Source organism: Sphaerodactylus townsendi, linkage group LG08 (genome assembly GCF_021028975.2).
Source record: "Sphaerodactylus townsendi isolate TG3544 linkage group LG08, MPM_Stown_v2.3, whole genome shotgun sequence".
Lineage (NCBI taxonomy): Eukaryota > Metazoa > Chordata > Lepidosauria > Squamata > Sphaerodactylidae > Sphaerodactylus > Sphaerodactylus townsendi.
Window position 1 is genome coordinate 85,280,841 of NC_059432.1, and position 288,358 is coordinate 85,569,198.

The 288,358-nt window shown below is 43.5% G+C and overlaps 2 protein-coding genes and 1 long non-coding RNA gene across 13 annotated transcripts; 2 read left to right on the plus strand and 1 right to left on the minus strand.

Moving 5' to 3' along the window:
- Nucleotides 1–33,486: 33,486 nt before the first annotated feature.
- On the minus strand, nt 33,487–73,683 carry ZIC4 (Zic family member 4). 11 transcript variants are annotated; one of them, XR_007245214.1, is made up of 5 exons: nt 59,868–60,389; nt 59,121–59,756; nt 54,257–54,617; nt 51,558–51,683; nt 33,487–33,528 (listed from the first exon to the last, which is right to left on the minus strand). XR_007245214.1 is itself a non-coding variant. In XM_048504972.1 (4 exons), coding segments are annotated over exons 1-4 (1,407 nt in total). In that variant the 5' UTR covers nt 60,277–60,389; the 3' UTR covers nt 48,097–51,682. The 11 variants fall into 11 exon arrangements, 10 of the variants coding, with proteins under 10 accessions (XP_048360929.1, XP_048360932.1, XP_048360931.1 ...); XM_048504972.1 differs by lacking the exon at nt 33,487–33,528 and having other exon boundaries at nt 48,097–51,683; XM_048504975.1 differs by lacking the exons at nt 33,487–33,528; nt 51,558–51,683; nt 59,868–60,389 and adding exons at nt 67,733–67,818; nt 73,615–73,683 and having other exon boundaries at nt 53,001–54,617.
- LOC125437433 (zinc finger protein ZIC 1) lies at nt 73,590–79,137 on the plus strand. The gene is made up of 3 exons (XM_048504981.1): nt 73,590–75,749; nt 76,924–77,087; nt 77,798–79,137. Exons 1-3 carry the CDS (start codon nt 74,756–74,758, stop codon nt 77,993–77,995), a joined length of 1,356 nt encoding a protein of 451 aa, XP_048360938.1. The 5' UTR covers nt 73,590–74,755; the 3' UTR covers nt 77,996–79,137.
- An 8,412-nt stretch (nt 79,138–87,549) lies between these two features.
- On the plus strand, nt 87,550–196,973 carry LOC125438270. Its single transcript, XR_007245324.1, has 3 exons — nt 87,550–87,757; nt 187,841–187,931; nt 188,341–196,973. It is a non-coding gene; the product is annotated as an uncharacterized LOC125438270 (long non-coding RNA).
- Nucleotides 196,974–288,358: the final 91,385 nt, after the last annotated feature.

The following is a 288,358-nucleotide window of genomic DNA, read 5'->3' on the forward strand; positions in this document are numbered from 1 at the left end:
TTTAAACTGGTCCTTTGGCTCCAGCTAAAGGATGTTGTCCTTTAAACTGGGCTTTAAACTGGTCCTTTGGCTCCAGCTAAAGGATGTCCTCCTTAAAACTGGGTGTTTTGCCTGGGTGTCTTCCCTGCCATAATGTGGTCCTCAGAAGACAAGTACCAAAAGGGGTTGTGGTAGATGGAGGGGGGGCAAGGTGCCCCCATCCCGCCGTGTGGAACCCAGGGGGTCAACAAGGCAGAATCACCCTGCTGGGACACCTCTCCATCGTAATGTTCAGAATAGAGGCTCAGCAAGAGATGTCCAGGGCCAGTGACGCAGTGGGGGAAAAGGAGGCTCTGTAGCCGAGGCACGAATCGCCGTTCCCGCGTCTGGAAGGGGGACTGGCCGCCGCCCTTGCCCAGAAAAGCAACCCGGCTGAGCGGCATTGTTGCCTTGCTGATGAGAGAGGAGGAGCAGACTGGCCGCCACTGCTGTTCTCTTCTTTCGCCTCCAGGCAGCGTCGCCGCGGCGTTGGCAACCTGGGGCGGCTAGGCGAGGCTACCCTAAAGCTTGCAATAGAAGCGCAGACGGACTCTGCTAGCCAAGCGTTGGAGCCGGAAGGAAAAGGAGGGACTCGGCTACTCTATTGTTTAAAGCAGCGACTCAGCAAAACAGCGACGCCTGAGAAAGCCGAGCCATAAAGCTTCGAATAGCGGCTCACGAGAACCCTGGCAGGAAGGCCTCCGGCGCCGGGGTAATACTACAAGCCTGGGCACTTTACCCTTTGACTTCGGTAGGGGTGACTTCACAGTAAAACATGCCCAGGATCGCGCTTCCTCGGCAGTCCCATTTAGTTGAGGGGATCTAGTCTCTACTTAATGAGACTTCAGGATTCCTGGTCTGCATTCGAGGCGCAACAAAATCTACTCGCTGCTTTCCCCCAGCGAATGGCGGTCCCGACGGCAAACATATGGGTCACCTCCTGGATTCTTGCATCCCTAGCTTATGGGCAGAGTTAGGAACTGTTGATCTTGGCAAAGGGGCGGGTGGTCTCAGGATAGGATAAACACACACACACACACCGTGCACCCGGGACGTCTCTCTGGCTGGGGATGCCTGTTGCTTGCCTAGCGTGGATCCAGTCCCGGGACAGCCCCTCCTTGCAAATGATCCGGGCTGTGGCTAAGGCAGGGGAGCGGAGTGGAGGGGGAGAGGGGGGGCGGGCAGCACTTTGTAGTCGCCCGGGTCCCCCTTTCATTCAGAGGCGCGGCTCCCTCTCTTGCCTTTGATCTCGGCCGCTAGGCGAAGCCCCCAGCCCCGACCGGCCCTAAGATGCCTGCCTTTTCCATAGAAACATCTCCATTCCTGGGGGATATTGATGTTTTCTTCTTCCTAGGGGTTATGATATGGTGAATCAGATTGCGAGAAGCGGGGACAATGCCCGCATTCAGGGGGCCCGGGCGGAGGGACGGCGAGTCTCGCTCCCGCCGCCCGATGAATCAAAATATTGTTCTGCCGCCGGCCCTTGGAGGCCTTTTAGCGCCGCCGGCTTCGCGCAGGAGGCGGCAGGTCGCGTTGCCTCGGAGACCCGCCTGCAGGGCCAGCCCCGAGACAATGCCCGGCCCAGGGAGGCTTCTCCCGCCGCCCGACCGCCACTTCCGACGGGGCGGCCGCTCGCCTTCGGGACCAGGTTGGGTTGGCAGGGCCACAAAGGGCCGGCTCGTCTGCCCGGGCTTCCCCCCGCCTCCCCCGCGCTGGGTCCTGCCTTTGATCTTTTCAAAAGAACAAAGTCAAGGAGAAAGAGGGATGGCGCGGGGGGGGGGGGGAGTTGGGCTGTTGCTTCTTCTTCCCCTAACGTACTGCACATCGCCTTCGACTTTGCTTTAGGGGTAAGGAGGCAGTGGAGAACTCAGCCGCTGCCCTTTGGGCTTTCTCCTATCCGGAGAAACCTGCCTCAATCACCCCCTTCATTCTCTCCGCCCCCCATCCTCAATATGGACAATTTTAGGAATCAGCACCTACCATTAATTCCCCGCCCCCCCCTTAAGAACCCCATTAAAAAACACAGGAAGTTGGTGTCCTCCACTAGAGGGCGCAGACGTGCGACATCAGTTCTTCCAGGTTAAAGGTTTACTATCTCCTATAGGTAGCAAAAGAGATGTGGGAAGACGCTACGGCGCTGTCTGATCAAAAGATGTGCCCATGTCCACAAGTGTCATTTTTGTCATATCCTTCTTCCAAGAAGCTGCCTGTGGCACACAAAGTTGTCCCTTCCTCATTTTCTATTCACAACAACCACCTTCAGACCAAGCTCACCTGATACATTTCTTGGCTGAGTTGGAATCTGAATAGTCACACATGACAGGGCCTTATACTATGTCAGTACTGATCTATTAAGGTCAGTACTGTATACTGTTATTGACAGTGACTCTTCGGGGTCTTTTGCGTCACTTCTCACTTAACTTAACCCTTTAAACTTGAAATACCTAAGATTTAACTCCATGTAAACCAGATGCTTTAGAATCAAGTTGGGACCTACTTGGCTCTCAAGTTTAAATTTCCAGTACAAAATTATAGTAGTCTCGACAAAATGTGTGTAACTCTTTCACCATGTTTACTTAGTTGCATCTTCCTTAATGGAAAAAGAAAAAATAGAGGCATTCTGTATTTTTCCATTCCATGTCACCCATAAAAAAAATTTGTCACTACATCTATTAGTATTATTAATCACATTGGTTATTAGTCATGTATATACACTTCTAATGTTCATGGTTCTTTAAAGACTATGATTAACAAACAAGAAAAAGGCACAGTTAAATGTTACATGAGTGTTGTTATTATCATGACTGCAACTGTTATTGGAAGGGGTGGAAGGGCTTTCAAAAAAAAACCTTAATTCATGAGGGTTTCTTTTTCTCAGACAACGTTACTTGCACAAAGTTGACACGAGTCTGTAAATTCAACAAGCATAAAAGGTCCATTGAAAACAGAGTTAGAAAATTGTCACACGCATTATTAATACCACCTCCACTAGCATTTAATTAATTGTGCTACTTCTAATGATGCAGCCAGCTCTTTTATTTCCTGGCTCTTTTTAATGTGGGGTGCAGATGTACCACTCCTTCTAATCCCAGCTGAACTGATTGATCTGTGCAAACTTTGCATGAGTAACCATGAACAGAAGCTTTAGGAATCCTGGGTTTGCTTTGAAGCCATGATTTTCTCTCTCTCTCCCCCTTTCCCCGGGATTATATGAGCTCTTAAAATATGCAACCTGGGCCTTTAAAAAAAGCATTTGACATGGTGTCAGTAAGAAAAATTGGAGAGCCAGTGGGATTTTTGTTTTGCTTTGTTTTTTAATGTTGCTCCAGAGGGGAGGGATTTGACATCTCTTTCTTCCTTTGACGGGAACAAGAGATGGTGCCAGAAACAGAGGACTTTAGGCAGAGATTCGTCCTAGAAACTTTGAATTTAGGCCTTGTCCATTTGCAGTTTTGAACCTTTGTCTGATGTGGTTTAGGAAATGCATGTTTTCTAATTTCCATTAATTACCCTGAAGGTCTCATTTGTATCTTCAAGCACATTGCCATAAATGAGTGGAAGTCTGCTTTATGCAAAAACCACACATTTTCTGATGTGGTAAAGGGCTGTCCAAAGCTACCTTGAAACTCAGATATCCCTTTTAGAGGCTGTTTGCTGTGTGCTTCCTGTAGGATCTATAAACAAGCAGCTGCATGGCATCTGCTCCATGCATTGGCTGTAATGTATAACACCACTCACCACATGGATCCTGTGCATCACACAGAGAGTAGCCACATCAGCACCATTTATTCTTGGTGATGACTGGCATTCGTATGAGGACTCTTTACATAATGCAGATGATCTATGGGCCAAGCAGATGCAATCCCATATCTGCTTCCTGGATCTGCTCTCCACCATTTGGGGTGTTTTTGTTTGGAAGCTCTAACATACTGATTAGCTTTCCATCTGTGATCTAGAAACATTTAATTAAGAGAATTTCTGTCCATGCTAAGTTGACTGATTATTCATCTCATGGGCTTAGACATCAGGGTACATTGAGATCCATGGGCTTTACTTCCAAGCACATATATTTAGAAGCAAAGGGGCTAGTTCATTTGACTTGGAACAGTCTCAAGAAATCAAAATGCCCTCACTTAACTAGACTGTTGACTAATATATTATCTGAGCTTGCGTATTGGTTAGGAATATCTTAGCCTTTACCTCGTCACAGTTACCATGATCAGTTTTACAGAACTGAGCACCATTCATGGTGAAATCATCTGCTATATTTTTAAAACTCAAGAGGGAAATGCAGCGCAGAGCTCTAGATCTCAATAGACTCTAAGAGAATCTTATTCTCTGATAATATAAAGTTATTCTCTGATAATATACAGTGCCTATATTGCATGATGCTAGTAGCAGTGAAACTTTGCAATAAATGTTAGACAAGAGGGAGAGACAGATGATAGTGTATGCAAGAGACAAGTTGCAGGGGAGGGGCTGAAGTAAGGTCACACATGTTGTCTTCTCTCCATCTTTCCCCACCAATAAACAGTTGGGCATTCTTGTACAGTTGTTCTCACCTGTATAGAGTCCTAGCTCATATAATTTCACTCCCTCAAAGGAGGGAGAAATCACATTAATAGGACCTACATATTGCCATGAAGCCATGATCAGTTCACACATGCTTTGAGGAACATGAAGATGTCACAAGTACCCTCTATGACTATATGAGAACCACCAAATTATAAATGGAACAGAGATTTTTCATAAGGTGGCAGGAAAGAGAGAGAAAGAGGGAGATTATCAGCAGAGAAAGCATTTACCACATGACCAATATTTCCCTTGACCTTTTGTTGGAAAGAGTTTGGAATTTACAAACCAAAATAATGACTGCAAAGTTCTCATTAATTTATAACTGTTGCATTTATTACAATATTCCTAAAGAAAAAGAAAATACCTCCTGGGAGAGAAGCTGGATCTGTTACAAAAAACAATGCAAAAGACAAAGACCCAAAACAGTTCCTGACAACATTAACCACTTTTAAAAACTGTTTCAGCTATATGGAAAATAACATGTATGTTTTTTTAATCTTTGTGAAATGTCACAGGATTTTCATAGCTCTGTGAATGTGTGCTCAAAGATACAGTTTTCTAGGTCACTGACTCTTGGTTCTAAATGTTGGGACAGATCTAGCTGTTCTGCAACGCGGCATCACTCTATCTCCCCCAGCCAGGGTGTTTTATATAGTGATACCTAAAAAGTGTTGGATAAAGATTTTTTTAAAAACCAAACAAACCTGATCTAATAGCAACGTTTGTCTTAACTGCAAAATAATGCTGTATACTCACAAGACAGATAGCACATACATGGATAGTTCTGCAATTAACGTCATGTAACAATTATTAATGACAATGTTATATTATTGAACATGCGAGCAATCTCTGTTGGTGGGCATGAGTGTGAGCGGCAGGATTCCTTCAGCCCAAGGCCCCCAAATTTGTCAATCTGGCCCCAGAGGAGATAACTGTTGCCCAAGGCAGGACTTTAACAAAAGTGTTTGATGCCCCAGAAGGCATTTGGATTGCCCACTTGCCCACTAATCTCCACCTCCTAAATTCTAGGGAGCTGAGCCAATTTTTCTCTGGTTGTGTTTCCATGAACCAAAGCCAAAACTGGCAAGTACTACAGAAGGTATTCAGTAGTGCCTAATCAAATGTATCAGAAGTCAGGTTATAAGCTGTAAATAAGTTTGTAGAAAGCAACATTAGCAATGATATCATTAATTGTTTTTAAAAGCTCAGAATTGTTGTTGTGTGCAAATGTACTAGTAAATGAGTTGCTATTTCCATTGGTTTCAACAGAAAACTTTTTTTGGTTTAATTTCTAAACGCACATAAAACTGGGAGGAAATGCTCAGACCTTGCATCCCTTACACACAAGAATCCTCCTCCCAAATGTTAGGAAATATATATGGCAAACAAAATTCTTCCTTGCAGAGGGAGCAAAGGAAAGTGTCAGTTTACATGTCAATAAACCTTCCTCCTTGAGATCCCAAAGCAACAAATGGGGTGGACATCTTTTTAATGGAATGCACAGGTGAGGGCTAAATTCTGCCTCCTCAACCCACTGTGCTTCTTTCAGTATTTTCCTCCTAGCCCTGATGACTTTCTATAAAAGAGCCCCCAAGAGAAAATACATCTTAAACTGTTGGAAAATTATGAAATGGGACCATGTTTTCGCTTCCCTGACCTATGTGTCTCAGGTTTGCTCCCCAATACTTTCCTTCTACAGTGCCAGGTTTGCCTATAGGCTTGGCAGGCTAAACCTCAGGACCTCAGACTCCAGGGGGTCTCTGGCCAAGGTATATGATATTTTTGACATTGTCATAGGCCTTTCTCATGCATGCCTTCATAATGCACTGCAGATTCTAAACAGCCCTTCAGTGATTTTCTTTGCACTCCATTTCAGAATAATAGTGACTTAAGCCGATAACTCGACACTAGCATTGATTTCTGTATTGATTTTATCCTTCCAGGAGTTCCCAAGGCCGACCCCATTTTGTGGACCCCAGCTTCTGGTAGCTGGGGTGGGGAATTGGGAGGGGCCTCATAAATGGAATAGCCAGGGCCTCTCTTCATTTAAATATGGCTGAACTTTCCCTACTTTCCAGGGCTTGTGACAACTATGCAAAGGGCAGAGAGTTGCATATCAAAATGAATAGTGAGGTACTCAGAGCTATTGGGGGAAATTAGGAGAGATCTCTGATCTTGAATTAGCGCTTACACCAAGACAGAGATGATATGATCCCTCCTCCTCACTCTGCTCTTTCAGGGTGTGTTTGTGTGACTGGGTGAAGGTTCATTCTCAGGGAAAATGAACCCCTTCCATCTGCCTCTAATGGCCTCATAAAGTTTGCTGAGAGCAGAGCACAGAAGCACATTCTATGAATAAAGAGTTAATAAAAGAAAAATCAGTCTGCCTGCAAGGGAAGCAAGCTGATTATTGTCTAGAAGAGAAGAGTTTGAATTTATACCCCACCTTTCTCTCCTTTAAAGAAACTCAAGGTGGCTTACAAGCTCCTTTCCCTTCCCACAACAGACACCCTGTGGAGCAGGTGGGACTGAGAGAGTTCCAAAGAACTGTGACTAGCCCAAAGTCACCTAGCAGGAATGTAGGAGTGCAGAAACCCATCTGGTTCACCAGATAAGCCTCTGCCACTCAGGTGGGGAAATATTGTGGGATTGTCTTCATGGTACAGTGGTTTCCTACCTGGTTGCCTACAAATGAAGTTACTCTATACCCTGGAGGGCAAATGGACTCACTGGGAGTGTCCTGCCTGCCTGCAGATACAGCAGACAATTTGCCTGTAGCAGCTCCAGATCCTGCTCAAAAAATCAATGTGGGAAAAAATGGTTTTCGTAGGAAACAATGAACTTGGGAGGTATCTCAGGTTCCCCCAGTGCTGGAAATCATCTTATCTGAGTTAGGAGCATTTACAACTGAGTGATGAATGAGTCAGACAGGACTGGCCCCACCACTCATTGGACCATGTGTTGTTCTGGCCCTATAGTGATTGTTCACCACTGGACTGGTTTGTCCAGACAGGCTGATCAAGTTGCTAAAGTGCAACAGTCGCACAGTCTCCAATGACATGTGGATGGAAAGCTTGATGCATACAATTCCAGACATACATTTCTAGGGAGAACAGAATACAAATCAAAGAATTGTAAGGCCTTGTTAAACAGAAATAGCAGAGCTGCTTGATCAGAGTATATAGGATGGAGCCACTGACAAAAACCATATTCCACATTTACTATTTACAAATCAGCTTGCTGGCATAGAGAAGCTAGACTGGGGTAAATAGCTAAGGAAGGCCGTAACAGAGTTCTGTTAGGATGCATAATATGTCCAAGATCACTTATGGAGACCAGAAACTTCCTCAGCATATCAACCTTTCAGCTCTTGAGTGGACATTGTGGTAAGTGGTATTAAGAACATGACAGAGGCTCCTAGTCCAGACCAGACTGAGGGACCATCTAGCCCATCATCATGGTCCCAATGCAGACCAGCCAGATGAGTCTGAGAAGCCTTCAGAGAAAACAGCCTTCCCTCAGCATTAGCATCCCAGAAACTGGTCATAGAAATGACTGCTCACAAGTGAACACATCATTCATACATTTCTACCCCATCTCTCTACTGAAGCTATCTGAACAAATGATCATTTGATGACCCTGTGATAGTGAATTCCATAAATTAACTATATGTTGTGTGAAGGCTTAGTTTCTTCTCCCTGTCTCTGACTGTACACTCCCTGTCTCCCTGTACACTACAACATGGTGTAGTGGTTAAAAGAAGGTTGCCTCTAATCTGGAGGACTGGGTTTGTTTCCCCACTCTTCCACATGAGTGGCAGACTCTTATCTGATGAACCAGATTTGTTTACCCACTCCTCCATATGAAGCCTGCATATGAAGCCTGCGTGACCTTGGGCTAGTCACAATTTGTTCAGAACTCTCTCAGCCCCACCAACATCATAAGGTATCTGTCGCAAGAAAAGGGAAGGAAAGGAGTTTGTAAGTTGCCTTGAGTTCCCTTACAGGAGAGAAAGGCATGGTATAAATCCAAACTCCTCTTCTTCAAATATACTGACAATCAATTTTATCAGTAAAACCTACATTCCAGAAACTGTGTCTCTATGTTCAATTGTTCCACAACACTAATAATTTTATAAACTTCTATCACATTTTTCTTTCTTTTCCAAATTAAAAAGCCCAAATTAAAAAGCCTTTCTTCATAAGAACATATTTCACTTCCTTGATCATTGTGATTCCTCATTCCTAGCTCCACAGTATCCCTTCAAGAGGTATAATTGTAATCCTGATCAAGGTTGAAGGCCATAGATTAATTCAACAGCCAAGGGAATCTAAAATACCAATAGTTTGCAATCCTTTTCCCCTTCTTTATGTGAAATCTAATTTTAGTCAAGGCCATTAAAAGGCAGTAGTGGGTAGAAAAAAATGCTGCTTCTCTCCCAAGTTTCAAAAGGGCATGGTAGAGTTGGTTTAAAAAAACTCAGCTAGTGTCTGCAAATCCGCCCACAAGGCTTCACAGCCAACCTGCACCTGTGGTTTCCTGGTTGTGTGAATTGCTGGGAGAGTAAGAGGTTTGTGGGCTGTTAGCACAGAAGTCAGCAAAGGAGGGACAGAGATAAGATGAGGGGCAAGAAAGAAAGAGGAAGTGTGGGAAACAAGCTGAATGAAGAAAAGAGATGTGGAAATTGTACTATGGAGTCTGATATGGAAAGAGGAAAATAGGAAGGAAAATAGGCAGTTTATCTATCGATTGTGTTTCATTTATACCCCACTTTGCACACCAAGTAGCTTGCAATATTCTCTCCGTCCTCATTTTGTGCTGAGGGAGGTCAGAATGAAGTGCAGAAATGCTGCTATGGAGAAAGCAGAGAAAAAGAGATAAAATGGGGAGCAGAAAGCTGTGCATTAGAGGAAGGGGAGCCACCTGGGAAATGGAGAGGTTCTGCAGAACTGGTGTTGAAAGGGAAGAGAGTGTTGAGAGAAAATGACAGATGCCTGGGAACCAAAAGGTAGAGAATCTCATCTGCAGGTTGAGGAAACAGAGGGGGGTAACTGAAAAAATCTGCAGTTAAAAGACAATGCAAATGTGCTTTGTGAGGTGCAAGGGGAGACTGCTGTGTGAGCAGGAAACAAGGAAGAATCAACAGAGTAGTAGGAATATTAGAACACCCACCAGTTTGACCAGCAGCAAATAGAAAGCCAAATTTTCATTGATAGGCTGTTTAGGAACAGTTGACATCTGTTTGTCAGGTTACTTTTCATGCATTCAAACAGTATTCAATGCATAGTACAGTACAATAGGCCATGTTTCATGTATGTGCCATGTGCTACATGGACCAGTGTAAGTTCTAGTTTCCCCTTTTCCCACAGACATGTCTCACTGCAAACCTTTTGGTGGCCAATCATACAAATAAAAAGTAAGCAAATCAATCAGCCCATGATTATAAACAATTACTGGAGGGGGGCCTTTAAAAAAATAAGAGGAGGAGGAGATTGTCCCATTTGGTGCTTGTTTGTCTATATTATCCAGATTATCTTGCACATTTTCACAGACTGCTACGAGCGGTGCGGTTCTCCTCCCATGACTTCCAATGACTTGTCTCTACCAACCATGATCCCAGTGAGAAGCTCCTGTGCAGGTGCAGAAGCTCCTGCTTTCTAAGAAATAAAACTCCATCACCAAAGCTACTGCACAGCTGAAAAGCTTTTCAGTGGGTGTTTGGCTCAGATGGTAGTAGATTTGAACAGGTCTGAAGATTAGCTCACACCTGGGTGATCTCGACTGTTCAACATGATGTGATTATCTGCTGAACCTGTTTGCAGTATCCCTGTAATGCAAAGGATCCATAAGCACATATTAAGGGATATTGCTTGTGGGCTGCAGAATAAAACCAGAGTTTAACTGAAAAAGGATTTAAAAGAACCTACTTGTTTAAAATTGTAATAAAATGCTATTCTACCTTTAACAAAAGCAATATGGTCCTCAAGCTAATGAAATGGAAATGTGGATCTCAAAGTGATTCTGAGTTTTGCACAGCTGTCTGCCCGTCCATCTCCACTGTGTTATTTTTGCTGTATATTCACTCACTCACTCACTCACTCACTCACTCACTCACTCACTCACTCACTCACTCACTCACTCACTCACTCACTCACTCACTCACTCACTCACTCACTCACTCACTCACTCACTCACTCACTCCCATCCATTTTATTTTCACAACAATGCTTAGGCTGGGACTATTATCATTTCAAGCCACTATGTCCACTAGTAAACTGAGTGACACTGCGTGGATTAATAAAGTGACACAATGGGCCATCCATAGACATGGTAGGTGTCTCTTTCTACTTGGCAGACTCCCCAGGAATGCAAAAACGTGTCTTTATTGATTCACTAAAAGAAAGGGAGGGTCTTCTTTAAAACCAACTTAGTGAGAAGCGACCAAATATTGAGTCCAACTGAGGATCAGTTTCAAAAAATGGGGAAGAGAAATCAGCCCCTCAGCTAGAGAATTCTGGATTATTTGGAGTAGAATAAATAATCATCAACCATCAACGACCAACCATTCGACCAACCATCCAAGGTGAATAAAACCAGTACGTTATAGGAACAGATAGCTACAAATTCCAGCAGAATCTCTGCTTATCACTGGGCAAAACCCACACTTTAAAAAGAATTGACGGATGCTCCCAAACAGCAGCAATTACTATTAAGCCAGTATCAGACTTGTGGTGTAGGTGTACTTTGAAATCTCTAGAAAACTGCTCTTCCGGTACCCGCAGAAACTCTAGGCCTGAAAGATTGTCCAACATGTGGTCCCCCTTCGGCTGCCCTACCACAAAGCCTCTTACAAGACTAGACTATCCCAGACACCAGGAGTGTTTATCTTTGTACCAAGAAGGTTGGCAAAGCACCTGAGTCTGCAAGTGGGTGTGCCTAGGAAGACTTCCTGGTGTTTGTGCTGTGGGTCCTATATTTCTTATGAGACTGTCCAAAATAAAGCCTGTTAGAAGAGCCTGTGGGGGTTCCATGTGTGCCAGATGTGTTGGTGACAGAATTAAATAGGCATTCCTTATTGAAGAGCAAAAGATGACTGTCAACTTGTGAAAGGCACAAGCACAGCGTCAGAAATTCAAGTGAATAGTTGTGTTTGCCTAAGGAAGGAAGGAAGGAAGGAAGGAAGGAAGGAAGGAAGGAAGGAAGGAAACTAAACTTGCACTAAACTTGCTTGTAGCGTTGTCTTCCCCCAATGGTAGTGTTTGTCAGCAGGTATCCAGAAAAAACTGGATTCCCAAGACGTTTAACCCATTCTACCTAAGACTGATGCATTCATTTCTTCAGATGTTCCTTTCCTGAAATGGCATCCTATCTCACAGAAACAAATGGGCCTAAACATTTGGATGGGGACAAAATAGTCTTTCCTTCCTTTTGGAAATGTCTGCCAGGAGCAGACAAATGCGTTCAGGCTCCACTCTCCTGTATGTAAACGGCTTCAAAGAGTGAGTCTTCTTTCTTTCCCCATTGTCTCGAGGCCTTCAGGTGGATTGCTTTGGAGGAAAGGATGCGGTTTCCATGGGAACTGGGCCCCAAATGCTGCAGATGCTCGAAAGTTGCCAGCAACAGAGACATTTGGAGCAGGAAGATTTGGATTTGCCTTGTCTTTCAGCTTTTACCACACTGTGAACTCAGCTTATCGTCTGTCCCCAGTCAACCATGATGTTGGAATGGGAAAAAAGTGAAGAAAGGCCTCGCTCCCGTCTTCTGTCTTTCTCCAAAACCTTGCGATGATGAATCTCAGTGGGGTGGAATAGTTCATGAAGGCCTTGATGTACCTTAAAAACTAGGAGGCTTACTGTAGCAGAGGCCTACAGCAGTCCACAAAAACATCTGCCACAGTCCATCCACCTGTGAGTCTTTAAGATGCCTCAAGAACCAATCCTCTGCATGGAACATGGAAGGGCAGTAGGTGTTTTGGAACAGTGTGGGACTGGGGCAGAGGAATCTTGAATGGTCCTGCTGTTCGGTCCTGGGGTTTAACGCTGACAGATTATTTTGTCCATCCTTTCTGCCAAAGGGTTAGTGATAAGAAAAACCTGAGCGTGTTTCGACTGATTCCATCATGCCCTGAATCCCGGCGCATGAACAGTCGCGGGGAGTAAAAGACGCCCAACTCTCTTCCATAGACTACAGCCGCACCAGACTGAGTTGGGGATGGCGTTGGGGATCCTGCTTCTCTCCCCCCCCCCCGCGCCCCCCACTGATTCAAGATGCCAAGTATGTAGTTTCCCAAAACCCCCCCCTCCGATTCTCGGAGCAAAAGCAAACAAGGGGGGGGGGGGCTCTGCCGAGAAATGCGCGGCAACCGCTCGCCAGAGGAAGGAGCGAAAGGCCTCCTCGCTCAGGCAGGTAAGAGGCAGGGGGAGGTCATTCAAACTTCAACTCTGCCTCCACGTAAACAAACACAGCTCTGGAAGGGAGTTGTGGCCCCCTGACCTGAGCTGCCAAGAAAACTGAGCAAAAGAGCAGCAGCCGAATACAGGGGGGGGGGGGGGGGGGGGGCCCCCCGCCCCCCCCCCCAAAAAAAAAAAAAAAAAAAGAAAGGGAGGGGGGGGGGGGGGGGGGGGGGGGGGCTGCATTCCGAAGCCATCCTATGCAAACAATAACGTCAGAATCGTCACATCATGCATTCAGAGGGTTTTATGCCTAATAAAGGCTTTTGGATTGGTTTGGGTTGGATTGGAATTCAGAGGTTCTCAACCCGGAGTCAGCTTTAGGATCCTGATGTCCAAAGAGCCTTGCGGCCACAGAATTTACAATTGTCCAGTTTGAGCTTAACAATTTCTGTCCTACGGCGCTCTGGTTCTGAACCACAAGTCCCGTGGAGACTTTTCTTGAGATTAATGTGTGTGTGCTCAGAGGAACAGTCAGTTCAGCGGGTTTACTCAGAAGAACTTCTCAGGTACAGGACTCTTCTGGGGCTTATTGCTACCTGGCAGAAAGGCTTAGGGCATCCCCCCAAGCGTTCTGTGCAGCTCGGAAGCCTGCCCAGCGAGAATAATAGTTGGTGCCACGAGTGTCTCGAGCGCCAAACAAATGCTCGCCTCTGTCTTTCCCGTTTGCTTCTAACATGCCAACCACATCACAGACTGTAGGCTATACTAGAATCCCACCGCCTCTTGCAAGCTGAAACGCTTGACCCCTCTATATGTGGTAACCCATTTCACAACCATGAAGCTATTCTGAGAGACAACAAGTACATACACCTATATAAAAGTACAAGGTGTAGTGCTCTAGATAGATAGATAGATAGATAGATAGATAGATAGATAGATAGATAGATAGATAGATAGATAGATAGATAGATAGATAGATAGATAGATAGATAGATAGATAGATAGATAGATAGATAGATAGATAGATAGATAGATAGATAGATAGATAGATAGATAGATAGATAGATAGATAGATAGATAGATAGATAGATAGATAGATAGATAGATAGATAGATAGATAGATAGATAGATAGATAGATAGCAGCCAAAGGAGACCTTTTGCATTAAAATTAGAGGAAAGAACAACTCTCTAGTTCAAGGACTAGTCTACAACAAAAGCAGCTTTCCTTGGGGAATATAAATATCACCTAAAACACACATATCACGCGGATTTGTTGACTAAACACCCAACCCTATTCTCCCCTCCCCAAAAAAGAAACTGTAGATAATGCCCTGGTGCATTAGCCCTGTTGTATGCTTGAATAAATCCTACTGAGCTCCCTGGGGCTTGTTCTCAAGGAAAAGCAAAGAAGGCTGCAGCGTTTGGCAAGATGTCCCTCCATCCAGATCTGCGGTACTAGGCTGGTCACCCTTGCTTGGAAATCTGGGCTCCTGAAACCAAGGAAGCCCGCTTAGGATGAGGGAGTCGGTATTGCTGCTGTTGAAACGAAAGCATCATAGATTTCAAGACGCTGCAGTCGAATTGGACTGTCGAATCAAGACAAAGAGACAGTTGGAGATCTTTCCTAGAGGAACAGGCCAACACGAAGCATCGTTTGGAACATCCCAGGGACCGGCAGCTTACCAGCCGCTCATATGTCTTAGATTTCGTCTATTGATCGGTTCTGTCCAGTGATACTGACTGATTTGTGTCTGTCACTGAGATCTTGAAACACTGATCTGGCTATTATCAACAGTGGTAGACCTTCGTAACCCGGATGGCCGTAGTGGGGGGAGTAATCCTATGCACCCTTACTCCCAAGGAGCCGTTCATAGAATTACACTGGGTGGGTATTTTGTGCCACTGAAGTCAGTGGGACTGACTTGAAAGTCAATGTGCATAAGATCCGGGCAACGGCGGATCCACCACGGGCTGAAAATGGTGCCACGTCCCCTTCCCTTGGTTTTGATGGAACGCTTTAGATAAAGGAACGCCGAGGAGCGCCTTGAAGAAGGCGGGGAGTGATTTAATGCCCGTCTTTAGCAGCAAACCAAATAACAGTATTTTTTGCGCAAGGGAGGCGAATCCTTTTGTGTCTTTCCTCCTCACCTCCCGCTTCGGTCTGATGCTTCATGGAGAGCCACTGAGTTGTGAGAAAAGCTGAAACCCCCTTTGCCTCCCAATTTTTCTTCTCTGTCACTGGCAGGAGAGGGGGCAGGCGAAGGGGAAGACTGAAACCCTATGTGTCAAGGTTGTAAATTTCCTTTATTGGCGACGGACTGGACAAAGTCCAGCCGAGCCATCATCGAAAGCTTCTGAAAACATAATGAGTGGACAATAGGGCCCAAATGTTATAAGCTCTCTGGAGCGACCACAATGAAATTAGCAAGTAATTACAAGCTTGATTGTTTATGTAGCAGACGTTTGAGGGGGGGGGGGGAGAGAGAGAGAGAGAGAGAGAGAGAGAGAGAGAGATCAGTAAGCATACCTGATATGGCAAACGACCGCAACGCACAAAGGAAACTGTGGTATGTGCCTGTTAGGGAAACGTAACTTTACAATGAAATTTCCACATCCGATCCATAAGACAGTTAAGCAAATCCTATCTCCCCCCGCCATTTCAGTCTCACGTTCTTCCAAGTAGATATGTTTATCACGTGGTTACACCTCTCTCCTGGTTACTGGAAAAGAAGTCCTCTCCAGCCCCCCCCCCCCAGCCCCCCAAAAAAACCCTGGCACGATTCCAAGCAATTTGTCTCCGGAGCAGATGTCAAAGGAACTTACTTCCAAGGAAGTGTGTCTCGGGTGGCAGTTTAAATTGGTTTAAAGTCAATAAGCGAGTGCTGGAGAGCCATGCTCAACTCCCATTTCAGCTAGTAAAACTGAATTACTGAGAGCTTGTGGGGCTATATTCTATGGACGAGTCAACGCATCATCTCCTTGGAGTCGAACATAAGGATGTTGACAGGGGACTAAGTTTCCTTGGGGCTTCCCCGAAGTAGAACTACGGCATTAATATTATTGGTACTCACTTACTCAGGAGTTCTAGTGAGCTCAGCGGCGTCTCTGAATGAGCGTCTGTGGAGGCTGATTTAGGAGTAAGCCCAGCTGAATCCAGAGCTCCTTGCTTCTGAGCACCGGATTGAGAATCGGGCTGCAGAAGTCGAGTGAAATGCTCGTTTCTCGAATGAATACTTACTTCTTTTTAATAAATACGTTTATTTCAACGGCTCAGTTGTGTTCCCTTCTAAGCAACTTGCCTGCTTTATTACAAGGCGCAGGGCTCACTCGAGAGGAATCGTTGTGTGATTCAGACAAATTGAAAGGATCTCTTTGATAACAGCAGAGAACATTCTCGGGTTTTTTTCTAAGTCGATTTTGTAAAAATATGGTTATCTGGGGGAAAGGGCTGAGCCGGGGCAAGAGAACCTGGAATCCCTCTTTGGGTGACTGCTGAGCACCAAAGTACCCTAACTTTTGCCGGATCATCCCCTCTCCAAACGATCACCTGAACTGTGGGACTGTGTGGGTACTGTGCAAGCGCATTGCGGGTCACCCTGTCGTGCTTGCGCAGGAGAATTCAACAAAACAGCTTTCCAGTGAGACTGGTTGCATAGTTAGGTGAGCATATTCGGGCTGAAACGCAAGAATATTCGGATACATTCACCTGTAGATGGGTTCCAAATTGAACAGGGTCTCTTCAACATTTGAACGTATTGCTTTGAATCCGAGGAATTCATTTGCTACGAGACTTTATCTTGGTGAACGCTGAAGGTATAGATGATGACAAGATGCATATAAGATACCTTAGCCATTTGTTCAAGATCGTCGCCAGTATGGTTCGTACTGTGACCCATTTTACAGACGCGGAAACTGATACGGGGAACTCCAAGCCGTCCGGAGTGAGTTCAAAAGGCTGAAAAAGGATCCAGCACTAAGCTCTGGCTTCACTCAAAGGAAGCCCGAAAGGCAGCAGCTAGCTGAGAGAAAGCTATGCAGAGGCAAGCAATGGTAAAACACCTCGGAACATCTCTTGCCTTGAAAGCGCTCTTGGGTCACCAGAAGTCATCTGCGACTTGATGGCATTTTCCACCACCCCCAGGGTGATCTTGGGCTAGTCACAGTTCTTCGGAGCTCTCTCAGCCCCACCCACCTCATAGGGTGTTTGTGGTGGGCGGGAGGGAAGGGAAAGGAGATTGTAATCCCCTTTGAGTCTCCTTACAGGAGAGAAAGAAGGGATATAAATCCAACTCTTCTTCTTATAGATGATTATACACTGGGCTATGAACCTGCCCGGTAGACTGGGACGCATCTCTCGGTTTCCTTATCTGTAAAATGGGCGTATCCGTTAGCTCTTCCACCGGCGGGATGTTTTTGCTTTTTAAGAGCTGGGATCAGATCCCTCAAGAGACATTCGTGCTTTCGCGTTGTTAAAGCAAACAGTGCAGAAACCGAAGGCTTTAAAAATTGGACAAGTTTATTTCAGAAGGTGGCCGGGTTGATGCGCAGTAGAACAATTCGACTGGAGTCCAGTAGCCCTTGAGGGGCCAACCCCAGATATCCTGCCGGCCCCTAAGATGCTACTGGCCTCAAATCTAAACATTTATTACATACAAAAACCACACTCAGGGGAAAAGTGCAAAGGTGCAACAGAAACATGTATACAAACTACAAAGACTATATCCACAGACAGCACAGCTTTGTAGTTTGTATACGCGTTTCTGTTGCACCTTTGTATATGTATAGAGCACTTGCACCCCCTCCCCCCCCCCACCGCGTGGTTTTTGTAGGAAATAAGTGTGGTTGGCCAATGGGCATAGTGCATTTTGGTATTCTATAGTTCATCGCATTGCCCATATACTATATCATAGCACTCAAATCTAAACAGACAAGAGTTCGCAAGGCCCAAGAAACGGAAAGCTGCAACTCCAAGGGAAAGGCTCCATGACATCCATTATAGTTATGATGTCACCATAACCTTTTACATACAGAACAATTAGAACAATAGCCCTCGTTGGTTTCCTGCCAAAAAAACTATATTCTATCGGTTGCTGCCTGAACAGGAGGGGTTTATCTGCTGATAGCAGAAACGTTTCCTTTAAAAATTACGAGATTAATTTTAAAAGAAATAATCATCTTCATGATCATCCTAACTCAAGCCTAAGGAGACAGCCGCGCGCTTGAAGGGCTTCCAGCGCAATGAAACAGAAGGAGATTTGGCCATCACCAGAGGCTCCAGCGGAAGAGATTCGCGACAAATCAATAGCGAGAGCGACGTTGGCTCTCGTCCCCCGTCTGGGGCTGGCGACGGGATTTTATGAAATGGCAGCAGGATGGGGAGAGGGGGGGGGGGGCAGGGCAAAGCTGCGGTTTCTCTTTTCCCAAGAGCGCGGCGGAGATCTTTCTCACCCGCATCCTGAGAAGGCAGTCGCTGCTTCCGAGCCCTTCAGGTCGCTAAGGGGGAACTTTAGCAGGGCCTCCCCGCCCGATCCACAAAGCGGTTGTGCAGAAATCCTCAGATCGTTTGGTTAAGGCTTGTCATCCTGTGCACATTTTCTAGGGACCTGAGCCGGGGCGCCCCAGATAGCTTGGTTGTCGACTGACCTGGCCTGAGAACCGAACTGTGCTTTTGGCCAATGTTAACCCCCCCCCCCATCCCTCCTTCTGGCCCCTGCCTTCGACGCTCAAGATGTAAAACCAGTTAAGGTGACCTAACGCAACCTGGATCCGGTTCTGAGAGAAAAAGAGTCACCCCGATGATGCTCAAAGGGAAGGGTTTAGCCCAAAATAAGAGAAAGTGGGTTGATGTCTGAACAGTCACAAAGCGAAAACCTGAACACACACACACATACACACTCAAGATCTTTCAGTCCATCTCTTTTCAGCCTCTATGCTCGCACCCATCCTTAGATCTTCCAGAATGAGATTCTCCTTTGAGGATCTGAAAATGACTCATACTGGAATACATTTTTCCCAGTCTTTAAGACTCCTGTATTTAGGGTGTTATGGGTGGAACACGCTCACACAACCCTAGTGATTCTGGCCGTGAAAGCCTTTGACAACATACTCCTGTATTTGTTCTCTAGCTCTGTTTCCATAGGACCTTTAACTGTTGACCGTATTTACATTCAAGTGAGCCCTACTTTCTGCAGTGTAAAACCCCCGAGACTCAACGAGAGTCTCCTCTGAGTCAAGATGCACGGCAGCGCACACTATAGATCTCCCAAGAAGCAGAGCTGGGGACTTGGAACTGACTTCGAAGATGGAATCCGCTTTACGCGCAAAATTATCCCAACGCTGCGCTTGTTTGCTTGGACAGCCTGCTTAGCACTTTGGTTTCTGCTCGATCACCCCCTTCTAAACCGTGTTGTAAGATCTGCTCGTGTCGATGGATTTCCTGCCCCGCGGGTTTGGTTTCCTGTTTGTGTGCGTGCCGACCTATGCCCCCCCTTTCAGATCTCTCTCTCTCTCTCTCTCTCTCTCTCTCTCTCTCTCTCTCTCTCTCTCTCTCTCGCACGCACGCACGCACACACACACACACACACACCCTTAGTCTCTTGTAGCCTACCAGTTCAACGACGGTCCCTTGAACCAGCAACTAGCAATTATTCGACATTAATTTATACGGCCTTTTACAAATACCTAAGCCATTTAAAACGCTGCGCCGGCTTGCGTGTGTGGCAGGGAACATCTATCTATTGAATAGGCGGTGTCACACGGTAGCAGGCTCCCTTGTCAAGAGCGATTGTGTTTTAGGCAAACATTTGAGCAAGCATAAAGGCAAAGGTCAAGGACTGTGCTGAGGCAGGGTGCGCTTAATTCACCTAGCTAGCCAATGGGGGCAAAAGTTGCGTTTTCCACGAGTCCCGCAGACCAAAGAAAGGAGAAGGGCATTCATCCCAGAAGCCGTTTCCTTCTCCCAGGTCGCTCCCCACGAATTGCGGCTTGGGGAGGATGGGAGACCCTTTGCCAGGCGGAATTCGGTTGCCCGGGAACTAACAAAGTGGCGCAGACCTATCCATTTATGTTGCTTTTCTTTTGCCCTCACCAAGAAGCAAAGGGCAATTGATCCTTTTCTTTCTTTCTTTCTTTCTTTCTTTCTTTCTTTCTTTCTTTCTTTCTTTCTTTCTTTCTTTCTTTCTTTTCTTTCTTAGAGAAGTCCCCAGAAACTTTCTCCCGAGTAGCTTTCGGAGGAAGGGGGCGCTTAGCCTAAATGTTAAAATGAAATAAATCGTATGTGGCAAGGAAGGCGCAGATGTAAGGCGGCAGGAAGTAGGGGGTTTGAATGAAGTATATCTTTACCGAGTGAGTGGGAGCAGAAGTAAAAGTGGATGCGGGAAAACAACCTGGAACCCTCTTTGCGGAAAAGTAGGTAATTCCATGTACATGTGAGAGAGACAGAAAGAAACAGAGTGGGGAGATACTGGCTGGCTCACAGCCTCGTTTTATGCATGTTTCCTGAAACTAGACCCACTGCCTTCAATGGCTTAGAATTGTGCTTCAACCAGACCCACAACTCAATTAAACGCGCACACCTGGTGGGTAGACAGAGGGGACCTCCATATAGGAACTACCCAGTTCAACTAGAAAGCTAAGCTAGACAGCAGATTTAACCAAATCGAGTTTAAAATCCAAACCCTGCTCTTGAACTCTTTGATTAGACTGAAAGGGGGCTTTAACCCGAAAGGCGCTGGCCTCTAATGATGATAGATCGGGCCCAGTCCCTTTCCTGACGAAGACCCTCGAGTTTATGCCAATTAAAGCGTGTTGGCCTTTTGATGTACACCCATTTCGGCTATGCTTGTTTCCAAGTCATCCGCCTGTATTGCAGTTCTCGAACTGGTTTCTGAATGGAACAGAATCCTTCCCCCTATGAAGACAGAGATGAAGCACAGTGCCAAGGGACGGCCGTCTAAAGTCACAGAACATTTTCAGCCTTTTTTAAAAAAAATATCTTCCTGCCCAGATCACCCTGGAGGATTTGCCATTTGAATAAACAATCCAGTGGTTTGAGCCAATGGCTGAGCTTCCCTAAAGATCCCGCAGGCGCGCAGTTCTGAGGCTGATACATGGGAGTCGGTTTAAGTGGAATCAGGTGTGGTGCTGGCAATATCGCCTTGCAGATGGCGATACACACAGTGCCTGGATTTTTTATTTTATTTTTATGAATGACATCGGCAGTCTAAGATGCTTAACACTAAAATACAGTGTTTACAGCCCAGACTGTGCCATTCCTATTCAGAAGCTAATCCCCTAAACTCAGTGGGACTTGCTCCGTTGTAAACTGTAGTAATTTTGGAGGACTTACTTCCTGGATTTGGATATTAGTGCCACATGTGCATTTTATTTGTGTATGTGCGTGAGCATGCGTCTTTAAATAGCACAAACATGCACTGCTACTGTCCGCCACCTAAATATTGCTCTGCACACTGTTTGCACGATATTTGTGTGCACCTTCAAAATAACCCTGAGAGCTGGTTCACAGGCAAATACACACATGGTGGCATAAAGGGTTTACAGTTGGGTCCTATGTTAGTTTACTCGGAAGTATGTCCCATTTAATTCAATAAGGCTTACTCCCCAGTAAACATGTCAAGGAATCTTAGTGCAGGTTACTTCCAAGTGTGTTTGGGATTGGGGCCGAAACTGTCAAGAGTCCCCAATAAAAAATAAACAAACCTCCAACTCAGTATCTCCCTGTGACATACTGAATACCATCTCATATAAACATATTAAAAAGCATCATTTCGAAGCATCTTGATTTAGCTGGCAAATAATCCCGACATGAAAAATAAGCAGGATCCAATAAGAAAGGAGACAACCTGAATGAGGCTGTTGACAGATCATGATCATTCATAGGCTAGCGTATGCGCGCATGTGTGGGTACACATACACACATGCAAACGCACCAGGGGCTTCCAGCTCATTTTAGGGTTGTTGTTTTTTTACCTTCTTGGATTCTTGGTTATACAAATACACATAGAGCAATTAAAAAAAAACACCTCCAAAACACACTGAGAGGGGAAAACAAACAGAAAATGAAACTTACCCCACGTGTCCACCCAACCAATTCCGCCAACCCCCCCCCCCCCATTCTTCCTTCCTTTCGAGGACACTTCCTGCTTCTCGACCCTAGAGTCAAGAAAGATAACTGCAAGAGAAACGCGGTGGAGCCAAACAGAAAAACAAATCATAAATGGGGGAGGCGGGGTGGGGAGAGAGAGAAATCTACAGAGATATTTTGTGACTTGCAGTAAGTTGGCGAAGTCTCATCAGCTTTCCCGAGCCCCGGGTTCCCGGTTGGCGACTCTTCGCCGGCGTCTGCCCAGTGTCTGGCCACCTGGGTCGTTTCACAAGCCGCAAAAGTTTGGGGGGCGAAGCGAGTCTGTGAGCCGGGCTGGCGGTTCTGAATCCAGTCAAGACAGAAATCTGTGTGTTTGCTGGCTCTTTGCTGGCGGGACTCCTTTTTTCTTTTCTTTTTTTTTAATGCGCACCTCTCCTTCCAGTTAACTTTATAAAGATTGGGAGGGGGGGGGGAGAGCTGCAAGCTTTAGGGTTTTTTTTTTCCGGGAGTCTTTCCTCGTTATTCATCTGTTTAGTCGCCTCGCCTTCACAAAAGAGTATCAGCTGCGTTATGAAAAATGGCCTAAGCCGAGAGAATGTCACAGTGGTCGACTTATTATTTTAGCCCCCTTCTTAAAAAAAAAAAAACTCGGGGAAAGTTTGCTTTTGATGAATTCAATAAAAGCCGGGCTGCAGCGGAAGAGATTTTAAGAGAAAATCATCGCCAGCATGTGGCCAAAGCTTAGAACAGCCAGATGGCCATATAGGTAGGCTGGCTCTCCCTCTCCCCAAAGCCAAGAGGCAGAATTACTGGAGTTCAACTTCTTATCCCCCCTCAACCCCCCCCCCCCCCACACCCACCCTGTAGCCTATCTGGCTTTTTAAAAAATGAAACTTACAAATAATTTATTCCATTCTGTGAACGACCCACAACTTTTAAAAGTAAAGAAAGAAAAGGATTCATTCCCACAAACATTTCAGATTTACTTTAGTTCAGTAGCCAAATGGACTCCTGAGAGGTGATGTACTTCATAACACTTATTATATTTCACTCATCTTCTTTCTAGCGCGCAAAATAAAGGGGGGAGTAGATATAAATGAACGATCTATTCTTTTTTCTTCTCCCCCTCCCCTTCGCTTCCAGAAAAAGCACAAGAAGGATGGACGGTTGTTAACATTTCTTTATTTGTGCACACTTGCTTGAGGGCCTCCCTCTGACTTCAGCGCCAGTTACTTCCAAATAAACACGCGTAAGACCCAGCTGCAGGTCCTCGGGATATGTGCAGCCGATCCTATGCACGTTGCCCTGGAAGTAATTCCCAGGTCGATTCAATGGGGTTACTCCCAAGTAAGGAGCCACGTAACTGCAGCCTGAACTGTCCGCGCCAACTCTCCTTCCTATAATTGTAGGTTCGTTGTCAGAGGCATCCGTTGAGAATGCTTCCTAACCAAGTTGCGCGGACTATTCTCCCATACCTGCCCCTTTTTAATTGTGGCGGTATTGCTGAACTGGCAACCTCGCAGAGATGCCGGTGGAGACGAGGATGTTGAGGGTCGAGAGACACTTGACCCGCTCTGGAAGCCCGAACGCGTCTGCGGAGAGCAGCGACACTCTGGAGTCGCAGCTGAGCAAAGACCCGCCTCGGCTCCTCAGGCTGGCTCGCTTATTGTCCGATGATTAGACTCAGCAGCTCCTCTCCTGAACTTCCTAATAGCTCCTAACCGAGGGGCAACTCGGTCCCTCTGGAGAGCCGGGCAGCTTCGCGGGAGGACGCCCTTCCTTCGCCTCTGCTCTTGCGGGGAGAGAGAAGGTAGACCTGTAGGGAGGTCGCTCAAGGGGCCCGGCTGGAGGCTCTCGCGGGCCCATTCAGCCGGGTGCAGGCAGGAGCCGCTTGTCGACCCCGAGGCCAAGGGCTCTGCTGCGCCTCCATTGAACTCCAGGCTGTGGAGAGGCGAGCCGCACACCTGGGGGCGGGGTGGGTGGGTTTAAGATATGTCTGTCTCTCAAAGGCCAAGTTAACCAGAAGGAAGGAAGGAAGGAAGGAAGGAAGGAAGGAAGGAAGGAAGGAAGGAAGGAAGGAAGGAAGGAAGGAAGGAAGGAAGGAAGGAAGGAAGGAAAGGACCACCAGTTTTAAAAGATGGAAGGGAGAGGGAGGGAAAGAAGGAAGCATTCTCGACAAAGAGAGATAGACAGGATGGGTACCTTGGTTTCTTCTCTCTTTCTCAAGGTACCAATCTTGTCTGTCTTTCACTATTTATACATATACACACATAGTTGGGGACGTGGGGAGGACAGTTCAGCTGTTTGACCAGTCTGAAAGACCAAACTTTATAAAGTCTTTGTAAAGTCAGTCTCCAGTAGTTGACTGAAAACCACGAGGACAGGGAATATTTTGCTCTCCTTCGCCAAGGTGATGCTGTTATCCAACCTGCACCCCTGAACATTAGGGACAGGGGGACTAAATTTGTATATGCCCTAACCTGGATCACTCAGGGTCGTCCAACCTCGTAATATCTGGAACGTTAAGCTGGGTGGGCCCTGGTTAGTAACTGGGTGGGAAACTATCGAGGAAGCTCAGGATCGCTTCCCAGAGGGAGGCAATGGCAAACCACAGATGAACATCTTTACCCTTGAAAACCCTATAGGGTCACCATAAGGATGCTGTGACTTGATGGTACCATCCACCATCATATTTGCCTCAAATTCTCTTGAGCAAGAGATGACTTTCAGTCTCACAGTGAACATAAAAAACTATAAGCACTGCCTAAAGAACTGTAAAGAACTATAAGCATTGTCAACATTCAGAGTAAAGTATAAATAGTAACCAGTACTATTTTCATAATGGTGATTTTACATCCTACAACAACCTAGGCAGAGTCACACCCTTCCAAGTCCGTAGAGCTTGAAACTGTTTAGGATGGGACTGGACTGGAGGAACATACCTTTTTTGCGGGAGAGAAATGGACAGCAGCAGTCACATGAATTCTGCTTTCATTATTACTGGGGCCCTGGGGGTGTGACTTCATCTGACCAATTGTTGTTGGGTTGTTTTTCTTAAAGGTGAATAAGCACCACCATCTATAAGCTGTCTGTAAAGTACTGCTTCCCAGTTTGCGAAAGGTCAAAATCTCTTAGATAAGGGTTTTCATGACCTTGTGTTCATAAAGTACTGTATCAGCGACCTTTTTACAAAGGCAGGACCTAAAGTAAACCACCTCTTTTCAGACTCGGCTCCCGTCTACCAAATAGGGAATACCAATACTTGCCTGTTTTTCAAGGCTGATGTAATTATGACAACAAAAGAACGTAAGTGAAGTGAACGTGGGGAAAAGTAACACTACCTGTAACAGTCCTCCATTCTTATTAGAAAGTTTCGAATAAGTGTTGGCTTGGACACACTTTTACTTCCTGACAATGCATTTTAGTACACATCACTTTCTCCTTCTCCATTTTAGAGCACCGCTGATACCAGAGATGCCCCTTCCTAGTTCTTACCCATTTTGTGGTGATGTTTATTTATTGATTGATTGATTGATTGATTGATTGATTTATTGATTGATTGATTGTATTTGTATACCGCCCTCCCCGAAGGCTCAGGGTTTCTAGAATATTATTATTATGGTAGATTTCACAGCTGCCAGATCTTTAGCTGGTTGTTGTCCTTCATTACAATTCGATATTATTATTATTATTATTATTATTATTATTATTATTATTATTATTATTATTATTATTATTATTATTATTATTATTATTGGAAAGGCGATTATATTTTAGAGGTAAGGAAACTGAGCCTTGGGATATTGTCATCCCTCTATGGGGCCTTTTCTTACTGGTTCCTATGGGATGTTGCCAGTAAGATTCTGATGGGTGTAAACCCAAGGAAAAGGTGGGACTGAAACCGAATTTACCATTGAAGAACTGGAGCAAGAACTGCTCAGTGAGCTTCCAGAGGCTCCGTCTCTAAAAAAAAGAGGTCTGGGATTCTATCTTGGGCTCAGATCTCCTTTAGTTGCGACTGCTCAGTGGTAACAAAATGCTACTGAATCATCTTTCTCTTTATTATTGCTGCCTATATCACACGAAGCCCCCCCCCCCCTCACAAATCTGGATGGCCCAAGATAGTCATATCTCATAAGCTAAGCAGAGTCCATCCTGGTTAGTACTTAGATGGGAGACTGCCAAAGAAGTCCAGGGTCGCTGTGCAGAGGCAGGCAATAGCAACCTTACCTCTAAGTGTCTCTTGCCCTGAAAACCACAGGAGGGGTCTCCATGGGGCGGTTTCACGTTGCCTGCTTTTTAAATGTTCTCTGGTAGTCAGTTCTGGAGAGCTCCAGCCCAAATTAACCCTTAATGATTCAGGGAAGGTACAGCCCCAGACACTTTATTCAAGTTTAGCTCACCATGCTGCTAAGGACTGCAAAGCACTCTCTGCTGCTTCCCGCCATCCCATGTTATAATCACAATCATAGGAGAGATAGGTCATCCAGCGACCATCCTGTTTGAGAAGGAGTTTGAAGCGAATGGCTCAACCGTAACCCTGTACTAATTGCTCCATTTTAAAGTCCCCTGGCTTTTGAATGGAATTAGCTTTGGGTAGGAACTTTCTGCAAGCTGTGCTGACGTCAAGTGATATGGATGTGGGGTGTGCCACGTCGTCGTGAACTTCCACTGCCCCTAACCTATGCCACTAAAATTTATTCCCTTTCCCAAAGCAGAGGGACGTCTATTCAGAGTTAGTCCTGCTCAAATCTTTTATATCAATGGATTCAGAACTGAATAAGTCTGCATAGGACCCCAGTGTTATTTCAGTAATTCATATGATAAAATTGATATGCTGAATATTATAAATCGATACACACTACCCAATGAAGGTATACATTGAGAGGAGGAAAACAATGTGTTAATTGGACTGTATGTAGCCAATTATAAATCAGGATCCCTCCATATGGAAATCAATATATAATGAGTATGAGCCTGACATAGAAGCAATCTAATTCCATTTTATGCCATGAAGAACTTTACACATTAGCTGAAATCTATTCCATTGAAATAAGTATCTGACTTCTTTAAATTTGCTTAGCTTTGGCTGGGCTTTGCCCATTTCACTTAAGATTGTATAAAGTGTATATTTTCAGCTAAGGTGAGCTGCGAGGTGCACATTTGCGTTTGTTAATTTAGCCTGCCCTCCAGTCACAAAATATCCTCTATTCCTTTGTGTTTTTATTTCACATGGTTCAATTTCGTTTCTTTCTTTCTGTTTTCTTTGGCGACAAGGTGTAGCCACCTGCCTGATTCCTTAAGCAAATGGATGGAGCCCAGGCATTTTGCAACAGGATTTAACGAACTGGTCCCAATTATTCTGCTTTATAATACTATTGAGGGCTGGGCTGCCGGTGAGCTTAGAGAAATTCATTCACTCTGGGAATCTGGAACAATAGCGCTTGAGGTCGAGTTTTTACTGTGCGGTGGAACTAGACCTTTCTAAGTGTTTCTTTGAAAGAGGGTGCGAAAGAAACGAAAAGAAATGAAAAAAAAGACAACGAAATTTCAGAGGGTTTTAAAACAATGGAATAGATAATGGAGAACGACAGCCGTATTCCTTCGGAGGTGTCTGACCTGATCGTCTATTCAATTTGTCATCACCTGTCAAAGTCGATCTTGGAAGCAATACCTGGCAGCTTGATTTCGCAGAACTAAATTAAACTTTTGGTTCTAGCTCCCATTTTGATGCTCCACTAAATCTTCTCCTTCTTACTTGATCGCAATAAAGCAAGAAAAACCCAGACCCTCCTTGAAGCAAATTTGAAACTGATTTTTTAAAAGACTGAATTATGTCAACAAGCACAAAGTTTGTTGGTTCGCTTATATGGTAAAAACTATTTTGAGCAGGTGGAATCTGACAGAGGAGAACGATGTAAGGCGATTTAAGTTCCGCTTGGGAAGAAAGCTGGTATATAAATGTAGTTTTTAAAAAGTATGTAATTTAATAAATGAAGGGTCAAAAACAAATCGAGGAATGGGTTTAGGGGTATTGTTAAACATATTAGATAGGAAATGCATTCTCCGTTTTGAGGCAGAAGAGTTAAAGAGAAATCTTCCCTTTAAAGGGAAGTAAATGTCAAATATTAAAAAAAATAATGAGTGGAAATACTAACAATAAACCCGACCTTCACTTTCTGGCAACCTGTCGGGAGTCCAAGGGCAGCAGTTTAGTGGAATTAGTCGATCCCCTCTGGAATGTATCCGTATAAAATAAGAGCCCTGAACAACCAGCCAGTGAGAATTCTGTTTTCCCCCCACTGATACCTTATTGACTTCGACAAGCCACACAAAAGACCTAGACTCGACGCCAAGCACCTCTGAGGCTTCACACCCTGATATTGTAAAGCTGCCACCGCAGTTCAAGGAGTCAAGCCATTCATGGGTACCATAAATCAAATTTAGCGATCCATCACTACAATAACAAATATACGTAAGATTTTCAAACTGCATTCAAACTACTGACGCGCTCGAAAACGGATCCAGAGCCCTGGATTGTTTGGACTGAATCCTAAATGCCGGTCTGACTATAAGCATGTTTACTCGGGAGAAAGTCCCATCTTGGCTCACTTTCTACCACGTGTATTCTGATTGGATGCCTTTGGAGTCCATAGAACTAAGTCACCTTGGCTCAGTTTCCTGGGAGTAATCGTACACAGTGGGTAAAGCGAGCAGAGGATCGAACTACTAATACGAGCGGATGTTTTTCCATCTGTGGATGAAACAGACGTCTATTTGGGGGGGGGGATTGGTAGGCTTTTTAGAGGGGAGGGGCTTTTCTTGACTTGGTACTGTGGACAAAAACCGGGGGATACTTCCAGATAGCCTTTTTTTTTCGGGGGGCGGGGCGGGGTATCAGGCTACGACCAGGAGGACATGTGACATACATATCCTTTGTTATAGCCAATGACTCAAACAATAAATACTTGACTGACTGGACATACATATCCGCGGCTTTCAATGAAATAGTTCTGTAAAATGATCCACGCAGGTCCGTGGGCTCACAACCGAATGCGGAAACCACCCATTCGAGATGAAGGTGGTCTATTCAGGGACTGTTCATACCTTAGTCTGGCAGAGAGATGTCTCCTAAAGCGTGGACTTCATCATTGAAAAGTTCAGACTCGAATTCGTTCGTCAGTCCAAAATTACCTCTGACAGTTTAAGGGAACCGCCCCCCCCCCCACACACACACACACCTGAACAACAAAGTCTCCGTTGTCCTAAACACACTTACTTGGAAGTTAGTTTCACTGGAATAACAGATTTTAACTGGTGGCGAAGGAAAGGGAGGATTCTTGGATCGGAACGGAAGCTACGTCACAATCGCTGGGCTCCGCAGTAGACCTGCCCTTCATCACCTTTGCGGCCTGAAAGCCTCTCTAGGGTTATTAGTGCCAACGCTGCAAAGATGAATGTGGCCGGGTGGGTTCCGCCAACAATCATCCTCGGGGTTCTCCCCTTATACTTTATAAGAAAGGAAAGCCTCAAAGTCAGAAAGGCAAAGACTGTGCGGACGTGTTCGAGGTGGACAGTTCCATGTGAGCTCCATATTAAAAAGGGGACAGTGTGAAAAACGCCGCAGTGATTCTACCCACGTGGGTTTTCTGCCAGATCGATCCTATCACTATTATAATTTTATCTCTGTTTTCAAGTACAGAGCTATAGAAAGGCAGGCAGGCAGGCAGGCAGGCAGGCAGGCAGGCAGGCAGGCAGGCAGGCAGGCAGGCAGGCAGGCAGGAAGGAAGGAAGGAAGGAAGGAAGGAAGGAAGGAAGGAAGGAAGGAAGGAAGGAAGGAAGGAAGGAAGGAAGGAAGGAAGGAAGGAAGGAAGGAAGGAAGGAAGGAAGGAAGGAAGGAAGGAAGGAAGGAAGGAAGGAAGGAAGGAAGTTCCCTGTTCTTAAGGATCTTTTATAGTTCCCCTTTCCCAAGGATCTATGTGCGTATGTGAAATACGTAGATATGTAAATACACCTGCTATTCAAAGCATATCCCCTTGGAAGGCAGTCCCATTGGGTTCGGTGGGCCTTACTTTTGGATAAGTTCATGAGAACGGAAGCCCCTGGGCCCCAGTCCATTAGAACACGTTTCCTCAGAAGTGAATACAGCCGGAGCATGGGATTTCTCAGGAGAAGGATTGCCCTCCTAATTAGGTTTGGTGGTGGAAGAAAGTGCTGTCACGATGCACCTGACCTATGGTGGCCCCATAGGGTTTTCAAAGTAGGAAACGAGCAGAGGTGGTTTGCCATTGGCTGCCTCTGCATAGCGACCATAGAATTCCTTGGTGGATCTCCATCCAATCAGGGCTGACCCTGCTGAACTTCCGAAATGTCACCCGATTGGGCTGGCTTGACATTCCATGGAAGTAAAATCCGCGATTTGAAACGGAAGACCCCACGGAGAGGGGTGGCTCTGGGATTCAGTGGGATTGGAACCCAAACACCAGCGTCAGTGGTTTGTAAACCGCAACCCAGGTTGGCTTTCGAGTGGCTGAGAGACAGCCATGGCCTTGGCAGCCAGAGCGCCGTGCACGGGAATTGAACTCGCTTCACCCTGTGAGGTCGACGGTCGAGGAAACGGAAGTGGCTGCCCGAGGCCTGCTGCTCAAGATCGGCCGAGCTGCTTTTCAACAGCTGGCAGCTCTGCCTTGTGGGTTTGGGGTTTTGCTTGGTGTTTTTCTTCTTCTCTCTCTCTACCCCTCCCCCGCCCCACTCCCTCCCTAGCAAATGTCAGTCGCTTGCAACTTTAGTGCTCCGCACTTCATATTTCTTGCCCGAGGTCTATCACTAGCATTAATTGTCCCAATAAATTGAGATATAGTGTGCATAATGCAATGTAACAATATGGTTATATTCCACGTGTAGACTTAATTAAGCTATTTGCAGCCTGATGCTGCAAGCCAACGGGTGTGCAACTGGATTAACAATGTGCGGCTCTCGTATCCTCAGGATGGTGCATAATTACTTTACTGGCGGTACATATCAATTTTTGATGATTGCAGAACACATGCTCACTTTACCAACAAGCGCTTTAATAACTCTCCATTGTGTTTTTAAAAACCGTTGTTTGGAAATATTTGGAAGTCTCTGCAAACAATTTTATAGCTTCGTAGCGTGTACTTTAATGGCCCGAGTGCCATTCCCGATGTATATTTTATAAAGTGCAAAGGCTAACGCGCCGTCCGCCTTCCAGACTGGGGACTGAGGGCTCCCTCCCGCCACTAACCCTTCCACCTCGGTCCTCAACTCTGCCCTGCAGAGCCGTCAGCTCCACTTGGGCAAACTGCCTTGATCCAGCTCTCGGATTTGACATAGGATGGAGCTAGGCAAGGGATGGACGCTCGGATTTCCTTCCCGCCCCCCGCCCTCAAGAACATTTCCTCGCCTCCGATAGGAATTAATAATTGAATGGAAAGAAGACAAAGACCTGGCTTCCACCCAAAGAGTCCCCTCTATCAGTTCACCTCGTATTCCAAGACCCACTCCTTGGTGGGTCAGGGAGCGCAGAGGATTGTGGGAGCGCGAAAGCTGCGGGAAGCCTGGTCCCAAATCTGTCTGATGAAATTTACCAAATCAATTACCCGGTGACCAAACTAGATTAGCCCTCGCCCCTATGGCGGATGGAGTGGAGAAGGCCAGACTAGACAGCAACAGAAAACGCCCCTCCCCTGGTTTAGAGCTGCCTTATGGAGAGGCAGACTCTCCACCTCAGAACATCCTGGCTGAACATTTCTCATGCGGGGTGGGTGGAAGGGCAACCTGTGGGTCAGCAGTCAACTGGACAAGACCTGAGAAAGTCACCCCACGGTAGTCCTTAATCCTGGGCTCGAGCACCAGGGGCCTGACTCATGGGTCCTGCCCCCACAAGTCAGAGCTTCGTAGCAACGTTTGCGCCATGTTCAGACTCTGTATTTGCGACCTGGCTGTCACCATACACCCAGGCTGCTCAGATCCCACGCGTGTTAATGGGAATAGCTCCACAAGATTGTGATATCTTGCTCAGAAAGAAGTGCCATTGCACTCAATGGAGTTTACTCCAAAGTAGAGTATGTGAAACCCGCTCTCTATAGTGGAAGCTTGCTGGGTGAGCTTGGACCCACAACATACCCTCAGCCAAGTCTACTTCACAGGGTGGCTGTGAGGATGAAATGGAAGCAAGTGAGCTGTGTGAACCGCTTGGGAGGGGGGGCTATTGAGGTCAAAAGGTAAACTAGTCCCCTGTGCAAGCATTGGGTCATAACTGGATCATGGGGTGACGTCACAGGACGTTTACTAGACAGACTTTGTTTACCCCAGTTGTCTACTCTTTACCCCCAGCAAGCCGGGTGCTCATTTTACCCAAAGGCGGTGTATAAATGAAGTAAACAAACACGCAATTACATTAAAAACAAAGGATTTCAGTATTAATGGTCCAATCGTCTTCTAAGGATTGTCTTCTAAAGGTTGATTGGACGTCTTTCCAACTATACAAATAGCATTGAGAGTGGAACGCATCCCATTCCTTGGCCTATCTTCATTCATTGTGTTCACTGTTTTCTAAGACAGGACTGAAAGAGATTTTCTCCTTGAAGGGTAGCCATTAAGTGATTTGTTTTCCAAGACTTCCACCCTCTGTCATCACCAAGGGATGTCCAGATCACAAGAAGTCCCCGTCCTATCCGGAGCCCCGCGCGGGTCCACTTGAAGCGCCTCAAAAGCAGCTCGTCCCCTTGACCTTTCCCGCCTCACATCCCTCAAAGAAAGAGGGTGGCGTTTTCTCCTTTTCAAAATGTCTATTCTGGTTTAGTGCGCTGGCTTCCCTCCACCCCCCCCCGCCCCCAAGGAAGCCACAGAAAAGGGGGTCGGTTTGTTCTTGTACCTGAAGCAGGTGATGTTTATGTTGAGACATCTGAATGACAGCAGGAGAGGAGACCAAATCTAATCAAGCCTAATAAACCGTGCGAGTCGAAATGTCATTAAACCTGATCAAAGCGCGCCTCCGAATCGCCGGAAAGGTAAAATGCCTTCATTGAAGTGATTCCCGCATCGCTCGAACATTTCACAATTTATAATCATATCACGACAAATATTGAAAAGTATGTAAATACGAGCGCGGTAATGTCTTTTCTGCGGGAGAGGAGGAAATGACCCAAACGGCGGAGGCCCGCAAGATTACACACGAGGTGCCATCTATCTGCTCTCAAACTGTGCCTTCGCCTTCCCCCCCGACATATACAGAAGTGACTGACAAGTGAATGAAGTGCATATAAACCGAACGGTTTAACAAACCAACAAAGACGGCTGCCATTTGCATTTGCATTTCGATTTTGTTACATGCACTCTACTATGACACATTTCGGGATGTCATCTCTGGAAAACACGGGCGAGCAATTACGAGGAGGAAGACAGCAACGAGGAGCCTAGGAAAAGTCAGACAAAAAAGAATAATGTTGGCGGATCTGAGAGATGGCCGATAGGAGGAACTGGCCGGTGCGCGGGAGGGCCATAGTTCAATGAACCCGAGGCTGCACGGGAAATGATGGGCGGAACAGAGGAACCTGGAGCTCGGGGAAGGGATTCATATCACGCCAGGAGCCACCCTATTAGGTTTTCAGATCTCCACCGCTTGAACCTTTGCGACATGAAATAAGGTTCAAACACCATGGCGGTTCTGGAGTGTGTTCTTTTTTGCCGGTTACTTTGGGTGTTGCTTTCTGAAAACGCACAGAGACCTAAAAGAGCGTTTGCAGTTCAAGATGTGGAGCCACAAAGATCGGACTTCAACTTGGGATTCCCTCGTTCCAGGGAGCGTTCTTTCCTGTAGGAGGAAGTGTTGCGAGAGAGTAAGACTGTACACATTCAGGCAAAGCGCCAACCGGGACACAGAAGCACTTCTGGAGCCCCAAACAGAGTTGATTCAATCGGAGACCTGACAGTCCTCCTGTTCAGCCTTGAACGTTATACTGATAGGCGCTTGTCTCCCTACGTTTGCTCCTGTAACGTTTTAGGACTGTTGTTTGGGGTTTGTTACTCTGTGACTCCGTAATCTGGTACCCGGAGTGTTGATTCTAAGCATGAGTACTCGGAAGTAAGCCCTACTGTGTTCAATGGCTCTTATTGGTCGTAAGTAGGATAGGCATAAAAGTGGGTTGTAAGGTCTTGTGCGAATGCTTAAGATCTCCACCTTACAACACACTTCTATGCCTATCCTACTTATATTAGGGGACTTACTCCCAGGTCCCGGGTATAAAATTGCAACATGAAATCTCTAGAAGACTGAATCCATATAGAATTGTGATGTTCAGGAAACTGACTTCATACTGTTCCACAATTTTCTACTGAATTACCCTCGGGCCTTTCACCGCAAAGCGCAATTTCTGTGATCACATGGTAAAAGAAGTTCCAATAAGAGTTGCAGAAACCCCTTTTCTCTACACCTATGACATCTCTTTCTTCCCCTTCAGAAAGCAGAGACTCGTCACAACTGGAATCTTGTTTATTGGAGATGGAGGGAGAGAGTGGCAAAGGCTTGAAGTCTGGCTGTAGAATGGAAACTATCTAGAGGCCTTGTAAAAGATGAACTCTGCTGAAATGACTCCAAGTTTATAAGGGCTTCCTTCCAGAGAGGCGCGTGCACTTAAGAACATTACTGACTTGCCACCCAAGTTCAAGGCCGCAGAGGACGTCTAGGCGAATCCTGGACCTTTTCTCAGGAACGGGATCTTTCACTATAGTGATAAGAAGGTGGCTGGAGTTCGATTGACTGAGAGCACATCATACAGGCAACAGCCAGAGCTGACCCCTCAGTGTCGCCACCGCCAACCCTCCCCCCCATCTCGTTGTCTAACTAGCAGTTATCAAGCAGATCTTTACCTTTTTACCTTGAAATCGACCCAGAGATTTCAGAGAAATGTATGCACACCCTTAAAGGCCCTGACCTAGATGGGCAGTACCAGGCCAGCCCACTCTTGTCAAATCTCCGAAGCTAAGCAGAGCTGGTCCCAGTGTTTGGATGAGAGGCCACCAAGGAAGTCCAGGATTGCTATGCACATGCAGGCAGTGGCAAACCACTTCTGAGTCTCTTGCCTTGAAACAACTGCGGGGTCATCATAAGTCTCCTCCTGCCATACTTGTTAGCCCTTTCCACCACCTGTTCTCTGGGCACTCTCACACATGCAGAATAATGCACTTTCAAAATTGTTTGCAAGTGGATTTTGCTATTTCGCACAGTAAAATCCATCTGCAAAGTGCACTGAAAGTGGGTTGAAAGTGTATTACTCTGCTTGTGCGAAAGTGTCCTCAGAGAGGCCGTTTTAAGCAAGACAAATCCGGATTGAGTCACAAAACGTGCAAAAGGGTCCTGAGATTGGACATTGACTTCTCTCAGTTCTTTTTCTCGATAGAAGGTCAACTGGGCAGAGGACTTGGGTCTCAGAACATTGAACCAGCTAGGAAATCAATGACATCCTTCGGGGTTTAGTTGTCAAGGCCTATTGGTTGATTTCATTGGCCCACAGTTTTGCATGATGCTGCAAATCATTGCCCCCAGTGGAACACATGACATTTCTCAGGAGTAAGTCATTTCTAAAGTTTTGCCTCAGCAAAACTTCTGTTCCTCTTTGGAAACATCTCACTAGGTAGACAATCTATGGAAGAAAAAACTTCGGATCCCCATAGAATCCCCATAGGATCTTGGGCCCCTTCAGCACATGCAGCACAATGCACTTTCAATCCACTTTCACAATTGTTTGCACGTGGATTTTGCTATCCCGCACAGCTGCAAAGTGCATTAACAGTGGATTGAAAGTGCATTATTCTGCACGTGCAGAAGGCGCCTTAGAAAAACTTCGGATCCCCCTAGAATCTTAGAAAACAACATCCTACGGAAATAAATAATTCGGCACATCTGGGAATTAACGGAAGCTTCAAAAACCCAGCAGACACTTCTCCTGCACAAGGCCTTGGAAAATTCCCACCTCCTCTGTTGCCGCTCCAGCCCTCTTGTTTCCACGGGACCTGAGCAAGAGAACCTTCCCTGGATAAATTTGCCCACCCCAGTTCAGAAATACTTGAAGGGCGGAATCCGGGAGAGTGGAGTTTAGGAAGGGTAGGGACCTAGGAGGGTCATAATAACGCCATGCAGTCTACCTTCCAAAGCGTCCATTTTCTTCGGGAGGAGTGGAATGCATGTTTTAAACAAATACGTAATAAATAAGAAAGCCATGGACGTCGCCTGGAAATCAGTTCTAATTCCAGGAGATCTCCAGCCCTCTCCTGGAGGTTGGCAACTCTGTCTTCCTCCGTCAACCCCGCCCAAGTTGGCCGCTCCTGAGGCTGGGAGCGACCTGGCGTAGGCGGCGGTGAAAGGGCGTCATTGTCTCCAGCGCGGCACAATCCGCAAGCAGCACCGCTCCTTTCTGAATGGCCGCGTTTTCATGACTTATCGTATATGCAAAAACAAACTTTCCCGCGGTGACCTTAAAAAAAATCCGTCATGCTTTCCTTTTCCAAACAGCCCGATTATTTTTAGAAAGGGGGGGGGGGAGAACACCCCGAAATGATAAATCGCATTGCAAAGCTAATGGCTGGAGGGCGCGTTTACCAATTCATAATCATTTATTCTTGGTGATGTATGACCCTTACTCTTAAATCTCAAAAGCTTCTATTTGAAGGTGTAAATAGCTTCTCTCCCCACCCCCCTTTGCAGTAAACCTTCCTGCATTAGCAGTGATTGATCTCCTGTACAATTCGTCCCAGAGTGCTGTTTTACAGGGGGAACACAGGCTTTTGGAGATTAACTGGGGAGCCTGTTACATATTAATGAAGCTCGCAGATATACTAACGTTTTGGTAATTTAGTTATTTGTGTCTATCGCTTTCGCCCTTATTTTCTCTTAGACCCCCGGCGGTTGTTATACATCGAATTAAAAAGTGGTCCTTTCCCATAATTCCGCCCCACCACCCCCACCACCCTTTTCTTCCTGTAGCAACTAAACGCCATTTAATGGGAAAAACAAATGTTGACATGCCTTTTTGAAGGAAGGGTATTTCTTGGCAAGACATCAAAGTGTTTTAGTCTGTAATGGCGGGGGCGGGAGCGAGTGGGCTAGGGGAGATCTGAGTGTTCTGTTTGTCCGAGCCTACGGTAATGTCAGAAAAGAACCGTTCGGTGATCAAAGGGGGAATCCTCAGGAAAAGGTAGAAGGATCGGGGAGGGGAGGAGAAAACTGGTTTGAGGGTGTGCTGTTCATAAATCGACTCGGTTTTAGCTGGGGGTTCCACTCATTCTAGGTCGTTCCCAATGGAGTGGAGTGGAGTGCTGAGATTTTGAAGTACCTGGATATCCATGCTCAGTAGTAGCGGCGCCATTTTCTACTCCGCCACGACCAGAGGTCCCACGGCGCGACAACAGGTGTGCAAAGCGCTTCGGGAATTCAGACAGGAAGCTTCTTATCTTACATCTGACGTTCCAGCCTCTTGTATTTCAGGCCACCGTGCTAAGAATAGATTCAGTTCAGTAGCGGATTCCCTATGGCTGAATTTGCTCAAGAATCCTTAGCATAGGAGGAGACGGATGCTCTAAAGGCCAAAATCGCCCCATGGGTCACACAAGTTTCCAAAGTCAGACCCAGAGAGGGAACATGTAGACTTGGTAGGGCAGAGACCTCAGCTTTGCCAGTGACAGATGGTTGTTTATAAGACCCATGTGATTCGATAGCTTGCAGGTACTCCCATTGGTCCAAAGCTAATTTGTTAAGTCAACTAATACCAATATGGCAGAAAGTAGTATGCAAAATTCCTCCAGAACTGTTCTGTGCTTCTACTGCAAAAGGGCAGGGTATAAATCAAATATAATAAAACAGGTAAAATAATAAAAGCAAAAATAAAGGGGGGGGGAGAGAGAATGACACCGCTTACAGGCCATGATGTTACGCTTCTGTCTGCATTCAATAATTTGCATTATATAAGTTTAATTGAAGCATTTAAAAATAGTCCAGTTCCATAACATTCTTTTCCAGACATGAACTTCCAAATCCACACCCCACCCCGCTCGCTAGCACATGCGTGTGCACACACACACATGCACGCACGCATGCACGCGCACACGCACACACACTGTTCAGGACTGAGAACAGGCCAGTGACCTTCTGTATTGACCTAACCCCATTGACTTTGCCATGATTATATTTGTGTAAGGAATCAAAGAAAGTGTGACTGGTTATCTGACTTGCACATTCTTGAAAAAACAAAGTATCAGACAGCTGCAACAGAACCCCCCTGTTCTTTAAATAGTGTGTGTGTGGAGGGGGGGGGGGTTCAAGAGCTCTCAGCTGGGCCCAGGTTCCATTGAACTAATATAGGTGTGCATTCCAGGCCTGTTCATGTGAACTTAATTACTGCTGTTTGAAAGCCTGCATAAGGCTGCAGACAGTCTGGGGGGGCTGGTGTTTTTTTTCAGAGCAATATTCAGAGTGGCACAGAATTCCTCAGGTAGCGGTGGAGAAAGGCAGCCAGGTTTGGCTATTGTGGCATCAGCTTTGGTGGTTTCAAGCCCAACAGATGATGTGAAACTCAGTGGGCAGAACTAGACAGAACACAAGAAAATTGCGCGGGGGGGGGGGGGGGGGGGACCCATTGCACAGCTGCTCAAAAATAGCTGCAAATTCAACACATGGTTTCCAATACTTTTAGGAGATAAGACACAGCTTCACACACACACTCCAGACAGATTCAGGAAGTCACTCCTTCTCCCCTCCCCGTTCCCCCTCCCACACAACCATTCAGTGTGATACTAGCCCTCATTTACTCAGAAGTAAATCCCTCTTTGTTCATTGCAGCTTACTCCCAAATTTGCATAGGCCTGAACTGCAGCCTAGGAAAAATCAGTTGAGGGATTGCAAATAGTCAAGATAAGGGCCCAGGGAAGGCAGGAACTTTGTTTCCAGCAACAGTGTAGTGAACTCTGATTTGGAGAACCACCTTTGGGTTCCCTTCTCCTCCACATGAGCAGTGGATTCTAATCTAGTGAATCAGGTTTGTTTCCCCACTCTTCCACTGGGTGATCAAGAGTCCCTCATTGTACTCTCCAAACTTTCACCACAACAACAAACCTGTGAGGTAGGTCAGGCTGAGAGTTTGTGATGGGCCCAAAGTCACTCAGCAGTGGCGTCTACCACCATGAGAACTTAAAGGCCTGACCCTCAACTTCCCAACACACGGAAACCTGCTCAGTGGCCTTGAGTCACTCATAGTTCTCTCAGAACTCTCTTGGTCCCACCTTCCTGACAAGGTGCCTGCTGAGGGGAAAGGAAGGGAAGGAGGTTGTATGCTGCTTTGAGACTCCTTGCAGTTGAGAAAAGCAGGGTACAAATCCAAACTCCTCCTCTTCTTTCTCCTCTTCTTTCTTCTGTAAGCAAGTTGGAGTCCTTGGCTGTCTATATTTTGCTCTTTCGAGTTGAAAGGTTCAAGCAAGAGCCAGCTTGTTCAGAATGACACTTTTCCTTTGTGTGTGTGTTTTTTAATTGGTGGAGCAGTGTACCCTCTTTCCTACTTAAAAAGAAGATACTTTAGACAGTGTTTTTCGTGGGGGGAATGAGGCTGGACAAATTAGGAACCATTTTCCTTGATCAAAGGGGAGCAAGAGAAAGCGAGTACTGGCATTCAGCGATCTTGACTTATTCAGACAACTTCTTCGGAGGGAAGGGGCAACAAGCGTGTCTTCCTTTGAAAGGGCGCCTCTATTGAAGCTGCAGGTGTGGACTGGCGCGAGGCGCGCTCGGCCGTACTCTGAGAAGGTTGTTAGAGATTAGGACTCCACTTTTAAGAAGGAAAGCGCTTGATTTACACTAGGAGGAGGAACCGGATGGAGGGTTCGTGGGAGAGAGACCCCTCATCCGTGAAAGCAAAATCGTTGAACCTCCAGTCGTTTCGAGAGTGCCTGATAACCCGATACTTTGAATTATTTTCCCCCTCCCCAGGAAAAGAAAAGTCCCAAGGCAATTCGGATCGAATCATTTACAGCGAGTAAATTCTGCTTCGGATTGAGATGGTGCAGGGTGGGTACATGGGGAGAAAAAATAGTCACAAGAGAGCGGTTTCCCATCTGATCCCTCCCCCCAAGCCCCCCCAAGCCCCCCAAGTCCCCCCCTCCTATTTGCATTTGCTGACTATACCAGGGTCTGGCCAGCCTCCTCGCCTCTTAATATTCTGGCCAGCAAGGGAAGCACAGACGCCGATTTATTCTTAATGACACAAATGCAATTAAGGAATATAACTTTGTATACCAAAAATGGGCAGGAAGCAGAAGACCACAGACAGAGAAGAGGCCCCTTGTAAGGAATGGCCACAAGAGCACGTGGGTTTGACTGTTCCCCTCCTCCCCCACCCCCCTTCCAACACGCGCAGAGCCAACTTTGCTGCAGGAGGATTCTAGGATTCAGGGAACACGTTTGGAGTGGAGACTTTAGGGGAGCTTTTGGCTGGAAGAGTGCAAAGAATGTCAAGAGAACCTGGCCCGAATCTATATAAGCCCCTTCCGCACACGCAGAATAATGCACTTTCAATCCACTGTCACAATTGTTTGAAAGTGGATTTTGCTATTCTGCACAGTAAAATCCTGCTGCGAAGTGAATTGAAAGTGGATTGAAAGTGCATTATTCTGCATGTGCGGAAGGGGCCAGAGTGCTTCAGTCTGCTTATGTCATTTACGAAATACATGAGAACTTACATGCACAAAATTGGGCGGGGGGGGGGGGTATGCAGGACTGCTACTGCAAATTGCTAGAGAAGGATCAGTTTGGATACAGTGTCAATCAGTACAAGTCAATACAGTTCCAGTAAAAGTCAATGGCTTTTTTCAGAAGGGTAGAACAGTTTTGACTCTCAGAAGTTTATACCCTGAAATTCTTGTTGGTCTCTATAGTGATACTCTAACTGGGCACCATTGGTATCTACAACTCAGTGTAGTTCTATTGTGGAAGACAAACAAGGGTTTACCTACAGTCAGATTCAGGAAGTGAAGAGCTTATATTTATTTAGTCCCCTTACAGCCCAGTTCTAAACTGGTTCTGGAGGAAGGAAGTCTAGGTGATTGTACCTTAATGATGTCCTCTGTTACGCCATTTCTTGATTTTTGTGGGTATTAGTGTCAAATCCTTGGAGCATTATGGAAACCTTTATTTAGTGGGAAAGTGTCTTGTGGACTAGAGGTGATGAGGCTTGGAGTTGTAAGTATGTTGAATATTCCCGTGAAAACCAGGCCTGCTATACTATGAGACCTGCTATACCCTTACATGTCTGAGGAGGTAAGACTCTGAAGCGGCAGAATACACCCTACCATTTGGAACTCCAAAGGAGGGGGCTGCATTCTTAATTCTTCCCAACCAAAAATTGCCTGAAAAAAAAAATATTTTTGTGGAAGGGGCCCCTTCCACCAAGCACTATATTAAGTGCTTGGTCATCAGGAATTTTCCTGTGCAGTGCTGATTGTCTGTTTACCGGACTCACACGAGTACATGAATTCTGAACATGTATAGTCAATGCCAGCATCTCAGCCAGACCTCCACCTCAATTCACTGCATGTGTAGACGGAGCCTCCCTCCCCAGCTGAAATGGGAAGGCTTGGTACCACAGCGCCAGGAATTCATCTGAAACAAGGCAGGGCGAAGACTTTGCTTGCAAATTGGATTCAAAGCCAAAGTACCAGTCTTTATAACTTCAAGGAGGAAGATCACACTGAATTCGGCCACCTTTCTGATCATGAGCAGAGTACCGTTCCCTGGCCACCTCACACAAAGAAGGATCGGAGGGCGGGGCTCCGTGGCCAAACAGGCAGGCATCCCACCTAAGGTCTTCCAAGTACATCTAGAGTTCTTCTCAAGTACTTACAAGCTTTCCCAGAGGTTTTCAACTATGGCCCCTTCCACACATGCAGAATAATGCACTTTCAATCCACTTTCACAATTGTTTGCAAGTGGATTTTACTATTTCGCACAGCTGCAAAGTGCACTGAAAGTAAAGTGAAAGTGCATTATTCTGCATGTGTGGAAGGGGCCTATAATGCAGAGACCACAGGTCCTTGTCAGGTTGTCATTTTACAGTGTATATCTGAACAGAACATCAGCCTCTCAAAGATTAGTAGGAATTCTGTCACCTTGGGCTGAATGAGACCTACTCCTCTTAGCTAATCCGATCAGGTTTGCTCTCAAGTAAGATGCAAAGGGCCCGCAGGTTCACTTATTTAGTAACCTCATTTCAGCCCATATTCTTTTTCTTTCCTTTTTGTCAACCCATGTTTTTGATAGTAAGTCCCACTATGAAAAAAGCAAGTAAAGGGTTCTCATTTATGCTTGGGAAATACTAAACATGGTGCAGTGTTAAGATTGTACTTGGAAGAGGTCAGAACTGTGCCACAAGCCATTTAAGGCCACCTTTGGGGAGAAAAGCGGAATATAAATAAACTGTCTCAAACCCTCATTAAATTGTCTGGACCCTCTGTGGTTAGAAACTTAAGGCTATGTAATGCCTTGTTCACTATTCAAGAACGCAAATGGTGCTTATTTCAAATCCCCTTCCCTGGCTGCCAGCAATGCCCTATACCAAAGTTACCTACAAAAACGTTTAAAAAAATAAAAATTAACGACCCTCGGTTCCATTGGCATACACACTAAGGCCACCCATTTGGGAGAATGAGGAGAGGAAGTAATTTCTTATAAACTACCTAGCCATTCTAATGGAAATATCCCCCCCCCCTTCCATTTCTGTAAGAATCTTACCAGCATTTCCATAAGTTCTCCACGAGTATAAAAGCCATATAATGGGAACAAGGTGAGAAAGCTGTTGGGCCTTGTTTCACCAAGAAAAGGTCGTAAGTCAGGCAATTGGTATCTGACCTGTCACGGGAAGGTATAAAGGCTTCATTCATGCAGTCGCTCACAATTTTCTCAGCTCTCACAAAAGTGTTTTTATAATTCTGTTTTCTTACCTCGTCCCTTAATTAAAAAGCTGAATGATTAGAATAGCACCTGCATAATGTCTGGACTGCGGCTGCATACTAATTCAAGAGGCTTTACATCTCGTAATTATAACATAAAATCAGAGCTTGAATAAAACAGAAGGACTGTGCCCCTAAAGCCCTGCTAATCCCCTTTAAAAGAGTCTGCTGAAATAATTCACAACACTTTCCGGAAGTTGGATTACCGACTCCCTTTTAAACTATTTACAATGAAATGATATTTCACACTTAAAGGAGTCTCTGAAATTTTACAACTTTCTCCCTACACACCTCTGAAGTTGACTCGCTTCCTGCACAATAAAAAAAAACACATGGATTCTTGAAATTTTTCCCCCACGGAACATTGTTGTGGTTATTGTTTTCCCTTTTTGATATCGAAATTTAAACTCTTTTCTTACTGCATATTTTTTTAAAATGCTTGGGACCATACTAGGTAAAAACAAGTAAAATTGCATAGCTTTGGAGAGATTTAGAGGGTATTGAAACGTCTTAGCACAACTGTCCTCGTTTATGATAAAATGAATTCTTTTTCCAAAGGGGGAGAATCTGATTTTCACCAGCTAACCAGAAATACGTTTTTGGTAGAAATATCAGCCATATCTTTAATTTCCTTATTACTGAGTGTTTTTAAGTTAATATCAAAATATGAATGAACTTAATGCCTCAAATTATAACTTTGATAAGTTCTATGAAAATGAATAGGATTTCTCCAGGAAAAGTGGCCTGCTGGTCTTGTTTGCATTGGTTTCCATAAATAAGATGTATTAGAGAGGCCAGTTAAAAACAAATGCGGAAGGGTTAGGTTAAATTGTTGACGAGTCCTGCTCAAAATTATGTCAATCCACAAATGAGAAGGAGAATGAAAAGATGACAGGGAGCCCGCGTCCTTTACTGGCTTCCTCTACCGAGAGGCCCAAAATTACAAAAGGGGGGGGGGAGTCTGGATAAACAGCACAGTTAGACTGGCAGAATTTCTCCCACTGAAGATCTTTAAATAGGTATTTAAATTGTACACAGAAAACGGAGATCATATTCTTTCCAGCAGTCTGACCTTTCCGGGAGTGATGCTGGATCACGTTGCCAATGAAGTTTCATGTCAGTACTTCGGACCCCCCTCCCACCCACCCACTTGCTGTTTTAAAAGAAATGTCACTGACTGTATTTAGAATCAGTGTTTTTAATGCACTTCCTTAGTGAGCGCCTGCCCAAGATCCCTCATCACGGCCAGTGTATTGCATCTAGTGTACATTCCCACTCTGAGAAAGAGTTGCATCTAGTGTACATTCCCACTCTTGCCTAATTTTGTAAAAGTACTTTTAAAGGAGCTTAGATCCATCGAAGTGCATCAGAGAGGCTCAACGTCTCACATTTGGACGGCCAAAGTTCAAAGGTTAATTTGCAAACGAAGGAACACATCTTGGGAGATCTGTCAGCGAAGGGAGAAAGGCATTTCTAAGGACAGTGAATACAGAATACAGTTGCCTCTTGTCTAGTTTTATTACTACAATGATATAATATTCACTATTACTGCAGGTTAGTGGAGCTCTTCAGTTTGGATGTCCATACTTTAATTATTGCTCAGCACTTCACAGATGACAAATCAATAGTATGAATAAACAAGATGGTAGGAAGTTTTTAAATGCTAAAGAAAAGTTTCTCTCCCCACCCCCACCCCACCCCAGAAGCCTTAAACTGGTTTGCATTTTGTTCATTCACCACAGAGAAAACTCTCTCTTTTTAGTTCAAAAAGATTTATTTATCTGTACATTAAGAGATGCATCAAGTTCAAATAAGAAATGCTCTTAAATGTGTGTTCTCGCGCGCATGCGCATGTATTGAAAAAACCCCTCCCCTCTGCTTGGAATGCAATTTCCTTTATATTTGGAGGAAACAGTTTACAGAAGGCAAAGTCAAACAGCCTGAGCATAAGTAACTGGCATATTTGGAGGCTTCAAGCAAACATTCCAAGATTTTCTGATATATTTTTGTGTGTTTTTGGATTACCATCTTTAAAACTTCCATTGAATTTCCTGATTAGGTTCCGATGGGTTTCCCCACCCCCACCTACACCCCTCCTAATTTGACCATGACCAAAACAACAATAAGATGCAGGGAGTTCGTGTAGGATGATGGCTGTGTTGTGACCATGATATTTATATGCTGACCTGCAACCATATACATGTTGTGTCACGTCCCAACTGTAACATAAACAGGCGGATTGTCAAACTGCCAGATTCGACCCTTGTTTCTGGCCAGAAAACCGCCTAAAGCCACGAGGCCCACCAAAAAGCAGAAAGAACACAGAGAAACCCTTTGGCGCCTCAGTCGTGAACAGCGCAGGTAATTCAGACAGAGGGAGAAAGTTTTGTGATGTGTTTGTTCCCATTGAAGTTGGCTTTCCTTTTCATTCCTTTCAAATGGGTCGATCGATATAAAGATCCCTGTCCCTAAACCTACCTAGAAGTTCTTCTGCGCAACTTTCACGCATGTGAGCTGCCCAACAGCACAAAGCCCAAGTCAATCCCCCCCCCCCCTCAGGCTGCGTCCCATGAACAATTTAGGCCAAAGCAGCGGTCAGACTACTCGCCTGTTCCAACGACTTTTTCCCGCAGGCGAGTTTGATACTATTACTTCGGCTGTGTAAATGAGTGCGGTACCTGCCCTACCAGTGACGCAGAGAACATTTCCCGCGCATTGCAGATGGAGCATCATGATGGAGCCATGGCACAAAATCACAGGTCACTTCCAAAAGGAAACGGGGAGATGCTTCACAGGAAAGGCTCTGCAAGCCAAGCATGACTTGGTCCCGCAAGCATCTTGCCACAACCTTTGAATGCGATCTTCTGTTCAGGTGATGGGCGGGGGCTGGGGGGATCACCACTGCGATCCTCTCTCTCTAGAGAAGGGCCAAGCGTCGTTTTGATGGGCATTCAATGAAAGGCGGCGCAAACAGCCGAAGGAAGGACCTTTTCTTCTGCCCCTCCCTCCCTCCCCCTTTTTTCTCCAGTGTGGCTGGGCGGAAACGGGGCTCGACCGTCCCGATTCATATTTCTAATCTTCATTTCCTAAAGATACAAACGGCCTTTTGTGAAATGAATGGCCTTTAATTAATGCCTTCGCATAATGGCGCGGCTTTGCCTGGGATCGGTGCGAGCGAGCAACAGGGGAGGAAGCCCTCCCGAATGGGTCGTCTGCATTAGGAGGGGGCGGAGGGGCAGCGGCGCTTAAAAAGGTCGCGAAGAATGGCCACTGGTCGGACCCCTGGCTGCCGGAGGGGCCTTCCACGACTTGAGGGCTACAGCAGGCAGGATTTCTCTGCATCACTGCAGGCTGTCTAAGCCATCTCCCGGGCCAATACATGTTTCCTCGGAAGTAGGGCTGCTTGAGTTCCTTGGGTCTGATCTGCGTTAGAGCTTACGGATGTCCAGTCATCCGAAAACCCCTCTATGTTTTCTCCTTCATCCATTCCTTTCCCCCCTGTTCTTTTCTCTGACTGTCAGTGGCTACAGACCCATTTGTGAAAGCCACCAGGCTACTGAGAGCCAGCTCGGTGGAATGGTTAAGAGCAGGTGGACTCTAGTGTGAAGCCCCCGATTTGATTACCCATTCCTCCGCCTAAAAAGCATACTCTTATCTGGTGAACTGGATTTATTTCCCCACTCTTACACATGAAGCCTGATGGATGGTTTAGTCACAGTTCATTCAGAACTCTCCGGGAGTCATCTAGCTCACAAGATTTCTTGTGTGGAGAGGGAGGAAAGTGTAAGCCCCGTTGAGTCTCCTTACAGGAGAGAAAGTGTGTGGTGTGGGGGGAGGGGGTGGGGGGGGTATAAATCCGAACTCTTTTTCATCTTCTAGTCTGCGGGCATAAGGAGCCAGCACCTCCATCTGGCAAAATCGACAGGCTCACATACCCAAGTTGGGAAGTTGGCCGGGTGGGCTGGCTCTGGGAGGCCCCTTCCACACATGCAGAATAATGCACATTCAATTCACTTTCACAATTGTTTACAAGAGAATTTTGCTATCCTGAACAGCTGCAAAGTGCATTGAAACTGGCTTGAAAGTGCATTATTCTGCATGTGCAGAAAGGGGCCGAAGTCAGACGCCGGATCTCTCTTGGGTTCAAGCTGATAGTGGGACGGAATCCCACTGACTTTGAAGCAGGTGTGGCTGTTCTGGGCTTCTAAAAAGCAGAAACAAAAACTGAGAAGTTCAGTTCCGATCGGTTGTAGTTTAAGACTTGTCTCTCTCATTGGGAGCCCTTTGAAAGACCTTTCCTGCCCCTGCGCTCCTTTTCCCTCCATCCGTCCTAAGTTTACTTTGCATGCTTCATTCGGTGGAGGATGGGCTACAGCTGACTCGCTTGCTGACTAAAGACCATCCTTCCACACTTTCTGAACACCTAGAAACAAAAACGACCTCTTTAAAAAGGAATAACTGAAACCTCGATCCATGTACTTCGCATTCAGCCCGCCTCCAGCTTCTGTTTCCCAGCAGAAGACAATCAAGCATCCTGAGCGCGCTCGGCGGCAGCATCCAAGTTGTCTTCAGTCAGCGCGCATGCGCGCCCAGACGCAGTAGGTATCGACAGCCACGAGAGCCGGATAGATAGATGTACGGTAGAGCGGGGGAGGGAATAGTGGGAGGGGGCTCGCTCGTTACGGACCATTCACACGGAAACGGGTTGGTTATCACCATTACCTGATTTTAGTCAATCATTTCAACACAGTTTTAAAGGCCACCACTCGGAAAATGTTTGTTAAGGGTAGAGCGAGACGAGTTTCTCTGTGTGACTTTTTGTTTGTTTGTTTTTTGGGGTCAGCAGCCAGTAGCTTTTCAGCCCTCCCCTGCCAGAATCCATTCTCTTTTACACAGCTATTAAAAGCCCAGAAAATATTTGATTCTTCCCAGAAGCAACTGGAGCGAGAAAGAGAAAAGTTAAGATGAATGTAAACCCAAGGAAGCGAGTAGCACAATTTTTCAAGAGGGTCTTTATTTTAAAAGTACACTTTCCCCCCCCCCCAACATAATTGATTGTTCAGATATTAACAGTGTTTTGGCCAATTATATATAAAACATATGCATTATGTCCTACCACCCTGTCACAAACTGACCAAATTATCCCCGTTGTATACATTTGGGCAATTGCAAATAATTGCTTTTTTTTTGCGTTTTTTACATCACAGACCCGTTCAAAAGTGGCACAGTAAAATAAAAACAGACATATTTTGAATTCGTCTTTGTAAAAAGGGACAGCGAATTTCGTCAATGAAACAAAAAGGCGACACAGGAAGAGCACCAGAAATGTGTACAAATATTCTTTTTTTTCCAAATCAAGAAATCCATACACATTTGAAATAGACCGGTTCCTCACACCAAGGTGAGTTTAAAGCTAAACTGGGATCATCACGCCCTTTGCCTGGTAAAATTAGTCTGAAATCGTATCTTTGTGAAATGCACCCATTGTCTTTATAAGGTTCCCCCCACCCCCATACGGTTTAAAGCCAGACAGTGTTGAACTCACGCCCAAACGGACGGAAGTTATTCATTGGAAGGGGGATGTTTCTTTGCAAATGGTTAGGATTCCAGGAAATCCCACTGAAAGGCGAGGGATTATCACTCCGATAACAAACATGATATATAAACAACAACAAAAAGAAGAAGAAGAAACAGAAGCTTTGGATTTCAGTGTCACTCTGTCCCACAGATTGTGGGTTGTCAGTGCAATTGTCTGATATTACAGCTGTTTCGGGGTCACCGAATCGGACTGGTTGTGCATTACCGTTCTCAGGTAGGGGCATAAAATGGGGGCCCTGTGCCCGAACTTGTCTGAACAGCCTGCAACAATCCACCGGCCATCGGCTTCGCAGCACGTGGCGGCCTCCAAGCAGCACGCAACGAGGCCATCTTTTAGAGGGAAGCGGGGCCATAAAAGTCTCCAGAAATTCAAAACTGATGCGCAACGTGTCGCCCCACCCCCACCCCAGGACATCCTTTAATTGCCGACTGTTGCGTTTCTCATTTGAGGAACCCAAGCAGGGGCCGCCTATGCCTTCCCTCCCAGCCGCTGACAATAAAACATGGCAACATATGGAAGCCATCGCTTTGAAGGCGGAACCGTTTTAGTGCATTGCAATGGAGAAACGTGCTTTTAATATGTGGTTCCAGCGTTAACGTTAGCCAAGCCGGTATAAAGACTCGTGTGTGGGATTGCACTCATTACGCTGGGGTTGGGAGGTAGGGGTGGGGAGTCAGGGTGGCCCTGAAGTTGTAGACTTGGTGTTAACGGCCGATGTGTAGCTGACAAGGATTTGGAACCTGCCTAGAAGGAAATGGTTTCGCCAGGAAAAACAAACAAACAAACAAACAAGTTCCAAAAAGAAAGGCCCAGAAGGAACATGGAGCTAGAAGATGAGAAAAGAGGGATGCTTCTCTCTTCTCCCACAGTGCCTAGAGAGGCGGGCAGAAGGACATAGATAGAAGCATGTCTAGGACTGGGCGCTGCAGCATTTTCTGTCTCCATCCCAATGTTATCTTTTAAGAAGTTTGGTTTCATCTCTTTGGAAACGGTCCCACAGAACGGGGCAGGGGGAATTTGACAGAGAGGAGAACAAATCGCTGACAAAGAACCTTTTTATGTTTCATCAGCGTTGTTAGGGCGACGACAAGGAATTTCTCAGATAATAACTTCCCACTTCAAAGATTTCTCAGCTCAATAGAAATTGGACCATCCTTTTTAATTCAGCCACAAGGGCCGGCACTAAAGAAGACTCCACTGTTTGAAATTTTTTTTTTTTTGCCAGCGTGTTTATTTTTCCCCTATTCAGAGGGGTACTTGGATAAAATAAACAAGAAGACAATTACTGGAACATGGACTTCTAACTTTCCCGGAATCGTGGCCCATCGCCCGTGGCCTAGACTTGCGAGTGTCAAGTTTCGCATCCCCGGAAAACGTTTAACACCGCTACTTGAGCTACACACTCCACCGGCCGGTTCTTTCTTTGTTGTTTGTTTGTTTGTTTGACTGGACCATCCAAGGCATTCAAAAGATCGCCTCGAAGCCCACCGGACCCCACTGGCGCCCCTTTCCACGTCCTCTTCCTCCTCCAGCACAGTGGCTGCATATACAGTAAGCATGCATAAGTGGTGTGTAGGAGGGAAATGAACAGGCATATATGTCACTACTTTGACAACACTCTCGGTCCCCTGAACTAAGTCAGTCTCATACTTTTGTCGAAAAGGGACTGCCAACCGCAGAAAGGGAAAATCAGGTTCACAGTTCATTGGCAGATTCTTGGAGGGAGGTGTGTAGGTTTTTTGAGGGGGGGGGCAATGCAGCGGGACAGGAGGCCAGTTTGGGGAACTGGTCAGCAAACAAACGTGCCGGCTGCTCAATCGGCTCGACTTGCTCGAGAGTAATCCTATTCCCACTGGCTCGGCTGCTTTGAAATAAGAGGATGCTGAAGTCCCACCGCTTTCCAGGGATGTAAAACATTCATCCGCCTCTCCCCGCGCCGCCGCCCCCTCCCTCTTTGGGTCTCTTAATCGCAGAGGCCCAAGATGCGCTAACAAAAGCCTCCCTTAGAAGCCAGGAAAGGCGAAGGGGGCGAGATGGAGGAAGTCCATCTCCGAGGAAGAGCAGCTTGAATGTATTAAGCTAGCATGAAACCAAAGGTCAGCGCAAATGTATCTTAATAGACTGTCTCGAATGGAGTGTGCCTGCTTTTCAGCGGCTCTTGCTATTGCTCCGCTCATTACCATAGCGATCCTAACGTGGCATGTTGATGCACCGTAAAGCTCACACTTTTCAACCCCCACCCCCCACCCCAAATCAGAGCCTTTGAACAAGGCCGGGCTTGATTAGACCTTTCTCCTTTTCTTTTCCCTCCTTCAAACCCATTTCCTCGCCTTTAGAAAAGAGGGGAAAAAAGTCGCCATCAAATCCCAAAGGCCGTCTCTGATCGCGGCCCAGAAGAGAAAACAAAAGCGAGCTGACGGACGGGCGGCGATTCAAGCGGCCCCCTTGTTCTTCCTGACATTCTTATCCATTCTGATGAGGGGCTTGGAACAAGAGCCCCCCTCCCAATTCGCGTGGTTTGTTTTTTTTCCCCCTGGCCGGCTCTCCTCTTTCTGTCTCTTGCCCCGGAAATTCGAGGAAAACGATTTCTTCCAGGTCCCTCGCCAACACAAAAATGCAAATAAATAGACAGCAAAGTAAAATGGGGGGAAAGGGAAGGCGAGCAGGAAGGTTTGGGGGTGTATGTTCTTAAAATAAAGACTGTGACTAGAGGGGCGTGAAGGGCGGAGGGGGGATTTAAAAAAAGAATGTGTTAGACGTAAATATTATGTCCTTCGTGAAAAGGCTGGACGGGCTCCAGACTTCGCTTTTCACTCTTTTTAGTATGACTTGCCTATTGCTTTAGAAATCTTAACTCACCGTGAAGATTCACCGTTGCGAAGAAATACTTGCATTGTGAGAGCCCTCTTTGATGTCTAAGGCATGAGATGCGGGGCTTTTCAGCTGCCTCTGTCTAGATTACCTTGAGAGCAACGGGACAGACATCTGTAATAAGCAAATGAAAAATTAAAGGTGATTAGCCTGCACAGCCCCCCCACAAAAAACGCTTCTGCAAAGAAAGAAATCAAGAAGAAAAGGCGGGGGTGGAGGTGGGGTCAGCGCAGGGGAGGGGGGAAGCCCAGACTCTAGGCAAGGTGGAAACAGCTCCTCTTCTAGCCTTCGTACCTTCGCAGATGCGCGCAGAGTTTCGTCTCGGTTCAGAGGGGCCCCTCCCCTCCCCTCCCCCTTCCCTCTGTCTAGATCAGGGGTAGGGAACCTGCGGCTCTCCAGATGTTCAGGAACTACAATTCCCATCAGCCTCTGTCAGCATGGCCAATTGGCCATGCTGGTAGGGGCTGATGGGAATTGTAGTTCCTGAACACCTGGAGAGCCGCAGGTTCCCTACCCCTGGTCTAGATTTTAGGATGTCGAAGGTATGTTTCTTTATTGGCCTATTCTTCCCGTTAACCGGGAGATCCGTTCAATGCGTGGACTGAAATAGCGTGAAGGATGAGACCAGGGTCCTTGAAGATACTCCTAACAGAAAGAACAGACTGACTGGCTGGCTGGCTGGCTGGCTGGCTGGCTGGCTGGCTGGCTGGCTGACCTTTATAAGAGGAAGGGACGGGCTAATATGGCAGTCCTAAACTAGTCCACTCAGAGTCCCACCGAAGTCTATACAACAGGGCCTACTTCCAAGAAAGTATTCTCAAAGGGTCGTATTGTTGACAAGTGCCTCACCGGAAATCCGAGCCACCGAATCGACGCTGCATAGGGAATGTCTGGTAGAACACAGTGGTATTGACTCCGGAACACACATGCACGGGGACTTGCTGTGTCAGAAAAGACTCCTGAAAGTTCAGGGAGAGATCTGGATGGAACGTGTGGTAGCCAAATGTTCAGGAGAACCATTTCCGCTAATGAGTAACCCAAGGCTGTGGATTGGGGGATGTACAATGCTGCGTGGAAGGACTGTTGGAGAATCCTTCTGCTACACAGTCTCTATGGCAAGGAAAATTATAAGCTCCAGATGCCTAAATACACTGTCTATAAGTTAGATCCATGGAAACAGGATTTAATAAATAAATAACATGTTTAGGCTGCAGCCTGATTTCTTTAGTCTGCAGACCTATGGGCGTTAACCTGGGAGTTAGCTCGACGGAATACTCTGGGACTTCCTTCTTAGTAAAAACACACAGGATTGAGCTCTACAACCCTTATAGGGTGGGGTTCACAAGTGCCAGTCAAAAAGATATTCTCCCCCACCCACCCCAAAACAGACCGAGTCTGTAAGAAGAATAGCTTAAAAGACATCTAGAGATGTTCAAGATTTGAAAACCATTTTTATTTTTTTTGCGTTACAAAAAAGAGAAAAGGGAAAAGGAGAGAAAAGAATTCGTATCTTGAATTATTATTGTGCGTAACAAACGTTGTGCGTTTGAAAGTAGTGAGTCCTTTTGGACAACCCCAACCACAGTGACGTCACCTGTAACACACACACACACACACACACACATACACACTCATACACTCCAGTTAATATGGACCTCACCTTCCATCCACTAAGAAATCACAAGTCATCACAATTCAACAGAAATAAGGGGGGGGGGGAGGGAGCAGAAAGTCCAAGAAAATATGTTTATATATTTAAAGCTCGTGTAGACTAAAATGTACCGTCAGTCTAAGCCACACCTGGCCTTGTTTTATTAGTGGGAAGAACATGAATATTTTGGGGTGGGGTGGGGGTCAGAACGGAACTCCTTTCCAAAAATGTCAACTGAACAGGTAAATTAATCAAACCATTCAATGGGTCTATCCGTATTACAGTTTCGGTAACAATGTATTTATAGATGCTTATATCCCTCTTGTTAAACGCACGCGCGCGCACAGCCAGAAGAAAGGGGAGGGGGACCTTTAAACAGTGGGCTAATAAAAAGAGTCCAGGACGACACTATCACAAAGTACCAGCACCGACGTTTGCAGCGTACATCTAGAAATCCGTATTAAAACACTTTGGTTGATTGATAAAAAAAAAAGGAGGGGGCTCAATTCAGACCGAGGCCTCTGTAAACGTAGAGGGAAGGAGATGGTGCGAGGCGCCTGTCCCAGGAAGGAGAAGTTTAAAGAAAACAGAGGGGGGGGGGGATAGAGAGAGACGGGTGGGGGCGCGAGAGGGCGAGCTCCCGTCTCGTGTGCTTGACACCTTAATAAATACAAAAGGGGAGGGGGAAGTATTTTACAGTGTATCTTCTCTCCTGTGGCCCCTGCAGCATTTCTGATCAAGGGTGCCTGGGGGTGGGGTGGGGAGAGGCGGGTGAGAGCTGTTCGCCCGAGCGAGGGTCGATTCCCCCGCCCCTCCCACGAGACCCGACCAGTCCTCCGTCCAGTGGGCGCCCAGGCTCGGCGGCCCCCCGCGAAGCGCCCCGCAGTCCCGCCAGCGGCCGGCCGTCCTACGGTGCTGCCCTTAGTAAGCGGGCCGGGGCTCGCAGTTCGTGTAAGCCGCCTCTCCGGGATGAGGCGACGGAGAGTTACTGGGTGGAGTCGGGATGCCGCTGGCCGCTGTGCTCTGACACACGTACCATTCGCTCAGGTTGGCCGCGGCCTGCGAGGAGGAGGAGGAGGAAGAGGAGGAGGAGGAGGAGGAGGCGGCTGGAGGAGGAGGCGGCGGTTGAGGCTGAGGGGGGTCCCGGCCGCAGTCCGACGAGGGCGACACCAGCGACGGGGTGGACGACTCGTAGCCCGAGCTGGGCGGAGGGGACTTGCAGTGGACCTTCATGTGCTTCCGCAAGGAGCTGGGATGTGTGTAGGACTTGTCGCAGCCTCGCACTTTGCAGTTGTAGGGCTTGTCGCTTGTGTGCACGTGGGAATGCTTCTTCCGGTCGCTGCTGTTGGCGAAGCGCCTCTCGCAACCTTCGAACTCGCATTTGAAGGGCTTCTCTCCTGCAAGGGAAGGCAATGCCGGGAGACTCGGGTTAGGGAAAGGGTTCGGGGGGAGGGGCCATCAGAAACCCTGGAGGAACCCTCTCGCCTTGGGAGGTGAGGTGAACCCATCTTCAGCTCAGAGAGCAGGGGCTTACCCCGGACAGCGCCCCTTCCAACGCCCTTCCTTCCGGGAGACGAAGATCTATGGCTTCTTTGGCCAAAAACCTTTAAATCCAAGGCCTAGGTGGGGAGAGGGTTCTCCAACTGGGGTCAAAAATATATCTGCCCTGCTCCCTTCGTCCATCACTGAATCGAGGCTGATTTCAGTTTGCTTAATTCGTCTCGCATTGACCATTATTCCACTACAGCAAATCCCACCTTTATCCCTACACCCCCAATTTACCAAATTTTACTGCACTGCTGGCTATTTCATTCCAACTCCTAGCAATGGATTCTGGGGCTTCGTGCTGACACGCTTTCCCACACGCCTGGCTAACTTTTGCAGAAGGTGTCCACAAGCTTCCCTGGTCCTTTAGCGCAACACTCATTTTGCTTTCCTGTCTATTCAGCTCTAATCCTTCCCCACTCCCGCCTACATTTCTGCAAACCATAGGTTAGAATGGTCTTTGCAGGAAATGCTGCAAACCGGAAGCGGAAAAATTAACCCCAAGATAGGCCATGCCTAAGAATATGGCGTACTGTCGAGATCTCAGACGTAACTTTCAGTGTGTTTTATTTCTGAAACACGTTTTTCACATTTCAGACAGAAGTATTAATCCATAACCTTTCTTCGATGTGCGTGTGTGGGGGGCGGGAAGGAGGAACATCTGAAAAATAGACTTGGAGAACAATATATAGTGCCATGAATTCCTTGGAAGAAGGACCCGGAACAAAAGCAAGAGACAGCTATGATGGGGCACCTTCCCCTTCTTAACACCAAGAATGATTTAAACTCCAGATGGATCTTTCTGCCGGCGACATCCCTTCTTATTGTTACATTTAACGTTATGGGCTGCACAGGAGACGGGACTAGGCCAAGCTTTCGCTATCAAGCGGGATCTGCAGTCAGGAACATAAAGGGGCGCATTTAGCCGGGGGACCACAGGGACTAGGGCATTGAGGTCAATAGCAGGACACTTACGGGTTTGAATTGATCTGCATAGGGATCGCGTTTGGGGGGGAGGGGTCAGGGAGAAGGAGAAAACACGATTTTCAGGAAAGCTACTCGGGAGGTGTTTGTACGCTTGATACCGAGGGCCGGATTTTGTGACTGATAAAGCCATACGCGCCGAAGCCACGTGCTAGGGAGTCTCTACGGGGCAAGGCTTTATTATTTTGAAAAATCAACAAGGAGAGCGATGCTCGGTGTACGAAAGACGCCCAGAACACGAGATGCCACAGAAAGGGACTGAGATGGGGAATGAAACGCGAGATATTTTGTGGGTTTTCAAAGCATTCTGGGCCCAAATAGTTAGAGGTGTGTGGAGCTGAGTGCGTAGATCTGTCTGCGGGATGTGACTTAAATATGACTTCCATAAGGAAGCCAGAGGGCCCATTCCGAATTAAAAAAACACGATTTTTTTTGTTAAAGGCGACCTTGCCCATCATAAAGTATCCACTGAATATTCAAGACAAAATGCTTTTCAAAAGCGAGAGAAGGGTAGCCAACCATTTATTTCTTTTTCTAGTGAGGTAACTGCGTCTAGAAAGTGGGGCTGATAAAGGGGTCCCCCCCCCCAAATGGCTACTGGAACTGCAAACTTCAAGAATATGACTCCCTCCCAAAAAGAAATCAAGGGCAGGCCTAGAGAAAGGACCGTGCTTTCTGCACACGAAAGATACCCGCCAGATTCTTGGTGTGCATGCCAAGAAGGATATTGACTCATTTGTATTTGGAAGGAGGAAAAAATATATCAGATCATCCTTGAATCTTGATGCCTCTTTAAGCATTTTAATTATAGTTGCTGGTAAAGACACAGTTTGACCTTCCGCTCCTCAGCTGAAATAACAAATCAAGGGGACTGGTGTAGCACAAGCCAGCGGTAAGTTAGGAGGCCCTGGGGCCAGCTGCCCTCATAAAGCCAGCGACCGTGAGTTACATTCAGGTAAGGCTGGGCCTGGTGCGGCTTCTCATTTTTCCGGGGGTGGGGGTGGGGGTAGGTTAACATCTTTTAACCTCTTTTGCACGTTAATGGGGGAGGGGGGGAATGAAGGAAAGCCTTTTCATCGTTGGGTTGCAAGGCATTCTTCCAGCGTCTGGAGAACAGGTGCTCGGTTAAGAGTGCCCGGTCAAAAGGAAGGATTTCCTGTATGCAAATAATTATTATTCGGGGTGTGTGTGTGTGCGTTTTAATACCTATCTTTCTGACATGTTCCATTTGCTATAGATCTGTCCGGGCGAATTGAGAAGGGGACCAAGCACCCCCGCCCCTCAACGCAAAACAGCACCCAGCTCGATCGAAGACTCTGCACCGCCATTTTCTACCGACACTTGTAGCTCTCCGAGGCCTGACTGTTGAGTCCAAGGCATTCCGTTTGGAGATTTTAGCATAATCCTCCCGACTCTGGGGCTGGATTAAAGTATTTGCAAAATTCTCGAGGGTGGGGAGGGGGGGAGGAGGAAGGTTTAGCTTGCCAGAGCTGGCGCTATAAATTACACGTTAAAACTGCCTTCTCTGACTGCGGCCTAAACACACCTTGGTCACTATTGTCCTCTCTGGTCAGCTCTCATGGTAAGAATATGATTTTGCTTTCCCCGTTTCGACCTGGCTCACGCCACTGAGAATTAGCCTCCCTTTCCCCCACCCCCTTTCTTCCTCTCTTCCTGCCCCCCTCTCCGGCTGAATTTTTCCAGAAACCCACTCTCTGCTCGCTTAGGCTCAGAGAATCACGATGCCATTCATATTTCAGGAGGCAATTATTTTCTCGTTTGAATCTAGAACGGTGCTCATGAATAATTTGTAGATCGCTCTATTGCCTTTTCAGAAACATTTGGGTTTGAGGATCTAGGGGAGGGGTGGTTCATTTAAAAAAAATGCTGCATCGTAATAATAAAAAAGGGCCTGCAGGATTTCGCCGCCATCCCTCGTCCATCCCCCACGACAGAAAGAAATTAATTAGCCGGAGAAGCTCAAGGAAAAGGATCCTTAACGTAAACTAGTTTGAATGATGCAACCGGCATCTTTCTCCTGTGCTCAGCCGGTTGCGCTGATGTAGGTCAAATTTACCAAGAATCTGACCATTTTCTGCTTGGTCGACTTCAAAGGGGGCGGCTGGCAAAGGGGCAGTAAAAGTTTGTTTGCTTAAGAAACACGCTGCAATTAAGGGAGGACCTGCTTTGGCGACTCCTTTCCTCCCCAGCACGAAGATGCGTTGGTGGGGTGGGTTTGTAGTCCGTCTTGTTGCTGTTGAATGCATTCCTGTCGCTTTTACAGATTCTCACGTTTGATGTGAGAATGAAAAAATAAACGAATCGCAGTCAAGGGGAAGACCAACTCTGGGGCTCTGGAGTTTTAGAACCGGGCTGTAAGCATGGGACTGTAAACATATCTCAGGATTAGGTCGTGTCCTTACTGGTATATAAGGCTGGCCAGGAAGGCAGTGTGTGTGTGTGAGTGTGTGTTTGGGGGGAGGGGAAGGGAACACAGGCACTCTGAAAAGGATCGCATTTTCCAAAAGGAATTATTTATTATCTTTTGGCAATACATGTGGAAGAAGGGGGCGGCTGGGAGGAGGGGAGGAAGCAGCCCGCCAAATTACAAACTCTGGCTGCAAACCTCAGTGGTCGCGTAGAACTTCACAGCCTGCTTCTGGAAGTGTGAAAACTTTCTAGGCGCAGTCTCATTCACTACGGAGGCTTTCGTGACTCGCTGGGGTCAAACGGGGTTTCCGCGAGGTCTTTCCCTTCGAGTCCGGGGCCTTCCCGTGTTAACTAGGACTAACAAATGTTTCTGGACCCCGGGTCCCTTCAGAAGTCTGGCCAATGACCTCTGAAAATGGCCAGGCCAAGACAGCTCTTTCTCTCCCCTCCCTCCCTCTTGTCTTCTGGAGTTCCAAAAACCCTTTGCCCCTCTTTCCACGTGCAGCAAAAGGCCTGGTGGAACTAGCCGAGGATTGGGAATGAAACAGAACAAAAACAGGGAGCCCTGCAGCTGTGCTTTTCTCATGAGAAGATGGCCGAAGCGGCAACCCCAGAGACATCACTCAAAACTGTGCAGACAAGTTGCAGTTTCCATTGTCCGTTCCTCCTTTGCGCGTTTGCAAACCACATTCCATGGTTTTTGCCTCCTCCGATGGCTTTTAACTCTCCCTTCCCCAATAAATCCCTAGCCAGCTAGTGGGAAAAAACAGAGACAAACGCAAGTCGAAATCCATCCAGGAAAAATATAAAGCTCAAGTTTCCATAGCTCTAATTCTAACAGCATAGTATGGAAAACAGACAACACCCCCAACCCCCCACCCCGTCCGCCCCAACCTCCAGTTCAGCAGAAGGGAAATGAAGGAAGTCGTCTCCGTACTGACCTGTGTGCGTCCTTTTGTGGATCTTGAGGTTCTCGGAGCGAGCGAAGACTTTCCCGCAGCCGGGGAAGGGGCAGGGAAAGGGCTTCTCGCCGGTGTGGACTCGGATGTGGTTGACCAGTTTGTACTTGGCCTTGAAAGGCTTCCCTTCGCGGGGACACTCTTCCCAGAAGCAGATGTGGTTGGACTGCTCGGGCCCGCCGACGTGCTCCACCGTGACGTGAGTCACCAGCTCGTGCATGGTGCTGAAAGTTTTCGAGCACAGTTTTTTCGGCGTCTGATCCAGCTCGTGCCACTTGCAGATGAGCTCTTGCTTGATGGGCTGGCGCATGTAGCGGAAGAAAGCCCCGGGCCCGTGGTGGGGGGCTAAATTCACGTTCAGGTTCATGCCCCCGTAGCCGTGGAAAGAAGAAGCGGCGAAAGGGTCTGTCCGGGAAGCTGCCACTGGACTGAAAGGCTCGGACCTGGCGTACATTTCTCCAGGTAGCCCCAGTCTTATCTGTCCGTTCAGATGGCCACCTGGAGTCGCATGGGGGGCTTGCTCCTGCTGGAGTCCAGTAAAAAGCGAGTGGCTCCCGGCTTCTGAGGGGTGGTGGTGATGGTGGTGGTGGTGGTGAGCATGGTGTCCAGGGTAGCTACCTGTTGTTGAGAGAAACATGCCAGGGTGAGAACGGGTGGCAACGGACTGTGGGTATGGGAGCCCTGGCATGGGGGGCCCCGTCAGATCTCTGCACAGGAACGAATCCCTACCTGCGGTCAGAGCTTGGCTCGGGTGCGGGACTGCATAAGGGACAGCTGCGGGCTGTCTCCCGCCACAGGCTCCGCTGGGACGGGGCACCACCTCAGCTTGGCCTGCCCAGGGGTGCTGGGGGTGAGGCGGAGGGGCAGGGCTGAGCTTAAGGGTGGCGGAGCAGCGATGATGAGGGTAGTGGTGTTGGAGGAGGTGGTGGTGGTTCCCCAGGTGTTCGGACCGGAATGGGCTCAGCCCCAGGCGGGGTTCCGCAGCAGCGTACTCCCCTGGGTGCGTGGGAACCATGGAGTGGGGATGCCCGGCGAAGCCTGTCATGTTCAGAGGGGAGTGAAGGGGGTGAGGAGGAGCCCCTGCCAAGCCTACTAATTTCGGAGAAGGGTTCCGTTTGGAAAGCGCCGCAGAGTCCATTCCTGGGCTCCCCCAAAGCCTCCCAGCTCACAGGCTTCGGCAATTCTAAAAGTCACCTGACAGCGGGGAGGGGGCAGCGAGCGAGGGGGGGGGAGAGAGAGGAAAAAGGGAGAGAGGGGAAAAACTTTTCCAAAGTTTCCCCCCTCCAAAGATTTTCCCCCATTCTTTTTTTGGTTTGGGCTACTTGGCTTTATTTTGGTTTTACTTCTTTCACTCCCTCAACCTTCTTCTTTCTTTTCTCCTCCCCTGTCCTTTCCTCTTTTATTTTTTTGTTGGCTTCCTCCTTTTTTTAATGCCTACGTGGAATCCCATACGCTTTGAGAAGCAGCAGCAGGACGCTGGGAGACCAGTGAATAGCGCTTCATAGAGTCGGGCTCCAACCCGGAGAGCTAAACAATCAAGGCGGCCGCTGATTGGCCGAAGCCGCCTGACCGACGTCAGCGATGACAGGTCCCCGCTGAAGTCTGAAAAGATTTAGGAAGGGGGGAAAGGGCGTGGAGGGAGGAAGAGGACGCGGAGAGGTCTGCGCAGACGCAGCTCCAGGCTGTAAGCCCCCTTCCTTTGCCCCTCTTTCAAAAGATGTTTCCTCTTCCCCCTCCTCCTCCTGTTGTTCTGCAACCCACCCACCCCTCCTAAACTGGAGCCTGTCTGGGGCTTGCCTTGACTTCCCGCATTTTTTCTTCCCTTTTCTGTTTAAATCTGAGTTTAACTGACAGTTTAAGGGCGGCTGGAAAGTCTCCCTGGTCCAAGCCGAGGGATTAAGGGCTACTGAGTGGTTTCAGCCAAAGGAGTAGCGGAGGCCACGAGGAAGCAGAGGAGCCAACGCCCTGGTAGTGCGAGGCAAGCAAGGCTGGCTGGCTGGCTGGCTGAGGCAGCGGCTGCCGCTTTCCCCCACTCCGAGAGGCCCTCGGCCATCTCCGCCGCCGCCCCCCTCCCCTACGGCGGCTCTCTGAAGCCCTGGCTTGGTTCTGGCTTGAATCCCTGCTGCAAAACTCCCTTGTAGGCACAGGCTCTCTGCCCTCCAGCCGCCTCCTCTCTTGCCCCCTTCGGCGGCGACTGAATGGAGAGCTGGGCTCTGGGGCTGCTCGGCGGGCGGAGTTCACGGTGGGGCTGCCCCAGGGCCGCTGGCGACTCCTTCCCGTTTCCTTCCTGTAGCAGCAGCGTCCGCCAAGATGGAGGAGGAGGAAGGGAGATGGCAGCGCAGCACCCCGCCTGGGGACTTTGCTGAAAACTCCCGCTTATGGGGATGGGGGAGCCCAGGCCGATCTGCCCCATCGGGAAGGAGGGAGGTTGCCGGAGGGGAAGCCCGGAAACACTGCTGCTGCTGCTGCTGATGGTGATGGGATCTCCTCCCTCCACTTTCCCCCCGTCGGCCTTGGGAAGGAGACCGGCAGACCGGCGCCACTCGAAGCTGGCTGCCCCCCGTGGGAAACTCTTCGTTCCTCGCCCTGCCAGCCCCCCTTGTGGGAAGCCAGCCGTCTCTTTTCGGGAGCAGCGCTCTCCGCTGGGGAGGGGGGCGGCGGGGGGGGGGGCGGATGAAGAGAGTTTGGGGAGCCGGCGGCCCAGGGACGCTTCGAAGCAGGATCCGAAGCAGAATCCGCCCCTCCTGCTTCCGAGTCCACCTCCGCGGCTGCCTCGCCCCGAGTCCAGTCCCGCCATCCGTTTGACTGCCGATTATTTATGGCGCACACAAATCTCCTGGGTTCCCAACAGCAATGGGTACAAAGAGGAAGGAACAGGCTTTGCATACAGAAGTCGCCCTGGGAAGCAGAGCCGGGCGAAGCAGGTCTTTAGATTTCTGACACTTGTTGGCTGCCCCAGAGAACCGGGCCTTTAACAAACAACAACAAAAGCTCCGCCACAACCTCATTTCCCACGATGGCAGAATTTCTCTCCGCCACCCCCCTCCCCGTTTTCCCTCTTGGCCTAACGCTTGTCCCGAGCTGCAGAGGTAATCCCATCCGTATCTTCATGCCCCGGACTTCCCAGAAGTTGAGAAGTTGGTTTACTTTTCTTCCTGAAGAAGTACTGAAAAACATCTGAAAATCATACTGAGTCAACAGCGAGGTCTCTCTCTCTCTCTCTCTCTCCTCTCTCTCTCTCCCTCCCTCCCCACTAAGGGACAAACTGCCAACTTTCCTTGGGAGGAAATGGCACAACCATCTCCAAGCGATATATACACAAACGACTTTGATTCCGCGCCTCTGGGTAAAACAAACTGCCTGGAAGTCTGGGATGTCCAGTCTGAAAGTCAAGGTTAGGTTTTTCCTTTTCGCACAGGAAAAAAAAAGTTTCAGTCTTTTCGTCCAAAGGTTACAGTTGTGACAGCAGAGGATGAAGCGGTATTTCCCCCCCCCCCCCGCCACATTTCACAATGATGCTATGGAAATCTGGACATCATAGAAGTTACTTCCAAAATAAATGTCCTAGGACGGTTTTTGAATGGTTCGGAAAATGCAATCAAGCGAGTGCATATAAAAGCGAACTGTACAGCTCAGGGGAAGGAGTTGTGTGTGTGTGGGGGGGGGCGAATATGTCCCATGTTTGGGAATATGTCCCATCAAATTTGCTTCACACAATCCACTAACACTTTAAAATTGGCCGTCATTGTCCCAAGGCAATGAAGATTTACAGCACAATAGTAAACTCTGACTTTAGGATGGCTCTCTCAAATACGTTGTTATAATACTGGCCAAAGCTGGAAACTTCGGCGTTATTTAAGTCTCAGTCGGAGCCAGACTTACTTCCGAGAAACCGTCCACAGGACAGAATGGAAGTTGCTTGAATTTACTTCAGCTTCATTGGGTGGTCGACAGAGCTAGAGTTTCACCAGCGACGGAAGTTTTCTTTCGCATATTCAAGAACTGGCTTTTGAACTAAAGAGAGCTGTGTAGGGGAGGGAAATCCCCCGGGGAAACTGCAACCCGAAATGTAAAACAGAAGCACAAATATTGCTTATTCTGATCAAGGCCAAGGTGAACTGTTAACAGGCAGTCGACTCCTGTCCGTAGTATCCCAAATAAAAAACTACCGTTCGTCTTTGTCTTGGAAAACAACATTTGACTTCATTCTGGAAACAGCCCTTGCGTTTAATTCGCATCTTAAGAAGAACCATCCTGCGGACAGAACCCTGCGAACCTCCTAACATTTTCGGAGTCATCTGAGCGTCTAAATACATTTTGTGGTGGACGCATTAATAAAATCTCAATTGGAAGTTTTCGGGTTAAGAAGCAAAATAGAAATCCTGGCATTTTCAACAAAATGTAACCCGGCTGTATTTTTAAAACAGCGGTCTTCAAAGGGCTGGGTTTAACATACACAATAATTCTCGACGGGCCGTTTCTTTACAGCCGAGTAGGAATTACAGGCGTGGACGAATACACCTTTGGCCACTTTCTGGCCAAGTTGGTAACATAACAGGAACGCCTAAATTGGATTACTACTACTCCGTTAATGCACGCACTTCTATGCCCCGAGGAACCGAGGAGTTGCACACGCCGTAATTAGCTAACCCTTCTTACATAACATGTTTACGTCGACAACTTAACACCCCCCAGCAGTTCCAGACAACCTTCCCTTGCCAGAATTTTTGCCCTAAGCCAAAAAGGAGAGAGAGAAAAAAATAAAGGAAAAGAAAATCTTGCTTCCCTCTTCCTCATTCCTGACCACCACCGAAGGAGATCACAGACAGAAACAAAACAGGATTCTGGGATGGTGTTACTTACAAAGGTACCGGGAGAGGGTGCGCTCCAAATAAAGCTGTCCTGCTCCTCCCGCCTCACAACCACTTCATCTCTACACACTTGACAGCCTTCAATCCTGACAGTCCTCAGTCAAAGTGGGGAAACATCTGGAGCAGCTTATCAATTTTTCTGTTCCTATAGAATATATACGTTGCCAGTCGCTTGGCTTAGGCCAGCCTAAAATATATTGGCATGGCTTCTTGTCAAACGCTAATGGCTTTATCCGCTCTTACTTAAAACCCTGAGGTTCCTCGCAGGGGTTTCCCCCCCTCTCCCCACCCCCCTTCTCTCGAATGAATCCAATGGAAAAGAAATGGCCCATGGTGTCTCTCTCATTATATTAGGTGAAGTTAGTGCTCTCACTCCTAGCATTTGTTGTGTACCTTGGGAGACATATCTGCTCGTGTGTGTGTGTGTGTGCGTGCGTGCGTGCGTGCATGCGCGCGCGCCCGCGAGCGTGTGTAAAGGAGAGGAGAGAGAGCGAGAGAGGGAGAGAGGGAGGTTGGGGGTGCGGGGGGGGGCAGAGTTGTACGCATGACCAGAAGGCGGAGAAAACAGCATGAAGGAGGACCTGGAGAAAGTTTTTTGCCGTTCCGGGGGAGGATGTTTGGGGCTCTGCTCTTACCTGTCTGGCGTGCACTTTCTATTGATTTCCCCCTCCCCTGCCCAAGGTCTCCCCACCCTGAGCGTATTAGAGCAAGCCTTTATTGGAATAGAACCTGAGCGTATTTGTTTTGCCGAGAAACAACTACCAGGTTCCCATTTCTCTTCACCTAAATACACTACCAAGAGGGCAGGATTTCCTCCCCGCGTAAACAAACCTGGAAGGCGACGGCCATATATTTGAAAACTGTCACGGCCCTCACGGAGGGATTCCGCTTCTCATATCAATATTAGAGCGGAGGCGCTTGTTGACAAGCGAGAGGGGCCTTTCCAAGAATAACGCGCCGTTGAGCCAACAGGGCCCGCGGCAGAATACCAGTTCCCCCCAGGCTGCTCTGTAGGAAGGGCTCCCTTTGCCTCCTGGCTCCAGTGGACTCGGTTCCTCTTCCCTTGCTCCCGAGGGTCACAGCCTTAGAAGCTAGGGAGACACGGTGGCCGAACTCTGGGGCTGGTCCTGCCCGGTGCAACGCGAAGATCCCTCGGGCCTTGCCAAGCCCGCTGGGTTCCCCAAAGTCTGGGCCAGCCCCCTGGATTAAGCTCCCCTTCTTTCCCTGAGAACACCCGAAGGGCCACTCGCCCCTTTCACAGGACAGAAGTCAGCCCGCTGAAATCTCGATCCTGCGGCCTTCATCATTCTAGCTGAGCCATTCTAGCTGAACCAGTGAAGGAAATCCACAGGCTTCCCGTGCCAGAGACTCTCTCTCTCTCTCTCTCTCTCTCTCTCTCTCTCTCTCTCTCTCTCTCTCTCTGTGTGTGTGTGTGTGTGTGTGTGTGTGTGTGTGTATGTTCTAGTGAGGAAGGCGAGCGAGAGGGTTGGAAAGGAAAAGGCCCTGTGTGTGTGAGGAAGGCGAGCGAGCGAGAGGGTTGGGAAGGAAAAGGCCCAGTAACCCAACAGAAGCATGGCTTGCCCAGAACGGCCACAAAGCTGATGCCCATGGGCCCTCCTTCCTGAGCTCCGTCTGTTTGACTCCAGAGGCAGCCAGACACCTACCGACATCTAGTCAAAAGTCATCTAGACCCAGAAAAGTGTGGTTAGGATCACTTTCCGTGTCAGACGAAGGGGCCGCAGGGTCACAGGCCTCCTTGGCTTTCAGCTCTCTTCCCTCCGGGGTTGAGTTGCAAGGTTGAGTGTTGGTTCGGGGACTGGGGGGTTGAGTTGCAGGGTTGAGTGTTGGTTCGGGGTCTGGGTTTTCCCTGCAAGTACCCTTTATTTCCAACCCCTCAAATGTTGAATTTCCTAAAGACCTTTTCTTTGCTGCTTTGACTCTCCTCCTCTGCTAATCTGTAGGACTTCTAGTTATAATAAAAGCTGGGATTCTCCTTTCAACATGTTTCATACTGTCCTTTCCCCCCCAGAGTTAATATTGATAATCGTAGAGGCGATTATTCAACCCGAACACGTTTTAAGACTGTCGTTGTGAAGCCTGACGCACGGGCCTGGTACCCGAGATGCTCGGAGGGTTCTCAACTGCTCTTGCCCTCTTGGTCCACTCCAATACACAAAAGAGGGGATCTATTTAAAGAAAGCTTTCTCAGGCAGATCTGGTCTTCCTAGCTGCAGATATTTCCCCCCTCTCTTTTCTTTCAACAACGTTGATCCGGCTGTATCTTTAGCAGAACCTGACCTTTCACTTCCAGCTAACGCAGCCAAATTCGCCGGGCGATTCAGAGCCGCAGAAACTTTTTCGGCGGTTCTCTGTCTGTCTCGCTGACGGGTCATTGAATCAGTGTAGGGAAGAGCTGACCTTCTCCAATAAGGTCGCCACTGATTATGAAGGTCTAGATGGAGAGAGAATTTTCATGCCAACCTCCCCCTCCCCTGTCGTCTTTCGAAACAACATTTCCAGGTCCGTGTTGTCAGATTGGAAATGGGAAGAGGGGACCGTCCCATCCGAAGTTTCCTTAAACTCTTTTCAGCGGAAAGCCGTCCAAATTATCTGGAGGATTAGTTGAATTGTTGAAGGGTTGTAAAAACACAATGAAGGAAATCCATGTTTCTGGTCACCTACTGTACCTTTAGGCACTTCGAAGGCAGCAAAAGGAAATAGGAACCTTTTGGATTCGGCGTTCTGATAAATGAGCAAGAACCAAATGGGAAGGGTTCTCACGAAGCGGACTCCGAATGGTAGCAAGACCACATAAATTTCAAAGAAAAGTCAGCATGTTGACTCTGAAATGTTGATTCAGAAAAGTTTTCATTGAATGCAAGAGGCTAGAAACTCGCATCCCCCAATCTTTCACCTTGCCCCCTCCAACAAAATAATAATAATAATGGTGATCATGTACCTAAACAGAGGAAAGGAAGAGAGGGGAGACTGCCGAGTTACAGCCAAAGGTACTTGCTAGTTTTGTAGGAAGAATCCTCTGCTTTCAACTAATTTTCAGACCTGAACAGCCCAAAGATCAACCCAATCAAATGCCTATTTCAAATAGATTTCTTAATCCGCTGTCTCCAGATTAAGGTATCCCTGTCAGATAAAATGTCAATCAGTGCCCATTGAAGTTCACGCCCGGTGGAAGCTGGGTAGCGACCACGTTGGAACGGGCTGGCATATCGGGCACAGATTATAGGTATCCTGTAAACCCCCGTCCCCGAGATCAAAGGGTCCTTCTTTAATAGGATCCAATACGTGTCAAACCTCATTCCAATCAAATCGTCCGTAAATGAATGCAAGATGAATATGTCATAGAATAATGTGACAGAGCGATCAGAGAGGGTCAGGGGGCAGTTGTCTCAATGAGAGCGTTGTCAAATATTAATTCTAGAACCTCCAAATGAATAGACGGGAGCGAGATTAAGCAATTGTTAGTGGGACCTTGTGCAGCTGATCTGTTTTTGGCCAAGCGAGTTAGACATTTAAGGCAACAAACATGATATGTCCCTGAATATCATATGTGTTTATGTGTGTACACACACGTATATATTCTTAGATATCTATATGTCTCTGTGTACATATATACACACAGATGTATGTATGTATGTATGTATGTATGTATGTATGTATGTATGTATGTATGTATGTATGTAATATTTAAATATTTTAACTTACTGGATTGTTCCGAGGGATTTCTGCAAAGTCGTTTTCTTTTCCTCATTACAAGGAGCAAACTTGTGCCTTATTTCCTGACCCGGTTCCTGTTCAGAAAAGAGGGATGGCAGGTTAAGAAAAATGGTCTCGTTTATATGCAAGTGATAAAGAAATGGAGAATGGCGTGAAATCTTTTCCCTCCATTTAGAAGAAAAGGCTCACATAGCTTTGGGACGGGGCCTTTGTGTCTCCAAAAGATGGCAAGTTAGAGAGAATGGGGACAGGAGAAACTGAACAGGCATGCAAGAAAATAAATAAATAGAAATATTGTTCAGAGTTGGCGCACATTGCACAAGGCTGTTCTAGAGCTGAGTTAAGGGTAGAAGAGAAGATCCCCCCCCCTTCTGCTTTGATCAGACATACACCTACTGGCAGAGAACTGAGGAGTTTCTACTGGCTTGACCGAATTTTTGTAGACTTTTCAGAGCCAATATTACACTTGGCTGCATTGGCCAGACGGTTCCAAACCGAGATGCTCTTTCAGGTTGAAATCAAACGATATCACTGTGGGTGAAATGGTTCCTGCCTCTGTTTTCAAAGGAGACACCAATAGGCCTATCTGTGCCAGACAGAGTAGTTCTCAGAACACTTTTCACTCCAACTTGAGAAGAGCCTTTAAAAATAATCCAAAAGTGATTACAGTGTCATATGCAAGACGCAACTGCATTATTGCACAATATCCAATTGTCCTTGAATGGAATACCAATGCACTGAATTTCTGATTTTTAAAAGAGGTAGATATGCTGGAAAAAAGGTGCAGGCGAGAAGTACGGTTTATGGAAATTCCACAGGAACCACGCCAAAAAATAAAAATCACACAGGATGTTAAAATTATCTTGTGCCACTGACATGCTAAACATGATGCATTTCTAATAGCTAGTGTTGCTTATTTCAGAACAGGAAATTATTGAGGAACTAAACGACTTTGTGGAAAGGTCCTCAGTTCCAAAGTGTTGAATTCAGACACTCCTCAGCATCGTGGTTCTAGAGCAGGCTTTATTTCTTTTCAAAAAGACCATTGATTTGGAGGATGAAACAAAAAGCAAAAAACAAACAAACAAAAACAAGCAAGTCAGATGAACCCCAATAACATGTAAACTTGTCCAGCCATCAGGGGAAATTTAAGCACGCAACTAGCGCTTGGAAGAAGGTTCCTGCACAAACCGAAAGGAAAGAAAGTGCATTTTTCCAACAATCATTTTGGCTCAAAAAAGGGAGGGAATTTGAAGGTACTTCAGCTCCTAAATACAAATGTTAAAGAGGCATTCTCTTCTCACTGATTAACATTTATCCTAATTTGAGTTTAAAATACACTGTCCCCTAAAACCTTCAAGTAGTTTTCAAATTAAAGCCTGGTGCTAAGTCGCTTCTGCCTCTTGAGGTGCCTATGTTTTTTTTAACAAAATTAATAATTCTGCAAAAAAAAAATGTCATCGAGCTAGATGAGATAGAATAAGCCAACCCTCCCTCCCTTCCTCCCTCTCTCTGTTTGGTGTGTGTGTGTTTGTTTGCATCCAGAAAACGCTTGACTTTTTCTACAGGTCAGATAGTCCATAGGTCTATTTCCACCATAAATATAGCTTTGGCAGTAGGCAGCCCATTGCTGGTAAGGAAACATCAGTTCTAATGAACTTGTCGATGAACTTCGGAGTTGTCAGGCGAAATGGGGGAAGATGAGCTTATTCTCACCTCCAAATAGGTCTGGCCGGTTGGAAAGTCCCTGTAAAGTTGTACATCTTCCTTTTGAAAGCACAAACAATGCCTACAAAGACATCCCTTTCTCAAATAATGAACAGGCAGGATCTACGGAAGTCCCTTCCTGCCCTACAATTTGGCCAGGGCTATATTTCAAGGTCTTGAAAAGTCATTGCTGGAAGATTTTGAGCAGCTGTTTTCTTGGATGGAAATCAGGAAATCAGGTAGGGCCGGTCGTTTGAAGCGGAAGGGCAAACCAATGTTTCTCTCTCCCTCCAACCTCTCCCCCCCCCCCCCGTTACACACTCGAGTCATTGTGCCGGATACTGTGGGCCTGGCACATGTTCTCGGTCGCAGGTCAGAGGTCAACCTCCAGGGTGTTTCCAAAGCCGGCCACTTCAAGGGCTCTAGCCTTCAACACTTATCCAAACTGATTAACTGCATCATCAACAGTAGCCACGGAAATGAAGCGGGCTCACCTCTCTCGCCACTGGGATGGCTGACCAGAGCCCAAGGGAGACTGGGCTGAAAGGGTGTGTGTGTGTGTGTGTGTGTGTGTGTGTGTGTGTGTGCGTGCGCGCGGGTGCGTGCGTGCCTGGGTGTGTGTGTGAGAAGCTGGCTTTAGGGGAATCTGTGCAGGTTCCTTTTAAGACTTGCACGCCATGAGAACTCTGTCGAAAGAAAGAAAGAAAGAAAGAAAGAAAGAAAGAAAGAAAGAAAGAAAGAAAGAAAGAAAGAAAGAAAGAAAGAAAGAAAGAAAGAAAGAAAGAAAGAAAAGGCATTTGGAGGGGACTCTGGCGTCATTTTGGGATGTGAAATAGAGCAGGTTCATACACTTGCCTGCGTCAAAGGAACAAGAAGAGGGGGGGGGGGAAGCTGCAGCCTGACTGAAGAGAAAGCTCACCATCGAGGTGGGGGTGGAGGGCTCCATTGTGAAAAGCTACAAAGTCTTGGCCACTAGACCTTTACCCGCAGACGGGATTAACTCCTTAGTTTCCACTCCAGGCAGAGAGAGAGATAGCAAGAGCGAGAGGGAAAGCAGGAAGCTGGCGCAGAATTTTGGAACAGCCCGAGTTTAGTCGGACCGGTCGCTGCTTCCCGTTCATCTTAGTTCCACGTGGGGTGGAGGGGGCGCCGGGGAGAGAGGGAGAGAGAGAGATTTTGCTGACTGGCATTAGGGAAAAAATTCCAAATCACTACTTTTAAAGGATCTGACACCCCAAGCTCGAAGCCCCCCCCCCCCCAGCTTCCCGCTTTTCTAAGAGCCTCTTCTCCTCGGCTCTGGCTTCTCTGCCTGCCTTCCCGTAGGTGGGCCGGCCTTCCTTGGAGATCGCCAGAGGGTCTTCTGTCCCAACAACAGCGCGAAAACACCAGGATCCAACTGCTCTGACCCGGGAGACCTTCGAGCCGGGGAAAGGGAATCCCGCGCTCTTTGGGCTGCGGGCTCCTGAGCTGTTCGGCCTTCCCATAGTCTGCCCTGGAGGAATGGGTGCCCAGCTCTCCCCCACGTGTCGAAGAAGGTGCCAAGGCACTTCCGCAAAGTGGGGAAGAGGATTCTAGGGTTTCTCCCTGCACAGGCCAAGCCCCCTGGAGGTGGAAGGTTGCTCCCCGCTGGACCTGACTTTGGCTCTCCAGCCGCTCTCCCGCTCCCCACCCCCCACCCCGCCATCCTACCCCTGTCCCCAGCCTCAGTCACTTACCCCGCGCCACCTGTTGCATCAGAGGTCCCCTCATTTCTGCCTAGCGTGACGGAAGAAGCGGCCGGGAAAAAAATATGAGGAAAGGGGGGAGGGAGGAGAGGAGAGGTTGGGGGTCCAGGGTGAGCAGCGGTTGGATCAAACGCGACCCAAACCCCTCTTGAGCGACTCCGTCGAGGCGACCAGCCTTCATTCCCTCTTTCCCCTGCTTTGTGGGAGCAGTTGGGCAACGGATGATGAAGGAGAAAGGAACCGGCAGGATGATATTTTAATGGCTTATATGTCACGTTGGTGCGTGTGGCTTTGAACTGGAGCCGCGCTCGTTTCCTGCAGAGAGCGTGCCGCAAATCCCACTTGATAACTCCTGCAGCCCACCACACTTGCACACACACACGCGCGCACACACACAGAGATCTCTATGTGACCGGGCTCCTGAAATCCTCACGCCACACATTTGCACGACTGAGAGGTCCAGGGGAGGGGAGGGAAATGGTGCAGCTTCCCTGTATCAGTGCACATTTCCCTGAGACACAGCCGCTTCCCTCCCTCCCTCTGTCAAGCGTGAGCGGCCATATCCAGCACATGCAAGCTCAGATGCATTTATTATCAAGAGGTGATTCCTTCAGACCTGTTGCATCAGGGCTTTGCAGCTTAAAATTTCAGCAAGTCTCTCTCTCTCTCTCTCTCTCTCTCTCTCTCTCTCACACACACACACACACACACACACACACACACACACACACACACACACACACACACACTCCGGCTTCATCGTAGGAAGCCGTGCTGTGTCCATCGATAAGGCTTCTGTCGCCCCCCAAATCCTCGCCTCTCTCTATTGAACCTGCAGGCAAATCCAGGGCACCAGGTCGCAGCTCTCCGCAGTTCCTTGAAATATGCAACTTGGGGTTATGAAATATTATTCCTTGCAGCGTCTCTGCCAAGAGAATTGTTTCCCAGAGCCTTAAGAGCGGAAACAGGAGCAATTGGGGGGGGGGGCGGGGGGAGGAAGTGGGACAGTCAGGAATGACATAAAGTCAGGACAAAGGTTCGAACTCCGAAGGATTTTAACCTGGTTAGATTTTCTCCTTCAGTCCCCTCCCCACATCTCCCCGCGAAACCAGACAAACAAGCGAATAGATGGTATTTTTAATACCTGTCTATTATTACTAAAACGCAGCCTCATTTCTCCCCGGCTCCCTCAGCAATGGGGGCACCATTGGGAATCCCGTCCGAAGGCTGCTTTGCTTAATCGATTCGAGTCACCAAAATTGTCTCCTTTCGCGCCGTACTTCTACCTCTCGACAATCATTTTAATATATAGTCAATGGCTCTTTGTAGCGGGGACAAAGACGAACTATCCGCAGTTTTTCAATAGTCCCGAGCTGACGAAAGGCAGGTTAATCGAGGGGTTGCATCTAGAAAACAAGCAAGTGTTGTATGTTTGCACTGAATCCAAATGTCTGCATTTTCCTAACTAAATCAAAGGGAGTGTTATTTCTTTTTCTGCTCACTCATCTGAAGGTAAGTAAATTTTCTCTGGCGATCACAAGCCTGCTCAGGCAACAAAGGCGCCGCCTGCTTTTTCCAACGTCCTGGAGTGGCAAGTTGAGGAATTTCAATAAATGTGACAAGGGTGACTGATTTGTGAACTAGAAAAGGGTTGAGCGCCCGAAAATTTATATTGCTCCTATCTAGCCAGGATTTCAAACACATTCTCGAACCCCGGGATCTGAGAGTCCCATGCAGCAGAGATGAAACAAAAGCAACTTTAGGGGAAATTTACAGGGTTTAAAAAATTGAATTAAAGAGATCTCCTAAGAGGTGGGGGGAGGAAAAGAAAATAAGCAACAAAGTTGAGCGCGGAGGGAGAGACAACACTAACATGACACACACATACAAAAGGAGAAAGTTAAGCGCTCTCACCCACCTGCCTTTTGATAGGTGCGAGATTTTTTTTTTTTTTGGTCAGAAAGAGAGAGGGAGAAAGAGAAGGAGGGAGGGAGAGATGGACCGTTACAGCCTCTTTCCCACAGAAATCACTCCTGTCGTTTTAAAGCGAGGCAAGAGACAAGCTGGGAAGCGCCCCGCAAAGCGCAAAGCGGACCGGTCCCCGCAAGACTGCCTCGGTCCAACCCCACGAGAAGTTGTTCAGCGTTGGGTCGCCAGGAACTCCTCGCCACCGTCCTAAGAAAGAAGTCAACACAGAGGCACGGACGCCACCACGACATCTTTCTGTGGCTCCATGCAAAGGGTAGCTTTAGGAATATTTTCGAAAGGGAAAAAGGAAAAAAAAAGGGGGGGGGGTAAGGGAAAAAAACCCTCCCAACCCCCAAAACTCCTATGTCTTTTATGATGTTAATGTATAGCGATGGAGATATGTATATATAAAAGTTGCAACTCCCGGACCAGCCTGTTTGTCAAACGCGATGTCACTGCGCTTCACAATACCTGGGATTGATGAGCGGCGTCGGCCAATCGGGAGAGCGGAGCCGTTTTGCGCACCGTTCGTCGGCGGGGAAGGAGGGAGCTGCGGGCGCCCGTGGGAGCCGGCGGGCACCAATGAGCGGCCACGTCGGCCCCCACGTCGCTCCGCCCCCTTCTCCCATTCATCAAGGGGGGGGGGACGGTGTCGTCTTTTCAATTCATTTATCTGCAGGAATGATTGCCGCTATCAGTCTCGCGTTCACCGCCCGGCTGAGGAGGTGAAAGTTTCTCCCCAGGAAGATAAACCGCAAAAGACAATATTGTGCATGATTTGCGCCGGGCTGCTTTTTTTTTTTAAATTCCGAAGCAGGGCAGCGAGAGAGAAAGAGAGAAAGTGAAGAGGGGGAAAAAAGCCAAAGGAGGGGAAGAAAAGAGACGGAAGGAGGAAAGAGCAGCGCAAGAGCTGGAGGAGAGGAGAAACCCGCCTGCTCGGCCGCCGCGTTCCGCGAGCTTCTTTTTGATTTAGATATATGTATGTAGATGCAGACCTGCATATATACATCTGACTCCCGACCTGAAGGAAGTTTCGTCTGGGGCCGTGCCTTTCCCCCCCTCGCTCGCGCGATGCGCCCGCGTCTCCCTCTCGCCTCCCCATTGTTACTGGTGAGCGGGGTCTTTTGAATCCCCTCCCTCCTCCCGCCGAAGCCCCCCGGAAAGTGCCGTCCGAGAGGCCAGCCAGTGAGGGGGGCCGCCGCCGGGGTTCTCTGGCTCCGGCTCGCTTTTTTTGTGCGCGCCCATGCCGCTTCGCTCGGCTTCTAACTAGCTTTGCGCCCCCCCCCCCCCTCGACTAGAGGCTCCCCCGACCCTCGCCCACCCCTCTCGGGTTTTTGGAGGTGCGGGGTTTTTTCCCCCTTTCTTTTTCTTTCTTTCTCTTTTTTTGTTTGGCGGCTGTGATGTGGTCGCCGTAGCCGGGCCGGCCGCGGACTTTTTGCTCCAGAGAGGCTCCGAGTGGCGGCGCGGCGGCGGAGGCTCTTCCCGGCCGGCTGCTCGGCTTTCGCCCGCGGTTCGGCGGCCGCTGTCGCTCGGGGGCCTCTGCTCCGGCCGCCCGCTTGTTCTCCTCCCTCCGAGCCTGCTGGACTCCTTCGCCGGGCGAGCGCCGCCGAAGATGCTACTGGACGCCGGCCCGCAGTACCCGGCCATCGGCGTGACCACCTTCGGCTCGTCTCGCCACCACTCGGCGGGCGAGGTGTCGGAGCGCGAGGTGGGTCTGGGCATCAACCCGTTCGCCGACGCCGGCATGGGCGCCTTCAAGCTGAACCCCAGCAGCCACGAGCTGGCCTCGGCCGGCCAGACCGCCTTCACCTCGCAGGCGCCCGGCTACGCGGCCGCCGCCGCCCTGGGCCACCACCACCACCACCACCACCCGGGCCACGTCGGCTCCTACTCCAGCGCGGCCGCCTTCAACTCCACGCGGGACTTTCTCTTCCGCAACCGGGGCTTCGGCGAGGCGGCGGCGGCCAGCGCCCAGCACAGCCTCTTCGCCTCGGCGGCCGGCGGCTTCGGGGCCCCCCACGGGCACGGCGAGGCGGCCGGACACCTCCTCTTCCCGGGCCTGCACGAGCAAGCGGCCGGCCACGCCTCGCCCAACGTGGTCAACGGGCAGATGCGCCTGGGCTTCTCGGGAGACATGTACGGCCGGCCCGAGCAGTACGGCCAGGTGACCAGCCCGCGCTCCGACCACTACGCCTCGCCCCAGCTGCACGGCTACGGCCACATGAACATGAACATGGCAGCCCACCACGGCGCCGGGGCCTTCTTCCGCTACATGCGCCAGCCCATCAAGCAGGAGCTCATCTGCAAGTGGATCGAGCCCGAGCAGCTGGCCAACCCCAAAAAGTCCTGCAACAAAACTTTCAGCACCATGCACGAGCTGGTGACTCACGTCACGGTGGAGCACGTCGGCGGGCCCGAGCAGTCCAACCACATCTGCTTCTGGGAAGAGTGTCCCCGCGAAGGGAAGCCTTTCAAGGCCAAGTACAAACTGGTCAACCACATCCGAGTCCACACCGGCGAGAAGCCCTTTCCCTGCCCCTTCCCCGGCTGCGGGAAAGTCTTCGCTCGCTCCGAGAACCTCAAGATCCACAAAAGGACGCACACAGGTACCCGACCCGGGCCCAAAACACAGCCAGCCCCAGCGAGCCCCTCTTACTACAAGAAGGCAGCAGCCCCAAATGTAGTTTCGAGGGTGGGGGTGGGGGTGGGAGGGAGCGGGCTCGCCCGGAGGAGGGGTCTTCCCAGTAATAAATGAAAAACCCAGTTCAGTCGAAGGGGAGTTTACATTTCAAAATATGTATTTTTAAGGGTCCGAATTATTTTTCCTTTTTTTTCTCTCTCTCTCTCTCTTTTTCAACGCGTGGGGAAAAAAAATATTATAAACGTTTGTCAGGAATCCACCGGCCTAGAAAGAAGGGAGTCGGGGGCATGAAGGAGAAAGATGGCAGCGGTTTGAATTGTTAAATTTATTAGTTTTAATTAATTGGTGGTGGAGGGCACTGGCTGTCTGGCGGTGAGAAATCCTGCTCAATATATGGCGAGCGAGACCCAGATTTTGTAGCTATCATTTTTTTCCCTCCCTCTGTAAATATTTAATTATGTGGTGCAATTGTAAGTAATCTGAGCTGTACGGATTTATCTATTATCACGCGGCAAAGGAGGGGCCGGGATCGTTGAAATCTCTTGTAATTCACCAACATCCGCGTCTTTCGCACCCCCCCCCTCCTTTTTTTTTTTAAACTGCCGTTTGTTTATCTAAGAATACGGAGCGGCGGCTATTATGATTTGAGGGGCTTATTCAGAGCTGTATAATGCACTGGAAGTTTAACAACTGTACAGTCGTGGAAGGATATATGGAAGCTGCATATTAAATAAGGGGGCGGGGGAGGGAGAGGCTATAAAATAACATTTGATTTAGCTATAAACGCGGCAACTGAACCCCAGAGGCTTTGTGCTTTAAAAAGAAAATACTATTCGCCAGACGTCCCTTCGCTGATAAAAATGCAGCTTCCAATGAAGTCAGGGAAAGAAAGCAAAGGAAGGAAGGAAGGAAGGAAGGAAGGAAGGAAGGAAGGAAGGAAGGAAGAAAGAAAGAAAGAAAGAAAGAAAGAAAGAAAGAAAGAAAGAAAGAAAGAAAGAAAAGTCTAGGCTCTGTTTTTTAGTGCAGGCAGGAAGTATATAGTGGAAGTTGAAGTAGGCCCGTCTGCCTGCGTTGTGCAATTCAGGAGCAGTAAAACACCCGCCCGAATTCTAACTGGGACGACTTTGTTTCTGTAATAGGTGAAAAGCCCTTTAAGTGTGAATTCGAGGGCTGCGACCGGCGCTTCGCCAACAGCAGCGACCGCAAAAAGCACATGCACGTCCACACTTCAGACAAGCCTTATCTCTGCAAAATGTGCGACAAGTCCTACACGCACCCGAGCTCCCTCCGCAAACACATGAAGGTAAAAGCTCTTCCGAAGGGCGCCGCGCTCTGGGAGGCCCTCTTGGCCTTCGCCTCTCCTGTCCCCCCCCCCCCCCGACTCTTGGCTAACCCACTGCTCTTTACGTGGGAGTGGGGTGGGGGGTAGGGGTGGGGGTGGGGGAGGGGGCTGGATTATTCGGCAGAAGGGGCTCCAGGACGCAGACAAGAAACAGGGAGTCCGGGCCCGCATTGTTTGGCCAGTCTGAAAGGGGCTCCGAGGAGGACGGTCTCCCTGGCTCGCAGGCACCCGGAGTCTGTAGATCTGGTTCGCCGTCCCGGGTGGTGCACCTCTGCCGAGGAAAGGGAGGATGGGGGATCGCAGCGGATCGCGGACCTTTTGTGACTCTGTTTGCTCTCTCGTGGTCTTGCTCTGCAAGTTAGACAGAAAGAGGGAGGCCGTTTCGGCCGAGAGATCAGCGCTGAGCGTTGCTCTGGAAGGGGCCCAGTTGGCCAGGCCGGATGGCCCACTTCCCGTGACCCCCTCCCCCTCCCCCCTAGCATGCCGAGTTCTGCCTGTAAACCGAGCTGAAGGGGTTGGCGGTAAAATTGGCCCCACCATGTGCGCGCCTGGGTGCCCGCTGCAGATCTACCCAGGGAGACATCTGTGTTCATACGCAACCTCCCCCCCCCCCCATACACACACACGCTTGGCCCGTTCTCTTGCTGTGATGCCTTTTGCTGTTTCTCCAGGTCCACGAATCGACGTCCCAGGGACCGCAGCCTTCTCCCGCGGCCAGTTCGGGCTACGAATCTTCCACCCCTCCAACCATCGTTTCTCCGTCGACAGAAAACCAAACCGCCAGTTCCCTATCCCCTTCGTCTTCAGCAGTCCATCACACGTCCACCCACAGCACGCTCACGTCAAATTTTAACGAATGGTACGTTTAAACAAACACACGCGAATCCAACCTATTTAAAAAGACTCCGGAAAATGAATGAACACTTTGAAATCGGTTTCTCCCCCCCCCCTTTTTTTTTTTTTGGGCTTGGTTTGGATGTTTTTCTTTTACTTTCCTGCTTTCCTTTTTTTTTTAACATGCCGCCAGTAGACCCAGGACCGAGTCAAATCCAGCATTGGGGTTCGGTTTTTTTTGTTTGGTTCGGTCCCCCTACCCTCACCACTCCTTCCTTACATTTCTGTTGTTTTGCTGCGGTTTCGTCGCGTTTGGGTCAAAAGGCTTGGGAAGATGTTGTAGGGCGCGTGAGAAGAGCAGGGCTCCCGGGCCGTCTCGCCAGCGGGCAGGGCTTTGGAAGGAAGTCACTGACTGGCATTCTCCGAGGCCAGGTCTTTCCAGGCAGTGGCCTGGTTGTGGTTGCAGTTGTTCATTTCCTCTTTCGCCCCCCCCTCCCTTTCTTTCTGTAAATACAGAAATATTAGCTTACGATGTACTGTTTGATTTTGTAAATAGTCATACCACAAGTTGAATAAGGGGATATGTGGAATTGTGGTCTTTGCATATATGTGGGGGGAGGGGAATAGGGGAAGGGAGGGGTGGAGGTTGAAGTGGGGGGGATCAGAGGAGGGAGGAGGTAGTAAATCAACTATTTGTACTGAATGGCAAGGATGTTCTAGTAAATGTGTACCAAAATGTGAATTACTTTGTATTATTACAGTCTAAACGTCGATCTAACAAGGCTATTATTATTGGTATTAATGTGCTTTTTCTTTTGTATAAAAGTGCAAACATTTCGTCGCCAAGTCCAGTCTAAGTAGTGCAGTAAAATGTTGTTACACGTCCTGTCAAGAAATTCGTATAGTGCAAGCCTGGATCTGCGTGTCAAACTGTTACATTTGTTTATGTAAAGTGATATTAAAAAAAGCTATAAACTATAACCTGTCCGTTGCTTTTGGCAAATACAACCACATACTGTATATACTTTCTAATTTTCCATATTTATCCGCATGTAAAGGTCCGGTTATACATGTTACAGATATTCAATATTTATGGATAGAAGAATTGGTATGTACAATTTAGTTTACAGAACTGTTTGGTAACATTTCGTACCTTATTAAAGATTCTGAAATCCCAGAATGCCGTGGTAGGAATCCTTATTGACTCAGCCGGGCAACCAAGCTCGGGGGGTTAGGACAGAAAGCTCCGGAGTGGGCTAAGGGTGCTCCCCCACCCCACCCAGACCTCCTTCCACCCCCACCTCCCCGTAGGTCATCTCCAAAGCAGCGACGTTCTTATAAACGTGATCTATGAAGGTCTCACGGCTGCCTTTAGACTAGAGTAAGGATGTCATTCATATTTGTGTCAAAACCTATGAAGCAAAAAAAAAAATGTTTGGGAGTGAAGTATAATTCAGATGACATAATAATACCATCAAACGTAATACTATGTGATATCCAACATAATAATAACGTGATATCCAACATAATAAAAATAATAAGAACAGGCAATAGCTGCTAGGTCAATAATGGCGATTTTTTTTCCCAGGGGGGGACAATTTCTTAAAACAAACATGTGTTTTGTTATTAATGTTGGTATGTCTTGAGATAACTTATGTCAGGAGTGTGTGTGTGTGTGTGTGTGTGTGTGTGTGTGTGTGGTTTTGTTTTGCAAATGGGGAGGCAGTCGCTCCAACCTCTGTGGGGCATTTTGTCTATGCCAGGAGACTCCTTTCTCCTCCTTTCTGCCCGCCCCAATTCCATCTTTCTAAAAACGCCCCTTTGTTATCCCCCCTAACCTGAGGTTGTCTTAAATCAATCCTGTTGCGGTGGTGGTTATTATAATTTCTATGGTGTTTTTTCCCCCAGCGTTAATAGTTTTTCCACCCCACCATCAACAAAATGAGGCAATCCAAGGGAGGGCGGGTGGGAGTTGATGTCATTTGATTATCTCTTTTATTTTTTCCCCCCATTTACTTAAGAAATTCGTTCCATTGGCTGGCGGTGATACAGTAAATTTGTAAATGAGAAGACGATATATATCTATCTATATATAAAAATCTAAATTACTTGTGCTTAATGACTGTGGCAGAGCGCCTTTTTCTCTCAATCAGATTGTCTCCCTTGCAGTTTAGTTTGATAGATTTGCAAGCGGCGGCGCTTCCGTGAACTTCGCGCAGGCTCGTAGGAAGCGCCGGGCTTTGTTCCTGGCTGTGACTTGCATGACCGCCCCATTAAGCAGACAACATATCAACAGACAACAGGGAGCGAAAGCTCTCTCTGGTCCAGATAGGCCGGGTGTCCCAGGGTGAAGGGCCCCTACTTGCTCACCTTCTCCTGGCCCAAGATGGCCTTCCACAGCCTTCACTAACACTCAGGTCTATATAAGAGGGGGATGGGTGGAGGTGGAAGGTGAGTGTGTGAAAGAAACGTTTAGATGTCCCATTCCAAGATTTAGACATCCTATTCCATTATGAAGGGCCAAGAGGATCTGGAACTCTGCAAGTTGGTTTCGGGAGCCACCTATTCCTTGCAGTATTGTCCGAGAACTCTCCAGAGCAAATGATTGTACCGTGGCGAATTGTATGTTATCCTGGCGATAGGAAACAGAGTAGTGGCGTGGGGGTTGTGAAGATAGGGAAAGGGTTCTAATAGAGGCTGGCTCTAATAGTGTTCCCCCAGTTGCAAAGAAACAGCCAGAAATTGTCCATTTCCTTCCTTCCTTCCTTCCTTCCTTCCTTCCTTCCTTCCTTCCTTCCTTCCTTCCTTCCTTCCTTCCTTCCTTCCTTCCTTCCTTCCTTCCTTCCTTCCTTCCTTCCTTCCTTCAATTGTCCATTTCTTTCTTTCTTTCTTTCTTTCTTTCTTTCTTTCTTTCTTTCTTTCTTTCTTTCTTTCTTTCTTTCTTTCTTTCTTTCTTTCTTTCTTTCTTTCTTTCTTTCTTTCTTTCTTTCTTTCTTTCTTTCTCATAGGAATTGTTATTCTGCCAAGCAGCTCTGTCCTCCTTCCGTTCAGTGCAGAGAGCGCCACCTTGCAGGGCTTGCCGCTACTGAAAGCCAGCCGGAGAGAAACCTCCATAGAAGCAGCCGAGAAACGTCCCCGCCAGCAACTGCGGCTGAAAGCAATGGCCACCGCCGAAGCCATTGAGAAAACGGCCAGACCTGGCCAGGCTGAGGCCTGAGCCCTGGCTTGATATAATCATGTGAGTCAGCAACCTGGTCCGAAATGCAAGGTTTAAGATGTAGGCTGCGGACCAGCGAGTTGGGACCTTTCTCCTTCCTTCCCTCTCCCTTCTGCAGCATAAAGCAAACAAACAGGAGTGAAGTCCCGCAGATCTAGCTTGACCTAAAAGGGTAAATATTGTAGGCTCTTCAGATGGGCGTTTTAAAAAGGTCTCTGCCTCTCTTTTATTTCCTTAGGTCTAAGCAAGCACTTGAGGTTCTCTAAGGTCTCACAATGTTCCAATATCTCTTAATGCCGAGTTTTGCTGATGTGAAAAGTTGTGCTGTCTTGTGTTTCTGACAAACCCACACAGATAATAGGCATCTTGAAACAACCGTTTGGGCCACATACATCAGGAAGTGAGGCTAGAAATAAAATACGTTCATCTTTATGTTTGAACGGGTTTCTGTTTTTTTAATGTTATTCGGTGACTTTCTTTAAGGAGAGCGGTTGTAGTTTCTTGCAAGAATGCTTAATTAACCCTAACAGTTCTTTTACTGTAGAAATCAGTACCTGGCGAAGATAGTTAAAAACAACAACAACACACACCAGACTCGACAAGGAGGCTATTAAGCAGAGAGCCTGCACGAAATGGCCTTTAAACTTCAGCGCACTCTGTCTTTTAAAGTCTGCTTGGGGAAATGTATGTTTCATACTTTCCTTCATGGGCTATTAGCTTTGGAAAGATGGGAAGGCCGGTGGAGAAATATGAATTGTTAGCTTGTGTTTAGCAGCGAGCCCAGACAATACTGCTGCCAGCGGGCTGGCGGGGCGGGCAGAGCCCCGGGTTTGCACGGAGGAGGTGGGAGTTCGCAGCTCGACCCTGGAGGCGTCTTCTGCTTTTATTTCCAGTCTCTCAATCCTCCTGCAAAATCCAGCACGTTTCTTTAGGAAAATCCGGAGCCTTGGAAGACTTTTGCGAATCCCTCTCTAACGGTGCAAAAAGACGCGGGAGCGCGTCCGCATGGGTTTTTCCCAAGCACGCCGGAGTTGCAGGCGCGCTTCTCGGCCTTTTTCGATGCATCGCTCGACTGACTGACTGCAGGATCTCTAGGGGCTATAGTATGATCGCACAGTATTTCCGCCGAGGAGACCGATCATTCTCCTCACTTCTTATTTCTTTTTAAGGGAAAGGCGGCATTTGTCGCGAGGGCAGCCCTTTAAGGCAAATGTATTGTTACCCAAGTCCAATTGCAGTCCAGAGGAGTGACTTCTGAGTAGACACGGCCAAGTACAAATTAGCATTTTGAGAAAGAATCCTGATGGAAATAAATGTGAAGGGGGTTGTCGGAAATGTCTCAAGGTGTTGTGCTCCCGTTAGAAGCAACCTGCTCTGACTGTATGCATTTTAACCACATTTAGAGAGTGAAATAATATGCATTTCCCTGTCTCTACTGGTAGCCCATTGGAAGGATCAGAAAATAAAATTCCATGGGCACTGGTTGATTGATCAGGGAATTTCTGCTTAAATTCAATGAATCGACCAATGTCCAAATAACTGTTTACGACTGGAAAAATTGAGGGGTGGGGTTGGGAAAGAAAGGGAGGTTCAGTGGCAGAACCATATATGAAATACACTTTAAGCACCCTTTCCTGTAAGTTAGTATGCTCCAAACTGGTAGTTTCTATCAAAAAACCGTGTTATTTGAATGAGCCGGGAACGTGCCCGAGATAAATCCTACTATCTCATTTGGTATATCCGCATATACTTGGCAGTTCTATGTATTCGTGTACCTGTTTCCCCTTTGCAGGCACACGTAGACCTGGCTTCGGTTTCAAGACAGCAAGGATAGACTAGGGCACGACTGAAAATAGAGATAACCCGAATGGGCTGGCAGAGGTGTTTTTGGTGACCAATTGCAGACAAAGAGGGATCACAGGAATTCTGGGGAATGTTCTTGTTAATGCCAAACTGTATAAAGGGGGTATATTATTTCCCGCTCCGGGAAAAAAAAATTGTGACGAGCCAATATATGCTGTTTGGTGGATTCTTTTACATGGCTATGCGATGTAACATGGTTTTAATGGTTCTCCTGTACATTTATGTTTTCTTGTGTATAATATAAAGATATAACAAATAATGCTACTTTGCACCCATTATATCTTCGTATACTGCTTCAAATCATCGATGGTTTATGGACTTGTTTTTTAAAAAAAATACTTTTATTTGGCTTTATTGTGCTGCTTCTGCTAGTTGGCGCTTGGCTTTAGATACCCCTTCTTCTCGTCCAGACCCTCGCGTGCATCTATGCACACCCATGTACAATGTCCCACACATACTCCCTGCCCTCTCTTCCACTTGCACGCTTCACCTTCTGGCGTGCTTGCTTCTACATGTGACGACGAAGAGGTCAGCAAATGGAAATCACAAAGTTTATTTCCTTTGACCTGTGGGAAGAAACAAAAAGAACTGGGGCCTTCACGCACACAGACACCCACAGACCCACAACACAATCCCCAGGGAAGCTGGGAACGTGGTGGGACCATCGGGCTGCAGACCTCTCTGCTCGGCGCCCAGGCTCAGCGACCGGGGTCTGCTCCATCCTCGAGGAACAAGAAACGAGATCATGTGAAAGCAGAGGGCTATTTTTACCGTGCAGCTGGAAGCTGTCATCAATTGGTAACATTTATTTCAAGTTCAGAATGATAGTATAAAATGGCATGAAGTTTCCAGATGACGCTCCTCTTGGAGTCAGGCTGTTGGAAGAAGAACAAATCAAATTAAGTGCCCTTTTAAGAGATACACAGTCCGGCGGGAGTCTCCAAGACAATTTTTAAAAAGGCCTATTGTGTATACACATACATACATACATACATACATATCTAAATACATATACATACACGTATATATGTGCATACACAATATATGAGAAAGAGTTTTTAAATTATCATGCAGATAATACATACACACACACACACACATACATGCATGCATGCATACATACATACATACATGACACTTCAACAAACACGGTTGTTGTTGCTGTTTTTGCACGGGTTCTACGCGCAAGGGAAGAGAGGGAAGTCATGTTGATATCAGTGGGACTGTTGAGGAAGCGCATTCGCCACTTCCATAGAAACGAAGGAGAGCCAAACCTTTTGGGCGCACGAACAATTCTTTCGACATAGAAACAGACACTTGGGAACCTGCAGTTGTGTATGTTTACCTTGGTGGTTCATTGGTGGTGGTGGGGATGGGGGTGGGAGCAACAAAACCTTTTATAAAAAGCAATAACCGAATTTACCCTAGGCCCGCGTGTTTGAAACCTATATAAAGAGCCAAAGGGCTTGCGTGTGTGGATAAATCGCATTTTTAAGGGGAAAAAAAAACCTGCAAGAGAATGTGTCTTCTTTCCGATCCTGTCCCTTTTCAGGCAAGAGAGTCTAGCAAACTGGAGGCCTGTCCTCCCGCCTTTCTTCATTTTTTGGAGGGCGCGTTCCTGGACAAGGCAAGGGGGCGTTTCGAAAAGCCTGGCTGGGCTTTCTGGCTGCATCGGGGCTGCTGCCAGGACTTTCCGCAAAAAGCTCCACGCCACACATGAGACAAGCTCTTTTAATGCGCACACAGCGCCTGGCGTTGGATGCGCCCGCACGGCGCATGCGCCTCCCCCCCTTGGGCGCAGGCTCCACGTGCTGTTGAATATTTATAACTCCCCGCACTTCCTAAACTGTCTAGAGTAGGTAAACCACACAGAGCCTAAATCATCGGGAAACCTCTGGCCGGGCTCCCAAAATAGTTTCGGTGGTGGGGGGGATATGCACGTGTTTGTTTTCAAACTTGGAGGGTTGAAGTTAGAGCGTAACCCAACGAGGCGCAGAAGGTTCATAAAAACCTTGACGGATAAACAACCAGCCTTGGAGGGAGAGGGGAAAAAAAGGAATAAAAATGAAGAGCCACCGCGCTCTGCCGCCGCTTCCACGCGGTCCTCCAAGCAGTTTCATAGAACCCGGAGTGGTATACCCACCACCCTTGTTTAGGAAGGAGACCCCCGGGGGTTGTCTCTTCTTCCCCCCAGCCCCCAAATAATCCGCCATTCTGTTTTGTTATGAATAATGATATCAACAAATTCATTTGACTCCACGCTTAAGCGGATGCAATTATCTGCCTCGAATAAATAAATCTTTTCCTGAGGCCCCAACAGTGGCGTTTGATGCCTTTTCACGGCCTCCTTCGCACTTCACCACGGTGAGTCTGTACATCAGCACTCCCTGTCTGACCCATTCGCGCTCTCTCTCTTCTCTCTCGCTCTCTGTCTGGCTTAAAGAAGGAACAGGGCAATCTTATGGCGAGCTGCTGCCATTCAGACGTCCTGGAATCGAGGGGCAGTGCGATTCTATGCCCAACACATATCCAGTACAGAGTCCAGGGGAGCTGCTATGAAACCCATTTATGGGATCTTCTAGCCAGACCCTTCTTTGTTAACATCCCCCCCCCCCGTCCCCATGAATTGCCCGCTTCACACAATACCCTCAGTGGCATAAGGTGGCCCAATGCCCAGGCAGCAATGAAAAGAGAAGGCGATAGGGATCTGGCGTCCTTTGGCTCTGCAACTGCCAGGAGTATCTGGTTGCAGTTCCCGCTACGCCACCTCCTAATTTATTTGCAGATCTTATCCTGGTCCTGTTGAATCAAAAGGCGAACAGCGTGAAAAAAATGTCCGGGTGTTCGAATCTGGAAACAATAATTTCAGGGGAACTCTCTTTTTCAGGTAAACGAGGCTACAGATCCACTCGCAGCAGCCTCGGGTAAAATAAATAAATACAAATGAGAATTATTTGTCTTTGTGTGCGTGATTAGACAGATTTGTTTCGAGGAAAAATTACAAGTGATTGTTTTGTGTGACTTGGTGACAGAGGGGAAATGGGGCTTTCGGTTAACCGCAGAGGGTGGGTTCTGCTAGGCTTAGCCAAGGTGGCGGGTCAGTCAAAGCGCCTGGATTTCATCCGGCACCCGCTTAGCGCTTAGAAGTATTTAAGTTTATCTGAGTTGCAGATTGGACCAGATGACTGTCATGCAGGAAAGGCGCAGTACAGTGGGACCACATTCTCCTGCCTTCCCCCCCCCCCCCCGCTCCACAAGGTGCAAATTCCCAATTCCTAACGGCTGCGTCAGCCGGCCTTCCTCAAGACGGCTCGATGGTCACCTAACTCGACCTATCGATTCTCACTCCCAGCGTTAGCGGAAGGGCTATTATGGGATGAATGGGCCGCAGCTCCTTTGAGGACACTCTGAAGACTGACTCTCCCCCTCCCCGCCTCTCTCCTGGTAAATAATCTGTTTAGATGGAAAACCTGGCATTCCGGTTTGAACCCCAGACACTCAGGAAGCCACGTGCAAGAGAAACAGTCTGTAAATAGGAGCACAAGCCCAATTGCAGCTCTGGATCCTCAAGCATGACTACAGGTTTACTATACAGGAGACCGGGATTAGAAATACTGAGAAAACAAACAGGCGCATATCAAACACCCGGAAGCAGGTGTGTTACAGGCCAGCCACGTACCTGCAGGAGTATATTCTTAGCTAGGCTCAAGCAAAGTGTGTGTGTGTGTTTGTGTGTGTGTGTGAGAGTGAAAGAGGATTGCACCGCAGAGATGCCCACGCTTACACCTAGACCATGTGACTGGTCAGTCTCTACCTAAGCAGATGGATTCGGTTCATTCAAAAAACAAGTGGGAGGAGACATCCTCCACCCCCACCCCCTCAACTGTTGAGCTCCTAGCATCTCCAAGATCGCGGTATTGTATTGACACTTGCAAAATTTCCTAACCACGCTAGCTGGAGCGAGGTCTACACTCCATCTTCCCAGTTTAACCGCCGTTTCCTCTTGGAGGAGCACGTTGCAGTCAAAGACACACACGCACACTTTCCCGGATGAAAGAATAAAAGGCGAACAAGCAACCCTCAAGTGCAAGGGAAGAAATTTTTATATATATTTATTGAAAAATCCCAGCACCATGTCTCTGGCATGGCTGAGCAAGTCTGAACCTCCTAGTCTGTTTTAACACTCATCTCTTTCGTTTTGCTCGGCTACATAAAAGGGTGTGTGTGGGGAGCGGGGGGGAGGGGCAAAACCAAACAAAAGTAAAATGATGATTAGTGGTTTTGAAAAAAAAGGAAAACCAACAAAAGTAAACAAAACACCAGCATCGCCCCCCTGCAGCTTCGCCTGAAAGCTGTTTTGTTTACAAAATATTTATTGTTAGGGTCACAGTATCCCCCCCGTCTCTTACCTCTGGGCTGTTACCCTTTGAGCTAGTTGGAGGGGACGGTGTCACCGAGATTTGGCCCTGACTCTAATCCCCCCCCTCCTCTCCCTCTCCCTCGCTCTCTTTCTGTACAGATCTGGCACGTTCTTGCTCGAACTCCCAGATCTTTGTTTCGCCGGTGGCGGCCAGAAAGAGCCAGCGAGCTCTGGGCTCTCCCTTGCCCTCGGGCTGCCTCCAAAAAAGCAAAAACCCCAACCCTTCCAACTTTTCTCCAGTCAGTCCCTTCTCAGACCTCCCGGCCGCCTTTGCCGAAAATCTAGACTCCCGTCTTGGTAAGTGATGCGTTCTTCATCGCACAAGGGCATTGCTGGGATAGCTGGCGCGTGTGAGTGTGCGGGGAGTGTGGCAGTGTTTTGTTGGGGTGGTTTCGTGAGCGGGCGGAGTTGCCCATCCCCGAGTGGTTTCGCATCCAAAGGCGCAGAGTTCGACTCCGGCGGCGTCTGAAATCTTGGCAGGGACAAGCCCGAGCGCGGCCGGTCATGGACTCGGACGGGACCTGGTGGCGGCTGGCATCGCCGGAGCTGACCGGCTCGCCGGTTCGCTGCGCCGAGGTCGGCTTTGGGGCCCCAGGCCCCAAGCCTGCAGTTCAGGCAAGCTGCCGGCAAGACTCTCGGATCGTGCGGTCAGCCAGGAGGGACCGCTGGCTGGCTGGGCTCTTTGCTATGGAAGAACTCTTGAAACCCTCTGCCAGCTCTTGTCAGACTAGCAGCCTCCACTCCAGCCCACGTTAGATGATGATGATGATGATGACAATTACCCCCTCCCCCCTCACTTCTCAGTTCCCTGGCCGAGCTAAAAAGTCCCCAGGAATTTTAAGGACTGCAGGCAGTCGCTCTTTATTGCCCCCTGATTTGAAACTGCAACTCGGGAGTGATGGAAACAGGTATTTAAGTCGAGGTCTGGTTCGAATTCTCCTCCGGGCTTTCCCCGCCTCCCCCCCCCCCCTTTTGCTCCTTTTTTTTTAAAAGGAGAAAGTGAAGATAACTGCTGTGTCGAGCTGACCTTTGGTTGACACGCCTTGGTGGGAGACGCCTTGCAAATGAGGGCCGCCCGAGTTGGAGGAGTCGAGGTGGCTCCCCTCCCCCCCCCCGCCCCGGCAGAAGGGCAAAGGCCCCTCCGCCGGGGCGGGAAGTTGAGCAAAGTTCAAGAGAGCCGGAATGCCCTCTCCAGCCGGCCCGCGAAGTCACAATGCGGGGAAGACAAGCCCCTCGGGGGGAACACGCCGGCGGCGGCCGCAGGACCCCCCACCCCCCCGCCAAGTTCACGGCACTTGACGCTTCTCCAGAGCCTTGACGTTGTTCTCCTCCGGCCGCGGAACAGCTCAGGCCCCGGCAAGCCCTAACCTGGCCGCTAACAAGTGTGTGTGTGAGCGCGCGCGCCTGTTGGGGGGGGCGGGGGACACTTTAGCAAGGCCGGCCAATGGGAACTCACGGCATCCCTCCCCCCCACCCCCAAAAGCGTTCCTTAAAACGAACAACACGAAAAAGGAAGAGGTGCCTGGGTGTAAACGTAGACTTCAGAGCTTCGGGTCTGATTCACCCACACGCCGGGTGGACTCGTGGGATAAAATTAGGATGGGGAACAACCCACCCCCCAAATCTCCCCTCTTCCTGCTATGACTCTTTTCTTGCAACCTGAGAGCCTCTGGTTAGTAAATATCAGTTTGTCTACTACTACTAGTAGTAATAGGAGCAGCAACAATAGTAATTGTACTGCTAGTATTAAACAGTACTAGAATCCTCGGTAAGAATCGAGTCTCTCTGTGTGGGTACTGTCAACCGGCACCTCTCTTTTGCAGGGAGTTCAGGGCAGCAAGCAGATTGATTTGAGGTCGAGATTGCCACTTTCCAGGGTCTGAGCGGCAAAGTTTGGACGCAGGGTTAGAATGAGTCAGTGTAACTGCAGAACCCCCCCCCTTTTCCCCTTTTCACATCTCCCCTCCCCCCGCCCCGGTCTGTTCACTTGTCTGAGGTCCACGGGATAAACCCTCTGTTCTGTCGCTCCCACTTGGGGTTCGGCTTAAAAAAAAAGTTCTACCGGCTTAAGAAAGCATTCCCTGGTTTCCTTGGCGAGTGGAGATGTATCCAGTAGCTGGACAGTCCAAGTCTACTTGCCAGCAGTTTTAAGAAGCCGGAGCCTCCACCTGATGCCAACGAAAAATAAGCCCGAGCATAAACCCGGCGTGTTTTCTGAATCATCCACAAATGACCGGATACCTGTAAGCAAACCCTACATCGTCTATCGAGGAGAGGTACGGAGTGGCTGGGGTGCGCCTGAACCTCTCCGTGGGTTGCTTGCGCGGGAGACGCCGCGACAGGTGAAGTCAGGAAGGTTTTAGGGCTGGGAGGGGTATCCTGGCCTCTGGACACAGTCCTCCAAGGCGGTGACTTGTGACCCCATTCCTTTTGAGGGAGACCAACGCGACTTACGCCCACCAACCACTGGACGACTGGAGCATTTCGCCAGGACACGAATGACCCAGGATAACTCAAAAGAGTGAAGTTACCTGCAGGGCAGTGAAGTCACTCATAGAAGTCACCCACCCAACCTCGGGGCTCTTCTTTCCTAGTTCGCAGTTAAAAGTCAAGCTCTGCTAAAACACCAGACAGTGTGCGACTAAGCGATGGGATCCACTCACTTGTAAGTGCGGACTTACTCACTAGTAAGTGCGTTTAGGATCACAGCCAGCCTTTGCTAACCACTGGTAAGGTGGCTGAGTCGGCTTTCCTATGATGTCCACACGAATATTAGTGTGCGTGTAAGATGCGTCAAGTCTGAGGCGATTTATGGCGACCCTGTAGGGTTGCAGGAGTGGTTTACCATTGCCTTCCCCTGTAGAGCGACCCTGCTATTCCTACACTTATGTACCTCAATAAAAGCCTAACAAGGCCTCCTTTGCTGCCTCCATTTTAGAGTGAACCCCAAACACCATGACCGTACATGTAGTTTACATAGAAGTACATTCCAGTGAAATCCAGGGATGCGGGTACAAGTGAAGAGGTGTTAAGGGCAGGCAGGTCGTCAAATACAAGAGCCAGGTCCATTTGAAGCCGGTCTGGCCTTGGGAGCTACAGACGTAGGTGCGGCGTTTCCTTTGGGGCTGCAGCCCGGCTGACCTGTTCATGACCCACGTGTTGAAGGAAAGTGTGGAAGACCCAGGAAAGGTTAAGGGTGTCCGCGGAGCTATTTCGCGAGCGAGTTCAGTTCTCCCAACCTAGCCGAGGAACGGCTGGGACCTGAGCATAGGATGCCCGGGGGAATGAAAGCCCCTATAGTCTATAGTCCAGTTGGGAAAGGAGGACCTTTTCTTCTGGGGAAGGGTGGCTCAAGGTTCAGTTAAACCCATTTGTCAACCCACAGGCAGAAAGGACATGGCCAGTGACTCCCCTGGGGCTTCATGGAGGCCCCTCCCCAGCAGAGATGGGTCCCGCACCCTCTCCCAGTGCCCCGTTTCGTTTTGCCTTTTGAGGGGCAAACCGGTTTTGAAAGCCAACACTTCGGTTTGACTCTACCGTGGCCCGAGAGGATCAGTCCCGCTGCTTCTTTTATGAAGCTCGCAGTCCAAATCCAGCGGTTCCGAGCCCGCCCGCTACATTCCCAGACGAATTCGGGGCCCTTAACGCTCAGTCCAAAGAGATCCTGGGACTTTGAGAGGAGATGGACGGAGTCCTTCACCTCCCCACGGGAAGCAGCCGCCGCCGTGACATCTAAACGTGCTCCCGAGCTTGCCAAATGACAAAGAAGGGAATCTGGGACACCCTGAAATGTTAGAATGGGTAGATCAGGGGAGGCTTAAAAATAGTCTTTGCAGAACAACCCCCAGCCTCCAAAACGGGCGCTCGGCTGACAACCGACAGAACTAATGCTGGAAATAAATGCAAACTGCTATCAGTTCTGGTGTTTTCATCCCCCTTGAAAAATTACTGCAAGCCTGTACATAAAAGCGGTTTGAAAAGACTTTCCGTATTATCTGCATCCTGCAGTCCGTCATTTTTAGTTCTTTGTATCTCCAGAACATTTAGTTAATTAATCATGGTTGCATTCTCCTCCACCCCCTCGCCTCCCCTCCACTTTTGAATCCACAGTTTCTGGAAAACGAAACGCCGCCACATTTGCGTGTGCCGGGATGGCTGTTGACTGACAGCCCCTTTTATCTCTGCTTTTAGTCCGCCAGTTGCAAGGCTGAACTACGCCGTCCCTGTAAGGCTGGGCTCCGGTCCAAAGGATCATTTTCGGGCCGAGAGAGTCCACCATCGGGCATAGAAACCTTGCTTTCCTCTTCCCCCGTCCGAAGTTAGGGTCAGGTTTTCCAGAGAGCGCACTAAGAACATCATCTAACACTCCGTCCCGACCTCTCACTAGCAAGCGTCCCACTGATTTCAGCGGGATTTTCTTCTTCAAGCTGAAACTAAGACAGGGGTAGAAAGCTTCCCCCCCCTTTTTTTTTGGTAGGGGAGATTAACTGGACTGGACGCTTTCTTGTTCTCCTGCTTCCCTTTCCACCGTAGGAGCAGCTTGTGCGGTGCGGTGGGTCTTTACTACCCCGAGCCATTTCTGCCCAGTAGCTCAAAATATTTGGGAACCGCACTAATGAAATCCAGAAGTTGAAGGAGCTCGTTTTGCCCTGGAATCGCTGCAATGCAATGTTGAAGACAACCACGAGGCGCAGAAAGCCCGACTCTAAACTTGTAACTTAGATTCTCGCCCCCCTTGCCAGCCTTTTGGCATGCTCCTCTCGCGGGCTGCTTTCCATCGGTTTCCCTGTCCTCACCCAATTTTTCAGTCGCTGATGGACTGGGCAGCCCAGGAGCCGCGAGAGGCAGAAAACGTCCAAAGCATTAACATGCTAATGGACCGGAGGTGTGATCCTTCGGCGGCGCTCTTCCCTCTTCCTTTGGTGCCAGTGGGGAGATTCCTGTTGCTTTGGGGGGCACTAGATCCGACCTTCCGTTGCTGGTAGAACGACAAACAGTTTTACAGGTGCAGAGCGGCTTTTGATTATTATTGCTCTTAAAGGGTCAAAGGACACCAAGCACTTTGGGGAATCACCATCATCCCCTGTAAGGTACACCCGTCCGACTCCAGCTTTTCTTTCATGCCTCCCCAGTGGATTCAACAGTCCACCTTTCAGGAGATATATGTATGGAGATAACAGTGGCTACTTTCATAATGTTAGGGTGTTATGGGGTCCAGAAGAAGCTTTATGTCTGTTGCCCAAAGGGTAGCATATAAAAATGACTGGAATATTGTTAGAACGTTTCCAGCAGACGTGTTGGACTCTTGGGGGGGGGGGGGGGAAGTGTTTGTGTTTATATTTTACTTATTTCTTCCAGCCTGATGAACAGTTCTGGGGAACTTGGAAGCTTGCTCATTAGTTTGCAAAATATCAGTTACTCCCCCCCCCCCCAAATATATTATATAACTGTTACTGTTACTTTGGGATTTATTGCCCAAGTTTCACCTACACAAACCAAATAAGAAAAGAATAATGTTAATGCTGTTAATTAATACTAAAAAAAAACCATATTATGTTTTCCCCCACCTATAACTGCAATACAGAAAAGGTTTTTTTCCCCAAACCAAAGGTAGTGTTTACAATGGTATCTTTATATCTAAATGCTGCTTTATAGAAATTTCTTTTAAGATGGGTCTCTTGGATTTCCCAGAGCCATATAGTGTAGATCATTGCCACATATATTGTACAATAATGTATGAAATTTTCAAATGGTATCCAGAGCCCAACTATTCCTTGATTTTGCAAAATTCCCAGTGAAACAGCAGTATTTACTTACAAGACCATGGCACAAATATTTAGTATGTAGAAGTTTCAGTTTTGAAACCAAAATGGTGTACCATGCGAGTGCTGAAATTTATGGGGGCATCATCTTTCGTATCTCGTATGTTATCAATAAACTCTCCCTTTCTCAGTAACTGCATATATTGGAACATTTAAAATGTTCAGCAAATTCCGCGCCTCTAAAAAGAAACACTTTTGTGACCTTTTATGAGCAACAAGCCCTAATATCCCCAAAGGGGCCACAATCCAGTAAAGAATTCAAGCCCACTAAATGTAAACATTTCTAAATTTTGCTAGGTTTTGTCTAGAGGGTGTTCATCACACTGAATTTGTTGACTTTATCACAGTATATTCAGGGTGTGTGTGGAAGGGGGGAATTAAACAAAATGGAAAGTTTACCCAGGAAACATTCCTTATCTAACACAGTTAAGGGTCCAGCCAGCAAGCAAAGGGTTTAAATTCTCAAACCTGTGATTTGCAAGGAGATAACTCTTTAAGTTTCAAACCTGTGATTTGCAAGGATATATCTCTTTAAGTTATCTCTTGTCCTTTTAATGTCCCTTTTAAATAATTAGTGCACTGAACTAATACAACTAATACATGATTGAAGCCAAATTCCCTAGTCTTTTGTCCTAGGCACGCTTACCTGAAAGTAAATAAAATCACAGCAACATAAATATCATTTAATTGTATGGGAATGTGCTCAGGATTAGATCCTCACTAAGTGGAGGAACGTGTAGCCTGGAATGTATTACAAAATCCTCTGTCATGGAGGTGTTCATGTATTTATTTACCACATTTATACTCCACCTTTGTTCCCAATGGGGACCCAATGCATCTTACATCATGCTGCTCTCCTCTATTTGTTACAAAATTTTGGTGTGTTATCCATATGCAGAACACCATGAATGTTTTAAAATTCTTAGTCAGACTGAGCTATAGTTCTGTATCACTTTAACTGTTGCATGATTTCACTGTATTTGTCAAAATATATACTGGTGCTTTATAGAATATATAAAATATCTAGAATTATGCTTTTTGCATGTTCTGTATACAGTCACTGGATTTTAACATATTGTAACTAATATTTATGGGGCTTTGGCCTTTCATTTATTCTTGCAGCTTGTGGAGTTTTAGATGTTTGTAAATAGACTGTGTGGTAATAAAAGGAAGTACATGTTTATTGAAGGTCACTGGGATATATTTGTTGGGGGGAAAAATGAAAGGCAGGTAAACACTGATGCTTCCCAGCATGAATGATGAAAGACAGAAACTTTTGTTTTCTGAACAAAGAATTTATTTAGAGATCGTCCATCAGGAGCCAGGGCAAGAATGATAAGATGGTGGACAAACAGTCTAGATTATAATATAGCTTTGTGCAAATTTCTAATTTTTCTCAACTTTTAACATAAAAAGTATGGATTCTTTTTTTTAAAAAATCACCCAGTTCCAGCTAGGCCATGTCAAATTTCTCTCAATAAGTATTTTAAGTAAATGTCATGCAGCTGTTTGGTAGCTTGCAATTACTATAGCGCTGGGTCTATGCTTTGTGTACGACAATAAATCCTGTAAGTAAGCCCTGTTATTTCTAACACACCATGCTGGATTTTAGATAAGTCTGTTGGTTTTGTTCCAAAGCAAACAAAATAATGAGAGAATATAAATATTAGATACCATTGCTCTGGTGTATGGCACTGTAAATCTCAGAAGATTTACAAAGAGGCCGTGACAACATGTTGCGCAGCTGTATGTGACACCATTTTATGGCCTGATTTGATAAACTATTTTCTCAGCACCTCATTGACGATCGTGGATTGTACACAAACAAGTTTTGGAATGTCCCATAGAGTCATTCTAACACCCTTATTATTACTTCACCCTAAAATAAATTCAAAAGCCCCAATACACTGTAGCTCTTAAATTTCAAAACAATATTTCATGTGGCTTCAAGGCGAGTGGTGTCTAAGGGAAGCCAAAATTCTCCTCTGTCTTACATTCTATGCCATGTCTCCTCACTAAATTTTTCATCAGTTTTTCAAAGAGAAAGTTAACTGCTCTTGGACGGTGTGATAGAACATATATTTCTTTTGAAGAAGAAAAATAGAACGAGACCCCCCTCCCACCTCCTCAATCAGTCAAAGTGTGATTTAGCTCTGCATGCATTAGAATTTGCCATGAAGGTCAGTACTGATTTGAGGTATGTGGAGTGCCCATTTGATGAGCTGCTATGCATTGTGTACTGAAGAAACCACCAGGAAACGGGTCTAAGCCCAACGCTACTATGGCACAAACCATACATCCACGGATTCACAATTGTTAAAGAGACAGAGTGTCCCTGTGATAAGATGTAATATGAAAAATGCAACAAGCAAACCCACACACAGAAAATCTCAAAACACAACCCAGCCATCATAACTTCATTATTTTGGCACAGATAAAAAAGAACAAATCATGGGAAGGAGGACAGAAGGAGGACAGAAACCAAACTACTTTCGTATCTCTAGGCTTAGCTCAGTTTCTCTAAAATATTTCAGCATATTTCATGACCTAGGTCTAGGATGCATTATTCACTCAGGTAGAAATGTGCTATGGAACTGTGAGTCAGCTCTGTTCCAGGTATAGATAAAGTAACCAACAGTGAACACCTGGCCTCAGAGGAGGACCATTGAAACGTAATAACTAACACCCCCCCACACACTCTTTTTACTGTCAAGTCACAATTGACATAGTAACCCCCTAGGGTTTTCAAGGCAAGAGACATTTGGAGGTGGTTTGCCATTACCTGCCTCCACATTACCCTGGTATTCCTGGGAGGTCTCCCCATCCAAATGCTAGCCAGGGTCAGGGCTGATAGAGTGTGATTGGCCCAAAGTCACTCAGCAGACTTCCACAGTGTGAGTGGGGATGGTTCAACACCTTAACCACTCTACCATGCTGCCTCACTCAGCTAACTAGAAAATTATTTGCTTTTCCAGCACTGATTCTGACAGCATTCATGCTATTCTAACCAATTGGTATACAAACAGTTCATTTATTTATTGACAGCTAGAGCCACAACATAATTGCTTTCAATGGGGTTATTTCATCTTAAATAAAAGTACTTCATTTTAATTGGGTTGCAAATAGAGCATTTTTTTTCCAGCCCGCCTATTCCCATGGACTCAGGGTGGTGCTGTGATTCAGAAGATAAAAACATGGAACATCAACACATTGAAGTGAATTTTTTAAAAAATCATGTATGTCCATGGAATCAGTAATTCAAATCCTTGGAAAATTACGCTTTTGCCTCTGAACTATGAAAAAGACTGTGGTCCCATCCCAGACTGCTGATAATTAGAAAAATGGAGAAATAGAGAATAACTCCATAGAACCCATGGAAGATGGATTCAAGTCACACTGAATTCAGTCAATACAATTTGAAAACACCTTAAATCTTTATAAGCATAATTTGATATTTATTTTAGTTTGTGCTGTGATTGTTATGTTTTTATATTTTCTGTACCACACAAGAGCCCAAAAAAATCTTAAAACCTAGTACTATTCTTCAATAATTTGTCAAATTTTGCTCCCATGCTTTGTAAAGACAAAGAAGAGCCTTTCTCCCTGCTTCATTTTAAAAATATGTGATAATATCTGAAATACTACTGGTGTGAAAGATCAAAGCAACAGATACAGAAAGACAAAGGTTATTGCTGCTTCTTAACCAATGATAGTTCCTTGTATGTTCATATATAAGAAAATACCCGTATGTGCAATTGCTGCACAGAATGTTCTACATAGAAGTGCTCTTTCCATAATGAATGTAGGTCCCAAGTTGTCTAGAATAATATTAATAAGTAAAAATGGCAAATATGTATGTTTCCCAGTGACTTTTTTCCTTTTTCTTTTTATAATCTACATTTATGCTGCTGTACGGAAATGTTAATAAATAAACACAAGAAAGCTTAAATAAAGTTTCTAACATAGCAACACCATAGAAATGAATGAAGCAACATTATGAAAAGTTGATCCCTTTAGAACACAAAGCCATCACACAGGCCACTCCTCATAGCTGCGCATGTGAAAATCCTGATGAGATATAGAATATTCAGCTTGCCGTGGAATTGTTAAATTGAACATTTGTTGGCTTTTATTTCATAGCATTCTTGTTGTTATATATTACATCTATTGTATAACGTAAATTATCCCAATGTAATTTGTAAAAAGCTGCAGGCAAGGAAATGTAAAAAGCTGCAGGCAAGGAAATGTTAACAGGCATTTAAACATACTAGCACTTTTAAGAATATGAGAATTATTTCCATCCTTAAAAAGCAACTTGAAAACTAAATATTAAATTTCAAAATCCACAATTTAAGTCCTGATGCTTGCTAAAATGGACCCCTCAAGGGAATTGTTTGTTTGGAATAGCTAGAATTCACACTGCTTTTCCTGGACTTGATCCTAATAAATACTAGTATCAGAAATGTGCTTGCACAGTGCATTCAAGTCAAAGTTGACCTACAGTGACCCTAGGAAGACCCCAGGAAGGGGCTTTGATGGCAAGTGAAAAGAAGGGGTGGTTTGCCACTGCATTCCTCTGCAGAGCCTTCCTTGGTGGTCTCCCTTCCAAGCACCAGCCCTGCTTCACTTCCAAGATCCAATAAGAATGGGCTATACCATGCTGCTTTCTTTCCGTCAAAAGTGAAAGAGTTGATTTATAGGCAGTTGGATGCACCCTGTTTTTCAGCAGGCAAAACAGGGAGGAGGACCATCCAAAAGGCTGTGCTGGGGATTGTGGGACCTGCACTGACAAAGCCATGTGGAATGGAGGCTGTAGTTAGGAGAACTGGGCAAGACTGAGCTAAAGAAGCTGGTTGGCTCCAACCTATTATTGGTTAATAAAGGCTCATTCATCTTTTCTTGTGAAAAGGAGCTAAATGTTTGTGAGTATGAAAAGGCAAAGCTGTAAATCATAGCAGATGCTGTCATACAACTAAATGATCGTATATTTCGCTAGTACAAGCGAACAGCCCTAAAGATTATGTGGACCGTACCAATAAGATTGTGTTGCCCATAACAAATTTGTTAGCTGGTGCTTCTATGAATCATTGAGCTTTTCAGGGATTTAAGCATTAAAGTGTATGCCGGTTTGGAATCCTTTCAAAATCTACCAAATACCATGCATTGACATGAGTCTTAAGGAGGCTGGGCTGGCAAGAAGGAGTACTGTTATTACCCATTTAGTGGTCTTTCCTAATACTGAAAGAGGTTTATGATCCTTATCTCAATCATCACCTAACAACCTTGTAAAATAAGTTATGATTATCCCTAATTCTAGAGGCTTTGGCAGAGCTCAAGGAATAGTGACCTTTCCCAGGCCAAAGATTTGATTTAGGGTTTTATTTATTATTATTTTTCCAGCAAACATGTACCTTTGCTCATGGTTCACAGATGCTTACAAGGCAAATAATAATAATATTTACAAGCCAAATAATAATTTTGGAAGTCTGTTAAAATCAGTGGCATTTGTTTCCAAATAAACACACCATGTTTATGACTGTAATAAAGACTGATTTGATTTGATTCAAACAAACATGCTCAGGATTGGGAAAACTGCATTTACTTATTCATGTTGTTCGTTTAAATTTATATTTTGCCTTACCATTTGGGTATATATATATTAGCAGAGTAGAATAGAAGAGACAGATTCTCAGTTGCTTTTTATATATGAGTTTACTAACTATAAAGGGAGGTTTACATGGAGATAAAATAAGAAATCCTTTCTTTCCTGCTACTGTATGACATTACTGTACGTTGGTTACATTTTGGTACCTATCTGCTGTCTTGTGCTCATGGTCGTGGTGGTGGTGGTGGTGGTGTCGTGTCTGCTCAAACAAAGAAACAGAGTTAAATGTATTGTCAAAGGCTTTCACGGCCGGAATCACTGGGATGTTGTGTGGTTTCTGGGCTGTATGGCCGTGTTCTAGTAGCATTTTCTCCTGACGTTTTGCCTGCATCTGTGGCTGGCATCTTCAGAGGATTCCACAGATGCAGGCAAAATGTCAGGGGAAAATGCTACTAGAACACGGCCATACAGCCAGGAAACCACACAACATCCCAAACAGAGTTAACTTTACAACTTCAGATGTACATGCTCTCTAACATGTAAGCAATGGCTCTCTGGTTGAGCAATAGCTAATCAATAGATCAAGTCATAAACACTGACTTCAGCAACTTGATTCCATACAAACAGTTAACCCTTTTATAACTGAGTTGTGACAGACACTTGCAAAATCCCAATATACCATGCCTGAAATATGCAATGTGGTTAGCATTTTTAAAATTAAAAAATACACATGAATAGTCAATTATGATAGCTTGTTATTGATTTCTGCTGCCAAGCATTCCCATCTTTTTCCCTTCAGTAGTGCTCTGTTGCAATTCAATTCTTGTGCCTCTGTCCAAAATTCTGCTGCCAATATCGTTCACCACTCCCATTGTTCACACCCATCTTGCATTCTGTTTCAGGTCTTGTAACAAGATTCTTGTCATTATCAGAACAAACGAACATTTCAAGCTCCCCCACAGTTCTGCCTCCTCTCTGTCTTCTGGCCTCTGTTTCTTGGATCAGGTCTCTCTTCTTCTCTAGCTTTACCACTTTCTGTGGGGCAGGAGAAGTTATTCAAGCAAAACAGCTGGTAGCCATAAGCATGCACAGTGCAGAAAGGGGTGAGTTACCACTCCAGACACAGTGGCACTGATAATGTTTCCTGGGATGATCGGTATGATGTCATGCTGGGGTGACCACCCCTGCAAGCAGGGAATTAAGAGAAGATATCTACAGTGCTAGGTTTCTCCCATCCACTCCACTCTATAGTTGGCTGGTGCTGGTCAAATATTTATGTTGCTCATTGTCTTACAGTTCCGATGTAAATCCCGACAAGGGAAGGGAAAATACTGGTTGTATGACTGACTACACTATGTCCCTCTCCATGTGAACATCACCACATCAGAACCTATAAAGGTGTGTGTATGTGGGCGGGGTGAGAAGTTGAAGAAACTGCTGGGGGGAATAAGGTGGGCCCCTATTTTTAATTGATTTGTGTGAGGTAGGGTGGTGCAGGTGGTTTCATGGTTAAACCTGAGGTGGGAGGAGTGTTTTTGGCCAGCAGCTGGGTACAGAGGAAGACCCCTTTATCTGCCCCCCTCATCACTGAGGCTGGGCAATGCTGGTTGGTGCTGGTGATGCCAGGGCTAAAGTGAGAGGATAGCCCTGGGAAAGCAGACTGTAGTCCTGAGTGGGAGACAGGAGCGTGGTTCCCAGCATCCTCCTTTTGAGCGGGAGCCTGCCTGCCAGGTAGCATGGTTTGAGGTGGTGAGTAATCTGGGGACTTAGTGGTATACCACTCAATCTGTTGCCTGGCTGCCTTCCTGCCTGAGGTGGGGGAGGCAGTCTCAGAGGTGGTGTCGGAGTTTCCAGTACAGTGGTTCTGGGGAATTTCAATCTCCATATTGAGGATGTCTCTGATGGTCCTGTTTGTGACCTAATGGCAACCATGGAACTGTCTCAGTTTGTTTCTGGCTCAGCACATTCAGCTGGACATGGTCACAACCTGGTCTTTGCCATGGGGTGGGTTAGAAATGATCAATTGGTTGGAAGACTCAAAGATCTGTCCTTTGTTATGGAGGGATCATGACCTGGGGAAATTTGGACTTCAGATGTCACCCACACTGCAGGGATGGGGGATCGATTAAGATGATCCATCCCTGGAGGAGGATGGAATCCCATTTCTGAGGGCTCTAAGGGATTTTCCTGGTGACATGGCCAGTGTTCCTGTCAAGGTTGTGGTCTCCCTTTCGAATGGTGAGATCAGGAGGGCTGTAGATATGATTGCTTCTGAAAGCCCTTACCCCGCTGGTGGAGCTCTTTAGGCCCCATGAAATTCTGGGGATCTGAGGACAACGAAGCAGGAGGGATGACGACTTGAGCGCAGGTGGTGGAAATTATGGTGCAGTTCTGATGGGACACTGGTAAGAACCCATTATTGGGGCTACCAAGTGACAGCTGCGGTGAAACAGGTGTATTTCTCTACCCACATTGTGTCTGCAAGGAGCTGTCCAGGAGAGTTATTTAGGGTGGTTAACAGCTTGGTGTCCTCTGCATGTAGAGCTGGGGTACACTGGGGTATCTGCTATGATGATTTTGCCTCTCACTTTCAAGATAAAGTTGTTCAGATCCACATGGGACTGGATTCCACTATTGAACAGTATCCTATGGAAGTGTCCAGAGCACCATATGTTTTGGTTTTATTGGATCAGTTACAGTTCTTGAGGTCCAAGAACATGGACAAATTGCTTGCAGGGATGTGACCAACTACTAATCCCCTCAACTCTTGTCCATCCTGGCTGATAAAAACTAGTTGGGTTGGTGGGTTAGCCCAGTGAGTTCAGGAGGTGGTAAATGCCTCCTTGATGGAGGGGTAGTGCCAGCATATATGAAAGAGATGGTGGTTTGTGCCTCTTTGGATCCTATCGTGCTGAGCAATTATCGCCCAGTGGCCAATATCCCATTTTTGGAAAAGGTCCTGGAGACAGTACTGGCAGCTCAACTTGGAAGAAACTGATTTTCTGGATTTATGTCAATCTGGTTTAGAGTGTGGTTACAGCATGGAAATGGCCTTGGTCTCCCTAACAAATGACCTTTATTGGGAAAGATGCAGGGGGAATACTGCCCTGTTGATTCTCCTGGATTTTGCAGTGACTTTTGATACCATAAACCATGATATTCTTCTGGACCAGCTCCAGGAATGGGTTTGTGGGGCACTGCATTACAGTGATTCTCCTCCTCATAGGTGGAGTGAGGGGAAACCACGCTCGAGGCAAGCGTGTGCCCTGCACCCCTGCCGCAGTGTTGCCCTCCCATCCCGCCTCGCCCTGCCCTGGAATGCCCCCAGAACACCCCCGGAACACCCACAGAATGCCCTGCCATGCCCCCACCATGCCCCCTCGACAGCCCTGCCACGCCTCCGTCGCTGCTCTGCTCGGAGCGTCATGCTCCCCTGCTCTGTGGGCACTATGCCACTGCTCCTTCTAGCTTCAGGGCCAGTTCCAGAAGGCAGAGTTGTGTGATTTGTGCTTGCAGTCCTGGGAAATCTCTTGTGGGGCTCCCCAGGGCTAGGTCCTATCCCCTACACTGTTCAACGTCCATATGATGTTGCTGAGGGAGGTTATCAGGAGATTTTGAGTCAAGAATCATCAATATGCAGATGACACCCAGTTCTATCTCTCCATTTCACCAGAGTCAGAAGAGGCATCCTGTGTGCTGGACTACTGCCTGGAAACAATTATGTGCTGGATGAGGACCAGCAAACTGAGGCTGAATCCAGAAAAGATGGAGGTTCTCTTTTCCAGGCTGTTGAGTCCACGAGATCATGGGGCACTTGGTTCTGGATGTGATTGTATTGCCCCAGAAGGACTGAGTGCAAGATCTGGGAGTGCTCCTGGGTTCATCACTGTCCTTTGAGCTTCAGCTGATGATGGTGGCCACAAAGACTTTCCAGCAGCTCCATCTGGTTCACCAGCTCTGTCTGTTTTTGGAAAAAAGGGGACCTGGCCACAGTGTAACACTCTGGTAACCTCTCTATTAGATTACTGTAATGTACTGTTAATGAGGCTACCCTTGAAGACAGTCCGGAAGCTAAGTTGACAACCCTGTTCATCTGCTTTGCTTTGGAACTCTGTGCTTGCCATTCAAGAATTGTACAGATTGTCTCTCTGTGACATCTGACTTTGACTGGGGTTTGGAGGACAGGGATCACTTTCCACTATCAGCTCCTGACTGACCTCAGCTGTCATTGACATGGGATTCATACTGGGAGGGAGCTAAATGCCTCCCTTTCCCATGGCTGACATAATTGTGCTCAAGCAAGAGGTGGGGAGGGCTACTCAGGTTGCCCATGAGCACTGATGATACCTACTAGGTCATGCAGTCAACATAATGGGGGTGGAGTGGAAAGGGAGAGAGCACAAGAATTTATGGGGTGAGTAGGAGTGTGTGGTGGTAATGAATTTACTTCATGCAGTAGAGGGATGGTACAGGGGGAAATGACAACCAAAATGAATGGCATATGGACAAGCTAATCAGCATGAGTGACATCTCAAGTGGTTGTGTTTGAAACTGCAAAACCCCAGCTGTGTCTTTGATGCCCTCCCTGGGCTAACAGCTAGCTCTATGCAGGATTTGAATGAAGAACCCTGGATATGATATACCTGTGCATTTTCACAGCGCTTTCCCACTGTGCTGTGTCTTCCTCTATAGTCCTCTCTGTCCTGGTAACGTGACTGGTTTGGCCTCCAGGCCTTCCTGGGGAGCCTTATGACCTGTGCTGCATCTGTCAGTTATATGCCTACCTGGGAATGCAGAGGAGTGCTTTTGAATACATGTAGGCAATAGATTCTACTCATATGCCTTTGGCTGGGCTGTTGCTAGCCAAAAAGAGGAAGAAGAATTCAACTAAACCATCATGCCCCAGTTGGCTGTTTCCTCTAGGGTTGTTTGGAGGGTATTGTCAACACTCATGGGGTTGCTATGGACTTCAGTGCAATTGCTGTGTTCACAGCATATCAAAAATGAACTTTATTTCTTACATATCTTCCTTCTGCTAAGCAAGCATAGGGCACTGACTGGGCCTGGGTTTAAATCCCCTCTCAGTCCTGCAGCTCATCGAGTAAGCTTGTACTATTTTCTCTTTCTCTCTTTGCCTAACTTACTTCACAGGAGTGTTGCTAAGACAAAGTGCTTGAGGCACTCTGTGTACTCTGCTCATCAGAGTACAATTGTGATAAAAAGGGCCAGTTAGAGAGTCCACCTTAGCTATAATTCTATCAGTCAGGTATTCAGCTATGCTCAACCTAATTCCATGCATGTGTCCTTGCAAGTAAGCACAACTGAGTTGAAATGGGATTTACTCTCAAGAAAGCATTCATATAAGCTCAAAATGAGCCTCATAATAATTATGTAAAGAAGTGCCAAAGAAAAACAATTTATGCAAAGCTATAGAACAGGTTTCAAAAGATGAGCATGAATTTGAGCTTTTTAATTTTGGCTTTAAACAACGAGCACTGGGCCTGCACAGACCACTAAAACAAATACTTCTGTGTGCCTAAATCTACACTTAATTGTGACCACTGTCTTCGCTGCTTAGCAAGTGTTCGAAGTTTACAAATCAACTTTTATGTTCAGTTTATTTGTATTCCTGCTGAAAAATCTAGTTTGAGGAATGGATGGAAAATTTTATATGGACTGTAACTAAAGTTCTAAAACAAACATAACTGGCTCAGTCTCCTCACGATTAGGATGTTGATACCCAAATACTGTACTTTTGGGGAATTATTCATCATCACTTTAGCCACTTACACTGGAGGTTTTTGACTCTAGTCCACATAAATTTTTCAGAGAGCATGAAACTTTACTATGTATGTTTTATTATTAATACAGCCCCCTCCTACCCTTCTAAAACCACAGAAGCAGATTGAAAGGGAAAGCTAGTGATAGCTACCATTTCAGGTGCCATCGGCGAATCATTTTTACATAAACCTCAATTGAGTCCAGTCATTTGGCAGGCGAATTCTTCTTGCATGGTAGAACATGTGTTAAGTTACGAGACATTTTTACAAGGTCACCTGGAAATGGAGCTAATATGATCACCCATTTTCAGGTTCTGACCTGATTGCTGTTGTGCACTGAGCCTACAAATTGGGCACTTGCAATCCTATTACACGAAAATAAATTGGAAATGACATTTTGTTCAAGCAGTTGCATTTCTGCCTCTTGATATTCACTGAAAGGGCATTTAACTTTTATTTACTGCTCTAGTATAGAATACAATTAAGTAGCAGCTATGTTGCTATGTCATGACCAGCAATGATGCAACAGCAATTCCTGCACGCCTGGGTTTGGTTCATAATCTTGCAGCTGAGTGAATCCTCTGTGAAGTCAGATAAAATCTATCTTACAAAGCAGTGAAAGACACATCATCCAATACTTCAAGCTTAAGCAGTGGGCCATATTTGGGTTTGGTGGAGTCTTCTTCAAAGTAAACCTGCAGTTTGGTGCAAATTTACCTGGGAGTAAGCCTTACTGGACTTGTTCAGGCTTAATAAAACTTGAACTTAAATCCAGTAGGTTCATGAGGAACACAGGGTTAGAACTGAGTTCCTTTTAAAGAAATTATCACATACTCCTCAGTGTAATCTGCTTTCCCATGTCTTGAATAGACTAAATAAGTGGGGAACTGTAAGGATGTGCATGTGACATTTTATTTCCCCCTGTGTTTCTTCACTATTTTCTCTTTCTCTTCTCCTGGCAGCCCTGTAGTCCCCTCCCATTTTCCACCTTCCCTCTCTCCTTTCTACTCACCAGTCAATCTACCTTCCCTTTGCGCCCTACCTTCAGTTAACATTTATTTGCTTCATTTATATTTCAGTCCCACCTTCCTTCCCAATGGAGACCCAAAGCAGCTTACATCCTTCTCCTGTCTTCCATTGTAAGCTTACAACAACCATGTGAGGTAGGTCAGGTTGAGAATGTGTGACTGATCCAAGGTCACCCAGTCACTTCTATGGCACACTAGGATTCAAGCCTGTGAAATGGGTATGTTAGACAGGCTCAACTCAAATCAATACATTGAAAATATATATATAATTTTTTTATTTACGCATATAAATATGATTCACTTCTAATTTTATCAGTATGGGTGGTCCTCATATCATTGTCCCGATGAATCCTTAGTAGACAAATAACATCAGGCAACAAATAGGGATGATGTAGAAATAGGGATGATTTTATCTTTCAAATTCTTTTCCTTTCTCCCCTGTGTTATCTAAACATATAATTTTTTAAAAAAAATTCTGCACCATTTTCTGTTACTTTGCATTGAATTTTCCCCATAAATGTACATTTTTGACATTAATTATGCTTAAATAAGTTAACATTATACGTGATACGTATATTATGCAGGTAGGACATATATTGAATATATATCTTTTCATACAATATGTATAAAAAGAAATCTACAAAATCAGTAGCTAGAAATAAAGAATGGAAACCATTCACACACATATCAGAAACAACAAAAGAGGAAGGGTTTGTGCTCATCTCTAGCAGCAAAATTTCACAAATCCCTCTATTTGATATTCTGGTGTATTACACTGAGAGAGCATTTTATGTGGGCGAACCTTCAAAACAACAACTCCTGGCTTATAACCTGAAGCGGAATAGTCCAGACTCAGAATTCCATAGCTGCTTGCCAGCTAAGATAGCATATTGTGTAAACTGACTCATAGGCAGGGACACCTGAAGAAAATTTAACTTGAGAGAGACCATTATTAGCTGAGTGACCATACTGTATAGAATGGAGGCAAATACAATTTTAATTCATGCCATAGGGTTTTAATATAGTAAGAGAATGAAAAAGGAGGGGAGGGAAAGGGTAGTGGGAATAATCCAGTTCATAGGCAAGATAACCACCTATCTTTCCAATGTGAACCAGAAAGGAAGGCTCAGCTGGCAGATATGGGGTGCATGTGGACCAGTTTCTATGGCTAATCTGTTACAGATGAGGTTAGCAGTGTCAACCTCTCTCAGGCCCCTTCCACACAGCAAATGTAGATAGATAGATAGATAGATAGATAGATAGATAGATAGATAGATAGATAGATAGATAGATAGATAGATAGATAGATAGATAGATAGATAGATAGATAGATAGATAGATAGATAGATAGATAGATAGATAGATAGATAGATAGACCTTTATTAGGCATAGAATCCATATAACAGCCAACATTGTCCAAACAAGTATCCCATACATGGGAACCATCGCAGGTAATCATTTCAAAGTTTCTATAAGGAACCTAGCTACAAAAGTTAAAATCTCGGAGGCAGAATTATTTAGTAGAAACGTAATCTTCCCCACAACAGAGTATTCATTAAAGATTACAGGACAAAGAGCAAAGAGTCTGGTCCTAGATCCCTCGTATTTGGGGCAGTCAAGCAATATATGTTCCATAGTTTGTATTCACAGCAAATGTATAGCGGGTTGCAGTAAGGATAAAGTAACCCACTCTCCTGTCTTCATGTTTGCGTGCATCTGTACAGGCAGCCATTGCAGCCCATGGAGGCAATGTGGGTTACTGTCGCGCCCTGGCACAGAGGCGTGTCTTTTAAAAACTTACCTCCCACCAATGCGTAGCTACACAGGCATGCGTGAATGGACCCCCCACAGCCATGCTCTCTCATATTCCAACCCTGTGTACCTGTGTGGCTACGCAGATACAAGGCAGGATTTTTTTAAAAAATGGAACGTGCAGCCGCATAAAGTGCCTCCTGCCTGGTCATTCGCTCACAAGTGGTTGCAACCCGGACTTTTTAAAAAGACCCGTGGATTCTCAGAAAACCTGGTTGGGGTGGGGTGTGTGTGGGAAACATGGGGCAGGCATGTGTTAGGGATGGGATTCGTGCGAAGTTCCCTCCCAACACAGGGTTTACACCATTCTTAACCCATGTTTATTGGCCTGTGCAGAAGGGGCCTCAGAGAAGCAAAGGAATCTTTAACCATGCTTCCTTCAACAAACAGCTGAGACAAGCAAGAGGAGGACTTTGCACAGCATTTGAAGTAAAAGAAAATTAAAGTACTTTTTAAATGCTGGTCCATGAATGATGGAGTCAATGGGTAAAATTAATATTGCTGATGTTCAAGTCATCCTGGAAGACAAGGATTTGGAAACTCACACTGTTAACCCCTCTTTGTTTTGACTTCAAATGTCTGAGTACTGAGTCTTGGTTAAGGTCCAGAAACTAAAGTTGGTTTACCCTTGTGTGTATAAAGGACACAGTAGAGGTTTTAAGACAAGGGACTGACGGAGGTGGCTTGCCATTGCTTGGAATTTCTTAGTGGTCTCCCATTCAAGTAGCGTCAGGATCTGTTGAGATCAGGCTAGCCTGGCCCAGCTGGCTCACCCTTAGCTTAGGTAGAATGCTTGACTGAACACGTTTCCTTTGAGCTCCAGTTTTGCATTTCCCAGAGGCAAATCAAGTTTTGCCACTGAATCTCCACTCCACAGGGAACTGTGACCAATCAAAGCTCTCTGGCAAGATGCTTTGGTTACACACAGTACCATTTATCTACATAACCCTGCTTGATATCTCCAAGAAGTCTCAAGATCATGATCTGAAACACCAATTTCATTTCTCTTTCCCCTTTTAATATCCAGCTGGTTGAAGAGTAGTAGAGCTTGCACATTGTCTTGTGTTTGTCCTGAAAAAAATCATTTCACTACATTCATTTCACTATGTCTTTTATTTTGGTGTGCTTTTGATTTTGCTTTGGACCCACATAATTCCACATTTTTGTGTGACGCATTTTTATCTGCAGACAGATTCTCTTTTTTTAGATGCACATTCAAAATATCTGAGGTGTAAATTGTGATCCAACCCAAAAGCGAATTCGGCAGCCTGCTTTCTGAGCTTTGCCAAATTAATTTTGATCTCTGATCCTGATGCATGCTGGACCTCTCACCTTGTTCAACTCCTCTCTAATGATCATTACCATGCATTGTCTGAAGAAAAAAAATCCCCGCCCCCCCCCTTCCCCGCGCGCCAGGATAAAAAAATTATCTGAATTCATTCGGAACAGAAAAGATCAGTGGTAGCACATGCTGTACCAGAGTCTGGCAGCTCACACAAAAAGTCAAACTACATTGAAAAGGATAGTGATGTGGTTTAGAAGACAAATTGGCTCCAGCTCCTGTTACAAAAACCATCTAAACCAAACCTAGCACCGGGCAAGCAAATATGATCCATATGTGCTAACAAGCTGCAGCATTGTGGGGAAACGGGCAGCTGTTTTTGGTCAACTTGAAGGACTCCAGTCTGCCGGATATATTATGCACAGGGCCTGACTGCAAGTGGGTAGCTCATCCTCACATGTGGTTACTGATGCTCTGGTAATGGCCTAACATGCTGTGCTAGGCCCTTATGCTTTTCTGCTCCTTTAGGGGAAGCAGTTATGCTTTTACCTCACAGACGCCAGGTGAATTCCCCCTAACTGAAACAAAAAGGAAGAGGCTCACTGCTGGTCCATCATTCTCATCTGTGACAAGCCTCATTCTTCCCACAGCTTCATAGCCCAGGGCATAGACTTGGCTGCCTTGATACTAGAGACAAATCTTTCCCCTTTCACTTATTTTCCTCAGCAACTGAGTGGCAGAAGCTAGCACGCATCCTGTTGCCACAGGTTTGCCAGTCGTGCTGGATTTCTTTCACCACTCCAAGCCTCCTTGATCATTCCTGGCCCACAGTTTCAAACAAGTCAAACAGAAACTGAGTTGACACTTGGCAAGAAGTCTGAGGCAAATTCCCCCCATCCAGTTTCCTGACTTCTTTTTTTTTTTTTTGGAGCAATAGCACAATATAGACAATTAAAAGCAGTTCCAGACTTACCATAGCCCAAAGCAAAGTAGTGAACTTGTTTTAGGTGGAAGATGCTAGGGAACATCATTTTCCTGCCCATCACAGGTAGGAGGATTTTAACTTCTAGTACAATATAGCCTTTCTTCAATTCTGTAAACAAATGCATAATGAACAGCTATCAACCACCATTTACTTTTTCAGTTTTCTGATATGGTTCCAGAGCCTTGAATAATGGCTTACCAGTAGTTTCAGTGTCTCCTGTAACCAGAGGCGTTCCTCCCATTGGGCAAAGTGGGCAGTTGCCCTGGGCGCAGCCCTGTGGGGGGTGCAGGTTTGTTTGTGGGATTTTTTGTATTTTCAGTGATTTTCCATTTGTGGCCTCCAGAGGGCGCAGTTTTTAGGCTAGCAGCAGCACCAAAATTTCAGGGATGTTTTGGGAGACTCTCCTGATGCTATCACCCAGGTTTGGTGAGGTTTGGTTCAGAGAGTCCAAAGTTATGGACTCCCAAAGGGGGTGCCCCATCCCCCATTGTTTCCAATGGGAGCTAATAGGAGATGAGGCTACACTTTGAAGGTCGATAACTTTGGACCCCCTGAGCCAAACTTCACCAAACGTGGGAGGTATCATCAGGAGAATCTTTCACTGATACCACCAAGGTTTTGTGAAGTTTGGTCCAAGGGGTCCAAAGCTATGGATTCCCAAAGGGGGTGCCCCATCCCCCATTGTTTCCAATGGGAGCTAATAGGAGATGAGGCTACACTTTTGAGGGTCAATAACTTTGGACCCCCTGAACCAAACTTCACCAAACCTGGGAGGTATCATCAGGAGAATCTTTTACTGATACCACCAAGGTTTTGTGAAGTTTGGTCCAGGGGGTCCAAAGCTATGGACTCCCAAAGGGGGTGCCCCATCATCCATTGTTTCCAATGGGAGCTAACAGAAGATGGGGGGCTACACCTTTTAGGGTCCATAACTTTGGACCCCCTAGAACTCAAACTTCACCAAAACCTGGTTGGTAATCGATTAGGGGAGTGTCCTAAAGATACCCTGAAAAGTTTGGTGCTGCTAGCTTAACAATTGCAATTCCCCTGCCAGCAGGCACCTCCCCAAATTTCCCCAGATTTTCCTTTTAAATCCCCCCGCCTTTCGACATGGATTTAAAGAGGAGAATCTGAGGTCCCCAGTTTAAACTTATTGCAAAGTGATGCTGTTTCAGGGGTAGGGGAGAATCAACCCCTAAAATAGAATTAGCTTCCAATGTTGTTTAAACTAGGAACCCCCCCCAGAATTCTCCCCTTTAAGGTAGATTTAAAAGGAGAATCTGGGCTCCCTAGTTTAAAACACCATTGAAAATGATGCTGTTTTGGGGGTGGATTCCAGCATCACTTTGTTTAAACTAGGGAGCCCAGATTCTCCTTTGAAACATTGAAAGTGATGCTGTTTCCCCCAATTGGGGGTACTGGATACAACACCATAAAATGTTTTCATAGCAGTAATAAAACATTTTGAAAGCATTTTAAAAATGTTTTCAAAAATTATTTCTGCTGTTTGGCATGGCTTATTGCTGTGTTCAGATTTGTGAGTTGGGGCATGTTCTATAATGTGATGGTGACTTTGAAACAACCTGGTGTAAAAAATCATTGCTTGGTCACAGTGGGGGAGGGCGGCTGCCCATGGGGAGGGCACCAAACTCCAGTTTGCCTAAATACGCCACTGGGCGTAGCTACAAAGGAGGGGTTGCACGTTGCATTGGGCATGCGCCTGGGGGGGCATCAAACTCAGGTTTTGCCCAGGGCTCCAGTTTGCCTAGTTATGCCACTGCCTGTAACTGCAACTTAATGGTGGGAATTGTACCAGCTGACGTCCATTCTGACATGCAACTTTTAAAAACATAAAAAGATACCGTCTGTGCCATCTGCATGAAGCTTCCTTTTATAATAGCTATTTGAGGAATATTTGAGCTGGGATCAAATAACTTTGCCTACGTTACTTAAGATTTTTTTTTTTGGGTGGGGGGGAAAGAAATACCAAGGTACTGAATATACTTGGTATCATATAATAGATTCTTAGCCCAGTCTCATTAAACCTCAGAGGCTAAATAGGGTCAGCTTTGGTTAATACTAGGATGATCATATGTCAGGAGTGCTTTAATTGTGTGTTCCTGCATGGCAAGGGGTTGGACATGATGGCCCTTGTGGTCTCTTCCGACTCTATGATTCTATGATTCTAAGAAGAAAAAGTGTTGGTTTATATATCATTTTCTCTACTGTAAGGAGTCTCAAAATGGCTTGTAATCCCCTTCCCCCACCCCACAACAGGCACCTTGTGAGGTAAGCAGGGCTGAGAGAATCCCAAGAGCGCTGTAACGAGCCCAAGGTCACCCAGCAGGAATGTAGGAGTGGGGAATCAAACCCAGTTCTCCAGATTAGAGTCCACCTGTTCTTAACCACTAGTCTACACCATGTAACAAACTACGAGGCCAAGAGAGTGGAGGGTTGATTCTTTAACTGTTGCAACCATTCACTAGAAAAAAAGCAAAAGGTGAAGGCAGTCATGATGACTAATCTAGTAATGTCTCTCTCAGCACCTGAGCTCACCTTTGACTCTCTGATATCAAAGCCATAAACTGAATAAAAGAAAAGGATATCCTTATTCATCAATCAAGATTGCTTTTTGAAAAAGAAGCCCATTTTAGGGAAGGAACTATGTATGTCTTACACCAAGCATCTCTAACCTATGGGTGACCTTTTAGAAAGGCCACCTCATCTCGGCGTAATTGACTGTGGTCATTCCTAGCAATATTCCACGTGGGATGGGTTTCTAGACAAAATACTCAATTATATCCTTTTCATTTTAGATTTAATTTTTTCCTTGTCTTTATACGGTTCCTTGTTTCTACCTGCAATGGGATGACATTATTTGTGGTGTTTCCTCTTACCCAAAGACTGCCCCTAGCTTGATTTCAGGCAGGCCATTCCCTCCTCCATTTTACAGGCAATTAGAATTTTCACTTTCCCAGAGGCAGAGGCAGACATGAAGCTGCTGACTAAGGCTGGTAGCAGACAACGAAGAAACTTTATAAGATGTCTTTTCTAACACCCCCCTCCACATAGCCCATAGGTATAGAGCTGCTCAGTGTCTGGGGGAAAATGTCCTTTCCTGTTACTAAAAGCTTTAAAAGAATAGTCCCTTTAACTGATAATGTTACTTATTTTCCTCTGTGACATGAAAAGCTTCATTTGCCCACACGTTAGACCTCTGGTGAATTGACAAGATCCCCCCCCCCCCAATGCTGTTGGCACCCCTAACTGGATATGAAGAAGAAGAAGAGTTTGGATTTATATCCCCCCTTTCTCTCCTGCAGGAGACTCAAAGGGGCTTACAATCTCCTTGCCCTTCCCCGCTCACAACAAACACCCTGTGAGGTAGGTGGGACCAAGAGAGCTCTGAGAAGCTGTGACTAGCCCAAGGTCACCCAGCTGGCATGTGTGGGAATGTACAGGCTAATCTGAATTCCCCAGATAAGCCTCCCACAGAGCTGGGAATCAAATCTGGTTCCTCCAGATTAGATATATGAGCTCTTAACCTGCTACGCCACTGCTGCTCCTATGAAAGAGAAAGCACTTCCTTTCCCTTCTGTGCCCAAGTGGTTGAACATACACATGAATACACACACACACACACACACACACACACACACACACACACACACACACACACACACACACACACACACACACACACACACACACACACACACACACACACACAAACACCCTGCCTGCCTGCCTGCCTGCCTGCCTGCCTGCCTGCCTGCCTGCCTGCCTGCCTGCCTGCCTGCCTGCCTGCCTGCCTTATACTGAATCAAACAATTGGTCCATCAATGTCAGTATTGTCTATTTGGACTGGCAGAGGCTCTCCAGTGTCTCAGGTAGTGGTCTCTCTCATCACCTACCAACTGACCTTTTTAGCTGCAGATACTAGGAACTGAACCATCTCCATCCCAGGTGAATGCTTTACCATTGAGCCACAACACCCCTCCCCCCCAGCCCCCCAAGTGGGAAACCTTTGTTAGGTACCCCTTGTCCAACACCATAATTGAGCTAGGATGGGCTGAAAAAAATAGACCTCAGGGGAATAAGAAGTGGTGGGAGCTGTGTTAAGGTCCCCCAATAAGACATGACAATATTTTTCCAAATTTAGGAACAGCTCCCTCAGAAATTTCTTTTCCATCTGAACATGCCTATTCCCCCCCCCCCCCTCTCTTGCTGAGCTAATAGGAGCTGTGGGTGTATTTTCCCCCACGAAAACAATATGGCTGTTTTGAAATGAAATTAAGTGTTGAGGGCTTGTAGATTCATTCTCATCACTGTTCTCTCCTGTCTCATCTGCTTTGGTCTTGCTCCGTCACTCCAATCCTGTGCTGCTGATCGCAGCACACACACATGAAGAGGACAGCAGACTGGCTGCCAGTGGCTGTGCATGGAGAGGGGTGGAAGTAGATGTTTGCCTCTCTCCTCCCTGGTCTGTAGCACTGCCTGCTTGTATGGTCGCTTGTGCAAGGGAGCGGGCGGGCGGGGAGGGATTGTTTCTGTACCAACAGGCCAAATCTAAGAGACAAAAGAATAATTAGCAAGTAAACAGTAACCAATAGGATACTATGGAATCAATCCAAGTCCTCCCTCCGAGACAGACCTACTAGCATAAGGTTCTTTACTGGCAAGATCTGTATGTAGGGTTGCCAGCTCCAGCTTGGGAAATGCCTGGAGATTTGTAGGACAGAGTTGAGAGAGGGTGCTGAGAAGAGGGACCTCAACATAGACCTCAGTGGGGTATAATGCCATAGAGTTCATCTTCCAAAGCACCCATTTTCTCCAGGGAAACTGATCTCTTGAGATCAGTGGTAATTCTAGGAGAGCTCCATGCCCCAGCTGGAGGTTGGCAGCCCCATGCAACTCTGCTGAATGGTAAACATTCTGGTTACTTACGTATATGATGAATCCTTCTCTTTTCACTTTCTCCATTTCTCAGAGCTATTTGAACAGATATTTCTGGCTGCTGGAAAGCTTGATTAGCAAGCCTTTCTGATTTTACCAACCACTTAAAGTCCAATTGCACAACCCCGCATGCCCCCCTCCAGCATATGACAACTGCAGCAAGAATATGACGGCTGTAGAAAAGGTTAAGGAATGTCTACGACAGCAGGGATTAAGGATCATTTCAACATAAACAAGGTTTCTAGATGCAAAGAAGGAAGAGTGGGGATTCTTTGGTATCTTTAATAGCTGAGGAAAAGATGAACTTTTAGCAAGCACAGTTTGCTGGACAAAATTTTGGATATGCTGAAGCTCCGCTTTTTGCACAAGTTTTAAAGATTTAGAAGATCTATCCAACATTGCATCTGGTATTCCCTACCCAGCCACAAACCTAGGAATGATGCAACCAACAGTCAGCAGGAAAAAATGGCATACAGTCCTAGGGGCTTTGAAAGGGTTCATAAATATATTTGATGCACTCCCGCAGTTATGTATTGAATAGGGGGTACTGGTATTGCTGGTGTTGAAGCCAGTTATGTAGATTTACAATGCAATTCAAAGCAGGGTTACACCCTTTAAAACTTTGTGGCTTCAGTGGACATAGAAGGGTATAGCTCTGTTCAGAATCACTCTGTAAATCCATGTAACTGGCTTCATCACCTCAATGGGAAATGAGAAAACCCAGGACTGTTACTACATGTGCTAATAGTAAAAAATGATATATTTTAATAATAAATTATAATTTGCTGCTCTTTAATGGGAGTATAAATTTGAGTAGTTGCCTGAATTACAATTGGAGCCTGGGAGTACTTTTACGGCTGAGCTATCTTTGCCATCCTTAAAATATATATTATTATTATATATATATATCTGGCCCAGCACAGAAAAGCAGCCATGCAACTGTAACATGAATGATTTTTCCCATGAATCCTTCCTTCCATTCCAGTAATCATTTGCTACTGGTAGAAAGTCATGTGTGAGATACTTAACTGCTAACACATATCAGGTGCTGAATGTACATTTCTTTATAATATCTATTATAAGAAATGATGAGGTAATGATGCATTCAGGAGAAATTCATAAAAAACTTTTAAAAAATTCTAAACAAAGTCCTATCTTGAATGTGCTTATACTCAGGACCCATCTTTGAAGGTGAGAAAATGGTATGTTATACAGGTTTGGCAAATCTTGGTTCAGACTGAAAGTAATTACCAACATATGCATTATTAATGTCATCTAAGAAATAGCTGATTTTTATCACATCAGATTGCATGCATGTGATATATTAGTTGTGTGTGAGGGGGCCGTTATCACAGTTTACACCAAGCTTGAAAAAAATGCTTCTTGGTCATGTTTATGCTTTTGCAACCTGAATTACCCCCTCCCCCCACCATCAAGACTTTCCCTTGATAGTTATTTGGATCCCCTTTAAAGTATTCAAGAACTGTTTTTGATAAGTTTGTACTTTATTAACAAATCCACAAGTTATAAAATGTATCTTAAGGTATGAGCCAGCTAAATCTCAAAAATAATATTTTAGATGCAAAACTTCAAACTGTGTCTTTTTACTCAAGTACATAAAGTGATTCATATTGTTACCTGAAGGGGTGGGAAGTCTCTCCCTTTTAGAGTGGGGAATTAGCAGGAGCAGACTCTTGGCTTAGCTAGAGACCAGGCAACACAAGACCTTGATTACCTAAGTATACTAGAGTCAGTTTTCACAAGAAATTAGCAGGAGAGCAAAAAAAAAGTTTAACAATTTTTATTAAGGAATAATGGGGGCATGCAAGCACACAATAAAAACAGCACAACACATACACACAGTCCTAGGATATAGACAATTTTGAGGGGACAGACCTGGAACAGATGAGGAATACATGGGAAGGGATAATAAAAGTTATAGTCACTTGTTCTTGTAGCGGAATGGTCTATGAACAGAAGTGAGCAACCTGTGCTTAGCTCTGGATGAACAGCACTGTAGAAAGGATCATAAACAGAGAGATGTCCAGGTATACTGAACACTGGCTACTGGAAGAGTGGGCTTCTTATAGGGAAAAACAGACCCTCGGGGTTATACAGAGTGATCCTTTATCTCCCTAGGCAACAAGGTATCCTGCCTTTCCTGTGAAAGACAAGAGACAGACCTTAACCTTAATTGTTGGGTTGTTGGTCTAATGGTTTGAGACATCAGCCTGATGTTCCAGGCTTGGGAGTGTCTCCAAGGGGGAAGTTAGCTGATAAAATTTCAGCTGTAAAACAGTGACAGTGCAAATAAAGTGATTGTTAAAAATATTAGTCAGAGGAAGAAACATTAGTTAGCACAATAGTGGGCAGATAAACACTTCTGTAGGGTATATGGTCCAGGTCTGGAAATGGGATCTATTTCCAGGGCAAGACTTTGTCTTAATTCTGTCAGGAAGAGTGTGAGAGAAGCATGGTGCACATTACTTTGGAGGGAGACAAGTCCAGACATAGTTTTTTTTCTCCTTGGTGCACTGAGACAAAGCAAAGGAATGGGCTCCCCATTTGGGCACTTCACTGCTAGGCACCCCAATGATTAGCTGAGGTGGTAGAGATTCCACTGTTTTCCAAACAGGGTCCTCTTGGTTCATCATAGGTCAGTCTGGTAACAATATGTGAACCCCAAATCTACCATGTTCAAGGCCTGAACCACATTTGTGTTTATTTTAAAGGAGAGAGTTACCAAAAGTAAAGTAAAGGGGGCGCTTGAACACTGAAATTTCTATAGTATTTCATTGCTAATAAGATCCCCAATAGAGTCTCTCTGCTACTTTCCATTGTATAGCTCTCATTAATTCAAGAAATGGCAGCAATATGCAAATCTGAGGTATCATATGCTTGGGAAAGAACCAATTCCCAAAGAACAAAAGTTTCCTACATATTTAGATGAGAAATCAGGCCACCCAGCACAGCTATTTTTAGTGTGGTTGTTTTCTTTAAAACAGTACATGTGGAAACACATTGTAGTGACTTTTTGTGCATGACTTTGCTCAAGAAAATCTTTGTTGCCCTTTCATAGAGATGTTGGGTTAAGACAATGTGTTCCTTTAAAAAAAATGGGTGGTGTGCTGTCTACATTTTGTACAACAACCCATCTTTTTCATGCATTATTCATATAGGAGACCAAACTAGACCTTTTAAAGCTTATGTGAATGTGTGTGTATATACACATCTTAATATAAGGAGAACATTAATTAAAAACTGGATATGTTGAATTCTGTTGAAATGTTCAAAATTACTTGCTTCATAACTTTGCGTACGTTTTGTTTTCCCTTCCTCTGATACAATATTAAATATAGCATCACAAGACTGGCACAGACCCTTAGGATGCAGCCTCTTGAACTGTAAAATAATTCACTAAATGTAAATTATATCTGACAGATGTTCACTTCTCGAACTTCACTTTAGGATCAGCTGGTTACTTTTCTAGAACTAGAACAGTTATATTTAAAAATCCTGGACATTTTTTCCCCTCAGTGGTTCATCAAAATATTTTATTTGGATCCCATTCTCACTGTTTCTCCATTTTAACAACATCAACGTACTTTAATCCCTGTATTGTTCTGTAACAGAAATTAAAGGAAGGAAGGAAAATGAATACGACCTCCCCTTGAAAAAGGATATGACTCTGCTCCTGGATGCTTTGTTCATTACGAATGCAGAATGAACACCACACCCTCCCAGAGTTTTTGTGTTCAACAACAAGAAGGAGACAATTTACTCTTCAAAAAGCAGAGGAAGCTTTGGGGTCACTTTCACTTAAATGTGGTCTTCCATGTGTGAATGGACAGGCACTCTGGCCTGCTTTATCATTCAAAATCTCAAAGACCTCAGGATAGTTGTACCATCTCCACCCTGTTAAGAAATCAGTGAGAGAAGATCAGTCTGTCCCCCACTGAGTATCAATTGATGCAATTCTCAACGTGACCTCATGATCAAATGAGGCAATTTTTTCCTGCCAATGTGAGAGAAGCTCTAGGTTTGCAGAACAATCTGAAATCAGGGACAACCAGAACACATTGGGGGGTTAACCTCTGCCCTCCCAAAAAGCAGCAACTGTACATTTAAGAAACAAATGTCTTGTGCAGTGGTCATGTGAGGGTTGCCAGGTAACCACAACAGTACTGCCCGTCTCAAGCCTTGGTTTTCTGTCAGTAAGAGATGGGGTAGGAGGAAGGCATGGCCCTTTTCAGGGCTGTGTTGGACTTCAAGGGATCACTTACGAGAGCTAGACCTGGCAGCAACCACTGGCAGGTTCATCTGTTTGATATTACTCAAGAGCAATCAATGCATGTAAGCCAGTGGGATGTACTGGTTAGCATTTAGACTAGGATCTGTGAGACCAAGGTTCAAATCCCCACTCTGCCATGGAAACACACTGGGCAATCTCAGGCCATTCATACACTTTCTTCTATCTCACTGAATTATTGTGATGATACAGTGGAGAAGAGGGGAACAGTATAAGCCTCTTTAGGCCCCCAACAGGGAGACATCAGGTATAAATAAAGGAAATAGGAATAGCTAAAGAGGGTCAGATAAGAAGCAGGTTGGCTGGTGAGTGGGAAGGAAAGAAGGAAGCATAGAAAGGGGAAAGGATACAGCTGCTACCAGGAAGAGGGATAGAGGAAATAATAGGGAAGGAGGGACAGGGGAAAATTAGATGCCCCTGCAGGTATTTGTGGGTAACGCTTGTCAATATAACTAATTTTGACATGGTCATAACTATGGATATTCAGATCCAGAGATAGGATTCATGGACAGTCAGGATAAATATTTCTGTCAAACTGTCAAATCTGGAAAAAAATACATTGGTGGGTGAACATCCCAAATAACAGAAGAAGCACATTTAGAAAACGAGTGCCCCCAGTAACTATTGCTGTGCAACCAACAGGCTGTATCTAGAGGGGAGCAGGTACCTCAAGAGTCAGGCAAAGAGGGGGTAGCAGCAGGAGGTGAGGGAGGCTCAATTGCCCAGAAAAAGAGGCTTGTTCTGCATCCCTCATGACCCCTTCCCCTGATTAAACTGGTGCTAGGAGATGGGGGAGGCTCAATTGCTAGCAAAGTTGGCTTGGTCTGCAGCATACTTTCCCATTTTCCCCAAAGGTTGCTGCTAGGACAGTGGTGGCGAACCTTTGGCACTCCAGATGTTATGGACTACAATTCTCATCAGCCCCTGCCAGCATGGCCAGTTGGCAGGGGCTGATGGGAATTGTAGTCCATAACATCTGGAGTGCCAAAGGTTCGCCACCATGATGCTAGGAGGTGGGGGAGGCTTAATTGCATGAAAGAGATGGCTAATTCTGCAGCATGCATGCCCCCTTCTCCCATTAGGCTGCTGCTAGGAGGTGGGGGAAGAGAGAGGGAAACTCCAGGCCTCAGAGGAGAGTCACGGCCATTGGTAAGGCAGAAGCTGTGGCTGTTAGTTGGAGAGAATATGAGACATTAAAAGTGTCATTCTATGCAGTGGGAGACATAGATCCCCAGGTAACCTTTGGCCTCATGAATCTTCTTTCTTACCCCAGCCAAAGTGCCTGCAGGACCTTCCAGGCCACACATTGACAGAGCACCTTCTTCCGCTGATTAAGGTGATAATAGGAAGTGGGGGAAGCTTAATTGCCCACACAGATGGCTTGTTTTGCAGTGCATGTGCTCCCTTCCCCTGATTAGGCTCTTGGCTCTTCTCTTCTTCACAGCTGGAATGTTCATTTGAACCCAGGTCTTCTGGGATCCGAGTCCAGCACTCTACGAACTACACCACATAGGCACTTGTGTGAATGGCAATAACACAGACAAAAATAGAGCTAAATGGCAATCTTTTTTTAAAAAATTGAGAGCTTATATATAATTTTTGACTGATTAATTTGCTCATTGTTTGTTGAGACCATTGGTTGTTCAGTGGCATCATGCAGAGACAAAAGGCCAACAGGGGAGAAAGCATAACTGCCATTGGGCACTGTGGGAATGCACATGGCACGACACATTGCCAACTGTGTGGCGCTTCACTATTTGAATACTTGAAAAGTAGGATGGCCGTCTCAAACTGATCACAAATAGCAAAATGATTGTCAGGCAACTGGCTCCCAGATCACCACCAATGAACTGCTAGTGGGCTGAGCTGGTACCTTTAAGCCTCTTTAATTAGGACTTCCTACTAATCATGCTTAGTATTTTATTGCATTTCCCAGTTATTTAAGTGGGACTGAAGGTGATTTCCCATGCATCTACTTAGGTACCAAAGGAGAACATTCACAGGCTGTGGCGTACCAGGCCTAAATGGCACCTGGGGGCATGTCTGGCTCCCTGTGTCCCCGTGGTTGATTTGCTGCTTGTCTCTTTGAAATATAGAAAGGCAGCAATCAGGAAAGATCACACTCAAATAAGGCCCCTTCTGCACATGCAGAATAATGCACTTTCAATGCACTTTCAATCCACTTTGCAGCTGGATTTTACTGTGCAGAATAGCAAAATTCGCTTTCAAACAATTGTGAAAGTGGATTGAAAGTGCATTATTCTGCATGTGCGTAAGAGGCCCCAGTTACAGGGATAAGGTGAATAATAAAGGCATGGGTCTTTTGCAATTGCATCAGACATTTGTGTTTTATACTTGGAATCTCTACCCATGTAAAAATCAGTGTGTTACCCTAGTAGTCAGAGGTATGGTGGCATGGTATAGCCCTATCTTGTCCAATCTTGGAAGCTAAACAGGGTTGACACTTGGAAAGGAAATCACCAAGGAAGACCATGCAAAAGAAAGCAATAAAAAAACGACCTCTGCTCCTCACTTGCCTTGAAAGCCCCTTACTGGGGTCACCATTCGTCAGCTGCGACTTAGTGGTATTTTACACATTCTCCCACTCTCTTTTAGGAATTTTAAGTTTTACTGAACTGTGGCCAAAGAATATGCAAACAGATGGTCTTCACATTCCAGAGCAGCCCTTAAAGAGGGGCCAAATATTGTTTGCTTCCATGTGATCCGAGAATGGAGGCTGAACATCCAAGTTGCAGATGGGGGCAGGGGGAGGGGCGGGTGAGAAGCTTAGTTAGGGATGCATGCTTCTGATTACAATTACAGAGGACACTTACCAACCCCTGTGCTTTCAAATCCGTTCACATGAGATCAGAGTAGGATCACTTTTACACAAATCTTGAAATTACATACTTTTTGTTTGTTTGTTTAAGAATTCCTGTTTGAACTTCATATACATGCTGATCTTTAACAGTGATACTGAGACCTAATACTTTTTCGACTGTGTGCCAGATGTGAATCAAACTCACAAACCACAAATGAAGAAACTGACTGAATCCTTAAAATGGTGAATAATTTGGTCCCAGTGAAACTAGACAGCATCTTCCCTGCTCAGATGGAACAAGACAGAATGAGACGGAAGGGAATGAGGCTTTGTTCATTATTTCCATCAGCCTTGAGCTTCAAATATGAATACATCAGATATTTAAAAACTAATTTATCTTTTTTTTTAAAAAAGCCCTCCGCTTTATTAACACATCATCATGCATATTTGAAATCTACAAGTCAACGTTACATAGTTGCTTAGATAAAATTAACTTTCATTGCCCACTGAATATGATGAAATGGAATTTGTCAGGAAGTTGATTGATATTTAAAAGTGTTTTGTTTTCAGTGACTGGCACTGCCAAGTTACAACCATTTATCATCTAACAGGTAATTAGCCAGATACCTCATCATGAGCCTTCAATCCTGCTGTTTTATTATTGAAATACCACAAATCAGTAAGCATCTGAATGCAGACAGAATTCCTTGTCATGGACAAAGACATTGGTTTGCAACTCGGTTCTAATATGTTTGAGTAAAAGTCGATGAAACATAAACTGAAACGTTAGGGCCAAAAATGAACTTTTTTTCTTGAAAATGTTTTTAAACATGGATGCATTCAACAAGCAGTTATTTGTTTAATTGTGTTAATCCCTTGCTGCTCCATTGGAAATAGAAAATTCAGTCTAGTTCTGTCTTGTGCTTGGGGAGAAAAACAGTGAGGCTCATTCCACACATGCAGAATAATGAACGTTCAAACTGCTTTCAGTGCTCTTTGAAGCTGTGCGGAATGGCAAAATCCACTTGCAAACAGTTGTGAAAGTATTGTCGAAGGCTTTCACGGCCGGAATCTCTTGGGTGCTGTGTGGTTTCCGGGCTGTATTGAAATCCATAAGCACATGGACAATTTTAACAGGAAGGAAGAAACTATGAAAATGAACAGAACTTGGCTGCCAGTGTTGAAAAATACTAGGGTCAAGACTGTGTCAAACCAGCTCCACACAAACACAGGATGACCATAGACAATAGAAACAAAGGCCAGGATACTTCTATTCAGATACTCCCACCAGTGACCTTGCTATCTACAGGGTTACTCCCAGGCTATAGTCTTCATTGTTACTCATACTTCTATTCAGATGCCCTCAACTATTGACCTGGTTGCCGCCTTTGTTACTCACAGACAAGGTTTCCCCACCCACCCTGGACACTCCAACAGATATATACTCCACTTGCTTTCCCAACATCAGATCCTCTGAAGATGCCAGCCACAGACGCAGGCGAAACGTCAGGAGAAAATGCTGCTAGAACACGGCCATACAGCCCGGAAACCACACAGCACCCAACAGTTGTGAAAGTGGTTTGAAAACGCATTATTTTGCGTGTGCGGAAGGGGCCTTTCTTACCAAGAGATACCTAATAGGCAATGATCATATAAAATAAAATAAAACTGCTAAATACTAAAGGAAGTCACTCAGAATAATACAACAGGTGAAACCCTTCAGAGAACAAAATAAATCTGAACCAAAAAAATCAAGTAGATGTGCACAAATACAGGACTGGTTCTTCATGAAGCAACATTGATACCCAAATTGGTGGTCTGCCTTCTAGTAATTAGTTTGAGGAATTAGAAGTTAGAAGATGGCTTGGTGAGAGCTGGGCAAAAGCAAGATTTCCCCCTGTCCACACTGGGATCCTTTTTTAAGGGATTAGACCCCAAAAATTTGAGGAAAACTATAACTGAAGAAAAGGGTTTTGTATTGAAAAAAATAGATATTACAAATAAACAAGGGTTTTGCAAACAGAGTTTCAGAAAACAAGGAGTGGAATAAGGATTACAGAGAAGGAATTGTTTTGGGTGATATGTTACCTGTCCAAATGACCAAGGAGCAGGGTGCAGTGCATGACCAGCATGAATTGACTTGGAGAGAAGGATGACATTGGATGTATAGATGGAACCAGCATACATCTGGGTGCAGTCTACTTGCTAACTTATAGGGTGAAATGTATCCTGAGGCAATGATGATGAGTGTGCCTGATAAGAGCAATATGCTGAAGAGATTATCAGAGTGTGATGCATATTCCTGGAGACTTTTGATTACTGGTTTCCAACAAAAAGACACATTAATGTATTTTTGGGGAAAAGATGCTTTGAAAAGGTCGAGCTTTTATATCTCCCTTGTTGCAAATTGTCAAGGGATGTTTTCGCCTGTGAGGTTGAGATTTTTACCCACACCTCCCCTCAGGGAGAACCAAATTTGCTAAGAGTTAAGAGGCCCTAAAAGAAAAGTGGCCACTGCTCTTGATATTACCAGGTGCAAGCCAGCAACTACACATTAAGAAGCTGCTTTCCATCAAACTGTTGTTTTCTCTCCTTGGATCCTCCTTCTTTCACAGGTAAACAGAGATGCTTATCTGTAAAAACCTTTTGTCTGAATGTTTGTTAAACTTTTAAATTAATAAAAACTTTTTGGGGAAAAGACACATTAAGCACCTGGGTATGAATCCAGGAAATAGTTTCAAGGTGACGTAAAATATTGATGGTCTTTTCTACTAAGGGATGGGTACTGCAAGGAGTGTGTCAATAACAGCTCCACTCAAAGGGTATTTTCAGAGAGAAAAAATGACATCAGTCCTGATGAAATTAGTAGTTTCTGGCTGGAGGTCCATTGTTCTACTGCTTGCAATCCATTAAAGGTATGATGAGGAATGACAAGGTTAGTGTTTGAGTCAGCGCTTCTTTGATGCCAGCTGTCTTCTGCCTGGACTCCATTTTGTCTCTGCTGGAGCTATGTTGAACCAAACTTTTGCTAAACACACACATAGAGGGGTGTTAACATTCCCATAACTGCCTCTTAAGATCTTGGGAATAGCCTGACCACTAACAACATGAGGCAAAATCTTTCAGCTGTGGATTCTATAAGGGCATTATTTTCCTGGTTCCAATTCATGTTTTAAGAAAAATAATGGTGATGATAATGATGGCAACAATGATGATGGTGGTGGTGGTGACAAAATTATATTCCAGAATTGAAGGAGTGGCACATTTTTGACTTTCAGCTTCATATACAGAGCTGTTCAGGACCAGAACTCCCTACTGAAACAATTACTAGTGAATGATATCAAAAAGAAAATACAAACACAATTTCACAAAAATGACTTGGATGAATAATTTTGTACAGTGAGATGCCTCAGGCTTCAAGTTAAATTGTGGAAGGCAACACAGAAATGGGAAACTTGTTCTTAACACATCAGGTATTATATTTGGAACAGGATGCAACTGTGTGAACTAATATTAACAAAAGGTTGCATTAATTCCCGGTTTGTGGACACACTGAACTGATCCAGCTGCAAAACTAACTCAAAGCTTTGGTATGCCAATAATGTGGGCAACCTCAAAAGGTCCTTGTGGCTGACTACATTAAAAAACAACAGGAAGTGCTAGAGAATGAAACCCCAGCTTTTCACAAAGTCAGAAGGCTTTTTTAGCTCTTAATGAACAACGAACACAAGTATGCTTTCAAATTTTTCGTTGCTAAGAGTCTGGGTGTGTCGTCGTAGAGCTGAAAATGATAATTAAGAAGGGGGTTATTAGCTTACAAAATGTGGCAAGTTTTAACATAATTACCTCTACAATAAAATATTTTACTCACTTGACTGAAGCTCTAGCAATTTCTGAAGGAAAAAAAAACACTGTCCAAATATTTAATATATACTTAATGATTTGTGCAGTTTGTTTATAATAGGGAATTCTGGGCAATGTAGACCTAGCAATTTTTACTGTAATTATATTTTCTAATATTGTTTAATATTAGACAATCATGTAGCTTTAAATTATCGTGTCCCTGGGATGCAATTTCACCCCCCACCCCACCCCAGTCTATATTTTAGAAGTTAATGGTGGTAGAGTTGAGGTAAGGCACAACACTCAGCTGCAGGATGTAGAAAAGATTATGTAGAACAGTGACACATATTAAGCCTTATCATAAGCTCCCTGACTAAAATGAATGCCTGTTGTGCATGTGTGTATAAAATGCCATCAAGTCACAGCCAACTTATGGTGGCCCCAGAGAAGGGTTTTCAAGGCAAGTGATTAAGCAAAGGTGATTTGCCATTGCCATCCAAGTACCAACCCTTCTTAGCTTCCAAGATCTAATGAGATCAAGCGGCACTACATCATTTCACATCCCCAAATGCCTGTCATACCTTTCGCTTTATTTTTTTTTACACGATTACATGAAGAAAGAGCGAGTTGTTCAACTTTCTTTCCCCCATGGCTGTTTGTAGAAATGGGCAGAGGTAAAGTGACGTAATTTTTTGCTCAAAAAATGGCAAGTAATTTTGCTCAAACTCCTCCCCTCAGATTATTAAGTAGTCATTTGTTATTTGGGTGTTTCAGTCAGTGGATTATCTCAAATTCATAAGGGTTGTTTAAGTAACAACCTCCCCCACACCAAATTAATCGTTAAAATTAAATTACTATGAATCATTAGTTAACAACCACAACAATCTACACTATGGATTAAGGAGATTCAAATTCTGTATCTGATTTGAAACAAACAAAAATACTAACATGCCTCCATTAGATCTTATGAACATTTGTGTTATTTTAAAAAAGAATATTGAACACAATACACAATTAAGTCCTACATGATGTGATGGCTATAAGTAGAGATGGCTTGAAAAGAGGATTAGAAAAACTCATGGCAGGAAGGTCCAAATGGCTAAATGAAGCTTTTGTGTCTGGAAAAATTGTACCCAGAATATCAACAGATAGGAGAAAATTACAGAGAGATGTTTTAACCTCTAAGCTCTGCTTTTAGGCCAACAGAGGAGACTGAAGAGATGCTGGTTTAGTGGATCTTTTGTTTTATTTGTCAGGCTTTTTATGATGTTATATCCATTGGCTAACAGAAGTGTTGTCCTTTTCAAATCCTGAGTCCTTTCTACACATTAGAAGACCATAAAATCATAAAACATGATAAAAATAGAAACAAAACCATAGCAGATAGCAATATTTATTCAAATTCCCATTGTTATTGCATTTTGTACCAAACTGGCAGCCACACTGAGAGCTATGTGGGTTGACCTGTGCACTGCTTGGATGGGAGCCTGTCATCGTGAGCATGGAGCAAGGCACGGTCACGGGTGGAAAAAAGGGGGCGTGCTTACCTTATAAGGCAGCGCGTGGGCTTGCCTTGGTCTCTTCCAACAGCTGAGGCAACAGCAATGAGGGAGGGGGGTCCTCCGGTTTCGTTTCTCCCTTTCGCCAGTTTTAATTGTCGTAGGGAGGTTTTCTCAATGGAACAGTGGGACTGGGGGATCGAGTTTTCACTTCCCCCTCTTCTTTTGGCGTCGGGCGTTTGAACCATTGACGGATCGTGCGGAGCATTGTTAAGGCTTGCCCTGGGTGAGACGGGGCAGTCACAGTACATCAGGGGTGCAATTTTGGCAAGAACTGCAATACAGTCTCCTTAACCCTCCAACCCGTACATAAGGGGGGGGGTTTCTCTCAATAGTCCGCTTGATACCAGTAATCAGTTTTTACTGAAGGGTTATTCAAGGAGAGAAATAACATGGAAGGCAGGCAGTTAGAAAATGGCTCCCAAGAAAGCAAAGGCCTGTATGGGTCAACCAGGTTGCAGCTGTGGCCAGCCAGGTTATTCGGCCTCGAGCAATCATATTTTAGGGTCTTTTGGTGCTGCCCCATTGCAGTCGGGGGGGGGGTACTTTTGCAGGGACTGCCACTTTCCTTCAATCTCTGTCCAACAACCTGCTGCAGCTGTCCCAGGCTGTCGGGGGATCAGGGCCTGCAGGGGATTCAGGGGGAGTTGGGGCCCCATCTGTATCAGGGGCGACCCTCTTGTTAGGGCAATAGGCGGTCCTGAAGCGGCTGATTCCACGGCTGAGTCAACAGAAAGCCAGAGTGGCAATGGGGAAAGAAGCCGTAGGAGGCGGCGTTCTTCATGACGCTCCAGGTCTTCTTGGCGTTCACCCAGTACCTCTTCTTTGGATGAGTTTTCTGAGGAAGATGAGGCGTGTACTTCAGGTGATTTCTGGCAGCAGGGGGAGCAGGTTCTCGCACTACCTACTTGGTTGGCTAAGAGACGGAAAGTTGCAGGTCAAGACACTCCAGCAGGAGCAATGGGGGTTTGGGATGTGAGAGATCCTTCAGGCTCGCATTTGCCTAGGAAGGTTCAAGAGCGGGCTTTGGATGGTTACTTCACTGACATTTTCAAATGCCTTCGGCCCAAGGGGGAGCAAGGTTTAACTGGTTGTCAGACAGATAGGAAGAAGGATAGGAAAGCGGCTGACCGCACTTTTGACAACTGGCTTAGGGGGTATGGAGAATATCTAGCTCTTGTGGCCGCTGGTTATCCTCTACGGGCTTGGCATTTAGTGGCACACATGAACAACGTGCTACAGGCCCGTGCCTTGGCAGGGGACATGGAGGCCATTTGTTATGACGAGGCAGTGAGAAAGAATGCCTCTCATAAGTGAGAAAGAATGCCTCTCATAAGAGTTCCTTCCGGTGGGACCCCATCAATGACCAAACTTGGATGGTCACCATCCACCCTTCCATAAAGGGCTTGAGTGATATTAGCACACAGGAGGAGGGGGCCTGTAACATCGATGTTGGCTGCAAGTAAGCTAACGTTAAGGGACCATGCTGGGATTTTAATAAAAGGGCTTGCCAACGGCAAAAATGTAAATATGAACACACTTGTATGGTGTGTTTTGGCCCTCATCCCCGGGTTCAGTGTTCCTGGGGTGCTTCCCGCTTGCCCTTTCGCTCTGGCCAGAACCCTGGCTCCGGCTCCATTAAAAAGGATGGCGGAAGTCAGGGAGGTCCAGCCACTGAGGTGCCTGAGATTTTGCGCTCTTTGGCATCTTCACCTGTGCAGGTGAAGGTCCTGAAGACTGGATGCATTTGTATCCTAAGCGTTCCGAGGCACTTTACTTGGAGAGTGGTTTTGCTGAGGGTTTTCGCATCCCTTACACTGGCCCCAGGGTGGGTTCCTTTTCAAATAATTTGAAATCGACCAGGGAGTTGCCAGGGGTGGTGGCTGAAAAAATACGGAAAGAATGTGAGGCAGGCAGGATAGAGGGCCCATTTTCTTCCCCACCTCTCCCTAATTTGCGGGTCTCCCCGATAGGAGTGGTACCTAAGAAGGATCCTGGGGAATTCCGTATGATTCAGCATCTCTCATTCCAAAAAGGGGAGTCAGTGAATGATTTTGTCCCGTTTTCAAATGGTAGCCGTTCTTTGCTCCTGTTTGCATGCTTTGGGTTACAGGGGGCAGGAATTTGGTCTTCATTCCTTTCGCATTGGGGCAGCCACTTCTGCTGCCGGGGATGGTCTTTCAGCTGGCCAAATTTGGATGCTGGGGTGATGGCATTCGAGGGGGTTCCATTCATATATTCATCCTCACCTTCTTGTTTAATCTTTACAGTTCCTCCACCTTCCCGGAAGCCGGTATGGATCGTGGGTTACAGCATTGTGTATTGGGCCAGCCAATATGCGGCATCTTCTGGGTGGGGCCGTCACCTGGGGCTGGAAGATTTTCTGGAACTTTGATGGCTTGGAGGCAGAGGAATGCAGTGGGAGGCATTGATACCCACCATCTTCAACGCAATCCTACGCTTTGGTTTCCTTGCAGCCATTGTCTTGCATTTGGGCAAAAATGATTTGCTGGCTCTGAAGGGTGTGGAGCTGTCTTTACAGATGGCTGCTGACCTTCATGAGTTGCACCATCGTCTGCCCACGATGAAACTTTTCTGGTCTCACCTTCTGCAGCGGTTGTTGTGGAGGGGTGCTGAACATCCGGGAAAAGTTGACCAGGCACAGTGGAAGATGGACAAAGCTGCTTCACGAGTAGTGTTGGAGCTTGGTGGGGACGTCATCACTTACCCAGACATTTCCCACCAACAGCCAGCCCATTTTGGTCGGACGGGGTTCACCTGTCGGAGTGGGGAATGGACTTGTGGCTTCATGCAGTCAGGCATACCGTACTGGGCTGGGGGCAGGCTTGAGAAGCTGGGGCGGGAGCTGACGAGTCAGCTCATTGGTGGGTTTAGGGCAGTGGTGGGATCCAAAAATTTTAGTAACAGGTTCCCATGGTGGTGGGATTCAAACTGTGGTGTAGCGCCAATGGGGCTGGGTGGGGTGGGGCATGACGGGGGCGTGACCGGGCATTCCGGGTGCGGGGCATTCCTGGGAGGGGCTGTGGCAAGGATGCAGCTGCTGTGCCGGTCCTTGGGCGGGAAACGAATGCATGCAGGCGCAGGCTGCCACGCACGCCGGTGCACCTCCTGCTAGACTGCTTCAAGTTCTGCGTGCTACTGCTGAGAGGAGGGGCATAACTAAGGCAAAAATCACGTGGCAAAATCACCCATTAGTAACCCCCTCTTGGCACACACAAATAATTAGTAACCTACTCGTGGGAACCTGTGAGAACCTGCTGGATCCCACCTCTGGTTTAGGGCAAGGGATCACATCTTTGGGGGAGAAAATCGAGCTTAAGAGCTGGATTTCTCTGCAATTGGGGGCCTCTGGAAGAGGCTTGGGGTGGGGTGGGTCTCATGGCGCAAGTCGTGGAGGCTATGCAATCAAACCTGCTACCCCCAGCAGGGAGGAGTGTCACGAATAGGGCTTGCGCCCAGGTGGCATCCACTAACTCCCTGTCCCATGCCCCAATAGGGATTGGGGACAGTTTTGGGGGCCCAAGCAAGGGTGCTGGCCCAAGGCTCTGATGTGATCCTTTCTGCTCATCCTAGCTTCTCATTATAATAAAATGGGCTGCGACCCACTTTTATTTCACAATTGGTATGTGTGTGGTTTTTGGGACTCAGGAGCAAGCTCTCCCCATCCGCCCACAACAATATAGCTCCTTTTGCAGCTGTTTCTTCCAGGAGGGCAGTGCAGCCACACTAATTTCCCAAATGTCATAAACATGGGAGCTAGCATGGTTTAGTGGTCAAAGTGTTGGACTCGGGTTTGGAAAACCGCACTGCCATGAAAGCTTGCAGAGTGACCTTGGGTCAGTCACACACTCTCAGCCTAACCTACCTCACAGGGTAGTTACAGATGAAATGGAGAACAATGTAAGTTCTGTTGGGGCCCCATTGGGAAGAAGGCCCTTTCTGCACAAACATAAATGTTTCCTCCATGGAGTCCTGCATTGTTTCCCCCCCCCCCTTTGGTTCTGAAAACACTTTATTTCCAGCCTCAAAATGTTTTCAGCGAATCCCCTTTAAAAATTATTCTTTAGGATGAAGCTTTTTCAAAACAGCTTTGCTGATTTTTAAAATGTTTTCCAAGCCTCTCTACCATTGCTGAACTTCCTCCTCAGGGCCATTTTGTGAGCTCTCTCTCCATTGCCCATTGCCTGTGCATTTCACAATTTCTGCGAGTTCTTGTTACTTTGGGAGCACTAATCTTCAAGGCATCAGTAATACAAAGTATAGAGAATTGCAGCACAAAGCTGTGAAACATGGAAGCATCGACTCTTCAGCTAACTGAAAAAAGGGGAAAAACACATAATGGCAGGCATGAATCAATTTGAGGGGGTGAAGGCAGATGTACAATGTGCTAAAAGTGAGATTGAAAACATTTTCCAAACGTTTCAGGAGATTTGTGCAAAAAGGGCCATAAATAAATAAACTGGTTTTTTTTTAAAAAACCTTCTTTTGTTTGTGTAGGTCTCAGGCTTTCCTTTCTAGTCAGTCCAAGCTATCTTGGGGATGTTACAGGCTTTGCTGCACATTTGCAACTGATAGGTACTAAAACTCCTTTGGCACAATGATACAGACAATCAAAGGAGAAAGCTAACCATGGGGTAATTTGTTTGCTTGGACAGGCTCCATAGTGAAGAACCAGCATCAGCAGAAACTTGAATTAAGCACCAAGATAATATTTTTTGATCATTATCAAAGCAAAATCTCATCAAAAAAAGGGAATGGGTTCAAATAAACTTAAAACAATCCACTAACTGAAAAACTCGAATAAAGGATAGAGAGAAGTACTAAGAAGTATGTGTCCTGAAGATTAGGGAGGGTGGACTCTGAGGAGGGTGTGGTTTGGGGAGAGAAGGAACTTCAGTGTGGTATGATGCCATAGGGCCCCTCTGTACTGTAGGATTCAATCTTAGTTTGACTTGTGTCTGACCCAGGTACTCCGCACAGCTGTAGTGTTGGACTCGTGTCTGACTCGACTCACCCCCCTCTCACTGTTAATTTTTTGAGCTCGACTGGGAGGTAGAACTTCCTGGTGAACTCGGGTTGCACTCAAGCCGAAGCTGGCAGAGTACGGAATCTCCCTCGCCTCGACTCTGCCAGCCAGCCAATCACAGTGCAGTATTTTCGGCCATGCGCAGAACGGGAGACTCGTGGCGGCAGCCAAAAGCATGCCTTTAAAAAAAATCCTCCTACATAGCTCCTATGTCGGTAAATGAAAAAAAGGGACACGCACTCACGTTTCCTGCTATAGAACCATCGGGAATGAGGAGCGGGAATGAGGAGCGGAAGATGTGAGGAGGTAATCCCGCCCTCTGAACTTGGCTCTGGAGACATGAGTCAGCTGCTGTGCGGAGAAAGGGAGGAGTTGAGCTCAGGTAACGATTTCCGCGGACATGAGTCAAACCTGAGTCACCTTGTGTATGCGGAGAGGGCCATAGAGTCCACCTTTCAAAATGGCCATTTTCTCCAGGGGAACTGATTTATATCACCTGGAGAGCAGTTGTAATCCCAGGAGATCTTCAGCCACCAACTGAAGATTGGCAACCCTACAAGGGCAAATGGTCACCTTACCTATGAAGAAACAAGTTCATGAGGCACCATGATTCCAAACTGCTTTAAACTTCACCAAATGCTACCAAGTAACACTTTGAATTGAGCTTTGCAGCAATTTGGAAGTGACTAAATTTGAATCAAATGTTGAATAATATAAATGAATACCCATACCTGTCAGCAACTGGGCAGTTGCATTGTGTACTGATTGTCACCTGGATATGTATAGCTGTTATTAAGTCAGATTTTTCTAGAAGTGGTTGAAGTTGGTATAACTACTTAAATTGATCAAGGAGTTCAAAGGTACTCTGATCACAGTCACCACTTTAACATCCAGGAACAAATATTCAATGTACACCAGGACTTTAAACAGAGGAAATATAATCCTATCCAACATTGTTGACCACCAGATTCTGAGTCTGTGAATCCGCAATCCCACTGTTATCTGGAGGAAGCTTCAGTTTGATTAGACTCACCCATACACTCGTTAAACAGTTTATGTCCTCCTTAGGATCTGAACTGAAAGTCATTCACATACTGGTGAAAATGCATTTTAAATCTCCTGATGACATCTTCGAACACTTTCATGTAATAACCCAGGAGGTAAAATGGTATTTTGCAGAACCCCACAAGCCAAATATCAAGGGAAGAGAAACAGTGTCCTACACTACCTTCTAGATCAGACCTGGGCATTATACAGCCCGGGGGCCACATCTGGCCCACCGGATGACCCTGACTGCCCCCCCACTGTGCTGGGGAGTGAGGCGCCTTTGAAAGCCCCACAGAAGCAGGTTGCCTTGGCTGCCGGCTTCTGCGGGGCTTTCAAAAGCGCCTCGCCCCCCTGCCTTTTGGCCCGGCCCTCCACAATATTTTCTGTTTCTTATGCAGCCCCATGGAAAAAATAATTGCCCACCCCTGTTCTAGACTCTCCCAGAAGTTTGGGATTACTGTAACACAAGATGTCCCAATCTAATCCCATCAAGAGAATCCAGAAGAATTCCATGATTGTTGATATAAACAACAGTTGAGAAGTCCAAGAGAATTAAAGGATTGTGCATTTCCCAGTCTGGGAATTAATCAAGATGGCCAAGGCCTGTTAAAATCATGTTATTTGGTGACAAGGCTAAATATGGGATTAGGATTAAGGATTAGAGGGGTAAAGGGAGAAGGAGATTAGTTGATATAAAATGTGTAGAAAAGAGAGAAATGTACAATACATTGCTTGGAATGAACATCCTGTCCCCTATGGGTGGATTACCTGCATTTTTTATCCCTGGCATTTGCAGTTAGATAATTTTCAAAACTGCCTCACTGGGCAGCCACTGAAATCCTCAATTTATCTTTTCCCCACAGAACAAATTTATTTCACGTGATAATAAATGAACGGAACCTTTTATTATTTAGATTATAATGTTTCTTTTATTCATATTCATATTTTTTTTATCAGGACCTCAAAGTTTCATGCAAACATGCAATCAAAGGATCTTTGTCACTCTATAAAAATGTCCTCACATACAGAAAGTTAGTACACAATAGTCAAGAAAAGCACATTTATTTATAGGAAAAGCTTTACCTTTACCTTTACCTTTTGCTTCTGATTGTGTTTATTGGTCCTGAAATAAAGAATGAAGTGAAATTATGTGATGGGATCAATTTGCAAAATAGCAGGGGACCGGGGGGTGGGTGGGTGGGTATCACATTGCTCAGTGATGAACATAGAGAAAGACAACTAGTAATATTTGGGAATTCTTCAATAAGTTTTCTTTGTATTTCTCTACATTTATGCTGAAATCAGTTCACTGTGACTGTTTAGCAGAACAGATCTTACCTATTCACGTATAGGAATATTTCAAAAAACTTAGACAATGCAGAAGGAATAAATTTTCCTTCCAAATCTAGTCCCTTATGAAATGCTATCTTCTGACGTCAAGATGAAAATTGTACTTAAGTAATTATATTTATCCAGTGGTTTAAGAAGACATCTGATACTTCCAGCAAAACGGATGACCAAGAACTGAAGCAAAGCATAAGTCTTAATATAGTTCATTCATTGATACAAAAATTACATAATAGAGTCCTAGTTAGAAACTGTCACTAATAATTTATCTTCATGGATCATTTAGTTCAGTGTAACTCTGTTGCCAGCACAGAAAAGTTCTCTTGAATAATTTTTTCATAGTTTATGGAAAGCCGGGAGAACGGAAACCTTTCCGACTGCTTCTAACAGGCCACTCCATAAGATGGGGCCATAATGGAGAAAGCATGTTGGCTGTTGCTGCTCAGCAACAAAGCTGATCCTTCCCACATCACCGCATAATACACTGAATGATGAACTGTAAACAGGAATGTTATTATATGATGCTTCAGGAGGCTTGCCAATTTGCCCTATTTGCCATGAGCAACCCCTGCTTCCTACCACCCCTAGTTATTTATTTATTATTTAAATTTATAGACCGCCCAATCCCCAAGGGGCTCTTGGGGTTATGGCCTAACCAATTCAAGAAGAACTATTTATCCCAGCCCCCTCCCCCAATAAAATCCTGTGCTTCATTTGAACTATAGGAAGGTCTCAGACAACAGCATGCCTGGGCCAACAGCCATGAACAAAATTGCTTTAAATTAAGCTATCCTACCTCTCAATTTTGGAAATGAACTAACACCGTATTTGCAAAATTGTTGAGTGGTAAAGTAAACCTGTTTTCCCAATAAAGTCTATGGAATTCTCTGGAGGGTACAGATAATGGGGAAAGGAATGCAAACTTATTGGGGTGATATACCTTGAGTTCAGGGGTGCTTTAACACATGGGCATACTGGCAGTTTCCCGGGGCCCCCACGAGCATAAGAACCCCATGCTAATCTATTTATGGTGTGACTTGCTGTCAATAAATAACTAAATACTATACTAAACTATAAATATTTGACAGTTAATAGCAGTAATGGTTATGGCAAAAATTGTTGTATTTATATGCCATTAGTTATTAGAGACTGAATCTGAGATTCGTTAGGAACACTTGTAGGGCAAGCATGTAGTAGTTATTCAAGATTAAGAATTTATGGTACAGTACTAGTAACCAGGTATTGATAGTTTGTGATATGTGAATGGACAAGCTGCTTATATAAGATGGGGAAATTGTTGTGTAGGTAGGGGTTGTAGTGCACTACTTTGTCCAGGGGCCTCTAGTGCTGTTAAGACAGCCCTGTTTGAGTTAACAGTATTACAGTGTGTTGTGTGTCATAATCAATCCAGTGCAGGAATATACGATTGTAATATTTATTGCAGACTTGACTGCTCTTCTAGCAGAAGCAGTTTCCTTCGTTATACCTTCGTCAACTAGAACAATTATAATCAAGAGTTTTTTTCCTCTTGACTCTGAAGCCACAAATATTAGACAAGCTAGTGTGAGATGGAAAACAAACTCAATATAGGTCAAAACCTTATTCAGTGCATTGTTGTCATGGATTCTGAAGTATAAATGTATTACTTATTAGGGAGTTTTTAATCACTAAAACAAGGTTGTTGTTTTTTTGAGAAAAAGAAGAGTAACACTGCATTCTTATCTTTACTAGAAAGAAGGGTCCTTGAAATCAGTGGGATCCATGCTCTAGTAGTACATGTGTTTAGGATTGCATCTTAGTCCATTTGTCCATTGCATCTTAGTCCATTTGTTTAAAAGAAGATCCAGCAAAGTATGTCTTGGAATGGAATTTTAGTTTCAGGATATTTGTGACCAGTTTACAGAAAATATGAACATTGCACTGTTGTGATGCCTAGAAAAAGTACTTTGCAGTTAGGCATATCTTCCAGGTATATCTGTGTTTGCCTGGTTCAAACATTACTTTTATTCATGTGGACTTGTGAAGGCTAAGATTGTATTAGAAACAGTTGCACTGATTTTCTGTTTTGGTTACTTCCTTCGGACAATTTGGTATAGCCATGATGGAAACAGGAAACTGACCAACAAGGATGATTGTCCTTTCCAGCTTGTAAACTGGTTTATTTTAAGCTTCAATTGGCATAAAATATAGCTTGACATGAATATTGGCAGAGAAAATATTATTCATGGCCTGTTAGATGACAATAAATTATCAGAGGGAAGTCCAGCTGGCAACTAAATCACCAGTGACATATTGTGGAAAAAGCATAATCTTATCCAAAAATTCATGCCTTTGTCATGGAATGATGGAAATATGGGCCATAACAGGAAGGTAGGTTGAGATTTGAGGGAATAACTCACACATTATTTCTTCTGTATTTGTATAGCCCATAACATTAACATGCAAAGTGGTAGCACATGGATCTTATCCACTGTCAGATATGTGTATTTGGGAAATAATTTCAGTGTCCAAACATCAATGTGGTAAAATATAAATGCAACTCATAGTTTTGTCTTTTGGGTTATCCAATAAGATACCACAGCACCATCAAAACCTGTAAAATATAAGATACCAATTTGCTCATAATTTCCTCAAAGAAAATTTAAGCTTTCCCAAGCTTTTCCTCTTTTTACACAGAATGTCTTACTGTCGAATCACCTGACTACAATCCAAGAGTAATAATATAGTGCAGTCCTAAACAGCATTATATCATTCTCAGTTGACAGCAGTGTTGGGCTTTGAAGAGTGTAGCTGAGTTTAGAAGAAGAGAAGAAGAAAAGTTTCACTTTATACCCTGCTTTTCTCAACTGTTAAAAGTTTCAAAGGGGCTTACAAGCTCCTTCCCTTCTCTCCCTGAAAAAACTGAGTCTAGCCCAAGACCACCCGCCGGATTTTATATGTAGAAATGGGGAGACCTAGGAAAGCATTGCAAATGCTGTAAGATTCAATAATGCAGTAAAAGGGTAAAAAAAATATGGTATGTCCACTGAGTTAAACACTCCAGTAGCAATTTAGTCTTCAAATAAGATTCAGTTGAATACATTTATAACAATATCATTATAAAAATTTCAAATGAACCTACCATTACGATTCATGGCTACTCATTCAGACCAATGTGACATGTGGCACTGAAGATTTCCTACTACATCCAACAGCTATGTGTGTGATATATGACATCCTTCCATAAACCCTAAATTTACACAGTATGCTAATACTTGATTCTATGATTTCTTTTAAAAATGGTGACATCCTGCTGCTATAAGCAAAAGCATACTACAGTCAGTTTTCTATGCTTTTCCAACAATGAAATACAAACCAGGACACCATGCACCCAATATTTACCACATGTTAGAAGATAATCTGGTAAGCTTCAGTCATTGATATGATTTGCTTAAATTAAAAAAACCCTTCATTTTTAAAGAGTAACAACATTCTGTCCTTTTTGTATTATTTTTTCCTGCAAACTCTTAACAAAAACATTACTATTAGATTGCTATTAGGGGGTTGAGGTGGGGGGTGGGAGGAGATTTCCACAGGAAACTAGGCTTTTTGTTTGCATTACATGTGCTATAGCATAGTTCTAGCTAAGGAGGAACACAACTAGTGTTTATATCATTCACAAAAATGAATAAAACTCACAAAATATGTTCACCACATTAACAGATATTAACAGCCATGAGCTTGACTTGAGCTTGACTATATTGTAAGCCATGAGCTTGACTATATTGTAAGTAGGCTAGTCAATATCTTAAGCACTTAAAATATTTTATAAAGAGTTGCATATTTCATGGTAAACAGCTGAATATTCATGAGATAGATAGATGTACTTCCGCACAGTGCAGCAGAGGGATTCGCATACGTTGTTCAAACAGAGTGTTTGTTTTGTATAGCATTGTATGTAGTTGAAGTTGCTTTCAGGTCTTTTTAAAAAATAAAAAATAGGGTTAATTCATTGATGTCTTTAATATAATTAAAATGTAAATAAGTAAATAACCTATAGCACTTTGTAGGACTTTGGTCTCACAAGCACAGTTCATTACTTTGCAATTCTATCAGCTATACTTTAATGAACAACATTAAGCATTGCTGTTAAGTGTTAACAGATTTTGAATTTTAAAAGTTGACGCTTATTGCAGATGAAAACAAAGCTGTATCCAATCAATTAATATTAACGGCACATTCACACATTATGTATTTGTAATTGCCACTGCCATTACATAGACTAGAAATCAATAGTTGGGTTTCCATTTCTACAAGAAACATTGGAAGATCTTGACTGTGACTTTCAAGGGAAAAATAGAAAGGGTTGTAAAGCATAGGTATTATGAATGCTTATGTTCTGAGTAGGTAACTTATCAAATGAGAAAATAAATGTGGAGCATTTAGGTTGAGTCTAATGAAAATACAGGGCTATTATCATTAGATAATTTGCATCATTTCCTGATCTGTTGCTGATCATTTTAGTAGCAATTTCAAAGTGTGACAAAAGTACCAGCTCTTGGTTTCTATAAAGATCAACTAATTTATGCCAGTTAAGGTACTGAACCCAACTGAAGATCAATTAGGAAATATGGTGAGTTAAACTGGTAGAATAGGTGACCCAGAAAGTATCATGTCTCATGATTTAATACACTGATGTTAACAGAGCTTAAAATGATTAATGCAGATCACAGACACCTGATCCATGTGGCAGTGCTTCCAAAAGGTGATAGAAAGCATGTAAGTAGTCCTGTGCCATCTGTACTCATGTCAAAGACTCAAATTCTGGCACACCTCCAGTGTAACCTCCAATAGAGTTAGATACTATTTGAAACTAACAGAGTTTGGAATATTCTAAAACTTTCTCCAAAATTAGAAGTCTGCCAAAGGTGCCTAATACATTCAACAATATAATTCAATGCACTATCACTGACTACAGTGACAACCGTATAATTTCCTGCTGTGTCCATCAGAATATCCAGATGGGGAAGTTTCACTGTTAGACAACACTGCTCCAAAGTTTGGTTAACTGATTGATTCAATACTTATTAACCCAAGTTTATCTTTTATGCTTTTTGAATATATAGGTCACAATCCAAAGAACTAGTCTGTCTTTAAAATGGGATTTGACTGATTTATGGAGGCTGAGTAGGGGACCTGCAGGGATTTGCGAGGGTCATCTCATTTCCCCTCCTCACAACACACTCTTTCCCTTTACTTAAAGTCCGCATAGCCTCTCGTCATATGCTGCTTCCTTCTCGCCTTTCCACTGAACAACCAACTGACCATTGTCTGCTCCCCATCTTTAGCTCTCCTTCCTTTCTACTCTCTAGCAAGTCATCATTGGGCTGAATAGGGAATCTATGAGCGGGAAGTGCTGGGAAGTTTACAGAGGCGGAGCAAGGGGAAACCACACCTGGGGCGCGCGAGTGCCCTGCAGTAGTATTGCCTGTTCCTGCCCTAGAACGCCCCGGAACACACCACCATGCCCCATCGATGGCCCGGCCATGCCTCCGTTGCTGCTCCACCTGGGGCGTCGCGCCCCCCAGGTCTGTGGGTGCTACGTCACTGGAAGTTTATTCTTTCATCACAGGTTGCTGGATGGGGCAGTTAATGAGTTCCATATCATAACTGTTCCTTGACATATAGCTACAGGTGCATCACAGAGTATAAAATCTGCTATCCTTAATTTTGGTTTTGGGGGATGGTTGCGGGCCAACTTGAGAGCTGTGCTGTTTTGCATGAGGAAATCAAATTATTTGGACAGAACAAACACTGAATCTTAGCACATGCATACATAAATGTCATAAAATTTAATTTCAATAGTATCTAGATGTCAGCAAGTTGGGAGGACTAACAATGTCCTCAGAAGAATCCAAACATAATAAGTAAAGTAAAAACATATGAAATCTGGTGAACATTTGCTGCCAGAATCATAGTACTTAAAGAATATAAATTCAAATTTAGATGCTGATTTTAAGGTAGTAGATAATATACAAGACCTTAAATTGTATTCTTTTATAAAGGCTTTGCTGACAGGCAGAAACACAATCACATATCATTAACAATCAACATATGTTTTATTTTTGTGCAAAGGAAGGCAAAAGAAGGTACAGGTTGACAAATAGCATATTACAAAAGACAAGAGGCAAACTGCAGTATAACTGCAAAGTCTGGGATGCATGCTAAATGTTGAAGGTGTAGCTGATCAGAATTTTTGCTAAGCTACATGATTTGGGCCTGTGCAATAATATCTTCTTCTGAGTATTTCTATGTGTTAAAAATCTCCAGAGCATTACCTATCACCAGATTCTTTGAAGTCTATGAACAAATACACTGTGGGAAAATGCAGATATAATATTAACTGATTGTTAATAGACATATCAAAAATGAGAAACACAATGTCTTTATATGTGCTTGTGAATTCCTCACCTTCCCTATACCTCTGTTGTCTGTCAAAAGGGAGAAGGAAATATTTTCCATGTCTAGTGGAAATGGTCCATAACTGGTAATTACAGCCCTTTATATGTTGCCCTTCCCCTTGTGGGTTCTTTGTGGTCACCAACATTTTATAAAACATTAAGATCAATTTATAAATAACAGTTACATAACAGTCCTACCCGTACTAAAATCTACTCAACTAGAATGGACCACAGAGTTGCAACTAACTCATGGTGATCCCAACTTTGGGATATACAAGAGACATTAAGAAGTGGCTTCCTTCATGTGGCAACCCCAGCCTCCCTTGGTGGTTTCCCATCCAAATATTAACCAGATAAAAGATGCACTTACAGCCCAATCCAAAACGTGGGTGGGATGAGTAAAGTCAGGGATAGTGCTGCTGCCCTGATTCCAAAGAGGCAATTGGTGGCGCAGGCACTAGGAAAGAAGGAGGGAAACATTTACTCTCCTGGAAATCCATTGCATAAAGTAACTTGCGCCAACCTTTTAGGTGGTGTAAGTCTGTGCCACTGGGAGGAGGCGTTTCTGGCCTGAAAGTGCACAGGGAATGGCCCCATGATGCCAGCATGGGCATTTGCAGTGAAGGTCCATTGCCACAAGGGCCAGCCTCCAGGTTTGCCTGCTATTCAGCAGTGTGGTGGCCTAATGACAAAGTAAGTGGCCCATCACCACCTTCTGGGCCACTTTATGTGGCGCAATGGGCACAGACATTGGTTGAATCCCCACTACCGTCTTAGCCAGGTTTCAGAACACAAACTAACCAGGTTTGAGGTCGTAGTGGGGATTCGACTGGGGAGGTCGTCCCTCAAACCTGGTTAGTTTGTGTTCTGAAACCTGGCTAAAATGGTAGTGGGGATTCGACCGGGGAGGTCGTCCCTCAAACCTGGTTAGTTTGTGTTCTGAAACCTGGCTAAGACGGTAGTGGGGATTCGACCACTGGCATAGGGCTCCTGCAGCTTCCATTGCAGCTTCTCCCCCACCACACCGGATTGCACAGTAATTCATTTTTATGAATGTGTTTCTTATGTATTTCAATGAGAGTAAATTATGCAAAACATTGAAGAATTTTTATATATTTGTGTGCGTGTGTGTACAGACATGTACTCATACAAGCATAATATATAAGAACATATAAAATAGTTATATATATTCTTCATATATTTTTTATTGGGAAAACACAGATGAGAATATGCTCTCTTGACAAATTAGCATCCTATGTTAGGATAAAAGGGGAAATACACCAGTAATAATTCTTCCCACAATTGAATATTTTCTCTGTTGGTACAACAAGCACATACACATTTTTGTAAATGGTTGCAATAACTTACAGATACAGAAAGCTGTATCATGGATTGGCTAGGTAACATTCATTTATTATTTAGATGACCTGGCCTTCTTAAAAGTTAATAAGAGGTTCATTAAAAATCATCGCAATGGAGCCTGAAATATATTGTGCTACATCCACCTTATATTGGCACATCTTGAATACATCATAGCCATCATTCCACTCAAAGGATGGCTGTCAGTAGGAATTTGAAGTCTAATCATACTGGAGAGTTTATTTCCACATTGGGGCTCTGCTGCTTTCTTCTGGAAGAAATCATATAGCTAAATGGATCTGTTAGGATTAAATTAGTCAACATAATGGTAATCAAGAAATTGTTCTGACCTTTGGCAGATAAACAACACAGTATGACCTTGAAGCTCTTGGAGCAAAGAAAAAAGAGAGATAGGAAGACCAAGAATCATTCTAAGACTACAAACACACACACACACACACACACACACACACACACACACACAAAACAAAATGCTTTGTTTAAAGTAGTAAGGGGAAATCTTACATTAAGAAAAGAGCATGAAAGGAATAGCCACGAAAATTATATTTGCCAAATAGTTAGGACTTCCTAGAAGTTTCTAATTGCGTACCATCTATTTTCATACCATTTTATTTCACATTTTACAGTATTAAACCTTTTTTCCCCAAAGTTCAGGTTTATGTACAAGCACAGCTTAACACATTTCAAGCCTGCATTTTCCCCTCTTTATTACGGAATGTTCTGCATGTGCAGGCATTTCAGTCAGTGGTCCTCAAACTTACTGCATTGGGGGGACCTATTTCATACTCCCCTACCTCTTCCCAACAAAAAGAAAATGCAGAAAACTCACAACAGTTAACACACTTCAGAACCTTTGATTTAGCACTTTATGAGTCAAAAAACTTACTTTGAACTGGGACCAGAAATAAATGAGAAAGTGGAGTAGATACAAGACTGAAACGCAGCCAACTCCCATAAGTAGGTTAGTGGCAGAATACTGTACTTTCTGCAATCAGTGAATTATCTTCATATACCTAGACTATTCAAATGGCATTAAGAAAAATTACATCCTGATAAACAGGAGACTTACAAGGACTAACAGAGAATGAAAACCCCTGGAGCCATTGATTTAACACTCCTTGCTCTCTTCCTTGCCTTCCTGCCACACCTTCCTTTTTTCACCTTCCCTCTACTTGCTTCCACTTCCCAATCCTCCCATTACCTTCTGATTCTCTTCCTTAAGCCCATGCTACTGATTTCTCCCTGCCTCCCTGCCTCCCTCCCTGCCTGCCTGCCTGCCTGCCTGCCTGCCTGCCTGCCTCCCTTTTTCCTTTTATTTTTTGAAATGCCAAACTGTGTGATGTTGCCAGGCGACCTCATAATGCTGACTATTTTCTCATGAAATCTTGGCTGCTGCATTTTTCAAACTTGCAATGTATGTGCAGGCTCACACATTGTTTCTTTATACTGAGGACTTTTAAGCCATCTTTTTCACTTTGGGGATTTTTCCGCAAACTTGGAGGCTGTCCTATTTTTGCAGAAGGATTTTTCTGGTTCTCGGTTCCATTGTGCATTTGTTGAGCCACACTCTCAGAACAAATTTAGAGTTAGATTTATGATGCTCCTAGAAAGTGCAAGCCTGTTTTAATGGGCAAAGATGCCCCTGGCCAAATCTGCTACCTGATCATCAGTACTGGATCATGAAAACTCCAAGCTGCCACCTATCCTGCATGGTAGTTTCAGGATTAAATGGATTCCTTATTAACAGTAACTTCATTTTACCTGCATCGATTTTCACTTTGTTCACCTACAAGGAGTCAGCTGCTGAGCTCAAGCACAGTTGGAACAGCCAATATAGAGAGCAGTGGGTCATCTGTATGACAGTGACAATATTACTCTAATTTTTGGAGAATCTTCCCTAACAGGTTACTGTAAATGGAAGTAGAATCAATGAGACTTACTGAAATCAGTTGGATAGAGGTGTATGGAAGGAAAATGGTGCCCGGAGACAACTCCTTCTCTGGACACCACCCCTGAACCACTCCCGCACCCGGGGGTGGGGCTCGGGTGGGGCCCTTCCCCTGGGCTCTCTGCAGCCTGGCTTGTGTTGTGTTGTCCCCAGAGCCTGGGGAGAGCACGAGCAGACCTCCAGGGACATGCTTTTAAAAGCACGTCCCTGGAGGCTGGCTGCTACTCTCCCCAGGGCCTGGGGAAGGCAGAAGCCAGCCTGTGGGAGGCCAGGAGGGGGGGCGGGGTGCCACGATGGGCAGGCAAATGCTGTTTCATCATGTGTGGGGGGGTGTCCGGTGCCCCCTATGACTGAAAGGCGTGCGCCCAGGGCCATGGGTGTCCCCATGTTCCTAAGTCGGTATGTCCCTGCAGTTGGATTCACTTCCATGGTTAGTGTCAAGTTGGAAAACTGAAAAACACATTCAATAATCTGTTCCCTTTGGCAGAAATAAGAATTGAGTTCATATATTGCAAATGTGAAGTTCAGAGAGCCAGCAGGCATAGTGGTTAAGAGCAGCATACTCTAACCCACTGAATTGCCCACTCATTCACATGAAGCTAGTGACAGTTTTCTCAGAACTGTCTCAGTCCAAATGGAGGCAGGCAACGGCAAAGCACTTCCAAATACTGTCTTGCTTTGAAAACTCTATGGGGTTGCCATAAGTAAGATGTCACTTGGTAGTACTTTTTTCCACCACCAAATGTAAAGTTCCTTATGAAAATCTGCTTTATTTCTTACCTTTCATCCAACAATTTCAAAACAAAAGCAACTGCATATGTCAGTCATTAATATCTCCAAACCATTAAATATTTCATAAAAGGACATGATAAAAATGGAAATTTGGTATCAGTATTTATCGTGATAGAGCTAAATTGTCCAACAAATGGTGCACTCTGCTATCATTTTAGAATCAAACTTTGGGACCTTTTATAAGGATTAATGTTTTTATAAGATGTTCTCTTCAGCTACCTCCCCTTTCTCATCAATGTTGTGTTTATTATTAAAATAGCTCTAGGAACAAGTAATGTCAAAAATGTTCTAAATGAACTTTAAGGTCATTGTAATTCAACAAACCTGGTACTGAGTTGGAATGAATCTTAAATGTAATGAAAGATGAAAAAAATTGGTTTCAGAGATGGAATCAGTTTATTTGAATGTCGTTTCTGCTGCACTGTCTCAGATCTTTTTGGAATTTGTTTTCACTGTCAGTTAAATAACCAAGCTGGAGTTCAACAGCAACAGGCCACAACACCAGCCTGACTTGCCTTCAAACCTTCTTTTATTTGGCCATATTATATTATGTTATTTATACTTAGAAAGATTTTTCTTCATATTTAGTCACTGAGTCACTGATCTGTTCTGAGAAGTGTTCTGACACATTTCAGCTTTGACTCTTCAGACACTAAGACAAGTAAAGCATGTTTTTGTCTTCATATTCATTGGTGTATTTCATAAGAGATAGCATCATGGCATGGCTGTCCTGGCCAAGTGATAATAGTAGCCTGTCAGAGTTTGTACTTTGGTAATTTGTTTGGAAATTTATTTATTTCCTTTAGTCATTTAAGATTTTGTACACTGGTAGTTCTACAAATATGAAGACTGAATTTTTTTTGGAAATCCTTATAACAATAACTTTTAAATGTACAACTACAGCTAAGAAACTCCAGTACAAATGAAGTGATACATAAGGCTGCATCACAATTTTCAAAACCTAAATGCTGAAAGCAATACATGGATTGAATGCTGCAAACAACAGTGCTTGATTTTCTAAATAAAAGTTTTCTTTGAAGAAATCATTTGAGACTTGCTCTTTCAATCTCTTAAATATGGAATTCCTGAACTGTGAGTGAGAAGTCCACTGAAACCACGATGAATGTCAATCCCTCATACTTTTGTGTATGCTGAGTGACCCCCTTTTGATAAAGTGGATCAGTGGCGTAGCCACCAGGGGAAGAGGGGGTGCGCAATGCACCGGGCGCACGCCTGAAGGGGACGCCAAAACCTCAAAAATGCATTTAAAAATATTTTAGTGTTTTTACTTCGTCGGCCTGCAGGGGTTGAAATTTTTAGACTAGTGGCACCAAATTTTCAGGTTATCATCAGGTGACACTCCTGATGATATCAGCCAAGCTTGGTGAAGTTTGGTTCAGGGGGTCCAAAGTTATGGACCCCCAAAAGGGGTGCCCCCATTCCCCATTGTTTCCAATGGGAGCTAATAGTAGATGGGGCTTCCCTTTGAGGGTCCATAACTTTGGACCCCCTGAACCAAACTTCACTAAATCTGGGTGGTATCATCAGGATAGTCTCCTGAAAGTAGCCTGAAATTTTTGGTACTGCTAACTTAAACATTGCTCCCCTGACAGGCACACTCAATTTTTCCCCAGATTCTGTTCCCTTCTAAGTGGATTTAAAGGGAGAATCTGGGCTCCCTAGATTTTAAAAAAATTGAAAGTATTGTTGATTTTTTCACAGATGGATTCAACTGGTTGTTGTGGGTGTTCTGGCCATGTGTTGGTGGTCTGGTAGATCTTGTTCCTAATGTTTCGCCTGCATCTTTGGCTGGCATCTTCAGAGGTGTATCACAGAGGGGAGTCTGTGATACACCTCTGAAAATGTCAGCCACAGATGCGGGTGAAACATTAGGAACAAGATCTACCAGACCACAGTCATGCAGCCTGGAAAACACACAACAACCAACATTGAAAGTGTTGCTGTTTGTGGGGTGGGTGGGGAATCTACCCTGAAACAGAATCATTTTCAATGTTGTTTAAACTAGGGAGCCCAGATTCTCCTTTTAAAGTCTAAACAACATTAAAAGTGATGCTGTTTCAGGGTGGATTCCTCCACCCCCCCCCCAACAGCATCCCTTTCAATGTTGTTTCAACTAGGGAGCCCAGATTTGTGAGCTGGGGTGTGTGTTCAGATTTGTGAGTTGGGGCATGTTCAATAATGTGATTGTGACTTTGAGATGACATGGTGCAAAAATTGTTCTTTGGTCATAGTGGGGGAGGGCAGCCTTTGGTTGTGGGGAGGCCATCCACACCGGGGGGGGGGGACGCAAAACTCAGATTTTGCACCGGGCTCCATTTCTCCTAGCTACACCTCTGAACTGGATCCTGGATGACTTACTGTCATGATAGCTCTTTTCATATTTATTCAGTGGGAGTTGACGATAGGAAGTGTTCTTCTGATGGCTGGGAATCTTTCTCCATCCTTGGAATGCATTAAGATCAGAATTTGGAAAGATGACTTTCAACTGTGTGGAACTTTGGGCCAGTTCCACAATTTGGTGTCTTCTTCAGGCCAATCACACATTACCTTTGGGTCAGATTCTCAACTGCATACACATTTTCCCTGCTCCTGAACTCATGGCGCTGAAAGCAATGGCAGTGTAGAACTACTGCTGGAGCAATGGACACTCTTTAATCCAAGTAAATGCAAGATCAGGGATCTGTAACCTGTGGCTCTCCAGATGTTCATGGACTTCAGTTCCCATCAGCCACTGCCAGCATGGACAATTGGCTGATAGGATTTGTAGTCCATGAACATCTGGAGAGCTGCAAGTTGCAGACCACAGTGCTAGATCAAAGGTGGGGAATCAAAAAAGGTACCAAAATGGCCTTGAGGAAAGCAAGCAAGGCAGCAATGGGCAGGCAAAATGGCAGATCAGATTGGCTCAGCTAGGGACACAGCACCTTTGTTACCCAAAATTCTGGAGTTTGCTCCTTTTAGAGTGGAGAATTAGTGAAGGCTTGATGAGAGGTCGAGCAAGCTCGGAAACTTGGTTGTCAAAGTTGATAGAGAGTTGCTTTTGCAAGAAATCCACATGAGAGCAAAATGGAAATCCACATGAGAACAAAATGAAGTTTAACAGTTTTATTAAAAAGGGTAATAATAAATGTACAAGCACACAATAATCAAAGCAACAGCACATTCACACAGGCCAAAGATGTATATAGAATTGAGTGGTTTGGTTTGGAAATAGATAGAGGGTTTGGGGTTTTTTAGGGATGATACTTTACCAGATCCTGAAGAGGGGGATCAGAAAAGCAGAGTCCAGAGCCCAAGGAAGTGTGTTGAAAATCAGATGGCATGCAGCAGCAACTAAACCAAAGACTACCTCAGAAGTACTGGACACTGAGTGCAAGATAGATGGCTATTGTATGGGGAAAATCAGACTCTGTAGCCAAAAATTGTAATTTATCTAGCTCATCCAGCTCAGGACGTGACTTACTCTCATCTCAGGCCAAAGACTTGAGGGATGCCACCTCTGAGTTGGGAATGCTGTGGCTCACAGGAACAGACTCTGCTTTGCATGCAGAAGGTCCAAGGTTCAATCCCTGGTATCTCCAGTTAAAAAAAATACATGATGTGAAAAACCTCTGCCTGAAACCCTGGAGAGCCATTGGCAGTCTGAGTACACAATAATGATCTTGATGAGCAAGTGATTTGATTTAATTTAAGGCAGCTTTATGTATGTATGTATGTATGTATATTCATGTAAATTCCTGGATATTTGCAGGCAGAGCTTGGGGAAAGAGCTCAGCAGGGATATAGTGCCATATTGTGCCATATTGCCTTCAGAGGTTCCATTTTCTCCGGGGAAGTTGATCACTGTAGTCTGAAGATCAGTTCTAATGAGAATTGCCAGGTCCCCCTGGCCACCAGTGAGATATGGAGGACTGCCAGATCCAGGTTGGGGAACTCCTGGAGATTTGGGGGTGGAGCTTGGGGAGTAGAGGGATTTCAGTGGGGTACAATGCCATAGAGCCCACCTCCCAAAGCATCTATTCTCTTCAAAGGAACTGATCTCTGAAGTCTGGAGAAGAGGTGTAATTCCAGGGGATCCCCAGGCTCCAACTGGAGGCTGGAATCCCTTGTTCTAATTCTGAGAGATCTCCATACTCCACCTAGCGCTTGACAATGTTTGATCACATAAAATTGATTATTCTTCAGGGGCATCTGCATGTTGATTATTATTAGTAGTAGTAGTAGCAACCACAACATCACTGAGTCATAAATGTCTGTCTCACCCCCAGCAAATGAGTGACAGAAACTGTGCTTCTCTCCCCCTAACAGCAGCTGTGATTGCCTGTACAGGCCCTCAAGTAGAGGCCAAAAGGAGGGCTGACACAGCTGAACTGCCTATCTTTGCATTGTGTATTTGGCTTGAATGCTGAAGAAGGCTCACTGTGACACAGTTTGACAAAACTCTTGTGCTCAGGGCTGTTTTGTTTCAGCAATAAACATAAGGCCTTGTAGGCTGCCTACTTCAAGGTATAAATATAAAGCAACTGGTTTTCAGTGTCACTGAAGTAATTTCAGGCTTGTGGTAGTTATAAAAGAAATGAAATTGGTCATATGCTTGGGGGGAGGAAGCACAAACCCACACTATGATTGAGAAAATGACAGTGTGCATTTAGTCTCCAATGTCTGGAAAATATAAGTTTTGATTGAATATTTATGCTCACTCATAGACTGAGATTGAGCTAACTCAGGATTACTAAATGGATTGTTTGGATCCATCCCAATCTATTTTCAGATCTGGTCAAGGAGCTGAATAGCCTTGTTTGTGCTGGTAGATGACCTGCATTAGAGGATGGGAGTGCAGCCCTTTTAATTATCCTGGACCAGAGGCATAGCTGGGCCAGAGGGCGCACTCTGGCTTCCCCCCACCGCGGCAGCGGCCCCCCCCACTCCCACTCCCACTTACTTTAGCAAACCAAGTAGGCTGGAGAACAGGCCTTCCTGTTCTGGTGGGAACTACATTTCCCAGGGTCCCAGGGAAATGTAGTTCCCACCAGAACAGGAAGGCCTGTTCTGCAGCCTGCTTGTTCCCTAAGAAATGCAAGATGTGTGAAGTGCAACAAGAGGCCGCCGCTGTGGGAGGAATCCATGCAGCCCCCCCCACGGTGCCCCCCACGGTGCCCCCAGGAGACCCTGGGAAATATAGTTCCCACCAGAACAGGAAGGCCTGTTCAACAGACTGCTCGGTTTTCTAAAGTAAGAATGTGGGAGGGGGCGTGGGGGGGGGGTGCCACGGGGAAAGGGGGAGGGGCCAGGGGGATTTTGCACCCCCCATGTGACTCAAATTCGTGCGCCCAGTGCATCGCGCACCCCCCATCCCTGGGAGCTTTGCCGCTGTCCTGGACCTCTCAGGAGCTCTTGATACCATCAGTCTTGGTATCCTTCTGGACCACCTCTCTGGTCTGGGCTTGGGAAGCACCATGTTACTGTGGTTCAAGTCCAACATAGAAAGTAGGTTACAGAAGGTGCTGCTGCTCAGCCCCTTGGTCTCAAGTGTATGGGGCCCCACAGGGTTTTATCTTGTCCCTTGTGCTCTTCAACATCTACTTAGAGACCCTGGGAGAGACCATTTGGAGATTTGGGCTGACTTGCTATCAGTATGCAGATGATAATTCTATCATATGCTCCCAGCAAATCCCAGGGAAGTGCCTGGAGGCAGTTTTGGAATGGATGATAATAACTAAGAAGCTGAAACCAGCACAAACTGTGAATGGGAAACTTTCCAGACTTGAACCCTGTCCTGGAAAGCGCTGTGTTGTTGATGGTGCTTACAAATACATTCTGATACATGATGCTGATAAATAAATTCTAGTGGTGAAGATAGAATTATGGATGGGTAGAAGAGCGAATGCAATTATCTATCATGAGAATGGAGAAAAAGTTCAGGGATATGTCATAATGGTCCTTGTTAATGAGATTTTGAGGAAGGCTGAAACTGAAGGCAGTCAAAAGGATAAAATAGGTGCCAAGGTTCTGTCTCAAAGGACATTAAAATGAGAAAGAAGATAACCTTAATTAGATTACAAAGAATACTTAGATTTACTTTTTCATTGTACTCATTGCTGCATTTTGCTTGCTGAAACTTGCACCCTACTATGTCGTTTTTGCATCACTTCATGTGTCATATTAATACTGTTGCTACCGTTCTGTTTTTAGATTTCTGATTAGTTCTACAATTGTAATCCTATTGTATTGCTCAGTGAATGACCTATCCAATATAAGCTGCCTTGGGTCCAAATGAGAAAGCAGGACTACAAATAATCTAAATAAATACAATTAAAGTAAGCAGAAGAAGGCAGAATCACACAGAAAATATGAGAATTGAAAATGGATGATAGAGAGGAGAGAATAAGAAACATGAGCGGATATAAATATCAATATGGCAACATGTTTAGCAAACTCTTATACATGCCTATTGAGAAGGAACTCTCACAATTTCCAGCGATGCTGGAATTCTACAATTCTAGAACCAATCAGAAATCAAGGATCACAATTGGATTACAATAGGATTACAATTGTAGAACCTATCAGAAATGTAAAAACAGAACTGTAGCAACTGTAGCAACACATGAAGTGTGGATAGGATTGCGTCCTTTGTTTTAAACCTTTACAGGAGAGAAGAACTGAAGATGGATCTGGCCTATTAAGGGAATTTGCTTTGCGGGGCTTCCTTGGAGATCTTAAAAGAGTTCAGCTCACCAAACCATTCTGGGACTAAGACTGAGCCTTGGGAACCCCCCCCCTCCCCCGGAAGAAAGCAGAACAGGAAAACTCTGGCATTGTCACATTTCTTTGTCCAGGTGCCAGAAAAGCTTCATAGAATGCATCCTTTTCTTTCTTTTAAAAAATTGATTTTGCTTTAGAATGTGTGCATTGAAAAGCAAAGGATCACTTCATTTTAGTATGTATTTGGATAAATCTATTTCTGCCTTGACACCGTCTTTACCTTTCTGTCTTTTTAAAAGCAACTGAAGTCCTATTGATTGCACAAAGGAAAGCACCACTTTCTAAATTACTTTTTCTATATTATATTTAGTATTCAATTTCTATATATCCAGTTTCTATTCTGCACTCTATATTCTATATTAAGAGACCCTCGTGTATAAGATGTGGGTAAGTGTGATAAAAAGAATGGCATGAGCAGCACATTTGATTCCCCCACCCCACGCCTGACTTTTTAGTCTTCTCTTCAAACTACCACAAAATGAAATACACGAGGCCTTCTGATGAGCGGTTGGACTCCTCCAGTCAATGTTTCAAAATATGCTTGAAAAGTATCCCCAAGATGGTCTTTGTATCCACCTCCGCATTCCCCATATTTTATAGTATTGGACAATGAAAGGGGTTATGGTTCATTAAAAAAAATGTTAGTTGGTATCTGCTTTTACTTGCAAGATTGAGAGCAAGTGACAAGGAAGGCAGACAAATGTGTCAGTTGTCTTCTGGACCATTATTGTGTTCACATTCTTTGAATAAGTTCACACAATGCCATTTGAATAAAGCCAGAACAAATTCTACTTGAGGACTGCATGGAACAAATGTGGAACAAAGAGGCCATATTATACTCTTTAGTTTCAGAACAATGGCCTTGTTACTGTTGAAGCTGTTCCTCGTCGCTGATTTCCTTCTTTGCCCAAAAGAGCAAGCTATATTGCAGTTCAGAGCTATGTTCATTTGCTTGAACCTTGACACTTCTTTTCCACAGATTTAAACAGTTAATAAAGGAATTGCCCTTTGTATTCTAAATACTAGACTCTACCAATATTTATCTTAGGAACAAAAGAAGCTTTTTTTTGCCAGAGATGCATGAATTGCCTTGGGATATATGCAGAATGTTGGGCATCATTAAACATTCTAACCTCAGGCCAAGTTTGCCACCATTGTTTCAAATTCAAACTGGGGTTTTGTTTCCAAGCGGGAGAAAGACTAGTCATAATGAACTTGCATCGGTTTGTAGCTTTGCTTTTGGACTGAAAAATTTCAGGCACAAATGTGATTATACTGTGATGGTGGGGTGTGTGTGTGTGTGTGTGTGTGTGTGTGTGTGTGTGTGTGTGTGTGGACAGGGTGGTAGTGGTGAGGGGACAGGATGGCAAACTTATGTTTTTTAGGATTATATGTTTTAACAGGACCTTTAACCCCATTATATAAGCCGTCCTGGGATTTCGGTATAGGGCAGAGTATACATGAAATGAATGAATGAATGAATGAATGAATGAATGAATGAATGAATGAATGAATGAATGAATGAATGAATACATACATACATACATACATACATACATACATAAATAAATAATAAACAAACTTGCAATTAAACATGGACAGAACAAATTCAGCTAGAATAGCAACAGCTTTCAGCTACAAAATGAATGTGAAAAGTAATGCAAAAGTCTAGGACAGAAAAGGCAGCTAGGAACTCTGTAGCTATCTTGCCAATGCTGATATTCTTGATGTATTTAGAGTTATAAAAAGTACCATTTTTTTTAATAAATCACATTCAATCTTGTCTCATTCCCTCATGAGATTTAAAGTCTTGTGCAATAAAAAAATAAACTTTTGGTAATCCATAAATCAGTACAGTATCTTTAGAAACTAATTTTATAATGTTTAAAATGTGAAAGACACCTTAAGCTCTGCACATAAAATATATGCCGTAATAAAGAATAATTAGCACAGGTAGATGCTATAGAAATTCCAGCACTTTACGCTATTATGAACTGATAATGATGAGTTGGATCAAATGGCTCTCTTTTGCTAAGTCAGATGGAGAAAGATTTGAGGCTACCTCGAGCAACCATAGCCAGTTTCCATATATTTGAGATGGTGAAAAGGGGACTATAAAAATGAAACTCTAGTATGTTAATGTCCCATTTAGCAATTAAATCAAGAATCCTGAAACAATCATCAGGCTTCCAAAGGATCATTTATGAGCAATAAATATGTAAGTGCTGCTGTGTGGTGGTGAAGAATCCCAAGGTCTTCTCCCTAGTTAAGACATTTTGTTAGAAAGAAATAATATTTTCCTAGTTCCCAAGCAGCAATATGTTGCCAATGGATATGGCTCAAGTACATTTTCTTGTAGCATTATTTTTAACTATTTGTTGTCATGGTTATAAAACTATCAACTGACAACAGTAGGAACCAGCAAACCTGTCATGATATGTAAGCCAAGGTGGCAACCTGTTCGATTGTTTGGGATACTTTTCAGTTTATTCAATCTGAGGATGTATGACTCTTGCCCTTGGTGATTACTTACATATGCTTTGTGTGTGTGTGTGTGTGTGTTGGCTAACTGGATATGAGAGCTTGGTCATTTGTGCAGTTGGGGTCTATTCCAGTGGTGAGATTCAAATAATTTAACAACTGTTTGTTTACAAGCACCATTTTAACAACCGGTTCTGCTGAAGTGGTGCGAACCTGCTGAATCCCACCACTGGTCTATTCCATAGTGAACATACTTTGCCTTAGGGCAATGGTGGAATTCAGTTTTTATTTGCACCAGTTCAGTGGAACTGGTAGCTAATTTTTTGTCCAGTTCAGAGAACTGGTTGTAATCCCACCACTGAGTCCTTTTGTAACCGGTTGTTAAATTATTTGAAACCCACCACTGCCTTAGGGTCATTTTTTTCGATTGTGCACATGTTTTTCCCACTCCAGAACTCACCGTGTCACAGTTGAGAGAATCCCCACATTTCCAAAAGCAGGGGAAGTGTGACATTTCCCTCTGCTTTTGTAAGGAAAATGAAGGAGTTGACATGCGTTACTCTCTCTTTGGGTTTTCTCACTCCTTTCCACCCTCCCCCACCCTAGTTTCACCACTTGAGATTGATTGGAAGGGATTCTTTTATTTTTCTTTCCAGTCTAAAGGTTTATTGATAGAGCAAAGGACCATGCCAGTAAAGTAACACTGGACAGAAGTCAGCAAACAAAATACAAAAAAGGTGGCAGGCAATGTAAACAGAGGAGGGTGGATACTAGTCACACATTACATTACAGAACAATCAGAAGGGCTTTTAGAAACATTAGCAGAGAAGATCTATCAATCTATCTTTAATCCAGTCAAATAATGCTAATCCAAAACTGGGATGGGGGTGGGGGAGGCACAAAAAGGGAGTTGTAAAGAAGAAAGCAAGTCAGCGACAAGTTGGCAAAATGGTGGATTGACTCATCTCGTCTAGGGACGCTTCACAGCAGGAGACTTCCCCTTGGAACAGAAAACGATGGGGAAACCTCACAGCAAAGCACACAGCCATGCCTCAAACAGTTAGCGCACAAAAGACCATACTGGAAAATCCTGGAAAACCACCAGAAAACCACTTTTCCTTGAACTAATCTACCACCCACAATTTTGGAAATAATTTTTCTCCTCCGCCCATTCCGTTTACACCTAAGTTTGCCTATGATGGAGTGTACAGTCTGTCTTGTTTAATAAAAGAAGTGTGAAAGTGATCCTCACATCATAGTTATTTCTTCTGCAGCAAAGCCTTCCATTGTGTGGGAGTAGGATATTGTATTACAATCAATTATTTGTGGCTGCCATGAAGTTACAAAAAAGCAAAAGAAAACAGCAGTATGCTGATCCACAAATATTTTTGGATTTGAAATAGGATTGCCATTTCCCACCCCCCACCCCCAACCTCAATGACAGTTATCCTGTGTGACAGCCATATGTGTGGAAGGTGAAGGTAGAGCCAGTGATGGGGAAAATTTTATCTTAATAATAGCTCTGTGTGAGGCAGCTGTTGAAAGGCACAGAAACTTTGCCAAAAAAGAAGTTGGCTACACCACTGGAAGAGTCACCACAGTGACATGTTAAAATGAACTTGTAAAATTCATAGTGGGAAAATGCGCAAACTAATTCAAAAAGGGTTCAGCTGACGATACTGAGAGTCTAAACTTTCAGTGTCACTTCGTCTCTTTCTCTAACCAGTGGTTAAGGTGTTGGATTAAGATCTGGAAAACCTGGGTGCAAGTTGCCACTTGCCATGGAAGCTCAATGAGCAAATCACCCTCAGCCTAACTTTCCTCATAGGGTTGTTCTGAAGATTACATGAAGGAGGGGAGGAAATGATTTATAAGCCACTTCAGGTCCTCATTGAGAAGGAAAGTGGGCTATAATTGAATGAATATGTAGACATATGAAATATGTTGGACATGGGATGGGTGAAGTTCAGAACTGAGACAACTGGAATTGTTCTCTTAGGCCCCTTCCGCATGGGCCAATAAACATGGATGAAGGATGGTAAAAACCCATTGGGGGGGACTTTGCACAGATCCCACCCCAAAAACAAGCCTGCCCCATGTTATTTCCCCCAAGCTGGGTTTTTTTTAAGTGCTAAACTAACGACCTTTTTCCAAAATCCTGGGTCACAGCCACTCGCCAGACAAGAGTTACTTTATTTGCCTCTCTTTTTAAAAAAATTCCAGCTTGCATCTGCACAGCTACACAAGTGCAGCTGGTCGTACTGTAGGACATTGGCATTTGTGCATGCCTGTGTAGCTGTGAATGTAATTTAAAAAATAATAATTAAAGAAATAGATGCATCTCCATACGAGAGGCGACAGCAACCTGGATTGTTTACATGGGCTCCAATGGCTGCCTGCACGGAACGTGAACGTGAACGTGAAAACAGAAAAACTGGTTCCTTTATCCTGATTACAGCTTGTTATAATACATTTGCTGTGCAGAAAGGGCCTTACTGTTTCCTAGCTTCTCCATTTGCTGTCCTGTCTGTGGAAGGGCTTAACCATATGCATCCCAATGCATGCAGGTACATTCAGTCCACAGCCTAGAAAAACAAAGGCACAGATTGCACAAATAGAGGCTGCACAAACTGGACCTCAAAGGCATGACATGGAGGTATGGTAAGGAGAACAGGGCAGGTAAGGTTTGTTTCTGGACCCTTATGGGTACACTTGCATGCACTATGTATGTACTTAAGAAGCCCCAGGCATCTGGTTAGCTTCCCTATAGCATATCCCTAATCTCCTGGCATATATCGTATCATAACATATCATGTCATATCGTTTGGAGTATAGTGGTAATGTAAAGTGCCATCGAGTCACAGCCGACTTATGGCATCCTAGTAGGGTTTTCATGGAGGCAAAAAGAGATTGTTTACCATTGCCTCCCTCTGCATAACAACTCTGGAATGCCTTGATGGTCTCCCATCCAAATACTAACCAGGCCCAGTTATGCGCTACTGAAATCTGACAAGATCAGACTAGCCATCTATATTAGGTCTTGGATATTGTACCCAACTAAAAGTATTACTAGATAATCTTGCCTCAGTTTTATGTTTTAATTAAAACATGTGTATTTACACTTTTAACATAGATTCACTTAAAACAATGTGATAATAATATCCACTAATTTGACATCAATAATTAAAGGACAGCAACTATTTGAGTCCATTAATTATTTCTTTTTAGTTTCCCGTATTTACACATTTTCAAAATCATCTGCCAACAATAGTTAGATGTCCCACCTGATAAGGCTCAAGACAACTAATTATCATCCAACATCAAAAAGTTATGGAAATTTGTGTATTTTCTTAAAATATATACATGCTGTGTTAATTCCTTCTTGTTACTTGTTATCATAAAAGAATATGAAAAAACAAGGATTTCAAGTTTTTTTAAAACTGTATCTTCACTTCTATAGGCTGTATTATTCTCAGACATACAAGGGCACATATTGTATTTATTGATATTATCTAATTGACCAAAGGCCCTATTAGTCTGTTATTCCTTTGTTCCATGTCCCTCTCCAACGCTGTTCTATTCTGGATCTCTGCATTCTCTATTTGGCATGTCTCACTATTTAGCTGAGAGACTATGCAAGCTCTGATTCTCAGCTGCAAAAATATCCTTCCTTCCTTCCTTCCTTCCTTCCTTCCTTCCTTCCTTCCTTCCTTCCTTCCTTCCTTCCTTCCTTCCTTCCTTCCTTCCTTCCTTCCTTCCTTCCTTCCTTCCTTCCTTCCTTCCTTCCTTCCTTCCTTCCTTCCTTCCTTCCTTCCTTCCTACCTACCTACCTACCTACATGCATATGTTCTGCATCACAGGACAGAAAGAGAAGAAGCAAACAGCTTGGATACATCTTAATAATCCAGTGTCAGCCAACAGTATGTCAGCAAGCAAGTTGTCATCTGTCCCAGTCAAGCTTGATTCTCCAACATGATGTCTCGAGTCTTTCTTGGAGATCAGCCTTACTGCTAGGGGAAAGCTATCAGTTGAATAATCATTTAAAACATATGCAGGAATGCAAAATGAAAATCCCACCTATTCAGGCTAGTTGGATTAACAAGTATGTATGCTAATGCTAACAGGGGATGAAGAAAAGGTAGAACTACATAACACCTTCTTTGCCTTGGTCTTTTCTCAAAAAGAAAACAGTGCTCATCCAGGCGAAAATGGAACAGAAGATACAGTAGGGGAAATTCAGCACAATAAATAAAGAGGTGATAAATGAATATCTGGCTACCTTAAATGAATCCAAAACTCCAGGTCCTGATGAGCTACATCCCAGGTTATTAAAAGAACTGGCAGAAGCAACCTCAGGACCACTTGCTGTAATCTTTGAGAACTCTTGGAGAACAGGAGACATCCCAGTGGACTGGAGGAGGGCTGTTATTCCCATCTTCAAAAAGGGGAAAAAAGAAGACCCAAACAATTACCATCCAGTCAACCTGGCATCAATATCGGGAAAGATTCTGGTGCAGATCATTAGATAGACAGTGTGTAAGCACTAAGAAGGAAACAGTATGATCACTAAAAGTCAACATGGATTTCTCAAAACCAAATCATGCCAGACTAATCTCATCTCTTTTTTTGATAGATTGACATGCTTGGTAGTGATATGAACATATAGTTTATAATGTTTTAAGCCATATATTTAATCATATAAAGTATATTAGAGGTAATTTATAAAAGGTCAGTAAGATGCTGTTAGTTAAACAAAGAACTGTAATTTTATTAGTAGAGAGGCCTTGCTTAGGAGAAGTGAGGGAGATTTCTGCACTTTTCAGTAAAGTCTAGTGAACACGCTTTGAAATTTAGGAACGGCCTCTTACTAAAAGATAAGAAGTTAGTGGTTGGTATGGCAACCATGTCAAAGTGACCAGATGGGCAAAGGAAGGTGGGGAATAGAATCTTACAGAAGAAACAAAACTTAGTTTGCCAAGTCTTATGTAGGCTGTTGTTGATTTAAGTCCTGTCCAAATGAGGAGTGGAGATTCAAATGCAATGTGTACGTATTCCAAATCTAGCCAATGGTTAGAAGACAAGGAGGGATGTTTGTAAGAGGGTATAAATTATGTTACACAAGCAACAGCCCCTTTGAACCTCCTCCCTGTTGCTAACAGAGGAGAGTTCCCTCTTCTGCGCAGAATTGAAACAATAAATCTCTGAACACTGAAGAAGCTTTTGGGATGGTTATTTTAGTAACCGGACAGAGCCTTAGCTCTGAGGACAGGGCCTTGCCCTGTGCCTAACAGTAGATAAAGGGAATGCTGTTGATGTACTATACCTAAATTTTAGTAAAGTGTTTGATAAGGTGCCCCATGACATTCTTGCAAGTAAGCTAGTAAAATGTGGACTGGACAATGCTACTGTCAATGGCCTCCCTGTGCAGTCTGACATAGTAACTTTCTGACTGCACAGGGAGGCCATTGAAATTCACAAACACCAAGACAACTTCAACAAGAAAGAAGAGACTCTGAGAATTATCAAAGCTTGGCTACCAGTACTTAAAAACACCAGAAGCAAAGCCCAAGGGCATGCTAAGTTCATGGACAATGCACTCCACACAAACATAGGATTTGCATTCACCAATACTGCTGCTGCTGCAAGGAATGCAAATGTGAATCACTCCCTGGAATGAAAAACCTCACCTGCAACACTATACTATAAACCACACCTTTGCATAGCAAATTCCACCCAAACACTTACTGATTGGTTCCCTACCTGGGGACATGACAATTCATACCCCACTAAAATATTCTGCTACTCATATGGAGGAGTGGGAAACAAACCCTGTTCTTCAGATTAGAGTCCACCACTCTTAACCGCTACACTATGCTGACGTTTCTGTGCATAGCATTTTCACTACCACAACTTGTTACACTGGGAAATTTCTTGATTCTGTATTAGTTGGTCTTGTTTAATTGCTATTCCAGTTAAAGCATATGTACTTTACGTGCCTGCCTGCTAGAAACAAACAGGAGAAGCAGTGGCGTAGGAGGTTAAGAGCTTGTGTATCTAATCTGGAGGAACCGGGTTTGATTCCCAGCTCTGCCGCTTGCGCTGTGGAGCCTTATCTGGGGAATTCAGATTAGCCTGTACATTCCCACACATGCCAGCCGGGTGACCTTGGGCTAGTCACAGCTTCTCGGAGCTCTCTCAGCCCCACCTACCTCACAGGGTGTTTGTTGTGAGGGGGGAAGGGCAAGGAGATTGTAAGCCCCTTTGAGTCTCCTGCAGGAGAGAAAGGGGGGATATAAATCCAAACTCTTCTTCTTCTTCTTTATACTGGGCTGGAATTGGACCAAGGAAGAGGCTACACTAGACATCCTCCTCCTCTGTAATAGGCAAAATTCATGCAGGGATGAGAGGCAAACATTTTGCTGGTATGCTCTGGAAGGCAGGCAGGCAAGTGCTGCAGAACAGATGGGGTGGGTGAGGTAAGAGGTGAATGTTTCCCACTGAAACAAGATGGGACCAGAGCATACACAGTGTGAGAGGTCTGAGATAAAGAGTTCTGAACATGAAAGATAGGATAAGCTTTTCGAGGTCTTTTGATATCTTGGATTTCATTTTATTAACAACTTTATTGTTCCCCCCTCCCCCATAGCTGTTGTTAATCACAACAGGCAAAAAGAGAAATTTGAAGTAAAGGGTACAACTCCTCAGTTAAGTGGAAAAGAAAAAGGTTACAGCAGCAAGTAAAAGGGTTCCCTTTGAAATTAATGGAAACAAACAAATAATAGAACAAATAAAGGGACACCTATAATAAAACTGCTACTCGCAGTGACCCACCTTTGGAAGCTTATACCCCATCTACTGTATTCTGCTGCAATAAATAACCTGCTCAGGGTTGCCAACTTTCAGGTGAGACCTGGAGATCTCCTGTAATTAAAATTGATCTCCAGATAACAGAAATCAGTTCCCCTAGAGTACATGGCTGTTGTGGAGGGTAGACTCTATGGCATTAACACATTCTGAGATCCCTCCTCAAACCCCACCTTCCCCAAGACTGAACCCCCATATCTCTAGGAATTTCCGAACCAAACAACCCTAATTTGGCTATTTTAACTCTGCAATAGACTGTTGATTGAAAAACCAAAAACATTGCAGCAATTATATATTCCAAAACATATCTGTCCCACAAAACATTATCTGTAGTTCAATGTGTACCTCAACATTTGCAGTCTGTGATGGTGCCTAATGGACAAAGGACACATGATGCTGGGGACTGGCCGTGCCATCCAAAACAGTCACATCCGTCTAAACCTTTTGACATCAATGGACTCAGAAGAGTGTAACTCTGCTAAAGTTTGTACTGTAACTGTCCCATTCTGAAATTTAACCTTAAAGTTCCGGGCCATCTTCAAAGTATTGGTTTTGACCTTTAAGGCCATTAGCGGCATTGGGCTTACATATCTGAAGGACCACATCTCCCTGTACTGCCCTATTAGATCCCTCCACTCGTCGGAGGATTGCCTGCTGGAGATCCCTGGCCCACAGAAGATCTCTACAAGGGCCAGGGCCGTACCTGGTGGAACAGGCTTCCCAAAGAGACCCAGGCCCTGCAGGACCTTCAGAGCTTCTGCAGGGCCTGTAAAATGGACCTGTTCCACCAGGCTTTGGGCCAGTCAGGTTAGCCATTGGACCCTCGTACCACCTTGGCCTCCCGTGGGTGGTGGTGGTGGGGAGATGGAAGGGAATAAGTCACCTTGGGTGTTCGTATAAGTTGTTATAATGAAAATTTAAACTGGTTTATATTATTTTATTGGAATTAACTGCACACCACCCTGAGCGGTCCCTTCAGGGGAGGGCGGTATAAAAGCGTAATAAATAAATAAATATAAATAAATAAATAAAAACAAGCATGTGTGCTCTGATTTAGAATTGGGGCCATGGCACTGGGGCAGGGTTAACCTTTTTTACACTGTAAAAATCAGATCCTTTCCCCAAATGCTTTTAATCCCAGCTGGGAACAAAGGATTAACAGCCGCAAGAGAGGATGCTATTTCCATGAGAGATATGTTCTGTTTGTGCATTTACTGCCCTGATCCAAACAGGACATCCAGGACTGCTTTTTTAGGTTTAAACTACACTTTGAGAAATCCCATTGTAGATCTCCAGTGCAAAGTACCATGGGATTTGTGCACAAGTATTTGCGTTGATGTGCACCTGCAACATGGTACATCCATCCCCATCACAAAAAATTAACTTATGTAAAGCCTAGCAAGGGAGCTAAACCTTGAAGAATAACAACTCTAGTAGTCTGCACTAAAATAAAATTAGCAAGGCATCCCCAAAAGATAAAAACAAGGATGACTCAGAGTGATGTACTGTTAACAATGATCAGGAAACAGGGGATGTCCCTGACAAATAGTGGTAGTTGGGATCCATGTGACATCTGTACCTTGTAAAACACAAAGCTGCAAGCTCAAAGCATGTATAGTTAGCCTGGATCTACAAAACTTGCCGAAGAGCATTAAATCAGCGAAATGAAAAGCAAACAAACAGAGAAGAAACATAAAAATGAGCTGGCTACTCTAAGGCACAGCTACAGTAATTATTTCAGTCTTTTGCTTACGGGGGTACCAACTGTTTACAATTTACTGTTTGGCAAAGCTGGAAGTTCTCATTTTCCCTCCTGGTTCAGGAGTCAAAAACATATGTTACCTTTCGTAATGAACCCGTCTACGATTTGAAGCTATCCATATTCATGTCACAAGAAATGTTTCCGTGAAAGCAAAATGCTCCGCTATCCAAATAAATCAGAAACATCTCAAAGTTTATATTTCCTTCTGCTTCTTTGGCATAGTAAAGCAGAGAAATGTCGTTTAATTAAAAAGAACAACAGCAAAAGAAACCCCCACCTCTTTGCAAAAAACATGGCCCTCTCCAAAGTAATGCAAGCTAATGTGTAGTTTCTCCATACTCTAAAGATTTATCATCTATCAATAGAAACAAGAAAGTGTAATAGAATTATATACTGTGCATACCTTGCATATTTTCCACCTTCTTTGCATAAATTATACATTCATTTTCATAATTATACTCTTATTTCTAGCTTTAACATAAGCTGCTATTAACTCCCGGGTGCCTTTAAAAATGTAAGCGTATTTATCTATGTAAACAATTCTTGACATCCTTTTCTTAATGCCTTCTGTTTACTATTCCGAGTAATGGCTTAATTTTTAGCCTACACTGGACCTCCCTACATGACCATTTAGGCAAATATTAGGTTTAGGACAAATGCTGCATCCTCACTTATTGAAAGCCCTGCTGGGTTCAGGATTCAGCTTTTGGCATGCCATTGCTTAATTATTTGTGGAGGCATGCCAAGAACTAGATTCAGGTGACTGACAGAAATTCATTTGACTGGTTTCTTATGAGTGGATGTGGGTAGCCAACGGCCACAATAGCAGTTGCCGGAACCATTTGTTTATCATTTATTTATACAAATTATAAATAATTTATTTATAAACCTTCTTCACCGTATTTTCATTGTGGGACCAAGGATATAGATGGCAACTATTCTCTCTCCAAAAAACAAACCAAAACAAAAATCATACAATTAATGAAACAAATAAGCAAAACAGAGCAGTATAGATTTAAGGGGAAGGCCAGAAAAAAAATTAACCTGTAATCTATTGGCAACTATAATGGAAAAAATATCAATATTCTAGGGGAGGCCATTCAACAGCATCAATAGTAACACCAAGAAAGCCCTACTCCATTTATATATGATGTATCATTTCGGTAGCTGGTGAACCCATTCTTTTATATACCCATGGGCCGGAGGAAGTAAATATGGGAGAAAGAACTCCTAAAGGTGCACTAGATCTCTTGCCAGTGTGCTAAATCTAAACAAAGTGATAATAGTCAGGCCTGTTTGGAACCCATACTCCTGGATCTCAGAGGTGTTAGATTAGTTGGGGCTATAGTATTAAGGGAGAAGTATTGTGCCCTCATACAAAAGTATTACTTTATCATAAGCACTGGAAAGTTCTAAAGCATGCTGTTTGTTTTAGAGTTTAAACGTGATGGAGAAGGGGGTAGAGAAAATGGATGTAATTGTTTCATCTGACTTACCCCCAATAAAGGTTACTGGTTCTCCTTTTGATGCTGTTCATTGAGGTATCTTTCATCAAATTATTCCATAATTTTAACTGTATTTTTGTAATATTAAAATGTTTCCTGCCTTGTGGAACCTAATCAGATGGAAAGATAGTGTTAAATTGTTTGAAACAAACAATTGCTTGAATCCTGGGATCCAGGGGCGTAACGAGGCAGCCCTGGGCAAACTGTAGCCCTGGGCAAAACCTGAGTTGGATGCCCCCCCTCCATGGGCGGCCACTCCACCACGACCAAATTTTTTTTTGCACCAGGATATTGGTGCCTACAGGGGGTGACGTTTTTAGACATATCAGCACCAAAATTTCAGCATAACATCAGGAGACTGTCCTTATGCTACCCCCCAAGTTTGGTGAGGTTTGGTTCAAGGAGTCCAAAGTTATGGACTCCCAAAAGGGGTGCCCCATCCCTTATTGTTTCCCATGGGAGCTAATAGGAGATGGGGCTACAGTTTTGAGGGTCCATAACTTTGCCCCCCCCGGAACCAAACTGCACCAACAGACCTGGGGTATCATCAGTTCTGCAGTCTTCCCTGATGAGACTTCACAAGAGAAGTTTCCAGAGATCTGTGCTCTTCAGAAATGTCCTCCTTTCAGCCGCAGCCCTCATGGACAGCAATTCAGAAAACTCAATGCAGAACAAAGATTCTTGGGCAAATTTCTGGGATGTTCCTGCAGGGGGGCACATTTTTGGATGGGATATCGGCACCAAAATTTCAAGGGAATTATCATCTGGAAGCTGTCCTTATGGTGCCCCAAAGTTTGGTCCTGCCAGTTTGCGCATTTAGGGGTTCCAAGTTATGGACCCTCAAAGGGAGTAACACCCCATCCCACACTTCTTTGCTAAGGAGATGGGGCTACCCTTTTGAGGAGTCCACTTAACTTTGGACCCCTGAACCAAACTGCACCAAACCTTGGGGAGGGTGCCATCATCATGACAGTCTGCAGGATGATAAATTCCTGACATTCTTTGGTGCTGATATCGCCCAAGAATGCCCCTCCCCTGCAAAGAACATCCCAAAATTTGCCAAGGCTCTGCAAGAATCTTTGTTCCTCCTGTGCATTGAGTTTTACGTGCTAATTGCTGTCAATGGGGTTGCAGGCTGGGGGGGGACATTTTTGAAGGCACAGTCTCAAAACTTTCAGGGTCTCATCAGGAGACTGCCCTAATGATTCCCCCCAAGTTTGGTGCAGTTTGGTTCCGAGGGGCCAAAGTTATGGACCCTCAAAACTGTAGCCCCCATCTCCTATTAGCTCCCATTGGGAACAATGGGGGATAGGGGCACCTCCTTTGGGAATCCATAACTTTGGACTCCCAGAACCAAACCTCACCAAACGTGGGGAGTAGCATAAGGACAGTCTCCTGATGATACGTTGAAATTCTGGTGTTGCTAGCCTAAAAACTGCGCCCCCTGCAGGCCAAAAATGGAAAACCACCCAAATACCCAAAAACGAACCCAGCATTTTGATGCCCCCCCCACAAGGTGATGCCCTGAGCAGCTGCCCACCTTGCCCAATGGGCATTACGCCAGTGCTGGGATCTCCTGTTTCTTTAAAAGCATAAGAAAAATCCTCGAAGACCAGCGAGTAATCTAGCGCAGCATCCTGCTTCATAAATTGGTCAGCTTGTTGCCTGGAAGGCCATCAAGCAGGGCATAGAAATCACACTAGCTTAAAAACTAGCACTGTTTGCTGGACCATCTTTATGCTCAATGTGCATATTACAATGACATCATAAGCCTCCAATGCTCTTTCTTATCACAATGAAACTAACTCTCTAAAAAAGCTACCAGTGGAATTTCCTGTGGTTTGGACTACTCTTTTTTGCAGACCATGGAAGCCCAGCTGACTTAGAAGCAAATATTCTGGACTAAGCCCTGGTACCCTAATATAAAGGCAAAAAAAAATGAAAATGAAAATCAGGAGATATGATAAGGAAATAAAAAACTTGATGTTTTCACTGGCTCCTGATGAAGTTGTTAATTTGGTTATTTGGCAGCCTCTAGCTTAACTGGGCTTTCCAGAAGCTGTTTATAGAAGAAGAAGAAGAAGAAGAAGAAGAAGAAGAAGAAGAAGAAGAAGAAGAAGAAGAAGAAGAAGAAGAAGAAGAAGAAGAAGAAGAAGAAGAAGAAGAAGAGGAGGAGGAGGAGGAGGAGGAGGAGGAGGAGGAGGAGTAGTTTGGATTTATACCCCCCTTTTCTCTCCTGTAGGAGACTCAAAGGAGCTTACAATCTCATTTCCCTTCCCCACTCACAACAAACACCCTGTGAGGTGGGTGGGGCTGAGAGAGCTCCAAAGAACTGTGACTAGCCCAAGGTCACCCAGCTGGCGTGTGTGGGAGTGCACAGGCTAATCTGAATTCCCCAGATAAGGCTCCACAGCGCAAGCGGCAGAGCTGGGAATCAAATCCGGTTCCTCCAGATTAGAGTACACCTGCTCTTAACCATTATGCCACTGCTGCTCAGTGTGTACCAGTGCTATATTCCTCAGAGCAATGTGTTGATTGTGATATTTCTTTTACCAGCCAAAGATTCTGATGCAGCTCTCTGCACACAGCTTGTCCTGAATCAACTCCTTAATACACCTTATTATAGCAACCAGTGCTTTCCATGGCTGCAAAAATGAGTAATGTCATCTGGACTGTGGTATGGTCATTCTTTTTAGAATGAAAGATTTTCCAAATGATCCAGGTCCCCTTTTCAACAGTAGAAATTCTGCATCATGGGCTATTTATTGTCTTTTGAGATCTCAGAAAGTTAATGTTGCAACCTTATCACATTTGAGCCTTGCTGTTATTCACCTGGCTTGTAGGGACAGCAGGACTCCTGTGGTTTATTAGTAGCACAGAAGAGAGAATTTCAGCAAATGCAACTTCTTCCTTTATTGAAGTCCAATAAAACGAAAAGCTGTTCCTATGAAGATAAACTGCTCTATACAATTATAATTTTTTAAATTCTCCATTAAATTTAGCAGCTCTATAGGAATGAGGCTTTTTCTCTCTCTCTTTCTGGCAGAAATACAGGCTAAGCCCAATGATGGGAATTCAGGCTGCAATACATGAGGGTTGAAAAAGAAAAGAGAATCCATTTTTCTTTGATCAATGTATGTGGGAGAAACCTCTTCAGCCGTTTCTTCTTCCTGGACTTTGTATGTAATACTGACGAGTAAAATTGGCAAAATAATAAGAGATATGGGCTTCTTCAACAGGGAAATGCCTGTGTAAAACAATATTATAAAGCAACAACCTCTGGCTAAAAGAAATGATTGGTTGAATAATGCAGTTAACATGGCTACTAATTTGTATCACATGTTCATAATGCCTGAGCACATCTGTCCTTACTGGGGTTTATGGATTTCTTCTGCCGAGAGGGAAGGGACACAGTGGTATTCTTAATCTTTGACTGCAGAATATTAGGCACTCATTTTATTATCTTTCCCCACACTCTGGTGGGTGTTGTTCAAGCAGAGTGCTGCTGCCAGGAATGGAATGCTTTGTGGTTATATATAATGCAGTCTTGCCTGTCACTTCACAATCTTAGATCACACATAGACAAAAAAAAGCATTTGCATAATGACCGCCTCATAAAGGAACGTTGGTCATTAACCTCTCCCATAATTGTTTGAACATTCAACACATTGCATGCAATGCATAGCCATGTGCTCCCTCTCTCCCTCTGTGTGTGCATGTTTCATGTTTCTACCTTTTTACCAAGTTAATGTCTCTTAGTATGGGATCACTGTCAGTAAAGATTCCAAGTTCAATTCCTTATATCTCCAGTTAAAGTTCCAAGGCAGCAGGTGTTGGGAAATATTTTTCTGTGCTTGAGATCTTGGAAGACTACTGCCTATCAAAATTGAAGCAGATGAACCAATAATGAGACTTTGTATAAGGAAGACTCATGGGTAAACCTAACTCCCAAATCTACAATACAAATGTATCATTGAAGATGTTCATGACCAGAATTAAATAGATGTTGTGGGTGTTCCAGGCTGTGTGACCGTAGTCTGGTAATTTCCGCTCCCAAGATCTCGCCTGCATCTATGGCTGTCATCTTCAGAGGCATATCTTGGGGAGAAACACATCATACCATGACATGCCTCTAAAGACACAAGCCATAGATATGGGTGGATAGGAGCTAAAACACTGATGGTGAATTTATGTGTCCAACAGTTATTTTCCCTGTGTTTGAGTCATTTTTGTAATTTGAGGTTTCTTTATATAATTCATAGCACCGCACATGATTGGAGTGTAATTTTTAAAAAGAAAATGAATATGTAAAGAATTGTTGTTTTGTTGGGGGAGGTGTGACACTTCAGCAGAGTCAAATTAGACATTTTCTGAAATGTTAAGGAACAACTCAAAGAGTACACTGTGCAAAAATGTAAAAAAAATACAGCAAGCTACAATACCCGAACTACAATAACAACCATTAGTAACATAAGATATAATGCTAACAACATATAACAGTGCAAAAAGAAACAAAATCCTCCATAAGAAACTAGTAGAATAACGCTAGTCTAATGCAATCATGAGCAGCAAGGAAAACAACCAGAGAGTTGAAAATGCAAACGAACTCCCCGGTGTATGCCCATTTCATGGCTATTGGTCCACTTCATCAGCGATGTAATTATGGTTTGCCCGTTGTATTTTTGGGATCACTATCTTCCTATAATATCACATTAAATAATACTACATTCATTTTAACAGATATGTTCCTTCAATATTGGACTAAGTATGAAAATGCTTGATGCTAAGTTGCATGCCTCTGAAGATAGCAGCCAAAGACATAGGTGAAATTTTTGACATGCCAAACCCAAAAGGTTCGCCATCACTGAACCAAAATGACCAGAACGTCGCCACACAATCTAAAAAACCCACAACAGCCAACCAAATACAAATGTTAGCCTCCATCCATAAGTCTACTATCAACTTTACAAATATATATGAATATATATTTACAAATATATATTTACAAATATATATGAATATTTTTGAAGTATATTATTTTGCAGTGTAAAGTGTTGATTATTCCTGTTGTCTAATTATTCAATGCTTTGATATACTACCAAGTCTAGGTAGAACTCACCCAAGCGATTGTATCCCAGCTATCTTTAGAATGTTTATGGCAATAGGTCTTCACCTTATCACTGGTTCTTTTAATTATGTTGTTATGTTTAATTTAGCTGTAAATCTTATTAGCAGCACTTTGACTACTATGTCGGAGAGCTTAAAAATGAAGTTATTTCAAAAGCGAAAAATGTGTCTAGTCTGTCATGTTCAGTCAATATGATCCATTCAACGGTAGAGCTGTCAGGAAGAAAAACATTGGGTAATATTTAATCTGTTCACTTCTGAAATGGACTCATTGCATAAAGTCATCGTTTTTTGATCTATTATGGTAACAGCTAAGTAACCAATTTACAGATTTGTTAAGGGCATTAAGCAAGGCACTGAGATCTACAAATGCAAAACAGTACATTCCCAGTCAGAAATCCCTCCAGCATTCTCTTTAACCTTTACTGATTTCATTTTGCCCTCTTCATGTGAAACAGAGAAAGAAATATTTGGTAACAGTGATCACTTGGCAGTTATTCTGTACCAGTCATGTGCTAAATGCTGCATTAAAAACAGGAGTGCTTTGCAGTGCAATCCTAAGCAGAATTGGGTGTGCTATGTGCCATCAAGTTGGACAACCAAAAACAAAATCAGAGGTACATCTTTCTAAATCTTTTGAAATCCATGAGTTTGGCAGGGTGTTTAGGATAGTAGTATTAGCCTATATCCACTGAGTGTGTGTTCAGTTCATATTACCTGAAGGCAAACTGCATCATTCAGTTTTGGTTTTAGATAGTTTGGAGTGAGCCCAGGCTGATTGTTTTGGGGGATTTCAATTTTCACATAGATTTGGCCTCCTGTATTCAAGCAGCAGTCCTGCTGTCTTTCATGGCAGCACTGGGACTCTCCCTGATTAATACCGACCCCACACATGAAGTAAAACACACACTGGATTTGATCTTTGGCATGGGGAATTACTTTCCTTGGAGGAAGGGCTGTGGTCTGATTACTTTGCCCTGAAGGCTCAGGTAGACACCGTAGCTCCATTCTGCTTATGCAACGGGTTAATTCATGCCAACACATGGGAGATTTTTGGATCCTTGATGGTGGAAGACTGGAATGTCCAGCTCGCTGAAGCCATTTAGGAGATGGCTTCCCAACATCCTCTCTGCCCCCATATTCACCAAACTCCCTGCTATACTAGGGAGCTATGGATTATAAAGCGGGAGCTGAGATGACTAAAGCGGGGTTGGTGGTGAACTTACAACAAAGCTACAAGAACATCTTACAGGAGTGGTTGTGGTGGGTTTTCCAGGCTGTGTGGCCGTGGTCTGGTGGATCTTGTTCCTAACATTTTGCCTGCATCTGTGGCTGGCATCTTCAGAGGTGTATCACAGAGGGAAGTCTGTTACACACTGTGTCCGGAGAGAAGGGAATGTTTGGGGTATATATTGTCCACTTACCAATCAGTATGTGTTTGGATGGAACTTGTTATGTGGACATAGTATTGTATTGTGGGTGGAGCTTATCAGTCCAGGGAGTGATTCACATTTTCATGCCCTGCAGCAGCAGCAGTATTGGTGATTGCAAATCCTATGTTTGGGTGGAATCCATTGTTCATGAATTTAGCATGCCCTTGGGGTTTGCTTTTGGTGTTTTTAAGTACTGGTAGCCAAGCTTTATTAGTTCTCAGAGTCTCTTCTTTCCTGTTGAAATTGTCTTGGTGTTTGTGAATTTCAATGGCCTCCCTGTGCGGACTGACCTTCTGAATTGTCCAGAATTTCAGTGTTTTCAAATAAAATGTTATGTCCAGTTTTGTTTAAGACATGTTCTGCAACTGCAGATTTTTCAGTATGGACACAGTGTGTAACAGACTTCCCTCTGTGATACACCTCTGAAGATGCCAGCCACAGATACAGGCAAAACATTAGGAACAAGATCCACCAGACCACAGTCATACAGCCTGGAAAACCCACCACAACCAGTTGAATCTGGCTGTGAAAGCCTTCGACAATACATCTTACAGGTGGTTCAGGGAAAGCCTATGAGATGGCAGTGAAGGCCATGAAGAAGAAATTCTATGTGTTATCCATTTTATCCGCTAGCTCTCACCTAGTACAATTGTTTAAAGTAATTTGGTACTTGATATCCCTTCCTATGAGATCTACAAATGTTAACAATTCAACCATTAGCTGTGAGCCTTTTTGTGGACAAAGTCTTGTTTCTCCGCCATGACCTCGCAGTGCCACTTGATACAGTAAAAGAACAGGAGGTCCCTTGGCCATCTTCAAGCCCACTATTGGACAAATTCAAGCTGCTGATGTTGACAAGAATTAGAACTGTGGCTCAGTGATAGAACATGTCAGAGATCCCAGTTTCAGTCTCTGGAATATTGAGCTATAGAAGGATCAGGAAACAGCCAGTGTGAAACACCTCTTCCTGAAACTCTGGAGGCTGCTGCCAATCAGAGCAGGTAATACTGATCAATAGAGTGAACCCATATAAGGCAGCTTCATGTCTTCATAGCAGATTGATACATATATCCTAATGGCAGTTAAATTCAGTGGGAATTTTGACGGAGTAATTGCTCAAGGTGTGAGTCAATGGTTCATACTCATTATTGTTTTCATTATAATTCCCCATTACAAACTTTAAAACAGACGTTATTTGTCTTTATCTTCATGTTCTGGCTTCCCTCCCTCCTCCAGCACAGCAGAATATAATCTGGTAAAATGCATATGCGATCTTAATTGTTTGACTTTGTTTATCCCATGGAGAAACCAATACAGCACTTACAGTAATTAAGATATTTTTTCTGGTCTTCTCATTTTGTTAATGATATCTTATTGAAGGCTGTGCAGTAATTACTGCCCACTGAGGTACACGTTCTGAAGCAAACTAATGGCCAATGACCAATAATGATTACATCAGTAATTATCTGTTATGAAGTATAAGCAAACAGGAAAAAAAGTCTGAAATTAAAATCAGTGTGTTTGAAGCTAAAATTACTCATCTTATTAAACAATACTAAACTTATATTTGCAATTCATCGGCAAAAAACATACAGTAAGCTGTTTCCCCCAACTGAATACTAATGTTCTAGTCATTTTCCAATTATATTTTCAAAAGTATTTTTTCTACCCATTGCCTAAGGAACAATTGAAAACAATAACAACCATTTTTTTTAGTGCCAAGGATGTTGTTAAACGTTGTGGGGTTTGACGGGGGGGGGGGGATTCATATTTTAAAAGAAATGTTTAAATATATGTGTCCCAAAATGTACATTTTGCTATCTTATTAATACATTTTAAGAATATATTACAATTTTCCATGTAAGTAAGAAAAATCCTTCCAAGGCAAAGACTATAGTAGAATAGATAGGTTGGAAACAGAATAAATTGGAGGAGAGAGCAGTAATACATTCCAGTCTATAGCATGTGATTAACAATTGTCATGTCAAGTTCAGAAGAAATTAGGAACAGATGTAAATTGAGTCATATACACAAACTGAAGATGATTGGTCTATTATAAATTGAATGTAATAGAATTGTTTTGGAATTGCAAATAAATTCTATGTTTTTTTCCTTTTAACAAATTGAAATGCTATATATGGCATTGGAAAGAAACACTGTATTGGATTACAGAGGATGTACCTGACCTCATCACAAAGTACTTTGGATCCTTTTCAACAATATGAAGTTAGGCAGCCTTAAAGAGGATCAAGTAGTTGACAGCAGAAGTATGAACTTTTGCTTAACCTGTCTACTTCTTTTTCTTTCAACTTTTTCTCTCACCTGATAGGCAAAGTATCCCATTCCAGGGATAACAGGAAGGAACATTCACATCTGGTTATTCATGTGTTTTGGACTCAAGTATTCAGAGTCTGGTAAACCTGCACTCTCTGCATGTGGCTCCCTTTGTAAATGGTCTGGAAACTTCTGTTGGTCTAAATGCGGCAGTCCGACTACTGTCAGGGGCTATATACAAGGGTTGTGTCACTCTGATGCTGAAAGATCTGCACCGGCTGTCCATCTGTTTGTGGGCAAAATTCAAAGTGTTGGCACTTACCTTTCAAGTCTTAACTGGTTTGGGGCTTGAGTACTGGAAGTATCACCTTCTCCTGTACAGTCCAGCCCACTAACTGAGATTCTTCTCACAAACCCTACTCTGCATGTCCACAGCTTTGGAAGTGAGACAAGTAGTGACCAGAGACAGGGCCCTTTCAGAAGTAGTGCCTGCCTGGTACCTACACTACTCTCTTTTAAGTACCAGGCCAAAATGTTTCTGTTTACTCAGGCTTTAAACTAAGCTTTTTAAAACATTAATTTATACTTTGTTTTTAGCCTAAGAAATGTTTAAGACCCATTACTACTAGCAATTTTTTCACCACAAGAAATAAAATATTATTTTTCCTACTGCATAGGTAAAGGAAGAAACCTCTCACCCTAATAGAGACTTGAGGTCCAAATGCTCCACTTTACATGCAGGTTGCTGAATTAAGTTTAATGCAGGGGATTAATGGTCCAGTCCTTTGGGGGACACACAGGCCAATGGAGTGGTACAGGGCCATGCAGGTTCATTTGCCCCCTTTGCCATCATAAGAGGCACCCCCAGCATGAAGAGGGCAAAGGTGTTGGTGGCCAGGTGCTCCTAAGCTTTACAATGGTGAAACCTGAATGGATGCCATCATGGAGGGATGTTGGCATCCAATCAGATGCTGACATGGGGCACTGGGACGCCAGGGCATTTCTGGGTGTGAAGCCAACTTTCAGGTGGCATAACTCTATTACGCCCTATTGAGAGATTTCAGGTGGCCATTTTTTTTCTTTTAGCAGCCAACTGACACCACCTGAAAGCCCCCTGAAGGCAGTGTGGCAACATGGCAGCAGCACCATCTGTGGCCACCTAGCATTTTGGATTGGATGTAAGCTCCATACCTGCATGCAGAATAGACCTGCAAAAGAATGCTGCATGGATGTACCATGTTTGAGTGGGGGGAACTGAAATGAGACTAGCAGAGAGGGCAGGATAGAAGGCTGAGAGAGCTGTTCTGAGGTAAATACTTGGCAGTGGGGGCTCCTGCTCTGATATGGAATCTATTCTATGAAAGGCAATTAGTCTCACCTACCAAGGGTTGCAAACTCTGAGTTGGGAAATTCCTGGAAGCTTGGGGGTGAAGCCTGTGAAGGATGGGGATTGGGGAGGCAAGGGATCTCAAGCCAAGTATAATACCATGCACTCCACCCTCCAGGAAAGCTATTTTCTCCAGGAGAGAGGATCTGTGTAGTCTCAAAATGAGTGATACTTCTGGGGAATCTCTAGGCCCCACCTGGAGGCTGGCAACCCTAGGTCTATCCAACCTGTCATTTTGAGGGTTCATAAAGCTTTGGAAGGCAGATACATATGAGGGAAATGTATGAGTTCTGACTGGTAATTAAAATATTTGGGCTTTGACAGTCTTGTAGGATACCATTTGTACCTGCAGTCAGGTTGTTCCTTTCTTTTACTTCCTGGCTGGCTACATCTGCTGTCTCTCTCCCTCTCTTTCTGCAAGGAACTTTTTGTAGCAATTGTTGTTGCAGGAAGTCTCAAGATACACAACTGAAGTCAGTCCCCCAACTGGAGTAATAAATCTGAATTAATTGAGAGCAAAACCTGACGCTTCAAAGTCAAATTTAAACCTGGTGTAATGTGTTTGTGCCTTTCTATCTGGCAGAAAATTTGGCCCTATATTTTTTATTCCTAATTCTCATCTTAAATCAGAGTTTCAAGGGCTCAGCTGAATAAGATATGCCTCTGTAAAGTATGTTTTAAATTAGGAGCTGGTGAAATACTGTGCTTTTGATTCCAGGATGAAATGTATATCCCTCGGAAAAATGTGTTTCCATTGGCTGTTTCTCCCCTTCCCTTCTCACCCCCACCCTTGTCAAGAAACCACGATCTAGAGAAGAGAGACGCTGAAAACAAAAACCTCTTTTCAGTTCATCCTCTGTATTTTCTTCTGGGTGAAGAGAGGTGGTTTAAAAGGGCAGGCTCTATTAGGCCGAAGTATTTCTTTAGGGTGGGGAAGGAGTTCTGTTGCTCTAGGGGGAAAAAAAAACAAGGCTTCCAACTGGTTTTAATTTTATTTGCAATGTTCATGGGAACCAGCCACACATGCTTGGCTGAACTCAGGACTTAGATTTTTTGGCAAGTTTTTTTATGAGCCCATCTTGGCAGGTTTTCAAGATGTCCAGATTGCTCACATTATATCTGAATAAGCACGACTCACTAGTCTAATCTGAGTTGTCTGCTACACCTCTAATGAGTGCTAGTTAAGATGGAAAATCATAGCAACGCAAACTGTTACTGCTGGAGTACTGTTAAGCAAACTCTTGAACTGTAAATTTGCAGGATAAACATCTTTTAAGCCTTTGCTGTGTACCCATTTGAGTGGGTAAACTTATACCAGGGCAAACACAGTTTCTGTATACAGTACCTTCACTGGTATAAGATCTCTCCCTCATTGTAGCTGTGCCTCCCTTGCCAAACATGGTTACAATCCTGCACCCAGGCTGCTTTAATCGCACCGAAGTCTCTAAATGAACAGATGGCCTCAATGAAATGTAAGCCCCTTCTTTACAGGATCTCCCCTTATGCGTTCTTTGCCCTTATCTGTTTATTCAATTTGATGTCATCATAAATCCAGTGAAATCGGTATCACAACATTTTGTCCTAATCCCAGAGCAGCACAGCTAAGTAGCACTTTGTCCGTTTTGAAGAAAACATAGCAGGATCTTCTTTAACAAACACACCCCACAAAGTCTGTGGTGATGTCCTATTATCACATCTGGGCGACTGTTGTCAGCATATTGGCCTGGCTAGCCAACCATTAACTATTTCTCTTGTAATGATGGGACAGAATCAATAACTGTGCAACATCCAGACGGCAGCTTCCCCACGGCTGATTTAGTGCTGTATTATCATACTGAAACAAGAGGAGGGGGGAGACATAGCAAGGAAGAAGTAGTAAGTTGTATGAAGGGATTTTGTTGTCGACTGTGTATTCTGTTGTCGACTGTGCATCCACAGCAGCCCTGCTGCCTTCTCCCCCACCCCACCCCCATCTACAATTTGGAGTAAAAGTAACCCTGAGCATGGTCCTCATCTGTTTTTTTGGGTGTCAGCTGTGTTGGATCAGTTAACAGCCAGCTATTTTAGAAGACCTCAGTATGGAAGCATCCTAAGGCAGTTAATGATTTCACTACATCCCAGCCTCCCATTTTCTGATTATGCAAATTACACCTGCTACCTTGATTTTATGTAAATAGCATCAGGGGTTTTCATTTAGGTGTTACCAATTTTGCACATTAAAGGTTTTGCTAATCGTTTGCCTTACACATATAATATGGAAAAAATGTCTTGTTTTCATCCCATGCACAACTACCCACAAAACTAGAATTATTATATTGACCTATATGGTAGGAGAAGAGCTGAATCTTTTCCCCTCTGAAGGCTGGCATCAGCTTGCAAGACCAAAGCAAAACTACAGCGTAGCTCTTCAAAAATCCTTGCTGGTTCTTTGCATGATAATAAAGGTAAATATGATCAGAGGTCCATGCTTAGGAGTTTCCAGCTAGGACCTTGTCAATAGATCTTGAGAAATTTACATGGGAGCTGCTACAATGTAGCAAAATTCTTCATTAACATCTAATTAGTTAATTTGTCAAAGAGCTGCACAAAATATGTCCACATTAGGGTTGTCAACAATGACATTTAATTCAATTTTATGTCTGAAAAAAATAGTGATGTGGAGGTTCAGAAATGGCTTTGTTTCCTCCACTGTTTAACAGCATCATGAAGAGAAAAAGATGGGATTTCCTTTGGGAAATGGATCTGGAGATGAGGTCTCCATCACAAACCTACCCTAAGAATTGCAGTATAAAAATCAGACCAATGACCCTATACAGTATAATCAAGAGAGCTGTGGAGATAGGAACACTGCACAAAGCTGGACTTTTCACACTGATCTAAACCAGTGATGGTGAACCTTGTGGACTCAAAAATTCAGAAAATGCCTCACTTGACTTTGCTGGCGTGTCACCCCATCCCCCATCTCAAACAAAAGAGAAACATTTCTTTACATATTCTTTACAGTCCGCTCATGTCTGGTGCTATGTATTATATAAAAAAGATCAAATGATTACAAAATGATTCAAACTCAAATAGAGAAAATAGTTGTCAGGTGCTAATGAGTACTGATGTGTCAAAGGTTCGCAATCACAGATCTAAACCCAGTAAAAGGATTGTTAGGTCATCAGCATCCTGAGGTAAAGAATGAACCAGCTCAGAAAGAGTTAATGTTTTGAAGAGAAGCCATCTGTCTCCTGGTTGTGGCTGGGAAAAAGTTGCAGTTGTGATGGCTGCTACAGTTGTTGCTGTTAGGGCCTCCAGGCCCAAGTTGTATCTGTAAATAAACCCTGTTGAGTTTCTTCACAGGCAGCTGGGATCAGTTCTTTGTGGAACCTGAAGGGTCTTCCTAAGTTTCCTTTATAACTCATTTTAAACCCTAAACCTCATTCACGGCGCAAGACGTGGGATGTCATCAGATTTGGGGGTGGGTGGGGAGGGAGCAGGCTGGCCATAATGGGAGATCCATGTAGGGATGACTATTATTGCTTGCTGCTGCTTTTGTGACCAGTGTGTGTGTGGGGGCGGGGGAGTCAGTGAAACTGCATTATGTTACATCCCGGGAAAGCCTTGGAAGTAACATTTACTCCACTTCCTAGTGAAGTGAAGTTACTTTTGGGTTTTCCCTGGAAGTAAAGTTATGTTGTTCAATGATGGCAACCCCACAGTCCCTGTCCCCTCCCATCAGACTCCTGCCAGCTCTCTGTTTCTAGTCAACATGCCAGCAGGGAGCAAATGGAGGGTAGGGCTCTTTAGCATTTGGGTGGCCTTTCCACATAGCAGTAGGAATTATATCCCATGTTATTCTTGAATTTATATATTTAAAATCATGTGGCTTTTAAAAGAAAGACTGACACACAGAAAAATAATGCAAATAAAATATCAGGGAAATTAGTAAGAGCCACATTGCCACTCCCAGCTTGCATGTGCAGCATTTATGTGAATTGAAGTTTTAAATACATGAATTGTATTTCCAGTATCTTCCCTTCCTGCCTCACAAATGAACAGTTAAACTTTTAAAGGTGTGCCATATTGTTGATCGGTCTTGGCTCTTCAGATAAACAACCAACACTGAAAATAGGACTGTCAACCCCAAAGTGGTAGCTGGAGATCTCCCACTATTACAACTGATTTCCGGGAAACAGAAATCAGTTCACCTGGAGAAAATGTCCTCTTTGAAGATGAGCTCCAAGCCCCTCCACTCTCCAAAGCCTGCTTTCCTTAGGGTCCATCTTCCAAATCTCCAGGTGTTTCCCAACTTGGAGCTGGCAACTGTATTTGAAAATAACATGTGTTCATCTACCTAGTTAGTGCCTTTCAATTTCACTCTTCCTCCAGAGCTTTCATGACAGTATGGGAACTGGAGATCCACCCCCTTTCCCGAATTAGTTGTTTACAATGAATGTTGCTGCCAAATGCTTCAGTTTCCCTCTGTTTGGTTCCAGGAATGCTTTCCCCTCACTTTTCCTCCATTGTTTTCTTAAGCTCTTTCATCTCAATGTTGTTGTCTATCTGTTTCCAAGTCAGCTTTCCTTGAGCATGGGATCATGTTGAAATGGTCTTTATTTGAAATGGTCTTTATTTAAACACCTGAGCCTTATTCATATCTCCATGTAATTGCCCAACCTCCCCTTCAGCCATTTTCTCCTCCCTCTCATCCTCCATTTTTGAAATTTTTTTTAAAATTTCTTTGTCATATTGAATTAGCAGTGTAACACTGAGGCAGAGATAAGAAGCAGAGGTAATTGGATCAGTTTTGTCAATTTCTCATAGAGCTTATGATGCTAACTTTCTGGCATGGATACAAAAAAGCAGGGGTGATCGGTCAGCTTTGCCAATTTTACATAGAGCTTGCAATGTTAATATTCAGCCACAGATACAAAGAAGCAGGGGTGATTGGATCAGCTTTGTAAATTTCACATAGAGCTTGTGATGCACTATGTTCATAGGCATCATGGGAAGGGCAGGGATGGTGGGAGTCCTGGGCACCATTCCCATAGGTCACTGAAGTGGAGTCCAGGTTGGGGTGGAGCTCAATTTAACCACTACATAACACTGTATTTTCATCCAGGCAAAGCAGTTTCTTCTTACATATTTTTTTTTCAAATATGGGCAAGCTGCTAAGAGGCATCCAGATGCAAGAAAAAAGGGGGAAATTGCCACAAAATCAAAACACAATTAAAGCAAAGTGGGCATCTTTTTACTATCTCTTGACCCACCCACCCAACCTGAAGACACTATAGACATTATACAGACCCTTAGGCATACTAACAATTTAATTCCCATCTTGGATTACAATCATAAGTAATGTATTGAATTAATTTTCTATACTTAATAAATTTCTATATTTAAAAAAACCCCAGCTAGTTTAATACACGGTACTCAAAATTATTCTAGAGTGCTTCCATTACTGCAAATTATATTATTCTGGAAGAAGAGCTTTGAAGATTTGGCCTGCATTTTTTTCTGTCTTAAATGTGCCATGGAGTCTAACATTTCACATGTATGCTGGGAGAATAGGAATGCATCCAAAGGAGAGACAAAGCTGATTCACTTTTGACTTGCAGTGCTCATATTTCTGACTCATGTTTGAATTGATTTTCTTGGTTATAAGCACATCACTTTTTGCCCTCCTTTTCCTTCTGAAAGCATTTCAAGCTTGGTATTCGAGGGCTGAATGGATCATATTTTCAAGGGCATCTGTTCCTAACTGCAGCCGAGGATGGGGCCCAGAGAGCAGCCTGGAAAGATCCACCTAGAATTGCCTGAATTAAGTCCTTGCACCTGGATATAATTGTCATGCTGCTGTGCTGGGGTTTTCTTAAGCTACTGGTAAAACAAATTAGCTCATTTTAACTGGCATCCAGTAGGGAAGCACACAACTCTCCTCATAGAATGTTTTTCAAATAATTATTTTTCTATTGCCAGCTTTACCTCATGAATATTTTCCTAGAGGCTGAGTGCGATTTTATTTTAAAAAGGCAAAGCAGATGCAGGCAAATATCCTGTTCCAGATTTCAGCGCTAATGCAGCTCACGTTTGGGATGTGATATTTCTCTGGCCATAACTGTCTTTCCCCCCCTTTTCTCCCCAACCCTAAATAAAAGCCAGATCAAAATGATGGTGTCATGTCACACCAAATCAAGAAAGGAATGCATCTCTGCAACGGCTGATTTATTTATTTCAAATATTTCTACCTTTTCCCAAAACACTAGGATCTAGTAACATGGTTTTTGGAAAAAAATTCCAGTTGTTAGTTTATTTGACTGCCTGCATTTCCCTTTCTTCCTTTTATTCTTGCAATAATCTAGAAAAATAGAGTAGGTAGAGACAGGTCTAAGTTCATGAAGTTAATTTCTTACAGAGCATAAATATGACTAGGGTCTTTCCAGGCCTATTCCAGTACTTTAATCAGTACCTGACACTGTCTTCATTTTAGAACTGATTCACATATTCAGTAGGGCACATGACACCATTCTCTTGGAACTATGTAGGATCTCATGTGTTGAAATATCTCCACTAGAACTTTCATTGCATGTAGAATGTTTGCATAACAGGATGGAAGGACTCTTTTGGAACTGGAAGGATGTCTAAGGTGATGATGACATTGCAATGAAAGAATGAATAAAGCCAGTAGAAGTGTAATCCTAAAGTTTCTGGGTTGATCCATAACCAAAGTGCCTCCAGGGAGAATACCTGGAGCTACCTATCTGGTAGTTACCTATCTAACCTCTGTTAGTAGAGGCATATGAAGAAGAACCTTCAAGGTTGGTTGTAATTATTAGACAGGTTTAGATGGCAGTAGGTGATCCTTTAGCAATGTCACTGTGTATGGGTCAAAAACAACATTCTGAGTTGTTTCCATAAAATGGACTGGAAGCCAACAGAAATATTTTTTTTCCTGGTGAGATATATCCTCAATAACCAGTCCCTATCAACAGTCAGCTCAGCTGTCAATTCTGGATGAACTAAAGTTTCCAAGCGGTCTTTAGAGGTAGTGTCACATACAAAGAGAGATGGAAATCTAATTATTAGAATGTTACCAGGGCACATTTTGTTCTGGCAGGACTATTTTAATAGACTGAAATTTTGAATGATTTTGGAATGAGAACTGCCTCGGGCTGCTGCTGAACACTTTGGGAACACTTTTAGGGAACACTTTTAGTGAACAAAAAAGGAAGACAGACCTGTAGATGCCCACATATTACCCATTGTAGTGCTCATAAAAACCTAACCGCACAATGTACAAAGTCAATTATCTCAGTTCATGGAAAGTACCAGCCAAATGACTTTATTTAAAATGTATCAGTATTGACTCCTTCTAACCAGAAAAGTGTGGTCAAGAACAACTCGTCTAGTGAAACCTACCTAGAGTTCATTTCAAATAGCAGCATAAAGTTAACTGGCATTTTGAGAACTGAAGGTTCTTCTACTTTTAGAAAATCTACTACCTGTATTTAAAAAAAAATGAAATCTACTATCTCAAGCATACCAGGAATACAAATCTCCCATTTGTTGGACGCTGGAATAGCAGCAACATCCACAATTAAACTATGAAGCGGCTGTCGCTATTTAATGCATTCCAAATTTTGGAGATGGTTTAGCACAAATCTCTCATGGCTTTAGGCTACAATCTGATTTGCATGCATAAATGGCAAATCTCAGGAAATCTCTGTGTACTGTAAACTCTGTGACTTTATCCCCTAAATTACAATCAGCCTCAGTCTGTTCAGTCTGGCAAGGAAAAGGGATTGGTAAGAGTGGTCATTTGTTTCTGTTTTTAAAATCTGATGTTTCCAATTGATAAGTAGCACACCTAACATGAAATTATTGAAACACTATACAAAAGGAAATGCTGAATTTTTACCAAGAGACGCAGCAACTTTCTATAATGAAAAGCCTTCCAGCAACTCATGCCCTAAGCACATAAGAACATAAGAACTGCTTTACTAGATCAGATAAAGGTTCATCTAGTCCAGCATTCCATTTCCAACAACAACCAGCCAGATGCCTCTTGAAACTCATAAGCAGAGTGTGAGGCTGGTGTTCATCACTGATTGCTTGTTTCTAAGAAAAAAAGAGGGTAAAAACCTGACAAGGAATCTGGAGGCTTTATTTAGCTATCATGGTCCACAGTTGCTGATAGACCTGTGTTCTACAAAAGGGTATTATCCTTTTTTTTTAAAAAAACCCATCAATGGTCTGCATCAGATGACAATTATTCTAGTATGGGTAGGAACAAGCTAGGATGCACATACTTGTCTTGGTTATATGATGCACTTGCCTCAATTCCAAACATTCATGTGGGGACTTAAGTTCTGGATATACTTATTGGACACACTGCATGGACAGCGATGACTTCTGGTTTGATTTGATGATATGTACACAATTTTTGATGTCACCCTTGAATAGATGTGTGGAGGTAGACCAGGTGCATCAGGTAGAAGGAGAATCCCAACAGAGGCCCAATCAAATGACACTGTCCCCATCACTTCTCTCTCCCATGTGTAGCAGTTGCCCAGCATAGCAATTGACAAAAAAGAAAAAAGAAGACATTGTCTGGTCTATCCCTAAACTGAAGTTGTCTGTATAGTTTTTGGAGGTAAATTCTGTACATGAATACACATGCAAGAATTGCTTTCTTTTGTAGTTGCCTCTAATCCCAATGCTCTTTCTACTATTCCTACATGACTTGAACCTAAAAGAGGATTCTTCATGGGCCGTTTCCCCACTCACCTTTTGTTGCGCGGTACTTGCGGCAAATAATCCAGGCCCTTCTGCATTCCCCACTAAGTGGCGACAATGCAGCGACCCCAATTCTGCCACTCTCCTTCCTCCTTTGGGCGCATTATTTCGGTTCCTGTATGGTCAAGCACCTTTTAAAAAACCCCGTGCTGAGTGTGGGGGAGTGGGGAAGCCCGGGGATGGGTGACTCTGGGTTTAAGTTTCCCACCATTGCTGATGACGTAGAATCATCCGTCCAATGAGGCAACAGCGGGGAGTGTGCGATACGATGCGCACGCAGCCTGGGTTTTATTTTTTATTTTTAATGCTAAAAATCCACGTCTTCATGTTGTTCTGAGGGCACATGGGCATAGACGCGTATTGTGTCTGTTCAAATAGACATGGATTCCTCAACACAGCGTGGAGACTTGGATTCATCCTTTTGAAAATAAAAAAAATTCCCGCCCCAGAACAGCACAGCAGCCAATCAGGACAGCCCCTGAGCGGATCGTGGGGAGTCCTGCGTAGCTGCATGGCTGCAGCATTCATTTGACCAAGGGGAGGAAACTGCAGTGGGGACCATGAGCCCGCACTCAAAAGGTCCTGCAGCAAAGGAAACTGCAGTGTATCGACCACCATTTTGTAAGTGGGGAAATGACCATGGTGAGGAGGAAGGTACTCTGAACATGCTCTACAGCAGTATATCAGATGTATCTTCATACAGGTTCCAGGGCTGTGAATGTGTTTTTAAATTTTTGAACTTCTTTAACAGAGACCAACATTTGTAGCAATGTGTTCCTTGCTGCATGGTTGGCCCTAAGGTCTGATATTTCTAGTTCTGCATATTAGGAATAAATGGGAATGGACCAGAAAAGCCCTAGCACAAGAGTTTTGACTTACATGTTTATAATCCTAGACCAATATTTATGAACAGCCAGCTTCCAGTGGGAAATTAAACTAATCTGAAAAGTGTAGTAAAACGTAAGCCACGTTCACTGGGAGAATTCCTCCAGTGTTTTTCTCTCTTTAATGCTTATTAATAAAGACAATAGTAAACCTAAAAGGAAGTGACGGATATCCTGTTCTTTTTCATCATAACATGAGCCTTTTGTTGGATAAATTCCATGCCAGATCTTCTAATTTAATTATGGTGAGCATAATGTGAATACATGTAAAAAACAAGAATGAATGCTAATCTCTTGGAATGCCACTAAATAAACTATGTCAGTGGATTTTTTTTGTGTGTGTGTTCATCATCCTGTTGTTTGGTTGATATCTGGTAAAAAAATGTAAGTGGGTTTTTAAAAGCCATCCTGTTTGTTAAGCAATAACTGTGTTTATATTTTGTGTCCTAAATGCAGAGCACTAAAATCCATGTGTGCCAATGTGTCATTGCTCTGATTAACAATTGAAAAGGGAATGTATTGGGGAAGGGGGGGGGGGGGGCAAGGCAAAACTGGTAGTAATAATATGTGGAAAGCTAATTGCTCCCAGCAATGAAGAGACACAGTATCAAGTATAGATTAATTTGCAAAAAGTCAGTATGGGAGAACATGAAAGAACAGGGGACAGAAAGTTATCATACCATCTTTTTTTTAGAAGAAGAAGAAGAATAGTTTGGATTTATATCCCCCCTTTCTCTCCTGCAGGAGACTCAAAGGGGCTTACAATCTCCTTGCCCTTCCCCCCGCACAACAAACACTCTGTGAGGTAGGTGGGGCTGAGAGAGCTCCGAGAAGCTGTGACTAGCCCAAGGTCACCCAGCTGCCATGTGTGGGAGTGTACAGGCTAATCTGAATTCCCCAGATAAGCCTCCACAGCTCAGGCGGCAGAGCTGGGAATCAAACCCGGTTCCTCCAGATTAGATACATGAGCTCTTAACCGCCTATGCCACTGCTGGTCCTTTTTAGAAAAAAGGACTAAAACAATCAAAATACATATCAGCGGAATTTTAAACACGGTTGCATTCCTTTAAGTCCATTGCAGTCAAAGGATACAGTAGGGTATAACTCTGCTCAGGATTGCATTGCAAATTACATAGAATTCTGTTTATAATATTAAGCCCAAATAGTGAGTTTTCAGTGGATATTCAGATTTATCTGTATTTAAACACCAATCTGAAAGACTTGGGAATTCCCATGAAATAGAACTTGCACATAGTTAGGATTGGGGATTCTATTACAACAATGCTTTTCAGTCCACAACATTGTTTGGAGGTGGTCACTGGTTGGTTGAAGCAGACCAGGTTGAAACTGAACCCATCTAAGACAGAGATCCTGTGGGTGGGTCACGGAGGGCGGGGGTGACCTGAGGGTTTCCAGCCACCAGTGCTGGAGGGGGTCACAACACCAACCTCCTAGGCCCGGAGCTTGGGAATCTACCTGGACTAGTCTCTTTCCTTGGACACCCAGGTGGCAGGGATCACCTTCGTCAGGCTTGGCAGCTGTCCCCTTATCGTTCCCAAGTTGACCTGGCCAAAGTGATCCATGCCACAGTCACCTCCAAGTTAAACTTTTGCAACTCGCTCTACATGGGCCTTCCCTTGCGGTTGATCTGGAAACTGAAACTGGTCCAGCGTGTGGCGGTGCAGCTTCTCGTAGGTGGCTCAACCAGGGACCATATCTCCCCTGCACTGCACCAACTGCACTGACTCCCAGTGGAATACCAGATCAAGGTGCTGGTTTTGACATTTAAGGGCCTTTGCAGCCTGGGGTCCTCATACCTTAGGGACTGTCTTTCCCCCTATGTCCCTACTCGACCCCTGTGTTTGATGGAGACAAATTTACTGGTGATACCCAGTTCCTCAATGATGCGGCTAGCCTCCACTCAGGCCAGAGCTTTTACTGCCTTGGCCCCTGCCTGGAGGAACACTCTTCCTCTGACCATTAGGGCCCTGTGGGATCTGGGACAGTTCCACAGGGACTGTAAAACAGAGTTGTTCCACCAGGCTTTTGGAGAGACTGGCCACTGATTTGCCACCCCATACCAACCCTTGTATAACATCACAATTGGTTGATTTTACTCTGTACTTAGTGCCCTCCCAGGGGAGCAGGAGGTCTTTTTTCTGAGCTGCCATCTGTCGTTAGCTCTTTGTTGTTATAATGTTATGTTTTAAATGATGGTCATGATTTTAATATATTTAATTTAATGTATTTTACCGTTGTACACTGCCCAGAGCCCTTTGGGGATGAGTGGTATATTAAATTTAACAAACAAACAAATAAATTCCTTGGTTTTCCTGGAGCAAGATACATGGAAGGACTCCAGCACTTTTGGAGATCAATAGTATATACACAAAACCTGGCATCTTTTCTTATTGAAGAAATGAGCCCAGCCCCTTATGAATGACACTCAGTAGGTTTCCTTCTGAATCAAACTGGAAAACAATGGCTGGGGTTTTGTAAATCATTCCCTGAACCTTTCAGCATGTTTGCATATCCTAATACCGGACAGCTTCCATTCATCTTGGTGCTCAAAGCAAATAAATGTAACTACGTGACAGAGATGAAAGTGAAAATGCATATGTTAACTCCCCAAAGGCAAACGTAATATATACATTTGGTTGCTTAGCAACAAACTTTTTTTGGCCGTAGGAACAGTGACACCAGTTAGAGAAGCCAGACTGCCTCACTTGTCAGTTTCCCAGAGAGCATCTTTCTATATCTTGCTCATAGTTAAAGATGAAAGTCTTTTGTGGAGAAATAATTTTCCAAGTCTAGTGTATTTGCTCATTAGCAGAAGTGAGCAGTCAGTTGATTTTCAGTGACAGGTTGCTTTTAAGAGCGCTATCAGCAATGAAAGCTGCAGGCATGCATTTGTGTACATGATGGGGAGCGAAGATGCATGGATATTGGTGTGCTGCCAGACATAGATCTGTCATTGTTTTTATGCGGTTCATAGTTTTCCTTCTTCTGGCCTAGCGAGCACCCTGAAGCCTATGACATCATCATCCTCATCCTAGTGTGTACTTGGTCAATCAGTCACACGCTGTTCGAAAGGTATTTCTGATGGTCAAGGAATCACTGCAGTGGTGCAACAGTATGAGCTTGCTGTTATAGTGCAGTCAAGAATGACAGGCAGATTGCTTGATTGATTTACCCCCCTCAGTTGTTTTGCAGCATGTACAGCTATGCTGCTGGGTCACTGCCAGTTACATTGTGTGTCACTGCTGTTAGCTCACAGCACTCTGATTCTTTTGCAGACCTTCAGGATCCTGCTTCCAGGATGGCATTTACTAGACTGCGCCTATCAAACAGGATTCAGCCTCAGGTCTTCAAGAGTCAAGGTCTGGGGTGAGATGTCCGCTGCTTCCCTCACTTTGCACTCATTGTCTCCACACTGGGATCCTAACAACCCCCACTTCCTTTTGAGTGCATTCCACAGCTGTCATGCACAGTGTCAACATTACAACTGTTTACCTCTGTTAATTTTAACTGCTAGTGCTGTCATGTCAACCTGCATTTTTTTTAAGTTCCTTGTAATGGCATTTCTTAGAAAAACAATGTGGCCATATTCATATTCTGTGTTGGGTCTATATATTTCTAGTCTATACATTTATAGTCCCAGTTTAAATCATTTGAATCATGGGCTATGAAGAGTCTGAAATACTGTAGGACTTTAGACAGTTGAAAAATACATTTTAAAGTATTGTGCTTTATGGTAATTAATTATTTTAATTAATGTGTCTCTTCCATTTCTCAGGAAGAAGCAAGCCCCCAATAACTGAAGAAGCATTTGCCCCAAGCACCCTACACAAAGGGGGAAAAAGTTCTTTGGCATTTTACATTGCATGTTGGAAGGATACAAGCCGATGGCTAAGAAACCAACAGTACAATCCTGTGCTGAGTGAATCCAGGCTGTACCAACTGAAATCAATGTGCTTATATTGAGGACTGTACAGAAAAGTGCTTATTTATTTAGGATATGAAGAGTAAAAATTCATGGGGGTGGAGCACTACATCAAAGACTATGGAGATAAGGATCAATTCACACATATTCTGGAGTTCATTGCCTCCCAGGTGTGTATGAGTCTGCTTTGGAATGAGACCGCAGTGCATGGGGAGGGGTTGCTTAAGCCTTCCCTGGTGGCTTTTTCCTCAAGGCCAGGAGCTGCTATTTGCCCCGCTGGGGAATATTACATGTACCTTTCAGAAGATCTAGCTTTCCCCACAGGAACAATCAATGGCTCTGGAGGCTGTTTCAGGTCAGGAAAGTGTTGTGTGTGTGTGTGCACGTGTGCGTGCATGCATGTGGGGCATGGGGGTGGGCGGGCTGAATCTACTCCTATAGTCCCAAACTGGGCTTGCCTGCACACATCTGGGAGGCATTGAACTCTAGAATATGATTCTGTAACATGTGATTCGGAAAGTCCAGCAGGATGGCTTGCATCTACCTCTGTATCAATACTTGTAATTTGAAGAATTTGAGAACACATGAACACATGAAGCTGCCTTACACTGAATCAGACCATCAAGGTCAATATTGTCTACTCTGACCAGGAGTAGTTCTCCAGGACTTCAGGTAGAGGTCTTTCACATTGCCTGCTATCTGATCCTTTCAACTGGAAATGCCAGGCATTGAAGCTGGGATCTTCTGCATGCCAGTTTAAGTCAATGCAAACAACCAGATGGGATATCCAATAAACAGAGTAATAGGACAGTAGAAACCTGAAACCATGCAGAAATCTGGAACAAAACCAAAACAAAGCATGACATGTTGAACAGTGCTGGCATTACATACTAGTATGGCATATTACATACTAGGATGGCAGTTACATACTACGCACAATAGTACAGTCCACAGTCCCTTTCCCATCATTAAAGCACATTTCTGCACCATTTGGTGATAATATAATCCTTTTTAGGGTTATAAAAATGACTTTCTGAATAATTCAGTTTTGCATAGTTGGCAGATAACCAGGACAGTGGGAGCCTTCCTGACTTCATCAGGCAGCTGTTCTACAAGGTGGGGGCCACAACAGAGAATGCACATGTACATCCATTTGTTGATCTTGTCCATTAGCAGTTTTACACCTGTGCACCTGCAAAAAGCCCTGCTCAGAAGCTGTCATGATAGAGCTTATGGAGAGAGGCAGTCCTGGGAACACAAAGGTCAAAGGCCATGAAGGGCTTTGTATGTAATAGCCAATATCTTGTACTGAATCCAGTAACTGGACAGCCAATGGTGTCAGTGCAAAATGACAGTAATACACATGCTCCATCTGGCTTCCAATAACAGCTGAGCTGCTTTGTGCCCAACTGGAGTCTCCCAATTGACTTTGAAGGGAGACTTTTGTAGATTGCATTACAGTAGTGTTGATCAAAGTGCCCAGGTAGGCCAAGTCAAGGTAGGGAGGCCATCTTCCAGTCTAAACTGAGCTAGAAGAAAAAAAATTTTTTTGCAGCTCCATTAACTTGCTTCTTGAGCAGTAAGGCAGGATCCAGTTAACTCCCACGCTCTTAGCACATATCTTCAAGACCTCTTTGAGCTTTGTCAAAGGTGGGAAGCATGATGTCTTCAAGACCTCTGCCTTCCCAACCAGAATTAGCTCTACCTTGTATGCTTTTAGTTTCATTTTGTTCACTCTTAAGCAGATTCCACATGGGCCAAAAACAGTGGTGTGAAAACAGTGTAAACCCTTCTACACCATTTTAAACCCTTTTACACTATTTTCACACTGCTTTTTTTGGCCCAAGCAGAATCTGCCTTAGCCATTTAACCACAGAAGACAGGTAGCAATTTGGAGAACTGAGTGTTGTTAACATATTGGTAACAGCCATCCCCCAAACAACAACTGATTTGTCCTAAGGGCTTTATGGTTAAGCATATGGTTGAGGACTGCAATGGTGAAATGGATCAGCTGCCCTCCCCTCCCCTCCCCTCCCCTCCCTTCTCCCTTCTCCCTTCCCTTGCTCCATTTCCCTCTCTCTCATATTCCTTTCCCCCCTTCTACTTGGTTCTTTTATTCTCCCGCTGGGGGACCTGGGAGTTTTCAGGTCACCACAGGTCTCCAAGTCTATCTTACCACCAAGGATTCTTTTCTTTATTCATTACATGTAGATAAGATGCCATTTTATTAAGTTAAACTGAAATTATGGTTTTACATTTAATGTTTTAACTTGACATAGATATTGACACTGCATTGTAAATTATTGTTGGAAGCCACCCTGAGCCCAGTCTAGCCAGGGGAGGGCAGGGAACACATGGAATAAAATTAAAACAAATACAATGTTTACCTAGAGGCTGAATGTATAAAATATCTAATTGACATGAAACAAACATGCATTTTATAAGGTCAAAATGTAACATATTTTCAAGTTGCTGATCTTGAGTAGGTTTGATGCTGGCCTCCAAATGCCAACTTAAGGAAACAAAGTTTTCAAAACATTTTTTGGGATTGTTGCCAATGTGGTAAAGTTTCATAGCTTTGGGCAGGTGTTGAGGATCTATTTCTACATGCCTTGATGGTAGTGTTAAGAATGCACATTTGTTTAATCTCAGTCAGTATTAGAGATCATGATGAACATGCATGAAGCTGTCTTATACTGACTCAGACCATTGGTCCGTCTAAGCCAGTATTGTCAACTCAGATGTCTTTCACATCATCTATTGTGTGGTCCTTTAAAAAAATAATTAAAAAACTGGGAATGCTAGGAATTGAACTTTTGCATGTAAAGCAGAGGTTCTTCCACTGAGACATAAGCCCCATGATAGGGCAGAAGAGGGCATCAATAGCAGGAGTTTGTGTTGGAGTGCTTTAGTATGAACTGAAATTTCTTAGTCTGTTAATTCCACTCAAGAAAAGATTACATCAGTGAAGGTTAAAAACAGAAAGGAACCTCATCTAGCTCCCAAACAACCAAATTCACCCCATAGTTAGGCATTGAGGTGACTGATGCTTGACCAAGCAGATGGTAGGGCTGTGCAATGTTTTTTACATGTCATATTGTTTTTAAATTTAAAAAACCAGCATGTCCAGGTTTTTTAAAATGCGATTATTTAAAATTTTAGCCTTTTTTGCACATTCTCTCATGTTTGTTTTTTCCATTGGTTTCAGCCAGACACCCATCTAGTTAGCCTATTGCCTTTGCTTTTCATCCAGTTACAGTGCCATTTTTCAGAGATGTGTACTCCTTACAGAGTGGTGCACGGGAGGCATTTGGCATACCAAGAAAACCTTTGTTTATTGTTCAGATTGAGAGTACGTCTTTCCTTGGTGGAACGCAAATACTGAGTTATGTAGTGATGACTGGAAATTGTTTTAAGTGTGAGCCCACTGTAATCAGTGTCTTTCTCTCACACAGACGACCTGATTACTAATGGGTGCACTATGCGATAATTCACTATGTGCACTAAACACAGTAATGTCCAAGACAGTAAGACTAATTAATACTAACAGACGGAATACAGTGAGACTAACTGATACTAACAGATAGAATATGGAAAGACTAACAGATGGACTATAGAATTAACAGACACATTAAGGATCAATTCACACATAATAAAATGCTTGTGTTTCCCATGGGTTCTGTTAATCTGGACTTCTGTGCTCAGAACTTAATATATTTGGTTTGGGATTATAGCTTGTGGGGAGAGAGGGATTCAGTCTCCTCCAAGCATTTTCCTGACCCAAAATGGCCATGAGGAGTCACTGCTTTATTGGAGAAATTTACAAGTACTGATGGGGTACACATATATTTTGCTAAAGGACAAATAGTAGCTCCCAGTGATCGTATCAGTTAAGGAAACAATCTGTGGGGAAAAGGCTTAAATCCTCTCACACTATGTCTTGCTGTCCCAATCCAAATCCAGCCTGTGCGTGCCTGAAAATTATGATGCTCTCAGATCACGTTTGCTGGTGGACTTTATAAATGTGTGCATTGGCCCAAACAGAATTAGAGAAAAATCTCACCAGCTACACCGCAACACTCTCTCACACACTAGCAAACATAGCAAATCAAATACATTATCACACAAGTCAGTCACACAGTAGGACCATAACTATGCAATTTGCAAAGCACTAGAAACAACCTGAAAATGCTTGGTATCAAAGAGCACTCAGACAAAAAGAAGCTGGCAGGGGGTGGAAAGTGACTGCCACTTATGTAGTATCAAACAAACCTTCTTCAAGACAATGGTCATTGGTGAAGAAACTGGAAAGTCCTATCTATTAGGGAAAATATTTTATGTTGCAACATCTATTTGCCTGTGATGATTGGAAAAGATTCCTCTCAGTTTCATTAACTTCTGACTTTACCATGCCCCAGTGTTAGATCTGTGCTACAACTCTCTAAACAAGACAAGCAAATGCAAGAATTAACAGAAAAAAATAAAATGTTATTAGTTTTCCTATTTTTGTATTATAACAACAGCAACAATTAATGGCTTTTACTTCATTTTGACAATGAATGAATGCCTATCTCTTTTGAATAGGGTGAAAAGGCAGAGCAAATGTAAATCTGAATGAAGTAAGGGGAGTTGAAGTGAAATTAAATATTCCATTGTGAGTTTAGAATATTTAGAAAATTTCCTCTATCTTCTAGGAACCTGAGCATCTTCCTATCCTGGGAAGAGATGAGAGAACATGCACATTTCCAGATGGGGCACATATTCAGGGTCAGATGAGATACAATTGTGGGAATAGGAAGCACAATGTGCTTGTCTTTCCTCTCTCTGGACCTCTTTAGAACACCCATAGCCATCCTCAGAGCATCTTGGGTCCATCTGTAAAGTAACAGCAGGATCTCTGTTAGTAAGAAAGACTCCTCCAGGCCACCTGCACCTACAGTAACTTGCAAAATGTGATAGCTGTGAGTATTAATGTGGAGGAATTGTTTGGAGAAACACTGGAGGGCATGGCATTCTTTTGTTCTACTTCTAACTCTGTGGGAATGTGATCTGTTAGAAACCTATTCTGGCAAAAAGGATAGTGGGCAGGATCCCACCCTGATCCTGTCACTCCACTGAACAAAATGTATCTTTTGTTAATTCATTTATTAAACAATTATATCTAACCTTTTATTTTGGCTCACATTTGAAGTCTTCCTCCAGTATGAGGAATCTTCTTGTAATTTAAGTGGGTCTTCTGTTGGAAGAAAAGCCACTCAAGTTGGAGGAAAACTACTTAGAGGGTAGTTGGATCTACCCTTGTCTCACTGTTTTCAGAGTCCTGTCAAACCTAACACTAATGGTCAGGGATATTCCAAACACATATCTGTAGCATTTGCACTAGCTCTATAAATTAGTAAGACAGTTACATTTGGATATGAACATATTAAAACCTGGGCTAAAAAAAATCTGTATTTTAGATCATAATATTATTACAACAAATTCAAACAGAAAAAAAATCAGCTGCCTGTCACTTCTAGGAAATATCCAGCTCTATTATTCTAGTGCATTGTTGTTTGTTTTGATGGTGGTCACAGGGGACCAAGAAGATAAAATGGAGGTTGGTGAATGAGGCAAAGAAAGGGAATAGGATACAGGGCTTGCCAGGAAGAGGAAATAGTGTGGGGAGGAGGATACAGGGTAAAGTGATATGCTCCCTATGTGTCCTTGATGGCTTGAAGGGGACCTGGCCAGCAGCCAGCACTGCACAACTGGGCCATAATTTTCTTAGGTAGGGGCTGCCAGGAGGGAGCGGGGTGGGGAGGAGCTGAAGACAGAGGGGCAAATAAAGATAGGTTGATTGTTGGGTGGCAAGAAGAGAATGAACAGGAAAAGAGGAGTGCTATTGGGGCTATCAGAGAAGGAAAAGCAGAAATAGTGGGGGAGAGGGCAATGAGATGGTCCTACGTCCCTGAGGGTTCCTAATTGTACATTCTAATAGTGAAAGCGTAGCCACATCTGTGGCTATCAAAGCCTGCAGATCAGGGTTATATGGAAAGAAATCCCCGAAAAATGGGAGGAAAGGAAGACGCCTAACCAGGGCCAGCAGCAGTGATGGAAAGCGGGACCTCACTGGGTCTGCCAAGAACTGCTCTAGGCTCTTTTGCTGAGAGCTGTGCTGGTGGTGGTGGGGTTGTGAAAGAAGCCACATTAGGCCCTGCAGCAGTGGTGACAGTGTGTGTGTGGGGGGGGGGACAGAAAAAAAGTGATGGAATGGGGGACAAAGAGAAAAAAAGCATGTGGGGTAAAGGCAGAAAGGCTGAGAGAGTGATGGGTGGGAGCAGAGACAGAAAATGACAGGCTTGGGGGACAGGCAGAGAAACAGAAGAAGTGGCAGGAGGGATAAGGAGACAGAGAAATAGGGGAAGAGAGGAGGTAACAAAGGTGGGGGGGGGGATGGGATAGGCTCTCCCACAAGTTTCTTGCTTGTTTCTGAGAAGGAAAAACGCTAACATTAATAGTTTTAAATTAATTGTTTTAATCATTAATATAAGGAAATCAAACCAAGTTTTTTAAAGACTTCTTTAAAAAAGACTTTTTTTGGCACATATATATGAAGAATTGTTCTGTGGAATAAAGAGTCACTCGTTAGATATATCAGATAGCTGCTGAGCTGCAGCCACATTTTCCAGGACCCAAAGTTTGCAACCAAAGTTTGATGCCCTATGAGGTCTGAAAAACAGGACCATAGTAACTGAAAGCCAAGGGCAGCCATGGGAAAGATGGGAAGTTGGAATATCAGGAAGAGGTAACTATTAGCCATTTCAGGGGGATCTGAGCATTGCTGTTTTAGTCTGACTTTTATTACACCTATATTTATAGCTTAAAACATTATAAGATTCTTATATGCAAATAGCCTGAAATTTGGTCCTTTGGATGATGGTTATATTGCATTTAACTAAGTAACCCAGCTACAAACTGAATGAACCATGAATGGTGACAGAATAATAGACAAACAGGATTCAGCAGTTGACTACTCAGCTTCAAAGCATAAAAACCGTTCATAAGTCTGAATCCAATAATTTAAATAAAACACATCCATTTCAACGCTATACCAAATCTGATCTCTGTGGTCCCAGTGGGCCAAATGACATCCTGCCATTTGGTTGGCTTAAACTTGCAGATTGAATCCATCCGTAATAGATTTTGAGAAGTGTTCTGTTCTTTTATTTCAGTGCAATTTCTTTCATTTATATGGTAAATAAGTTATTACGTCTCCTTCAAAGTACAGTATGAGATTTTAAAGGTCCACTGGACCTTTTATATACCAATATTTATAAACTGTAGCAAAGTAAACAACACAAAACAGGACATTTTCCATGTTTGGAGATGGAGTGGTGAGTAATGCATGATTCTCTGGAGTTGGTGGAGTTGCTTTCCACATATCATAGGCTCCTTAGCCTCTCAGGAAAATACTGGAGAACTGAAATAACAGCTTTTCTTACAGCAAAACCTGTATCAAATGATGATTTCTTCTAAGAACTTTTCTCATGCGGATTTCTTTGCTCTGGGATGATTTTGGTGCAGGGGACCAGGACATCTTTGGGTAATTAATGGGTGCTGATCCTTTCCACTCAAAATTATTGTTATGGGAAACAGAGCTCCCAGTTTTCCCTCACCAAAAGATCTTTTGGCCATTGAAACGGCAGTTTCTTCATCATGAAAACGGAAGCGGAATTGGAAGATACAAATTAATACATCCAAGTCACTTCCAGAAATAGGTTTCAGATTAAATCCCTCTTATTCTATCAGTTTCTCTAAAAGTAACGCTTCTTAAAACCTAGTAATTCAGCTTCACTCATCTGTAGAACTGGCTGTCGGTTTCCCCTTTTAATGCATTTTTCTGGTTTTAAGATGTATCTGATTTTATGTTGAAATAAACTATGAAACCATGAAACCACGAATTGGCTTTTGGACAGCAGCAGAAAGAAGCAAACAGCAGAAAGATCATTAACTTAAAAGGAAAAAACAACAATTGTTTGGGTTTGTTTGAATAATTATTGATGAGTCCCTTGGTATTTTCAGAGCAAAAAGCATGTCTGAAAAGTTTAAAAAATATGCAATTGCTTCTAATTAGTAACTAAGAGCAGAAGAGTTCTTTGACTAGCCCAAGGTCACCCAGCTGGCGTGTGTGGGAGTGCACAGGCTAAACTGAATTCCCCAGATAAGCCTGCACAACTCAGGTGGAAGAGCTGGGAATCAAACCCATTCCTCCAGATTAGACACACGAGCTCTTAACCTCCTACGCCACTGCTGCAGCTCAGTTCCCAAAGTGTGTGGTGACAAGAATGTATCCAGTGTCCAGTAAAGCTGTATAAACTGAAATGTTAAACAATACAACAATATAACAATAAATACCTTAACACTACATTAAAACAATTAGTCTAAAAGTGTTCTGCTTACATTCTCTTTTGTCTACATTCACTATTCAACACACTCTGGAATTACTCTGTTGTACAGGCTTGATAGAAAGTTGGATTGGGGGTGGGGGGGCAGGGAGAAGGGAGAAATGGAAGCTGTCCACACTGTTCTGGAAATCTGGGACAACCACCAAAAAAGCTCCAACCTGACCCCATACTAACATGCCTTAGATAAAGGGAACACAGACAACTGCTTGCAAGCACAAAGTTAACACAAGAAGAATGTATGGAAGAAGACAGTTCTTCAAGAATGTGGGCTCCATCCTCTGACTATGATGATCCCTTTGAGTTTTGCTGCAGGCAAATTAGGGGTCAGAAGATTGGATATGCTGGGTTATGACAGAGATTGCTGATATCCCTGGTGGCCTAAACAAAAACCCAACAACAAAATTTATGTAATGCCCTTTATTAACAGTACGAAAAACCACCACCTTTGGAGTTCTCCATATTTATTCTCAAAAATAAACATTCAATGTTAGAAAAGGCTCAGTCAGTTAAAAAAAATAGACATAATCACCATTCAAAGAAAAATAAAAAAAGTTCAAGATGGCAGATGAATGTTTACTGGTCCCCCCCGCCCCCATCCTTTTTGCACACAATGGCTTGGATCCCATGGCTTTGCTCCACTCAAGATGACATTTTCTTTGAGGTCAGGGAATGCCTCCTTGCAGCAGAGGAAAGCACGACCACTAATGGAATGAAGCCACAGGAACCAACCTACTGTGTCAATCACAGGAACAGTCACCAAGGAAGGTAAGTCCTGCTGACTCCATAAATGTCCTTGTTATGGATATTGGCACCTAATTAGCAAGAGCTGAATTTATGGATATAGGTCATATGCCATCTTGAGACTTCAGGCTCTGGGGGAGCCAAAGCAGTTGTTTGTGACTGCTTGTTTTCTAGGCTACATACCAGTTTGCTTTTTGCTGTTGATTCATGTGAAGGCCCTAGCAGGCATGCAATCATAGGATATAGTCCAATATTGGATTAAGAGACACCATGGGAAACACCATGAGAAATAAAGAGTACCCAGCCAAACGCTGAGTAGTCCTGTGAAGTAGCTTTTAAGACAGGCTGCTGAAAACAATCACAGCTTTAGATTAACGTAATCCACTGATTTAGGTGGAATGTGGAAGTACATGAATGTAATGGGAATCCATATTTTTTTACTCATGGAATGAAATTCAGCATTTCACTCCCTCCAATCACATTTGTTTGGAGGGTTGATCAGAATCTAAAAGTGTTATGAAATTCACCACATTTGAATATGCAAATAGAATTTGGGGCATCAACTTGCCAGGTCACTGTTGCAAACCACATCATTCTTCAGTAACATTTGACTCTGAAGAAAAAGATCTCATTTTCATCCATCACCACCACCATTCACCATCCATCACAGATATGCCTTGCCTGGTAGATTATGCTGCTGTGATAAAACTGTAGTAATGCCAGCCTCACTATTATAAAAAGCTTTGCATGGCTCTGCAAAGGTGCTGAATACCTGAAATCAGGCGTATTAGTTTTATGTTTGTCTGCAGGGCAAAGACAGAGACGACAACACAAAATATCCACTGGGAACTAATCAACACATTAAAGTTTATTCTTTAATAAATCCATAGAGCAAACATGCCGTTTCCGCTTCGGAAACCCCTTTTCCCTAAGCTTCAATACTGCTATGCTAGAAGGGATGGTGATTATATGACCAATTGTTTAGCATGTGTTTCTAAACTGGCTTGTAATTGCCAAATTAATCTCTCCAAGGTATTAAAAGCCTATTTGCACAAATCTATGCAAGGAGAGAGGGAGAAAGAAAAAATCCTGGAAGGGGAAAGCAAAGCACTGTACCTGCATAAAGCCCATTGCAACAACAACTATTTGTTTGTGGAGCCTGTCGTGGCACTGGGAACAAGTAAATACAAGCAACAGGAATCACAAATACAGAGGCAATGCAATTGGAGGCTGTCAGGAAGCAGTATGGTGGCTTCGGGAGCTGAATTTGCCTTGCAAGAGGCTTTGCCTCAGTATGTGTAAGAGGCTTTGGCGCTGTATCAGGCCTCTGGGGAAGCCACTTAGCGGGGTGGGGATTATCCAATGGTTTACTACAGTTTGTGCTTCCCGATTCACAGTAAACTTGTTTCCCTGTCATACGCGGATGCTAACTCTCTGCATGCCTTCCCTTGGTTTTCTAGGGGTTTCTTTAAACATGCTGACATATGCTATTTTGGAGTGGGAGAAAGAAGATCCCTAATGCATGTGAGCGAATGCAAAAACATACACAAACCACGAAAAATCTCTAATGACAAAAACACAGAGATGGGTAATTTGACCAGCCTGAATAATTCTCCTCCGGAACTGATGTGCTTTGCTTTGGTTGCTTTGACAATCCCATCTAAAATGCAAATGAATTAATGCCTGACTATAATAAGAGCTGCAAGTGTTGCTTGATTCCTCACATAATATTAGGTTTACTCCTAATGAGGGATTTCTTTCTCCTGCTTCAGGCACCCAGCCTTCCGTCTTTTATCCCCCAAATCCCTGAACTCTATCAAGGGTTAAATATTGGTTTAGGTGGTGGGAGTCTTATGCATTGTGAGAAATGCCATGTTATTCCCTTACACATCAATATCAAATAATGGCTTTTGTTGGGGAGAGGGGAAAGAGGGAGGGTGAGCATAGAGGGGAGGAGAAAACTGGGGGTGCACTTCCTGTTTGTTTTTTTTGGGGGGGGGGCTGAGATTCAGAAGCATTTCATATCCATTTGTGGTTTCCACAGAAAATTGTCTCAACAGTCGAGGAAGTCACTTAAATGTATGGCTTTTTCTGTTGCCTGCCGTTTCTCCAGGAAGGCTTTTCTTTCAGTTGTGGGGGAGATCTGCGAAGCCCTGGGTTTCTTTGCTGAACTGTGGAGCTATTTATAAAAAAGAAAACACTGATATTGTTAAGCATCTCTGAGAGACGTGAAATGAACCAGTCCTGAAGAAACAACAGCAATTGTTTTCTGAGCCCTGCTAAGGCAATAAAAATGTCGATTCCTTATGTAGGTCCAAATGTAGCAGCTGGATTTGGCTTTATGAACCATGAAAAATAGTTCCCATCTGGAAGCTGATGTTGAATAAAGATGCAACAGTAAGGCTGCATCTTTGAGCAAATGAGTCTACATTTCCAGCTTGAAGCTAGTTTGCCATTGCAAGGGCTTGCAAAAGATGGGAGCCCATCTTGTTCAAAGTCATTTTAACTGATCTGGGGTGACTGCAGGGGTCTAAAGGAATCATGTGGAATGAATGACACCTTCACTGTTAGACATTGTTTTCAATCTTTCTTGCTCTTTGTTCACAGAGAAGACTTTGGTTCCCAGTATTATCAAGGACACAAGTGGCTGTGATCTATGGCACTGTAGTAAAGAAAAACTAAACCAGTTGTTAACCGTGATGGTATGTTAGAGTTCTGGAACTAAAATGGGAAAGTAAAAGCAGGAGAAATTGTCTGGCATACGTGCCCTAGTCAATAAGCTACAGAAGCAGCATACTGTAGGTTCAGATGCGCTGTAAATACTTAAACCAACAACTACCTGGACAAATTAACATCTGCCAAATGGCTACGGTTTTGCAGTCCATTGCTATAAATCTAGCTTCCATTTCTGGGGCAAACACGATCGTGTGTCATCACCCCTTCAGTAGCATCCCTCTCTGGGTTATACCATGTACTTGCAGGAAAAAAAACCCAGTTTGTTTTCAAAATCTATGTGCAATCCTCAGTCTCATGCAGCACAACCCCATTAGAGACTGTTTTTGTCCCTACCCTACACAGCAAACGCAATGGTTGCTGCTGTTCTGTTCTCTGTCTTTAAAAAGGTCATCCATTCTACCTTGGTATTAAGATCCTAATAACACACCCTGTTAAAATGAAACCTGTACATAAGAATAATAACATAAAATATACATTTCACTCATGCTTTCCAGGATGCTAGGGAGCCAGAGTCCATGTCTATTCAGTTATTTAAGCCAAGTGTGCCATCTAAAGGGATTATTATGACACAATTCAATGTTTACTATTGCTATGGTAACTTCAGTAACAGTGTTTCTTTGTAGTTCGAGAATGATCAAGTGATCTACTTGTCTGGAATCTGAAAATTCTAAATACAAGGCTAAAGGCTGAAGACTGTTAATGTGACCCATTCCACACAACCCAAATAAAACATCTTCAGAATGTAGGGGAAAAAGCGATTTGGGGTGGAATTCTGCACTGTTTCTCCCCCGAAAACATTTGAAAGACGCTTTATTTTTCTTCCAAGCATTTTATTTTGAAAACACCAAAACTCTTTGGCCCCTTCCGCAAGGGCGGGATATGGTGCAAAAACGCCGTCCCCAGGGAGCCATTTGCACAGGGGACGCAGCTGCTGCGCCGCCCTAGCTCCACCTGGTGCGAAGCTGCCGTTTTCCGACCTCGCTTGGGAAGCAAGGTTTTCGGAAAATGGTGGCTTGGAGCCACTGCCGTGCGAACGGCAGTGGCTCCAAGGCGCCCTCCCTCCCCCCTCTCCACTGTTCACCTACCATGTCTGTGGCCGTCCGGTGCGTCGCCGAGGCCTGGGGACACGCCCCCCTGCCCTGCGATGCCGGCTTGATCCGCGCGCGGGAGCAGGGGCGTCTAATTCCGGCGACTACGCTAACGGACCGCGGTTCTGGCTGAATATGAGCGGACAGCCAGTATCGGCACCGTCTTCCTGGCTGTTTCTGGGGACCATTACCGTGCCGCCCGGTCCCAGGGGATTTGGATCGGGCGGGAATACCGCCGTGATTAAGCCCGATCGTCGCCTTATGGAAACGGCCTTTGAAAAAGTTCCCTACCTCCTGTGTGGAGAGCAGGAAACATTTTATTCCCCCATCCCACCTTTTAGGAGCTCTTACTTTAATTTTCGCTGCATCTCCTGCTCACCATTTTCCGCTGCTGCAGGATTCTCCATGCTGCCCACCATTTGCGGAAGTTTCCCATGGAGGTTTCCTCTGCTTACAGCTCATCCACTAGCAATTTCCATCTAAACAGTACATGAGTAAAGTTAGTTTTTCACTGCTCATTTGGCACATGTGTCATGTTTCCTTTGTTTGTTTTAAGGGAGGTGTCTTTGAAGCTATGAGGACTTGAAATATGCACACATTGCCGATTCTCATATTGTGTCTTTGTAGCTTTGAAGGCACTTCCCTCAAGACAAAACAAAACAACAAAAGGACAAATGACACATGCACCAAATCAGCAGTGAAAACTATTTTTAGCGGTGGTGATTTGCACAACAAATGCTAAATCTGAATCTTCCTGGCTATTTTTTGTGAATATACTGAACCTTCCAAGAGTTCAAGCCCCACAGGTTTACTAGACATAAGGAAAGGAATAGGAATTACAGATAAGAGTCCAAACATAAATTTCAAAAGTCTACACTTTCATCCATACTGGCACATGATTCAACAAAGCACTGACTCTGCAACATCATGAGTCTTCACTTTGTGAAGCTCCTGAAACATATATTTGATATATGTTTACATTACAGGATATACATTAATTAAATAAACAAAAGCAATTAATTACAGAAAACAAATAGGCTCTTGGAGTCTCCGTCTACATGAACTGGAGGAAGAAGCAACTAAGGGAATCCCCAGTCCTGAAATTATGCTATGAATCAAATCATTTTACAATAAGCAGATCAGACAGGAAAAAAATCAGACATGATTCCCTGAAGGTTTTTCAAGAAATGGTTGGACAGTCATTTGGCAGAGGATGCTTCAGAACATCTCATCTCAAAGTTAAGGGTCAGACAAGGGTTAGACAAGGTGATCCATGAGAGCTTTTTCATCTGTGTGATTCTATAATTCTCTCAACTGACTTTTGTAGTACTCTGATGCCAAATTTCTGGGGAAATAATTTCCATGTGGCTCCTGAGGGAAATTCGTTCCATCCACTGGAAATCACATTGTATAGCTTATCCGATTCACTTTAAGAAGTGCTTATCATGTGCATTACTTACCAATGGCATAGTGGCTCAAGGTGGAACAGACAGAAGTCATATACTCAGACATTCTGAACGTCAATATTTTCACTAGAACTTTAAAGCCAAGTTGTAGAGTGGGGCAGTGTGAGTTATGTCTAACAATCAGCAAACTTCTGAAACTTTTTGAGCATCCACATTGAACACTTCCTTGAGAAGCTCCCATTCTCTAACCCCAAAAACTTTGCAAGCTACAGAGTAATGGGGTGTTGTGTGGTTTCCGGGCTGTATGGCCATGTTCTAGTATCATTTTCTCCTGACGTTTCCCCTGCATCTGTGGCTGGCATCTTCTAAGGATCTGATGGTAGTGATTTACTACAGAGTAATGTTTTTCTGCATATCATGAAATCTCCAAGTGTTTCCTTCAAGAGGATAAATCCAGTTTGTTAATCTGCTGCAGCAAAAATAGACTTCTTGTGGTACCTTTAAAACTATTAAAATTATATTCCAACATAAAATTACATAGAGATGTGAAAATTTATACTGAATTCAAAATTTTGTAATCTAAAGTACTGCAAGGGTCCTGTTTATTTTTACCTTCATTATAGGCATTCACCCATGAAATCTGCCATTAGAAGAAACATTGGGGTCTATGAGGTGTTATAGCATAGGATAAATTATTTTCCACCCCAACTTAAATGTCCCTGTTCAAACTACCTGAAACTCTTAGGAATCTTTCCTTTAATTTGCTCTCAACTGTTTTCAATATTTCATACCTCCCTCCTGAAGCATACTTTGTTCCTGTCAAGCTGCTTTCTTTCTTTCTTTCTTTCTTTCTTTCTTTCTTTCTTTCTTTCTTTCTTTCTTTCTTTCTTTCTTTCTTTCTTTCTTTCTTTCTTTCTTTCTTTCTTTCTTTCTTTCTTTCTTTCTTTCTTTCTTTCTTTCTTTCTTTCTTTCTTTCTTTCTTTCTTCCTTTCTTTCTTCCTTTCTTTCTTTTGTTCTCTCTCTCTCTCTCTCTTTCTCTCTCTCTCTCTCTCTCGGCCATGTAGTCCCAGCTGATTTCGGCTGACTCCATGAGGTTTTCAAGGCAAGAGATGTTCAGAGGTGATTTGCCATTGCCTGTTCTGTGTCTTGACCCTGGAAGTCCTTGGTGATTGCTCCTGCAGATACTAACCAGGGCAGGCACCAATGCTACCACAGTGCTAACACTCCTCCAGTGCAAGAGCCAGTGCTGGTGCTAAAGAGGGCATTCCCTGAGGCAGGGACAGCTTTAGTTGACTTCCTTTGCCCCATGATCTTGCACAAGCAAAATCAGTGGCCCGGTTCATTGGGTTGCATATACCCATTTCACAGGGGAAGGACCAGTGTCGCTTTTGGCTTGTTGTCTGAAGTGCAGCAAGCCTCTTTGGAGGCAGTGCAGTTGCACTATGAATGTGCTGTCTCCAGTAGAGGTGCAACTATGCCCCCCCCCCCCCGGATTACACAGCCTATTACTCCTCTGCAAACATGGATTGAAAGTGACCTACCTCAAAGGACTGTGAAGGTAGTCCATAAAAAAGTGACACTAGTAGACATTTTAACCAATTTTTTTTGTCTTTCATATTCTAAATGAGAATTTCAAAATGCTTCCCATGTTTGGATTTGAGCAATGCATAATGACAGTTTCTCAATGACGGCCTCAAATCTGAAGTTAATTTCTGAAAGCATGATTTTAAAATTAATTTCAGTACTAAAATTAAATACTGAATAATATTAATATTTTAAAGTTGATTCCCATAACCTTGTGTTAGCATTAAAGGTGATATCTTTGAGCCTGGAAAAACCAAGAGAATGCTACACAAGGAGTGAAGGAAAATAAGGATGAAGGATCCCATTGTCTGGTAAATTCACTTCCTTTATGTTGTGAAAAATCCAGGAGTCAACTATAGTGCTTCTTTTGCAACAGTTCAAAACCTGTTTTTCTCTACAGCCAACAAAAACTGGTTAATTATCGATTAAAATACAGCAATGGCTCATCTTTGAAATTAAATATTTAATAGGTCTGCTCTTGGTCTAATGTAAGTGCCTTTCCAGATTCCAGAATTTGTGCACTGGTAGAGTGCTTCTCTCCTTACCATCTCCACTGGACAGTAACCCTAAACTGCTGTTAGAACCCTTCACCTAAACCTGTAGTATCTTTTCCTTTGTTCACTTGTTCACTTGTGTAACGAGTATTCTTGAGCTGTTACCAATAGCTGAATATAGGAAACTCCATTCTATCAAATCAGTCCACCTAGCTCAGTATTGTCTCCTCAGACTGGCAGTTGCTCTCCAAGGTCTTAGTCAAAGAAAGGTCCTTTTTGCTGTCCCATTTCCTTATGTGGACGTGACTGATGCATACAACACAGATACCATGCTGCCAAACACTGGCTCTTTTCCCCATAGAAATTGTCCTGAAGATGGGTGAATCAGTTATTAGAGGGAGTGGTAAATCAGTAAAATAAAAAAATTATAGCCACTTTTATCTGTCTCTCCGACAAGCTGCAGAAGCATTTGGCTGCAGAAGTATTTGTTTGGAAACAAAATGGATGACTGAGACACTACCGCCAAATTTCCCATTCTCTTTCAGAACAGCTGATGCCTTTGTCTGTCTGACTGTAAGGACATCAGCAAAATGGGCTATACAAAGAGGTAAATATTCATGGGTCTGTATTACTACTGCTCACTTGAGGGGAGCAGTGGTATCCAGCGTACTAAAAGTCTTCAAATGCTGACAAATACAATTTAGCTTTGAAGGCTGCCAGCAATTCTGCTGTTGCAAATCCCACTTGTAATCAAAGGGTGAGTCATTAGCCTTGACATTTGAGAAATGAAGATTACTATGAATTTATGAAAAAGATTCCCTAAAATGTTTCCCTAGCAACTGCCAATGAGGAGCCTCGGGCATCTCTCTCAGGTCCCTAAGCTAAGCAAGGCTGGCAGCAAATTGCTTCTTTTCCTAGAGCAGCTAAAGCAAGCAGTGTACAAGGTCTGCTTCCTCTCCCACCCATCTGAAAAAGATGGAGGGGCCTGCTGATATTGCTACATGACAGAAGTTTTGAAAAATCCCAAGAATTTGCAAATCCTGTGCATTGTGGACATCTGGAAGAAGACATCCCCAATGTTATGGCTACTACATCCTGGTCTCTGAGGGAAATGTCTTAATTAATGAGTACATGCTTGTTCCTATTGTTTAGGGTTGCTGGGCTATGTTTCTTATATAAAACACCTGCAGTTGCAAAAGAATTTTAGGACCATTACAGATCCATGTTAATCGTTTGAAGCACCGCTGCCTGAGTGGTTGACAGTTTTTGCGAAATAGAACACAGAGAGGGATTTAAGACATCTGTTGAGTACATCTTTATCCTATGATTCCTTCAAGGAGCTCAGAGAAGTATACACGGACCTTTCCCCCCCTATTTTATCTTCACAACAACCCCATGAAGTAGGTGAAGTGAGACAGAGCTATTAGCTTGGTGAGATGTGGGATTTGAGCATGTGTCTCACAACACCTAGCCTATCATTCTAATCACTTCACTACACTGAGTGTCCAGAGCTGAAGAAAAATTATCAGAAGCAAGCAGTACAACGATCCAGTTGAATACTGATACATTTATCAATTCTCCTCTGTATAAGTTCCTGCTAGAGGGAAGAAAATAATATCCTGATTTTAGAATTAGAAAGTTTGGTCTTATTGTCAGCTTCCAGGTGGTTGGTGGAGATCTCCTGGGATTACAACTGATTTCCAGGTGATAGAAATCTGCTCACCTGTAAAAAAAATGGCTACTTTGGAAGGCAGACTCTAGGGCAGGGGTGGCCAACCTATGGCACTCCAGATGTTCATGGACTACAATTTCCATCAGCCCCTGCCAGCATGGCCAAATGGCCATGCTAGCAGGGGTTGATGGAAATTGTAGTCCATGAACATCTGGGGTGCCATAGGTTGGCCACTCCTGCTCTAGTCTAGGGCATTATACCCCATTGAAGTCCCTCCCCACCCCAAACTCCACTCTCCAAGTCTCCACCCCCAAAATCTCCAGGTATTTCCTAACCTGGAGTTGGCAACCATAGGTAGGAACCATACCTCATTAAAATTATACTATCCCAGCCCCTAGATTTTCAACACAAGAGGTAAAATAGTATGGTAGCTAGATATTTGACAATATTTAAATTCCTTCTAAAACATAATTTAAGTCCCTTTTTCGTTGTCTATTTTTTTATTTCTTGTCACTAAAAAGTCCTAGGATTGCTCTGGTCAGCATATGCAAACCAGCTGATCTTAAAATGCTAAGCTAAAACTTGTTATACTAACTTGCATGGAACTGGAAGCTCTCAGGCCCTTGTGGATCAAAATGCCATCTTGAATTACAGCTGGAAATAAACTGAAAGCAAGCGGCTTTTCCAGAGAACGGATGTAATGTGGTCTCTCTGAGGAGTGTTGATAAGAAAGCTGGCAGCTTCACCAGCTGAAGTTTCTTCAGGCCCAGGTTTGGCAGATAGGCTCTGATTAGTAGCAGCTGTGGTCTCAGTCGGCCACAGCCCTACAAATGCTGAGAATACATTCCAGATGATGAATGCACTACAGATTTTCCAAAAGAAGGACATATTTCTGGGGTATAAATATAATTATACTCCATTCAAGAAGCATAGCAAACCGTTTCCTCTGTTGGTGAATGGATGAATGCTGCAGCAGCATTCGGCATGAATGGCTAAACCTGTTTAAAAGAAAATTAAAGAAAAAAAGAGGAATTGTCACTAAATTGGTGGCTTCCTGTTGTATTTGACTTTTGCTCCCCCCCACCCCAAAAGATGCAAAGCTTGCAAAATCTTGGCCTTTTGGTGTGTGAATAGAGATCTTGCCATTCAAAATGGCTACCATGTTAACATACAAAAAGACAACAAAACCCGCTTCACTCAGTAGGGAAGTTAAGCTTGACATATGGTCCAAAGAGAAGTTTGCAAAATGAGTCATAAGTTAAATGGTTAAAATCAGCTTAAATTGACTAATTTTAAATGTTTATATCTTTTTTTGCTTTCTTTTTAAAAGTTTTTTTCTTCTGTTGTATCTCCCTTTTATTTACTTTTTCTAGGTGGGGAAGAGAATGATGACAGTAAGAGGTTTCTGACAAGGATTTGAAAGGGGGCATTTGTTTTGTTTTGTTTTCCTTGGAAGAGAGAAGGAAAATAGGGGATGATCTAGTTAAAGAGGGACTTGGGAGAAGAGAAGAAAAGAAAACTAATAATCTGCCTCTGAACCAAAAGTTTCCTCTTTAACAAAAGAGCAACAGGAGGTAGATGGGGGGCTGGGAGGAGGGGTGTGACAGCCCTGAGGTGATGTCACAAAAACAATGGCGATGGAATGTGAAGCATTTTCCAGTCCTGATTATTGTAACTCATTGAGTTTGTTAAAGAACTCACAGAATGCCAATCTGACCATCTTCCTATTGAAGTTAAGGGTCTGGTGTCACAGTTTGGATAGAATTTAGAATCAGCCTCAGTGTATCCCAGGACATCTTTAGTGCCCAAACAATTTGGACCACAGGCTTAAAATTTTTTACATTATTTATAATCTGCCTCTCTCTGATGGACTCACAGTAGATTACAAATAGTGAGTCAGTACAGTCAACAAAATGGGACATTCAATAACTAATGCTTTATATTAGAATATTAGAAGTCTATAATCACCAGAAAGAAAAGATGCATAGCCATCAGTATTAACATAACACGTTAACAGGAACAGAAATTACATAACAGAATCCTACTTACAGTAATATGTACATAGCAGTGAAGACCACAAGTCCCATTTATCCAAGTTAGTCTGTGAAATCATTTCCGTGCACAGAAAAACCCTCGTGAATAGTTCAGTGTTACACACTTTGAGGAAAGCACAACAGAGAAAGCACATGTTGAATTTGCCCATTTGTAGGTTAGCACCTGCTGATATAAGTAGAGTTGTTATGGTGGAGCATAGGAAGAGAGGTTATCTCATAAATAAGAGAGACCAAAACCACGAAGGGCTTTATATCATTTTACTTTTTATTTATTTTTATTTTATGAAACTTAATATCCTGCCCTCCCCAGGCAAGGCCTGTCTCAGGGTGGCTCACAAACATGTTCAAAACAAACGTATCAATTCATATTAATAAAATAGTAGATTGAAACAGTCCAATATACAATAAATTTACTGATGGCAATTTCGACATTTCACCCACATCTTAATCCAACTCCCACCCCAGGCATAAAACTTAGGGTGAGAGAGGAGAGGGTGTAAACTCAGGGGCCAAGATGTTGCAATTTAGGATCGGCATCTGATAATCCATACCTCACCTGATCTCAGTACCAAGTAGGCAGTCAATGGAGGGTCTGCAGAATGAGAGTTCATTTCATTTCATACTAGATTTAGGAAAGATCAGAGTAAAACGGGAAAACCCCAAAAGTGGACTATTAGGGGCTCAACTCATGTGGATGCTCCAAAACATCTGCTCCAAGTTGGCTCCTTAACTAATTCTTTGTCCAGAGGAAACACAGCAAAAATGTTTTAAAATCTCCTTCCTCTTGGAAAAACATTCTGGGAGATAAACAAGATGAAGGACAGTTCACTTATACAGCATAGCATGGGTTGAACAGTTTTTCCATACATGACAGTAAATGTGTTAAGGACATTTCTTGGGTTTGTAATGCAAAACTTAACAGTTCTTTTTAAAAATGATTTTCTTTTGGTTTCTGTTTTACATTAACAAATAATCACATAGTGTTTGATATGATCGAAGATGTTTTAGTCTCATGTGTGAAAAAGCCCACATAGTTAAGAACATAAGAACATAAGAACAAGCCAGCTGGATCAGACCAAAGTCCATCTAGTCCAGCTCTCTGCTACTCGCAGTGGCCCACCAGGTGCCTTTGGGAGCTCACAGTTAATTTATATAACCCATCCAGATTGCATGGGAGAAGGCTGAAGTAGTCTTCTGAATCCCTGACTATGCACCTAGATTCCAATTTACTGTGCTACTTAAAAATCTTTCCTCCCCCCCAAAAATCATCTAGCATAGCATATGTGGGAAAATAAAATAGTGTGCATATGGTGGTAATGTCCATTGGCAATAAATCAGAGCATCTTTATTCCCACTCTTACATTCAATGGTGCAGGAGAATGAATGTATATAGTGCTATTTATTGTGTGTGGATTATTTAAAAAAGAAAAGCTGAGCCTGGCTTCATCTGGATACTTCTGCATGATGAAAAGGATCCCTAAATGTTGGTAATCTCAATTCACAACTTTCTCAGTGACCTTTTGGTGCACAGGCCTATATATCAGTAGGCAGTAAATCATTAACACTCCTTTGCCTTTTCTATGATAAGCTTTCTGAGTGCCAGTAAATGTTTCTATTCTTGTACTATTATAATTTATCTGTTGAGTAAGACGGCTTCACTAACTGTATGAATATCCTTGTAACTCCTCTCAAAATTCCCACAGAAGGAAGAAACAGAAATGGCTGCCTGAGCAGGAAGTTTCAAAATCACTTCTAGTTTTATTTTAGCTGCAATATGGTGGCAGGTAGTATAGTGGTTACAGTGTCAGGTGAAAGGATGGAAACTTGGCTTCAAGTCCGTACTCAATCATGAAACTCAGTGGATCATCCCACCTTCACCCCCACTCTCACTCTCTCCACTTAACTTACCTTATAGGATAGGATAAAATCAAGGGTGGAAGAATAATGCATTCTGTCCTGAGCAACTTGGGGGAAGAATGGGGAAAAATACTCTTCAAATGAAGTATCGAGCTCCTAGTCTATCTCTGTTTTAACTGTTGAATGTGGAAACGCCTTGTTATGATGGTGGTCTCCACAACTTTCAATTCGTTCTTAGCCTGAAACATACGTTGGCCCATTTGAATCACCAAAACAATCAGAATTCACATTCTTTCTTAGCACCATTCTACATAATGGGATTCTACACAAAAGTAATTACTGTAGTCCATATACTTATATGTGCAGCTGAATTAGATCACTGTTCCATATAGCTCAGTGTACCTCTCAACTGGCTGATCTCTCCAGCAGAGAAATTTTTTCCCCAATGCTTTTCTGAAATCCTTTCCCTGGAATCTGTTGGGTATTGAATCTGGGACTTTCTGCATTGAGCTGTGGCCCCTCCCTGTGTCTCACCATGTATGGAAGAATGGACAGTCTCAGTGGTGGGATCCAAAAATTTTAATAACAGATTCCGATGGTGGTGGGATTCAAACAGTGGCGCTGCCACTCACACGCACCTCCAGTCCCTATTGGGCAGGGAGGTTGCTTTAGTAACCCCTTCTCGGCACTCAGAAAAAATTAGTAACCACTTCTAGAGAAGTGGTGAGAACTGGTTGGATCCCACCTCTGGACAGTCTCCTGTCTCCATATAGCAAGATATGAGTCTAGCAGCTCCTTAGAGACCAAAGCAATTTCCAGGGTATACACTTTCACGATCAAAGTTCCTTTAGTCAGATACAAAAACTGTGACTCTCAAAAGCTTATACCCCGAAAATTTTGTTGGTCTTCAAAAGCTGCAGAACTTGAAACTTTCGCTTCTACTGCAGACCAACATGGCTACCAAATGAAACTGCCTCCATATAGGTCTCAAGAATTCCATTTACATTTAGTGAAAAAGCATGTCTGGTTCTCCATGATGTTTCCAGCTGTAGCATCCCAGGAGGTTACAGAATAAACATTCATTACTTTGGAAGAAGCAAGAAGACAGTAAGAGAATAGTAAAATAAAAATAATACTGTCAGAATTTTTAATTATAAATCACTGAAACTAAGCTACCTATTATCTGGAGAAAGCAGAAGCACTCTCATTTACAGCAAGGAAATATGGTATAGTAAACAAACAGAGGAAGAATGCAAGACATCATCCAATTCTGTTTTTCCCCCCAAGTAGTTCAGTGGACTATTTGCATTCTGAAATGAAGCAGAAACCAACTGGAGTTGCCGCCGTCATTCTGATACAAGCTAGCTGCAAACAGGACACATTAATGACTTCTCCATTGATATTGTAATTTTTCTAGTATGCATAGAGAGAAATTCTCAAATTGTGGGTTCCAGGGGCTCTTGATAGTCCCAGTTTGGGGATCATTAGGAATGTTTTTCCATGCTAGGCCTATACTCAATTGTGACTGTGTTGGTGACATAAACCATTCTGCTTAAATTTGAAAGCCACTGATCACTCAAGAGCTTGGACCTTGAGCTTAAGACCTTGGTGACTGATTTGATTAGTCCATTTGAGTGAGAATAGGGAAACACAGGGGCTATGTTAATGGAACTTAAACAATAGGCCATCACTAATCAGAGACCTCAAGGTTGAAGTGAGGTTAATTGTTATGCGGGTGGCATTTGAAAAGAAGTGTTGACTAGTGTAACACACTGTGGGACTGTGGCATTTGAACATGCAGCCTTAAGGCCAGAGGTTTTTGTTTAGTTTCCCAATGAAATTTAAAGCTACATTATGCACATCTCTAAACAGCAGCCTATAGACCATGGCCCTTTGATACAGAAGATGAACAATTGTTAATTGATAATAGAAAGGAGCCTCGGGCACAACATCCGCAGCCCAACCTGGAACTGAGTTTCATACCCAATCTCCTTTTATTTTAAGGAACATGAAAATAATTTAAAAATTTGGTTTAAATCAACTTTATCCTGTACATGAAACACGGGTTTTTATAGCGATTCCTAAGAACTCTCAGGACACATTAGGCTAGTATTTTTTTTATTAGCATGCTAATGAACTTCTGTATCAGTTTGGTTGAGTTTATCATAGAGCAATAGAATTATTGATTGAAAACGTTTACAGAAACAGTGTTTTGTCTAGATTCCAAGAAGAATTAGGCTCATTTGCTTAGGGAGTTATCCTCACTGAGCTCAGTCAGTCTTATTTCCAAGAGAACAAACATATGATATGAAGACTCAAAGTATTTTAGATTTTAAACAAGCTGTGCCTTATAATTTCCATCTTCTTGTTTAAAATCTGGAGAAGGAACCAGATTTAATATATTTGCCCCTAGTTATAAAATGAATACCTCCCTGAATAATGTCTTCACATAATCCTATGTTTTCATAAAAGTTGCTTATACATCAATGCTAAATATATTAGTCAGAAACCAAAGAGCTGTATAACTAAATTCTATGGGTCCCTGATGTATTGCATTAACTTCTCAATTCATATGAAGGAGCTGAAATGACATCTGGAACTGGTGGACATTGTGCACATAAGGAACACTCAAGATGGTGGCGGGAGCACCAGCATCCGAGCACTCTGTAGCTCTGCAGAAGCTGAACCTGGAAGTGGGCCAACCGCAGAGTTACATTGGCATGCAAGTGGATGCCAGGGCTTGGGGAGGAGCAGGCTAGGGTATTCTTGGGAATAATGCCAACTTTAGTGAGCTTCCCCCTAGCTTAAAAATTCAGGAACACCGTTGCAGTGGTCTTGGACATAACTCAGTTCAGTCCTACTTTCCAGGAGAGCTTTCCAGGTGACCAGGGTTCCCCCCTTTTTTCTGTCTTCTTGTGCTGCCTGGAAGTCCTGTGGAGGCAGTGTGACTGTGCAGCAGTGGCAATGTCCCTGGCTGCTGGAGCCCTGTGGATTGGGCTACCAAAAGGATATAACTTTTATTAAGATGGTACTGTTACTTATTGACAAAAAGGATACTTCTACTGCTGATTACTACTGATCAAGGGGTATGATTGCTGCAGGGTCAGATCTACATTTTTTTTCTTTTAAGGTGGACAGAAGTACAAAATAATGTCTCCAAATATTATATCCATATGTGTGTGTGTGTAATTGTGGGAACCCCTCACTAGCCTTTCCGGGGACTGGAGACTCCAGTTTCCCTTTCTTCCCTAAAGCCTCAAAAATAAGGGTGGAAGACTCACTGGCTGCCTCTCCTTCATGGTCTGGACAGTTCCTCAGCTCTACGGGAACTCCCAACCAGCAACTTCCTCCCTATTCTTATAGAGCTATTTCCAGCACCGAGTGCCAATTCATCCAGTCAGGGCCTCTGGGCCAGGGCCAAGCCCACCCTTTTTAGCCCTATGGGCTGTCCTTCCTGTCTGTCTATGCCTGGCTCCACCCCTCCTAGACCTTCCCTGAGGCCCACTTTCCATGTTTTAACAGATGCCAAGCCCTGCAGCTGTTTCCCTTGCCCAGGCATCTTGACCTGCCAGCACTATATGCTGCCCTGAAGCTCCTTCTTCCTTGTACATAGACGCAGTCACCCTGATCAGATAAGCTGGAGAATGTGACACAGAGCTGCTCTTGGGATCCATGAGGCACCTGGCATTGACTCTGGGAGGTAAGGGGATTCCCAGGTGAGGATCCCCATTAGTGGTACACCACTGCCATACATAGCAGGAAATACACAGGCACAATGTTGGCATAGATATACTGAGATGTCACATGATCTCACTATAAGGGCACATGTACAGTGGTGGGATCCAACCAGATCAACCACTAGTTCTCCTCCTCACTGTGCGAGCCCCCCACACCTCCCACTGCCCACTTACCTGGCTACTGCGCTCTGGCCCCACTTTCCGATGTTAGGCGAGGGGAAGGTGAGGAAAGGTGGCAACTTTGGGGGGCCAGCTGCGGTGTGGCCTTTGGGGGAGGGCTAGGAAGCCTGCTGGAGTGCCAGCAGGGCAGGCCACCCCAGCAGGCAGCGCCATGTACATGGCCCCATCGGTGGCTGGCCAGGCCCCCCCGGGGGCCAGCCAGCCACCGATTGAGCCATGCACCTCTGGATCAGCGGCATGGCCTTTGGGAGGATGTGTGCGTGGCACAGCCTGCTCATGTGACCTGCCCTGATGGCGCTTCAGCAGGCCTCCTGGCCCTTCCTCTGAAGGCCACGCACCATGGCACCACCCCAGGGTGGTTGCCAATTGGGTTGTGCACCTCTGGGCCAGTGGCCAGATCTGCAGCACCCCTGGGTTAGTGCCATGGTGGGATTCAGCCAATTAGCTACTGGTTCGGCAGAACCGGTGCGAACCGGCTGAATCCCACCTCTGCACATGTACCAATTTCAGAATGAGAATCTCTCTGCTCTCAGAATTAGAACCTGTCTGTCAGAATTAGTCAAGAACAGATATGAAACTGGGAGAGGTTGCTTTGGTATCGTGCAGTGGTGATAATTAGATTCAGCTTTGAACTAACTGAAAATGTCACTGAAGCCTCTAGAGAGGCTGGGGAGAAGCTTGAACTTCAGTCCATTCATGTGAGATCATGATCCAGCATTTGGTAATATTAATTCTCTATACAAATGCCTATTCTTTCATACAATTATTTATCAGTAGAACTTTTTAATATAGGAAATAACATCTATACGGTTTGTGTTAAACCGTATTTTTATTTCAGATATGGGTGTCTAGTTGTAATAAGTCTTATGATTGGGTTTTATATTGGTTTTATACTGGCTATAACTTTGTGAGCTGGCTGGGGTGCCTGGGACAGATATCAAGGGGCATGAATAAACCACACCTAATCTTACCTCATCCTGTCCTTTTTTGCTCATCCCTAATGTGTGATAAAACTGTAGTAGGTGAGATCTTCAGATAAGTTTACTTCTGACAACCTTTCATTGGAAAACACAATCATGCAAGGAAAAGTGAGAAGCATCAGGAAAAGAAGAAGATCCAACATGAGGTGCATTGACTCTATTAAGGAAGCCATGACCTGAGCAAGAGAACAAGTTTATGTCTTCTTTGAATATCATTTCATAGACTTAGGTTAATTTAAAAGTTGGCCTTCAGTTTTTCCAATATGGTGATCAGGTGGTCAATGGACAACCGATGATATTCCTCCCCTGATCACCTCTCCAGCGTACTGCTGAGTTAATGAAATCATATGTTATGAACTCAGCCTTAGGCAATGCAGTGAAGGGCTCATTTTGGGGTTGATAAAGGTTGTGTAAAAGTCTTTTCTTTTCTTTTTTTTCATTTCTTCATATGTGCTACCACTGGTGTGTAACTGGTCACTAGAGTGGCTTCTAATGCCTGGTTAAATAGGTACCATTAAAAAAACAGATGGCAGCAGCAGGTGTGAACAGCTGCTGTTTAGAGTGGGAAAAATCCCCCCTGTTCTGCAAGCAAATGCCATAAATGAGGGACATAGCAAAGATTAAATGGTGGCCAGGTTCATAATTGGTGCAGACATCTTTTCCTAGGTTTTGCACCAGAGCAGGAAAAAAAGTACAAAGTTTGGATAGAAAGGAATGCCTATCATATTCTGTACTGGATGATAGAAATCTAGGTCTAAGGTAACCTTTACCCAGTAGGTATTTACTTAAATGTATCCAAGTGATATGATGAAGACCATTCTTGTAATTGCTGGGTTGGAAACAATAAAGGAGTTGCTGCCTGCTATTTTCTGAGTCCTCACTATATACATTGCACTTATATACATGCCTGTAAGTCCAAGTACTGTCCTGACTCAGATAGGCCAGGCTGGCTCTATCTCATCAGGTCTCAAAAGTGAAGCAGGGTTGGCCCTGGTTAGTATTTGGATGGGAGACCACAAAGGAAGTCAAGGGCCATTATGCAGAAATAGGCAATGGCAAACCATCCCTGAACCTCTCTTGACTTAAAATTCCCATAGAGTAGACCTAAGTCAGCTGTGACATGATGGCACTTTCCACCACCACATGTCCAAGAACTGTTGTGGCCACTTAAACATGGAAAAACATATGGAGTGTACTGTCGTGGTAGACAAGCATCAGCATCCAAGGAGTGTCTGGAATAACACACAGATGATTAGAAAAGTCAAATGTGGGAATAGGAAGCACAAGGATGTTCTTAAAGCATGATTCTTTATTCTTTATTTATTTTTTATTATTATTTGGATTTATTAACCGCTCCACCCCTGTAGGGCTTTAAAAGATTATAAGTATGCAGTTTCTTCACTGAAGACCAAAACAGACATCCTAGAAAGTGAATCAAAAGCTGTTCTCACCAGGAAAATACCTCATGAAAAGGTCAGGGTGGAGAATTTAATCCATGCCTCTTTTATGAATAAAGAATGCCTGTATCATTTTCCTCTTCCAGTCAGGATTCAGTTCTGACTGGCAAAATTGCATAGGGAAAGAGTTAAATGCTCTCTCTTAGGCCGTATCTGCACGGCCCGTTTACGACGGCCTGGGGGCGCCAAAAAAGGCGTTCTTAGGCTCGCTGTTCGCCGATATGCGCCAGCTGCTGCAATGCGAGCAGCCGGCGACCTGATTCTTCCTCTTCCTTCCCCCCAGGGCGGCGTCAAGCCGTTTCTAAACAACAACCCCTTTAAAGGGTTGTTTTCGTTGAGGGATCGCTCTTCCCTGTGGCACGGTGCGCGCAACTCGCCGCCGGCTGAAGACGCCGCTCATTCTTCGCTTCTGTTTTATTAAATTTCAGCGTTATGGGAGCAGTTCCCGCCGAGTTACTGTCCTTCCTCCAGGGGTCGCCTGAGGGCAGCATCCCTCTGCCCGCCGCAGGTACAGGGTCGGAAGAATAATATGCGGGGGGCATTTGGCGAGGGAAGAGACGCCCGCGAGGTGCGGCGAATGCTTCTGCAGGAAGGTCGCTCGTTGCAAGTGGGCGGGGAGGGCGAGAGGCGGCTCGCGACGCGATTTCCGCCTTCTGCCGAGATTTGCCCCTGGCTAACGACGGAACTCCTGCCGGGCGTATGCATGAGGGGCCGTGCAGAAACGGCCTTACCTTATATTATGCCTTCCAGCCTGAACTGATGGTCACAAAAATGTCACACAGCATACAATGGTGGCTACAGTGACAGACTAGATTCTGGGAAACCTGGGCTGAAATCTCTACTGTCACAAAAACTCATTGGGTTACCTGGGCCACTCCCTCCTATCTCAGCCAAATCTACCTCACAGGGTTGTTGTGAGGAAAAACAGACAAAGGGAGAGCAATATTGAACTGTTTTATGTCCCCACTGGGAAGAGAAGTAAAATCTAAAGAAATTGTTTTCAAAATGCTGGAAAGAGTCATGGACAGTGGTGGGATTCAGCAGGTTCGCACCACTTCGGCAGAACCGGTTGTTAAAATGGTGCTTGTAAACAACCAGTTGTTAAATTATTTGAACCCCACCACTGGTCATGGACCTCAAAGTATCATATCTGGTTTGATGTATATACCCATGAAGAAAACACAGTAATGGGTAAGAAATGAACAGATAAAAGTATGGAGTCTAGCTGTCCTTAATATTATATATCCTCCAGTTGTCCTGCTGTTCTCTTTGCACCCCCCTTATATTTGATTCTCCAAATTAAGTAATCGTTACTCACAAGTCTAATGTTTGATAGTAAAACTGGGCACATTGTACAAACCAGCTGCAGGATTATGGGAAACCTCAGCTATCCCAAGTATTCCACACCTACCACACCAAATTATCGTCCGTATAACAAACTTTAATTGCAGCTCCCAAGGGAAAGGGGGTGCTTGAGGGGTAGTCAGATACTGAACCTTTGCACTTCATTCTTGTGAATAAGGCATTTGAATTGGCTGTGTGAGTAAATGGGTTTTGGGAACTGAAATCAAATGTTAATTTTGTGCACCGAACACTACACAGAACATAATTTCTTCTCAATGAACATAGGCATTTTTTTAATGAAACAGAAATATGAGCTTGCCTTTATAGGTACTGCACAAGAACACGCAACCAATTTTATTCCTTATTTATCTTCTTGAAAAGAATGCACAAAGTTGACTCCCAGCTGCTGTGCTCTAATGTTTGAAGTTTTCCCCCTTTGGCTGTTGCTGATTATATTTGTTTTTACGCTGTGGCCTGCAAGTGAATAAAAGCACTTTAAACAGATCCTTGGAATCAGGCTTGTGAACAGGCCTTTTAAAATCAGTACAACTATTCCCCACTTCAAGTATTTGCTTAAGCATCAAAGCTGATTACTGCACTTCTACAAGCATTTTCCACACCTTTTTACCAGACAAGACTACTGCTCAGTGTCCAGTGGGACAACATAGTTAATTACAATGCACAACTTGATTTTATTTTTAGGGTTATAATGCTGTGATATAACCAAATGCCAACCAAATGCTCATTAAAAATGTACAGGAGTATTTCATTGACCCTGATTCTGTGCTGCTGGGTGTGGGTACTCAGTGTTTTTCACTGCTATTTTCACTGCTAGGGCGGTATAGAAAACCAACCCACCCACCCACCCACCAATAAAATTTAATAAATAATATTAAATAATAATAATAATAATAATAATAATAATAATAATAATAATAATAATAATAATAATAATAATAATAATAATAATAATATATTTTAGCTTTAGTTTTAGTTGTTTTAATGATGGGGAGTTGGGTGGCTTTAATGGTTTTTACAATGTTATTGTGCTTGTTTCACTTTTTAAGTCACCATAGTGGCCCTTCTGAGGGCAGAAAGGCAGGATACAAATTTTATAAAATAAAATAAAAATATATTCATCATAACCTAGGGTTCTTAATGCAATCTCTCAGATGGCATGATTCTTTAATAATAATTGAGACGAATTAGCTCCAGCATAAATAAGACATCCAAGTTTGATTTTCAGCAGATCTCAAGTGGATGTCTGAAAAAGATCTCTCTTGGAGAGTTGGCTAGTAGCAGTCTGGGTGGACTATCAATCTGATTCAGCCTATTATACTTAAAAGAAAAGAAGCCTGGTGCACCTAATAAAGACAGGTCCAGAAAAGCCCTGGTGAGGTGTATAGTATGTGGACTGAAATAGGGATTTCCATATGACTTCATGGTATATAGTTAGCATATTTTAGTATCTTTATTGATTGCTTTCCTCTCTAGCAATATCCGGAGAGACTTACAACAAATAAAAATACAAATAAAATTGTACAATATATATATAATTTAAATATACAGAAAGGAAATACGGCACCCTGGGACAGATCTGGAATCTAACAGGCCAGTTGTTTAAGCCAAAAGGTATGAGATGCAAGCTAACAGTCAAAGGTCAAGGGCCCTAGGTCTCATGTCTCTTGCCCAGGCCCACATCTGAGTCAGGAACAGCAAATGAAAGCTCACCTGTTACAGCTGGCAGCGACCCCCTAATCTGTATATGCACATAATGTTATGGTTTATGTCTGCTGAAAGGCTGAGAGGATTGCCAGATACTAATAATTATCTCCAGAAGTTTGCTCGTTAAAACATGCTCAATGATATGAAGAAAAGGGCAATGAGTGGACATGGGTGCCAACAGCTATGGCAAGTTAGTCAGGATGCAGTTAGACTGTTGGAGTGTTGGACTAGGATTGGGGAAACCCAAGTTTGAATCCACACTCTGTCATGGAAGCATGCTGGGTGACCTTGGACCAGACACAGTGTCAGCCTGAAATGCCTCAGCAGAAAGAGAAACATGCCTTCAGTTTCCAAAAAGTGATTCTAGCTTCCAACCTGCTTTTATTAATTGCACTCTTTCATCATGTACCATGGTGGTTGTTTGTACTGAGGAAACAATGCAGCTATTTAGTGCTCTTGCAAAAAAATAATGGTCTGACATATATCCAGATTTGAATCAATGGCTATTCCCTTCATATAGAAAGACAATCTGATCCTGTTGTGTGTGTAAGGGATGACATTTTGTACCTACTGCTATTCCTCTCTTCTGTGCAGCTTGTCTTTTGCCAGTCAGCATAAGTGATGCATTTCCATCTGTCCCTTGTCAGGCATGTTGGCTAATTGGTCTACCTATCATAAAGTTGGGCAAATCATAGCAGCTATGCCTGTATTCTCCCATCTGCCCAGCCTGTATGCCAGATAAACCTAGGCAACTATGACAATGAGATATACAGAACCAGGAAGTCCTCCAACGAAATAGTACAGTAATAGGTGGCAACCCAGTGGCAACACTGAGTACATAAATGCCAATTGGGTCACATCTGTTCAGAAGGAAGTCTTACTGTGGAACTGTCAAGTTGCCCTCCCCTCATTACTCCAGCCCTTCCTGCTGCCCAAGCAAATCAAAATCAGACAATGAAGCACCGAAAAAAAACCCATCAGGCTAGAAGGCTTCCATCCATTCCAAGCTATTAGGAAAGCATTCTGTTCAAATTTGAAATGTTTCAGTTGGGGCATGGACTGGGCTGGATTGCAATCAGTACAGTGTGAGCTATGCATCGTTCTAGGGGATTTCATATTAAAAGGGGATAGGGGAGGAAATTAGGAAGTTGAATAAAAAGATGTCTAGGAACAGCACTTCTTGAACACATGAACATGTCATACTGAATCAGACCATTGGTGCATCAGGTCAGTAATGTCTACTCAGACTGGCAGTGGCTGTCCAGTTTCTCAGCAGGAGGTCTTTCGCATCACCGACTGCCTGGTCCTTCTAACTGGAGATTCCACGGAACCTGGGAAACCCAATCCTTCCTTAGGGATACGTAGTGTGGTTAGCATTTTATGGGTGGCCTTCGGTGGGACCAGCCACACCCCACCTTGTACCCCAGGGCATGGCCACGCCTCCCAAGCCCCACCCCTGGCCTAGCGCTTATAAAAGCAGTTCTCCGAAGTCAGGGATGGCAGACTCCCCTGCCCTGCCCTGCCCCTCCCCTCTGGGCTGAAACATAGAGGGAAAATGGAGCCTGGTGCAAAATCTGAGTTTTGCGCTCCCCCCCCCCCCGGGGGCAGCCGCTGTGATGCAGGAATCTACCCCCAAACAGCATCACTTTCAATGGTGTTTAAACTAGATCCACCTTAAAGGGAGAATCTGGGGTCCCTAGTTAAACAACATTGAAAGTGATGCTGTTTGGGGGTGGATTATCCCCCACCCTGAAACAGCATCACTTTCAATGTGGCGTAGTGGTTAAGAGCACGTGCATTCTAATCCAGAGGAACCAGGTTTGATTCCCTGCTCTGCCACTTGAGCTGTGGAGGCTTATCTGGGGAATTCAGATTAGCCTGTGCACTCCCACACACGCCAGCTGGGTGACCTTGGGCTAGTCACAGCTTTTCGGAGCTCTCTCAGCCCCACCCACCTCACGGTGTTTGTTGTGAGGGAGCAAGGGCAAGGAGATTGTAAGCCCCTTTGAGTCTCCTACAGGAGAGAAAGGGGGGATATAAATCCAAACTCTTCTTCTTCTTCTAAACCAGGGGTAGGGAACCTTTAACACTCAAAGAGCCATTTGGACCCGTTTTCCACGGGAAAAGAAAACACTTGGAGTTGCAAATAATTTTTGACATTTAAAATAAAGATAACACTGTATATATTGGGTTTTTTAACCTTTTACTCCACTCATTCTGAGAAGCGCATGGATGCACAGGCGGGCAAGGATGGGGCCAGCAGTTCGGCCTTGCCGGCCGCCGGGAAAGCACCCGCCCCACTCGAACAAAGCGGGCAAGAGGGGAAGCCCGCGGCACTGCCCAGCCGGCCGCGGGCAATTGGTGTGCCCGCCCTGCTGCCTGCTTGGATGAAGCAAGGGAAAGCACCCGCCCTGCTCCAATGGGGCGGGCGAGAGGGGAAGCCCACCCCACTCCAGCGGGTGAGAGGGGAAAGCGCCTGCCCCGCTCCAACGGGGCGGGAAAGAGGGGAAGCCCGTGGCGCGGCCCAGCAGGCCGCGGGCAATTGGTGCGCCCACCCTTCTGCCTGCAGGGTGGGCAAGGATGAAGCCTGCAGCTCGGCTCATGGAGCCGCAGTGCAAGGGCAGAAGAGCCGCATGCGGCTCTCGAGCCGCAGGTTCCCTACCCCTGTTCTAAACTGAGGACCTCAGATTCTCCCTTTAAATCCATGCCGAAGGGGGTGGATTTAAAAGGAGAATCTGGGGAAATTTGGGGGGGTGCCTGCTGTCAGGGTGCAATGGTTAAGCTAGAAGCACCAAACTTTCAGGGTATCTTTAGGAGTCTCTCCTATCGATACTACCTTAGAGTTTGGGTGGGGAAGTTTGGTTCACGGGGTCCAAAGCTGCGGACCCCCGTGCTGCGTAGGCCCTATCTCCTAAGCTCCCATTGGAAACAATGGGGGACGGGGGCACCCCCTTTGGGAGTCCATAGCTTTGGACTCCCTGGACCAAACTTCACAAAACCTACATGGTATCAATAAGAGACTCTCCCGATGATCCCTCCCAGGTTTGGTGAAGTTTGGTTCAGGATGTCCAAAGTTATGGACCCTCAAAGATGTAGCCTTCATCTTCTATTAGTTCCCATTGAAAACAATGGAGGATGGGGCACTCCCTTTGGAAGTCCATAGCTTTGGACCCGCCGGACCAAACTTCACAAAACCTGGGTGGTATCAATAAGAGACTCTCCTGATAATGCATCCCAGGTTTGGTGAAGTTTGGTTCAGGTGGTCCAAAGTTATGGACCCTCAAAGGTGTAATCCCCATCTTCTATTAGTTCCCATTGGAAACAATGGAGGATGGGGGCACCCCCTTTGGGAGTCCATAACTTTGGACCCCCTGAACCAAACCTCACCAAACCTGGGTGGTAGCATCAGGAGAGTCCCCCAAACAATCCCTGAAAGTTTGGTACTGCTAGCCCAAACAATGCGCCCCCTGCAGGCCAAAAACCGAAAAAGCACTAAAATGTTTTAAAAACCCACAAACGGGTGGTCGGAGCTTCGGACATGAATGGGGGGGGGGGGTTTCAAACCCGAGAACCCCCCCCCCCTTACCTACGTGCATGGACCTTCTGTATGCCAAACAGATCCTCTACCACTGATCCATGGTCCCTCCCCATAGAGGCAACCAATTCTCCTACTCTTTGGAAAATGACCCTTTAAATCTGTTTTAAAGTTAAGCAAAGATTGCATCACCTTGAGTCATGATATACAAGTCTTCTTCAGGATGATTTCTTCTTACAAGCAATCCAGTTTCAGATACCATGTAGCAAACTCCCCCAAAATTTACTTTGGGCTAATATGTGCTGTGGTTATTCCTGTATATATTGCAGAAAATAATCATTTGAGAGATACCAGCCAGAAATCTTAGTCTATTACCTATGTGTGAATTTATGTGGACATAATAAAAAGGCCAAAACTATCCCAAGATGTAATGTATCCTGGGATGTGGGCAGTTGCAGAGCTACAAGGGGAAAGGGGGGGGATGCGCCATGCACTGGGTGCACACCTGGGGGCACAAAAATCACCCTCAGGCCCCTCCCCCTTCCCCCTGCGGAGGCCACCCTGCAGCGCCCCTCCCATGTCCCCCATCCCCTCCCAAATTTACCTTAGTTCCTTTCCTTTTTCAAAACGTTTTCAGGGTGCAAAAGACCTGTTCTCAGTAAAAAGGGCCTGAGGAACTATAGTTCCCAGGAGACCTTGGGGCTCACAAGGTCTCCTGGGAAGTATAGTCCCTCAGGCAGTTTTTACTGAGAACAGGCCTTTTGCAGCCTGAAAACGTTTTGAAAAAGGAAAGGAACTAAGGTAAGTGTGGGAAGGGGGGTGGGGGGCATCGGAGTGGGGGTGGGGGGCACCGTGGGGGGGCATGGGGGGCAGAAAATGTAGAATGCACACCGGGTGCAGTTTGGCCCAGCCAAGCCTCTGGATGTGGGGTCCTTTGTATTACCTTTCCAAGATGTAAGGGAGATTATATTACTTGCCAAGGTGTGGATTAAATGTGTGGCAGAATTATCTTTTGTTTCCATTCTTGTTAGAATGGGATGTCCAAGGAGCATTGTCTTTGAAACTGTCCTTGACCGACACAGAAGCTACACAATTTTGATTAAGCTCTCCCCCTACTTTGAGGTAATGTATACCCATCCAGTCATGTACCCATACACTTCCATACTTGCAAAAAGTGTTTATTCACAGCCAACCAAAAATGTGGCAGAGTCTTGGCACATGTGAAAAAATTACATGAAACAAAGCAAATGAAGAGTCATGCTCTGGAAGGCCTGGAATGAGATTGGTATTGAGTAGCTCTCTTTCAGCGTCTGCTGTGGCTTTGAGGAACAGCATTAGAGATTCCTGTCACAGATGTTTCTTTCATAAACAGTTTGTGGGAGAATGACATTGTACAAAAATGGTTTACTGCACGGCTTTCATCTCTTGGGAAAACAAAGTGTGCTCTAGGCAGCCTCGCCAAATGTGTTGAAGGAACCCTCTTCATTGAGCCCACAATAGCATTAAGGGTTTACAGAGCTAATTTCAGATACCCCCTTGGCAAATGTACAGTGGTATTTATCCAAAGTGTGTGCCTCTGAAGGCCCCACGCTCTTCCTTTAGTTCAGTGGAGTAAAACTAACCAGTTGGATGTTACAGAATACAGAAGATAAAAGCACTTACATGCATTGAATGAATGGTTCATAGTGGATTTTAGTAATTAATCTAACAGCAATAATAAAACTGCCATAGTATTCAAAGCTGGATATCTTCTCCTGGATCTTTCTGTCCAAGTTACAAGGCTGCAGGCACATGCAATCAGATGATATGACACTGAGTTGTTGTTTTTTTAATTAGCTGCAAAACAGAAAAGAAAACAAACCTTGCTTTGGGGGCTCCAACTTTTTAAAAAAATTGCAAATGTCAATTTTCCAAGTCAAGTTTTTGCTCTACTGTCAAAAAAAAAAGTTACTATAGCAACAGAAACTTCACATAGGATTTTCAAGACAGAAAACAAGGAAACCATATTTCAAACTGATTTTTATGAAGGCTAGGATTTTTTTTAAAAATAAAAAAATTAGACCAAGCTAACAAAACTGTACTTAATGTGTTCTGTATTTATTCTTTAAGACTTATAGATTGAAATGAGAGCCAGGGTAGTGTAGTTAAGAGCAGCCATCTCTATCTGCAGAATCAGTTCCTCACTCCTCCACATGAAGCCTGCTAGGTGACCTTGGATCATTTACTACTCTCTCAGAACTCTCTCAGCCCATGTGGAGGAAGACAATGGCAAACTACCTCTGAACATCTTTTGCCTTGAAAACTCTATGGGGTTGCCATAAATCAGCTGTGAACTTGACAGCTCTATCTACCACCAATTATAGGAATAAGGAATAATTATGTGCCTACATTCAGTGTTCCTTTTAGCACAAATTTTCATGTACAGTGTTTACTACAAAGTTCAACATTGCTGGATTTTTCCAGTGAATCCAGGCCTTGAAATTGGTTTCCCAATTGCTTCATCAGCACTGTAGAGCTTGTGATTTAGGAATTATACACACAATTTTCTGATGTTCCTTAGCTCATTTTGAGTTGCTCATTGCTATTTATCTCCATATTAAGCACCGCACATTTCTGGCGAGGCCATCATTTTTTTTGTCAAGCAAGGAGAAGAAGCAGGAATAACAACAAAGAGGTGGAGAGGACCTTTACCACCAGTTCCCAATGTCTTCACTAATCTTTGCCACTGAAGCCGAAAATTGAGGAGCCAGAAGCAAATGCTGCCATTCCAATGGCCCTATTCCATAAACTGAAGAAAGGGTGGGTAATGGGGAATACTGATCTGGTGCTGTTTTCCTGTCAGAGTTTTAATCAGAGTTATAACCTGATTCTACCCCCTCCCGTTAGTAACCAACAGGCAATTTTTCATAGTTGCCAACAGAAGACTTTACCTCAAATAGCAGCTGATTACATTGGCTGCACAATCACTGAAGGAAGAAACATATGAAGAACCAAAATAAAGTAGAAAATGTGAAGGAGAGAGCCTAACAAGAAGGATGTTACAGTAAATGTACACAAATTAGTATGATAATGTGTTTGTTAATTTATTTAGCAAATGTATATGCTGCCTTTCTGGTGACCTGCATTGAGGTGGCTCACAATATACCCAACAGCATTTAAAAAAATCCAGGGCCTCAAAACAACATAAAATAACATTCAGCATCTTGAAATGATATGCAGAAAATAGTCCGTAGGCTAGAAACAGATTGCAGAAACAGCTAAAAAGACATTAACACTTCAGATAAAAGGAATGCTTTCACCTGGTGACTAAAGCAAAGAAAGGTAGGCTTGAGGCAAGCTTCGAGTGGGAGGATGAAAAACAAACAAGAGTCACCTCTTCATCTCTGTGCCATTTCCGTAATCACAAATGGCCATCCCTGGTTACATTATGTCCTGGGGTGGGGGCAGGCATAATATGGAGATCTGGTCTCTCCCCCTACCCACAACCTGGGTTTTTTAAGCAGCCCAGGAGAATTTTTTGGGTTGGGAAAATGAAGGACAGGGAGTTAAGACTCTCTTTCCTCAGAATCCCATGGAACTGGCCTACAGCCATTCATCTAAGATGAGACACAAATGAGTGGCTATTATTACTGTTATGATTAATGCAGTTATGGTGTTGCTCATGTATCCAACCAGGCAACACAGGTGGCTCTTTCTCTGCATTCTCTTTTTCTTAGCAGTCCATTTTGACACACACACCCCTCCTCAATAACACCTACAATTACTGGAATGGCATTTATAAAAAGTCATGGGAAGAGGAAACCAAGTCAGGACAATTGCCTTCCCTTCCAGCTCCCAGAGCATGAATCTGCATGAATCTGCTGTTCTTATTAGCCACTCTGGCTGGCAGACTTTACAGGATATTTCACATTACCTTTTAAGTGGAGATGCTGTTTCTTAACTCTGTGACCTTCTACATGCCAAGCAGATGCTGTACCACTAAGCCATGGCCCCATCTCCTGCCTGGAGAAGGAGGGAGAGGAGTGATTCCCCATTCAGCTGCTCTCAGGAGCAGCAATGGCATAGTGGTTAAGAGCAGGTGCATTCTAATCTGGAGGAACCGGGTTTGATTCCCCACTCTGCTGCCTGAGCTGTGGAGACTTATCTGGGGAATTCAGATTAGCCTGTGCACTCCCACACACACCAGCTGGGTGACCTTGGGCTAGTCACCCAGCTTTTCGGAGCTCTCTCAGCCTCACCTACCTCACAGGGTGTTTGTTGTGAGGGGGGAAGGGCAAGGATATTGTAAGCCCCTTTGAGTCTCCTACAGGAGAGAAAGGGGGATATAAATCCAAACTCCTCCTCCTCCTCCTCCTCCTCCTCCTTCTTCTTCTCCTCCTTCTCCTTCTCCTCCCTCTTCTTCCTCTTCTTCTTCTTCTTCTTCTTCTTCTTCTTCTTCTTCTTCTTCTTCTTCTTCTTCTTCTTCTTCTTCTTCTTCTTCTTCTTCTTCTTCATTATTACAACCTGCCAACCTGTGTGGGTTTTTTGTCCGTACTGGTTCCATAACTTCAGATTTTTTGGGGGGGCGGGGGGGCGGGGGGCGGTCCAGACTCCAAATGTAATGGTTATATTTGATGGGAATTTTAGCAATTGGAACCTCAAACTCTGACCCACTTATGCCTTTTATGCAATAATGTTGGTTGTTAATGTATTGCTTGGGAGCCACTAATTTAAATTTTATCAAGGTTACTTCAGCCTCAGTGTCTCTTAACCCCACAAGGTTCTCTTTACTCATAGTTACTGCTCCCATAAAGTTTTTACTAAGATCTTCTATCCCCTAGACCTTTAAAACTTTTGGGGCTTTGTTCGTTTGGGATTTTTCAGGAGCTACAGTTCTGGTGTTTTGAGTTCAACCAGGGTACTTCACAGACAGGAAGATATAGGGACACCAAATTAATCTTTTCCTTTCTGTCTGAAAAAAATAAGAATAAAACTGGCACCAGAGACGTTTGACTTTTAAACAAAGAATCAAAAGTTTTTATTTACAAGAAATAAATCAAGAAGTGTTTCTGGCAAAGCATAACATTGAAATTGTATACAAGGAGCTGGTTTCTGAATGTTTACTAGTTTACAGGTTGTTTCAGTATCTTTTTACATTTGATACAAGGTTCACGCAGGTCACTGAGTTTAGTGCCTTCAAGTTGTTACAGTCACTTAAATTCTCCACAAGCTAAGGACCCACCAGGATAGGTGTTCAGTTTTCTGTTTGGTTCTCTAGTTAACATGCTAACAAAACCTTAATTTCTACTCTCAGGTAAGTATAACCTACACAGTTCCTTAAACACTAAGACAGTCTCTCCTCTAGGGTGTCTATCTCACATGATGGTTATCAGAGAAGGACTTGCGGCTTTTCTTCAGGAAACCCAATCCTTTCTCTATTTACCAATTAATCCAAATCATGCTTAAAGTAGCCCAATTTGCTTGGATTGCAAAGTGTCAATAAAGTGGGTCTAATACTGTTTTAACCAAGTCTATAGAAAAATATAATGTTATTCATTTGGATCTGAGATAGGTTTACTTAAATTGATTGCATTATATCAATATAAAAGTGTCTGATTTTATAACTATTTTAATCATATATTTTACCACTAAATGTTATTAGTATTTGAGAATAGTTGCTCGTTTTATATAAATTGGTTTTAAGGTTTTAATGAACTGTTATGTATATTTCCCAGTTCTTAAGTCACCTATGACATGTGAACAAGATCTCCTTGGTACACTAATTATTTGTTATATTCTGGAATTTGTATTGGCTTATTTTCAGGTTTATGGATGCTCTATGACTGTAATAAATAATCTCTCTCTTTCACCTACCAACTAATTCACCTTCAGGATCTTCATTGCCCCATATCTGAGTGGGTTCTCCTCAAAGAAAATCAACCAAGCCACCAGTGTGACTAATCAGTGTAACTTTGGTATGGTTAACTCCAGGACATTGGCACAGATTCTTAAAACTTACGATAACTTAAAACTGTCCTTCCTGGAACTTAATGAGAGTAGCTCAGCTCACTTAGAACTGGCCCTCAGCCTCTAGAGAATGGAGCTACAAGCATAAGCATAAGCATTTTATTGTCATTGTGCACGCACAACGAAATTTACAACAGAACAACCATTCACTCTGGCATTCAGTTTTCCTTTCAAAACTCTCAGTGCTCTGGCTAAGAATGCACTGCAGTTCTCTCTAGCTAGTCACATGGAGTTTTGTGTTAATCCTTCAAGCTCTCAACATTCTACTGCCTGAATTTGCTTACGTGTCTGTATATGTTACAGCGGGCATCAAAGGGAATACTGGGGAGAAGGAGAAAATTGGAAGAAATTTCATTTGTTTAGCTTTAGTTAAAATTATTGGATTTTTGACTGCTCTTCCTCACTATGTGAGCTCAGTGCAGTGTACATCATTTTAATACAATAAAACAATAGTACAAATATAACAATAATATAAGAAAGCACCTAATCGTCTAATAATTCATGGTGTCTAGATGATCCAGAGAAGATGGGGAAAGGGGGGGAAGGGGGGAAAAGGGAAGGGAGGGAAGAAGGGAGCAAAGGGAGCAAGGGATAGGAGGAGGATGGGGTGGGGGAGGTCAGCTATGATAAAAAGATTGCGGTTGAAGCTCTCAACCATAGGGCTGGTGGAAAAGTTAAGTCTTGCAGACCCTGCAGAACTGCAATAGCTCCTGCAAGGTCTTGGTGTCATTAAAGTGTCCCACCAGGCAGGGACCCAGGCTGAAAAGATGCTGGCTCTGATCAAGGACCACTGGATCCTCTTCAGGCCAGGTACCACGAGTAAGTTGGTGTTAGCAGAGCATAGCACTCTTTGGGAGAGGCGGTCCTGCAGGTACAGTGGTCCCACACTATCTAGGGCTGCCTAAAACTCCTGTTGGCAGGATCACTATTCTCATCCTCATCATCCTTGTAGTATCTAAAAGTGCTAGGTTCTACATGCTTTTTCCATGTAACACACAGTTTAGCATTGTTATACACCTAAAATTCTTCAGTTTGAATCTAATACTCATCAAAGTGATCCTTTTAAGCTTATTTCAGCTGTTTGCCTGCAGTGAAGCAGCAACTCTAAGAGTTTTGCACTGGACCTAGCATCATCTGAATATACATATGCCTTGGGGTTGACACAGATTGCTGGAAAAGCATTGCAAAGGCCGAGTCCACAAAGGAGGCATGATACCCAAAGGTTTGCTGTGAACTATATTAGTGTACCAGTGTACCACTGCTAACACCATCTGACAGAAGCTGGAGTAATAGGATCATTTGCCCTGTGGGGGCTGATGGCAGAGTGTTCCATGCAATCTCTAGTTAGCCATATTCACCTGGCAGTGAATGTAGGACCCCACTGATTCCTACACTGTGCTGCTTTTGTGCCCGGATTTGGTTTTTGACCAAGTTAAGCTGGTATGTGACATAGGATGCAATATGTAGCTTTCCCCCAGGTACCAGAATAATTAAGAAAAAAATGTTCCATACCAAAAATGGCACTGTCTTTGGACAACTAAATGGGGCATTTAACTAGCTGGGAGCTGGCAAACCTCATCTCCACATGAACAAACAGAGTGACATCAAGCATTAACTGATGCAGAACAAACAAACAAAGAAGCTGACATATTGTTACTGGTAAACCAGAGCAGACATGGATCATTACAAAATAAAACTACAAAAGAGCTAGCCTACCATCAAATTAGGACCTTTAAACGTCCTTCTTCTTCCTGTGTAATGCTGTTTCTTCTGACAGCTTTGAGGGAGATCTCTGCATTTCAAGAAAAAAGAAACCCACACACAAAAAAGCAGTTCAAATAGTTTTGTTATATTTGGTAACACTTAGTGGTATAACACAAGAATTGTTCTTTTTAACTTTATTTCAAAGTGCCAGGAAAACTATGTTGACAGTTACCAAAAAGAAAGAACACTAGTTATTGAAAAGGAATCCAAAGGACCTTTTTTTAAAAAAGGATATAAACATCAGCTATATATTCCCAGTAATAATTTGAGTCTGGTTTCCAGTAATTAATTCCAGCTCATTAATGCTTCATTTGTTATATTGTAGATTTATGTATTCTTTATTCAGTGCCACTGGTACACTTGGTATGAACAGGAAATAGAATGGGTGTGTATCATGCTCAACAGGCATGCCTGCATATGTAGCAAAGAGCTTGCAAAGGAACACCAAAATGGAGAGTGCCGTGCCATCTTGACAAGGGTTAGACTCTTGAAGAATGTAAGTCTGTTTAGCATTGCACTTTGGGAGTTTTAAAAAGCAATGAATGCAAGGTAATTCATTTGAAAATATTATGATCAGGGCTTTGCAGGGAAATGAGTTATAGGGAGAATTTCCAAAAGGGAGATATGGTTTAAAATAGCTGAATATTGTGGATTGTTCATAAACATGTTTTCACTGTTCATAAATATGTTTCCACTGATCATAAACAATTTATTTCATATATGCCTGAGGTTACCTATACAAAAAAACTTGGCTGATTGCTAAGCAAGCATTTGTAAGCAGGTCTTCTTAGTAGAAAGTCCCATTTTATTGAACACAGCTTACTCTCAGAAAAGGTTTTTTAGGATTGTGGCCTTAGGGCATGAATATTTTTGAAGGGTGACAATGGAGCCATGTGCAGTCTGAATGGTATATCCCATAATCACATGCAATGCCATAGAGAAAGGGTCCCCAACCTTTCTGAGGCTGTGAGAACCTCTGGAATGTTGAGAGGATGCTGTAGTGCCACCCCAAAATGACTGCCATAAGAGTCATAGCCAAACCCAAAATGATTGCCTTGGGTGTGAAGCTAAATGGAATACCTTCAAGGGAAAAGGAAATCCTTATATGGGAATGGAACCACACATTGATAAGGAACCTAGTGAAAAATGCAGTCATTTGAATGAGAGAAACAAGTGACAAACTCTGCCTTACAGTGGCCCATTCACTTTCTGAAAACTTGCTGGGGTCAAAGAAAGTATTGGTGGACAGCATGTTGGGGAACCCTGCTATAGAGCATTCTTTTACATTAATAAATATGACTAGAGTTTGATCTTTTGTTTATAATCAATGAAAAATATTTCTGAACAATCTATAATATTCCTCACTAGGATATTAGTTATTAATTCATTTTACATACTATTTTTCTTACATTCAAGACATATTCACGTTAATAAGGATCAATATTTTTTTAGAAAAAACCCACAGTCACCAAAGAGGACAAAACACACACATGCTTCTTGACAGGAGACAGAAAACGTGATCAGTTAAAAGTCTGGCTAAAGATGAAGGTCTTCCATCCTCTGTGAAGACTCAAAAGGCTTGTTGAGCATGGAGGTGAAGGCAGTGGTGGGATCCAAAAATTTTAATAACAGGTTCCGATGGTGGTGGGATTCAAACAGTGGCGTAGCGCCAATAGGGCTGGGCGGGGCACAACGGGGGCATGTCCAGGAATTCAGGGGGTGGGGCATTCCTGGGCGGGGCTGTGGCAAGGCCGCACGGCACGTGCGCCCCAGGTGCAGTTCTCTTTACTTGGCTATTACTGTAGCCATTTTTGTTAAGGGCAAAAGCTATCGGCTGCAGAAAAGAGACAAGTTAGGAATTGTCTGCCAATTCCCATCTCGCTATGAAATGAAGGTAAGTGTGTGGGGGTGGGTGCTGTGGGGTGGTGCCATGAGGGGTGCCATGGGGGGAAGGGGACCGCAGGGGGCCCTGGGGGGCGATTTTGCATTTCCCACTTGACGAGATTTGTTGTACCCAGGGACAGAGATTACCCCCTTGTCCCTAGTGGAGTTAATAATTAACAACCGGTTCTCCAAACTGAGAAAATTTTAATAACTGGTTCTACCAAATAAGTGCGAATAGGCTGCATCCCACATTTGGATGAAGGTATTGTGCTTTGTGTTAAGTAAAACTCATCTTCATCCGGCACTTATTGACTTGCCCAAATGCAGAGGAGAAACCATCAGAAACTTCTGTTGGCTGAACCTTTGTTGGCATGTGGGTTCGCAAAGCGAAAGATGTTCCTTCAGATACGTCAGTTCCGGATCATGAAAGGTTTCAAAGCTTCATAATAGAACTCTGAATGAAATCCAAAGCAAACTAGTTAACAAATGCCGCTTCTTTGGAACTGGTTGTATGTTCACATCCACCCACCTCAGGCATCAGGCAGTTTACTGCTTCCTGGACAAGTCAAAGCCTGTTTTCAAAGGCAGCCCTTCATACAGTATATTACATCAGTCAAGCCTGGAATCATGTAGTGAAGCCACTTGTGCAGAAAATGCTTTGGATAAAGCTTGCGTGTTTTCCCAATGTTCAAATATTATCATGTGAATTTCAAAATACCCACAAAAGAGGGCTCCTGAGCACCACTTGCATGCCACCCCCTCCCCCCCGCCCCATGTCAACACAACATAATTGTTAAGGTACAGAGTATGATGCCAATAGGCACACAGTGATTTCAGTTCCACATGAGTTTATTCTCTTTGCTCTGGTATGTGGAGGAAGGCAACAGCAGGCCACCTCTGCTTGTCTCTTATATGGAACACCCTAAGAATGGAGCTGCCATGACTGGTGGTTGCAACTTGATGGCATAGTTGTTGAAGAATGGTGACCTGACCAGGGAAGTTGCGGAATCTTTAACTCCAATTTTCCAAGAGCTTTGGCTCAGCTTAAATACAATTTTGCAAAATCAAGTCTTGGTACTTTATGGTTGTTCACATCTTTTCATGCTGACTGATTCAGATCAGGATAAGCATTGCAGCATAGCCTGAGAAAGTCTTGAATACAAAAAAAAATATCTTGAATACGGGCAAGGATTTTCAAAGAGGAGCCCAAGCCTAACCCGGTTCCATGTGTTGTGAAGGCTTGGGCTTTACGTACATGCAGAATAATGCACTTTCAATCCACTTTCAGTGCACTTTGCAGCTGGATTTTACTGTTTGGAATAGCAAAATCCACTTGCAAACAATTGTGAAAGTGGATTGAAAATGCATTATTCTGCATGTGTGGAAAGGATCTTAGTGGTATGGTTAAGTTATTTTTAACTCTGGACTTGGTTTTGTGTGTGGGGTGCTCTTTAGATGGTTAGTGCACAGCTACAGCCTGGGGCAGTGCTTAGTGGAGTTGCTGCATCGGTGAAGTAGTTTTGAAAGCTTTCATAATTATTCTTTTCTAGTAAATAAGTCATCCTTTCCCTCAGAAGAACTGTTAAAGCTTAGTTTACTTACTGTGTTACATGTAAAGATGAAGTAACTCTTTCTTACATCTTACAGATTACAGGCACAACAATAGACAGTGTCTGAACTGAACAGAGATATACACACACAGAGTCAACAAACTTAACTGGCATAGATTCTTTTACCTATTTAAAATTCTCCCAGCAGGCAGTGCTTGTAAGCTAGGATGAAAAAACAACAACACTTAGTCCATGATGCAAGGTGTAGATTTTGTCCAAGAGTCTGAGTGTGACAGGGTTGCCAGGCAAGGCCTGGGGACTGGATAAACATGGTGGACAGTGATCAAAGATGGCATGACATCACATCCAGGACTATTAAATCCAACCCCCCATACAAAAAATGGTGCACTCCCCTAGTCACAATCACAACATCTAATCAATTTGTGAGAAGGAACCTGGTTCTTTTACAGATGAACATGAGTGATTTTAACCCAACAATAGCTAAATATGTTCATTAGTTATACATTCCAAAACTAGGCAGATATCACAGCCAGGAGGTCTGGGGATTAACTGTGCACAATTAATGTAATATGAAGTTTAAGTCAAGCTGGAGAAGCTGTATTAGGATCTGTCAGGTAACTGTAAAAACTGCTATTTGCTGACTAAAGATTTCAGCTATAATTTTAAGAACACTTCCAAGTATATGCAAATTCAATTGAAATAACTGGTTCTCACTTTGGACATGACTATTCATCTGCAATTGAGATAGAGGGCATATAGAGAGTGACTTGGAAGCAATTCACAATTTTCCCCCTCCTTCATGAGAGACTCTTCAGACTTCCCAGATAAGATTCCTGAATAGATGTGTTGTGTGACTTTTATTCAGGGAACTGTGCCCCAACAGTCTGGAAATAGAAACTCTCAATACAGATGTCTTGAGTATAGAGTTACCTTCTATTTTCTCAGAGTATTTAAGAATCCATCCTAAGAAAGACAATGGAACAGTTTTCCTCAATGTCTTTTTTCCTTTTCAGGTGCAGGCAAATTAACCATTCACTCAGCACATGTGACTTGAAAAACTGTACAACCTTCCTTCCATTATATCCCACAGTGATTCATCCTGAATCGGTTGGTTTCAAGCACTGTCTTATAATCTTCAGTCCTTGCATTCTGTCTCTGCATAACTGCCAGCAAGTTAGATCTACACCTGGAAAGACTTGCTTCATCTGTTTTCAGCTTCTGCTCTCCCTTACCAGCTTCTCTCCTCAGCTACAGTCTACCCTTTGAGATTAAACCATGCTGTCATATAAAAGGAAGCCAAAGACAAGTTAAAAGATCTGATCCAGTTTCTAGAACTGGACTCCCACTCACATACATAATGGTCTGTTGACCAGTTGCCCAACACGTTCCAAGTTCCCTTTTATAAAAGCCTGTTGCTGTTTAAAACAGGTTGCGTTGTCCTTGGTGTAGAAGTCTGTTACATATGACTCTTTCTCTTCCTTTCATTCTACCATCTTAGGTCTTGTAGGAATAGTATGAACAGCATTCACTGCATGTGAAGTTCCATAGGGCAACAAACAGTAATTTATATATTTTCCAACTGCTTTTAGTTTCCAACCTTTCTTTGCATCGCCAAGAGTGAGTCACTCTCCTCTCAAAACATAAATCAGTGGGAGCAATCTGATGAACATGTTGATAATTTATGAAGGCCAGAGCATATGAATAGCCATTATTATCGGGATTTGAACATGCAATGATTCACTTCATAACTGCTACTGAAAAAGAGTTATGCCTGCAAGAGAAGGTTAAGAGCGCTATATACTTGGCAACTGGGGAGCAGGATTACTTTGCTGTGGAAAGAATCATTTTTATGGTGGTTAGGGTAGGAAACCTGCCTGAGAAATAAAAAAGACCATCTGGTAGTGGGTCAAAGCAATCAGAAGAGATCTAGAATATTGATAATAATTCTGCTGCAAGGCAGAAGAGCAGGACCACTGTGGTGTCCATTTCTGGTATTCATTTGCATCAGTTGGCAATATCCAAAAGCAGATTTCCTGCACGGTCCTATCTTTATGCTGAGTTACTCAATGACTATACACTGTGGCACCGATCCAAGTCAGCCTATACAAGCCCAAGAATTAGATTCTCAGCATGGAACTCACAATACACATCTGATTGCACAGACCCTAGTGAGGATACTATAATGTGAAGTTAGGCCCCTGTGAACAGTAGCAGCTATCACCAACCAGGGGGGAAAGGCGGGTGAGTGGGCATCTACTGTTGTTTCTAGTTTCTCATTTCCTCGTATCATAAACAAGCAGGTAATGGTCATTAGGAGAAGCTGCTGCCATTTTCTTACTATAAGTCTGGGTTGCAGCCATGTCTAGGAAGGGGTCTTCCCCTTATAATGTAAAATAATGCATCTAGGCCGAATCCCCACCGTCAATAAAACCCGCCCTATTCACGGCAATCAACGCAGTTTCAGCAAGCACTCCCCACCACTTACCTGCCGAAGCCATCTTCATCCTAGTTCTGTCACACATTCCACCCTTAAGCGTAGGTTTTTCCAGGACCTGCTTGAAAGTGAACCTTCTGAAAAAATGCACGTTGAAGCAGATCCGAGGGGAGAATCAGGGATCAAATCTGCATTTGTTTTCGCACTGTTGGAGTGACGTGACATCTTTCCAGCGAATCACAGCTCAATGGGCTGTGCGCAATGCGCACAAAGCCTTTTTTTGCTGTGCGCTCGTCATGTCTACGTGAAAACAGGGACATGTGAAAACAGGGACACATCAAGCGAATGTGCACACGCGCGTGCAATTATGCAATATTGTTCCCATGTTGCAATGTGGGACGTTTAAGCAAAAAAAAATGACTATTCAATTGGGGCGGAGTAATGTTCCTGCTCCAACTCAACAGCCAATCACATTCACCAATGCCACCATGTAGTGATGTTGTGACGTCACCATGTGGCCGTGCACAAAATAATTTTTAAAAAGGTTCCACCCCAACACAACACAACGTTTAATCAGGATGAGGAAAAACATGCCCACTGAGCGGATCGTATGTCGGAGGGGAGTGTTGCTTGGATCTACATTATTTTGAGATAGATGTCCAAGTTTTCAGTGGAGTAGGAAGGGAGAATGTAAGATGAAAATGTACTGTTTCTTTTGAAACCTGGTTGTATCCATATTTAATTTCTTGGTGGGGATTCAACTCTAGTGATATCTTAGAAATCAGACTACCATTTTAAAAGCAAAATCACTGACCACAATAGTTTTGCTGCACTGCCCACTCAAGGCCACTTAAAACCATAATTTAATCCTACTTTTTTGTCCTGACAAGAGCTACTTGAAATCAGTAACTCATCTCCACCATTTGTTATCAATATTTAGGCACAACTGCCTCAGCCTACAACTACCTCAATCTTTAACACTCAAAATGTTTTGCTTTTACTAATAGCTGTATAACAAGTATGAGGGATTAGACAAACCAGGAATGTGTTTTCTGCATCTCCTTGCTATTATTTCATTTGAGCTCAATAAGAATAGGGGAAGCAGATGCGTTATTCATAGGTAGAATGGAAGAAATATCACTCCGAGTTTCAGGACCCCTGCAGGCTTTCACGGATTTTACCAAAATATTTTTGTAGATGCCTATTGTTTTTTTACTTAAAAATATGGCAGATGTGAATGAAATGGATAGGTCTCTTTCAAGAGTATGGAAAAAGATTCAATTTCTTTGCTCAGCATGTAGCATTTTTTCCTGTGCGTTTCAAATATGCTGTAAAACAAGATCTCCATGTCTTTTTAATAGAGAAACTTAGCACTTTGAAAAATCACAGGCAAATACAAGAGGACCTTAGATGATTCAGCTTTCTGTCATTATGATGCTATTATGACTTTTGAGGAGTAGATTTTGTTTATACTGTTTTTCCTCTTCTCTTTTTAACAAGGTTTGCTTGAACAGGGAAAGAAAAATAAGTTCCTACAATGAACTTGCATTCTCCATCACAAATGTAGTAACAGCTGTACCGTGTACTGTGTGAACTACAGCTGAAAAACAGAAGTCCCCATAGCCTTGTGCATGCCTGTACTTTAAGGTCAGTGATGCTTTGTGCCTTCTGAAAAGCAGTCAAGGATCCATACAGCCTGATAAACAAACTGCTCAGGCCAAAGTGTTTTGGCTCAAACTGGTTTTGTCAGTGCAATTCAGTGTTTTCACCTGCATCCATTTGTTTTCATTCAAAATGCATTTTTCCCCACTGTCCAAAGTCTAGATAGGATAGCAAATTCCTCTCACTAAGCAGGAGTATTTCAAAATCAATAATATACATTCACATAATTTGTGAGAGTATCTAATATAATCCCACATCTATAAATAAATCATAGGGTAAGCACATTCTAAAATCCCAGCACATCCATTTGAATAACAAATGCAGTGTTGTAACATCTGTGGCCAAGAAAGTCTTGCATCAGCACACAGATGCTGCACACATTGTACACATCTCTAAAGATACACATATAGCAGGACAGACACGTGTGATAGGATCACACACATTCAAACCTGGCAATTCTCTAAACTGAATGACTTGGGTATATGCAGGTGCGTATTTTGATCATTTCTGCAATATTTTCTTCCTTTTTGGGGAAATATATATGTGCGTGTCCTGGGTCATACATTACATCATAAGAGCAGAGGGGAAAGCATACTATTTGAAGCCTTATTATGCATAAAAGAAGCATTTGCTTGGTGAAGATGAGAGATTTGGAGAGAAAACATGAGAGCCAATTTCACACTACACTCACGGTGGAAAGTCATATGGGAAGTACTGTCCATCTTGTGCAAAATGTGTGGAGTAGGTCATCATGTAAATCACTGCCATTGTGTGGAAGGTATCTATATTTTTAAGCCACCTCAATTTCCATAAGGAAGAAAGGCAGCTAATTAATGCATTAACTTGGGGTCACCAATCTTTGGCCCTCCGGATATTCAGAGACTATGATTCCCATCAGCTTCTGCCAGCATGGCCAATTACTAGAGCTGGTGGGAACTGTAGACAAGGTTTGCTATCACTAGATGTTAGCAGTAGTAGCAGGGAGACTCCGTAACATCCTGGTAGCAGACATGGTTAACCTAATAGAACTCTCGCAAGTTACAGCTATAGAGTGCGGGTCAGTTACCACATGGAGGCTAGTAATGTGCTGTCTTCATGTAACACACCAATGTGTACATACCAGTGTTTCTCAGAATTTTAAAACTAAGGCCCATCCTTATTATTGGATAAAAGTTGTTTCCCAATCTTTTATCATAGAGATCTGTTGGTTTCCAAAACTGAATATTGAACAAGATCGGGCCAACAAAAACAGCAGTGACTCAGTTCAAAACAACTGAGGAGGTGGAAAATTCAGTTCAGCAATGTAGCCTCTTCTGGGACAGGCTATTCTTTTTTTCTAAAAAAAACTTTTTTGTCTGTGAGCTGTAGGGTCAATCGACGAAATAAGTCTGATTCAATTGTCATCAGTTTAGAAAATGGGGATCAAGTTATGCAGTCCGCACCTCCCCTAAACCTCCTCAGATTTATTAGACAGATTTGCAAGCAGTGCAGGTTACAAAGAACTACCCCCCTTTTAACAATACTATCAAAATAATGAGGCGTAGTGGTTAAGTGCTTGCAGTGCCACTCACACGGTCAGGAGTTCGAGCCCCCTGTGGGTCAGATATCCTGGCAGCTGGTTCATGGTCAACTCAGCCATCCATCCATTTCTTGGTCAGTAAATGAGTACCTAGCTCATAGCTAGGGGGTAAAGAATAGCCGGGGAAAGCAATGGCAACCTACCCCACAAAAGAGGCTTGCCTATGAAATCACTGCTCGCAGTGGTACCCCAGGGTCGGACATGACTGAAGAGGAAACTATACCTTATTTATCAAAATAATAATGTATTATAATAAAATAGTCCTATAATAATAATTTAAATTCATTTTATCTGTGGGAGGTAGGGAGAAAGTGCTTTAGCCACCCTCTATTATCATCCTCTTTCTGTCCTTTCTATCTCCCCTACTTTAGGCTCTTCCTCAGCCAGCGCCTCCCCTCCTCAGTTCTCTCAACCAGCTAAACCTACAACACCTTCCACAACACTTCTTCTAGCCTGTATATCAAAACAGTTCATTTGGCCCATGCAGACAAGACTCAGAAATAAATGTCATCACTAAAAGTGAAATAGAAGATTTTTTTTGTGCTGCTTTTGTTCTTCCTGACTTATTGAGGCTACCAAAAGAGCTAAAATGGCTAGTCTTGTTAGCAGTGCTAAAACAGTCCTTTGAGCACTGAACTATTTCCTCCCTTCAGACTCTCCGTGAAGGTGTTAACTCATAGATTTTTAACTTTTGGGGAGAATGAGCTCGAGGGTGTTGAAAGACAAGACAGACACCCACCTTGTGTGGTATAAAATTTGGCCACTGCCTGTTTATTGGTATGTTGGCTGAAGGAAGCAGAAGTGCAGCAAAGGGGACGGATCCAGCACTGGGCAGCAAGTCTGCTGTCCCCCAGTAATAACCTTTCCCCCAGCCCAATGCATGGGGAGAAAACCAACATCCGGAGCAGCAAGATAGTGGGAGCCATCTGGGCCCTGGCTTCTGGATGAACTCCCCTTGTTGCCAGGGGGCACGAGCTACCCACAGCCCCTGCCTGGGCATACAGTATACGTGGTCGCTACCACCCCCCAAGCCTCTTCTGGAGACCTTCACTAAAAGGGGAGGGCCAGCACACAGGCTCTTCCTCCCCTGAACAGATCAGTTCCCATGCACAACCTGCCAGGCTGGGACGGATGAAAGTAAATAACAACAAAGCCCAACAACAATAGGGCAACACTACAAGGTCGAAAAATGAGGGAGGGTGAATGGGAAAAGCCATCATACCTCAAGCACAAGAGAGGCATGGGAAGTCCCAGTCTGCCCTTATAATGCCACGGACCCGCTCCCTTCACCTACATCACATGCTTACGGCGGCAGCAGAATGGCCCTGCCTGATGGGCTGGATCCCGGCACCAAGCCCACCCCTCTCCCTGCCCGCTTCCAGGCAGCAACAGTGGCCAAAGTAATTCTCAGCCACATTTTCTCATAGTGGATATCAGAAGAAATTGCTGTATGGAAATTGTTGCTCGTCTAAGGTAAGTAGCATGATGCATTTTCCATTAATAGGACAATGTAGGTTTCACTGGCTTCCTGTTCCTCCTCTCCTTCTTACCTTAAAATCTTCCCTACCCCTGGTCTAGTAGTTCATATTTATTTAGAAATTGGCTTGAAACTATTTGTTTCCATGCTGGCTAATACTGGACTAGGTCACCCTACTAATCAGTAGGCACAGGGCTGATGATCAGGCACTGTAACTAGCCGTAGACTCTTTTTTCAATAATTAGCTTATTTGTCTACCTCTCCAGACATCCTGATTGTTTCTAGTATTTCCTATTAATTAGTTTAGTTGCTAATCAGTATCCTACAGAGAAGTAGAAAATCCAGAGTAGTCATGCATTGCTTTCTTTGTAGCATAGTCAATAGAAAATTCACACCAGTATGACTAAAACCTCTCTCATACATAAAAATCCATGGTGCAACAACATCGCACAATGAACCAATCAGTGTCTATGATTCACTCCTTATGTCATTTTCTATCAATGTGTGAAAAACAGAATGCTCAAGTCACCATAGGCATTGTCATTTACTCTGATTTTGCTACTATTGAATTACTAGGGAATTATTGGAAAAGTTGGACCCTAGTAACAGTGAAAAATTGCATTGGAGTTTTTGGTATCTTCACCCTTCTAAATGTTCATGTAGTCATAGTAACTGAAGAATGCCATGAAATAATATAGCCTCAATTGTGGATAACACCGAATGCTGCAATTTGATGCACATCTCTCAGAACTAAGTTATTTTTCAGAGCTTTTCTCAGACTATTTTTCACCCTATGCAGTAAACTTTTTAGTAGTATCCTTCTTCTCCTTCCCTTCACTTCAGTTATCCGCTAAGATCTGTCCCTTTTCAATTCCTGCTTTGGAGTAAACTAGTCAATTTAAATCAATCCATTAAAATCTGTTAGATTTTCTTCTATGTTATTGGGAATTTTTAAAAAATTAGCTTTTAATGCCATCATCCTTTCAGGAAGCTTTCTCCTTTCTATCTCTGCAGTGAAACCTGTGTGGTAGATTAGGAGATAGTGTGGCTGGCCCAGAGTTACCCACAGAGTTTCATAGCTCTGTGGGGTCTTCAACCCTGGCCATCATAACCTGACACTCTAGCTACTACAACACATGGCTAGTCTACACTGCCAGCTTCAAGCAGTTCAGTCAAAACAACTTCTGTACACTGTATAATTCCTCCAGGCAAGGAGCCTGGAGAAGGTCAACAAGGATATCAACAGGGAACATCTGCTACCCAGCAAGAACTGGACACTCCTGCATTTTGGAGGCTAAGGGGCAAGGACTAAAGAGGGGAAAAAACAGCAGAGAAGGGCCAGAAGCTCTGTAATGTCACCAGTCCTGCAAAGAGGGATCCAAAGATGGAACAGGCAGAATTCTGCTTTCCAACATCAATGGAGCTCCTCTGCTTGAGCGGCCTAGGTACCTCCTCTGGTCAGCTCTGGCCAGCCTAAGTTTGAGTGAGTGTTGAGTGTGACTAAGGTTAGCCTAGAATTCATCAGTGTTTTCATTAAATATTTATTTCATGTAAAGGATTCTTGTCTGGAAACCTTCCCCTGCCTGCTGCTGGATGGCAATACCACAGGCTCAAAGCTCTGCTTTAGAACTGGATCAGCCCTGGAGTATGAGGACAGAAGGGCTGCACATGCAATTTTGTGCCTGACGCATGAATACAAGAGGTAGTTGACATATGAAGAGAAGAAGAAGAGTTTGAATTTAAATCCCATCTTTCTCTCCTGTAAGGGGATTCAAAGGGGTTTACAATCTCCCTTCCCTTCCTCCTCACAACAAACACCCTGTGAAGTCAGTGGGGCTGTGCTTCGAAGAACTGTGACTAGTCCAAGGTCACCCAGCTGGCATGTGTTGGAGTGCACAGATAATCTGGTTCACCAGATAAGCTTCCACAGCTCGAGTGGCAGAGCGGGGAGCCAAACCTGGTTCTCCAGATTAGAGTGCACCTGATCTTAACCACTACACCACACTGGATCTCTATATGAAAATGTTCCATATACTGCTGCATATATTGTGCATAATGAGAGCCCTAGTACATTCAGAGAGCCCTATCTATCTCTAGCTCCTCTACATAGTATGTTAGTGTACACATGGCTGAAATTTTCTGAGATGGTTCCATGGGTCAGCTGACATCCAATAAAAGCCTGATAGGCTTAAACAGATAAGTGTCTGGAATGATGTTCACAGTTACTCCTGAGCCATTGTGGTGAAGTGGTTAAGAATACTGGACTAGTATGTGTGCAACTCAAGTCTGAATCCCCATTTGTGCAATGCAAGTGTAACCTCAGCTTGTGGGTTCTGTGGGGCAGTACTTGGAAGGAGTTGCAAAGAACCAAATTTAAACAAAACAGTTTACTTCTCTTTACAGATAACATTAAACATCAACATTTAACATTACAATTCAAGGTCCTGTTCAGGTTGCATTTCAAGTCCTTCTAGTTACAGTCTACTGATACTGCCAAGTCCAATTCTTCTTTGCAAGTGGGTTGGCTCCTGAAGACTCCAAGGGCTTGATGAACAGGATGCAACATGATGAAGGTTTCCAGGAGAACTCTCACCCATTACAACCACAAAAAGAAACCCTGAAACAATAAACTCCAACATTTACAACATAGCAAAAATAAACTACCTTCCCAGTAGTTCCCAACAATATTGCAGTTTACCTTAACAAGGTGTCAAGGGCTTATACAACCAAGGTCCGAGTCTGGTAGCCTTGTCTTCGCCAAAGAGCTCTGCAGCCTTTCTGCTGCTCTGAGTCTCCACCCCCTTACTGGTTCAACCCATTCTGGGCATGGGGGTTACACAAGCCCTTGGCCCAGTCACACAATTTTTCAGCCTAACCCACCTCACAGAGTTGCTGGGAGAATAACATGGAAGGGAGAAGAATGATGCAAGTTGCTTTGTGTACCCATTGAGGAGACAGGTGGGTATTAATGAATTAAATAATAACAAATGAATTGTAATATTACTGCAGACCAGTAGTTGTTGGTTGTATTTACTTCTAGCAACCGCTGTTGCTCATGGGAGTGATGGTGTACGTGTAGGCCGACGACCCTGATAAGTCTACTGTGTATTGACTTTCCTCTCATGCCTTTTTCAGTGGGCCTTTGAGAAATTTACAAAAAATATGCAAAAAGTCAGCGCACACCTGCAGGTAACTGTGCAGATTATCTTGGCTAGAATCAGTTATAAGGGCTGTGTGGCTCTGTGGCAGAGCGTCTGGCATGCAGGATGTCCCAGGTTCAACCCCCAGCATCTTCAGTTAAAAAAATCTGGCAGCAGGTGATATGGAAGACCTCTGCCCACAGCCACAGCCAGTCTGAGTAGACAATACTGACCTTGATGGTCCAAGGGTTTGATTCTGTATAAGGCATCTTCATATATACAGTTCTAAGGAAACTTGGTGGGATCATACAATTCAGAAAACAGAGCCAGAATAAGAGCAAACTTTCACTGTGCAACTTTTAAAAAGTGATTTCTGGGTAATTTTAAAAATGACAGAAGTTTGCAGTGTTGATATCTTTGAATCTCCCACAATAGAGCAGGGGGGTGGGGTGGGGTGGGGGGAAGCAAGATTCCAAAAGATAATATAAAGACAACAGCTGTGGAAACATGGCTGCTATTGTTACATGAGATTTGAACCTACTTTTCTTAAAAGTTTAAGTTTTGGTGTGAATTTGTTTCACAGCACTATATGATTCTCTCTCTCTCTCTCTCTCTCTCTCTCTCTCTCTTTCTCTCTCTCTCTCTCATCCCCCCCTCCCACAATACCCGTATGTTTCTGTTTAATCCATCATAAAACGACTTCAAAATAAATCACACAGGTGACAAGTTTGGGAGAATAATGGGATGTGATATTTTTACAGTACAGAAATGCTTATTTTCTTCACGGAGAGACCAAATGACACTTTCTTGCTTTAGGACCAATTTTTGAGAGGCTGATATTGAAAAGCTCAGATACTAGGGAAAATGTCTGACTATGAGCTGTATTCTATCTTCTGCGACAATGGAGAGGGTTCCGTTCCACGTGCCTGGACCTGGTGAAGTCCTTTGCCTTGTGTATAACATTTATCCTGTTAGCATTGTTTTCAAATATGACACACACAACCAAGTTCTTTGTCCCGTGGTAGAATACAAAGTAATAGGTCCTGAGGTAATTTATGAAGTTACCATATGCTGATTCAAACTCATTGATCCATTTAGCCTGCTACCCTAGTCTAAAACAACCACTAAGCTATTGCCCTTTTCTAGTTTCTTAATTTCCTTTCAGCTTTTGTCATTATCAAAGATTTCTTGTTTTGTTTTAAAGTAGGAGCAAAAATAATAGAACACCACACATTTCAGAGAAGATTGTGGACTGTGCTGCTGTGAGGGTCCCATGTCCTGTCTCCAGTAGACACAAGTGGCTTGAAATTTACTAATTTATTTTATTTATTTTATTTGTTATCATATTTATATACCGCCCCATCCCCTGAGGGCTTTGGGCGGTGAACAACAAAATAGTGCTACATAAACAACAATAGCAATAAATAGATAATATAGGCTCATTGAGCCAGAACATAATTAAAACATAAAATTATAGCATTCCACATAATCAAGATTTGATCCAACTATCTTCTTTTCACAAATACTGTAAATGCTCTGTATCTGAATGATATAAGATATTCTGGAGTGACTGGAACATGTTTGAGCTGACCAATCATATCTCACTGCCTGGTATAATTTTCCTGGGCAGCAGGAGATGCAAGGTAAGAGTGTGGCTTACCCCATATATGTCTGACTAAATGCCCTCCGACCAGAACAGTTGACCGATCTTTCTGCTGAACAGGATTATCCCCATTGGTATTTCAGTGGCATAGCATTTCTGCTTTTTGCCAATTACTATACCATCTGGGATGCTGTGGAAAGGATTTCCGATTATACATCAGCACAGTTCTTGTTCATGTGAGACTTTTTGCAGTTCTGGTCTATGTCAGCACCTAGTTGGAGCTTTGCTTGATCCCACTGTACAGCACAGCAGGGACGGTATAGAGGCAGAAACACACATCCTTCTATGACAGAATGCCCGTCTGCTACAGAGGCAAATGCATTTGTTTGTAGGCTTCCCCGCCCCCCCAATGATAAGTGCAGCTGGTATGTTCAGTAGATCAAATGGGATAGAGGCAGAGTCTTAAGTCTGTCACTCCATGGCCATTTGTGCACTGTGGCTGCTCCACAATAAGGGAACATTATCTTTGGGTCAGATTCTTGTCTGCACAAACATTTTCTCCAATCCCAAACTCACTGCACTGCAGATGAGACAATCCCTATGGTTTCCAAAAGTGGGGAAAGTGCAACTTTGCCCCCCACCCCGCTGTCTTTACAGGGAAAGTGAAGGTTTTCTCGCTCCTCTTTGCCTTCTACCCCCTAGTTCCATCATTTGAGATTGTTCAGAAGGACTTCTTTTTTTACATCTAAAGGTCTATCGATGTAGCAAAGAACCATGCCAGTGAAACAATGCCAAAGTAATTTTTGAAAAGCAAAAAGAAGTCAGCAAACAAACAAAAAAGGTGACAGGCAATGAAAACGAGGACGTGGCAGTAGTTCCACCATTATGATAAGATCAATCTGAAGGTCTTTAAAAAAACCATTTGCAGTGAAGATCTATTGATCTATCTTTAATCCAACAAAATAGCGCTAGACCAAAGAAAGGGGAAAAGGCACCAAAAAGGGAAGCAAGCAATTCAGTGGCAGGCAGGCAAAATGGCAGACAGGATCTACTTATCTAAGGATGCTTTGCAGCAGAAGGCTTCCCTTTTGAAAGGAAAACTGTGGGAAACCCCACACTGAAGCACACAGCTATGCCTCAAACAGTAAGTGCACAAAAGGCCATTGATGCCAAAGAGCAAACATATATAGAGTCACAAGATGTATCAGTGAAGATGAAAGATCAAGTCATCTCTCTATGTGTGAGGGAGATATTAATTCAGGATTGTAGATCTTTTGGACATAGTTATTGTATTTCAAAGTCATGCATGGTGTGGGAAGAAGACTGGTAAGCTTGAGTGCAATTGCTCACATGTAAAACAGGCCACACCTGTTACTAAAACATGAAGGCACTAGGAATTGGTCACTTACCATTTTCACACCTCATTATACTCTGAGCAACAATGTTTATTCCTCACAGAACAAGCATGTTTTCTGGTATCAGTCTCAAAGCTGGGTAGGAGGCTACCTTGGATAAGAGGTGAAATCTGGCAAAATTTGGGTGGGAAAGAAAGTTGTGCCAAGAAATTGGTATCCCATTGAAACAAATGGAAGTGACTTTCATTTCATAATACAACTATCTTGAATTTTGATACCACAGGAGCAGCTGGAAGTTTTAAAGTGGCAATCAAACAGAGAACGTGGCTCCAACTTTTATTTTTCTCACCAAAGCTACAGTAAAATGGCCGGTGGACCAGTGGGGGCTAAGATCAGTTACAGTGTGGATCAGAACATAAGAACATAAGAACTAGCCTGCTGGATCAGACCAGAGTCCATCTAGTCCAGCTCTCTGCTACTCGCAGTGACCCACCAGGTGCCTTTGGGAGCTCACATGCAGGATGTGAAAGCAGAGGCAAATGCATACTAAGCATACTAAGCATACTAAGAGGCAAATGCATACTAAGCATATTATGTATACACATACACTCTCTCTAGGGGACAGTGAGTTCACCCCCTTCTGATAGCCCTCAGGGGAGGCATTCAATTGTTATTTGACCTTAACAGGTAAACTACAAAGTCCTCCACCCCCAATATAAAACAGCTATTGACAATCAAGTGAAGGGAAATTCTCTATACAGTATCACTGAATGTTAACTGTAGAGACAAAGATGGAAATGACTTCACAGTTATTCAGCTATTAACCCGGGGTTTCTACACAAAACTGTTTTTGAATGGCAGCTTTAAAAATCACTCCAGAATTTTTTGTGACATATACATCAAATTTGCCAGGGATAAGTGTGTGTGTGTACAAAGTGCCATCAAGTCGCAACTGACCTATGGCAACCCCAGCAAAGGGGCAAGGGAGACACGAGTCTTGAAATTTCTGGGAACAATGGTGAATAGCCACCAGAAGTTCCAGCTGGCCATATCTCCTTAGCACTGCATGATTAGAAAGATGTATCCCTTTCATATTTTACAATTCAATGTAGCAGAGTTTCGTATAACACTAATGTACTACCAACAGTAAATACAGTTTCTCTGTGAAAGTCCCTATAATTTCAGTAAAACACCTATCAATTGACTGCAAGAGTGGTGCAGTGGTCAAAATGTCAGATTGGGATCTGGGAGATTCCAAGATAACACTCAGCCATGGAAACTTGCTGACCTTGGCCCACTCACACACTTGTAGCCTAGCCTACCTCACAGGGTTGGTCTGAAATGTAGGAGGAGAATGATGTAAACAGTTTTGGCTCTCCAAATAAAGTAAATAAAGTAAAATAAATATTGTCCTACGATTGTAATAAGCAAAATATTGTCACCGATTCTGAAACTGATTTAGCCATTTTCCATTTCAGTACTAAAAGGTTGTTGCATAAACTTCTCTTCTTTTGAGAAAACTAACTGGGAATGACATGAAGAGGGCTGGAAAGCAAAAAAACCACTTGCAATCTCAGTCTGTTGGAAGGTCTGAACTTCTACTCCGACAAATCCCAAATATTACAAAAGGGTCAGAGAGGAAATGAAAAGTATTAGAAATTCCTTTTCTGGCTGCCAGCTGTCCTTCTGACCATTAATGAATAGTCCCATGAAGGCTTTCTGAAAAATAGTTTCCTGCATACATAGAGTTTCCCTTTCTCCCTTTGGTGAAAGTTCTGCACAACATGCTTCCCAGCTGCCGCAGTACAATTCTCATGCCAATTCACCATCACTTTTCACTGTAATTTGTACCTTCAATGAGCAATATCTGACACTTCAAGGGTTCATCCACATGGGAATTTCAAAGGCAAGAGTTGTGTGTGCAGTCTTTATCGGGCCTCAACAATCCAAAAATGTCTGTAAACTGATTGCTCACTTGTGCCTGCTAGTTCACATCATAGCTGTATGAAATTGCACAACAGCGATTATGAGACACCCAGACCTGAACTCAAAAAAAGGACATTTCTAAACACAGATATTTTGCCATTGCTTTGCATGCATTTGTCCATACCAGGGGTCTGCAACCTGTGGCTCTCCAGATGTTCATGGATTACAAATCCCATCAGCACCTGCCAGCATGACCAATTGGCTGATGGGAATTGTAGTCATGAACATCGGGAGAGAAGCAGGTTGCAAACCCCTGGTCTATTCCTATCATTTTGAGAGTTCAGAACGTCGCCCTCTTCATGCACACTGAGATGCAACAGCTTAGCTTCTGATGACCATCTTTACAGACTGTACCTTTGCAAGCTGCTTCTTATAGCGTTCTTGTGGAATTCAGGTGGCTTCCAAATGTTTTCCTTTGTGCATGTATTGCCATGGTGAATGCAGAAGCATCTATGGTGGCAATGGAGCATTCATATGGAGGGATTCTCTACTCTTTCCTTCTTTCCTTTCGTACCTGCCACCTCTCCCCAAGCCACCAAATGGCTTTTTGCCTCTAAAAACAGTAAGGATGAAGCAACTGCTGGTGAAAAACCCAGTCGTGATATGAAGCTGGAGAGGGGCCTAAGGGAAAGCTATAGTGATGTAATGGGGGAATATGTGTGGGTAAATCTGTCTGCCTGAAAGACAAACCTGCTTTGAATACAATCTTACTGGAATGATCATACCAAAGTTGGTTTTGAGAACAATGGTCAACAGCAGGGGAAATTGTGGGAGGGGAATTGAGAGATATTTAGCTACTAAGTGGAAAAAATACCCAGATGTTTTCGACCCAAGCAAAGCTAAACTTTCTAGTTCAGTGGTTCTCAAATTGTGGGTCGCGACCCCTTTGGGGGTCGAACAACCCTTTCACCGGGGTCGCCTAAGACTCTCTGCATCAGTGTTCTCCATCTGTAAAATGGATAAATGTTAGGGTTGGGGGTCACCCCAACATGAGGAACTGTATTAAAGGGTCGCAGCACTGGGAAGGTTGAGAACCACTGCTCATTCTTTAAAAAAGGATCATGCTCTGTGCATATTTGTGTCTATGTTTTATGTACCGTTAACTGGCTTACAACTTATGGCAATCCTATGAATTAATGTCTTCTAAAACATTGTATCATTAACAGCCTTGCTCAGGCCTTGCAAATTGAGGGCTGTGGCTTGTTTTATTGAATCAATCCATCTCATGTTTGGTCTTCATCTTTTACCACTGACTTCAGTCTTGCCATTCTCATGAGATCTAAAAAACCATGAACCTCTCAACAAACTGCAGGAATAATTTGAACAGCTACTTGGTTCTCAAACTTTCACAGTCATCAGAATGAAACAGTTTATGGGTGCCAAATTTGAGCAGTCTATCAGCTTTAGTACTGAGGCCATTGTAAACTGTGAGTGAGTGAATAAATGCGTGATCCAGTTAGTGAGGTCGTAGTACCTTTGCAGCAAAATATAATGAAATAAATGTGCCCAGGGTAAATTCTACATTGACACATGATTAGAGTTTGATCATTTTAATTACAAATTACAAAACTTCAGTAAATTATATATTTAACAACTTCAGCAAATTATTATTATCAGCATTGCTCAAGAAAATGAAGTTAAATCTTTGTAGTAACCAGGATCTTAATTTTCATTAGATGAGCTATTTGGTAATTAGTCATGCACCATAAATCAAGTCCCCAAGTCTTCTCCAGGTTTCTTAATTGAAAATTATTGTTTCTTGGCTGATTGTGCAGCAAGTCAGAGGAGTGATAGATGCTGAATCCAGCACAAACAGTTTGAGACAGTCAGAACTTGATAGATCATTGCCCTGGAGGGGCTTGTAATGGTGGGGAGGCAGTGCGTTTCAAAATTAAAGATTCCTTCTTCCAAAGGCAGTGGGAAAAATTGAGCTGTTCACTATACAGCCCTTGAAATCTGCTAGCTGTTTAGGAATCTGGTCATGCTTTGCTCTGAGATGAATATTCTGAAGAGTTTGAGGGGACGCAACTAAGGTTATTCTGAGTCTTCTATATTTTCATGTAAGCCCATGTGTTCATTTAAAATGCTTGTAGATAGCTTTCACTAAGTTATGGATGTAATTTATGGTCTCTCTTGAGCAATTCTGATTATGTATACCTCATGATGCTAAATGCTGAATAAGAGGATGCATTCCTCTGTCCACTGTTATAATTACAAATGTTAGGAATAAGCATAGGCAAAGCTATAAGGGGGAAGGGGGTGCGCGCCGCACACCGGGTGCACGCCTGGGCCCCCTGGAAAATAGCCCCTCCCCCTCCCCCTGTGACCCCCTTCCCCCTCGTGCTGAAAAGTGGCCTGTTCCATTCAGGCTGAACTGGGCCCTTGTGGGAACTACACAACCCAGGAGACCTTGAGAGACCCAAGGTCTACTGGGTAGTGTAGTTCCCACCCGGGCTTTTATCAACCTGAACTGAACAGGGTGCTTTTCAGCCTGAAACTAAGCCTGAAACTAAGAGCTAAGGTAAGTAGGGGGCTGCTGGGGGGGCAGGGGGTGGGGGGCAGGGCAGGAGCGGGGCTCATGGGGGCGCAGAAAATGCAGAGTCCGCCCCGGGTGCAGTTTGACCCAGCTACGCCTCTGGGTGGTATTGCTGTTCATAAAAATCTTTTGGAATACATGACAATATATATTCATAATAGTGCAGTTTTTCTCCAGTCAGAGACAGTGAATCATGTATTGGTCTTTTATCTTGCAACGTTGCAGATGAAATCTTACAATGCATTTTTTTCTGCTTGTGTCAAACCAATCATGGCTTGTTTGACAATGAAGCAGCATCCAAGATCTGATGCCAAGCACAATAGCGACAATGTATTGTCAAAGGCTTTCACAGCTGGATTCAACTGGTTGTCATCCTCCATCTTTTGCTCCCATTTTGTTTCTGCCCTTCCTCCACTCCAGCTTTACCATTTTTACTTTCTTCTTGTCCAGTGGTTCTCAACCTGGGGGTCGAACGACCCTTTCACAGGGGTCGCCTAAGACTCTCTGCATCAGTGTTCTCCCTCTGTAAAATGGATAAATGTTAGGGTTGGGGGTCACCGCAACATGAGGAACTGTATTAAAGGGTCGCAGCATTAGGAAGGTTGAGAAACACTGTTCTTGTCTTTCCTGCCTTCCCACATCTTCTCTCCCCCACCCCCCTACAACTAACAGTGGGTTTCAAAATGAAACTGCAGGAGACAGTGATATTCTCTGAGGTTACCCAGGTAATCCAAAATGGCTTTCGGGTCTCATCAGGTACTCTTGTGAGATCTTGGCATTTTATCCCTCCCCCATTTTTAACAAAGATTTTCCTTACAAAATTGGGAGTTCCTTAAGGTTTGTAGAAACCCCTCCCCTCAGCATTCATACATGACTTCACAGTGCAGATGGTTTGATCCACATTCTGGGACCAAGTTCAGAATCGGATATACAATCACATATATCTAATAATACCTATTTTAATTATTATTATTCAGGTAATATCTAATGATACTGATTGGTGTCTTGTTAATCAAAAATATCTCCCAGTTTTTGAATTTAGAGGAATTAAATTTAACTGCCCATTTTCTTTGTGCCCTGAACCTTCAGATGTGTGTCTTTATAATAGTATAGCTACATTACAACTACTGCTTTGCTGCCTGTCAGATGTATTGATATGTTATTAGGATTGCTGAGTACAATACCCCTTTCCCAAATTTATATTATTTTTTTACATTAAATGTTTTTATTCCACTTTTTCTTTAGAAGGGCCATCAGTGTAGCTTGTAATAACAAAACTATTTAAAATACATGTTCAAGTAATACCCAGTAACAAATAATGATAATGCCCAAAAAGAATCTCAGAAAAATGTGCAGCCTCTGACAACTACATCATTTGCATGCACAACTCTTTTTCACAGTGCTCTTATTGGGTATTACAATTTTGATAACCCAGCAGTATGTAAGGGAAATCATGCTATGCATCATCCTCTTAATAGGTGCAGTTCCCATTTTGTGCAAACATGGCAACGTGCATATTTCCAGGTTTGGCATGTGTGATTGGAAACCCAGATTTTGAGGTTATATACAGAGGTGGGATCCAGCAGGTTCTCACAGGTTCCCAAGAGTAGGTTACTAATTATTTGTGTGTGCCAAGAGGGGGTTACTAATTGGTGATTTTGCCACATGATTTTTGCCTTAGTTACGCCCCTCCTCTCAGTAGTAGCGCACGGAACTTGAAGCAGTCTAGCAGGAGGTACACTGGCGTGCGTGGCAGCCTGCGCCTGTGTGCATTCGTTTCCCGCCCAAGGACCGGCGCAGTGGCTGCGTCCTTGCCACAGCCCCGCCCAGGAATGCCCTGCCCCCGGAATGCCTGGTCATGCCCCCGTCATGCCCCGCCCAGCCCCATTGGCGCTACGCCACAGTTTGAATCCCACCACCATGGGAACCTGTTACTAAAATTTTTGGATCCCACCACTGGTTATATAGCTGTATATACCAAAACTGGAAGATCTGCATCTTGTTCACACACAATGGCCACCACATGCTTTGGGGAAATTGTATATAACACACTCTCCTCTTACATGGGTTAGAGTTAAACTTTTTAAAAAGAAACAGAAGCACAATATAACAAACTTAGGCTCATTCCGCACATGCAGAATAATGCACTTTCAAACTGCTTTCAGTGCTCTTTGAAGCTGTGCGGAATAGCAAAATCCACTTGCAAACAGTTGTGAAAGTGGTTTGAAAATGCATTATTTTGCGTGTGCGGAAGGGGCCCTACAGACTGAAGTAGCAACCACACAGCGTGTCTTTCAGAGGCTCTTGTATTTGGGCAAAACTCTGTGGTAAAAACTTCTGGCAGGGTTTTTGCACAAATTATAGAGCATCTCCCTCAACATCACCAACATGATAACATCACTTCTGGAAGTGACTTCTTCATGTTGGCTCTAGTTCCCTTCCACAGCTGGTAAGTCCTCCCTGCTCCCCATCCTCCACTGTTTGCCAGGGGGACCTGACTACCCTTTTTAAAACTCTTCTGAGACCCCTGACTGGTAAACATCTTCAATGTCCTCACATAAATATTTTCCTCAGTTGGAATTTTCCAGCTGTTCTACAAGGGGCCATTCTTGAAACTCATGCACGCTCATTTAATGTTAGTGAGCACAGGCAATATTCCTCTTAATTAAATATAGGCAGGAGTTAAAATCTGGTGCTAAGATGGTAGTGCAGTAGTGGAAACTCTTTTAACACACTATCCTTGAGCTGAGATGTTAATTCAAAATCTCTGTCTTTTCTTTCTAAATGACTGGAAGGATAGATGTACCTGCATGAGAAACAATTGTATGGCTGCAATCCTAAAAATGGGGCTTACAGCCAAGCAGACCTGTTTCAGATTGCTCCCTCAGTCTTCTAGAGTTGTGCATGCTGTTTCTATTTTAATAGTATACCTTGATAATAAAGCTGCCAGTTTTAAAAAGGCTTGTCTCTTCAGCCCCAAGGGCCATCGGAGTAAAAATGGCAAGCGTCCCTCTCTTCTTGCCAGAACTCCTCGTTGGTTCCCCTTTTTCCTATAATCCCTCTTTTATTTTCACTGTCTCTCTCCTCAGACAGTTACGTAGGCCATAATGTACCATTTCAGTGCAGCCCATTTCTCTTCCGTCATGATATCTTACTGCATACTTAACTGTTTGATAGTGACCTTCCCTTGCCATATTACCAGAACTTGAGGTCACTCTATGAAACTGATTGCTAGAAGATTGATGTTCAACCTCGCTGTGTTGGGAGTTGACTTGTGGAGTTTGTTACCTTAAGGTGTGTGTGGCCATTAAGCTACTGGCTTAGATAGTTTTAAAAGGAGACTGGACAGATTTTATAGAGGATCAGTCTGTCATTTCATGTTAGGCTACTTTTGGACCTTTGCTTTCAGAAGAATACATCTGATACTTAGATGGTGGGAAGGAGTCACCTGTTAAGGGTTGTCTACTACGAGTCTTGCTTTGGGCTTCTGTGAGACATCTGACTGTCTGGTATAGGACAGTGTATGCTAGATTAAACATTCTGCTAGTGTGATCCAGTTCACCTGTTCTTATGAGAGAATAAACAATAATCAGAAGATTACTGTCACATGTTTATCATATATTTGTGGCATCTCTTCCAAAAACCAGGACTGTATCAATACAAAAATCAAATTAGCAAATTATTTTAAAACATTCACATCCACGTTGCTGGGTACAACCACAGCTAAGTTATTAAATGTAAAATCTTTCTCATTGTTCATGTCCATTTATATGATCTGTTAGCTGTAAAAAACAAAGATAATCCTTGATTGAAGTTATGTTATTCAGCTGTCTTTCCTTGAGCTTCTACCAACAAAGATGCTTACATTTATTTTTTTTCTGTCAAATGGGAATTTGAACCCAGATCCTCCAGATACTAGTCTTAACTGCTCTTAACTACTACACAGGCTCAAAGATTTTGTGACCTTGCTGTAGATTAAAGGTGGCTGCTAGAATGTAAATTACTCATGTCTTATATCTGCATGTAAATGCAACCTAAATTATTTTAATGTCTGCAATGAATTGATGTTCTGTTGTTTTGCTTTGTTCTAACTTTTTAATTTCACGAATACTGGGAAGACTTCTTGAGCAAGAGAGTTTGGATCAAATGACCACAGTTTACTGTATTTTTCCCAAATGAATCGTGATGAATCCTTTGGATTGAAACTAGTTAAAAGTAAATTGGGAAGTAACATTTTGAGTATGTGTGTGCATGTACACATCTGTCTATCATCTGTCTACTCTGCATTAGAAAAAGTGCTTAAACTCTTTTTTGCAGCATCATGCTGGTTTTCTCTTGCTTGATATTCTGACCATTTTTGAACCCTTGAACTCTGATGGAGAGGAGGGACTTGGAAAGGTTGTCATCTGATCTATGTAAGAAGGAAAAAGGAATAGCTTTCTCTTTAATAGCACTCTTTCTGCTTAACAGTTGGTGGGAGATTAAAATGATCTAGGTGGATAAGGCAGGTTAAAGGTCAGGGGACACCACCATTTTTTTCTCCCCTTCATGTCAAAATAGAGACAGGTCGTTAAGACATTAGAAATTGTACACTCCCCCCCCCCAATATTTCAGTCTATTTATTCACTAATTTTATTGTAAATTCCAATCCTTCAGGGGGACTGGACCCCTACCAAGCTACTGCCCAGCCTGTATAGTTGTCAGGTGCTGACATTCTGAGTTTCAGCCATATTAATTGCTGGATAAAGGCTATAATCCCCTCTCTTTGAAGCCTGGGGTTGATTTTAGGCAGTACTTCAAAAGCAGCACACAACTGAAAGAGACGTGTTTCCGACTAGCACTGAATCAATATGAGTTACCCTCTTTGCATTTGTCTACATAAGCTGCACATATTTGGCTGCACAACAACAACAAAAGGAAAGGGTGTGATTTGACTATAAAGCAGTCTAAGCGGAAAGGTCTGCCATCCTCAATATATTTTCTCAGACAAGGTGAATCACTCAGAAATTTGCTTTGGGCATCATTCACAAAGTATAATACCTTCCACCTTCCTATTAACAATGAAAAAAAGATTTGTTTAGTTTGGTTTGTTTCTGTAGCTACAGCTCTGTTCACACTTGTAATCTAGAGTCAAACAGATATTGAAAACAGAAAAGAATGTTTGAAATGAAGCAGTTTTGAAATCTCAGTCCTTCATATTTTGTGATGTTAAATAAGCTTGTCAGCAAGTAATCTATATGCAGTGAATGACAAATATCTCACTATTAATTAAAATATTGTTTAATTTAGTTGCAGACAACCCCCCCTCCCACTATTTGCTATAGAGAAACAAGGGCTAACAATGCCCAGAAGCGTACAGAATTGTGTAGCTTGTATGGAACTCTGGACTCACAAGTATTTCACTTAATGGCTGTTGATTTGGTGGGCCTGCACTATAAGAGACCGCGCTGTTACAGGATTTGCCAAGTATACTTAGTGTTATGTTTGAGAAAGATTAACAGTATTTCAGATCAAAGGCGAATCCTGCCACATAGTCTTAAGAGATTGTCATTCACTTCCATTATGACTCATTTGCACAAGATTTTCATGTAACATGAGCCATTGTTTTGATGGCAGTGATCTGACATCAAGAGAGGGCCAAATACATCTCAGCATCCAAGAGCTTGGAGAGACTTGGCCCAAAAGGACTTAGAAATCATAAACAGCAACTGTTACAGTATTGTGTTGATTCCTCTCTTTTAGGCTGGAAAAAAATCATGCACTTTGGTCAGGACAAAAGCAAACAATAAGTGTCTTTTCATTGTTGTTGTTTGAGAAATTTGTTCTGGATAAAGTTTTCCTTAAACAAATGAACAAGTTTAGCTATGATGAACAACCACAGTGACATGTATGCCTGTCTTTCTTATTTGACATGTAATAATTTTATATTAAAAGCATTCCTTAAAATGAAAATTCACCCCAGCGCTAACAATAAATCACATCCTCCAATATTTATCTTTTCAATAACTAATCTGCATTGAAGGATCCAACATGAAGCAAATATAATTTAGAGGAATCAACAAAGGTAGCAAGAGTAATGAAAGGAACAGTCATATTTCTTGTTATGGCACTTTGCCCCCTTTGCATGAGAAACTGAAAATGTTGATGGGGGCAAAGTAAATATGAAGTTTGATTGAAACAAGTTAATGGAGAAGGCAAGATGGCTATGTAAGGTACCTTTTGGAGATGCCAAAATGCAGGGAAATTGGAGAAACAGTTAATGAAGACCTAACCCTACACTTCCTGTTCAAGCAACACATGCATTTATTTCAAACAAGGAATATGGATACCCCTCTTTTTTCTGTAACAAGGAAACTTTTTTGCCCTTCAGATAGAGAGTTGAAGACTGAGATTCCAAGTTTGTTTCCAGGTTTTCCTTCCCTTATTGCGACAGTTGTCAGTGGACTCACAGAACACAATACAGAACAGAGTTAAATGTGCGTATGCCTGTTGATTCCAATGAATGTGTGCTAAACTTTGTGTTGTGTTTGGGCCACTATGTGGGACAAGGGGAAAATATGTTGGATAGAGCTGTTGAAAATGTGAATATGTGCTATGTAGGAGAGTTAAAGTGTGACATTATTGGTTTGAAGATGTTTCAAGAGCTCTTACTCTAGGACAGGGTATTGAACATTAATGGATGCTAAGGATCTGTCAAGGGTGTTGTGTTGAGCTATATTAAACTAGCAGAAAATTATGTGTTATCAGAAGTTGGCTATTCCTTGTTCTTACAAACAAGGATAAATCCTTTAAACTAAACAATACCTGTTGTGCCAAAAAGTAATCATGAATGTAGAAAATACGGCATTGTCTGTACCAATTGGTTAGTTTTATTGAATTGTACACATTTTAACTCATATGTTACCTTATCAACAAGCCATACGTTCAAAAGTAAAACAAGCATCTCCCTTGGAAATGTAACCCTAATGCTCTTAAACGTATTGTGCGATCACCAGACTTTTCTAGCATCACTGTGTGCATATGCCAGAGTTTAAATAACAGGGTTTGCTTTCCTTTTTTAAAAATGTATTTTTGTCTTGAACTATCAAAAATGAAAATATTTCATATATAACGTTTGGAATATAAGGAACTGGTAGCTGATTTATCAATCTCTGGCAAATGGAGTGTTATATGGAAACATTTGACATTTAACTTTTGACAGGGATTGTTTGGAACCCAGCAGTACTTTGTGGGGAATACAGAATCAATTTCCATAATGCCTTTCAATAAAAGAGAATACAAAATGTTCTTGTTCCCCATGTTTAGGAAACTTTTAAAATGTAAACATGAAGCTATTAAACAAAAGTGAGGTTTCCCTCCCCTCTTTCGTCCAGAAAATATGTTGCAAAATACATGAACAACAGCGCCCTCTACATTTGAAAAAGCCCAGCAAAATTTAAGCCAGACTTTTTACATTTTACGGAGAGATTTCTATAAATTCCACCTCTTATTTATTGTTGCTTTTGTTTGAGGGTCTTGAAAAGGTCAAATGCAAAATGAATAGGTATGTAGAATGATAACATTATTCATCATGCCTCTACTTTGTGGTATTTATGATGCTAACCATTATACTGAACTTTAAAAAAAAGAATAGCCTGTTCCTCTACTAACACAACAATAAAACTTTTGGGGAAGATTGATTATATATGCATAGTACAGTGTTTCTGTTCTGCTTCAAAAATCTCGCATATTATTAAATGTAAGTGGTCATTCATTAAAAGTCGCTGTGTATGACTGAAAAAGTTGTGGTATTTCCAGGCTGAACAGTGAAATGAGATAGATAATAAAACCAGAATGTGATACCAAACAACGAAACTTTGTCTGGTTTTACAAACAATTGCTGATGAAAAAATAATGAATTTCAAATGTATTTAAATTCCTCTTTGTACTTATTTACTCAGTTTACAGTACAGAAGAGGTAGGATAGCATTTTGTTCTGCTCCTGTAGAAGTAGCAAGCAGCTGCACTATAATGTTCTTTTTAAAAAACACATGTAACGAATGTGGCAAATTTCCCTATCATAAGTCTGAGACTATATTTTATAAAATAGGACAGTCTAAGTTTGGAAATAGAAATACTTCATTCAATTGCACAGATGGTATTAATGACTTTTTAAAAAAAGTGAAATAAATTATTTCATACTTTCCTTCTAAATATGTTACTGAAAAGTGATCTTTATTATTTTCAATAAAATGTGTTTCCACATTAACTGCTTAGGATGAGGAGAAGGTGGGAGGGGTTTACCAGATTCTGTATTTAAATCAAGGTAACAGAGACCTGCAAAGCTTTGGATGTCTTCATTTTCTTCCTTCTCAATTTAATTTTGTTTTGATAAAATCGGTTTATGTTTAAGCCCTGTAGCATTTTAAAAAAAGAATTTAAAGTGTTCAGAATATTTGTCTGCACACATTCTACCAAAAAAACCCTACTTGAATTGATATTTCTATTCTTAACTTTATAGTATTTCCTTTAGAAGTGGCAAACTTAAGGAATGATCTCAAACTTTCTCTGTCCAGGAATATGATTGCTCTGCACAATTTCTCAGCATAATGCAGCACCATGATAAAGCTTTCACTTGCTTGCTGAAATGTCTCTTTCTTTAAATACTTGGGAGAGCAGGAAGTTTTTTTAAAAAAGGGTTACAGAGACCGTCTATGCATCAAAGGTGTTTTAACGAGTACTATAGCAAGGCTGTATTATTGCACTGAAAGTCGTTTCACCACCAGAAAACAATAGTTCTTTGTTGAGTCTCTACTTTTAAGGCATTTAGCTTGCCGTTTGAAAAATGCCGAACAAGGTACAAAATTTACAAAGACAAAGCTGCAGCAGCACTGCATTCATGTCGAGAGCAAATTAAAACAGTGAAAGAATGGTCCAAATAATTGTTTCATATGCTCTCTTTGCTTGTGACTTATATAATCATCCAGGCTGATTTACAAATGTAGACTTCAAGGTTGCTCAGCTTCCTGCAGTGTAGAAGATGGCTACTTTGGCACTCGTACTCAGGGCCTCGTAATCACCACTCAGACACTGTGTCTTGGTACTTCCAATTCCCAGTCTCTTGATTGAACACCTCACTCTGTGCTAACAAGGTGCCCAAGGTATTTGAACAGGGTCTGCAGTCAGGGGAAAAAATTGTTAATGGTGAAACTCATTAAGAATTGCTGGACTTCTTTTTTTACTACTTTCTGTAGTAATTTGTTAACTCTCTAAATTATACATTGATTTCTCCCTCCTCTATTTGAAATATTAGCTATGATGGGATGGGGAGGTAGGAGGAGTTGTGGCTTTGCAAGAGTTATATTGGAGGAGCTTGGATTTGATAGTTGGAAGATACTGATTGATAAAATTGAATGAAGAGGGTCGTATGGATTGCTTTGAAAAATTATGGGAAAAGTTGGATAGTTTTGCAGTAATGAGTGATCTGTTTTGTTGCGGGGTGGCATAAAACTATTAAAATAACAAAAACTAAACAAGCCTTGGAAAGTAGTTGTATGTTTTGTTTTACTAATGAATTCCAATTGCATAAGATCGTGTTAAGGGGGGAATTTATATTTAGTTTTGAAGACTTTCAAGTCTCTGAAACAGAAGGAATTAAAAAAGAAGGAAACACATATACTGCATATTAATAATTTGTGGTTTCTTAAAATGTGCTTAAGAATTTCAAGGTGAACGTAAACTGTCATAAAGAGCTGGCTTCTTGAACTGTGCACCCAGAGCACAGATTACAAATAAACTTATTGGAACTAGAGTTTTGCTGGTGTGCATAAAAATGACTTGAACTATATTAATGGAATCTTAACATTTCTGTCATAAAGAATTTTTGTTGATTTTGGGGAAATAATGTAGGTTGATATCCTCTATTCTCGTTTTGCCATATATATAGGAATATATTGGCTGGGAGAGATTTTAACAAATATATACAAGTAACTTAATGTTTGTATATAAAAATATCTATTTTAGGGAGCAAACCTGTACATACTAAATAGGAGCATACCACCGAAATGTACTTCTAAGTAAATATTCAGATTTTGCTGAAAAGCCATTAAAATTTTAATTAGTGTAAGGTCCATTCTCAATTTTGGATTTATTCCCAAAATAATAATACTGAACTTGAAAGCTATGATCCTGGATGAGTTCCATTTCTTTATAGAACTTCACTACAAATATGTTTGGAATTGTGGGCACATGAAAGATAGTTAAGGATGATTGTTTAATGTCAAAGGGAAAATACAATCCTAAAAGAAAAAATAATAAAACTACTGGTTTGTATTTTTCATTCCCATTACTCTTAAGTTTCTCACCCTAAAGGTAATATTTGTGCAGTAGCAAATCCCACTGCAATAAATTGTAGTTATTTATGTATTTAGTAATATATCCTGCCTGTTTCCTGACACAGTTAAGACCCAAGATGGTAACTAAAATAAATACAAAACAAAATTAGTGATCTGTTAAAATTATTAAAACACATTATTCAAATAAGTAACTAAAACAGATTTATGTTTAATGTCTTCATCACTGATTAGTTTGTGAACATTTCAAAGAAACATCAGGAACCTGATTCTAATTCTGGAAAGCACTACCTTCCATAGGTGAGATGATAATGGTTGGTTTACTGACTTGTTTTGAAGGGTTCTCCCCCCCCCCCCGTTTCCAATACAAATACAAATAAAACACTACGTGCCAGATCAAAGAAGGCATGGTGAAACTGAATGTTTTGAGCTTTCAGATGTAACAAGGAGTAAAAGAATTTTTAAAAAGACGTTTTAAAAAGTACATCTATCTACTGCAAATCTAGCAGCCCAAACAGATTTAAGGGTATGATACTCTTTTATTTCACAGTGCAAAGTGTTTTTTAAAGTCCAAGGGAAACTTTATTTTCAGTGATGTAAATTATTCATTTTTGCACATTCAGGAAGGCATAATTCTGCTCTGTTGCTTTTTGGAAATTGAAGGCACAGTCTTAAGCAGAGTTGCACCCTAATAAATGTGTTAAGGATATTACTCATGTTAGGGTGGTGCTGGTTAAAGATAACCAAAAATCAGATGCATCAAAGATGGCAACATTCTATTATAATCTGTACACTTGACTTTGTAAAATAATGTGGATTAATTACCCATATGTTGCTATATAAACCTTTTTTTCCACTTACAGACTAGACAGTGTAATCCTTTTATAGACTACATTAATAGTGCTGTGTTTTGAAAGTTCTAATTTGTATCTGTTTTATTTATCTATTTTTAAAAGGATGCAGCTTCATTAGAATTTATGTATGGCTAATATTGAGATGGTGATTACTGTCTTACACAGAATTTTGGTATTAAGCTCCAGGATACATTCACTGGAACATAAGGCTTGCTGAACATTAGTGTTTGTCTTAGAATTAGGAATGAGTTTGAACAGTATGCTAATATATTCCAAGATAGTTAAAATTACTAAAGGATAACTACTAAACATCTGAAATGTGTCTATTTCAACCTGCATTTTAAAGGACATTAAAATAAGTTTTTCCATATCTTACTTAATTTATACAGCTAAAATTCTTCCTTTTTACGTGAAATGAGTGTTATAGAAAACCAATAGATTGGTTTTCCCCCATATGTGTCTAGGAATTTGTTATTTATAGGGGGGAATGAAAGTTTCAGTAGGATATCTCCTGTGTACAATTTTGACCCATTTTTTTAAAAAAAGATCTTATTTATACACCATATAAATAAAATAGTTCTCCAGTCTTAAAAAAATATATAATGCAACAGTAAGATACTTTGCATTTCAAAAAGGCATGGAGCTAGAACGATTTTATCAGCTTTCCCATCTTTTTTCCATTGTGGCATAGTGGTTAGTTTGTTGAGCTATGAGTGGGGAGACCTGGATTCAAATTGCCACTTAGGCCTGAAGCTCTCTGGGTAAGCTGGTGGGTCAGTCATATTCTCTCAGCTTCATCTATTTAATATCGTTCACATGAAGTTAAAATCTCTACGTATCTGTCACCCTGAACTTCTTGAAGAGAGGGCAGCATGAAAAAGTGATAAAATGCAAGGTAACCAAAACAGAAGCTTACTCATCACTACACTTGTGTAATGACTTTCATCCAGTCACAACAGAGAAAGATCTGAAAATAGCACATATGTTGTATATTTTTATACATAAATAATATATATTTTATATTATATATATATATCTATATATATATCTATATCTATATCTATATCTATATCTATATCTATCTATCTATCTATCTATATATATATATCTATATCTATATATATATATATATATATATATATATATATATATATCTATATATATATATATATATATATATATATATATATATATATATATATATATATATATACTCTATATATATATATATATATATATATATATATATATATATATATATATATATATATATATATCGTTTTCGATATATATATCGTTTTCTGCCTAGAAAACTCTGGGATATTTTTGTAAAGCCAGAAGTGCATTGATGGCTGTGCTTTGCATCTGAGGCTGAATTTCTGCACATAGTTAGCCTGCTTAAATCCTTGCTGGTCGTAATGGGAGCTAATCAGCCTAGCTGTCTGTGGGATTGTAGTCTATGTATGCCGATAAAAAGAGAAGGCAACTTCCCAAAAGCATAGCCCATGTGTTAGTTGTAGAGTAAGCTGTAGCTGGGATCCAGACAGCCACGTGACTAGAGTTCCTCTCTGCCAAAGGAGATTTTTTCGTGTTTCTGTAACAACAGACTTTGGTGCCCACATGGCCAGCCTTTTTCATAAGCTGCTTCAGATAGGGCGTGGGAGCTGTGGATATCTGCCCTTTGAAGCAAAACAAAATAAACAAAACGTCAAACTTCCACTGGACATGCTTGAGCACTTGTAATATAGGGGTTTTTTTTGGGGGGGGGGGGCTTAGTCTATAATTTTGAGAGAGAAAAGTGAAGCGAAGAGCCATAGCGTTAATGAAAAATACACAGAGATACCAGTAAGCAACAAATGCCTACTGAAACAGAAGCTCTTCTGTCAAATGAAAAAAAATAAACTAGCAACTTTCTGAGTGATTTATTTATCCATTATCACCCCCCACCCAACCTTCCTTCAATTTTTTTCCCTTACAACAACCCTAACAGCTATACTGGGGTGAGTGACTGTGATATGCCCAAATCTTCCCAGTGAGCCGCATCATGATTGAGTGAGAGCTGAACCCAGATCTCTGCAACTCATGTCAGTTACTCAGTGTGATGCATCACAAAGGCACATAAAATTAATTAAAACCATTCTGAGGTTTCAGCTCCTGCATATTTACACTGGAGGAATGCAAAAATGAACAGGAGTCTTAAGGCAGTTTGAAGGCTCACAGCCTTTTGTGGGCAACAGCACATTTTATCAGATGCTGCAACAGACTAAGGCCCTTTCTGCACAAGTTTTATAATGTTTTCAGAACAGAAATGTTTTGTCCTTGAACTTCCGCACTTCATTTTCCCTCATTGGTGCTGGAAATATTTCATTTACCTTTTGAACCGTGGCTTCTGAAAACCCTTTTAGCCCAGTGTTTTCCATTGAAGCATTTCAAGTCCACTTCCTTTGCAATGCGGTCATACTTGAAACATTTTATCTTTCCTGCTGAAAAGCCTGGCAGTTTTCAGTGCTCTTGTGCCGTCACCCAACTTCCCCCTTAGCACCTGCTCTGCCATTTTCCGTATCCTTCACTCCACTCCTTTCCCCCTTGCCTCTTCATTTTTGTAATTTCATGTTTTTTGTTGTTGCTTTGGGTAGATCAATGAACTATCAATTAATGAAGTATCAACCTACAATGAAGTATTGACCTACAAAGCATCAAATCAATGGAGCAACAAAGAATCATTTCAATGGATAAGCAAAAAAAATAAAAAACACTACCCTGCCATGAAATGTTTGGAGGCGGTGAGTATGGACAAACATCATAATAAAGAAAAGGGGGTCAAAAATGTTCTGGAAGTGTTCTACATGACTTGTGTGGAGAGAGCCTAACACCACATTACCCCTGCCAAGTAAAACAGCTTGTTTTATCAGATGTGAGTTACAACAGTTTTGTCCCATTTTTCCTCTAGAGAGTTTACAATACCATATATGAGACTATTAAAACTTACGAAGCACATAGAAAGTCTAGTAATAATTTATCCAGTTACTCCATAAAGAATCTGAAGTGTACAGATTAATATTATAATCCTAATTTATCGCCCAGAATTCAAAGAATTATACAATTGATTCATCTTGGCAAAGGGGAGTTTGGGCTCACTTTCCCTCCAAAAACAATATTTTATGCTATATGGCTAGCAAATGACTTTTGAAATAGGGGGAAAACATTTCAAAAGCCATTTGTGATTGGAGGCATTGCTATTCAGGAAGGGAAAACTCTAAAAAAAAAAATCCCACTGGAAATTCAACTCTGGATTCAGGCTGGTGAAACGCACTGTTAGATTAAAAGTGGGCCCTGTGAGATTTGATGAAATTCCACAGGGCCTGAAAGATAAAGTTTTTCAACAGGACTATAGTTGAGAAAACAATGGTTTACCATTCAGTGGCCTCCCTCTCTCCTACTCTTTCCTCCTCCTTACTTTTTTTCTGTAGGTAATAATAGGAACTTATTGGGTTTAATGTATGTGAGTTTTAGCTGCCATCTAGATTTATTTTATGGTTAGTGCAAATGTTGGTTTTAATATACTTAAATGTATGGCATTTATTGTATGTTGGGTGCTACGCTGAGCCTGCAAGGGAAAAGATAACCTACAAATGAAGTCAAGAAATAATAAAATTAAAATCCTTAGGCATAGCTACATTAGCTGTTTGGATCCTCACAATAAAGGCAAGTCATCATGATTTCAGTGGATCCACTACCAATAAAATTAGGTGCACCCATATCTACTCTGAACACTGTGTCACATTGCAACTTGAATTGAAATAAATGGGTGCAAAGTGCAGTGTCCTATAATATGCAAAATGTTTTTCATTGCTTATGTATAAATCAAAACAGTTTGGGTCCAGGATAAGAAGTAGTAGGTAAGAAAAATCATGCATGCAGCTATACCTTGCCTCAACAAAAGAAAGAACCTCAATGTGGAATCAATCTGCAACAACTTCCTAGACCATCGTTAACAGAAGGCTATTTTAGATCTGCTCCTAATCAACAATGATAACCTGATTAATGGGGTAGAAGTAGAGGGTCCTCAGGTGGGAGTGACCATGTTCTCCTGGAGTTTGTTATGCATTGGAAAGGGAATGCCAAGTCTAATAAGACATCCCATGGTTAAGAATACTAAAAGAGAAGGGAGTGCAAGGTGGATGGGAGTTTCTAAAAAGGGAGATCTTGAAGGTACAATTTCAAACAGTTCCAATGAGGAATAAAAATGGAAGATGTCTAAAGAAACCAGGATGGATGTCTAAAAAACTCTCAAGTGAGCTAAGATATAAAAGAGACATGTACAAGAAATGGAAATGGGGAAAAATTACTAAAGAGTAATTCATACAAATAGCCAAAACATGTAGAGAGAAAGTCAGAAAAGCTAAAGCTCACAATCAGCTCAGACATGCAAGAGATGCTAAAAACAATTAAAAGAGTTTTTTTGGTTATGTCCATAGCAAAAGAAATAAAAAGGATATGATAAAGTCTCTGCATGGAGAAGATGGTGAAATTCTAACAGGGGACAGAGAAAAGGTAGAACTATTCAACACTTTCTTTGCCTTGTTTTTTTTCCCAAAAGAAAAACTGAGGGGGAATGGATCAGAAGATACAGTAGGGGAGATTCAGCACATAATAAGTAAAGAGCTAGTCCAGGAATACCTGAATACTTTAAATGAATTCAAATCTACAGGACCTGTGAATCCTAGGGTATTAAAAGAACTGGGAGAAGTAATCTCGTAACCACTTGCTTTAATCTTTGAGAAATCCTGGAGAACAGGAGAAGTCCCAGCAGACTGGAGGAGAGCTAGTGTTATTCCCATCTTCAAAAAGGGGAAAAAAGAAGACCAAACAACTTTTGCCCAATCAGCCTAACATCAATACCAGGAAAGTTTCTAGAGCAGATCATTTAGGAGACAATCTGTAAGCACTTGGAAGGGAATAATCTGATCACTGAAAATCAACATGGGTTTCTCAAAAAAGACATGCCAGACTAATCTTATCTCTTTTTTTCCCCGATAGAATGCCAAACTTGGTAGATGAAGGGAATTGATTTTAGTAAGGCCTTTGTCAAGGTGCCCCATGATATTCGTGCAAGTATGCTGGAAAAATGGGGACTAGAGAATGCCAGTGTTAGATGGATGTGTAATTGGTTGACTGGCCGAACCCAAAGAGTGCTAATCCATGGCTCATTTTCATCCTGGAGAGAAGTGACTAGTGGAGTGCTACAGGATTCTGTCCCGGGCCAGTGCTATTCAACATTTTTATCAATGACTTGGAAAATGAATTAGAAGGCATGTTAATCAAATCTGCAGATGATGCCAAATTAGGAGGGGTAGCTAATATCTTGGAGGACAGGGGCAGGATTCAAAGTGATCTGGATAGATTAGAGAGCTGGGCCAAAACTAGCAAAATGAATTTCAACAGAGATAAATGTAAGGCTCATTCTGCACATGCAGAATAATGCACTTTCAAACTGCTTTCAGTGCTCTTTGAAGCTGTGCGGAATAGCAAAATCCACTTGCAAACAGTTGTGAAAGTGGTTTGAAAATGCATTATTTTGCGTGTGCAGAAGGGGCCTAGGATTCTGCACTTAGGCAGAAAAAATGAAATGCACAGATATAGGATGGGTGACACCTGGCTTGACAACACTACATGTGAAAGGGATTGAGAGAGAAATTGACCCAAAGTCACCCAATGAACCATAAGAACCATACTATTCTTTAGCCACTGTGTAAACGTTAAATTGAAATTTAGCTTTCTTTATAATATTACAGCCTAGCCCTGGAAAACTTCTCCAGTAAGTAGCTTTGAAGTTAGCAGGCCCTAAATAAAAGAAGATCTTTAAAATGTGCGGCCTAAGATCCATTCCATACTCATTGGAATAAATGGTTAAATCTTTTCAATATGTAACGACAAAATTAATGGAGCATAGTAATCCATTCTGAGATCTAATGAAATACACCGCAATTTAAATTGCAATTAAACAGAGAAATGTCAATAGACACTGAGACTCTATACAAAATTGGCAAACTGCTTTACAAACTTGCAGCTGTTGAGGGGCAAAGTTGTCTAAACATACAAAATCAAATGTTAGAAATTAAACATTTAAGGAAGTTTTCCATCAATTATTTTAGAAGATGTTCAGCCACAAAGTACTGGGCATAACAAAAGCATGTGCTGTTTCGAAAATCACCTCGTTTATTACATTAGCCCATTTCATTATGAAACTTCCATGTATTCTTTCCTACAAATGCCAAAATGTTTCCTTCTTTCCGGAAAGCAGAATTCAGAGCCATGGTACAGAAAATAGAAAGATGAGGTCCTTGAATTTCTCAGCGAAGTATGTCGCACCTATCACTTATTGTACAACTGTTTCTTTGTGAAACATTGCAAACGTTTTGTAATAGAAAATGTAGATTAAAATTGGCAGCAGTCATAACTGGCTCCAATTTAGTGACAACTACTCTTAATTCGGTTGCATTAACTGATTCCTATTTTATGTTCCCAGTCCGAGTGAACAGCTTACATAAAATGTCAGGATGAAAGAACATATACTATGTTGATCAGGCACAATAAGGTGAAGCCTAAAGACATTTAAAGCCATAGATGTATTTTGCCATCAACACGGTCTGAACCTCCAGCTCTTCTATGTGTTCAAAAGGACTTGTGCAAGTGCTCATATGGGCACATTTAGACAGCAGCCAAACATAAACACAGTTAAAGATTTATCACTTGTCCCCTAGTTACAATTATGAAATTATAATTCAGTTAATTCTTATGTATTATTCTTAATTAAATAGGATCCATTCTTTTCCTAGGCTGCATTCGAGAGTGTGTTGTAGTGGTTAAGAGCAGGTGGACTCAAGAGAATTGGGTTTGATTTACTATTCCTCCACCTGTCGGACTCTTATTTGGTGAACTAGATTTGTTTCCCTGCTCCTACATGTGAAGTCTGCTGGGTCACCTTGGGCTAGTCACAGTTCTTCAGAACTCTCTCAGCCCCACCTACCTCACTAGGTGTCTGTTGTGGGTAGAGGTGGGGTATAAATCCAAAGCTTCTTCAAAGAAGGGGCTGAAGGGGCACTGGAAGCAGCAGGAAGGTTGTGCCAGAGTCTGTGTCACCATCACTGTGCAAAGTAGCATGGATGCTGGCACAGAGGGACTTACCTCAACAGCAGAGTGCCATACAGCTCCATGGCACAGGGACCAAAAGTTTTCCTCCTTGTCATCACTCAGGTGCTGCAGGAGGCTGTGCCAGTGTGGAATTGGGCATTGTGGGGTAATTCCAAGGGATGGGCGATACGAGTCTTGTGCACCTATGGGCTTTCCTGGAGGAGAAAGGTGCTTAAATAAGGCAGAGGCATTCCTCCCATTGGGCACAGTGGGCAGTTGCCCAGGGCACCCCCTTGTGGGGGGTGCAAAAACTGCAGGTTCATTTGTGGATTTTTTTGTATTTTCAGTGTTTTTCCCTTTTTGGCCTGCAGAGGGTGCAGTTTTTAGGCTAGCACCACCAAAATTTCAGGGTTTTGGGAGACCCTACTGATGATATCACCCAGGTTTGGTGAGGTTTGGTTTATGAAGTCCAAAGTTATGGGCTCCCAAAAGGAGTGCCCCATCCCCCACTGTTTCCAATGGGAACTAATAGGAGATGGGGGCTACACTTTTGAGGGTCCATAACTTTGGATCCCCTGAACCAAACTTCATCAAACCTGGGTGGTATCATCAGTAGGGTCTCACGAAGATACTCTGAAATTTTGGTGCTGCTATCTTAATAATTGCAACCCTGACAGCAGGCACCCCCTAAATTTCCCCAGATTTTCCTTTTAAATCCACCCCTTCTGCCAATGCTTGTTTTATTTCTTTCTTTTATTCTCTCAATGCCTAATAAAGGTGGTGGTGGTGGTGGTGGTGGTGGTGGTGGTGGTGGTGGTGGTGGTAGTAGTAGTAGTAGTAGTAGTAGTAGTTGTTGTTGTTGTTGTTGTTGTTGTTGTTGTTGTTATTATTATTATTATTATTATTATTATTATTATTATTATTATTATTATTATTATTATTAAATCCAGCCCTTCAGCATGGATTTAAAGGGAGAATCTGAGGTCCCCAGTTTAAACATTGAAAATAATGCTGTTTGGGGTTGGATTCCAGCATCACTTGTTTAAACTAGGGAGCCCAGATTCTCATTTTAAATCCACCTTAAAGGGAGAATCCGGGGTCCCCAGTTTAAATAACATTGAAAGTGATGCTGTTTCCCTCAATTGGGGGGACTGGATACAACACCATTAAATGTTTTCATAGCAGTAATAAAACATTTTCAAAGCATTTTGAAAATGTTTTCAAAAAATATTTCTGCTGTGTGGTATGGCCCATTGCTGTGTTCAGATTTGTGAGTTGGGGCATGTTCTATAATGTGATGGTGACTTTGAAAGGACCTGGTGGAAAAAATCATTTTTTGGTCACGGTTGGAGAGGGTGGCCACCCATGGGGGTGGCATCAAACTCAGGTTTTGCCCAGGGCTCCAGTTTGCCTAGGTACGCCACTGAAATAAGGGAATGGAGTTCAGAATGGTTTGGGATGCAAGTAAAGCTTTTAGATACAACATAATTTTTAAACTTAAGAAAAAGAGACAGGAGTCAAGCGGAATGTACAATGAAATAAAGAGAAGATTTAATAGCAGCAGTGGCACCCACCTCACACAGCAATGATTCTGGGGTCCCATCCTGGATTTTTGCCCATGGTCCAAGAATCACAAAGACAACCCCTGGGCATTGCATCTGGGAGGTATCCTATGTGGGGGTGACATTGGTGGGTGAGAATAGGCCCCCTGGGATCACAGAACTAGCTGAAGGTTTGTTGTCCTTGTTCAGGCTATTGTCTGCAGGTAATTTGGCCTCCTTTGTTTATTTGGGTAATAATAGGGATGGCAGTTAATGCAATAGATATGTGCTATCCAGACTTTCATGTCAGAAGTGCTTCCAGTGTTGCTTCTCAATTTGCTGAAGAAACATGAAGTGTCTTTAAAAAAAAGAAAGGAAATAGTTGTGGAAAATTTCATGAGAAATGTGGAAAATTTCCCATGAGAAAATTTCATGGGAAAAAAGTCATGAGTTGTGGAAAAAAAGTCATGAGTTGTGGAAAATTTCAACCAAATATGTTCTTGGTGTTTAGTAAGGAAGAGAGACAGAAGACATCAAATGACTGAGGGCAAACTCACACATAACGTTTTCTGCAGTGAGATACTTTTTTGTTTCACAAGTTTCTCAATTTGTGTATTCTCTGCAAAATAAGTACACAGCATAGTCCTGTTCCTCTGAGATTACCTCCATTTTAGAACAAAATCCAAAGAACAATGCAGCTACTTCCAGGCCTCCAAGGCCAGTGTCCCCCTGCCCCATGCTATTCAGCAAACCACTTGTGAAGGTGAAATGAACAGCAGCATCAAGGCATCAAGCCAGCTGCCCCACAATTTCAGGGTGTCATCCAGAGACTGTCCTGATGATACCACATGAGTTTGGTGACGTTTGGTTTAGGCGGCACAAAGTTATGGACCCTCAAAGGGGTAGCCCCATCTCCTGTTAGCTCCCATTGGAAACAATGGGGGGATGGGGCACCCACTTTGGGGCAACCAAACTTCACCAAACTTGGGTAACATCATTAGGACAGTCTCCAGATGAGCCCCTGAAATTATGGTGCTGCTAGCTTTAAAAATGTGCCCCCTGTATGCCGAAACACAAAAACACCCCCCCCCCAAAAAAAGCCCGAATGCTTTGCATTCGGATTCGTTCCTATTTGGGCAGCACATATTTGGGCCGATTTTGGTGTGAATATGGCCAAATGCACCCAGATTCAGGCCAAATCTGGGTTTTGGTGCACCTGAATCTCCAAGCCTACCTATAACCCTTCCCCCATAAATTCTTCTGCTTTTTCCAACCTATCCACTCAACTCTACATACAACCTAGGGCTGTGTGTGTGCTCTGCTGCTTTGATTATTATGTGATTGTATTTTTATTATTTTTCTTTTAATAAAACTTGATAACCTGGTCACAGCTGTCCATGCTCTGCTAAATACAAACTTGACCACTGGAATTCATTTATGGGTCTTCTCCTAAATCCCACCCAGAACTTCAGTTTAACACATGATAGCCAGATAACTCATTGGAACAAGCCTGTTGGAACACGGTACTAAGTATTTCTTTTCAGATGCAATGCAATATTCTGGCTTAAACAACAGCCACTTGACATGCATTGTTTTTATTGTTTTTTTGGACTTGTCACCTTAGTAAAGATTTCATTATTTTTGCTGGGTTTTTTATGTTTCAATCATTTTTTTAAAAACACACCTTATTTTATCTTTTTATTGTTAGCTCCTTCGGATGGGATAGAATGGATAAATAAATAAATCTGTCTGGTACACAGGCCCCTCAACCCTGTGAAGGTGCATGAGTTCTAGAAGAAGGAAAAGATCAGAGAAAAGGAAAAGGATGCAAGATTCTCGTGTTATTTTCTCTTCGTACAATACAGCTGATAGTTTCCATTCAACTGGTTGTTGAGTTGACCCTATTCATTCAGTACCAGCTTTACCTTTTATGGGGGCACTCTGACGCAAACATGCCAAGGTTCCTCCATTCATCTCAAATTATAAGGCTACTATACATGAATGTCTTCAGTAGGTGCTTAGCGATTCTGCTGAAATCACATGGAACCTGTATATGTATATTGGAGAGACTAATGGAACTCTGGAACAGGGACATTATGCTGATACTTGTTGCATTGCCTATGCAACAATGAACATATTTTTCTGTCTGTTTCCAGTTAGTACTTGGCTGTTCTCAGGCTATATCCCTGCATATGAACCCTGCTCCATTAGCTTCAGTTCAAACCTTTATAGATACAAGCAGTAGCTGTATTTCAACTTAAATTGTTAATTTTTGCCCAGGGAAAATTAATCTTTGTGCCAATGATAACATTTGGTATACGAGGTTTAATTCAATAGACTGTTTTTATTATGAAATTCAGTTTGAGGTTGGGAACGAGTGAAATTACCTCGAGGGCATATTTTGTATAAAAATAACACGAAGTTTAAACTACTAACATGCGAGCCATGCTTGAGTGTTATAAACCATGTGGAAAAAAAATTCAGAGGGCGTACAAATAAAACATGAACTCTAAGCATAAAATCACATGCATTTTTTAAAAATACAGGAGGAACAGATAAAACAGGAGGAGAGACAAAAAGACTAATTGCACAGCAGCCTCCTGCCCAACATATCCTTGCAAACAGATCTTCCTGCCATCTCTCAGGCCAAGAACTTTTGGGCTCGTGTCTGGCCGTGCCTTGGCTTGGGCAGAGGAGAAACAAATTTAGATCTACTTCAACTGCTGCTAGTCAATTAGCAGGATCTTCCCCCATTCATCCCCAAGGAAATCAAGTATCTGCTATTGGCCAAACCTTGTAGATGGCAGGAAAAAAAATTCCTCTTTTATAAATGTTATTGTGCATAAAAAATTGGAAACTAATTGCATCGTTTTTTCTTTCCAGTTATTTTATGAAAAACTCATGGCTGATGGGTTTGAAAATGACTAGTCAAGTTCCCGGTGTGATCACAGAGAATATGTTACGACTATTGTCCAGAATCTTCAAAGTTCTCTGTTTCTTCTGGATACAGTTCAAGGTATTCATTTCAATGTATAAAAGCTTCAGTAATTTGAGAAATTCATGTGATGTAGAGTGTCATTTTTTCCTGGGTCCCATTGGATGCACCAAGATCTGCACAGGGTGACCTACTAAATATTCCATCTGCACATCAATTCTGTACCATCCAATTACACGGTAAGATTCCTTGGACATTGCCCCAGAATTGTAGACCTCACTTCTCTCAGTGAATTCATAGTTCCTATATGAACCAGACTAGCAGTTGAGGTCATCACTGGAAGGTCTTCTCCAGATTCCACTATGTTCTGAAGGGAAGATAGAGCTTTTGTGTGTGTGTGGTCATGCCACAGTTGTGAAACATCCTCAAGAAATGTTTGCCTGACACAATCAGTTCACCCCGACCTAACATTCAAACTGTCAGTATACGAAAAATGAACTTTTGCCTTCTTTTGTAGAAACTCTTGGTAGATGTAGTTAGCATGCACTCCAACAGTTCCTACTGAATGCTAAGCTCTAGATCTCCAAAAGTATTTGGTTTGTCATCGGCATGCTTCAGGAGCCACCAAGTAGGCTGGATCATGCTCATTAAATTACAGAGAGTAAGATGAGATGCATGAACTTCCAGTAAAACCATATAAAGCTAACTGAAACCTTTTTATAGCTGGAAACATACCAGTAGAACATTAGTCTTGCCTTGCTGGATCAAACCTACATCCATCTAGCAACTAGTTGTTTTGGATGATTTCATAAGCAGCAAGAGATAAAGGCAATTGCCATGTCCTCCTGTTTGATCCCTTCCCAGGTATTCAGACAACTATTGCCTTTGTACACGGAGGGTTCCATTTTAGTGGTGAACCATTTCCGTTTTCACTTTTGTTTCAAATTTCTCATGCATCTTTGTGTGTTCTTCTCACTAGTTTCCATTATTACATTCATTTTAGTTTCCATTTGTTTTAATAGGGGAAAAAAAAACACCAATTTCTGGCTTTAATTCTTTTTCATCCCATTTCAATTTAATTTTCCAGGATTGTACTGTTCGCCTGAGACACCTTCCCTGCTGATTGAGACAGATAGAAAGAAGGATCTCAGATTTATAGGCAATCCAAAGCAAAATACATTTCTGGTTATAGTTCCCCATCAAATTAAGATTAATTTCTTAAAGATTTGTTTCATTCTCCACTAGTTAGATGGGTAGATTTTTTCCATTGAAAAAAAAAAATTTCCAGAAAATTTTCCCATGCCATATTTTTCTATGGAAAAATGTCCACTCCACATGTGTAAATACAGCCTGTTTCCTGCTGTCAGGACTGTTGTGCTGTAAATCATTCATGACAGATGGACTAAATGTGGGATGTGAATAATGGACAAACCCCATGCTTGCACATGCTCCATGCTTGTATATTGTGTATTTGACTTCTTTTGCTAACTTTATATAAATGTTTAATTTTTTTATTGTAAAAGGCGAAAGATTTATATGATATTGAAGTGGAATTTTTTTTTTTGCTAGAAAACCCACATCACTGTTTCTCACCCTATCAAATTTCAAAGGGATGAGGGAAATGAGCCTGCATTTCTATCCAGTTAAAATTCTCACATGATAAGATGCTATTCCGGTATGGCTGTTGGCCCTAGCATTGAAGGGATGCCACCACCTGGGAATCCTGCTGTGAGGCCTCCCCTGAAGGAACCCACCCAAGAAAACAGCTGGCCATAGCAGGGAGACACAATCAAGCCACCCACCCAGCACTCCTTGCCTCAGCAGCTGAATGGGGAGTGGAGGACAACTCACCTTCCCTGGGCAGCGAGGACAGGTGGCAGCAAGAGCACCCACCACAGCACGGTGAGTCTCAGGCTGCAAAATGGAGGCTGGGGAATAGGCAGAGGAGGAACAACAGGCCCAAGAGGGTGATGCAGCTGCCAGTCACAGCCTGAGTGGGTTCTGGACCTGCTGATGGCTTCGGGAAGTTAGTTGGTGAGGTTACAAGGCCCTCAACGCCAGCCAGGCCTTGGCATTGGAGCAAGGAAGGAGGAGTGGAGTAATGGAAAAATGTAAAAGGAGGCAGGGTCAGCAAGGAGTGATTGGGAAGGCAGTCATAATCCCCTTGCTGCAATATTCTTGCCCATCTCCTTCCTTCCTTCCTTCCTTCCTTCCTTCCTTCCTTCCTTCCTTCCTTCCTTCCTTCCTTCCTTCCTTCCTTCCTTCCTTCCTTCCTTCCTTCCTTCCTGCCTGCCTGCCTGCCTGCCTGCCTGCCTGCCTGCCTGCCTGCCTGCCTGCCTGCCTGCCTGCCTGCCTGCCTGCCTGCCTGCCTGCCTGCCTGCCTGCCTGCCTGCCTGCCTGCCTGCCTGCCTGCCTGCCTGCCAGCCTGCCAGCCTGCCAGCCAGCCAGCCAGCCAGCCAGCCAGCCAGCCAGCCAGCCAGCCAGCCAGCCAGCCAGCCAGCCAGCCAGCCAGCCAGCCAGCCAGCCAGCCAGCCAGCCAGCCAGCCAGCCAGCCAGCCAGCCAGCCAGCCAGCCAAGCGGGCACATTTCCTCTTGTTCCTAGACCTCACCTATGAGGTTTGCCTCAGTCCTCCTCAGCTCCTCTATTCTCCTGGTTGTCTGCTCCAGGTTGGGAAATACCTGGAGATTTTAGAGGTAGACCCTGAAGAAGACAGGGTTTGGAAATAGAAGGGACTTCAGGGGGGTATAATAGCATAATCAACCTTCCAAAGCAGTCATTTTCTCCAGCTGAAGTGATCTTGGTCATAATCCTAAAATATCTCCAGTCACACCCTGGAGGTAGGGAAGCCTATCTATTCAGTCACATCATCAGAACTGTACCAGCCACTCTTTGAAAAATACATTAATGTAGGGTTAGTATGGCCTTCATCCCCTGCCTTATGAAATATTGGGTTTCATATTATTTCTCATACTATGTGCTACAAAATGCTAGTTTCCATGTTTGTATGGGTGGATAGCAGAGTGTCCAAGCTGAAAGCAAGCCAAAGGCAAAACAGTCTGTTTGCAGAGATTAGACTTATGAATTACTCCAGTGATACAATCTGGACGCCTCATAACAAGGACGTGCATCTTTGATTATCCTACCCCGCCAGATTACTCTGTTAATATAATGGAATCTGTAGAACTCATGAACACCACACCTCGCTACGCTGTTTTTTTGGAAGCCCCTGATACTGTGCTTTTGAGAAACCATTTCCTCAAACAATTGCCTCCTCCCTGCATTTCCCCAACCTTTATACAATCTCCCTAACAACCAGATCCCTTCCTGATTCACTCAAGCCTAGCCAAATTTGAATACTTTAGGCAGAGACTTTAGGAAGTACCTCTTCATAAACCATTCAAGGTTTCACTGATATAATCTAGGACCAATTGGCGCCATTGTCCCGGGGAGTAGAGACCCCATTGTCCCGGGGAGTAGAGAGCTGCTAATTAGCTCAACCCCATAAGTCCAGCAAGGAAGCCCCAAGCAGTTGCAAAGAAACGAAACCTAAGTTTGAATTTCCCGCCTTACCTGCACCGAGGGGTATAAAAATACTGCACACCAGAGCCTCAGTGCTCAATACTAGCCTGAACCTCTCTTGGTCACGTTGGTTTGAGACACGATATCGTCCTTTGCATTGGGTTTCCATGCTGGCATAGAAATCCCTGCCTTCTTCCAGATCTTCATCAGCTGATTTAGGTAACGTATAATTCCCTTGCTCCCCAACTCCCATTCTATCATCCAACTCTATCCGTTTACTCCCTATCTATATATCTAGAAACTGTGTGTATGAGCCTTAACTTCTCACTGTGTGATTGTTTGCAACCAAAACTTATATAAAAATAGTTAAACTGCAATTTGGTCTTTTGTGAATTCTCTGCGGATACGTTTCAAGCCATTTCTGGTATAGTTGTCTAAAAAGATCCCCTCCCAGCCTACCTCTTGCATTGCCAAGCCAAGTAATTCCCCATTGCTATATTAAAATAAGTTCTTATACTGTTAAGACAGTAGGAAGGAGCTCTTTCTCATCTCCTGTCTTCCACACATTTGGCTGTATATGTAAATGTCCAACATCTTATCGAAAATCCTCCTAATAGACCTGAATAAAATGTGAGAAGGATGTAGCACATGCCCTAAATCAGGATCAGAAAGTTCATGCATTAGACCTTGCTGCAGCCCCTCTTCACCCTCCTGAACAGTTATTCCTAAGGGCTGGAGACCCTGAAATTCAGTATGTGGGTCAACATAGGGGGATGTTCTCCCCTTACACTTCTTCTCCTCATGCAATTGGCCAGGTCTGGTGGAGAATTCCCTACCCTAGCTCCAATCTCCAGCTTTTGAAAAACTGAGCAGTGGGGAAATGGCTTTGCTGTGATGATTTACAAATTCTCCCCATTCTCTATGGTCTTTACCATAAGAGACTAGGAGAAATTCTTAGAGAATCACATGGAAGAGATGTTGCCTTCTTGCTAAATTCCTCTCTTCCCCAGCACTGCTCCCCAAATCTCCCAGCATTTGCCTAGGTAGGGCTGGGAATCCTACACACGCAGGCAGAATCCCAGCCATTCTTGAATCTTATAATGCAACATATAGCTACTCCTCTAACCCTTTCCCTGATCAGTTTGGTTCAGAGCAGCCCTGTAATTGAGTTTTGTAGACATTTTTACTGATGAGAACATAAGTGAGTTTCTTTGACTTTCTTAAAACACAAACAGAGATGGAGTTATTATACTCTATTCTGAATAGATCATTAAAATTTCCAGCCTTGACCCCAATAAATATTACACTTGTTTGACAATGTTCAGTTTCTATAAAATGTTTCAAAGACTGGGAGTGACTGTGCCCCACTACATCCATGCAGGCGCGTTCCTCGAGGGAAGTGTATTCGTGTGTGGCACTCTGTGTAAGTTTCAGTTCATAGATACGTTGCTGTACAGCATACACTGCCCTTCTGTGTGCTCCGGCAATTACTCACTTGACTGGACAGCATGTAATTTTGGCTTCTCCCAGGGCAGTAGTAACTTGTAGTCCTCACTTTTTAATGATTTGTTCAAAGGCTTTTGATGAATATGTGCATTATATACCTTGGAGCGATGTAAGGCTATTTAGCATCTGACTTGATGCCCTTTTCCGAGCTGTACGTCTCTGCGGTGCTTAAACGTGAAGTGTTCACAATACTAGGTGCACTGGTGTATGAAAACCCATGTTTAATAGATGTCACACAAGAGCAACTTATGTAGGAAAAAAGCATTAGATACTTCCCTTGAGTAATGACAATGTGAATTGGAGAGAAGCAAGCCGAATATTTCTTTTTGAAAAGGATTCATAGTCTTCAGCATTAACATGAGTCAGGCAGTCCAAACAAGGCATGGAGTGTTCCTAATCTTAATCCCCAAGTGCAAATCAGGTGAGACTTGACATTCCCTTGGCAGGGAATTGATGTACAGACGGAATACATGAAGTTGCTGGTCTGTTATCTTATTACAGGATTTAATACCACCTTTCCTCACATTTGAATTCTCAGTCTCCTCTTTTGTTAAAAGAAATCAACTCGTTTCCCCTGAAATAACATTCAGTCTGTTGTTGATACTGATTGCTTTAAATTTAAGATTTATATCCTGCCTTACGGCTAATGGCAATATTTTGTATAAATGGCTCCAGCTCCCTTAAAAGGCTGAAAAGCAAGAAAATGAAGCATACATAAAGTAATATAAATCTAGCCCCCTCAGAGTGCTCCTAATTTATGACCATTCAAGCATCTATTGGAATTCTCTACTGGAAATGGAGCAAGGCCTCTTACCTTGATTTCTGTGGCCCCTTTATGCATGTTCATAATTGGAAAAAGCTATAAATGACTTATCCCTAATGGTTAATGTCTTGAAGTCTTCACTTCAAGGACTGCAGCTAAATCAACCTACCTGAAATCTTGCAGGAACTGATAGTGACCTAGGTCTGCTTGGTCAAGGGTTGCCAGATCACCCCTGGCCATCAGTGGAGGACATGAAGGAAAGGTTGTCAGATCCAGCTTGGGAACTCCTAGGGACTTGGGGGTGGAGCCTGGTGAGGACAGCAACCTCCATTGGTCACAGTGCCATATGGCCTACCTTGCAAAGCATCCATTTTCTCCAGAAGAACTGATATTTGTAGTCTGGAGATGACTTGTAATTCCAGGAGATCCCCGGGTCCCACCTGGAGGCTAATTTAGACACAGAAACTACCTTGCAAGAAGTGGCTCATGGAAAGAGTCTTACTGCTCACATACTTCGTCACTGTTTTTCACAATTTAGCACACTTACGTAATTTATTAATTACTACAAAAATGCTTCATAACCATATTTACAAAGGAAAATTATCTTAATAGTATATTTACAAGTGGCTACTTTTGTTCACCAATGGACAGATGCTTGCCAAATCATGATAGATAACAGAATATTGCTTTGTAGACTTAAATGATTCCTGATTAAATTGCCACATGATGTCTCCGTAATTCAAAGTCTCAGTCCCAATGGAAGCCAGTTATCTCTACGTTTCAATACAAGGGCTTAATCTAGGGACCGTCTTAAAAAATATAATTCATGATAAGAACAACATCCCCAAACCAATCATACTGAAAGTTCAACATTAATTTTGTGCCAGATGATCATTTCTTAGGAAGAGATATCACTGTACTCTTTTACAGGATTCCAGCAGTCTGCTAGAGATCTTGAATGCCAACTTATACAGCAAGGTTATCTCCATGAAATCATTGTTTTAGTCATGAATTATATTATTTGTTAAAACAGTCCCTGGATTAAGCCCCCTGTGGCGAAAAACAGAGATAACTAGTCAAGACCACTGGGGAGGGTTTTTTAAGGCTTCCTCCAAACTGTGCAACTCTCTCCCTGATGTGGTCTCTGTGATTCTGGGGCCCAGGATACAGCTCTAGAGTGACTGTTGCCTCACCACGGACCCCACTCCCAGGTCAAGCAATGAGTGGTCCTTACCTGTATAAGATTGGCCGGAGCCACCACTGCTGCTGGAAGCCAGCTGCCCAAGTCTCAGATAACCTGGGAACAAGCATAAGCAGGAGCCTGATCTTCCCCCCACTATTTTTGGGGTATGGCCTACAGTTTTTCAGGGTATGGCCAACAGTTTTTTGGGGGTATGGCCTACAGTTGAGTTATGGTTTTACATTGGTTGGCCTGTCTGCTAGATCCTCTCAGGAAACAATTCCCTGTTGCTTATTTCTGCACTGTCCCGCTGCACTATTATATTTGGCTACTGTTGCTGCTTGTGCATATTTGTTAAGGGAAAACTGAGGGTGCCATTTTTTAAAAGTATTTTAGATGTAGTAGTATTTCTGGTTTTATAGTTTATATTGGTTGTATTGACTTGTATGATTGTTTTACTTAATGTCATATAATATTGTTAGCCATTCTGAGCCCCCTTCGGGGGTTGGGCGGTATATAAGATTAAAAATAAAATAAAATAAAATAAATAAATAAAAATAGAACAAAATTTAAAAATAATAAAACGGGCAGTTGTGGCTCCCCAAGTGTAGGGCCTGAGGAAGCTGCCCATGGTGTCCACCCAGGTCCTTCCTTCTGGAAGTGAGTGCGACATCATCCCTACAGACCGTCTCGACAAAGTTTTCTTATTGCAGTGGTTGAATTGTGTTATCCACAGAGTTGCCAGCTATGGGTTGGGAAATTCCTGAAGATTTGGGGAGTGGAGCTTGGGGAGAGGGGGTTGGGAAGGGGAGGGACATCCCACAGATTCTACATTGTAAGATTCTACATTATGAGTAAGCCATTTTCTCCAGGGAACTGATCTCTGTTGGCTGTTGCCTCTGTGTTGTGACCCTGGATATCCTTGGAGGTCTCCCATCCAAATACTAGCCAAGGTGAGAGCTGAAAGTGTATAACTGGCCCACGGTCACCCAGCAAGCTTCCACAGTGCAAATGGAGATTTGAACATGGGTTTCTCAGGTTCTAGTCTGACACCTTAACCACTACAACATGCCGGCTCTCTGGTAATCTGTAATCTGTATTTAACCTTCACCTGCCTTTCCACAGGGGTTACTGCAAGGCAGCCTTCTGCGCTATCAGTTTCCATCCAGGCTAAAATCTCTTTCCTGGAGTGTTACTGCACTGTATTTATTATGACCTGCACAGACTCAGAGAATGCTGACCTTATCACCATTATCCCATGCCCTTTCGCTGTCATGGTGACCAGTGGTGGGATTCAAACAACAGGTTCCGATGGTGGTGGGATTCAAATAATGACTGTTAAAAAGTATTAAAAATATTTTAATATCACCTTTTATTTTAAGTATTAAAAAAGTGATATTTTAAATTTTAACAACAGGTTCTACAGAACCTTCGGAACCCCCTGAATCCCACTGCCTCACTAACTCCCTCTAGCAGCTAAATGTATGAAAGGTCAACTTGAGCAAAATCCCCTTTTCCAACTCTGGGTGTTTGCCAATTTACCTTCTATTTGTGGTCCTAACCTGCATGGTTCCCACCACTAATTCAGTTAGGACTTAACCAGCCAAACATTTTACCAGGCTTAGGTAATGTAGCCCAGCTTCTTCAGCAATCTGAAGCAGGTGGAAAAAAGCCTCCTCCAAGAGCCAAACTATGTTTGGCCACAAGGCAGGCCAGAGTTCAGCCCTTGGAACTTCCCTGTAGCTACAAGGTCAGTCGGGTCAGGAAAATCCTGGCCCAACTTGTGGCCAAATATATTGGATAGTTTGTCCCTAAGCCAATTTCAGAATGACCCCCCCCCAAAAAAAATCCCTCTCTGTCTGAAAGCAACTACCCAGTTGCCAGTTCTTAGTAGATGTGTTTATGCTATGCCATCTTCCATGGCAGGGTCAGGGCTGGCCCAAGGTTCCCCAGCAAGCTTCCATGGTGCAATGAGGATATTGATGTGGTGGCTGCTGCCTGTTGCCCAGAGACAGAGGCAATTTGTTTCTGTCTCTTGTATCCTATGTTTGGCTGTAACATGCAAGATGCCCAGTCTTCCTAGTCCCAAGAGCTTACAATTCCACCCCCAGGCCGTTTCTGCATGGCGCCAGAAGCGGCTGTCCACTGGCATAATTACTGCTGGTGGAGGCACAAGACTGTTCGCATGGTCTTGTGCAGGCGCTTCCGAAGCTGCTGTGCACCTCCATTTTGCGTGTCTTGTTTACCATGTCTTTCCTCCAAGGCTCCAGAGGGAGGAAGTGACCTGCCCACGCTGCCCTCTGGCCCATGGGGGTCAGAGGGCAGCATGGGTGTGTCCCTTCTCCCTCCGGAGCCTCGAGAGAAGACAAAGATGCTAATACACGCAAACAGAGCAGCGCATACAAGCTCTCATGCCAGATGCCCTTAGCACTGTGCCCGGACAGGAAGGCGCTGCTTTTTTTTTTTTTTTTTCAAAAACAAAAAATACGCTCATGGAGCGTGTTTTGAAAGCAGCATTTTCACGCTGGTTTTTTTTGGGGGGGGGGTGAACATGGCACTGCTGCCATTTCTCTACTCCTTCCCAAGGGAAACACTTCCGGCTTTTAGCCAAAGAGATGGAGTATAAAAATAAAACAAACAAGTAAACTGCTGGGAGAAGTGGAACATAGCAAAAAAAATACATATCCACCAGTATCTTCTATTCTGGATCCAATTTTTGAAATCAAGTAAGGAAGAGTTTTAATTATAATAGGACCTTTAGAAGCGGAAGGAAATTAGCAAAAATGGTAACATAAATAACATTAACTTATTTGGTTATTTGTTCTTGAGGTTTTTATGAAACAAAGGAAATAGTTCCATAAATCTTGGACTTAGGCTGCAGAACTTCTTTATTTAAAATATTCATACACTCCCTTTTTAAACAATCAAATCTAATAGTTCTCTGAGCAACCTGATACCCTAGTTGCCAAAGCTGTGTTATTATTATAGTTATTATTTTATTGTTATTTATTTTTATTGTTTTGTGTTAGAACAGTTGTACTCAAAACTGCTGCCATAACAGCAGCTAGACAGAAGACATACTCTCCCTTATTTCCTCCGACCCCTGCTTCCTGATGATTGATTTAATTGTTGCTTTTATGTCTTTGTATATATTTTAATACTATTTTAAATCATTTTAATGATATGTGCAAGGGTGTTTTCATCAATGACCATAACCATTCCAAATTAAAATATTCACACTGATTATCAGTGATTTCTTTTGCTTGAGTGACAAAATTCTATGTCATGAGCAGTGGCATATTGCCCACGGGAACAGGGGTTGTCCCTACGCACCCCCACGCCCCTCCTTCCTCATACCCACCCGACTCGGAAGAGCTGGGTTGGCATGGGGGGCGCCTAAAGAAAGAGCTAGCCTGCTTCCAGACCCTCGGGGGCAGGGAGCGTGGGTGGCTCAGATGGGCACTGCAGCAGCAGTGCAGCTCCTGGGCTGCCCGCTGCAGTGCCCTGCCCCCACCTCTTTGCAGACTGCCTCCTGCCATAACCAGGGCCTGGGGAGGGTGAAAGTTGGCCTGCACTGAGGCTGGGAGCAGGGGTCAGTGGTGGGCAGCTACACTGCCTAAGCCCCACCCTCCAGCCTCCATGCAGGCTGACTTTAGCCCTTCCCAGACCCTGGGGATGGCAGGAGTTGGCCTGCAGTGAGGCTGGATGGGGCAGGGCTCAGCAGCGTGTGCTACGGTGCCCGTCCGAGCCACCTCTGCATCAAAGCCATGCCCCTGTTCCCAAGCACAGGGAGGTTGGGCCCCCCCAAGATGGTGTTGTCCACGGGTGCCATTTCCCCTAATACGCCTCTGGTCATGAGTCTGATCCTATCCAAGCTGCTCCTGATCCTGCTGTCCTGTCTTATGATGCTGATTTGGGCTTCTCCATCAGCTGTTAACTGAAGCACAAATAATTTCTGAAAATGACCTTTGCCTTTGTTACATAGTATATCTATAGAGAATAAATGTGGAAGAAAGAAGGATATGCAACATAAGGGCTCAACCTCCTGTTTGCACACCCTGGGTAAGGAATTACCTGTCCGCAGCCCCAGTTTCCTGATCCTGACAAATTGAACACTGAGGGACAATGGCCTCACACAGAGATATTCTAGATATTTCCCCTAGTCTTTAGGGTAAAGATGTTTAAAATATAATCCAGAAGTAACATCACACCCTTTCAAAACTCCATCTTCCCAGGCACCAGGCCCAGCATCTCCCAGCATTTGTTGAGGAAGTGTTTGGAACACTAATTGTGGCACTATGATCCACTCACAACATATGTGCTGTCAGTGTACGCATAGAAATGTATACATCAGCACTTCTCCATGTGACCAAGTACCCCAAAGGGTTAAAAGAAAAAGGAGATTCCATTGCCCTGTATGCACATGGACATGTAGGCGTTCTGGTTTATGCACAGAAGTTGGAATGATGGCTGTTGGTTACCCTAAGATTTCCAACAACTGTGATTAGATGGTTAGTTAAGATAGTACCTATTCCTAGGTTATTTTAGGCTCTAGGTTATTCTAGGCTTTATGTAGCTTACAAAAGAAACCGCCAAAGGCTGCTTTTTCATATTTTCTTCCTGTTAGGTGAATAAGAGGTTGTGGGACTTTAAAAATACACTTTATAAGTCCAGTCGTCATCCATCCATGTGTTCAGCAAGTGCCATAAACTGCACTTTAATGGAATTGGAGAGTCCCTTGGAGGATTTATGAAACATTACAGTGGGCACAGTTTAACTAGCAAAAGCAAGCTCATTGCTTCTTTAGAATAAGAGGCACAGAGGTACCAGGGGACTGTCTTAACATCAACTAGCCCTGGTATCAAAGTATTCCCAGGCTACCTATGTAATGTGAATTATTAGTAGATTGGAAGTGACATCAATTAGTTATAAGACTGTGTTTCTGATGGAAAATAAAAATGAGCTACTGTACACAGAAATTTCAAATTCATCTCTACATTGCCTAGGGATTTTTTCCCATTCCCTCCCCACAATATCAATTATCAGTTTGTAATATAATATTGTTGACTTAACAATGATATATTTCCGGCTGAAGGCAGAAATACATTTGCATTAATAAATTGTTTTGAAATGGGTTTAAGGAATATTTCATTACAGATGAAAGGCAGCTATAAACTGTATTTGGTGGTCTCTCAATCACTCCTACCTGTGGCCTGTTTGTGGGGGTATGCATTTATCAGCATGGCAGGAAATATTATACATGCGATAGACAGCTATTAGTTCTTCTCAAGCCAGAAGTCCTCCTACCTTATACTCCCAACGCCATGGGAAAAATTCACTTGGTATTTTCTTTTTGGCAACTGTGCGGCTGTTCATAATTTGATGGAAAATTGATTAATCACACATTTAACTCAATGCAAGATCTTCTGCACTGTAATAAATTATGGCCATTAATCAATAAGTACAAAGTAATTCCAGGAGTCTGGAGACATGCTGGTTTCTAATAGAAAAGCTTGCGCTGAGGCCTTCCTTCCAGTGACCACTTCATCTGAGGTATTTTGCACCTGCCTCAATCCAATTAGATGACATAATTAATGAATCTCAATGTGCTTGATAATTTGTTATACAAAAGGAAGAATGTTTTGGCACATCCATTAAATTCTGATGTACAGACCCTCTCTGCAAAGAGACGGAGAGTTACAGTGGGAGCTCGACTGTGTGGACTGTACATATCCTGTGAGGAAATAGTCAAATTAAGGATGAAGGGAAGCCCAAATGAATGCGTCTTCTCTGTTAGCAAATGAATGGAAACAATCTGTGCATTACCAAAAAGCAAAAAAAAAAAAAGTCCATGCCATCTTGCTTCTTTTATGACAAATTAAATGGTATGATTAGAGTAAGTACTCAGGAAGTATTGTTTCCCAGCCGGCCTAATCAATGTTTCCTTGCTTAAGTATCAGTTACAGTTTTACATATCACAGTCCTTCTGCACCTGTTCTAGGAAACCAACAAATAGGCACTCAGTAGACTTTATAGCGAGAGAAAAGCATGCAAAGATAAAAAGAAAAGCCAG

Excerpts from the sequence above, each read along its gene's own strand:
- ZIC4 (XM_048504970.1), bottom strand. The coding sequence starts at position 60,276 with ATGGACTCTGCGGCGCTTTCCAAACGGAACCCTTCTCCGAAATTAGTA. Across the intron at positions 54,618-59,120 it reads CCACAAAAGGACGCACACAG|GAGAGAAGCCCTTCAAATGC; the intron begins GTCAGTACGGAG and ends CTTCCCTTGCAG.
- LOC125437433 (XM_048504981.1), top strand. The coding sequence starts at position 74,756 with ATGCTACTGGACGCCGGCCCGCAGTACCCGGCCATCGGCGTGACCACC. Across the intron at positions 75,750-76,923 it reads CCACAAAAGGACGCACACAG|GTGAAAAGCCCTTTAAGTGT; the intron begins GTACCCGACCCG and ends TTTCTGTAATAG. Across the intron at positions 77,088-77,797 it reads CCCTCCGCAAACACATGAAG|GTCCACGAATCGACGTCCCA; the intron begins GTAAAAGCTCTT and ends CTGTTTCTCCAG.